Below are 260,373 nucleotides of genomic sequence, written 5' to 3'. Positions count from 1 at the left end.
GAACGCTTGAGGAGAAGGCGGGACAGCAGGCGACGTTTCTGGGTCCATCCTGTTATTGCAAATAGACAGGAGAGGGGCCAGTTCTGGGCACTGTATGCCAACCTCCGTGCCCATGAGGACCAGTTTTTTGACTACACCAGGATGTCCATCCACAGGTTAGTACGTATACGTGGTTGCAATGCTTTTTCAATGGTTAAGCTAAGTGTTTTGTGCTTTTTGTATTGTTAACCATGAACATTTTATTGTTTCCCAGCTTTGACGAGCTCCTGGTGCTGTTGTCCCCTCATTTGCAGCGTCAGGACACCTTCATGCGGGACTGCATCCCACCAGTGGAAAGACTGGTCATTACTTTGCGGTAAGTAGCCTATTATTGTGGCCATTTAAACCATTTGCAGTGTGTTGTGCCATGATCTGAGTTTCGCCCTGTTTCTCTTGCTGTTTGTGACGTATGAGTGTTTGTGCGGGGGGTATGTGATGTGTATGTTGTCAACGTGTGGCATAGATATCCCATACATGCATCATGTATCCACATTTGGCCATGTTTTACCCCTCACTTTCCAAAAATAGTCCAAACAGTTGTTTCAATTTTTTTTAAACTTTGGTGAATGTATTCACATCATACATTTCAAAATAAAATGTGTTTCAACTGTTTTACAAACAAAGGAGCAATGTAGTCAAAATAACATATAAATATTACCAACAATTTTCAAGATAAGTGCCCTTTTTGGCTCCCAAACCCTTGAGCCGGAGAATTTCCCTCTTCTCCGTTTATCAAAGGGTTTCATATTGCGGCCCAGAAAACTCTGCCTCGGGATCCCGCCGTGTCTCTCTGGCTCCGCGAGACTGATTGGCGGGTGGCATTTCAGTGGTGGTGATGGTGGAGGTGCTTGGGCCCGTGCTTGAAGAGGGATATGGGTATGATGTGTGTTGTGTCTGCCATGTCTCAAGAGGGTGTTGTATGTTACTTTGTGTGTATGTGTGTGCTGGGTATGTGTGAGGGTGTTGTTGTGCATGTTGGGGATGTAGTGGGCCATATTGTGGGGCATATTGTGGGCAATATTGTGCCCCATATTGGTGGCCATATTGTGGTGGCTGCTGTGGTGGCTGCTGTGGTGGCTGCTGTGGTGGCTGCTGTGGTGGATGCTGTGGTGGATGCTGTGGTGGATGCTGTGGTGGATGCTGTGGGGGATGCTGTGGGGGATGCTGTGGGGCAGTGCTAGACGTTGCTAGCTCGTAAGGGAGGCAATACTTGTCTATGGTGTTAGTCACCTCCTCCCTTACTTTGGTGATCATATGTCTCGGCACATGCAGCATTTTCTCCTCTAGACTGAGGAGAAAATATGCGTCGCTGCTAAGTTTTGGCACAGGATGTGCCAGGGCATCCAGGCAGCCGATTAGGCGGTCCTCCTGTCTCTCCGTTCTCCTCATTTTATGTCTGGTCTGCCGAGTTGCCTCTGGTACGGCTTGGACAGTCTGCATGGGGCTGACGAAAGTCGGAGTGGGGGGGGGGGGGCTGGAGGACTCATTGGCCCCATAGATGGGCCCGGCTCACTGTCCATTGTGCCCTCGTCCTCTTCCTCATCACCTTGCGCCTGGCTGTGTTCCCAGCTACTATCGGTGCTGTGAAGTGGAAAATATAGGTAAGTATGTTCCCCATATGAAATTGAATGTATGTAATGTCATACCACATCCTCTCCTCAATGTGTATGCCCTTGACTCACCTCCGCATTTCGGTGCACGATATCAAAAACGACATTTGTGCTGCATGCACATAACTGGAGCGTCCGCCTGGGGAGGATCCGCTCCTCTGCTCCTTTTGTTTGCGGCGATGGCGGATAAAGGCGTCTTTCAGGCTTTTCCATTTGCCTTTGATAGTGTTGACTATGAAAAAGGAAAAAAAAATCATCCGTTAATATCTCTTTATTTTCTTACATTTGTTTCAGGTATTTAGCTACCGGACAGTCATTGGCCAGTCTACACTTCGCCTTTCTCATTGGGAAGTCCACAGCCAGCATGATCATCCGTGAAACCTGCGTGGCAATTTGGGACGTCCTTCATCCTGCTGTGATGGCCCAACCACAGAAGGAGGACTGGCTGCAAATTGCGGATCTGTTTTTCCAATCCTGCAATTTCCCAAACTGTGTCGGCGCAATAGACGGGAAGCATATCCGCGTTCAGAAGCCCATAAGGAGCGGGAGTCAATTTTTTAATTATAAAAAATATTTTTCTTTTGTTCTTTTTGCGGTGGCTGATGCAAACTATTGCTTCCGATACATTGATGTGGGGTCCTACGGCAGCAGCTCAGACTCCGCAGTTTTCGGGCATTCGGCCTTTGGGCAAATGCTCACTAATAATGAGCTGGACCTCCCGGGGAACACCACACTGCCTGGGACCACTTTTCCCGCTATGCCCTTCGTTTTTGTGGGGGACGAGGCCTTTGCGCTGGGGGAGCATCTGATGAGGCCGTACTCCAGCCGGGGACTCTCCATTGCCAGGCGTGTATTTAATTACCGGCTGACAAGGGCACGCAGGGTGGTGGAGTGCGCCTTTGGAATTTTAGCGAACAAATGGCGCTTTCTCCATTCGCCCATTTATTTCAAATTGGAGACCGCTATCTCGGCCGTGAAGGCAGCGTGTGCTCTGCACAATTTTGTACGTCTACGGGATGGGTATAATTTCGAAGATTCCCTCAGCCATTCGTTGGAGAGTCGGAATCAGAGCGGTGTGCGTGGGACCCGGCACGGTGCAGCTGTCCGGGACCACTTCAACACATATTTTGTGAGCCCACATGGGGCGTTACCATGGCAGTTGGAAGCCATCTAAGTTTCTGTTCATTTATATTTTTTGTCAGAAAAGTGTGTTTACATCTTATTTGATTTTCTAATTTGTTTGATTATGACTAGGGCTAAATGAAAAATTTTGAAATGATCTTTTGTGCATTTGTTTTTTATTTTTCCTATATAGTGCCCCTTGAGGATGCCCCTATAGTGGCCATCAATAGTCGCCCATTAACAAGGGTTTAGAAATATGGGCGAAATTATGTGTCCCATTTAAGTGGCCAATACTCGGCCAGTAGAATATAAGCCAAGGAGGGTGAAATAACGGATCCCATCAAGGTGCCCAATACTGGCACGTTACAAACCCAAACACCTAACATATGCCTTGCCACCCATAGCCCACAAACAGTCTCATTCGAAAAAATACACAATATCAATAACAACTTAGGATTCAAATCCCTCAAGCCAAACTTAGGCCTACATTTCAAAATGCCACTACATTTGCGGATTGAAAGAGCGCAGTCTGGCACAAGATAGTGGAACCACTGCAAATTGATCATACTGGCCCATTGCATTGTACCAGAATGTGGGGGAGGGTGAACCAGGACAGTACTAAAAAATAAAGGGGCGAGGGGACACTATTACAACATGTAATGTGCACATTATTCTTTGTAAACTAAGGCCATTGAGTGCCCATATACAAGAACAGGGATGGTGATGCTGCGTCCCTCTAGCTGTTGCTAAACAATCCAAGTCCATGCATGCCTGCACAGGCTCCAGCAAGTAAAATACAGGGCAGCATTTGTGGAGGTGGCGTTTGACAACAGCTGGAGGGCTGCAGGTAGAGCTGGCCAGGGCTATTACATATAGTTGGTACACCACTGCACACAAGGAGTTTACTTTCACTTTACAACACACATGGACATACCTTTTCCCTGTTTCACTGTCTTGGTTAAACTGCTCCAATCTGGCCAGATGCTTTTGGCAATATCCTCCCAGGCCTGCTGCCTGCTCCTCCGATTTTTGTAGTTGCCATCCTGCGTATCATACAGGCAGCGTTTGGCTTGCACCAGCCTGATGAGGGTCTCTGTGTCACAGCCGGACTCCTCCATGCTGGCTTCTCTCCAAAACTGTGCTTTGCACCTGGTGTTGTGCCTTTTCCAGCATGTTGCAAAATCCAAGACGCGCGTTCGAACGCGCGTTTTATGTGTCAAAAACGCGCTAAAATCAAGCGTTGCGCGTTCCCATTGAAGTCTATGGGCCAAAACGCGCGACAAACGCCCCAAAAAAAGCTCAAGCACTTGTTTGAGCGTCGGGCGTTTTACAGCGCGTTTGAACGCGCTGTAAAACGCTCAGGTGTGAACCCTTCCCATAGGGAAGCATTGGATTTCATGTCTTGAGCGTTTTACAGCGTGTTTGAACGCGCTGTAAAACGCTCAGGTGTGAACCCAGGGTAAGGCATCTATCCCCGCCCCACATTTCCCAGCCGGTGCCCCGGCGATATATCCGCTGCAGGTCTACACAACGGTCTAAAGACCTCTTCACGTGTAGATAACGGATTCGACTGAGCGACAAACGAGTCGTAAACATTTAAACTCCAACCCCTTAGGTGCACAGAGAATCGCGTACGCATCTGTGAGCGCCATCGTGTGATAGATCGTTCACAGGGAATCAGTTACATTTACACCAGAAGATACGGTAATTGACTGTAGGAAAAAAAATGTGTCTTAGGGATCATGCACATGAACATATTTTCTTTCCGTGTCCGTTCGGTGTTTTTCTTTGTGGCCTGTATGCGGAACCATTCACTTCAATGGGCTGCAAAAAAAAACAGAAGTGATTCCATGTGCATTCCATTTCCATATGTCTGTTCCACAAAAAAGATAGAACATGTCCTATTCTTGTACGTTTTGCAGACAAGGACAGGCATTGTTACAATGGATCCGCCAAAAACACTGATGCAATACGGATGTCACACAGGTGTTATATACCAATAATATACTTTCTATATAGTGCATTTGGGTACTGCAGCATCTGTTTGCAGTTTTGCAGCGTTCCCTCCTCTACACACAGTGGCAAACAGTATTGGAAAAAATTATTATACAGTAACTGGTGTGATATGCCAGTCGTCCCCCAAAACAACTGATTGAAGCAGGGTGTTATATACCTTCTTCCACAAATCCTGCTCTTCTATAGAGACTTTTGTCACAGGGTCATTTAAAAAATGACAGGCAGAGGAAGAGGCAGGCCCTTCCGCAGGGGTGGTAGGGGTCGGGCAGGAGCACCAGGCCAGAGCCTAAGTGGGAAGTTGCAGAAGGTGCGTGCGATTCCGTCCAAGGACACACCAGACTTGGTTGAGTGGTTCACTAAGCCTTCCGCTTATGCACCCTCCTCATCCTCTCTATCTGCACCCTCTTCACTCTCTGCTGTGTGCACCCCAAAAGACACCACCACCACCATATCCCCTCCGCTTGAGTCAGAGGAATTATTTTCCGATCCATTCCAAGACATTTCCGATGCGCAGCCATTCTTGGCATCGGATCAGGAAGAGGAGGTAGCAACAGCCGCCACCCAGCAGTTTGACGATAGTACCCAGATCAACGGTTGATCCCCGCTCTTGCTGCCTTCTCCGAGTTAGTGGTGGGGAAGGTGACGATGATGACGTGTCGATGGACGTCAGGTGGGTGCCCACAAGAGAGGAAGAGGAGGGGAGTTCAGAGGGAGAGATGGACCTGCAGATAGGGAGGAGAAGCAGGCAAAACTCGCAGTGCACAGGAGGCAAAAAGCAGACTGCAAATGTATCATGAGCGAGCCATCTACCATGCACGGTCACATCTAGTGCTCCCAGGACGCCGGCACATGGCTCCGCAGTGTGGGCTTTTTTTACCGTGTCAGCTGCTGATAATAGTGTTGCCATCTGCAGCCTGTGCTGTCAACGCATGAGTCGCGGTAAGCCCAACATTCACCTAAGGACAACCGCCTTAAGAAGGCACCTGGCCTCCCATCACCGAGTCCAGTGGGAGCAACGTCGTCAGAACCCACACTTCAGGCTCTCACCGTCCAGCCTTTTCTCTTTCTCCTCTCAATTGTCCTCCACCTTCCACCGTGCAGTCCTCGCATTTATCTGGCAAAAGGCCGTGGCCCAAATGTTCAAGCGTAAAAAGATGATGATGCCGGATAACCCTCTTGCCCAACGGCTGACCGCTGGCTTGTCGGAACTGCTAGCCCACCAACTACTGCCATATAATCTAGTGGACTCGGAGGCCTTTAGAAAATTTGTGGCCATTGGAACACCGCAATGGAAGGTCCCCGGATGAAAGTATTTCTGACAGAAGGGCATCCCAAAGCTATATGGCCACGTTAAGCGGCAAGTGAGTATATCTCTGGCACACAGTGTCGATGCTAAGATACATCTGACCACAGACACGTAGCCTAGCATACATGGGCAGGGAAGGTACATAACTTTTACTGCCCACTGGGTGAACCTTCTGACGGCCGTCAAGCATGTAACCCGTGGCACTCGTGTAGATTTGGTGTTACCGCCACGGATTGCATGCAGGCCTGCCTCTTCTTCTCCTCCTACTCCATCCTCCCTCTCCTCCTCGGCTGACTCCTCCTTTTCCGCTGCGCCCCCCAAGATCTGATTCCCCAGAACCTATTCGACGTGCCAGGTGAGACGTTGCCATGCTGTGCTGCGTCTGTTGTGCCTGGAAGCCATGAGCCACACCGGTCCTACACTCCTTTCAGCTCTGCGGTCACAGGCCGATCAGTGGTTAACCCCGCCATCACAGAGGGCTGTCCGAATGCAGCATTTCCAGGCTTTGCTTCGAGAAATGCTGCATTCTGCTTTTGTGGGCGCTGGCAGAGGAATTTCCACTCACAGAGAAACAGTTGCAGGTACAAATCCAACAGCGCATGCAAGAAGAGGGCGGTTTGAAGATGTGTTGGTCACTTCGGATATGAGATCATTCTTGCAGCCAACCCATCAACAGCCGTCCTCCGGATCCAGCCACAGGGAACGCCTAGACCGGCAGGTGTCAGACTACATTGGGTTAACGGCCGATGTGGACGCTCTGAAAAGCGATTAACCCCAGGACTACTGAGTGTGCAGGCTTAACCTGTGGCCAGAATCGGCACAATTTGCCATGGAACTCTTGGCTTGCCCCTCGTCCAGTGTCCTGTCCGAAAGGACGTTCAGCGCAGCAGGGGGGATCGTGACCGATAAGCGCTCTCTCCTAGCTCACGACAGTGTGGACTACCTCACATTTCTAAAAATGAATGAGGCATGGATTTCGGAGGAATTCAACACGTGACGAGTCGACCATGTTTGATTGAAATTCCTCATGACAGCCCACAAATATCTGCCACCACCCAGAACAAATCATGGTCTCTGTCTTAGGTAAATACAGCGGCATAAAAGGCCTTTTACGTCCGTTGAATGCCTAATTTCTGGGGCCTGTACTGGCCGACACTTACATATTTCTCCTGTGACCACCTAATGTACCTCCAGCCACAGAATCCAAAGTTCTTTGCTGTCAGGTGAACGCCTATTTGGCTCATTTTGTGGGCCTGGACTGGCCTACAGTTACATATTTATCCTGTGACCGCCTAATTTTGCTGTAATTGAAAATCAATGGGTCTGCAACCGTTCCGCTAAATTGCAGAACGGATGCGGACCCATTTCACAGATGTGTCCATAAAATGTGTCCGCATCCATTTAGCAATTTTGCTGAAATTTGAAAATGAATGGGTCCGCACCGTGGCTCTGGTAAAAAAAATAGAACATTTACTAACAATAAGCATTTATATTATGGTTGTGGCCATGTGCGGTCCGCAAAATGCAGAACGCACATGGCCGGTGTCCGTGTTTTTCTGATACACAATTTGCGCAAAACCATGACGGATGTGTGAATGGACCATTAAACATATGTATTTGACATGTATTTACCGGCTGCTGTCAGTTCTGGCTGATTTAGGCCAAGCTATGTGTAGGACTTATACTACCCCGTTACACTAAAACAGAGCAATATTAAAAAAACAAAAATACACGTTATAACTGTAGAAACTATTTATATAACATATTAGAAAAAAAAACTTTTAAGGCAACTTTTCCAATTGCACCCCCTTCATGGCCTGGCGGTGCCTCTCCTCCATGGCCTGCATATCCTGGAGGTGTTCCTTCTGCATTTTTGCCACAGTGGCCTTCAATGTCTTCATTACTGTTGGTAAAAAAAAAAATATGAACATTATTTGCAATTCTTATTAAACCTTTAAGGACCAGGCAATGTTTCTCCTTTGTGCCCAGGCCATTTTTTGCTAAGCTGACATGTGTCACTTTATGTGGTAATAACTTTAAAACACTTATACTTATCAAGGCCATTCTGACATTGTTTTCTCGTCACATATTGTACTTCATGACAATGGTCAAATTGAGTCAAAATATTTCATTTATATTTATAAAAGAATACCAAATTTACCAAAAGTTTAGAAAATTTATCACATTTCCAAATTTCAATGTCTCTACTTTTATAATAGATATTAATACCTCCAAAAGTAGTTATTACTTTACATTCCCCATATGTCTACCTCATGTTTGGATCATTTTGTGACGTTAGAAGGCTTAGAAGTTTAGAAGCGAATCTTAGACATTTTTAAGAACATTTGCAAACCCCAACTTTTTCAGGACCAGTTCAGTTATGAAGTCACTTTCTGGGGCTTACATATTGGAAACCAGTCATAAATTGGCCCATTTTACAAACTACACCCCTCGAGCTATTCAAATCTGTTTTTACAAACTTTGTTAACCCTTTAGGTGCCCCACTAAAAATGAAAATAAAATGGTAATGAAATTCACTTTTTTTTAGCAGATTCAAAATTTTGATCTATTTTTTTTGCAACACTTTAAGGGTTAATAGTCAAACAAAACTCAAAATCTATTACCTTGAATCAGGAGTTTGCAGAAACACTCCATGTGTGCTCAAAAACCGAAGTATGGCCGCACGGCAGGCTTCAGAGTGGAAGGAGCACCATATGGCTTTTGGAGAGCGGATTTAGCTGGAATGGTAATTGGGAGCTATGTCGCATATAAAGACACCCTGAGGTGGCCCTATAGTGGAAACCCCCAAAAAGTGACCCCATTCCGGAAACTACACCCCTCAAACAAAATTTCAAGGTGTGTAGTGAGCACTTTGACGCATCAGGAGTTTCATAGAATTAGGAAACGCTTGGCTGTGAAAATGAAAAATGAAATTTTTTTCCAGAAAAAGTAGCTTTACACCCACATTTTTTAATTTCACAACGGGTAACAGGACAAAATGAACCACACATTTTGTTCCCCATTTCCACCCGAATACGCCAACACCCCATATGTGCTCAAAAAATGATGCATGTGCGCATGGCAGGGCTCTAAAGTCAAACAGCTAAATATGGATTTTGCAGACCTGAATTGGCAGACATGGATTTTAGCTGCCATGTCACATTAAATAAATACCTGAGGTCCCCAGAAATGAAAAACCCCAAGAAGTGACCCCATTTCGGAAACAGCACCTCCGTACGAACATTTTAAGGGGTGGAAAGGGAACTTTTGACCTAACAGTTGTCTCACAGAAAATAATGTGTAGTGATTGTTGGAAAGTGGATATGCAAGAGAGGTGGACTAAATCAGAGATATAAAGTAGAAAAATTACAGGGAGCATATAGGATGAAATTAAATGAATACTCCATGGATGACTGGTATATTCTGAAACACTCCTGCATGCACAGGTTTTTCAGTTGTAAATGGTGTCTTTCCTTATACCCCTTTTTGAACACACCCTGCATCTTTTTGGGGTCCTTCCCTTCCTTTCTGTCTGGGGGACTTGACCTGAAAAATGTTGCCCTGGTACAACACGGGGACCCTCCCCGGCCTGGCTTAGAAAATTAGGGCCTTGATAACAACCTCTTGGAACTGAAGGAAAGTTCCTCTGTGGCCTGCAGAATGAAATAGCACGTGCCACCTGTACAATGTGTACGGCCAGCTTTTTGTACCACACTTTCATTTTTCGTGTGACACTGTAGGGCTTCAGAAGTTGATCTGAAAGATCCCCCCCTCCCCATGTGCTTATTGTAGTCTAGGATACAAACTGGTTAGGGGGTAGTGGTTTTGGTATCTCGTACAGGAGCAGGGGAGCTGGCGTTAGTGTGAATGGTGGTCAGTACAAGGACGTCCCTCTTGTCCTTGTACTGTGCTGGGCGTTAGGGATGATAATGTACACTATTGCACTGCTTGATAAAGACTTCCTTAAGTTGAAACGTCGCTAAGGTTAGATTATGGGCTATTTTTATAGAGCAGGTTGTTACGGAGGTGACTATAAAAAATATGACTACTTTTTTGGTTGTTTGTTTCAGTTTTACATAAACAAGCATTTTTTTTTTAATTTTTTTGTGTCTTCATACTCTGAAAGCCATTAATTTTTTGGGTAACTGTCTTTTGTAGGGGCTCATCTTTAGATTGGATGAGATGACGTGTTGATTTGTGCTATTTTGTGGTGACTTTTTGATCGCTTGCTATTACACCTTTTGTGATCTAAGTTGTCAAAAAAATTCCTTTTTTGAGAGTTTTTAATTTTCGTTTTTAAAGGTGTCCACCTGAGTGGTTAGTTCATGTGATATTTTTATACAGCTGGTTGTAACAGATGCGACAAGACCTTATGATCATTATATAGTTTATTAGTTTGTGATATTTCAGTACAGTATAATTTTATTTTGTTTGTTAGTTAGTGATAGTTCAATAGAGTTTAATATTATTTATTTGTTAAGTTAATGGTTTTTATATAGATTAAAGAGTTATTGTCCAGTGTTCTTGTTTTGTATTACTGTAGTGTATGTTGTCCCCTTATTGTTGGCCCTTTTAATGTTTATGTACATGTTATGGATACATACTCATTTTGCTATGTGCACATATTTACCCTCCTGGCGGGAGCTGGTAATCTCCTCCTCTTCCTCCTCCTGAGATGGGCGGTGCTGGAGGGTCCAGCACTTTCCACCTCCACCTCTATAACTTCTCCCACATCTGGTGGGGGTGGCTCAATAGGCTGGGAGGGTCCAGCCTCCTCCTCAACCTCCACCACCTCCACGCCCTCCGCCGATGGCCTTCTCTGAATGGAGGGAATAGGAACTTCTGTAATCACAGAATGTTCAGATTTTAGAGAAACAACTCAGAAATCTTAACAACTAAATATCAAGAAATTCCAATATGGAGGGATCTATATATAATTGCAGTGGCTGCCAGCGTTATGCCGCATAACTCAATCAAAAATGAACAGCATGCAAACAGACATCCCCTCCACAGTGTCTTGATGAAACAATAGGGCGAGAGGAGACCCATGGGATGGGATTATCTCCTGAGTGTATCATAGGATGATCTACTTCTCTACACCAGAGTCGGCTACTTCTTAATCCCATCACTAACACAATAGAACAAAGGGACAAATAAACTAACACATTCATTGGGAGGCTCAGAGCAGATATATAGAGTGTGCAATGTGCATGTGAAAGATACTTCGCTGCTGTCCATACACATATGCTACTAACATACTGGGTGTGATGTCACAGGAATACTTAGTGCAACAATCACTAATATCTAGTGAGATGACTAAAGTAAGTATGTGTTGGGCGAGCACTCTAACATCAGGCTTGGGCTAACACAAATCAGACATTTATTGCATAAAATACATAAAACAATATAGCAATATACCCAATATAAAATCAATATAAAACAAATAGTCGCAATATATTTGCAAAGGGGACAATTCAAATGCGCCACCATAAATGTCCGTGTTGTGATATGGATCTCTTTACCATACATGCACATGTAATACTCTTTGTTTCATATGCGACACCTGAGGGATTGGTATTGTGTCGCAGAATAGTCGCAGATAATGGAGGTATTGATATTACTTTCGGATAAGTTCTAATATAGTCCGAAGATTGATAGTATTGTAAATAGTCATTGTAACGGATCTCCTGGCACCCCGACCGGGTACCTCCGTCGATAGATGCTCCTAGTGCTTTCCAAGGACTCCAAGCACTTCCCTTGACACCGTACGCACTGCAAACCCCACGAAATGCCGAAGCTTGGTTAAGGTCTCACCGTCTCCTACCCACCCTGGACCTACGACAAGGCTCCAGGCTCCAGTGGGTGAACCTCTCCTAAATCCAGAGAACAGGAACAGCTCTTACAAGAGCTAGTAGTTATGCCAGGGGAGTATAGCAAATCATCAGTATATAGCAATCCCCCAGTGTCGATCAGTTACCCAAACACCAGCCTCAACATGATGAAGGGTAAAACAGCAACTCTTTATTGAGGGCTACCCGCCCGTATTTATGCAGGTCCCCATTTGGTGGACACCCCCCTAGGGGACCAGATGGAAGACTGTGACACAGGACAGATATGCAGCAATTTAGGATACACAGACACAATACATCTCCACAATGCATCATGGATTCCTCCTCTCTGCTCTGGAGACACCCGAGGAGCAATTCAATTATCTCTCAGGACAAAGGGAAATCGCCAATACACATGTGGGGACAACAGGACAGAAATCACCATTTAAACATACAATGTCACACCCTTACAGTAAACACAGACATTTAACATATCCCCAGATAGCTCAAGTCTGAGTGCATATCATTAGGTGAATGGCACTCAGAATACACGAATACAATAAAATTAGCTATCTGGGTACCCTCACATAACATAAAATACAATTCCAAAGACAGAAAAATACATGAACTTATATAACTATGCCGCTATTGCATAAAACCGGTGCATACAACATGGGACCGTAATCACATGGTAAGAGGCTGGCAAGTAGTCCTCTCCAAGCACTCGTGGCAACCTCAAAAGAGGGGAGTTTGTCACAGTCATATATGACTTGATTACGACTTTTAGATGACGTTGTCGGCTATCCGTGGTGTCTCTGCTGACTTGACGAGGGGCGAGAGGTGCGGGAGACTTCCGGCGTCTCGCTCCTCGAGTATGGGAATACACTCGCGATACTTCGGTTTCATCCGGGTCTGGTGTCTTTTGTATGTGAACTCGAAATCCAGTTTTTTGATTCCTTTATGGAAATGTCTGCATGGCCATGCAACTGGAGATACTTCGGCAGGTGTGCGATGTTACCAGACGCGTTTTGGGATATGTCACTATCCCTTCCTCAGTCTAGTGAGACCTTATAAAATGTGAAGTTTATTGCACTTAAGAAAAATAAAATCGCATCAAGTATTTTGTGGCTGCAAATCTGACCTGGTGGTTTTTCACGTTCGCCTGCCATTCAAGTCTATGGGGCCCGCGGCGAACTTCCTGTTCACGAACATTTGCTTGCGAACGTGCATACGGTCCCGCCTAATGTTCGTCCATCACTAGTAAAGATTTCCTCCCTTGTTTTTGACCAGCACCTGTTTTGTGAGGCGAAATCACTGCAGTGTGAACTCGGCCTTAAAGGGGTGGTCTCACTTCAGAAAATGGCATTTATCATGTAGAGAAAGTTAAAGGGGTTGTAGAGCTGAACCCGAACATACCTCCATTTTCACCCCGGCAGCCCCCCTGACTTGAGCATCGGAGCAGTTCATGCTCCGGTGCTCTCCTTTGCCCTGCGTTAAATCGCGCAGGGCAAAGGCTCTTTTGTTTACAATCACACACTGCCAGGTGCAGGCTTCCGCCCGACAGTGTGTTCGGTGACGTCACCGGCTCTGATGGGCGGGCTTTAGCGCTGCCTTTGCCGTTTTACTGGCTAGAGCAGCACTAAAGCCCGCCCATCAGAGCCGGTGACGTCACTGGGCTTCCTGAGCTTCAGCGCTCCTGCAAGGGACCCCGTACATCACTGAGTCTAAGAAAACAGTCACTTCCAGCTAAGAATTTCCTATATGAAAACAGGGTTCCAGAAACATGTGGTAAAGGTAGGACATGGATGTATGTAATATGTACGTCACTCTAGTACTATTACACCAATGTCCCCAATCCGAGACAACCCCTTTAATACCAGGCACTTACTAATGTATTGTGATTGTCCATATTGCCTCCTTTGCTGGCTGGATTCATTTTTCCATCACATTATACACTGCTCGTTTCCATGGTTACAGACCGCCCTGCAATCCAGCAGCGGTGGTCGTGCTTGCACACTATAGGAAAAAAGCACAGGCCTCTCTGGTGGCCAGGACCATAGGAGCACACATAGGCCATCCCTTATTCCTATAGTGTGTGAGCACAGCCACTGCTGATGGATTGCAGGGTGGTCGTAACCATGGAAACGAGTAGTGTATAATGTGATGGAAAAATGAATCCAGCCAGCAAAGGAGGCAATATGGACAATCACAATACATTAGTAAGTGCCTTGTATTAACTTTGTCTGCATGATAAATAATATTTGCTGAAGTGACACAATCCCTTTAACTGGCAATTCTCAGCTAATTATTATCCGGACTAGAGATAAAACTTAGTTCCAATGCTTTATGGAGCAGGAGCTTTATGCGAATCGACTTTGGATGTTTCGCTCATCCCTAATCCTGACCCCTAAACAGAACAGCCGCCACCTTCCTGACCAGCAGAGTCCACAGAACAGTGATAGCCAGACAAGAGACTAGACCCTCCCCTGCCCCTTCTCTTCCCCAGATGACATCAAAGAGGAGTTGCATCTAAACGCCATGCGCCGTAAGGACCTTGTGATGGCATACGGTCACGTGACATGCTAAAGTCACGCGGGTTTGAAGCTTAGTAATGCTTAGTAAAGATTAGTAATGTTATACAAAAATACTAATAACTAGCCCTAACGATAGCGTTTGGGGTGAGGCGCACGGTCACTGAGAATAAAGGCGGTGAATGTCACGTGACCTACGCGACGTCACAAGGTCCTTACGGCGCATGGGATCATCAAAAGGAGAGGGCTGATAACGTCACCCTAAGCCTACAGACCAATCAGGGAGAAGGGGGGGTGGCTTAGTCCAGCGTGTGCCGGCTGGGCTGCTTCCGGTTTGCTAGTGCCTGGCTGAGTCGCAGGAAGCTGGTGGCAGGCATGGTGCGGGGCGCAGTGTAACCATAGCAGCAGCGCCCGTTATGCTGGTTTCTCGCTCGGGGCTGAGCAGATTCGTGTCTCGGTGTTTGTCATCCCCGGCTGTCAGACCGCGGAGCAGTATGTCGGAGGGCATGGACCAGAGGATGGTGTGGGTGGACTTGGAGGTGAGAGGTCCACCAGGGTCCCATCAGTTGGACTCTACCACCTAACCTTAAAGGGGGGGGGGGCATTGAGGGTCCCATCAGTTGGATTCTACCACTTTACCTTAAAGAAGGGGGGGGACGGGACATTGAGGGTCCCATTAGTTGGACTCTACCACCTTACCTTAAAGAAGGGGGGGGGGGGGGGGGGGACATTGAGGGTCCCATTAGTTGGACTCTACCACCTTACCTTAAAGAAGGGGGGGGGGACATTGAGGGTCCCATCAGTTGGACTCTACCACCTTACCTTAAAGAAGGGGGGGGGGACATTGAGGGTCCCATCAGTTGGACTCTACCACCTTACCTTAAAGAAGGGGGGGACATTGAGGGTCCCCTCAGTTGGACTCTACCACCTTACCTTAAAGAAGGAGGGGGACATTGAGGGTCCCATCAGTTGGACTCTACCATCTTACCTTAAAGAAGGGGGGGGGGGGCATTGAGGGTCCCATCAGTTGGACTCTACCACCTTACCTTAACCGCTCCAGGACCGCCTAACGCACAGATGCGTCCTGGAGGCGGTCGATTCATTCCTCCTTGACGCATCCATGCGTCATCTCGCGAGAGGCGAGATTTCCTGTGAACGCGCGCACACAGGCGCGCGCGTTCACAGGAACGGCCGGTAAGCGAGTGGATCTACAGCCTGCCAGCGGCAATCGCCGCTGGCAGGCTGTAGATGCGATTTTTTTTTTTTAACCCCTAACAGGTATATTAGACGCTGTTTTGATAACAGCGTCTAATATACCTGGTCCTCTGGTGGTCCCTTATGCTTAGATCGACCACCAGAGGACACAGGTAGCTCTGTAAAGTAGCACCACTACACTACACCCCCCCTGTCACTTATTAACCTCTTATGAACCCCTGATCACCCCATATAGACTCCCTGATCACCCCCCTGTCATTGATCACCCCCCTGTAAGGCTCCATTCAGATGTCCGTATGTGTTTTACGGATCCACGCATCCATGGATCGGATCCGCAAAACACATACGGACGTCTGAATGGAGCCTTACAGGGGGGTGATCAATGACAGGGGGGTGATCACCCCATATACACTCCCTGATCACCCCCTGTCATTGATCACCCCCCTGTAAGGCTCCATTCAGACATTTTTTTTCTCACAAGTTAGCGGAAATAGATTTTTTTGTTTTGTTTTCTTACAAAGTCTCATATTCCACTAACTTGTGTAAAAAAATAAAATCTCACATGGACTCACCATACCCCTCACGAAATCCAAATGCGTAACATTTTTTAGACATTTATATTCCAGACTTCTTCTCACGCTTTACTGCCAGGGCAGTATAAATACCCCACATGTGACCCCATTTTGGAAAGAAGACACCCCAAGGTATTCGCTGAGGGGCATATTGAGTCCATGAAATATTTAAATTTTTGTCCCAAGTTAGCGGAAAGGGAGACTTTGTGAGAAAAAAAAATCAATTTCCGCTAACTTGTGCCAAAAAAAAAATTGAATACCTTGGGGTGTCTTCTTTCCAAAATGGGGTCACATGTGGGGTATTTATACTGCCCTGGCATTTTAGGGGCCCTAAAGCGTGAGAAGAAGTCTAAAAATGCCCTCCTAAAAGGAATTTGGGCCCATTCGCGCATCTAGGCTGCACAAAAGTGCGACACATCTGGTATCGCCGTACTCAGGAGAAGTTGGGGAATGTGTTTTGGGGTGTCATTTTACATATACCCATGCTGGGTGAGAGAAATATCTTGGTCAAATGCCAACTTTGTATAAAAAAATGGGAAAGTTGTCTTTTGCCAAGATATTTCTCTCACTCAGCATGGGTATATGTAAAATGACACCCCAAAACACATTCCCCAACTTCTCCTGAGTACGGCGATACCAGATGTGTGACACTTTTTTGCAGCGAAGGTGGGCAAAGGGGCACACATTCCAAAGAGCACCTTTTGGATTTCACAGGGCATTTTTTACAGATTTTGATTGCAAAGTTCTTCTCACACATATGGGCCCCTAAATTGCCAGGGCAGTATAACTACCCCACAAGTGACCCCATTTTGGAAAGAAGACACCCCAAGGTATTTTATGATGGGCATAGTGAGTTCATGGAAGTTTTTATTTTTTGTCACAAGTTAGTGGAATATGAGACTTTGTAAGGAAAAAATAAAATAAAAAAATCATAACTTTCCGCTAATTTGTGACAAAAAAATAAAAACTTCCATGAACTCACAATGCCCATCAGCGAATACCTTAGGGTGTCTACTTTCCGAAATGGGGTCATTTGTGGGGTGTTTCTACTGTCTGGGCATTGTAGAACCTCAGGAAACATGACAGGTGATCAGAAAGTCAGAGCTGCTTCAGAAAGCGGAAATTCACATTTTTGTACCATAGTTTGTAAACGCTATAACTTTTACCCAAACCATTTTTTTTTTATCAGAGACATGTAGAACAATAAATTTAGAGAAAAATTTATATATAGATGTCGTTTTTTTTAGAAAAATTTTACAACTGAAAGTGAAAAATGTCATTTTTTTGCAAAAATTTCGTAAAATTTTGATTAATAACAAAAAAAGTAAAAATGTCAGCAGCAATGAAATACCACCAAATGAAAGCTCTATTAGTGAGAAGAAAAGGAGGTAAAATTCATTTGGGTGGTAAGTTGCATGACCGAGCAATAAACGGTGAAAGTAGTGTAGTGCAGAAGTGTAAAAAGTGGTCTGGTCATTAAGGGTGTTTAAGCTAGAGGGGCTGAAATAGTTAAAGATGGAGGGGGGGGGGGCATTGAGGGTCTCATCAGTTGGACTCTACCACCTTACCTTAAAGATGGAGGGGGGGGGGCATTGAGGGTCCCATCAGTTGGACTCTACCACTTTACCTTAAAGAATGGGGGGACATTGAGGGTCCCATCAGTTGGACTCTACCACTTTACCTTAAAGAAGGGGGCAACATTGAGGGTCCCATCAGTTGGACTCTACCACTTTACCTTAAAGAAGGGGGGAGCATTGAGGGTCCCATCAGTTGGACTCTACCACCTTACCTTAAAGATGGAGGGGGGGGGCATTGAGGGTCCCATCAGTTGGACTCTACCACTTTACCTTAAAGAAGGGGGGAACATTGAGGGTCCCATCAGTTGGACTCTACCACCTTACCTTAAAGATGGAGGAGGGGGAGGGGGGGCATTGAGGGTCCCATCAGTTGGACTCTACCACTTTACCTTAAAGAATGGGGGGACATTGAGGGTCCCATCAGTTGGACTCTACCACTTTACCTTAAAGAAGGGGGGAACATTGAGGGTCCCATCAGTTGGACTCTACCACCTTACCTTAAAGAAGGGGGATTGTGGATCCTATCAGCTAGGGTAGTGGGTGTAGAGTGAATTTTTAGGGTGCTATTTGCCACTCAGGGGTCACTCAACCCCCTGTAAAGGTTGTGTAGGCATCCTTTATGGGGGGTTGGTGCCGTCAGACAGAGGCTCTCCCCCCAGTTGGCAGCAAACTTGAAATGTGGCAAAAGCGATAATGAGAAGTGCCGCCATATTGGTTGTCTCTTTTGGATTAGCTTCGAAAGTGTCATGCAGTAGTTGGTTGCACAACTACGGGGATATGGGCACCATTATAATGTATTCCCTCCACCCACCAATTAAAGGGGTTTTCCAGTACTCCGTTATTGGTGGCCCATCCTCTGGATTGCTGGGGGTCGGACACCCTGCAACCTACCTGAGCAGCCACCGACGACAGGACCCATACAGCGGATGGAGGTCTCTGTCCACTTTGTGGTTTCCCCCATCGGCCTACGGCAGCTTCTGTTCATTTGAACAGGAGCTGAGCTGCAGTACCTCATCACGGCCACTACACAGTGGATGGTGCTGTCTGCTTTCGGTTTCACCCACTGTATAATCCCCTGATTGGTGGGGGTGCAGGATGTTAACCCCCCACCGATCCTGAGGATAGCGATCATTGACTACCCCTTTTATATAGGACTGTCGGACCCCCACCAGGGCTTTGATAATCACCAGGCAGGTTCCCAATCCAAACAGATGTCACGTGAGGTTGTAACGGGTCTGAGAGTCCATGGGTGCTGCCAGGCTTCGGCTGACCACCACGTGCCCAGCTGTGACCAGGGACATATTGGATATGCTTTCCCAGAGGCAGAATTTAGGATGCTTTACAGTCCCAGGCACCTTGTGGTACTACAAGACTCAGCATTCATTGCACAATCACATGTGCCCCTCCTGTCGGTCACATGACCAGACTTCAAGGGAGGTTCCAGTCACATGACCCTGTAGCACCCTGTTCTTAGGCAGCAGTGATGCCACCCTTTGCAGTATAGGGATGCCAGTGTCTGGTTTGGTGACACTGCCCAGGCACCCTGGTGGCATACACTGGATATAGGACGTGCCCGTCTGTGACTGGAGGCAGCCATGCCCAGCCTGTGTGCCCCCTCCTCCAGCCCGCTCACACCCTGGTCCTGCCAGCAGCAGTGGATCTCCCCACCCGATACAGGCTGTGTGCTCAGCGTCTGTCACTGACAGGTGTAGGAGTGGGGTGCTCAGGAGAAGATCTCTGCTTGCTGTCAGTCAGTGGAAAAAAGTAACCATGTTTCAGCTGTCACTTGTCCCTGCTCCTGTGTAATACCACATAACAGAAGCCTAGGGAGGCAGTGCTGGTTATCACCCAGCTTTCCCAGGAACAAATAGGACAAAGAAACCGCTAAATGAAATATAATTTCTAACAACGCGACGAGAGGACGTCCCCAGGACCCTGACAATATGGAGCCTCGCAACATAAATTTGCCTCATTTTAGGATGTCTTAGCCACAGCCCCTTTCTAAAAAAACAAACAAAACACACATACAAAAAACAACAAATTGGCACAAGGCATGTGCTCCAGTTTTTTTTTATATTTTGTATTTTTTTTGCCTCGTTCTTGGGCGTGCGGCACAAACCACACCTCTATGTCCAAAACTTTTGGTGATCTGTATTTTTACCGCTATATTTTTTTCCATTTTGGAGAGAGCTTGATCACTTTTTATTCAATTTTTTGGGGGGGAGGAGGGGAAGTGATGAGAAAACGGCAAATCGGCCAATGATTTTTTTTTTTCTCATTACGGTGTTAACTGTATGAGATACATATGTTTATATTTTAATAGTTTGTGCATTTTGTGACCCATCTGATTTTTGTTTCTTCTTGTTTATTTTTCTTGTTAGGGAAATGGGGAATTTTTTATTTTTAACTTTTTTTTTTTTTTTTTTTTAAGCTCCCCCACCCAGTCTTCAGATCGCTTCTGCCTGCATAGCATTGCAGTGTATGGCAGAGATGCTATTTTCTTATGGAGCCCTGCCACCTGCAGGCCTCCATAAGAACTACAACTGTAAGGCCCCTTTCACACGCGTGAGTATTGCGCGCGGATGCAATGCGTCATGTGAACGCATTGCGCCCGCACGGAATCCGGACCCATTCATGTACACAGCCCGTGTACATGAGCGTTGGTTTTCCACGCATGTTCTATATTCTGCGATTTTCATGCAACGCTGGCCCCATAGAAGTGAATGGAGCTGCATTTTTCACGGATGGTTGCTAGATGTTTTTTGTAAACCTTCAGTTTATAATCGCGTGCGTGCAAAACGCATTAAATCGCATTGCACCCGTGCGATAACTGAACACGATCGCAGACAAAACTGACTTTTGTTTGCGAAATCGCGCATTTTTCACTGAACGCTTTCGGACCTAACCTGCACACGCTCGTCTGCAAGGGGCCTGATAGTCTGGAACTCTTCGGAGAGAACCATGCTATTAACACAAGTTAACAGCTTTGACAATCTCTGCATGCGCTATGCTCCCGGGGAAAGCCACCTCAGATGCCATGGTCACAATTGATTGGCGTTATCACAGACATTAACCTTGGAGGCATCTGCTGTGTGAAACAGCAGGCACCCAGCGGCTTTGGTGAAAGAAGAAAACACTGTCCCCCTCCTACCTGTATTTGACATGGTCTACCTTGTTTGTGGTATCCGGAAGATCTCCGTTCCCATTCTGTCTCCATGATGTCCTAATATCAGGCAGGCCGCTCCTCCACAGGTCTGACTGGAGATCTCGATTTACATCACTCCAGATAATTAAAGAAGAAAATACTGCCCCCTATAGGGAGCCTGCATGCTTTGTGGTATCCAGAACGTCTCAGTTCCCAGTCTGTTACAACGATATCCCGATATCATGCAGGCCTTTTCTTCTTGGATTGGACTCAGGAGCTCTCAGCACAACCGTGGACATCACTGGTGGTGATGAGAAGAAGAAAATGCTCCCTCCCCCCCCATTTTTGACACCAGTTACTTTTTCAGAGGCCATTGGGAACCTTCACTTTTCTTTGTAGTATCGAGAAGATCTCCATTCCTAGTTTATCCCCACGATCTTGAGGTATCTTTCATGCCTTTCATCCACAGATCATAATCTGGTGGAGCTCTCAGTGCAACTGTGGACATCACTGGTGGTGACAGAACACAAGTTTCCTTTTGGAGGCAGTTTGGAAACTGCATGATTCCAGAAGATCTCCATTCCCAGTCTTCCTGATATCATGCAGGGCTTTCCTCCACCAATCGGACTCTGAAATTATCTGCAAAACTGCGGACATTGCTAGTGGTGACAGTAGAATATAATGCTGCCCCCCTCCCCATGTATCAGAATTAGGCCAGTTGCCATATACTTTTGGGGTCTTTTTACTCTCTGTGCAGTATTCACCGAATTTATAATTTCTCTACGTTACTCTTATGACTGAACAGTCTCGGCCCTTGTCTTTATTTCCAGCCATACGTCCAGGGTCCAGATCTCCTCCCTGGGATAAAATAATGAGGCCGAAAATCAGATAAAGGTTTAGAAACCATTAGGACATTAGGGGACTTTTTTTTATTAAGGTGGCATGACAATCTTAATCTGTGGCCTGTTGGCGTTAGAGTCGCCACAGTTAAGAGGTGGACTCTAATATCGGGCCATGCGAAACCTGCAGGAGCCCAGCTGTCACCAGAGTCTGGATCATACTGTAAGGCTTTAGATCTCTCCAGTCCCGGCTGTTTCACCCCTAGATGCTGTGGTCACTAGTGACTGTGGCATCCAGGCAGTTAGAGGGTAATGCTTGGGGCCCCATTATTCTACTGAACTCACATAGAGGCCTACGAGAATCTAATTTGGTTGGTTTTGAGCCTCACACTGTATCCATTGTCTTGGATTGATGACCGGTTCATCCTATAGTTCATGTTTGCTTTGTGTTGCAGATGACCGGACTGGACATCAAGACGGATGAGATTATTGAGATGGCTTGCTTAATAACGGATTCTGAGCTCAACATACTTGCTGAGGTAAGTGCGCGTTAAAGCCAGGTTATCATAGTCAGTGTGTCACCAATCTTTAATGTTTTATACGAGATATGTAAATGAGGGCAAGTGCCCGTGGGGTGGAGGGGGGGTGGTGGTCTTGTCTGGCCAGCCCTGTGATGCTGCTACGTCATCCTCTCTTGCCGAGATTCCTCAAGAGCGCGTTTCACCACTAGGCCCAGCATGTGCACTCCCAATAACCACTGAGGGCATCGGCTTCTTTTACAGCAGTGCGCATGCGTCCGTCAGATGAAGGAGGGGGTTGGGGGTGATTACTGCAGAGGGAACAGTATGGCGGGCGGAGAAAGCCCTGAGAAACATGATGGGTTTGGGTAGAAAATCCAGCAGGAAGCTGAGGAAAACAGGAAGTCCTGCATGTCAACATCCTGCCAGGATGCAGTGATGCTGAGAACAAGGGAAGGAAAGTGCTGACATTAGAGACATGGGGCAAAAATATGCAGTGTTAAGGGTAGTCTGAGCAGATAAAAAAAATAAATAAAAAATCCTCATGGAGGGTTAAAGGTATTTTCCGAGACTTTTATACCAATGACCTATCTGGTCACCCCAGGAACCCCTGCCGATCAGCTTTTTTGAGAAGGCACTGGCAGTAGCGGCGTGGCCTTCTCTCATCCATGTTTTGGCTATTCATTGTATAGCGCCTGTGCTTGGTATCCCGCTCAGCTTCATTCACTTCAATGGGTCTGAAGTGCACCTAGGTCACGTGACCGATAAACCTGATGTCCTGGTGGCCTACGGAAAGCTGAGAGAAGGCTATGGTGCTACTGCGAGCGCAGGTGCCTTCTCAAACAGCTGATTGGCGGGGTCCTGGGTGTCGGACCTCCACCGATCACATACTGATGAACTATCCAGAGGATGGGTCATCAGTATAAGGCCCCATTCAGACAAACGTAAGCCCTCCGTGCCTGTGTTGCGGACTGCATACAGCAGGGCCGCAATACACGGGCACCAACCACGTGAATTCTGTGCCGCTGATGCGGACTCATTGACTTGAATGGGTCCGCGATCCGCAAGATGCAGCAAAAGAGAAGTCATGTCCTATCTTTTGTGGAGCAGAGGCACGAATCTGAAGCCCATGGAAACATTCGGAAGACCTTCCGTGGGCTTGCAGGTCCGTGCCTCTGCACTGCAAAAGACAGGACATGTTCTGCCTTTTGCCGTATGTTGCAGGACACTGAACCCATTCAGGTCAAGCACAGAGTTCATATTGCTGGTGCCTATGTATGGTGGACCTGCCGTTTGTGGTTTGCAACACGGGACACGGAGGCCTTACGTTTGTCTGAATGGGACCTTAAAGTCTCGGGAAACCTCTTTAATAAATAAACCATAATCTTCTATGGGGCGCTACAGAAAAATGTTACCACATCCCATTAGATGCTGTCATGAAGGTATTTGCTGCTTGAAGCGTGGTTTCTGGGTGCAGATATGGTGGTACATAGTCTGCTGTCAGCAAGGGAGCCATCTTTGATGGATCTGTCAGAATATTTCTATTTGGTTTATGAGTATATCTGAACAATAACAAATTTTTTATTACATTTTTTTCTGCAGGGCCCCAATTTGATAATTAAACAGCCAGATGAGTTGCTGGATGGCATGTCTAACTGGTGCAAGGAGCATCATGGAAAGGTAATGTGTGTGTATACTACGCAGCACGTCGGACTCTGTGGGATCCGTTTTGGCTTTTCTTTTTGCTAGCATTTGGATATGTCTTGCTTGCATGATATTACATTCTGCAGCGCTATCCTATTCTTGCAGTGGAGACTGCTGAAACCCCGACTGATCTCTTTAACAGGATTGTCCGGTTTCCCATCTCCTCGGGATAGGTCATCCGTATCAGATCAGCTGTTTGAAGAGAACACAGCGCTCGTCAGCTGCAATTACACTGTAGTGTCGGCGGCGCGCAGATAAACATGGAGAGAACGCAATGCTTGTACAAGCGCCGTGTTCTCTTCAAACAGCTGATCGTCGAGGGGCTCAGGAGTCAGACCCCCACCCATCTCATATTGATAACCTACCTTCAGGAGGTCATCAGTGGGGTCCGTCAGTGATTGATTGGATCTGTCACATTACGTGTGCAGATACAGGAGATCCTGGGAAGCAATCGCATCCCTTGTAAAGAGAATAAAGCCTTGGGCCATGTTCAGACATGGTGAAAGTGGTGTGGATTTTCTGTGCGTATTCCTCACTGCAAATCCACAGCGTTGCACAGCACATTACATGTGGGTGGGGTTTTACTAACCCATTCTCATTCAAATCTGTGTGGAAATCAGAGCCGGCTGTGGGATTTCAAATATGCATCATTTTTATTTCGGTGCGTAACTGATTTTTGTTTTTCACCGTGGATCTAATCCTTTGCAATGCATAATGCGAAATCTGTGCTAAATCTGCGCATAGTACGTCCCGAGGTGGCCTTTGTTTGCCTTTTAATTCCTACTATTTTTTTTCTGGTTCTGCCAATTTAATCGGTATGGATACCTGCAGACGCTCTTGAGTTTCTACTTTCCATCTTATCCACTTCCTGCCCTTTCAGCAGCGCCAAATATTCACGGCAGCTGCATCCATCCTTCCCATAGATATCAGGCCAGGCACAGGGAGTTCAACGTGAGAAACTCGCAGCGTGTGTCAGTGTAAGTTCCCATTCTGACCTCCCCTCCTCTGACTGGATCTTATGTTGTCCAGTAGATTCCAGGACTTTCATGGTCACACAGGAGGGGAGGTCAGAGCGGGTTGCACGCTGCGAGTTTCTCGCATTGAACCTGCTTATGTGTGTGTCCGGTCTCAGAGGAAAATTTTGTGCCGCAGCTGATCCTGGGTTTTAAACCTGTATTTTTGTGAATGTACGCCGTAGGTTTAAAGCTCCTGCAGTGAGGTCAGGCTGTCGCAGGCAGTTGCGGACGCCGCATAGAAGACAGAAGTAGTTTATTACCTTGTAGTGCTTAATGAGCACCACCATGCAGTGAATAGAGGAAGGGGCAATGTCGCTGCTCTTATTGGACCCAGCCTAAGCAGACATGGATCACCTTTGACAGCGACTGGTGACAGGACACTGGGCTGCTTTCCTCTGTAACTAGGGCTCCTATGGATGCCCCAGTTATAGTGGAAAAGTGCAAAATAGAAAAAAAATTATCAAGTGTCCCCCAAAGTTGTTTTTTTTATGACCTCTTGGAGGACATATTGTGTGCTTTCTTGATTGACAGGGCCAGGTTGCTGCAGAGTCATGTTGCCTGGTCAGTCAAGTAGAAGGAAGGGTTGGGAGTAGATCTGTCAGCCGGGCATAATTTTCTCACTGCGCTTGCGCCGGCTATATTCGGTGTGCGCATTCGCGACAACAAGAATCAGTGTGCGAGCCCGCTCCGGCGAGGTAAATTTACAGCACGAGTGTAATCACTGGCTGCAGGGGCAGGAGAACTCAAGCCAGTGATCATGCTCGCGCTGTGAATATACCTTGCGGGCGCGCAGGCTGATTCTTGCCGGCGCGCGCTCAGTGAGAAAATTATGCCCGGCTGACTGCAGGAGCCCGAGACGGGATCGTGCAGTCACAAAGGGCGCACCGCGCAGGCGCCACACTTGCACGATCCCAAGGAATAGAAAATATGTAAATCACAGTCAAGAGGGGATGGGTTAGAGACGGGCTATGCTTGATTTAAAGCAAGGAGGCTGCTGCCCCTTGACTTCAAGCTCACAGGAAACAGAGCGCTCATGGAGATTAAAAAGGCATTTTTCTCAAGTATGGATTATCGAATTTCTGGCTGGCACACATGATCAATAACAGACTGGGGGCTGCTATAAGGTAATGCTGACAGGTTCTCTTTAATGGTTTGTTCCAGGATTAGACTGGCGTGTCTGTTTCTGTAGTTTCACCCAGCTCTCTTATTGCTTGCAGAGATCGCAGTGCTCTCCCATGGCAGGCAGCAGCATTATTGGAAGCTCTGAGGTCCCTTTAGGCTGGGTTCTCACCTGAGCGTTTTACAGCGCGTACGATCGCGCTGTAAAACGCCCGACGCCCCAAGAAGTACATGAGCTTCTTTGGGGCGTCTTGTCGCGCGTTCCCGTACATAGACTTTAGCGGGAACGTGCGACAATGGGCGTTCGCTTGTCTGTATGAGCGATTGCAAACGCCCGTACAGAGCGCTCCATCGTGAACGCTCAGGTCTGAACCCAGCGTTAAGGCTAGATTCATGCTTCCCTAACTAGAGCGTGTTGCTCTCAGCAAGGTATGTTCTTGATTTTCATATCCGATAAGAATATATCTTATTGGATATGAAAAAGAATATACCTTGCTGATAGCAACACGCGGTATTACTTTGACATTGAGTGTGGGGATCGCCCCTTCCTGTGCAGAGCGACACACGGATCGTGAGCTTTCTAACCCCGGGCAAATCCCTAACTAGAGTAGCATTACGTAGCCTCACCATGAAGAACGCAGTTTTACTCTGGAATGCTGCTTTGTTTCAGCAGAGACAGTTTTAGGCCTCATGCACACGACCGTTGTTTTGGTCCGCATCTGAGCCGCAGTTTTTGCGGCTTGGATGCGGACCCATTCACTTCAATGGGCCGCAAAAGATGCGGACAGAACTCCGTGTGCTGTCCGCAAAACGGACAAGAATAGGCAGTTATATCAATGGCTGTCCGTGCCGTTCCGCAAATTGCGGAACACACACGGACGCCATCCGTGTTTTGCGGATCCGCAATTTGCGGACCGCAAAACACACAACGGTCGTGTGCATGTAGCCTTAAGCAGAGCCTGGGATGCTGGACGCCCCCTTCTTTGGCTTCTATTGAGAAGGGAGTCTTTTGCCATTTCGTGCTGCCTATGGTCAGGACAACACGACTACCTGCAGTTCCCCTTTAATTCTTCTACAGCTCATTTACTGTACCTAGGAAATCTGTGTGTTCTTATTGTTCCCACCATAACTTAAGTTTTTATTTTCTAATTGCAGTCTGGCCTTACCCAAGCCGTGAGGGACAGTAAAATATCATTAGCACAAGCGGAGTATGAGTTCCTGTCATTCATTAGAAAACACACTCCACCCGGCTTCTGCCCTCTGGCTGGTAGGCATTGACCCTTATCGCGTGCCCTGTTATCTATATCGGGGTGTCCTGACTAGACTTGCTTTCTTCCTGCTTTTACCTCTCAATTGCATACATACATCTAAACATTAAAGGGGTTCTCCAGGAATGATGTAAAATGGCCACCAGCAACCTGTCCAAGAATGTGAGCAGGACTGGTTGGGTGGCTGAGGGACATGGGGCCTCACTACATACTACGCTTTGGTGCTTGCATAAACTTCTCATTGGTGAGTGTTCCTGTCAGGCTGCTCAGCCATGATGGCATATGATACGCAGGATCTCATCATAACCTCTATTGTAGAGCAGTGTGTAGTGTGCCCCGTCCCTTCACCCTCCCTAGGCAGTTCTGCAAGTGGTGGCAACCAGTCCTACTCCTATACTAGGACAGGTTGCTGGTGGCATTTAAAATCATTATTGGGGAACCCATTTAAAGGTATTTGCATCTTGGACAATTATGCCATACCCACAGGCACTTCAGGGCCCACATGTATCTCCAGAACATGGGTGTCTTGGCCCATCATGCCTAGTCAGCCCTCACCGCCGCATCCTAGTGGGGAATAAATGGAGAGGTAGGTGTGTGCATGTTCACAGCTTACTCCATTCACTTCTATGGGATCTGAGTGAGCGTGCCCAGCTGTTTCTGTAGGAATGGAGAGAGCTGCCAGTCTTTCAATTTATTACGGCCAGCAGCAGCCTCACCAGGTGGGGCAAGGGTTGAACGACCTGTTTAGGAGATAGGACAGGTCTTGGAGGAGGGACTCATATGGATCAGGCATTTATGGTATTTTCTGTGCTTATGCCATAAATGTCTAAGATAGGAGTACCCCTTTAAACCACAGGAACTAAAGCCTGAACAGAGATCTATGTCTCTCAATAATCTGTATTCTTGTGGATATGACATAAATGTGTAGATGGGACTACCCCTTTAATATACTTCATTTGGTCCTTCAATGGGGTTGTCCCTTGAAGACAACTTACTGTTATCCAAAGGATAGGTGATACATGTTTGATTAGCAGAGGTCTGACTGCTGGGGCCCCTGACGGTCCTGAAGCCCTGTGCTCCCTATTTGAATTGAGTATCAGACATGCATGCTCTTGGCTATCTCCATTTGTCACCTAGAGATGAATGGAGTGGCATTGTGCGTGCTTGACTGCCCCTTCATTGAAACAGGAGAGAACAGACTCCCGTTCCTATGATGGACAAGGGACCCCAAGGGTTAAGTCCCTGACTATCTCCTATCCTGTGGATGTTCTGGCCAGATTTTTTTATTTATTATTTTGGATATTATTTAATCAAAGTCAGGAATCCTGGATTTACAAGCTGGTTTCTGTCTTGTGCGATATCCGTCTTCTGTGTATGTGAATGGGGTTTAGCGGCTTAGCCCCTATTGAACAGCAGCTCTGATCCTTATACAGTTATGCTGAAGATGCACTGCACATCTGCAGCAAATCCACATCCAAAGGACGCACCCCGAGATTCCTGTTGGATTTTTAATCCAACCTGTGGACATAGCCGTAACGTAATCCAATTGATGGGGGACATGGGATGTCTGTACATCAGAGCAGATTCTGTGAAGGAAGGGTTCCTGGGAAATTGCAGAACCCCTTTGGCCCTGATTAGTGGGATTTGAAGGTGTCCCTATAGCCAGTATGCAATGTTTGGGGCCGTTTAGGCCAAATTCACCTACGTCTTGATGCAGTAATTTCTTTTGGAAACCTTGAAAGTATAATGCGTATTATTTTATTTTTCTTAGGAAATTCTGTGCACGTGGATAAACAGTTTCTGAACAAATATATGCCGCAGTTTATGAGACACCTGCATTACAGGATAGTTGATGTCAGTACCGTGAAGGAGTTATGCAGGTAACAGATTATTCTTCATTGACCTGTCTCTGTGATGGCACACCTGAGTGCTCACCTCTGTAAGGGACAGGTCCCCTCTCCAGCACCTACCTTTAGCGCGTTTCCCTTCAGAGGCATGGAAGCCATTGACCGGGGGTATCACACCACAGGATATGCCACGTGCTCTGGAGCTCAAACCGGTCTTCTCTGTCCTGCCTTGTGGCCGCTGCATCCAGGGAGTGGGATGGGGTGAGGTGGCACAGGGTCAGGGGGCACTAGTTCTAAGAGTGGCCCTCTTATCTGTCAGACATTCATCATGTGTGGATAAGCTGTATAAATGTGTGATATGAGAATAGCAGCTGTGGTTGAAAATGCAAGGGATTCCTTTCCCTTATCCTCTTTTGTTTTGTCTGTTGGAACCCTCTTTATGGTTGACTTATGGGTCTCCACGTGGAGTTTTTGCAGCGCCGTCTAGGACCACAGCTATGATGAGGCCTTTCCTTTGGCTGCTGCCATCTCATAGCCATCTGAGTATTGTGGTGGGTTTCAGTGGAAGACTATGTCAAGATCCCACAAGATGACTTGCAGAGTGGTACACTTCCAAGGATCAGAAGAATACTGAAAGATCCCAGGACACTGCTCTCACTATGAGAAAATTACAGCTAGTGAAGCAGGTCCAATGAGAATATGCCCTGTTATTATTTGGGGCAGGTTGTAACCTGCTGTTATGTGCATCGACATCGTGCATCGCATATTTGTATTAACACCAGGAGCCTACCCCTAAACCCAAAGGGATCCAGCACAAGAAGTGTGGAATTTGTATAAAACACTTTGGGAAGAATTTATCAAGCAGATTTCTGGTGTCCAAAAGTTTTTAAATAGGGCTATCTAATTTTTCGAGCTTATTTGCGCAAATATTTCACAGCACTTTTACATCACTTATTCCAGTTTTTAAAAGTGGGTGGAAAAGTGGTCGTGATTAGCCTGTTGAGTGGACTTAAAGTTTTATGTACACCTTTGAGGGGCAATTTTTATAATTTTTTATTATTGCATTATACTTATTATGAGGTAAAAATAATTTTTCCAGTTGGTCTTTATTAAAAATATGTAGCCCTTTTCTCTGTACAGAGCTGAGATGCTCTATTAGCAGGATCTGAATTTTCTGTCTTCCGTCAGGCAGGGAGCTGACGGGCTCCTTATCTCTGTTCTCAGACTTTATGGCTTAAATAACCTCTTAGTAATTTAGAGAAGGGTTATTAAAAGCAAAAAGTGATAGAACGGCTCATTATTTTTAATAAAGACCAATTGAAGATTTTCAGCCCAAAATGAGTAAAATGCAATCATAAATTGCCCCAAAGGTGTACATAGCTGATGGCTTTTAAGCCGGATTAATTACAACTTTAAAAAAAATTGTTTTACACTAGTTTTTCAGAGCTGTGGTTACGTTAACCCCTCACTGCTCCACATCTCATGCAGACAGTCTTTCTCCTCAACAGCGCCTGTAGTGAAGGTGGGTGTTACAGCTCCTGGCTTCACTGTGCATGCGCCAGATAGTGAGGTCTAACTGCATTTACTCCAGATGTGCATGAGGCTAGGGGAGGATGTAACCACAGCTCTGAAACATCAATCATGGGGCAGGAGGCAGGATCTAGGCATGGTGAGCTTGACTCTGAGGATGCAAGAGCCAGCCTTCTTGACTTGAAAATGCTCCTTACTGCGGGAGGGCTGAATACAGATTATTTTCTCTGTATACAAACTCAAGACAAGGACACCATTGGGGACAACATGCTTAGACAGACAAGGTTATGGGCTTAGTTAAATTTTCCCCGGAGCCTCCACAACGGCACTCATAGGAGGATGTCCCCGCCTCCCCAGGACACTAAACAATGTAAAAGCTCAAGTTTAAAAGGCCTCCTCCCTTTACCTAGTTCAGTTGTTGTTTCCTGTCCTCAAGGGATCTAGTGGAAGCCACTCCTGCAGTGTCGGGAGTACAAGTGAAGTTTCGCACAAGTTTACGCCATTCGGGAGGGTCTGTGCAGGGGATGGGGATTGAAGAGGGCCTGGCGCCTCTGTCCCGTTCCTTTGGCGTGAGCCCTTCAGTGAAGGAGGCCCCGGGCCTCTGCTTCCCTGGGGTACCTGGGGAAGCGATGGATCACACTCGCATGCGCCTGACAGGCTGGAACTTCTGGGCAGAGTTCCGCTTTGCCAGGTCTCTGCGCGTCACTTCCTCCAGCACATGACGTCGGGGACCTGGCGGATATCAGAGGAATGTCGGGAGCAGAGAGTACAGTAAACGGCGTCCTGCACGTGCAGCATGTCCGCTCCCTTGGAAGTTCGTCACATGTCCTGCAGACCTGTGTGGATCCTTCTTCCGTTCAGAGCCCGGTAAGCCTCCTCCTAAAAGTTGTCTCACATGTTACCTCCTATTTGGGGGAAGAGGGAGCACAGTTATATTGTTTCTCTCTCCCACTGGTGTTGGTGCTGACCTTCATTTAAAATTCTTAGTTGCTAATTTGGCCCAAAAATGTATCTTACTTTATAGGGCAGGGAGGCCAGCACCGTAAAGACCTCTAGCGGAGATTCAGCACTGAGAAAATGTGAAAAAAATCCCTGCTGTCTAAGTCTAAAAAGACGCTCTCTACTAGGTGTACAGACAAAGTAGTAACTGAAGAATCGCCATCCTTCCTAGCATCCATAAGAAATATGATCAAGGAGGAAGTAAGCGCGGTGATTGCCACCAGGTGCCCCCCAACTGTCAACCTCACAGAGATCAGATAGCGGAATTCCCATGTGATCCAGACTCAAATGAGGGGGAAATATTTTCACAGGCAGAGTCTGAATCTTCTGAGGACGAATCAGGGAAGCCTTTTTGTAGTCCCGAAGATACAGAAAAATTATTCAAAACAATAAGAGCTACTATGAACATTGAGGACGTAAAGGAATCTCAATCAGTTTAGGATAAAATGTTTCAAGGATTGGGCGAAAAGGAAAGTCTTCCCCGTCCATAATAACATTAAAATGTTGATCGCTAAAGAATGAAAGAATCCAGAAAAGCTAAATACAATTCTGAATGCCTTTAAACAAAATACCCCTTTGCAGAATCAGACTCATCCTCGTGGGATAAAGTTCCCAATATCGACGCTCCAGTTGCCCGCATATCCAAAAAATACTTCTTTATCTTTTGAGGACATGGGCCTCTTAAAGGAGCCAATGGATAAGAAATGTTAAGGTCTTCTTAAGCAGGCATGGGAGATAAATGCAGCTATGCTGAGGCCTAGTATAGCTGCTACCTGTACCACCAGATCATTATAGGTCTGGTTAACTCAGCTGGAGGAACACCTGGCGGTAGGTACCCCCAGAGAGGTGATCCTGGCCTCTATCGCTGAAGCAGGCCTAAATTTTTTAGTCAGATGCCTCGGCAGATCTAGTAAGGCTCTCGGCTAGGTCTGCTGCCTTATCGCATGCCACTCCGTTGAGCTGTATGGCTCAGATCCTGATACAGGGATGCTACCTCGAAGAGTTGTCTGTGCTCCGTTCCGTCTGAGGGGGATAAGTTGTTTGGTTCAGCCTTAGATGCCATTTTGGAGAAGGCATCAGACAGAAGAAAGGCTTCTCTTCAGACTCAAAATTTTTGCAACAGAGACGGTCATTTCGGTTCCAAAAAATGATCAGAGGAGGAAAGACCTCTCTGGAAGATGGCAATCCTCAAGAGGAAAGTATTTTTGTTCACCCCAGAATCCACTGCAAAGTCTTCATTATGACGCCATATTTCAGGTAGGAGGCAGATTAAAAAGATTTGCCTCGGCCTAGGAAAACATTTCTACCTCCCCTTGGGTAAGAAATACCATAAGAGAAGGTTACAAGCTAGAGTTCGCTACTCTTCCCCGAGATTTCTACATCAACAAGCCTTCGACAAGAAAAACAGCAGGCTCTGGAATCTGAGATATTATTGCTTCTACAAAAACAAGTCATAATTCCGGTACCAAAGGATCAGGAGGGAATAGCGTTTTATTCTCCCATCTTTTTAGGTCGAAAACCAAACAACTCTTAGAGTAATAAAAAAACCTGAAAAGGTTGAACAAGACCATAGCCTACAAAAATTCAAGATGGCGACAATCAGGTCAACAGTAAATCTCCTGACTCAAGACTCCTACATGGTAACTCTCGACCTTTCCAATGCATATTCACAAAAAAATCTCAGATTGGCGATATTTCTGAAAGGAGAGAAGTCACTTTCAGTTTCAGGCCATTCCCTTCGGGTTGTCCTCAGCCCCCAGAATTTTTTAAAAGATCATGGCAGAAGTGACAATTCACCTTCAGGGTATCTTAATTGTTCTGTATCTGGACAGTTTTTTGATTTGCAGCTCCTTCCCTCCAAATTCTCCAGTTATATCTACAGATGGTTCAAAAGAAGTTGCCGGAATTGGGCTGGTTAATAAACAGAAAAGTCAGACTTAGTTGCTAGCAGAGAAAATATTTTTGGGGGTCAAGTTAAACTCGCACAATCTCATGTCATTTATTTTATTTTTTTCCCATCTAGAAAAACAGGATTTCTCCATCTTAAAAGGTCTGTTTTGCAAGTCCAGAACCGTATCCTTCAGAGACATGACGCTTTTAGGCCATTTGACGTCCACGATTCCAGCAGTGCGGTGTGCCCAACACCACACAAGGCCACTACAATAATTTCTCCTGGAGAACTGGGATGGAAATCAGAATACCCTAGACAAGAGGATAAAAATTCCTTTAAAGGTAAAGTCTCTCCTGTGGTGGAAAATAATAAAAAAATCTTCAGTCGGGAGTATTTTGGCGACACTCAAATCAAGTTATTTCTACTGACGCTGGCAATTGCAGATGGGGAGGCCACACCAAAGATCAGGTAATACAAGGTGTTTGGAGTCAAAAAATGGCAGAAGAATCTTCAAATCTAAAAGAGCTGAAGGCAGTCTTCAAAACACTCCTTTCTCTCTAATCAACTGTAAAATCCCAACATGTAAAAATTCTGTCCGACAATTCCACCACGGCTTATTTAAACCAGCAAGGAGGGACAATAAGCACAGCTGCGAAATCTGTCGGGGGAGATATTTTGCTTGGCAGAAAAGAACCTAAATTCTTTAATGGCCGTCCCTCTCAAAGGCACGGAAAACATAGTAGCGGACTATCTCAGCAGAGAGATTTTAAAAGGGAGAGAATGGTCACTAGACCCCGATATGTTCGATCAGATATCGAAAAAGTGGGGGACCCCGGTCATAGGTCTGTTTGCAAACCAAAAGAACAAACAAGTAGAAAAATTCTGCTCCCTCTCCTTAAAGTATTAGCCGTTGTTTGTGGACGCTCTATCTGCCCCATGGCCATAGGGCCTTCTTTATGCTTTTCCACCTTTCAGTTTACTACCAAGAGTGCTGATTAAGACAATAGAAGAAAAAGTGCAGATGATTCTGATGGCACCCTTTTGGCCCTAAAGATCCTGGTTTCCCCTCCTTTTCGACCTCGTAGCGGGGGAATTCTGGATTCTCCCATCATATCCAGGCCTACTGCATCAGGGTCCCGGTATCTCATCCATGTGTGTCTCAATTACACCTAACAGCTTGGAGACTGAACAAGCTATGTTGAAACAAAAGGGTCTGTCAGATCCTGTAATATCCACCCTTCTGTTGAGTAAAAAGGACACAACGTCCAAGATCTACACAAGAACATGAAAAGCCTTCTTAAAATTTGCAGGAAATAGATGGTGTCACTATCGAGATCCGGATATTCCCCTAATACTGGCATTCCTACAAGCAGGTCTAGATAAAGGGCTCAGACCAAGCACCCTTAAGATGCAAGTTTCAGCCTTAAGTAACTTTCTAGAATCAAAACTTGCGGATCTGCCCCTAATAAAACGATTCCTAAAAGGGGCGACGAGACTATTTCCATTTGTCCATTCTAATATACCTTCTTGGGAGTTAAATCTGGTGCTTGATGTTCTGACAGAACCACCCTTTGAACCCTTACAAAATATTCCGCTAAAACTAATGACATTTAAAACCTTTTCCTGCAGACCACCTTTCCTCATGGTCTTAGAAGACCGCATTATTCTCAGGCATACTCCGATGTTTTTGCCAAAAGTTGTTTCCAGATTCCATCGACAGCAGGAGGTTTCTCTACCTTCCTTCTGTCCAGATCCATCCTTCGAATTAGATAAGAAATATCTTAATCTGGATGTAAGAAGATGCATACTAACTTACTGAGATGTCACCAAAGATTTCAGAAACTCGGGCCATCTTCTTCTGTAGTATCGGGGTCACCATAAAGGATCTGCAGCAAGCAAGAGTACCATCGCAGGATGGATAAGAAATACCATTGAATTCTGCTCCATTCAGAGGGACTTGACTCCCCCTAAAGGGATAAAGGCACATTCTACTAGGGCAATTTCAGCCTCATGGGCAGACAATGCCTCTGCATCTGTGGATAAAAATATGCAGGGCAAATTTTCTTTTTTCAGACATTACAAATTGGATGTACTCCATAATTATGATTTATCTTTTGGCAGAGAAGTATTATCTGCGGTAGTCTCACCCTAAAAATAGTTTTTTCTGTTATTTCTCCTGTGAGTGCCGTTGTTGAGGTGCCGGGGAAAAGGGTTAATTACTCTTACCGGTAATTGGATTTTCCCATAGCCTCCACAATGACACTGGAGTTTTCCCAACCACTCTTTGTTTCTTATGACATAATTTGTTATATTATATTGTTGAATATTTCAATACACTTCTTGCACTACTAACAAGTCCTGCGTCATTAACTGAAGCAGGTAAAGGGAGGGGGCCTTTTAAACTTGAGCTTCTACGCTGTTTCCTGACCTGGAAGGCGGGGAGACCCTCCTGGGAGTGCCGTTGTGGAGGCTATTGGAAAATCCAATTACCGATGAGAGTAATTCTATCTAATATCTTGTTGTACAATTCCCTTTAATTGTCCAACTGCCAGTGTATCTGGAAGACTGAGTTATTGACGTGCTGGTAGGTGCTCCAGCACCAAAGTATTCTAGAAGTCTGATTTTTAATTTCTTGGATCCACTTTCTTTACCGAGGCCCAGAGGCAGGGCTTGAGATTAATGGCCGTTAGATGCAATAGGATGTAAAGTCCTTCAGGCAGTAGTCCCTCCCTAAAGATTATAGTTCTCAGTTGTCCTGTTGTGGAGACTGTTGAAGGTGACTATACACATTAGATCAACTTTGGCAGAACCCATGGATTTTGATCTAATGTGTATGGTGGTGTCCCAACTCTCACCCCTGCAACAGATGTCGGGGCGGAAAGAAGGGTTTATCTCCCTCGAGAGCAAAAGGATCAGGCTTGTTGAAATACAATATGCCCGATCCTTTGTTCTCAAGGGAGATAAACCACTGCCCTAATCTACTCCCCTCTTATTGAACACATGCATGAAGATTAGTTTCAATCTTTGAGCATTTCTGTTTGTCAGCCAGTATGATGCATAATACATCTGGAAGTTTACCGCGATTTTCCCTTTTCTTTCAGACGTTGGTATCCTGTGGAATATGAATGTGCACCAAAGAAAGCAGCTTCTCATAGGTAGGTGCAACATCTACGTACCACCATCTCCATGGGTCGTAATGTTCCTGCCATGTCTAGTGGTTTCCTACTGTATGTCCTAATGCAAGGACAAGATTCTTTGGTCCTTGCTGATGTCTAAAGGTCTTTGGCCCACACGGTTTCCTGACTCTTCGTATTGATCACTGCCTGCCCAAAAACCTTTCAGCAGTCTATTAGAGACTACTCGAGAGAAACAGACCCTGAGGTTTCCTTCACAAAGTCCATACCTCCTGGGGATCGGCAACCGCTGGCACTGCAGCTGTTCTGAGACTAAAACTCCCAAAATGCTTAATTCACTTTGATGACCGTTGGAAGAGCAGCTGAGCATGTTTGCATGCTGGGAGTTGTAGTTTTACACCAGCTGGAGTGCCAAAGGTTGCTGATCCCCGGCCTACAGATATTCTAGGAGTTGTAGTCTTGCAACAGCTGTACCAGAAGTTGGACATCCCTGTTTTGGATCATACAGGGGTTTTGGAGCTCTGTATCAGAAAAAAAAACACTAAGCACTAGCGTCTGCAAGGGTGGATTCACACGTGGTGTATTTTTACTCCGTGCTCGAATCCGCCACAAAATCTGCATGTAAGATGCGTTGACAAGGATTTGCCACTGAATCGCTGCAGATTTCACCCTTTGCAATAAAAAATTAATCCAGATTTTTTAAACTATTAAAGTTGCTTCCACGTGTTGAGCTTTATCCTGTTTGTGAAGCTAAAACCAGAAGCGGATGTAAAGAGTCATATCCGTATCCTTTTGTGTCCCAGTCATGATTTTGGCTCCAAAAACTGCATAAAAAAACCTGAATACATAGCCTCACCCCTAGAGATGTGCCAGCATGGTCACCAGTTCATATTGTTACATCCAATAGCAATTGAGTGACCCCAGTTAGAAAGTAGCAGAAAATCAGTTTGCAGGTCTCTAGCGTTGTCCATAACATGAAGTTCCTAAAATACCCACTAGATGTCAGCAGTGTATCAGACATTTCCTAACAGGGCTTTGTTAACACGTTTGTAATTCTTGTGACACTTGCATATTTCTTGTAAAAAATAAATAAAAAAATAAATAAAAAATATTTGATTCTATCTTAGTCGAGATAACTAAATGTGAGGTTGCGTCCCTCTTTTGGAAAATTAGTGTGATGTTGGGGCTCACTTGAATGAGTTGCAGTTCCTTTTTCTTTTCGGGGCTAGAATCACCGCTATGATTGGGGTTTCCAGAGGTCCTATGGATATGTTATAACACTGACATGGGATTGCACCTTTCCTGTATTGATAACTGGGTGCTTTAGTCAGTTTTTTTTTCCCTCTTTTTCAGAGCTTTGGATGATATCAGAGAAAGCATTAAGGAGCTGCAGTTTTACAGGCAGAGCATATTTAAGAAGGCAACAGATGACATGAAATAAGACGGGGAGTTATTCTACTTTTTACTTTACGTCCAGTACAGGGGCTCGGCAGGGTTGCTCTGCATATTCATTTGTAAGACCAAAGTTCTGTGGGTGTTGTGGATGAGTTCAGCGCAGGAATCGAATATTTTACCTATTTAATAAACTTGCTTATTTGAATTTTAGTTGTTCTTTATTTATTTTTATTTATAAATTTTCCCATTGTCTTATTATTTTTTCTTTTTAATATAACTGGCTTTGCTCAAACACACTGATTCGTTATGAAGCGTGTTCACAGTACTTTGTGGACCCCACTCACTTATAAGGTCAAGTTCCAATGTAGTGAATTTGCCGCAGGTTTGTGGTGCTGTATTATTGTGAATTCTGAGATCCGGGAATAAATAGGCTTAAAGGAGTTGTCCTCTTTATTTATATTGATGACCTATCCACAGAGTACTTCATCAATATCGGATCGGCTGGGGGCCGACTCCTGGCACCCCCGCCGATCAGCTGTTTGAAGACAATGCAAGCCTTGCCTTCTCTTCATTGTGTACCTGCTCGCTTTCACATTCACTTCTATGGGACAGCTCCTTCCAATTTACTTGAATAGGAAGAAGCCGTCCCATAGAAGTGAATGGGACAACATAGGTGTAAGTTGCGACGGCGAGCAGGTAAACAATGAAGAAATGGCAGCTTTTGCACTAGAGGACAAATGACCCAGCTCCACATTGACCAACTTGACACATGGTAGATGCCCATATGAGTTGGTAGAAGCAAGATGCATCTTATCCTGATGTCTTCAATGGAGATAACCTCATTGTTACATGCCTACCCTAGCCACGCCTTCAGTATGCATTGTACAGTTATTTCAGACCTCAGGAACTCTGCCTGGTACCACTAACCAACTACATTACAAGGAATTAAAGGGCAAAGGACTGCTAAAATATCTGGCTACACAGGTGGGAATTCCACACAGCAAATCTGCAGCAATTTACAGTGATATACAGTTGGACTGGGTTTTCTAAATGCCATTCAATATGTACCGGCAAATCTGTGCATAATACAGATCCTCAAATCCACAGCACGCTGGACATGGACTTCCCCTCTGTGTCAAGACAGCTGCTCTGATGTATCCATGCATTACATGGATGGGCATTCATTTAAAGGTCATCCCATGACTAATGTAAAAATTTAAAATCAGATCATATAGTCCATGACAATCTCTTTCTAACAAAGCTAGAACCGGCCCTGTACCTCACATGGATCCAGAGATCTCCTCATTCATTGCTCTGCTAGATTTATATCAATCTGACAGCTCAAGGGGAGTGTCTTTTCTGCTGCAGCTCAGGGGGCGTGCCTCAGCTCTCCCTATCACAGCTCAGGGGGCATGTCTCGGCTCTCCCTATCTCAGCTCAGGGGGCATGTCTCGGCTCTCCCTATCTCAGCTCTTGATGCAGATGAAGAATGGAACTGAGCATGTGCGGCCATCTCAGTTAGCAGGACAAAGAAATAGGAAAGGAACAAACAGCAGGTGGCGCTATACAGATAGATTTTATTGAATAACTCATGCAATAATACCTGCAATTACTAAAGTATTCAGATGTATGTGCTGGCTTGAAAACTAGAACATTTTTTGTTGGACAACCCCTTTAACCACCTCCGGACCGCCTAACGCAGATGTGCGGTCCGGAGGTGGCAGCCCTGCGCAGAGTCACGCATATATGCGTCATCTCGCGAGGGCCGGGATTTCCTGTGAACGCGCGCACACAGGAACGGAAGGTAAGCGAGTGGATCTCCAGCCTGCCAGCAGCGATCGCTCGCTGGCAGGCTGGAGATCTGATTTTTTTAACCCCTAACAGGTATATTAGATGCTGTTTTGATAACAGCGCCTAATATACCTGCTACCTGGTCCTCTGTTAGGATCGACCACCAGAGGACTCGGGTAGCTCAGTACAGTCGCACCAAACACCACACTACACCCCCCCCCCGTCACTTATTAACCCCTTATAAACTCCCTGATCACCCCATATAAACTCCCTGATCACCCCCCTGTCAGGCTCCGTTCAGACGTCCGTATGATTTTTACGGATCCACGGATACATGGATCGGATCCGCAAAACGCATATGGACGTCTGAATGGAGCCTTACAGGGGGGTGATCAATGACAAGTGGGTGATCACGCATATAGACTTCCTGATTTCCCTGTCATTGATCACCCCTCTGTCATTGATCACCCCCCTGTAAGGCTCCATTCAGACATCCGCATGATTTTTACGGATCCACTGATACATGGATCGGATCCGCAAAACACATGCGGACCTCTGAATGGAGCCTTACAGGGGGGTGATTAATGACAAGTGGGTGATCACGCATATAGACTTCCTGATCACTTCCCTGTCATTGATCACCCCCCTGTAAGGCTCCATTCAGACGTCCGCATGATTTTTACGGATCCACTGATACATGGATCGGATCCGCAAAACACATGCGGACGTCTGAATGGAGCCTTACAGGGGGGTGATCAATGACAGGGGGTTGATCACCCCATATAGACTCCCTGATCACCCCCCTGTCATTGATCACTCCCCTGTAAGGCTCCATTCAGACGTCCGCATGTGTTTTGCGGATCTGATCCATGTATCCGTGGATCCGTAAAAAAATCATACGGACGTCTGAATGGAGCCTTACAGGGGGGTGATCAGGGAGTCTATATGGGTGATCACCCCTCTGTCATTGATCACCCCCCCCCCCCCCCCCCCCCCCTGTAAGGCTCCATTCAGACGTCCGCATGTGTTTTGCGGATCCGATCCATGGATCCGTAAAAATCATACGGACGTCTGAATGGAGCCTTACCAGGGGGGTGATCAGTGACAGGGGGGTGATCAGGGAGTCTATATGGGTGATCACCCCCCTGTCATTGATCACCCCCCTGTCATTGATCACTCCCCCTGTAAGGCTCCATTCAGACATTTTTTTGGCCCAAGTTAGCGGAAATTTTTTGTTTGTTTTTGTTTTTTCTTACAAAGTCTCATATTCCACTAACTTGTGTCAAAAAATAAAATCTCACATGAACTCACCATACCCCTCACGGAATCCAAATGCGTAAACATTTTTAGACATTTATATTCCAGACTTCTTCTCACGCTTTAGGGCCCCTAAAAAGCCAGGGCAGTATAAATACCCCACATGTGACCCCATTTCGGAAAGAAGACACCCCAAGGTATTCTGTGAGGGGCATATTGAGTCCATGAAAGATTGAAATTTTTGTCCCAAGTTAGCGGAAAGTGAGACTTTGTGAGAAAAAAACAAAAAAAATCAATTTCCGCTAACTTATGCAAAAAAAAATTTTTTTCTATGAACTCGCCAGGCCCCTCATTGAATACCTTGGGGTGTCTTCTTTCCAAAGTGGGGTAACATGTGGGGTATTTATACTGCCCTGGCTTTTTAGGGGCCCGAAAGTGTGAGAAGAAGTCTGGGATCCAAATGTCTAAAAATGCCCCCCTAAAAGGAATTTGGGCACCTTTGCGCATCTAGGCTGCAAAAAAGTGTCACACATGTGGTATCGCCGTACTCAGGAGAAGTTGGGCAATGTGTTTTGGGGTGTCATTTTACATATACCCATGCTGGGTGAGAAAAATATCTTGGTCAAATGCCAACTTTGTATAAAAAAATGGGAAAAGTTATCTTTTGCCAAGATATTTCTCTCACCCAGCATGGGTATATGTAAAATGACACCCCAAAACACATTCCCCAACTTCTCCTGAGTACGGCGATACCAGATGTGTGACACTTTTTTGCAGCCAAGGTGGGCAAAGGGGCACATATTCCAAAGAGCACCTTTCGGATTTCGCAGGCCATTTTTTACAGATTTTGATTGCAAAGTACTTCTCACACATATGGGCCCCTAAATTGCCAGGGCAGTATAACTACGCCACAAGTGACCCCATTTTGGAAAGAAGACACCCCAAGGTATTCCGTGAGGGGCATGGCGAGTTCCTAGAACTTTTTATTTTTTGTCACAAGTTAGCAGAAAATGATGATTTTTTTTTTTTTTTTTTTCCTTACAAAGTCTCATTCCACTAACTTGCGACAAAAAAATAAAAATTCTAGGAACTCGCCGTGCCCCTCACGGAATACCTTGGGGTGTCTTCTTTCCAAAATGGGGTCACTTGTGGGGTAGTTATACTGCCCTGGCAATTTAGGGGCCCAAATGTGTGAGAAGAACCTTGCAATCAAAATGTGTAAAAAATGGCCTGCGAAATCCGAAAGGTGCACTTTGGAATGTGTGCCCCTTTGCCCACCTTGGCAGCAAAAAGTGTGACACATCTGGTATCGCCGTACTCAGGAGAAGTTGGGGAATGTGTTTTGGGGTGTCATTTTACATATACCCATGCTGGGTGAGAAAAATATCTTGGCAAATGCCAACTTTGTATAAAAAAATGGGCAAAGTTGTCTTTTGCCAAGATATTTCTCTCACCCAGCATGGGTATATGTAAAATGACACCCCAAAACACATTCCCCATCTTCTCCTGAGTACGGCGATACCAGATGTGTGACACTTTTTTGCTGCCAAGGTGGGCAAAGGGGCACATATTCCAAAGTGCACCTTTTGGATTTCACCGGTCATTTTTTACAGATTTTGATTGCAAAGTACTTCTCACACATTTGGGCCCCTAAATTGCCAGGGCAGTATAACTACCCCACAAGTGACCCCATTTTGGAAAGAAGACACCCCAAGGTATTCCGTGAGGGGCACGGCGAGTTCCTAGAATTTTTTATTTTTTGTCGCAAGTTAGTGGAATATGAGACTTTGTAAGAAAAAAAAAAGAAAAAGAAAAAATCATCATCATTTTCCGCTAACTTGTGACAAAAAATAAAAAGTTCTATGAACTCACTATGCCCATCAGCGAATACCTTAGGGTGTCTACTTTCCGAAATGGGGTCATTTGTGGGGTTTTTCTACTGTTTGGGCATTGTAGATCCTCAGGAATCATGACAGGTGCTCAGAAAATCAGAGCCGTTTCAAAAAGCGGAAATCCACATTTTTGTACCATAGTGTGTAAGGCTACTTTCACACTAGCGTTCGTCGGTCCGCTCGTGTGCTCCGTTTGAAGGGGCTCACGAGCGGACCCGAACGCAGCCGTCCAGCCCTGATGCAGTCTGAATGGAGCGGATCCGCTCAGACTGCATCAGTCTGGCGGCGTTCAGCCTCCGCTCCGCACGGACAGGCGGACAGCTGAACGCTGCTTGCAGCGTTCGGGTGTCCGCCTGGCCGTGCGGAGGCGTGCGGATCCGTCCAGACTTACAATGTAAGTCAATGGGGACGGATCCGTTTGAAGATGCCACAATATGGCTCAATCTTCAGGCGGATCCGTCCCCCATTGACTTTACATTGAAAGTCTGGACGGATCCGTACGAGGCTATTTTCACACTTAGCTGTTATATGCTAAAATAATGCAGACGGATCCGTACTGAACGGAGCCTCCGTCTGCATTATTATGATCGGATCCGTTCAGAACGGATCCGATCAAACGCTAGTGTGAAAGTAGCCTAAACGCTATAACTTTTACCCAAACCATTTTTTTTTTACCCAAACATTTTTTTTTTATCAAAGACATATAGAACAATAAATTTGGTGAAAAATGTATATATGGATGTCGTTTTTTTTGCAAAATTTTACAGCTGAAAGTGAAAAATGTCATTTTTTTGCAAAAAAATCATTACATTTTGATTAATAACAAAAAAAGTAAAAATGTCAGCAGCAATAAAATACCACCAAATGAAAGCTCTATTAGTGAGAAGAAAAGGAGGTAAAATTCATTTGGGTGGTAAGTTGCATGACCGAGCGATAAACGGTGAAAGTAGTGTAGTGCCGAAGTGTAAAAAGTGCTCTGGTCATGAAGGGGGTTTCAGCTAGCGGGGCTGAAGTGGTTAATGGTGGTGCCTTGTCTTTAAACGCTGGTGAGTATTGATGTTACTAGCATATAGTTGGATATGGCTTCATTTAAGGTTTTTGCTTTTCTCCGCTGGGTTGAACCCAACATGTATTTTTTACAAGAGACTAGTGACAACTGGTTAAATAAAATTATGGTTATGTGGCCTCCGAAAAGAAACTAAATAAAAAGTTAGGGAGAAGTCAGACTCGCCTCAAAATGGTATAAATAAAAATTACGGATCAACAGCTCTGTAGTCAGAAATCTAAAAAGGTTATGGATGTCAGATTAAAATTAGTGTTTATAAGCTGTCAGATTCACTGAAAACCAGAAAAAAAATCATCTGCAGATGCACTGAAAGTGAAGGCTGTGGAACAAAAACGGTCAACCATTTTTAACACCGTCCTGCTCTATACTGTAAATGCACGGCATAGCAAGCTTTACATAACGCACTACGCCTTGGGCTACTTTCACACTGGCGTTTTGGCTTTCCGTTTGTGAGATCCGTTCAGGGCTCTGAGAATGGATAAGGATCCGCTCACAATGCATCAGTTTGCCTCCGTTCATTCACTATTCCGCTCTGGAGGCGGAAACCAAAACGCTGCCTGCAGTGTTTTTCTGCCCGCCATGTGGTGCGGAGCAGGACGGATCCATCCTGACCCACAATGTAAGTCAATGAGGAAGCATCCGTTTTCTCTGGCACAATAGAAAACTGATCCGTCCCCATTGACTTTCAATGGTGTTCATGACGGATCTGTCCTGGCTATAGAAGACCTAATACAACTGGATCCGTTCATGACGGATGCATGTGGTTGTATTATGGTAACGGAATAGTTTTTGCAGATCCATGACGGATCTGCAAAAAACGCTAGTGTGAAAGTAGCCTTACATTTACCACATGTAGATGGCAGGGCTCAGGAACAGAGCTGCTGGTATCCGACAGCAGGTGTCAGCTGTAACGGCTGAGATTAGTGCTAGGTCTGATCCTGATTATGTAACCGCTTGGATGCCACGGTTCGTACTGACTGCTGCATCCAAGGGGTTCACAGGAGGAGTGAGCTCCCTCTCCCACAGTGTGCCCCCTGTGACATCACTACAGGGTCCTAATGATTGCCACGGCACCTGGAGGCCTTTCAAAGGCCTCGGGGCCTGCCATGTACAGAGGCCTGCCAGGCCCTAACAAAGGCAGAGGATGGTTAGTCCAAATGTCAGTGTAAATCTTAGGCTCCATTCACACGTCTGCATCCCTTCCGCAAATTGCTCTCATTATGTGCTATCCGCATTTCCGGAGCGCGCCCTCAATCTTCCGGTCCGGGAAAAAATAGAACATGTCCTATTCTTGTCCGCAATTGCGGACAAGAATAGGCAGTTCTATGGGGGTGCCGGCCGGGTGTATTGCGGATCCTCAATGCACTACGGACGTCTGAATGGACCCTAAGGGCTCATGCACACGAACGTATTTTCTTTTCGTGTCCGTTCCGTTTTCTTTTTTTTTTCGGACCGTATACGGAACCATTCATTTCAATGGGTCTGCAATAAAAACAGAAAGTACTCCGTGTGCATTCCGTTTCTGTATGTCCGTATTTCCGTTGTGCAAAAAAATAGAACATGTCCTATTATTGTCTGCATTACGGACAAGGATCTGACTGTTCTATTAGGGGTCAGCTGTTCCGTTCCGCAAAATATGGAATGCACACGGACGTCATCTGTACTTTTTTGCGGATCCTTTTTTTTTTTGCAGACGGCAGAATACATACGGTCGTGTGCATGAGGCCTTATTGTGCATTCCCCCCCCTCGTGAGCAGTAAGTGATGTTTATATTGTAGAGGAGTATTGCACAAGCCTCTGGCGTGCATCCCCCACATTCCACACGAATTCATGGCAGACACTGACAACGCCTTCTCAGCAGAACTTTGAACGTAACACACAGGATCAGCTCAGTCTACAGCTGGCCGACATTGCTTGTGCGCGACAGTCACACCGCTCAGAACCAGTATGTCGGATTTCACAAATACCAGAGAATATGAAGAGCAGTTTGACCCACGACTGTATCTAGAAACCTATTTCCATTTGGGATCTGGAAGCCTGGCTGATGATTTCCTGAGGTTTGTCCTCGACAATTTCAACAAGACTTTCAAATCAGGTATGAAATCCAAAATGATGGATAAAGTATAGGTTCTCATAGGGTTAATCGGAACAGAAAAATCCACAGCGCATGTGCAGGAAGCCTGAAGTGGCCAGAAACCTGCACCCAGGGGTGTGGAATTCATGGGGTAAACGTGGGTTTGCTGCATAATTCACTCTCTGCAAAGAGAAAACCTGACATTTAAAATCCACACCGTAGATCGGGTGACGCGCCGATTCCGTTGTGGAAATTTCTGCCGTTAACAATCGGCAGCATATCCGCCTGGTGGGTACGACCACTTGTGACCCAGATGCTGCCATATCAGATTTTAATGCATTGTAAAGAACAGGGGTGCACCTAGCTTTTCTACTGCCTGAAATGGCGCCCCCCCCCCCATGGCAATTTCTTAACCTAACCCCTTCCCTCCTGCAAATGCAAACAGACACAGACCTCTTCCAGTCTGTGCCCCGAGCTCTCTGCAGCCCGGCTCAGGCAGCGCGATAATGATGACACCGGCCTCTGATAGGCTACAGGAACTAGGACTAAAGCCTGTTAGAGGAAGCCGCGGCCCAGGAAGACATCGCCTCCGTGCCCCGTTGCAGCATTCAACTGTATTACTGTCCTGAGTACAGCGATGCAGTTGAATATGTAGTGATGAGCGCTTCCACAATGGAAGCGCTCATTGCCCTTCTGATTCCCCCTCCCTCTTGCCCCTACCTGGTGCCGCCTGAGGCAATCGCCTCACCTCGCCTCATTGGCGGTGCACCCCTGGTACAGAACGAGCAAAGTCAATGAGTGTTTAGCAATTCTCATCCACACACTGCAGAAAAAAATCTGCAATGAAAATTCCCTTGTGGTGCAGATTTTAAATTCTCAGCATGTCAAATTATGTTGTGGATCCTCATTGCAGATTTCACCCTTTTCCAATGCAAAGTGATGCAATCAGTAGCATTTCCCATAACAAAACCCACAACCCCTGAACGGTACGTCCACACCACAAAATCAGCATTTCTACGGCAAATGCACAGCAGGGAGAAAAAAAACACACAAAATGTTTTGTTTTTTTTTCTTGGAGATTTTGTTACTAAAATGTTACTTATTTGACAAAGATTTATTTTAGTGATAAAACTGTCTGCCTTCAGCCACCACTAGGGGGAGCTCAGTGCAGAAGAAGTTATAAAGCTGCCATTGAACTCAATGGAAGCTGTAAAAATATGTATGCACAAAGTGAAGCCCCTTATTTTTGTCTGGAAGCAGAAGACGGAGTTCAGCTCTGGGCCTCCCTCACGATGGACAACATAGCAGTGGCGCGGTAAGCCGCTATCATACATTAAATACAACATGCCCCGTCCTTCTGACATCAACTGTCGTGGGAGTGTCCATACATACAGTACATGTCAGCAGGCCCTGCGTTTTACCAAATTTAATCTTAAAGGGGATATCCCTTAATTAATGTAAGAAAATGAAAATCATATATAGTCTAGTACCATGATGGCTAACCTCCGACCTTCCAGCTGTGGTAAAACTACGACTCCCAGCATGCACTCTTGCTTTGCTGTTTTTGGAACTCTAATGAAATGAATGGAGCATGTTGGGAGTCGTAGTTTCACCACAGCAGGAGTTAGCCATCACAGGTCTAGTACCTGACATCCCCATGCCTTGCTCCAAATATTCTGCTAGATGTATTTCAAGCTGGCAGCTCAGGGGGCATGCACTTTCTCAGGGGGTGTGTCCTTTCCACTGCAGGCTGGTGGCAGTTGAAGGATGGAACTGAGCATGCGCCCAGTGAACATGACAGAGAAATTTGAAAAATAACAAACAGCAGGTGGCGCTATACTGATGCATTTCATTTTATAACTCAGTGGCTATGCTGAATATTTAATTACATGCAAATACAAAAGTATTCAGATCCAGGTGCTGGTTTGAAAAATGTAGAATATTTTTGAGGGACAACTCCTTTAAGTGTAGGGGCAACTTAAGGTCTAGGGATTGTCTTCTGTTGATGGTCCTGTTCCAATGGAGCCCACCAAAGTGTCCAGCCCTACATGAACCTCTGTCGTCCTCGTTACAACAGGTTCTGTATTTACCTTTATTGTCGTGATCTGAGCCGAGTCCACTGCCAGCTACACTGATAATACTCACCTACATCCCACCAGTGACGGCTCTTGTTTTGTGGTCATTATTTAGGAAGGCTAGCTTCTAACGTAGGTCAAGGTCACGTCAGTCGTCATACATTGTATGGATTGTCCTCAGGACTGGATTGGGAAGTCATCTTGTCATCTTTGATATCCTGTATACATTACAATTGAAATTAAATATTATATAAAGTTAAGTATTATAATATTAAGTTATCGCATCCAGAAGCATCTACGTGTATGGTGAGGTATCTGAAAGGATCTGACCATTCTTGTGTCTGGAGCAGGGTGGTGTAGTACTGTAGATATTGGGTTTTATTATTTCTTTATTATTTTTCCATGTAGAGAAATATTGTAATATAAAACAGAACTCCGTTCTGAAAAGTGATATAACACGGTTAACCAAAGACATCTGTGCATCAAGTTCTACCAAGGGACGGGAGGGAATGCAGATGAAGGAAAGGGATAAACTCCAGAGACCCGAGGTCCACTTGAAATGGGTATTCCAGGATTTTACTATTGATGACATATCCTCAGGATAAACACCCATCAATATCTGGTTGGCAGGGGTCAGCTGTTTCGGACACAGCCCCATACATTGTATACAGGGGCGGACTGGGAACTTAAAGTGACCCTGGAAAAAACCCATAAAGGTGGTCCCAAATACCACAGTGCAGCACAAAATAGTGCCTAAATTAATTAATGCTGAGAGTATCAGATCTTTATGTACCTGGCTTTTGGCCAAGAGGAGGGCTTAGGTGACCCTCTAGGCATCGGCCCATAGCGAAATTTCCCTGTAGGGTCTATGGCCAGTCCGCCCCTGATTGTATAATGGACAGAGCTGCTTCCAGGGAAGAGAATAGGAGCAGTGCTGCCTATGGGCCAAATGGTTCTTATCTGCCGACACATTCTATGTTTCTATGTTACCAGCTCCATCCGCTGCACAGTGGACAGAGATGTGGAGCTACTCGGAAATGGCTGATCGGTGGCGGTGTCAGACCCTCGCCAATTAGATATTGATGGCCTATCTTAAGGACAGGCTATGAATAGTAAAATCTTGGACAATCCCTTTAACAATAATATAAACTTATAAACTATGTTACTATGTTACAAGAACTAATAATAAACAGTATAGTCACTAAGCTTTTCACAGACTCTTAAAGGGGTTGTCCCAGAATGACAACTCCACCACAGTCATGAGAAGGGGGCTCCTGTGTCCCCTGTTTTAATGGGTCGGCAGTCAAGCATCCACACTGCGCCTCCATTTAAATTCTATGGGACTGCCGGGGATAGTCAAGTGCTGTACTCGGCTATCTTCGCCAGTTCCATAGACATGATTGACCCGTTGTGATTCTTAGTAGTTGGACCTCCACCAATCCGACACTTATCACCTCTCCTGTGGATGAGCTGGGACAACCCCTTTAATGGTACACTAGTTTAGATTGTTACGCAGACGGTTTTAAATCTTATTCCTTAGCGCACAATTAATTTTTGTCCCCCTAGCAATGTTACATCACACTCAGGTCATATAACCCTCGAAAAACACCAAGCTATTTCATTTTAGTGAGGGCTCATTCACACTACCGTATCCATTTTTGCGGACTTCAAATCGCGGATCTGCAAAACACAGATAATAGGCGTGTTCGCTCCACATTTTGCGGATAGGAATGTCCTTCTCCGTGATAGAAATGCCAATTCTTGTCCTCAAAAAAACGGACAAGAATTGGACATGCTCTGTGTTTTTTTGTGGGGCCGTGGAACGGAAGTGAGGATGCGGACGGCACACAGTGCGCTGTCTGTATCTTTTGTGGCCCCATTGAAATTAATGTGTTCGCATCCGATCCGCAAAATTGGAGATTAGATGCGGAATGAAAAATACGGTTGTGTGAATGGGCCCTTAGCAATTTGTAATAGTAAGAACCTAATCTAAAAGTGGATCTGTTTAACAGAGGACCGGTCCCACCTCCTGACATGTCTGTTTTAGTTACTACTTGCATTCCCCAGGAAATACGAATTCTGGAACAACTTGTCTTAACGTTCCTATTTTATTCCTACTTGAAGTTTATGAATGAATTGCCAACTGTCTGCAATAAAGATCCAGATGGGTATAACCAGTTGGGGGGGGGGGGGCAGATGCCCTGCCGAGTCTGACACTGGCGGCACTGATTGGATAGTGTCAGACAGTGTAGGGCAGGAATTCCCAATCTGCGGCTCTTCAGCTATTACAAAACTACAACTCCCACCATGCCCTGCTGTAGGCTGTCAGGGCATGCTGGGAGTTGTAGTTTCGCAACAGCTGAAGGGCCACAGGTTGGGCATCCCTGGTGTAGGGACATGCCCACAACTGGTAACATTCAGATAGATCTGTATTGTAGACTGCTGGCAAGTCATTCATAAACTTCTATTAATAATACTAGATGAAGGACACAACCTAGAGTCATAAGAATAGATGCTCCAGAATTATTATTACATGGGGAATTACAATGACCAATGTGACCTATATATAGATAGCGCAGGATGCAACATTCACAATAGGTGATATTTCATCTTATCTACTCCTTCCTTGTAAAATACCTAGAAAACTATCTCAGTGAGTCAAACTAGTCAGTGAGACAAGACTACTGTGTCTATGGCCCATGGTGGCTGCTGTAAAGCATATCTCTAAATGCTGTTAACAAAAGCTCTGGCAAAATGGCCGCCCTCACAATCATGTACTGGAAATAAAAGACAAACAAACTAAAAAACGGGAAAAAAGGTTATGTGTTGTTATCTGTTTTTAGCTAGCAGAAAAAAATTAGATGGGACATTTCTCAGCAAAAATCCATACTCCAAAAGCCAAATAGCGCTCCTTCCCTTCTGAGCCCTGCCATGTGCCCATACAGCAGCTTACATCCACATTTATGGCATTTCCATACCCAGTAGATCCTGCCTATTAATTCAAGTAGTGTGGTGTGAGTCTCAGATGGCACAGCTGAGCACAACCTATTGGGCACTAAGGGTCCATTCACACGTCTGTTGTCTCTTTCCTGATCTGTTCCGTTTTTTGCGGAACAGATCTGGACCAGATCTGGACCCATTCATTTTCAATGGGTCCTGAAAAAAAATCAGACATTGTGCTGTCCGATTTTTTTCAGGACCCATTGAAAATGAATGGGTCCAGATCTGTTCCGCAAAAAACTGAACAGATCTGGAAAGAAACAACGGACGTGTGAATGGACCCTAAAATGCCACATCTGTGGAAAACTTGCAGTTTTCACTTGCATGGTCACCTGCACATATATTTCGGCAAAATACCTGTGGTCAGCATCTAAATGCTAACTCCACCCCTGAATGTTTTGAGTGGTGAAGTTTCCAAAATGGAGTCACTTCTCAAGGGTTTCATTAATTATTTCACTCCAGAGCTTCTACAGCTTCAAGATGCGTAAATCAACACAATGCGCTTCAAATGTGCATGGTGCTCTTATGCTCCTGAGCCCTATGGTATATCCAGGCAAAAGAGGGCCACATGTAGGGTGTTTATAAAACCAGGAAGGGCAGCATAATAATATGAGGGCTGACTTTTCACACTGACACACAATGGGCACAACATATTATTGGGCACTGAAATGACATATCTGTGGAAAAATTAAAATTTTTCTTTGCACCATCTACTGTGAATTCATTTTTGCAAAACAAAAAGCATCATGCCATAGAGCAGGAGGAGATGAGCAGATTTATATATAGTTTTGTGGGTAAAGATTCAACAAAAGTGTCAATTACACATTTAATTCTGTGCTCTTTTTTACTTCAGTTGCACACAGGGCCATGGTGTTCGTGATTGATAGCATATAAAAGAAAAAAAAACTGAGTTATTCTGACTGCCGTTTGGAGTCGGGAAGGAATTTTTCCCCCTAAAGTGGGGAAAATTGGCTTCTACCTCACAGTTTTTTATTTTGCCTTCCTCTGGATCAACTTGCAGGATGACAGGCCGAACTGGTGGACAGATGTCTTTTTTCAGCCTTATAAACTATGTTACTATGTTACCTGTGGGGTCAAAATACTCACTCCACCCCTTGGTAAATACTGTGAGGGGTGCGGTTTTAAAATGTGGTCACCAATCTAGGCCTCAAATACACATGGTGCTTTCTCTTTTCTGAGCCGTGCAGTGTGCCCAAACACCAGTTTCTGACCACATATGGGGTGTTGCCATACTCCAGAGAAAATGAGCAACACATTTTGGGGTTCTTTTCCTACTGTCACCCCTTGTGAAAATGAAAATCTGTGGCTAAAGCAACAATTTATTGGAAAAAAATGTAATTTCTCATTTTTACAGCCAAGTGTTTCTAAATTCAATGAAACTCCTGGGGGGGGGGGGGGGGGTCAAAGCACTTAGTGCACCCCTCAATAAATTCCTTGAGGGGTGTAGTTTCCAAAATAGGGTCACTTTTTGGGGGATTCCACTATAAGGGTACATCAGACTCTCTTCAAATGTGACATGGCATCCAAAAATCATTTCAAGCTAAATCTGCCCATCCAAAAGCCATATGGTGCTTCTTCTTCCCTTCTGAGCCCTACCGTGTGCCCATACAACAGTTTATGACCACATATGGGGTGTTTCTATAAACTGTAGTATTAGGGTAATAAATATTGAGGTTTGTTTTGCTGTTAACCCTTGCTGTGTTGGAAAATCTGCAAAAACAATTTGAATTTTCACTTCCATTTCCTTTAATTCCTCTCAAAGTCACTTCAGAACTGAATTGGCCCTTAAAAAAGTAGTTTATGGACATTTTCTTGAAAATTGGAAAAATTGCTTCTAAAATTTTTCTCAGAGCTGATTCACATCTGCATTTAACTGATTTAGCAGGCTGTTCTGGCAGAGGGGTTCACTGGATCAGGCTGTGCACCACCAGACCACATTGACTACAATAGAATCTAGCCGCTTTCCAGCATAAGTGCTGGCTTCGGCTAGACAAAAAGCTGTGCATCCGTATCCGTTGAATTCTAGAAGGCTCTTCCTCTGCTGATGTAAATCGGCCCTAAACAAACAAAAAAATTACATTTACAAAATGATGGCAACATAAAATAGCTAATTTTTCAAATGTTTCTATAAATGTAGTTTTTTGTTTGTTTTATAAGTAAAGATAAAACATATCGACCCAAGTTTACCGCTAACAAGAAGTACAATGTGTCCCGAAAAAACATTCTCAGAATCACTTGGATAAGTAAAAGCGTTCCGAAGTTATTACCACATAAAGTGACATATGTCAGATTTCCAAAAATGAGTGGTCCGGGAGGTGAATGGGTTAAAGGGGTTGTTTAATCTTTTATGTCAGTGGCATCTTGCTAGGATATGCCACCAATGTCAGATGGGTGCGCGTCCAAACTCTGGGACCCGCTCCTCTCTCCAGAATATGCCTCCACCCCAAACTGAATGAGAGCTCACCGCGCAAGCGCATCCACCCTCCATTCACTTCTATGTGAGTTCTGAACACTGGCTTGCGTATTTCTGCCAGTCCTATAGAGGTGGCCGTGCATGCACAGTGCTCTTTCATTCACTTTGGGGGGCCCGTTCTGAAGATAGGAGCCAGTCCCAGAGGGGGCATATCCTAGCTGGAAAGAAAATTAAAGTGGAACACAGAAACACTTATCACATTATCAAAGACAGGAAAACATAAACCTCAAAAGTTTTTAATATTCCCACTAAAAACAAGTTTATACTACAGTGCCAAAGCTCAGCTTACTGCATAGAAATGGTAACAGAAGAAAGTTTACTACAAAGTTGCAGTAACAGGATCACACTTACTAAATATATGATAAAAGAACCAATTAGAGGAGTCGCCTAAGATTTTTTTAAAATAGGCAGATCATGGGGCTGTGTAAAATAAAAAACAAACAAAAAAACTTTCTCCATTTTAAAAAGTCCCACTTTTCTCCCTGCTGGTCCTGGAGTGGTAATGTTCATAGTTCATGCCAATCATTGGCCCCAGCATTTGACCGCTGCAAGTCAGACATAAAATTGGGACCTAAGGGATCTCCCAGCAACCCATCCATTTTAAGAGTACAGGAAGCTACTCACTTGAAGGTTAAAGGGTAACTGTCATATTTATTTTTATTTGCTAGTTTATTAGAGCTAGGCATGTATACCTGAGTTAGTCTGTCAATGATTGTTCAAAAGATCTGTAATTACCTTCTAGTAACAGCTTTCATTAATGTACCCTGTCACTTTCCACTGCTCCCTTAAAAGACCGTTGCTATGGCTTGTCTGTCTTCCTTTTAGTATAAACAGAAGGCGGAGGGGCGTTCCTTCATACTGCATGCCTGCATTAGGCTTCAGAGTGAGGAGGCGTGTCTCTCAGTAATCCAATCTGATTGGCTGGCAGGGAGATGCTGGCTACAGCAAGTGTGTATTGGAAGTGAGGGAAAGCAGTTTTGGCCTCAGAGAACTGGCAGAGGAGCCATCTTGAGAAGGTCCATATATTGCAAATGTTTAAACAGCTGTAGCTTTTAAGTAGCGGTAACTAAGGAAAAACTCAAGGAAAACAGTGGTATGTAAAAAAAAACAAAAGATTGCCTTATGCATAATGCAGCTGCCGCAGTAACATATGCTAAAATTAATTTTTTTTGTATGACAGTTACCTTTTAAGCAGCTGTAGTGGTTGGTGTGAGAACTATTGTCTGTGAAGGTAACGCACATATTTTGGCTTATGGACTGCACAGCATTTTGACTAGGTGTAAAGGCCTAAGGTCCCTAGTCATATAAGAAAGAGAGACAGGTTACAGATCTGTTAAAGGACTGCACCCTCAGTGGGCATTGTAGACCCACATTTTGGGAGAGTACTGCACCAACAGGCTGGAGTAGAGTTAAGCATAGTAATACATGAAGAGTGTATGCGCTACCTCTCATCCCTACCCTGCCCCTCACCACAACCCCCAACACCAAGGACATCCCATCTTACATCGGGCAGGAGACTGCTCTCACTAGGGTGTGTCCTGGGGGAAACGGCGCACCCCCTCCTCGCTGTGCATGTGGCTCTTCAGAAGCTCCAGAGAGGGATTCCCACCATTGTTTGGACTACCACTCCCATCCTTGTCCCTGTTACCCTTTCCCATGCTGGGCATGACTTAGCCAGTGCATGTTTTTTCAGTGGAGGAGGGGGAAACAAGCCTCTGTCGGACCTTTCAAAAAGTAGCTTGTATCCCATGGGAGCAATAACGGATCAGACATGTTGAAATGCAACATGCCTGATCCTTCTCTCCTGCAGAAATCAGACAACATTTAACTAAGGTGTATGAGGGCATCTTCAATTGCCATTTCTAATCACAAAAGCTTTCCCTTTTGGAACAAATGTGAGTTTTTTCTTATGTAAAATCTGATTTTTCTTACAATGCTTTACGTTCCAGGGCCTATAACCATTCATTTTGTTTCTCAGGCGCTGTGAAAGGATCTACACTCATTGACATTGGCACCGCTCCCTCCATCTACCAGCTTCTCTCAGCCTGTGAATGCTTTGATGATATTACAGTCACCTGGCATACTAACAGAGAGCTAAAAGAGCTGCAGAAATGGCTGAATAATGAAGCTGACGCCTTTGACTGGTCATCTATAGTGAAACACGTCTGTGAAATAGAAGGAAAAAGGTTGGTATGAAGTCCTCTCGCTGAGTTAATTGGGTTATCCAAGACTTAAAAAGACCTCAGAGAGTGCCCGAGCCCCGCTGGGGTTCATACTTACCTGGTCCCCACCACTGGGTTCCAGCTCTAATGTTCCCAGACCATCACTGCAGCACCACGTGACCTCTGCAGCCAATGAGTGGAATTAGGAATGACCTGTCAACTATGTGGTACATGGCCCAGTGATGTGCCACCACTGTGTCCAGTGATTGGCTGCAGTGGTCATGTGGTGACCTTCTGAAGGATGTTGATGCAAGAGCACCGGAGAAATGGCCAGGGAGCAATATAGCCGGAACCCAGAGGCAGGGACTATGCATATATGAAAACCACCAAGGGTCAGCCACTCTCTGAGATCTTTTCAAGGCCTGGATAACCCCTTTAAACACTGGGTAAACAAAGAACTGTCACAGTACAGATGGTGAACTAGTATTTAACCATAGATACTTTTCAAATAATTTATCTCAGTAAGGATATGGTGCTAGGTTAAAATTACAGCATGCTTTACCGGGCCTTCCTCACATGAGGTTCAGTTTGGGAAAGGGGTTCCCCTATGGTAATAAGGTTTGGAATTAGAGGCTTACAGTATCACACTCCCTAGACATCAGTGTATTTAAATAATACTAAAATTGAATGCAAAGTAAAACACAAAAGTTTGAAAGACATCAAGACTCAAATTCAATTAAAGGTTAACATATGTTAATGGTTACATTTAGTAAAGAAAAAAAAAATGCTTCAATTCTTCTTCTTCAAAAGTTTCAGGCTTCAATTTTTTTCAAATTCCTTCATTCAGACGCCCTGATATTCAGCCTACAACCTGCTCCTATTTTCATAATTTTCCCATGTGGATGTCTACCACCCAGTAATACATGATGGATGTGAGATCTGTGTGCCCAGGATGCTGCTGTCTTCACCAGCTCTCACGTATCAGCACAGTTTCATTCCTGGACTGATTAGTCCTGATAGAGTAAGGAGTTTACTGTGGGTGCTTGTTACACTTGTACATAGCTTGTGTGATTCTCCTACTGCAAACTGACGTGTGTGTGTTTTCCTCCATATCTACAGTTTGTGTGAGCTACCCTCATTGAATTCTCTCTGCACACTCTGATCTGCCAAGTACAACCTCCTACTCCTGCTAAGTCTAATACTGAGAGAAGGGAGGGGGAGAGCAGAGAGAGCTGTGAGAAACAGGAGCAGTGCTCTGGCATACTTATGTATATTCTCCTTTTATTGAAATTTTACATAAGCAGTGATACTATAAAGCATTGCACAAATAGTATATACATAGCAGATACTAAATTGTATGTGATCGGGGTGGATCACATGGACATTGGAGGGGGAGAGAGCGCATAGTCATGAGCAGTAACACAATTGGGATGCCAGCACATGGAGTAATGATGTAGATTCTGAGGTCCATCTCCCATTGGGTCCCAATTTTAAATAGTTTAGAGATTGGTAAGTGGCACTGACAATCATGTTGTTGGATACTGTGAGGTATAGTAAGGTGAAGTCGGTGACATGATGAATTAGCATGATCAATTGATTTGATTAAATGAGAGGGGGTGGTAAGTGCACTATAAAAACCCTCATGATACAGTAAACTCTATATTATGCTTGAGAAAGACTACTGCGTAGTCGAAACGTTGCACTTTATTCTGGTGTTTGTATACACACCTTTTACGGACCCATTGTGAATAAAAGAAATCTGCTTGGATATGCTGCCGTCAACCTTCATCTTTGTGCTATCCTGAGGATAGGTCATCAATAGTAAAAGCCCGGACAACCCCTTTAGCAGGAAACCACCACCACTTGTTATGTGTCGTTTAATAACACTAGGGTCTTTTTATTTGGGCCCACAGAGGGGCCTAGAAGTGACTGTGCATTGAGCCCCTGAGGAGCGGTAGTAGAGGATGGAAGTGGTAGTGGCTCTAATGATGACGTGTTATGGTGTACTAAGGCTGTTGCTCCCTGGGGGCACCCTATGTTCCCTCAGGGCACTCCCTGTAGCCATGGGCTCTCTGTCTGATAGTAGTTCTGGGTGCCCTTGATGTTAATGTCCATGTGGGTACAAGGCAGAGCACATGATGTAAATACAATGGCCAGTGTGTGGTGTTAAGAGTCAGAGACAAGGCCAAATTGAACCTAACAAAAGTCTTTCTTTACTGTGTGCACAATAGGAGTTGTAGTACAGCAGTTATCTGTATACAGTGAAAATTCCTCCCAGATGTCCAAGCATGAACTAGGCCAGGCATGGCCAACCTGCGGCTCTTCAGCCTTTGTAAAACTACAACTCCCACCATGCCCTGCTGTAGGCTGATAGCTGTAAGTAACCTGGGCATGCTGGGAGTTGTAGTTTTGCAACAGCTGGAGAGCCTCAGGTTGGTGACCCCTGAACTAGGCAGTTTGTTGCAGTAATGGCCCTCTGGTTACTTCTTATTTTGCTATAGACCCTGTTTTTAGAATTGCTGGCTAGCAACTACAATCTAGCAACAGTGGATATAGTGTTCACTAGTCTGGGTGCATAGGGTGTCTTAACTTTTTTCCCCTTTGCAGCAGCAGGGTCTGGATTACCTTGTTGTCTCTCTCTCTCCCTGTAGCCATGTAAATCCTTTAGTTCTTGCTTGCTTTCATCTACTGGAGCTTGTAGCGGTGATGGGGCTCCAGGGCTTGATGCTGGAGTCTGGAGGAGAGAAATGCATAGAGATTGCTCCTTACCCCTCTCTACAGCTAAACTAACTAGAATAGTCTGGAACTAGGGGGTGGGGCCAGCCCACACCCTAAGCTCCAGAGATTGTTAGTCCTGGCAATATCTATCTCAAGCTGAGCACACTGAGCACAAAGTACATTACAATAACATTACAAACATTACATAACAAACCAAACTTTGTAGATACCCCCAGGTCTGGGGGTACTGCAACTGCTACCTGTGCATCCCCTATAGAAACTCTCCCATAGTACAAACAATATAATCACCTTTGCATTGGCTTATAAGACATGAGGGTGAAATCACTGGGATTGCTAAAAGGACAGCACAGAAAAGGAGAAGAATAATAGGATACTTTACTGTTAAAGAGCCATCAATAAGAGGTTTAGAAAGTGAATGGGGTAAAACAATGAGGTTACTTTTTCAGATTATCTAAGAAATCTAGGAAACTGAGATGTAATGTCACAGAGGAATAGAGGAAAAGAGAACAGGGCTTAACTTAGTCTGGGAGATCTGGATATCACCAACACCAAGGCTAAAGGAAGAGAAAAGTTTGCCAAACTTTTTGGAGAAGATAGAAAACAGTGGCAGGCTAAGGACTGAAGCTTGAGGTACAGCTGTGGAGACAAAGCATGGGAGAAATTAAGATGCAACTGAAGAAGTCCTTCAAAGATCCATCTGACTGGTATGTGAGTTCTAGGGGTAAAGTAGGTCAGAGAGAATAGGATTAGATGACAAGTTTGTGCACAGGAATGATGTTAGGAGAAAGGTCGAAAGAACTGATTCCAGAGAATTTTTAGTTTTTCAGACATCTATCACCTTAATGGGGTTGTCCAGGATTTTGATAATGATGGTCTATCTTCAGGATAGGCCATCAATATCTAATCAGCGAGGGTCTGACACACTCGCTGATTATATTAAATTGATACATTGTACAGGGTGGGCCATTTATATGGATACACCTTAAAAAAAAGGGAATGGTTGCATTGACAATCCAACACAATGGGCAGCACATTGAACACATTTTATCAGTGGTCAGAAACTTGTAAATAACTCATGAAAGAATAAAGTTACGTTAAAACCAAGCACACCATTGTTTTTCTTGTAAAATTCCCAATAAGTTTGATGTGTCACATGACCCTCTTCCTATTGAAAAAACAAAAGTTGGATTCAAAATGGCCGACTTCAAAATGGCCGCCATGGTCACCACCCATCTTGAAAAGTTTCCCCCCTCACATATACTAATGTGCCACAAACAGGAAGTTAATATCACCAACCATTCCCATTTTATTAAGGTGTATCCATATAAATGGCCCACCCTGTAGTTTCGGCACTGGAATTACATAGTGGATGGGGCTGGTAACCGCAGAACTGCTCCCATCTCAGTGAATGAGAGCAGTGCTGCAGCTATCAGCTCTGTTCACTGCACAATGGATGGAGCTGTGGAACTCCAGCACCGGAGCCACAAGGTAACAGCTGATTGGTGGGCACGCAGGACGTCAGGGATTTGAGTATCTGATATTGATGGCCTCTCCTGATGAGAAGCCATCAATATCAAAATCCTAGACAAACTCTTTAAGGATTACTGTGGTTAGGTCATAAGATAGGATGAGCAGAGTTCATGAATCTCTCAATATGACAATCCAGGCAATATTGTATTATATTAATTTATAGAGCGCTAATATAATCCTCAGCTCTGTAGAGAGATCATCATCAGGCTTCATTGGGGCTCACAATCCAAAAACCAAATTAACCCAACAGTATGTTTTGGGAGCGTGGGAGGAAGCCCATGCAAAGATGGGGAGAACATGCAAACTCATTCAGGTGTCATCCTTAGCCGATTAAAACCTAGGACACCAATGCCATTAGGAAATGCTCATGCTGTGTATGTATGGACCTTGAAAGAAATAACTTTTGTTGACTATTGTGAAGCTTCTGATACACACCAAGGTGCATGCCAGTGTGGGAATGTGACCTGATAAGAGCAGTCACCTTGTGTTGTCATTGCATCAGAGGTGACCTCTTCAATAGTTGAGCAAAAGTCAACAAGTCCTGTGGATAACTTTGTAGTTTTTGGCAATTTCAGACGAGGATAGTTTGGACCCATGAAAAGAAATGATTGAAGACCCAGACAGTTAAACAAACTCAGAGCATCTCTACTTTACTTGCCTCAAGGTGTCATTATCACTGCAGTCTGCACCCACCGGTCATATCATCAGTAAGAACTATTGGGTGAAGTAACTCAGATAAAGTGAAAACCTCAGTAGAAGCCATCAAGTGACAGCACCAATAATTGCTTTGGTTGTCTGGTGGTGGACTACATAGGGTCTATTGCAGATGCTGTAGCTTGCACATTGGATGATTCTTTAGCAGTCCTGTCCAACTCTGATTTACAGTACAAAGTGTTGCGATTCCTTATCATGCAGCATACATGCAATCTTTGGCTTTGCAAAAAAGGAGCAGCAGCCTTCTAAGTTATTGTTTAAAGGGAACCTGTGACCGCGATTTTGTGTATAGAGCTGAGGACATGTCCACTAGCACATCCGCAATACCCAGTCCCCATAGCTCTGTGTGCTTTTATTGTGTGAAAAAAATATAGTTGATACATATGCAAATTAACCTGAGATGAGTCCTGTACGTGAGCTGAGTCAGGGACAGGACTCATCTCAGGTTAATTTGCATATGTATCAAATAGTTTTTTTTACACAATAAAAGCACACAGAGCTATGGGGACTGGGTACTGCGGATGTGCTAGCGGCCAACCAGCAACACATGTCCTCAGCTCTATACACAAAATTCCGGTGACAGGTTCCCTTTAAGTCTACAAGTAGAATAAATACTGCTGTAGCGGCGACCTGTCAATGCCACTGAGGCCTCTGCTGTGGCCAGTGATGGATAAATGGTAGCAGTACATAAGTATTCTAATGCATTACAATAAAAAATAAAAAAATGTGAAAGTAAAAAAGTTCAATCATACACAATCTTTAACAAACTCTGGATTAATCAGTAGTACAGTGTGTGTACTTAAGGAATAACACTATTTCTGGCCTTTATATCGCTGGTATGTAGCATTTGTTAGCAGTTTTCCTGCTGTACTTTCTAAAAATCTAATTTGCAGATCTCTCAGACATGGTGGGTGGAGACTAGCTGCCATCCACTGCACGCAGAATGTAGAGGAGAAGCTGCTTCCCAACCTTCTCTTACTCAATCAGTGTGCCCCAGGATCAGGAAGGACATTACAGAGAAGTACTGTATAGTTTGTGAATTTAGCACTTGTGCTGGGAGATAACTTTCCTATGCAGCTGTGCAGTCTCCTTAGTGTCTCTCTTTGCGTCCCATCTCAATCATGCTGTTGCTCACTCCTCCCCGCTGGCCTCTCCATAGACTTGTATTGACATGCGTAATATGTTCCACCTGTGTTGGAATTTAAAGCTTTTTTCAAAGTGGAAATCAATTAGCTAAATTTGTTTTACGGTCAGACAATCTTTTTTAAAAAAGCTTTGGGGGCTACACATATTGTTTACCTATCAGCATAAACTCATCAATATCAGATTGGGTGGATTCTACTCCTTGCACCCCTTGCCGATCAGCTGATGTGAGAGATCACGGTGATCATGCGAGCACTGGGTCCTCTTCAATGGTAACCTGCACGGGTGCGATGTCCGGCCTTATCATATGGCTGGAGGGGGACTTCGTCTAACAAAAGAGACAAATCGATTCTCACATTTGTAGCTCAACATAATAAAGATAGTTATATGAAAACTGTTTGTCTTATAGATTTAACGTAAGAATTTTGTTTTAATTTTCTTCGCAGCATGGGCCAGAAGGAGAAGGAGGAGAAACTCAAAGGAAAAATAAAAAAAGTTTTCATGTGTGATGTCAGTAAGAGTAATCCATTGTCGCCACATGAAGTGCCCAAAGCTGATTGCCTCCTGACAACTGTTTGCCTGGAAGCTGCTTGCAAGAATTATGAGTCCTACGGGACGGCTCTGAAGAATCTCTCCAATCTTCTTAAACCAAAGGGACACTTGCTAATGGCAGGAGACCTTGGGGCCAATTACTATGAAGTTGGTTCCAATAAAGTTTTCTCTCTTCCTGTTAATGAGAAGTTTCTGAAAAAAGTCATTAGTGAAAGTGGCTATGAGATCATACAACTGGTGTCTTTCGGGAAGCCGGAAAATGCTGACTTTGACACCTCTGATTATGAGGGCTTCTATTTTGTTCATGCTCAAAAAGTATAAGTTTATGATCTTGTTGTAAAAATTTAACTAGCTCAATTGTATCCTACCACAGAGCATAGATTAAAGCAAATACCTATCTATATACAAATGTAAACTCATTGACAAAACATAAAGCACCCAGCTAGAAATGTCAACGTCATGCTAGGGCTTCCCACTGGTATTATTCAGTATGATTTCCCAGGAATATCTCCAACACTTCCTTGGCTGTCCGGTCACCAGATGTATTGCCAATCCAGCATTTATGGGACCAGCTGAGATGCCAGCTTCAGCAACCTATGAGTGTGTAGGATCTACAGGCCCAGCTGTAACATCTGTGGACAAATGTACTGCAGGATACTATACAGAACCTGTATGTCTCCATGCCCAACCATATCTCATCTTGTATCCAGGCTAGAGGCCATATCTCATCTTGTATCCAGGCTAGAGGCCGCCTCTCGTCTTGTATCCAGGCTAGAGGCCATATCTCATCTTGTATCCAGGCTAGAGGCCGCCTCTCATCTTGTATCCAGGTTTGAGTCCGTATCCCATCTTGTATCCTGGCTAGAGGATGTATCTCATCTTGTATCCAGGCTAGAGGCTGTATCTCGTCTTGTATCCAGGCTAGAGGTCCTATCTCATCTTGTATCTAGGCTAGAGGCTTTATCTCATCTTGTGTCCAGGCTAGAGGCCCTATCTCATCTTGTACCCAGGCTAGAGGCACCTAACAGGGTCCTAGAGCCTTCCCTCAATTGTACAGTTTTTCCCAGCAAACTACTTCTTTCTCTTTAATATTGTAATCACTTCCATATATTATTCACGCATAGAAAGCTCTATTCAGTTTCAACAACTCCTTCTTAGTGTATCATTTTTTGTCAATGAATATATATATATGTAAATTGATTTTGATTAGGGCTGGTTAAGATAAGAAAATAAACATTTTTTTTTCTCTTAGTTTGGCTATTTTGTTTAATCGCATGTAAATACCAGTTATGCATTACCCATTTAACACAATACATGTTTAATTTCAGATTTTAGGTCCAAAAGCTGAAGAATCGGTTTTCCTAAGAATAAAAATGAATACCCCTCCTATCACTATTGAATTTAGATGAATATACACTGCCCTGTTTTCACTTTGTACTCAAGTACATGTGTGTACAGTGCACTGGCAGCCCACTGCATAAGGGGTTAATGTAGTAACATTATGCACCTTGTGCCCCAAAGGTTGTGTATGGGGAGTAGGAGTTAACTTGCCAGCCCTTATTAAAAGATGTTTGGTGGTGGCCCCTCCACCCACTTTCTCTAGAGGGGGAAGAAGTTCAGTTGTGTATAGCTTGTGAGAAAGTAAAGCAGCAAGAAGCAGAGAGAACTAAACTGAGAGCAGCCAACAGTATATGAGCCAGCCCCTGAGGGAAAGAACTGCTGGAGATTGCAGAACATTCAGAGACCATTACAAAGGGAAAGCACTGGAAATATGTCAGAAAATGTAACACCTGCATTATTGGCTATAGACTTTCCTGCATAGTGATTGGGATTATATATCTCAGGGCCCTTACCACATTGAAAATACAGATTGTCTATCTGTTGGAAGAGACTGCAGAATGTTAAGGGTACTGTGGATATATAAACCTGAAGATGGAGAAAGTGCACCCTTCAGGCCAGAGAAGAGAGGCTGTACAAGCTGATTAGATAGAAAAGGGACTAGCAAACTACCTATCCTCCCATACACACAACCTTGGAGAAAATCGCCTGAAGCCACCTGTATAGACTGTGCTTGTATTTGAGAGTGCCTGTGTGAATAATATACCTTCCTCAGTAAAGTACAGGGAAATGTTTGCACTAACACCGTCCTTTCCATTGTGTGCATCAACACCTGCATTATCAAAGGTGGTGGCCTTGCCTTGCACAGCACTGGAACTTGCACCTTTAAATTCTTCTTCACCAAGGGCACCTCAACTAACATCAGGCAAGAGAACCCCAAAGCCAGGGAGTGTCCTGAAGAGTAGAATGGGTGCGCCCTTGTCATCACTTCATGGCCCTAGGGCAGTGGCAGGCGAACCTATAGCACGGGTGCCAGAGGGGGCATTCAGAGCCCTCTCTGTGAGCACCCACGCCCTGGAAAAAGTCTATGGTGTACTGATATGCCTTAGACTTTTCTTGCCATTCATGACGCTATGAACGGCACAGGCAGCGTATTGAATGTAGTCAGGCTTTTATAGCTAAATGATAAAGTACATGGAAGATATACTCTATTGGTGTTCAGGTTAAATTGCCGGGTTGGAACTTTGCGATAAATAAGTGGGGTTTGGGTTGCAGTTTGGGCACTCGGTCTCTAAGAGGTTCGCCACCACTGCCCTAGGGAGTGAGGGTCGATACGGTGAGAAAGACCTTTACGTTCGAAACGTCGCATTTTTTGCAGGTGAAATAAATTCCATTGAACTGAAGACAAGAGAATGCTAAGGTTTCTTCTATATGACGCATCCAAGGGGGAACTTCTGACTGTCTCCCAACACGGCTGTCACCGCCACAAGATAAGACTTTATATTTTCGTTGTGCTGCTATACACATTTTTTCCTATGGTCGCTACTGTGAGTGACTACTACCACCAATATTGCAACCCCACTCATGACCTCCACTCCTCTCCCCTCTCCTGGGCTTTCTACATGTGTACTTAGGCTACTTTCACACTGGCGTTTGGCGCGGATCCGGCATGGATCTGCACAAACGTTCCCGTTCAGATAATACAACCACATGCATCTGTTCAGAAAGGATCCGTTTGTATCTGTAACACAGCCAAAATGGATCCGATCAGTTTTCTATTGTGCCATATTGTGTCAGTGAAAACGGATCCATCCCCATTGACTTACATTGTGTATTAGGACGGATCCGTTTGCCTCTGCATTGTCAGAGGGACACCAAAACGCAGCGTTTTGGTGTCCGCCTCCAGAGCGGAATGGAGAGGGAACGGAGGCAAACTGATCCATCCTGAGTGGATCCTTTTCCATTCAGAATGCATTAGGGCAAAACTGATCCGTTTTGGACCGCTTGTGAGAGCCCTGAAACGGATCTCACAAACGGAAACTAAAACGTCAGTGGGAAAGTAGCCTTAAATGGGTTTTCCAGGCTGCTTATATTGATGACCTATCCTTAGGATAGGTCATTAATATTTGATTGGTAAGGTTCTAACACCCCGCACTCCCACCGATCAGCTGTTCCCTGCAGCCTCTAGCGCTGGAACTAGGTCTTGAATGGAACAAGAAGCTCAGCTCCGTTAAAAGGTTGTGGTCATACTGGGGTACTGCAGCTCAGCTTTTATTGAAGTGAATGTGAGCTGAGCTGCAGTACCCCAATATGACCATCACACTTTGAATGGAGCTCTGGTTGCGGACAAGAATAAGACATGTTCTATTTTTTTCGGGAACAGAATTGCAGACCCGGAAGTGCGGGTCCGCAATTCCGGATCCGGGCAGCACATCGTGCTGCCCCATAGAAATGAATAGGTCCGCAATTCCGTTCCGCAAAATGCTTTAACCACCTCCGGACCGCCTAACGTAGATTCGCGTCCCGGAGGTGGCAGCTCTACGCAGAGTCACGCATATACGCGTCATCTCGCGAGAGCCGTGATTTCCTGTGAACGCGCGCACACAGGCGCGCGCGTTCACAGGATCGGAAGGTAAGCGAGTGGATCTCCAGCCTGCCAGCGGCGATCGTTCGCTGGCAGGCTGGAGATGTGATTTTTTAACCCCTAACAGGTATATTAGTCGCTGTTTTGATAACAGCGTCTAATATACCTGCTACCTGGTCCTCTGGTGGTCCCTTTTGTTTGGATCGACCACCAGAGGACACAGGTAGCTCAGTAAAGTACCACAAAACACCACTACACTACACCCCCCCGTCACTTATTAACCCCTTATGAACCCCTGATCACCCATGATCACCCCATATAGACTCCCTGATCACCCCCCTGTCATTGATCACCCCCCTGTAAGGCTCCATTAAGACATCCGTATGATTTTTACGGATCCACGGATACATGGATCGGATCCGCAAAACACATACGGACGTCTGAATGGAGCCTTACAGGGGGGTGATTAATGACAGGGGGGTGATCACCCATATAGATTCCCTGATCACCCCCCTGTCATTGATCACCCCCCTGTCATTGATCACCCCCCTGTAAGGCTCCATTCAGACGTCCATATGATTTTTACGGATCCACGGATACATGGATCGGATCCGCAAAACACATACGGACGTCTGAATGGAGCCTTACAGGGGGGTGATCAATGACAGGGAGGTGATCACCCATATAGATTCCCTGATCACCCCCCTGTCATTGATCACCCCCCTGTCAGGCTCCACGGATCGGATCCGCAAAACACATACGGACGTCTGAATGGAGCCTTACAGGGGGATGATCAATAACAGGGGGGTGATCAGGGAATCTATATGGGTGATCCCCCCCCTGTAGGGCTCCATTCAGACGTCCGTATGCGTTTTGCGGATCCGATCCATGTATCTGTGGATCCGTAAAAATCATACGGACGTCTGAATGGAGCCTTACAGGGGGGTGATCAATGACAGGGGGTGATCAGGGAGTCTATATGGGTGATCACCCCCCTGTCATTGATCACCCCCCCTGTAAGGCTCCATTCAGAAATTTTTTTGGCCCAAGTTAGCGGAAATTATTATTATTTTTTTTGTTTTTTTTTCTTACAAAGTCTCATATTCCACTAACTTGTGTCAAAAAAAAAAATCTCACATGAACTCACCATACCCCTCACGGAATCCAAATGTGTAAAATTTTTTAGACATTTATATTCCAGACTTCTTCTCACGCTTTAGGGCCCCTAAAATGCCAGGGCAGTATAAATACCCCACATGTGACCCCATTTCGAAAAGAAGACACCCCAAGGTATTCCGTGAGGGGCATATTGAGTCCATGAAAGATTGAAATATTTGTCCCAAGTTAGCGGAAAGGGAGACTTTGTGAGAAAATACAAAAAAAAAATATCAATTTCCGCTAACTTATGCCAAAAAAAAAAAAATTCTATGAACTCGCCATGCCCCTTATTGAATACCTTGGGGTGTCTTCTTTCCAAAATGGGGTCACATGTGGGGTATTTATACTGCCCTGGCATTTTAGGGGCCCGAAAGCGTGAGAAGAAGTCTGGGATCCAAATGTCTAAAAATGCCCTCCTAAAATGAATTTGGGCCGCTTTGCGCATCTAGGCTGCAAAAAAGTGTCACACATGTGGTATCGCCGTACTCAGGAGAAGTTGGGGAATGTGTTATGGGGTGTCATTTTACATATACCCATGGTGGGTGAGATAAATATCTTGGTCAAATGCCAACTTTGTATAAAAAAAATGGGAAAAGTTGTCTTTTGCCAAGATATTTCTCTCACCCAGCATAGGTATATGTAAAATGAGACCCCAAAACACATTCCCCAACTTCTCCTGAGTACGGCGATACCACATGTGTGACACTTTTTTGCCGCCTAGGTGGGCAAAGGGGCACACATTCCAAAGAGCACCTTTAGGATTTTACAGGTCATTTTTTACACATTTTGATTTCAAACTACTTCGCACACATTAGGGCCCCTAGAATGCCAGGGCAGTATAACTACCCCACAAGTGACCCCATTTTGGAAAGAAGACACCCCAAGGTATTCCGTGAGGGGCATGGCGAGTTCCTAGAATTTTTTTTTTTGTCACAAGTTTAGCGGAATATGATGATTTTTTTTTCTTACAAAGTCTCATATTCCACTAACTTGTGACAAAAAATAAAAAATTCGAGGAACTCGCCATGCCCCTCACAGAATACCCTGGGGTGTCTTCTTTCCAAAATGGGTTCACTTGTGGGGTAGTTATACTGCCCTGGCATTTTAGGGGCCCATATGCGTGAGAAGTAGTTTGCAATCAAAATCTGTAAAAAATGACCTGTGAAATCCGAAAGGTGCACTTTGGAATATGTGCCCCTTTGCCCACCTAGGCTGCAAAAAAGTGTCACACATCTGGTATCGCCGTACTCGGGAGAAGTTGGGGAATGTGTTTTGGGGTGTCATTGTACATATACCCATGCTGGGTGCCATCGGGTCCCCATGCGGCTGTAGGGGGGACCCGATGGCATGGAAGGCAGCGCAATGTCTAAGGAAGGCATCGCGCTGCCTTCCGGTGACGAGCCTGTGAGATCTAGCCCCCTGGATCTCACAGGCCGGAAGCTGTATAAGTAATACACACAGTATTACTCATACAGCCAATGCATTCCAATACAGAAGTATTGGAATGCATTGTAAAGGAATATACCCCCCAAAGTTCAAGTCCCAAAGTGGGACAAAAAATTAAGTGAAAAAAAAATTGAAAAAATAAAGTCCCCCCCCCAAAAAATAAAAGTTTCAAGTAAAAATAAACAAAAACTTCATTTTCCCGAAATAAAGTAAAAAAAAAAAAGGTAAAAAATAGGGGGAAAAAAGTATACATATTAGGTATCGCCGCATCCGTTTCGACCGGCTCAATAAACATATCACATGACCTAACCCCTCAGATGAACACCGTAAAAAAAATATAAAATAAAAACTGTGCTAAATAAACCTTTTTTTTGCCACCTTACATCACAAAAAGTACAACAGCAAGCGATCAAAAAGGCGTTTGCCCACCAAAATAGTACCAATCTAACCGTCACCTCATCCCGCAAAAAATGAGCACCTACCTGAGACAATCGCCCAAAAAATAAAAAAAACTATGGTTCAGAATATGGAGACACTAAAACATAATTTTTTTTGTTTGAAAAAAGCTGTTATTGTCTAAAACTTACATAAATAAAAAAAAGTATACATATTTGGTATCGCCGCGTTCGTATCGACCGGATCTATAAAAATATCACATGACCTAACCTCTCAGATGAACACCGTAACAAATAAAAACTGTGCTAAATAAATCATTTTTTGTCACCTTACATAACAAAAAGTGTAATAGCAAGCGATCAAAAAGTCACACGCACCCCAAAATAGTGCCAATAAAACCGTCATCTCAACCGTCATGCTTCAAAAAAGAAATCATTGTGTAAAACTTACATAAATAAAAAAAAGTATACATATTAGGTATCGCCGCATCCGTGACAACCTGGTCTATAAAAATATCACATGATCTAACCTGTCAGATGAATGTTGTAAATAACAAAAAATAAAAACGGTGCCAAAACAGCTATTTCTTGTTATCTTGCCTCACAAAAAGTGTAATATAGAGCAACCAAAAATTATATGTACCCTAAACTAGTACCAACAATACTGCCACCCTATCCCGTAGTTTCTAAAATGGGGCCACTTTTTTGGAGTTTCAAAAAATTGAAATTCGGAAATTTTATCTCCATTTGCCAATAACTCTTGTGGAACACCTAAAGGGTTAACGACGTTTGTAAAATCTGTTTTGAATACCTTGAGGGGTGTAGTTTCTTAGATGGGGTCACTTTTATGGAGTTTCTACTCTAGGGGTGCATCAGGGGGGCTTCAAATGGGACATGGTGTAAAAAAAAACTGTCCAGCAAAACCTGCCTTCCAAAAACCGTATGGCATTCCTTTCCTTCTGCTCCCTGCCGTGTGCCCGTACAGCGGTTTACGACCACATATGGGGTGTTTCTGTAAACTACAGAATCAGGGCCATAAATATTGAGTTTGGTTTGGCTGTTAACCCTTGCTTTGTAACTGAAAAAAAATATTAAAATTGAAAATCTGCCAAAAAAGTGAAATTTTGAAATTGTATTTCTATTTTCCATTTATTCTTGTGGAACACCTAAAGGGTTAATGACGTTTGTAAAATCAGTTTTGAATACCTTGAGGGGTGTAGTTTCTTAGATGGGGTCACTTTTATGGAGTTTCTACTCTAGGGGTGCATCAGGGGGCTTCAAATGGGACATGGTGTCAACAAAACCAGTCCAGCAAAACCTGCCTTCCAAAAACCGTATGGCATTATTTTCCTTCTGCTCCCTGGCGTGTGCCCGTACAGCGGTTTACGACCACATATGGTGTGTTTCTGTAAACTACAGAATCAGGGCCATAAATATTGAGTTTGGTTTGGCTGTTAACCCTTGCTTTGTAACTGGAAAAAAATTATTAAAATTGAAAATCTGCCAAAAAAGTGAAATTTTGAAATTGTATCTCTATTTTCCATTAATTCTTGTGGAACACCTAAAGGGTTAACGACGTTAGTAAAATCAGTTTTGAATACCTTGAGGGGTGTAGTTTATAGAATGGGGTCATTTTTGGGTGGTTTCTATTATGTAAGCCTCGCAAAGTGACTTCAGACCTGAACTGGTCCTTAAAAATTGTTTTTTTTAAAAATTTCTGAAAAACTTAAAGATTTGCTTCTAAACTTCTAAGCCTTGTAACATCCCCCCAAAAAAAAAATATTATTCCCAAAATGATCCAAACATGAAGTAGACATATGGGGAATGTAAAGTAATTACTATTTTTGGAGGTATTACTATGTATTATAGAAATAGAGAAATTGAAACTTGGAAATTTGCAGTTTTTAAAAATTTTATGGTAAATTTGGTATTTTTTTATAAATAAAAATGTTTTTTTTTTACTTCATTTTACCAGTGTCATGAAATACAATATGTGACGAAAAAACAATCTCAGAATGGCCTGAGTCAAAGCGTTTTAAAGTTATCACCACTTAAAGTGACACTGGTCAGATTTGCAAAAAATGGCCAAATCCTTAAAGGGAGTCTGTCACCACATTTTAGCATGTTAGATCGTTAAAATAGGGTTATGTGATCCACCCAGAACATAAAAACGGTACCTTTGTTGTAGAAAACTGACTTTTCTTTCTGCCGAAAATGAACTTATAAGATTATGTTCTGAGCCCTCTCAAGTGCCCAGGGCGGTCTCTCAATCCTCGGAGCCCCAGGCAGGCACCTCCTAAACGGCTCATAACCCCGCCCTCCATGCGCCTCTGCCCGCCCGTTTACTCCTCTCCCCTGTCCTTTTCCACTGCTGCTGTGCGGTCCAAATCGTAGCGGGCGCATGCGCAGTAGGTATTGCGATGCCCTGCCAGGAGCGGGCATCGCATTGCGCATGTGCCCGCTACGATTTGGACCGCACAGCAGCAGTGGAAAAGGACAGGGGAGAGGAGTAAACGGGCGGGCAGAGGCGCACGGAGGGCGGGGTTATGAGCCGTTTAGGAGGTGCCTGCCTGGGGCTCCGAGGATTGAGAGACCGCCCTGGGCACTTGAGAGGGCTCAGAACATAATCTTATAAGTTCATTTTCGGCAAAAAGAAAAGTCCGTTTTCTACAACAAAGGTACCGTTTTTATGTTCTGGCTGGATCACATAACCCTATTTTAACGGTCTAACATGCTAAAATGTGGTGACAGACTCCCTTTAAGGTGAAATAGGGCCGAGTCCTTAACATGGCTTCTCTTTTAGCTAAATAATACAAAGAAAGGATTCATGCAAAAGGCTGAGGCCGGTATCTGCAGCAAGGAGAACATGGTGAACTGTTGAATGGACACTCTTGAAATGTGCCCGGAGATACTGCTTTTAGGGGAGAATACTTTCATATAAATGGAGTCCTCTGGACTTTGGATGCAAACCAACATACTATGCTTCCGTATGAAATGGGAGGCATACAGAGGTAGCGTAGAGGACTATGCACGTCTGCTGTGGCTCTGTAAAGAATGCTTTGTGTATAAGCGCATCATTTTTTTCTTTATGTCAAATTAGTTTCAGGTAGAATATGTTACAATGGATGCCATGGTACAGAGCTATTCACCCCCTAGGAGACAATATCTCTGTCCTAAAGGCTCCATAGACTGAACGCTAAAACCTACGGCTCTGTAGTACTGTGATGCAGGAACTACTTGTGCCTCTGTACAGCCTCTATGTGCAGGGCTCCGTCCTTCATGCCTAGTTATATTTCTCAAAACACACGATAAAGAAACATTAAAGAAGACTGTCAGCAGAATCAACTGCCTGGTAGGGTCGATACTGCTGACTAAAACTTTACCGTGCCATTGCAGAATTTTCTTGCTTTTTATTAATATCCTAATTAGGGCTTCAGTGCACAAAGGGGTAAGTCCTAGCCCCTTGGTGCAGCACAGCTCCCTCACTTTCCCTACTTAGCAATATCCCCTTCATTTTACTGATAGAACCAGGCATCTTCGGTGTGCTGTTGCCTGGCTCTGTAAACCCCGCATGAAGTACCCTAGACCTGGGGATACCACAATTGGTTTGTAATGTAACGCTTTGTATGTTATGTTCATGTTATGTCACATTTCATGCAATACACCTTGTACAACAGCAGATGGGGTATAGTTGGCAGTGTTTGGCAACAGCAATTGTACTTACCATCTGATTGCTCCCCTCTTAGTAGGAGTGGGCTGGTGTGACGTTCTTCCACGCGTAGAGAAGAGCTAGTTAGAGGCAGTTTGGAGTTGAAGAGAGGATAGTGAGGAGTGAGGGAGCATGCAATCCAGCTCCCACACCTCCAGGCCTTGAGGACTACAGAGGCAGCTCTTCTAGGAGGACAACTGCCCCAGAGAGCCTGAAGGGTTGTAGGCCAGTTGAAAACAACGGTGTATTTGTGTCAGCAGAATGATCAATCCAGCTATCAAGACTCCGCTGCAAGGTGGTTGGTAACATGTTAAGACAAATCACTGCAAAAGGTGCACTACAATATATGCAAATTAAAATATAAGGCTAAACCCTCACGCTAGATGTTACAATGAGACATGATTGGGGGGCATCTATGGGGGCACATTTTACTGACACATTATTGGGGGGCATCTATGGGGGCACTTATTACTAGCACATTATTGGGGGCACTTTTTACTGGCACATTATTTGGGGCACTTTTTACTGGCACATTATTGGTGGGCACTATAGGGGCATCTACTGAGGCCACAAAGATGGGATATTTTATATGGGGGGCTCTGTACAGTAGCATTTTATACTGGGACACATTATGATGGGTACTGTGGGGGAGAGGAGTACTATGTGGTCATCTATGGGGGCACTAAGAAGGGGTATTTTATACTTGCAAATTATGGGGGACACTGAGGGCATCTACTAGGGCACTATATATGGGGCATTTTATACTAGTACATTATGGGGGGCACTAGGAGGAAGGGGGGAGAGGAGCACTATGGGGGCATTTACTGGGGGCACTATATAGGGGTATTTTATACTGGCACATTATGGAGGCACTATGGGGACATTAGCTCAACTGGGGTATTACAAGGTTTTATTTTTTGCACATTATAAGGAGAATTATTTTGATGGGGGGGGGCATTATGGTGGGCTTTATTACTCCCCATGGTATGACCCCCTAGTAGCAGCACCAGCCTCTCCCTGCTCTGCTATCCCTCTGCCCCTTCTCCAAATCCTTATTATGAAATCTTTCTCATTAGGATAAAACACATCACCTCCGCCGAGCCCCCCAGCCAAAGTGTTGAAGTGGTGCCCGAAATCCCCAAGGGCCCAGCCAAGTAACTGTAAGTTTTCATGTGAAATATGTTTGTTATACACATATAGCCTACACTGTGCCCCACAATATACAGTATACCGCTACACTGTGCCCCACAATATACAGTATACCACTACACTGTGCCCCACAATATACAGTATACCTCTACACTGTGCCACACAATATACAGTATACCTCTACACTGTGCCACACAATATACAGTATACCTCTACACTGTGCACACAATATACAGTATGCCTCTACACTGTGCCACACAATATACAGTATACCTCTACACTGTGCCACACAATATACAGTATACCTCTACACTGTGCACACAATATACAGTATGCCTCTACACTGTGCCACACAATATACAGTATACCTCTACACTGTGCCCCACAATATACAGTATACTGCTACACTGTGCCCCACAATATACAGTATACCGCTACACTGTGCCCCACAATATACAGTATACCGCTACACTGTGCCCCACAATATACAGCATACCTCTACACTGTGCCACACAATATACAGTATACCTCTACACTGTGCACACAATATACAGTATACCGCTACACTGTGCCCCACAATATACAGTATACAGCTACACTGTGCACACAATATACAGTATACCTCTACACTGTGCCACACAATATACAGTATACCGGGACACTGTGCCCCACAATATACAGTATACCGCTACACTGTGTCCCAAAATATACAGTATACCGCTACATTGTGTAGTCTGTTCTGTAAGCACCATTGTTTCTGCCCTGGGAGTTCATGCCTGCACCTTCTTTGACACACACACATCCCGTATGCGCTGTGAATGGGGATTGTGGTGCATGCACAGTCTCAGGTTCCTACAGACTCCACATTTGTGTACCGCAATCCCCATTCACCCATTCATGGCACATGCGCAGGATCTCAACACGTCGCTGTCAAGTGAGCTGTTGGTGTCAACCAAATGAGCGGGCGTGACTTAACATGGGAGAGGTGTTACGGTCTGGAGGGCACAGAGGACCCCCTACCACACCTCTTTTGACACTATAAAAAATTGCTCTGCGTTGCATTTTCATTTTCTATAAAAAGGCCCATGATGCTCTTAATCCGGCCCTGCTGCCAAGGCACATGTGCAGGATTACAGGGTCAGCTAAGAGCATAATGAAGATGCTTGACCCTGTCAGTGAAGGAGAGGCGGTGTGGCTAATTAGGAAAACTGCCCCACGGAAACCCTAATTAGCATTTACCGTATTTTTTGCCTTATAAGACGCACTTTTTCCCCCCAAAAGTGGGGGGAAAATGGCCCTGCATCTTATAAAGCGAATACTAGTGAGCGCTTCCATTATGGAAGCGCTCTTTAGTACCGGAGGACCAGGAAGCAGTGAAGGCTCTGTACTCATCGCTTCCTGGTACACGGCTGTCGGCTGTGCTGTGGCTGCGCACAGCGTGAGAGTGCTCTGTGATCTCACGCTGTTCACGTCGGGTCACAGCACAGCCGCAACAGGAAGAAGACAGAACGCGCTGGAGGTGAGGTGCGGCGGAGTCCAGAGCAGGAGAGGTAAGTGTTTTTTTTTTTAATTTGATCTGTGGCATGGGGCTCATAAATGGCACTGGGGCTTATATATGGCATGGGGGCTCATAAATGGCATGGGGGCTCATAATAGAGGCTCATAAATGGCACTGGGGCTCATAGATGGCATGGGGGCTGATAAATGGCATGGGGGCTCATAATGGAGGCTCATAAATGGCACTGGGGCTCATAGATGGCATGGGGGCTCATAATGGGGGCTGATAAATGGCATGGGGGCTCATAATGGAGGCTCATAAATGGCATAGAGGCTCATAATGGAGGCTCATAAATGGCACTGGGGCTCATAATGGGGGCTAATAAATGGCATGCAGGGCTGATAAAAGGCATAGGGGGCTGATCTGAGGCATGGGGGCTGATCTGAGGCATGGGGGGCTGATCTGAGGGCTTACTGGGGTCTTATTAACATTGGGGGTCTGATCTGAGGTCTGATTGAGGGTCTTATTAAAATTATGGGTCTGATTGGGGCTGTCAGATGAGGTCTGATTAACCTTGCTGGCCTGATCGAAAAATACGGCAAATGAAAACTACAATATCTCTGCAAAAGCAGTATGGATTTAGGCGATAAAGATGTGTATGGCTGGTTTACTAGGGTTCTGCCGACAGGTCCTCTTTAATGTCATCTAATCTAAATAATGACAGACAATGTTTTTTTTGCCTTCTTTTTATTAATTTAACATTTAAAATCAAGATAATGGCACATTTGCAACATACGGTTTTACTCTGAAGCGTGAACTTGCAGCGTTAAGTAGGATTGTTTTTTTTGGGGTTTTTTTTGCCAAAAAAGGAAACTGCACATAAAAGCAATAAATACCAGATGTCGTGGTGATATTTACACATTATGGCACAATACTTGTATTTTCTTCCTCCGATGTAGGAACTCAAATTCTTTTGCCAACCCCTCTATTGCGGCACAGAGTAGCGGTAGTAGGTGTAATTCTATAATATAGGCGCTTCTCTTAATTATTACAGCATAGGATCTTGACCCGTCTTGGGTATTTGTATTTTCTTGTGTATTTTTTTCTAGAAATCTAGTTTGCCATTTCCAGATGCAATTAAAACAATAACTTTTTGTACTTGACTTCAAAAATTGTTAGAAATTGAAGTGTACTAGACTCTAACATAGCCGCCATTGTCACTGAGTTTATCTAAATGATAGTATCATTACTTAAAATGAAATTTCATCATATTGCTTCTAACGCTTTTTGGCGATGTCTATATGGTGTAAGTTCAAGATTTTCCTGAGTTTCCTTACAGTCACATATTGATATCATAGAGCAAACAACTTCAGACTCGTTCCAAGTTTCCATCAGTCCTAAGAAATTCTCGGATTTATTGGCAGCTTCCGTCCTCTTAAATATATATTTTTTGGTTATATAATGTTTTAATGGTTTTATTATATATAGAAAAACTTAAAAGAGGCCAATAATTTGTAATCTAATTTTACATTGTTTTTGACTAAGATTTTAGACTATTGTTTCCATACATGATTTCAGAGAAGCAATGAGAAGAGTTAAATTACCATAATAAAAAAAATTAAAAAAAAGAATGCTGCGTGAGGTCTTGACTGTAAAGTATAGATAGGTGGGTTGTCAGTGAAATGTGATAGAGTAACCTGAAGCACAGGGGTTGGGCAAGGCTTCCATAACATGGTTAAACAGGTTACACATACAGAAAATCACTCAAACTGCTTTTAATTGAAAGTATAGATTGTAAGAATGTCTCTTTTTTCGCTCTTTCGTCTTGCAGAAATTTGCTTCTGGGGCTGCGTTTCCCCAAAATCTTTGTTTTCAGTCCCTTGGTAAAATTTTCAGTTTTATAAATAAAATCCAAGCACAGTGATCTGGTGTACAAGTAGGTAGAACAGCCAGGTATGATGGTCTGGGGAAGAGTTGGACACTAGAATAAAATGAGAAGCAAACACAGGGTCACACATATCTGACATGATGATAAATAACCTTTAAATGAGGCTCTAATAATCTCTAAAGAGAAAGAAATCAGATTCTTGCTGCCGCTACTAATAGGTCTGGTAACAAGCCAACTTGTAAGACGGTTCAGTGCTCGGGGCAAAGATGAAGAGAGAATCTGATCCCGTTTGTTGTAAAGAACAAGAGACAAAAGGAAGGAAATTTAAGGAAATTGTGAGACCTGGAAACCTGGAGTTCAAATGCCTGAGAACTGTGAGTGGTGAAGACTGTTCCTTAGTCATAATGTAATGTTCCATATACTATACCTTTCCTTTCCCATACTACGGTCATTGACTCCAATCACCCCTTAAAGAGGACCTGTCCCCTCTCCTGACATGCCTGTTTTAATAGCTTCATGCATTCCCCATGTAATAACAATTCTGGAACATCTATTCTTATGGCTCTATGTTGTGCCATTCCTTTATTATTTCTACTAGAAGTTATGAATGAATTGCTAGCAGTCTGCAGTAAGGGTACAGAGGGGTGGTAACCAGTTGGAAGAGGGGGGGGGGGGGGTGTACCCGCACAGTCTGAAAATGGCAGCACTGATTGGATTGGAGTCTGTGCAGGTACACCCCCCCCCCCCCAACTGGTTACCACCCCTCTGTACCCTTACTGCAGACTGCTAGGAATTCACTCATAACTTCTAGTTGAAATAATAAAATAATAGTACAGCATAGAGCCATAAGAGCAGATGCTCCAGAATTACTATTACATGCGTCATTTATGAAGCTATCTAAACTTGCATGTTAGGAGTGGTGAAAGGTCCTCTTTAAGGATCAGGTCATATTTGACCTAAAGGCTATGTAAATCTTCAGGGGGCATTTTTAAAAATTGCATTTTACAATTTTTTTTCAGTTGCTCTTTATTAAAATTGTTCAGCCATTTCTGAACTAGAAGGGTTAAAGATCAGTCTATTTGAAAGCTGTCATAATCAGTTTTTTTTTTGGGTCCCATCATCTGACGTTCATGCGTAGCTCCTATGTCATGACCTCATAAACACTTATTTAATCCATATTCTGGATGGTTTGGTAAGAATTCAGCTATAGTGAGTGTTTTTGAAGACAGGAGATGAGAGATAAGAGCTCCACATGAGCCACAGAGGATGGGATTCAAAGAAAACAGGCTGTGACAGCTTGCAGCCAGACTGATTTTTAGCCCTTGTATCTCATATATGGCTGAACACTTTCATAAGGACCAATGAGCTTCAAGAGGTAGTCACCTGAAATGGTTTTCACTTCACAGGTGTGCCCTGTCAGGTTTAATAAGTGGGATTTCTTGCCTTATAAATGGAGTTGGGACCATCAATTGCGTTGTGGAGAAGTCAGGTGGATACACAGCTGATAGTCCTACTGAATAGACTGTTAGAATTTGTATTATGGCAAGAAAAAAGCAGCTAAGTAAAGAAAAACGAGTGGCCATCATTACTTTATGAAATGAAGGTCAGTCAGTCAGAAAAATTGGGAAAACTTTGAAAGTAAGGGCTATTTGACCATGAAGGAGAGTGATGGGGTGCTGCGCCAGATGACCTGGCCTCCACAGTCACCGGACCTGAACCCAATCGAAATGGTTTGGGGTGAGCTGGACCGCAGAGTGAAGGCAAAAGGGCCAACAAGTGCTAAGCATCTCTGGGAACTCCTTCAAGACTGTTGGAAGACCATTTCAGGTGACTACCTCTTGAAGCTCATCAAGAGAATGCCAAGAGTGTGCAAAGCAGTAATCAAAGCAAAAGGTGGCTACTTTGAAGAACCTAGAATATGACATATTTTCAGTTGTTTCACAATTTTTTGTTATGTATATAATTCCACATGTGTTAATTCATAGTTTTGATGCCTTCATAGTCATCTAAAGTCTTATTTAATCAAAATAAAGAAAACTCTTTGAATGAGAAGGTGTGTCCAAACTTTTGGTCTGTACTGTATATATAGAAAGAGTCCTGTGCATGATACCTCCAGACAACAGAAGAGATGATCCAGGTGCAGGGGCCCCTGTGGATGACTGTAGATCCAGGACTCTCAGATAACAGACAGCCAATCAGAAGAAGACAACGACGATGATGAAAGGATTTCTTCCAAGCAGCAAACAGGGCAGCAGCAACAGTAGTAGATGCAGGCCTGAATACCCTAACACTGAGTCCTTAAAGGGATTGTCCAGGTTCAGAGCTGAACCCGGACATACCCTTATTTTCACCCTGGCAGCCCCCCTGACTTGAGCATCGGAGCAGTTCATGCTCCGATGCTCTCCTTTGCCCTGCGCTAAATCGCGCAGGGCAAAGGCATTTTTTTTAGATCCGGTGACGTATCGGGGCTCTCCATGGGGTTGACAGGAAGCCCGGTGACGTCACCAGCACTGATGGGCGGGATTTAGCGCTGCCCTAGCCAGTAAAACGGCTAGGGCAGCGCTAAAGCTCACCCATCAAAGCCGGTGACGTCACCGAACACACTGCCGGGGCGGAAGTTTCCGCCCGGCAGTGTGTTTCTTGAAAACAAAAGAGACCTTGCCCTGCGCGATTTAGCGCAGGGCAAGGGAGTGCATCGGAGCATGAGATACTCCGATGCTAGGCTCAGGGGCGCTGCCTGGGCGAAAATAAGGGTATGTCCGTGTTCAGCTCTGAACCCTGACAACCCCTTTAACCTGCCAACTAATCTACCAGTGCAGCTGGGCCTCTAACTATCTAGTTGGCCGTGGGAAGCCTAACCTATCACTACCCTGAACTATATACTGATCCCTAACTACAATCACCAGCTAGATTCTGTGAATATATAAGTAACACAGAACAAAACCACCGGCTCTGTGTGAGGGAGATAAAGAGGAGCAGGTGGCAATCTATTCTTATATACTCCAGCCTCACTGGCTGATCTTAGGGATATAGACACTCGAAGCACCTCCTAGTTATAAAGATTACACATGCCACTTGCTTAGACTTCTGGAGACATACGATGTCTCCTCCCTGCAGCTCTGTCCCTCATGGCTCTGACTCACTGTGTTTACAAAACAAACCTTGTACTTAATCTCTGGGGTTTCTGAAGCAAAGCAGCAGGGGCAAAGAGGCTAGATACACTACATCTCAGCAGTATTAGCAGATCCCTACACTAATTAATGTAAATTTTGGGGTACAAAATCAAAGAAATGTGTTTTTTTTTAACATGTAGTATACAGAAAGTGTAGGTTAGCATGCACATGAGTATACCAACTATATTGGGATGTTTTATATATTTTCTTCTTTCCTACTCTCCTTTCTTCTTTGCGTGTCAAGAAGAGACCTGTCCATTCCTGGTGCGGATTTCACGGCAAACCGTGGCCAGTTCTGCAGCACAGCAAACTACAAATCGAAACTTAGCCCTGTATTTCCGCCACTGTGTGAACATACCATAAGGGCTAAATTCAGATGAGAGATATAAAACTTACCTGTGTTCTGTCTGCTAAAAACTGACAATTTTACATCCACGCAGAATCAGTTTGGTCTCCTGCTATGTTCCATTGATCAGTTTTTTTTCTCCTTGGCGTTAGTATGCCATCCGTTTTTCACATTCATCAATACAGAAGAATGCCGACATAGCGTTTTGTAACAACCATCCATGAAAAATGGCCTGTGATTTTCTCTGCACAGGCCAATGAAGAATATCAGACATAGGGGTAGACACAGTCGGGACGTGATGAAACTGATGGGATACAGATAATCTGTCCAGCAAACTCAGCTCCCCCGGCAGACTTGGCGCTAGCTATTCGATGGCAAATTTGCCCTGCATGAACTGTATAACTGCAGGAGCCCTGCCTACATTAAAATAGTTGCCTCAACAGGGGTGATCCCACTTAGGAACCTAACTATTTAACCCTGTGTGGTCCCTGTGGGTGGCACGTATCCCTATCTTGTATTCACCAGTAGTGTTGAGCGTGAATATTCGAATTGCGAATTTTTTTCTCGAATATCGCAATTTCGAGATTTCGCAAATATTTAGAATATCGTTCTATATATTCGCGAATTCGAATATTCGTTTTTTTTTATTATTATATTTTTTTCTTTCCCACTTCTCTAAAGTTGTTCTTACCTGTCCTTTGGATTCCTGGCTTCCTGGCTGCTCCAGTCAGTGGCGTTTTCAACTTACTGCTATATTCCATATTAGCTAAATTACAATCTAATCTATATGTGTATTTTACGAAATTTCGCAAATTGCGATGCGAGTAATATAATACGAAATAATCGCATGAAGATTTCAACTTAGCACTGCTATATTCCATATTCTAGCCTAATATGGAATATAGCTGTGCTAAGTTAGCACTGCTATATTCCACACTAGGCTAGAATATGGAATATAGCAGTGCTAAGTTGAAATCTTCATGCGATTATTTCGTATTATATTACTCGCATCGCAATTTCGACTTTTGCAAATGTTCTTAACATTGCTCTAACTTCGTCTCTTAGAATATTACGAATATTCTAAAAGACGAAGTTAGAGCAATATTACGAAATTTCGTAAAATACACATATAGATTGTAATTTAGCTAATATAGTGCTATAATCCCTTTTTTTCCCTCAAATTTTTTTTTGCCTCTTCTGAACTTAAGTTTTGTAAAATATGTACACTATTAAAAAATATTACTATAGCAGTATATTAGCTTAAATACAATCTATGTGTATTTTACGAAATTTCGTAATATTGCTCTAACTTCGTCTTTTAGAAATTTCGTAATATTGCTCTAACTTCGTCTTTTAGAATATTCGTAATATTCTAAGAGACGAAGTTAGAGCAATATTAAGAACATTTGCAAAAGTCGAAATTGCGATGCGAGTAATGTAATACGAAATAATCGCATGAAGATTTCAACTTAGCACTGCTATATTCCATATTCTAGCCTAGTGTGGAATATAGCAGTGCTAACTTAGCACAGCTATATTCCATATTAGGCTAGAATATGGAATATAGCAGTGCTAAGTTGAAATCTTCATGCGATTATTTCGTATTATATTACTCGCATCGCAATTTCGGCTTTTGAAAATGTTCTTAATATTGCTCTAACTTCGTCTCTTAGAATATTACGAATATTCTAAAAGACGAAGTTAGAGCAAAATTACGAAATTTCGTAAAATACACATAGATTGTATTTAAGCTAATATACTGCTATAGTAATATTTTTTAATAGTGTACATATTTTACAAAACTTAAGTTCAGAAGAGGCAAAAAAAAATTAGAGGAAAAAAAAGGGATTATAGCACTATATTAGCTAAATTACAATCTATATGTGTATTTTACGAAATTTCGTAATATTGCTCTAACTTCGTCTTTTAGAATATTCGTAATATTCTAAGAGACGAAGTTAGAGCAAATCACGAAATTTCGTAAAATACACATATTAGCCTAGCCATAGTCAATTAGCATAGGAATGTTGCCTTATACTATCAAGATAAATAATCGCAATACGCGAAAAAAAAAATTCGGATATTATTCGCGATAATTGAAATAATTACGAATATTCGATTTCGACGAATATAACACGAATATTCATTCGAATATTCGCGAAATATCGCGAAATCGAATATGGCACCTCCCGCTCATCACTATTCACCAGGTAGCTGCTAGTTATTTGGGTCGCAGCGGTTGTGGTGCTGTATTTTTCTCTTTATAAGATGCAGCACATGTTATAAAGGGAATACTAGTGAGTGCTCACATTATGGATGCGCTCACTGGTTTGCAGGAGGTGGGGTAGTGAAGCGATGTGAGCGCTGTACTTACCTCTCCTCCTGCTTGCTCTTCCTGGGGCCCACGCTGCTGTGTCCTGGCTGCCTGCAGCGTCAGGATATACAGAGCGCACTGTGACCTGACGCTGCAGGCAGCCAGGTGACTGTACAGTGAGAAGAGAGCTGGAGAGACCGCTGTACCAGGAGAGGTAAGTTAATTTATTTATGTTGAAGTCTGATCTAAGGTCTGATATGGGGGTCTGGAATTCTAATGGGGGTCTGATATGGGGGTCTGGAGGTCTAATGGGGGTCTGATATGGGGGTCTGGAAGTCTAGTGGGGGTCTTATATGGGGGTCTGGAATTCTAATGGGGGTCTGATATGGGGGTCTGGAGGTCTAATGGGGGTCTGATATGGGGGTGTGGAAGACTAAGGCCTCTTTTACACTTGCGTTGTCCGGATCCGGTGTGTACTCCACTTGCCGGAATTACACGCCGGATCCGGAAAAACGCAAGTGTACTGAAAGCATTTGAAGACGGATCCGTCTTCAAAATGCTTTCAGTGTTACTATGGCAGCCAGGACGCTATTAAAGTCCTCGTTGCCATAGTAGTAGTGGGGAGCGGGGGAGCGGTATACTTACAGTCCGCGCGGCTCCCGGGGCGCTCCAGAATGACGTCAGAGCGCCCCATGCGCATGGATGACGTGCCATGCGATCACGTGATCCATGCGCTTGGGGCGCCCTGACGTCACTCTGGAGCGCCCCGGGAGCCGCACGGACGGTAAGTATGCTGCTCCCCCGCTCCCCGCTACACTTTACCATGGCTGCCAGGACTTTAGCATCCTGGCAGCCATGGTAACCATTCAGAAAAAGCTAAACGTCGGATCCGGCAATGCGCCGAAACGACGTTTAGCTTAAGGCCGGATCCTGATCAATGCCTTTCAATGGGCATTAATTCCGGATCCGGCCTTGCGGCAAGTCTTCAGGATTTTTGGCTGGAGCAAAAAGCGCAGCATGCTGCGGTATTTTCTCCGGCCAAAAAACTTTCCGGTCCTGAACTGAAGACATCCTGATGCATCCTGAACGGATTTCACTCCATTCAGAATGCATTAGGATAAAACTGATCAGGATTCTTCCCGCATAGAGCCCCGACGACGGAACTCTATGCCGGAAGAAAAGAACGCAGGTGTGAAAGAGCCCTAATGGGGGTCTGATAGAAAAAGATCACGATTGCCCGATGAACGAGCATTTACTCGTTCACCGAGTAGTCGGCAGCAGTATCAGGGCTCATGTACATGACCGTATGTATTTTGCAGTCCACAAAACACGGATCTGCAAGAAAAACAGATGACATCTGTGTGACGTCCGTGTTGCATCAGTTTTTTTGCAGGTCCATTTTGCCTGTCCTTGTCTGCAAAACAGAGAGCTGCTGTTTTTCACCTGTTGAGTTGATTAAAACAGCTGTTCCCAATTAATCAGGGTAATTAGGATGCTTTAGAACAGCTTGGACTATTTGGAATGGTATAGAACTTTTAGATTTTCCCACAGACTGACAGTTTGTGAAGGGTAGGAATAATTTTGGACTGGACACTTTTTGCTCAAATGTAAATAAAAGCTGAGAAATGTTTTTTTTTCCACAATAATGCCTCTTGTACATCGTCTTATTATGTTTTGGGAGACACCTATGTCATTTCCTGTCAAAAAATTACTTGCCGGTTGAATAAAAGCAACTTTAAGTCAAAATTTGCCAGAGGTATGAATAATTATGGGCAGCACTGTATGTGAAGAAAAAACTATCTCAGAATTTCTTTGATAAGCAAAACGATTGGGAAGTCATTCTTAGATGAATTCACACCTTCTAAACTCTGGCTTTGTCCTGAAGTTCTAGAGCAGCTTAAGACACACTAGATCTATCCTGGTTGAACCCACTGATTTTGGAGGTACTGGCTCACTGTCTAATGTTTTTGAGGCCTCCCGACCCTCCCCTGATTGTAAATGTCGGGCAGTTTGGATTTCAAGTGCATGATCCATTTGTTCTCGGAGACATGAGCTTCTGTCAGAGGAGTCTAGCAGTGGCTTCCTCTGCCTCTTCGTACTGAGAACACACATTTGCTTGGCCACAGCTAGCAGGTTTCTTTATGAAGAGAGGACCTTGATCAGGTTTACGCCATCCACGAAGTAGTGGGAAGAGGCTGGCTTAAGATGAGTCTTCTCTTCTTTCAACGAGCAACAGTGCAGCAGTTTGACTGTCTGTATGGTAGGTATTGTAGGCTCTTGAGTAAAGAGTTCAAGAACACTCAGTGTTCCTGCATTTCCAGTTAGGAGCACATTTATACTTTAAGATAATTTTATGAACATAACTACTAATTATACAGAAATACTATTCTAAAATCTATGTCTAAGGCTCTGTTCACATTGGTGGCTTTCATTTTAGCTGGTTACCACTTCCAGTGGGGTTTACCATATTCTTCCTTCATCCTGCATGCAGTGCTATTTTTCCCACCAGATATGATGGAATCTGCAGTGAAATGTTCTAAAGCAAGTATGAACAAAGCCTAAGATATTAGCAAAGACAGCTGCTTATTTACTTACATAGGAGGCCAAGGGTAAATTGCTTGCCTTACCTCGGCAACTTCTTCCATCTTCCTGAAGGGTCCCGGTCACACAACTACAGATTGGTCCATCTAGTCTACTTGTACAGATCTGCTCACACCCTCCATTGTCCTCACACCAGTCCAAACCTACGAGATAATAAGAATTTGGTCTTAATTGTATAACATTGTGATCATGGGTTTATTTAGGACATGTCGTTTACTGGAGTGTGGAACAATAGAAGTGAATATACTGTATTACAATTTCCACTACTTGCAGAGATTCATGTATTTTATCTATTTGTTTCGGTTATGAACGTGGAAATGTTTTTTAAAGGGATATTCTCCTCTGAAAGTTTATAACATATCGATAAAATCAGATACCATAAATGTCTGACAGGTGCGGGTCCAAACTCCTATCTCAAGAACAAGGCCTCGCCATGAACAGAGAACAGGCTGTGCATGTGCAACATTCTCTCCATTTATTGCTATGGGACTTCTGAAAATAGCCGAGCTAGGGTGTCTCAGCCATGTGTTGTGCCTCTTAGGCTCTGATTGCTCTGCTTGGCTTTCTTAATTCCCTCTGACCTCTTGATAATGAAGAAGGCTATTCTGTTGCTAAAATGGCAGGGTCACCTACTGCACAAAGGGGGGAATTTATCATAGATCGTCATTTTACATAGATCTACACTATCCCCTGGTGCTGCTAAGGGTTGCTCCTAATTTATGACGAGAGGAATGCCTAGTCATCATAAATTAGGTGAATCTCCCAGCTGTAGATTGAAATTTACAGCAGCTCCGAGCTGCCATAAATTTCAGTCCTCTTTTACACCAGAAAACTGGCGTAAAACAAGATTAATTCGATGGGCCTGCTGGCCCATCACCCTTGCCATGCCCCCTTTTCAGGAAAATGGTGAGGGTGGTGTAAAAACACCATTGGTGCCTAGATTTAGGCACAATGACATTTAAAAAGTCACAAACAAGAGGTTTGCAAAGTTTTTTTTTGCACTAGAAAACTGGCGTGGCAGGAATGATAAATTTCCCCTCAGTTTTTTTAAACAATGCGTTTTGGGAGCGAACCAGTCCCATCGTCGTGAGGAGCACAATGTATTCTGAAGCCTGATTCTTGCCATAAGCAGCAGCTGCTTTGCCTATTCTCTACTAATACATACTATACAGCACAAACGTGTTTCAGATCAGAATTTTGCATAAAAGAACGCATGCTTGTGGTGTGAAATCGATCTAACGAGATTTACACGCAAATCTCTGGCAATAGATTCAAAGAGGATGGTCAGAACCTGTTCCCAATAAAAAAACAAAAAAACAAAGTCTCACTGTTGTCTTGTCCTGGCTGCTTCTGATCCCCTCATCTTTGTGACTGTGACTGCTGTATCCAATCAATGGCCCCCGTGGTCACATGCGCTAGAACGGCACATCAGTCACTAGCAATGATGCGACCACTGAGGCCTGTGACCATTGAGACCAGCGACTGGCTGCAGCGGTCACAGGGCAAGCAAGAACTATAAGCAGCCGGGAACAGGCAGTGTTGTGGGACCGGGTGGAAGAGTAAATGGTTTTTTTTTTAAAATAGGCTAAGGTTCTGAGCGTTTGACCGGGGAATTTTAAGATTTTTTTTTTTAACAGAATTAAATTGTAAAGCTAAATCACATTATCACTAGAAAAGGAAGGATGATAAAAACAAAATTAAAACAAGAGTAGAAAATACTGACGTTTTCTTCTAATTGGACCAACAGAAATAATTTGCTCCTTGGAATCTTGCACATGATCAATGGCACTTCTAGAATTCTGTGGACAGTTCTGTCAAAGTAATAAAATATGGAATTAATTATTTAAAAGGGGGTCCTGGGTGTTGGGGGTCTGACACCTGGGACCTCCGCCGATCAGCTTTTTGAGCAGACACCAGCGCTCCTGTGCTTTCTCGCAGCCCACCAAGCACAGCGGTGTACATTTATAGTGGCTGTGATTGGTATCGCGCTCAGCATCATTCACTTAAATGGGGCTGAGCTTCTCCTAGGCCATGTAGTGGTGGACGCACATGCTCGGTAGCTTCCCTGCTCCCCTCCTCTCAGTGCTGGTGTAGTGATCTCATAGAGAAGTGTCCCCATCCCCTTTCATTCATTCATTCATTATTACTTCTAAAGGAATTGAAATGTATAGCTAGATCTCTCTAGACAATGGAGATGGAATTTGTGGAGGCATTTCATACCATATGTATCTCAGTGGCTATATGTGAGGGACTATATTCTATGCACTGGAGGAAGGGGTTAACAAGAGTAAGAGCGGGTTCTCACCAACAGTAGGAATTCCGTTACATGACATGTATAATGGAACAAAACAGAACCGTTATGTGCCCCCATACAAAAGCATTACGACGGAGCAAAACATGCCTCTTAAAGGGTTCCGTTTTGGATTCCATCCTAAAATTCTGTTATATTTCGTTATAACTCTGTTATAACGAAACACTATAACGGAATTCCTAGCGCTGGTGAAAACCCTTCCTTAATTGTAATGCATCCTGTTAGATGCAGGTGCTTAATGAGCTGCTGCCCACCCACAGAAAGGCGAGAAAGTTCTCTAGATACATGAGTAAAAAAGAGTTTTAAATTCATGGGATAACCCCACTAAGGCTAACTTCACACTTGCGACAAAGCTATCCAGCAGGGTGTTCTGACAGAGAACAGCCTTCCGATGTTCTCCAGGTCCGACATAGCCTGATAGTGCCGAGTGGCCGCTAGAGCCCATTGATGGGATCTGTCAGAGATCCGTATGCTCCCCGGTATAAATGGCGGCCTTCGGCCAGACAACAATCACTGCATGCAAAGGTTTTTGTTGGGGCAAATCCTGGCATTTCACCCGGGGAGCAGCTGGATCCCATCATAGTCAATAGGGTCTGATGGACAACTGGCACTATCGGCTTTGCCGGATCCAGAATAGAATAGCCTGCAGGATAGCTTTGCTGCAAGTGTGATGTTAGTCTATCTAACCACATCTAAAAATAATTTTAAGATATGAAAATTATAAAATGACTAGAGAAAGAAGATATCAATTTATTAATTAAATTCACACAAAGTAACAAGGCTAGCGAGCCTCAGGAAAAAAAACTACTGGAAAAACCATCTCCCACCTTGAAGACCCTCAGTGTGACCATGTATTACATGCTCGTCCATAGCGTTGATTTTAAGAGGATATAGTCTGATTGCTATATTACCACAATAGCTTGGTACTTACAATTTTACAGGAATATTTTTCAGAGTCGCACAAAGATACAGCACAATGGAGATGAACTTCATCATAATCGCCTATGAACTTAAAAACCGTGACGTGAAAGCGACACGTTAGAGAAATCCCATTCTCTTCTATTCCAATGGTGTTGTCTTTGATATTTGGACACCTGATTAATAAAATGTAATTTTAATAATCTCTTATAAAATATTGATATAACAAAGGGAGTCAGTCAGCAGTTTTCATGGTGTTGAACTGCTGACAGCACTGGGTAGGAGCTGGGGATAGCTGTAACAAACTTACCTTTTGTAGAGCTTTTCTCATCAGGAGTAGTGTGAATATGAACTATTCTGCCAGATTCTCATCTCTCAAGTGCCCAAGAGGTGGAGCTTTCATTCTCTGTATTTAGCTGCTTCACAGCCCCTCCCCTCTACCCTGAGTGACAGCTGTAGCATCCAACCAGGAGACCACTATAACTGTTGCTTGTAGCAGAGAGGAGGGGCTGTGAAGCAAATTAAAGCAGAGAGCACTTCATAGGGAATCTCTGCCTACTGGGCACTTAGGAAAGAAGAATCTGGCTGAATAAAACTTCATATTCTCACTACTCCTGATGGTTAAAGCTCCACAAAAAGTATGTTTGCCCTGCTGTTTCCAGCCCCTTGCTAGTGCTGTCAGCAATTTAGCATGATCAAAACTGCTGACAGACTCCCTTTAAGGAAACACTTTGAAATTTTTTTTATGAAAGACATGTGATAATCAAGATGTCTGTAAGTACGGACAAATTTTCATAATTAGTAAAATGGATGTACTAGGGTCATATGAGATACCAGGGCTGTTAATTACTTCACTCTCGTCACCTTAACTGCAAGTTTCCATGATACTCGTAACACCACAGGAAACTACAAAATGTCTGCCCGTTACTGGGCAGTACTGGAGAAGTTGCCAAAATGATGCCCCTTCTCTGACATTACTCAATTATCTGCAGCTATTGGCTGAGGATTCATGTCACAGACTTCCTGCACCGCCTGCTCCCTGCATGCAGTCTGCACGTTATACTGGTAATAGGGAAATATTTATTTCCATGTTTCCTCCTGCATTTGTACCAGAAAACTGAAAAAGGACTCTCAGTTTTAACTGTATAATTGCCATGAAGTGAATGCAGGGGGCTAGTAGAGCAGGTTACAGCAAGTGATATCATGAAAGAGGGGCATCATTTTGGCAACTTTTCCTGTACACCCCACTAACACGGCAAATTTTTTGTACACTAAGTCATGCCTCTAACTCTGCCTAATGCCCATCTATACACACCCAATAACCTTGTGCCACTTCACATCACCTATATCTAGTTATTTTACATAAATTATTATCTGTAATATCATTCTTGTAAAGACAGATGGCAAAGGGTAAAAAGCATAACATTAAAGAACCCTATAACAAAAAAAATTACACAAAAATAAATGTTTCTGATATAGGAAAGTCAGAATTTTGACTTAAAGGCTATGTACACCTTTGGGGACAATTTTTCTTTTATTATTGCAGTGTACTCATTTTGAGCTAAAATCATTTTTTCAATTGGTCTTTATTAAAAATACTGAGTCCTTTTTCTGTACAGAGCTGAGATGCTCTAGAAGCAGCCTCTGAATTTTCTCTCTTTTCCGTCCGTTGGGGAGCTGTCCGGCTCCTTATCTCTGCTCTCTGACATTATAAACACTCATTATTGCTCGGTTCTTATCTTACTGATAAGAATGTGGCTTAAATAAGTGTTTATGACCTTTTAGTAGTTTAGAGATAAGGTTTATTAGATGACCGGCACAAAGTGAAAGTGAAAGCACCAGTCACACAGTTGGAAAAACAGTTAACTCTTTGTGACAGATTTTTAATAAAGGCCAACTGAAAATATGATTTTTATCCAAAAATGAGTAAAATGCAATCATAAACAAAAATTACCTCTAAAGGTATACATAGCCTTTAAGCCTTTTGTATCTTACAATTCAGCCTTTTATATACACAGTCCTACCACACACCATGTATGTCATATACTCACCCTTCTTCAATGATGAAGTAGCGGAGCTTGTCGTTACTGTCTCTTGATGGAGTTGCATAGCATTTATTTAGTATCAGTATCAGATGAGTAGAGTCTGCTCCGACCACAAAGACACCAACAAAGAGGACATCTCGAGTTGTAAGCACTACTTCCCCTTGACGATATGGATGCTTATATGATGCATTTTTATACAATGCCATCTTGGTGGTAAAACTTCCTTCTTGAGTGGGGACAGTTAGATTTATTACACTGTAAAAGTAGATAAAGCGTCATCATTTTTGACATATTTTCATTCCATTTTACATTATTTGTTGGTTTGAAATGTAATTAAAACTTTTCACATTATTGGAATTGTATAATTATTCAAAGGGCATGTCCACCAAAAACACCATAACTCAGGGATGCCAAATTAGTGGCCCTTCGGTTGTTGAAAAACTGCAACTTCCATCATGCCGGACAGGCTACAGCTATCAGGGCATGCTTGGAGTTGTACTCTTGCAACAGCTGAAGGGCCACGAGTTTGACATCCCTTCCCTGTTTCTTCTAATCCTCATATGGATGTGTCAATCTGGTCCTTAGCTCGAATTTGGCAAAGACTCCAATTTCTCGTGAAACCCATACAATACTAGCAAACCCTTGTCAGACTGCCACTGGGTGGCCATGAATAGGATAGACATCTCGTGACACAATATCACAAAATCATGTTGTTTTGAAAAGCTGGTCATCTCGCGATGGTGGTCATCTCGTATCAGGACATGTCCAGCCAAGAAGAAAGGTAAGGAAGGACACATCTGTACCTGTGTAAGCTGTTACTATTATGAAGACTCATTATATGTAGTCCTCCGCTGGGCTTTCCATCAGGAATATATGTTTGAATAACAATTTTTTTTATTTATACATATAACACAGGATGCATTTGTTACAATGTAGCAAATTGAGGCCAAAGAATTTATCTTTAGGTTCCATTTGGCCTACTTCTTTTTTGCGGTACAGAATAGTGTGGTAGTCTATGCTATTCTGTCCCACAAGAAAAAAGACATAAACAGCATTCATATAGCATATGGAATCTCATTGAGAAGACCATGCCCATCTAGCCTAGAATTGTCTGTGCCAAATTTTTAATTCCCATATTTTCTTCCCTTAAGGGGTTGTCTGCAGTTTTACTACCATTGGCCTGTCTGCAGGAAAGCCAAAAATATCTGATCAACATGGGTCTGACACCCTGCTCGCCGATCCGCTCTTTCAGGGTAGCTGTGGGACCAGAGGTTTGCCCCGCTAGCACACAGCTCCGTCTATTGCACAGTGAATGGAGCTTGCAATGACAGTACTTGCACCCATTAAAAGGTTTGTGCCATAAACTACTTTTCACTCAAAAGTTTATTTCCATCAATTATTCTAGGCCATTCCTCCTTGAATTTTTTTTTTTTTTTTCACATTTACCTCGTCTGCAGTTTTCTCTTATCTCCCATGCTTGAATCCTACTTTATAGTTTGTCATGTGCTGTCCCATCATGCCTCAGGGCAGTGAAATGTGTCCTGACATCAGCAGATCATGTGACAATAACCACGCCCCTTGTTCTTACCAATGAGGCTTCCTACGTCCTACATTACGAGGCTCCAATGTAGGACATAACCAACAGAAACTTAAAATCAAAACTGATTTGCCACAGGGTGCAATGGTAGGCTGAGAACTTTTCAAAAGGAAGATTCAGGAAAAAATGGTGGTATTTTGGGAACAGCGATATACTGTATATTGGTCGGGATACATTTATATTAGTGGTGCAACTCCTTTAACTTAAATGTGAGCAGCGCTGCAGAAATCGGCTCTGTCCACTATATAATGGATAGAACTGTGTAGTTTCAGAGACAAAGCTACGTCAGGGCGTTGGGCCTATCAGATATTGCTGACAACCCCTTTATGAGGACCAACCCCTTTAAGACTGCAATTTTGGGTGTTTTAACTGTACAGTATTTCTATGCCATGATCTTTGTATTGCTGCTTCTTCTGTGTCTAGTACTATATCAGGGAGATTTACTAAGCTAAATGCTCAAGAATTCTGGCTCAATTTGCACAAAAAAACTGAAATACATGCCTTGCGCCACATTTATTATGTAATTTAGATGCTTTTTTGCTCATCGTTAGACAATGGGTGTAATTTGGTGGAAAGGGTTCGAGCTTAAAGTGCAACCAGGTGTGACAACCAGGTGTGACAAAATGACTCCAAAGTATGCCAACACATAGGTGGTGAGAGGTTAGGGGAAAGTATTTAAGCTCTAGCAAGATGCACCAAATGTATCATCCAGCATCAGCCACCGGGATAAACCTGGCGCATCCTGTGACGACCTGGTCTAGGATTACACTGACAGGGTTATTAAATCGGCACCATTATGTTTTTGAGCACATCCGTCTTTAATTGGTTCGGGCATAAATATGTATAGATGTCATACAACAGAAATAGTATGTGCTAATATATCACTAATATAATGGGCCATAGCTGACCAGATGCTCCTGCCCCAGAATCTTAAATGGGACTTAATGGGAAATCGGATTTGTCAACCGCTGCCCTGCAGTTTTCCCTTTAGGAGTAATCTTTGGCAGAGCCAGGGGCAAAACTGGGAGGTCCTAAATTGGTCAATAGCATGAAGCTTCAGCATTCCTGGTGATTAAATTATCAAAATGTCAGCATTCATTCCATGGCACTATGTCATTTTATTTTGGATTTTAAACTGTAGTAAAAAATGTATTTTTGGAAACAGAAATTCACATTCATACTGTGTATATTACTAAAAATTTTGGGCAGGTTCACATCTGCATCAGGTAAACCCGGTAGTCTGTTCTGGCAGAGGAGCAGACTAACAGAATTATTGTAGCTGACTCAGGCGGACTCTGACGCACACTGCCGGTTACTCCCTGATTCCTATTCACTATAATGGGAACTGATGGGATCCCATAGTTTTCCTGCATAAATGCTGTCATTAAGCTGAAAAAATACTGCTACATGTAGCTGTATTTTTGCTGTAGAATGCCGACATTTACCCTATGTATCCCCTTACATAAAATCCAATTATAGTGTATAGGAATCTGGGAGTACCCGGCAATGTGCGTTAGAGTCCACCTATGTGGGATACGGTGACTCTGGAAGTCTGCTCCTCTGCCAGAACAAACTACCAGATTTACCTGTCGCCGATGTGAACCTACCCCAAGTATGATATAAGAATTTACCTGAGCATAGGCCGTATGACAGAATCCAGCGAGATCTTGATGTCTAATTCATACGCACAGGAGAATTCCACATTGATAGTCCGGTCCCGGGTAATTATGTTACCTGTGTTGTTTGCACTTTCTATCCACACAGTATTTTTGTACATGATGTGAGTGCCGTTAGACTGTAAGGTAATGCAGAACAGGTCACAATTCTACTGGGTAACGGCAATAGGACAGGAAAATGAGGATCCAGAGGAAATATTTCTGGATCTGAGGCATGCAAGTCGTATTTGTTCCATGGTGATCTATGCAGATTTGTAATGTTACTAATAAATGGGGGACTATCCATCAACTGGCAAATGTCTTATTTAGAGCCATATTTCTCATATATACAAGACTGGGGGCTGAAATAGTGATCTTGTTTTATGTCAGGGAAATAAGGATTGAGATGAGCGGGTTTCGATTAATTTAAAGGGCACCTGTCAGCAGATTTGTCCCTATGACACTGGCTGACCTGTTTCATGTGCACGTGGCATCTGTGTTGGTCCCATGTTCATATGTGCCCGCATTGCTGAGAAAAATTATGTTTTAAAATGTGCAAATGAGCCTCTAGTAGCAACAGGGGTGTTACCGTTCCAACTAGGGCTCTGCTCTCTCTGCAGCTGCTGCGTCCTCTGCACTTTAGGAGAAGTCAGGTCCAAGCGTGATGATGTTTTTACTGCCTGGTCCTGTCAATCAAAGTGCAGAGGGTGCAGCAGTTGCAGAGAGAGCAGAGCCTTTAGGTGTAACGGTAACGCCGCTATTGCTCCTAGAGGCTCATTTGCATATATTAAAACAAACATTTTTTCCTTTAACAGGGACCAACAACATGGAGTAGGTTCCTATTAGATTAAGGGTATAGCCACAAGGGGACGGAATTTCCACAGCAAAATTTACACAAAATCCAGGTGTTACATGTGGATTTGTTGCCGATTTTGCTGCTTACTTGCCGTGGTTTACACTATTTGCCTCGCAAAGACTTGAATCTTGGTAATCTGCAGCATAAATTAACATGCTGCAGTTTTAAAGGTGTTGTCCGCGATTTTGATATTGATGCTTTATGCTCAGGAGGTCCCCAATATCTGACTCCCGGCACCCTTGCCGACCATCTGTTTGAAGAGGCAGTAGTGCTCCAGTGAGGGCTGCGGCCTCTTCCTAAGCTACTGACGTCACTTTCATCAGTCATGTGGCCTAGGTGCAGCTCTGTCCCATTCAAGTTAATGGTGTTGAGCTGCAATACCAAGCACAGCAACTATCCAATGGACGGCGCTGTGCTTGGTAAGCTGTGAGGAGGCTACAGCGTCAGAGCACTACGTCCTCTTCAAACATCTGATCAGCAGGTGGACCCCCACCGATTAAATATTGATGACTTATCCTGAGGATAGGCCACCAATATCAATATCTCGGACAATCCCTAAAATTCACACCACAGGTCAAATTGCACTGCGTTCCAGCTTGTAGATGAAATATAATCAATACTGTGTTTGCAAATCTGCAGTGTATCTGTCCCGTGTGGTAGTACCCTCAAATATGTCAAATCTGACATGGATGACCAAGGGTGGAGGACTTGGCGCTGATTAAGGCAGAGCGCCCATTGCTACCATTGTCCGTAATGGGAAAACTCTTGTTCAGACTGGGTGCACGTCATCTCTGCTTCCCTCTCGATTCAACAATCGGCCGCCAACTCAGAAATCATTAATATGATTGTCATTTTTTTGTCATTTCATGCATTTTACTTAGGACAGATTTACAGATGTAGCAATCCTTAAAGTGTAACTGTCATGTTTTTTACAAAAAAATTAAATAAATAAATCTTAGCCAGGGGTGCACCACCAATGAGGTGAGGCGATTGCCTCAGGGCAGCGGAAGGGGGATTATCTGTTTCTACAGTATAGTATTGGGAAGCACAGTGGGTATGGTATGGAGGGAAGAGGTTAGGTTAAGAAATTGGCATTGGGGGGTTGGGGCATCGTTTCCGTTTTTTGCCACAGGCAGCAGAAAGGCTAAGTGCACCCTTGATCTTAGCATATGTTACTGCTGCTGCAGCATTAGCATAAAGCAATTTTTAGGTTCTTCACTTACCACTGTTTTCCTTGAGTTTTTCCCTTAGTTACAGCTGTTTTAATCCTTACAATATGAAGATCTTCTCAAGATGGCTCCTCTGCCAGTTCTCTGAGGCCAAAACTGCCTTCCCTCATTCCACACACACACTTGCTGTAGCAGCAGCTTTCTGCCAGCCAATCAGATTGGATTACTGAGAGACACGCCTCCTCACTCTGAAGCCTAATGCAGGCATGCAGTGCGAAGGACCGCCCCTCTGTCTTCTGTTTATATTAAAGGGAAGACAGACAAGCCCGAGCAACGGTTTTTAAAGTGACCAGTGGAAGAACAGGGTACATTAATGAAAGCTGTTATTATAAGGTAATTACAGATCTTTTGACAATCATTGACAGACTAACTCAGGTATACATGCCTAGCTCTAATAAACTAGCCAATAAAAACACATGACAGTTACACTTTAACTTGTCAGACAGCCTGCTATGTTTTAGCACGCAGTTCTAATGGTAAGGGAATTAGCAGGATATGCAGTGCTACATTTGACACGTTAAAGATTGCTACACCTGAAGACAGGAAAGGACAGGTAGGACTAGAGTAGTAGTTCCACTGCTTTCATGTGCCAGGGCAGAAGGTATACACAGGGACACACACTACTACTACCACTACTCCTATCCTCCTGTCACTGTGTATGACCCTGTTTATGCCAGGGCTAAAATAAAAACTGTTCTCATTGTAGTCAGGTTAGACTTTGAACAACCAGGGGCTGATAGGAGGAAGGAGAAGAAATCATGGTTATGCAGAAGAGGTCGTTGTCCTGTACCTGTACGATATTCCCACAGTTGCCTTTTGTGTTATTTATTTGGAAAGATATGAAATCTTCTCCCTCGATGCCGGGGCAGTGCCTGTCATTAATCCGCACGCCTTCCCTCTCAAAACCAAGCTGGAACAGTTTGCATTTCGATATGGACACTTCCATTTGGGCAGCTTTACAGGTCACTTCGGCATCAATGATGTCATGAGTGTCTATACAGGCACATAGAGAACTAACCATTAAATGAGATCCTGAATTTTTTTTTTTGCCAAAACCGGAATACCCCTTTGTGTATTTTACAACTATGATATACATGATTTGCAACACTTTCTCTAAAAGAGGAGCTGTCCCTTATCTTGAGGTGTCTGGTTTACTAACTGCTTGCATTCCCCATGTAATAACAACTCTGGAGCATCTATTCTTGTGACTCTGTGCTGTGCCGTTCCTTTATTATTCCTGCTAGAAAGGTATGAATGAATTGCCAGCAGTTTGCAACAGAGGTCCAGATGGGTGTCACTTGTTGAGGCGTGTACCTGCACAGTCTGACATTCTCCGATCAGTGTTGCCAGTGTCAGACTGTGCAGGGACACACGCCCAATTGGTAACCTCCCTCTGGACCTTGATTGCAAACTGCTAGTAATTCATTCAAAACTTCAAGCAGGAATAATAGAGGAATGGCACAACACAGAGTCATGAGAATAGATGCTCCAGAATTGTTATTACACGGGGAATGTAATTTGTAAAACAAACATGTCAGGAGAGGTTAGAGGTCCTCTTTAACTGGTGGATTTCAAATGACTCAGTGATAGCTGTACTCCTATGATTATAGGATTGCCAGACAAACAGCAAAAGCTTTTTGGACATTTGGTCTAAAAAGTAACATGTCAGCACCAGGCTGTGATAAGTAAAAGGGAACTTCACCATACTTAAAGGGGTTATTCAATGTCATAAACAGTCCCTCCCATGCGCCGGGCCCACCCCACGGAATATACTTACCTGGCTCCCCGCTCCCTGTGCCACTCCTTGTCCCCCACCACCGCTGCGGTGTCAGGGGGAGCAGCCAATGGCAGGCGGGTGACGCTAGGGAGGGTCGGCTTCGTCCCCGCCTGCCATTGGCTGCTCCCCCCCCCCCCCGACACCGGATGTTTTCATCTGTGTACAGGGAGAAGCAGCAGCGGCGGTGCGGGGACCAGGAGCGACGCAGGGAGCGGTGATCCAGGTAAGTATAATGCGTGTGAGGGGCCCGACACATGGGGGGCCTGTTTATGACATTGGATAACCCCTCTAAGCATAGATGGCAGAATTTTACAGACGATACAGCATACAATATTTGTAACATATTTCAATCCCCCGTAATGTTCCGAACATATATGACTGACAGCCACATCCATTGACTTCTATGGACCCAATGCATGCCAAAATAATGTCGTTTTGACATACAGATGTTGCAGCCATTAAAGAGAAACTGTCACCAGGACATTCACTGATAAACCATGCCTTGTAGGACTAGCTCAGCTGAATGTAATGATACCTTCGCTTAGTTATCCGTTGCTACATTCTGGAAAAAAATACTTTTAATCCCTGTGCAAGTAAGTGTATCTAGGGTGGGCCTCAGTCACTCTGTGCACCCCTGCTCCAACTACTTCTTCTGCCAGTCGCTCCCCCTACTTCTCGATTGAAAGGACCAGGCAAGATGACTATGCTGTACCTATAACATTTTCTTGGCCCACCCTCCATACACTTTTTAATGAAATGGCTTCCCTATGTACACAGTGTAAAGCACCGTGGCACAATTTGCTATTAAAAGATTGTGCCTGCTGTTAATTTAATGGATGTTACATCTGTATTTTGGGATTTTTCTACTGTAATTTTTTTACAATTGGAGTCAAAGGCAAACATGGATCATGGAAAAGTTGCAGAAGTCCGGATCATACATTTGCTGTAAAGGCAATTTTCCTAGTGCCCAAACTGCACTTGCATTCATAAAAAACGTTAATACAAAGACATACTGATAGGAAACTTAGATTGTGAGCTCCACTGAGGACAGTGAGTGTTGATGATGTCTGTAAATCGCCGCAGAATATGTATCTATATAAGGGTGGGTTCACATCACGTTTTATGCCTCCATTTGACGTATACGTTAGAACAAAATGGATACAAAAATGCAGCACACCACTTTCTTGCAGAGTCCGCTTGAAAAAACGTATATATATATTTTTATTACAGTGGAATTCTCTGGTTAATGTATGCCACTGTATGGCATCAGTCTGAGGCATCCGTTTAACGTATACGTTTCTTGTATACGTTAAACGGATGGGAAAAATGCGATGTGAACCCAGCCTTAGTGAGTATAATAAATAAACAATAAAATTATTAATACTGGTTTACTGGAGCTCCTAATTAAAGCGTACCTCCAGTTATAAAAATAACTTTCCATAAATGAATAGTACATGTGACTATAAAAAACTTTGTAATATATCATATTAAAGAAAAAAGATTTCTATCTGCTTTTATCAAACTGCTTTGCTCTTTCCCGATTTGAATATTGACATCTATGGAGAGAGGAGGGGGAAGAGGAGGCTGCTGGATGAAAGACACGCAAAATACAGTTTCTTAGCTCTAGTACACAGCACTTTTGATTCTACTATTTCTAGTATGATAAGGCTCTACCACTGTTCAAAGTGAGGTAATAAATCACTTAGTAGCAGGCTCTTCATCCCTTCTCTTCTCTCTATAGACTTTTGTGTGTGAGGCTGGAGACTGAGACAGAAGCTAATAGAGATAAGAAGCTGAGTGAAGGGAAAGAGGAGGAAAGCAGCCCGAGAAGCCCAGGAGAGGAGAATAATGCTTTAATTAGATATATTACAAAATTCCTTATATTCACCTGTACTATTCATTTCTGAAAACTTGTTTGTAGCTGGAGATACACTTTGCAGAATGCCAAACAATATAGTGTTGTAGCATTGACATTAGAAAATGAGAAAGGGAGATCACCATAGCGGCTAATTGGCACGATCCTCTCTATAATGTTGTTTCTGGGTGTCCTCTTATCAAGAGTAGAGAGCAGCTTCCACTTTTGAGGACTCTCTGTGGTCATTTATGACATGGGTGCTATGTAATACTTGATATTCCTGGCCACTGCCAGGGAAATGTGTGGATTATTGCAACTCCTCCCAGTGATCACAGCTAACCAAGAAGGAGTTTTTTTGAATCATTTGATTACCAGAAAAGCTCATCTCTGAAAAGGCCATGTCAAACATGCAAGCTCATAGAAAAACTGAGCACAATTACAGTACATAGGAATCCAAACAGTCCAGTCATCATTGTTAGTCTGGAGGTATGCATTAAAATGGTTTTCCATGAGTACCATATTGATGACCTGTCCTCAGGATAAGTCATCAATATCTGATCGTTGGAGGACAGACTCCCAGCATCCCAACCGTTCAGCTGTTTAGAGAGGCCTCTGTGTGCTGGTGAGTGGTGCAGCTACAGTGACTGGGTTTGGGGTGGTCCCAACACTACGCTGAGTCCCCCGGACACTGTCGAGGTATCACCACGTGTTGCTGCTCTCCAGAGAGGATGGTAAGGTGTGGTGCACCGCAGCCTCTTCAAACAGCTGATCAGCTGGGGGGCAAGGAGTCAGACCATCCACCATCCATCTGATATTGATGACCTATCCTAAGGATAAGTCATAAATGTTTTACTCTCGAAAAACCCCTTTAATAGATGTTATATATCAATAATGGATCCTAAAGACCTAGCGATGGGATTAAACTCTTGTACCGTTTCCATAGACTGGTGGATCCATGCAGCCACAAAGCTCTCCTCCATTGTCCACTTCACAACTCCTGTTGGGGCAGTCTGCACCTACACAAGGGTCTTCAATCACTCCTGCTATAAATGAAAACATGTACAGGACAATATTAGACTGTTGCACAAATGGACATAATGTTACATTCTGCTTTAGAAAATCTGCAGCACCTCATTATTTATGCAGCAGAATGTTATTCCGCAGCGGAACACAGGGCAGGGACTGAGACTGAGACTTTTCAACCCGATAGGATAACATAGGGCATATTTTCTGCAATTTTTATTAAGTTAATTAGTTAATACGGTTGAAAAAAGTCATAAGTCTATCAAGTTCAACCAAGGGATAGATGGGGGTGTGAATTTTAGAAAAGCCGAGTGCGACTCCGAGGTCTACTCATTTTTTATAAGCGTTAATGTTATTTACTTTTAAGAATTACCGTTTTTAAAACTGTCCACTGTTCCTGCTGTGACCACGTCCTGAGGAAGTCTATTCCACACATTCACAGTAATTACAGTAAAGAAACGTTGACGCTTCTGGGGACTGAACTTTTTCTTCTCCAGTCGGAGGCAGTGCTGCCTTGTCTTGTGAGGGGATTTTACATGGAACAGCTTTCCACCATATTTTTTGTATAGCCCATTTATATACTTGTACAGGTTAATCATGTCCCCCATTAAACGTCTCTTCTCAAGACTAAATTAATTTAATTATTTTAATCTTTCAATAACTAAGACCCTTATCTGTTTAGTTGCTCTTCTTTGCACTTTTTCCAGCTCCAGGGCACACTTGATGGACTGGTGCCCAGAACTGTACTGCACATTCAAAAGCTTTGTAAAGTGGTAGTATTAAATTTCCCTCCACAGGTCCATAGGATAGGCCACCACTAGCTGATTGGCGGGGGTCTGGTGCCCCGCACCCCTGCCGATTAACTGGAAGTAGGTCCAGGGCTGGAAGCAGACAGCTCTGTCAATTTTGTAAAGGACTGAGCTCGTCACTGCAGCGCTGCTCCCACTGAAGTCAATCATCGAAATGGTCGTTCAGCCCCATTCCACTGCAGCATGTAAATACAGCTAACAAGTGGGCACTGATCGAGAATGAACATTAAATTGCAAGAAACAACAATCACTAAATATTTTTCGATGTTTGCTCATTCGCCCCAAGAGCATTTACACTGCTAACAACTGGGAAATTTCTGATTAGACAAGGGAATGTGGCAGTGATTTGACCGATCCATGGAAAATAAAGGATTCATCATTCCTTGTTGGATTGCTGCATGCTATCATGTGACGATAATTTCAGAAATTCGAACGATTATACGAGAATTCAAGGGACAATTGTTCCGTCTCATAGATTGGAAGCTCCTATGGGTAGAGACCTCTCCCTCTGCGTAATTGTTCATTAGTCCTCTGTCATCTACCCATTTGTACAATGCTGCAGAATATGTAGGCGCTTTATAAATAATTATTACAAAAACTTATATTATATTAATTGTCCATTTACCATCTCAATAGTCCAAAAAACTACAATATCTCTCAGACTTACAGCAATTCTCCTTCTCAATCCACTCCGTGCTTAGGATTCCGAAGGACCTGCACGCTTCTCCGTAGGCGGCTAAAGAGCCACACAACTGAATCTTCTTGGTGTTGTAGCATCCATCCAAAAAACAAGACTCGTAAAAGGGAACCGGATCGAGCAGACCATAACATGGCTGGAAGAAGCCTTTCATGTCGGTCAGTTTCAGGCAGTATCCATCACTCTGAAGCTTCTGGATTTGGACGTTGTCACAAGTAGAGGCATACTGAGAGTACTGCAGCTCATTGCAGCTGAAAAACATTATCTCTCCATTTAGTAAGGCCAGGTTCACATTACACTTTTGTCTTACGTTTAATGCATATAAAAAAAGTATGCTTGTTTTTGCACATATCTATTATGGATATTTATGTATATGAGATATAAATTCACATTAGATATATACTTATTCTCTCACATGCTTTCCTGTATGTTGGCTATTGTATATGGATAGATTTCGAGCGGGTCTGGATCTCTCTCACTCTGATGTATATTCCAAATATATACCACTCATAACTATATACAGTACAGACCAAAAGTTTGGACACACCTTCTCATTCAAAGAGTTTTCTTTATTTTCATGACTATGAAAATTGTAGATTCACACTGAAGGCATCAAAACTTTGAATTAACACATGTGGAATTATATAGATAACAAAAAAAGTGTGAAACAACTGAAAATATGTCATATTCTAGGTTCTTCAAAGTAGCCACCTTTTGCTTTGATTACTGCTTTGCACACTCTTGGCATTCTCTTGATGAGCTTCAAGAGGTAGTCACCTGAAATGGTTTTCACTTCACAGGTGTGCCCTGTCAGGTTTAATAAGTAGGATTTCTTGCCTTATAAATGGGGTTGGGACCATCAGTTGCGTTGTGGAGAAGTCAGGTGGATACACAGCTGATAGTCCTACTGAATAGACTGTTAGAATTTGTATTATGGCAAGAAAAAAGCAGCTAAAGTAAAGAAAAACGAGTCGCCATCATTACTTTAAGAAATGAAGGTCAGTCAGTCTGAAAAATTGGGAAAACTTTGAAAGTGTCCCCAAGTGCAGTCACAAAAACCATCAAGCGCTACAAAGAAACTGGCTCACATGCGGACCGACCCAGGAAAGGAAGACCAAGAGTCACCTCTGCTGCGGAGGATAAGTTCACCCGAGTCACCAGCCTCAGAAATCGCAGATTAACAGCAGCTCAGATTAGAGACCAGGTCAATGCCACACAGAGTTCTAGCAACAGACACATCTCTAGAACAACTGTTAAGAGGAGACTGTGTGAATCAGGTCTTCATGGTAGAATATCTGCTAGGAAACCACTGCTAAGGACAGGCAACAAGCAGAAGAGACTTGTTCGGGCTAAAGAACACAAGAAATGTACATTAGACCAGTGGAAATCTGTGCTTTGGTCTGATGAGTCCAAATTTGAGATCTTTGGTTCCAACCACTGTGTCTTTGAGCGACGCAGAAAAGGTGAACGGATGGACTCTACATGCCTGGTTCCCACCGTGAAGCGTGGAGGAGGAGGTGTGATGGTGTGGGGTGCTTTGCTGGTGATACTGTTGGGGATTTATTCAAAGTTGAAGGTATACTGAACCAGCATGGCTACCACAGCATCTTGCAGCGGCATGCTATTCCATCCGGTTTGCGTTTAGTTGGACCATCATTTATTTTTCAACAGGACAATGACCCCAAACACACCTCCAGGCTGTGTAAGGGCTATTTGACAATGAAGGAGAGTGATGGGGTGCTGCGCCAGATGACCTGGCCTCCACAGTCACCGGACCTGAACCCAATTAAGATGGTTTGGGATGAGCTGGACCACAGAGTGAAGGCAAAAGGGCCAACAAGTGCCAAGCATCTCTGGGAACTCCTTCAAGACTCTTGGAAGACCATTTCAGGTGACTACCTCTTGAAGCTCATCAAGAGAATGCCAAGAGTGGGCAAGGAAGTAATCAAAGCAAAAGATGGCTACTTTGAAGAACCTAGAATATGACATATTTTCAGTTGTTTCACACTTTTTTGTTATGTATATAATTCCACATGTGTTAATTCATAGTTTTGATGCCTTCAGTGTAAATCTATAATCTTCATAGTCATGAAAATAAAGAAAACTCTTTGAATGAGAAGGTGTGTCTAAACTTTTGGTCTGCATTTCTCTCTAACTCTTTGTGACTTCAGACTGGCTTATGTGAATGACGCCCTTTCTCTCTCCACATATAATTATGTATGTATTATCCAATGACTCATAACCTACTGCGATGTTGGTTGCGTGTAACTCCAAGAATATTTTTGTTTTATGTTCTTTGATTTAACATTTGCAGATGTAATGACTTTTATGCTCAGTATTTGATATACCAATAAATGGTTTTTGAAACTAAACTTTTGGTCTGTACTGTACATTCCCCCTACGTGTGGAGTGAATATATACGTTATATATACCATATGCGACTACTGAACAAGTCAGCATTCTTAGTCGCATCCACTAGAAGAGGGAATTAACAATATATTCAATAATACCATCAATTTACCTCTATGCACCCATGGACTTAGTAAGTCAGCTCTATGACTTCGGTGCGCATCACGGGTCGGAGGTGGGTGGACTTGCGCCGTTCCGTCAGGCGAGATTCTGGTGACGTCAGACGTGTGCTGCCCTCGCTAGAGTCGCGCGATCGGAAGGGCGGAAGTCCTTTTGAATACCTGGCCGGCTGACTACGTGATGCGCCATAAGTGGAGTCAACACCCGATAGATCACATGACTGGAGGGAAACCAACTATTGGCCACAAGATAGTTTAAAGACCTCCTGTGCTAATAGATAGCGAATCCTCCTGAAGAAGCTAACGCGAAACGTGCGTAGAGGACCACGCCAGGCAGTGACAGCTCACTCACACACAGCGGGATATCGGGTAAGAGAGATCTGACCTGCTCGATAAACATATGATTTGCACCTTACTGATGCATATACATATACACTTGATTTACTGAGCAGGCTATATTGTACATGTATCATCTGTACCCTACATGCTCGTATTGCATATTGCAGTTAGGTAATTTAATCAGCATCAATGGTTCCTCACTCAGACTCTTCTAAGCGGCCGACTGAGGAAGTGGAAGGAACAGAGCGCAGTGGGTGCCAGCAACCCAGCTGTTTAGGAGTCCCTGCTCTGACTCCATATACACTACGTGCAGAATTATTAGGCAAATGAGTATTTTGACCACATCATCCTCTTTATGCATGTTGTCTTACTCCAAGCTGTATAGGCTCGAAAGCCTACTACCAATTAAGCATATTAGGTGATGTGCATCACTGTAATGAGAAGGGGTGTGGTCTAATGACATCAACACCCTATATCAGGTGTGCATAATTATTAGGCAACTTCCTTTCCTTTGGCAAAATGGGTCAAAAGAAGGACTTGACAGGCTCAGAAAAGTCAAAAATAGTGAGATATCTTGCAGAGGGATGCAGCACTCTTAAAATTGCAAAGCTTCTGAAGCGTGATCATCGAACAATTAAGCGTTTCATTCAAAATAGTCAACAGGGTCGCAAGAAGCGTGTGGAAAAACCAAGGCGCAAAATAACTGCCCATGAACTGAGAAAAGTCAAGCGTGCAGCTGCCAAGATGCCATTTGCCACCAGTTTGGCCATATTTCAGAGCTGCAACATCACTGGAGTGCCCAAAAGCACAAGGTGTGCAATACTCAGAGACATGGCCAAGGTAAGAAAGGCTGAAAGACGACCACCACTGAACAAGACACACAAGCTGAAACGTCAAGACTGGGCCAAGAAATATCTCAAGACTGATTTTTCTAAGGTTTTATGGACTGATGAAATGATAGTGAGTCTTGATGGGCCAGATGGCTGGATTGGTAAAGGGCAGAGAGCTCCAGTCCGACTCAGACGCCAGCAAGGTGGAGGTGGAGTACTGGTTTGGGCTGGTATCATCAAAGATGAGCTTGTGGGGCCTTTTTGGGTTGAGGATGGAGTCAAGCTCAACTCCCAGTCCTACTGCCAGTTTCTGGAAGACACCTTCTTCAAGCAGTGGTACAGGAAGAAGTCTGCAAGGTAAGAAAAACATGATTTTCATGCAGGACAATGCTCCATCACACGCGTCCAAGTACTCCACAACGTGGCTGGCAAGAAAGGGTATAAAAGAAGAAAATCTAATGACATGGCCTCCTTGTTCACCTGATCTGAACCCCATTGAGAACCTGTGGTCCATCATCAAATGTGAGATTTACAAGGAGGGAAAACAGTACACCTCTCTGAACAGTGTCTAGGAGGCTGTGGTTGCTGCTGCACGCAATGTTGATGGTGAACAGATCAAAACACTGACAGAATCCATGGATGGCAGGCTTTTGAGTGTCCTTGCAAAGAAAGGTGGCTATATTGGTCACTGATTTGTTTTTGTTTTGTTTTTGAATGTCAGAAATGTATATTTGTGAATGTTGAGATGTTATATTGGTTTCACTGGTAAAAATAAATAATTGAAATGGGTATATATTTGTTTTTTGTTAAGTTGCCTAATAATTATGTACAGTAATAGTCACCTGCACACACAGATATCCCCCTAAAATAGCTGAAACTAAAAACAAACTAAAAACTACTTCCAAAAATATTCAGCTTTGATATTAATGAGTTTTTTGGGTTCATTGAGAACATGGTTGTTGTTCAATAATAAAATTAATCCTCAAAAATACAACTTGCCTAATAATTCTGCACTCCCTGTATGCCTGTGTCCATATATGAAGTCATTGCTATGAAGATGAAGGGGGCATCCCCAAGCATTGTCAAGATACTTGGGGACACCCTGTGTATTTAAGTTTTATTCAACCTCTATATCTGAATTGTTTCTGCTGGGATTCAAACTCATCACAATCTGCATTTTATATTGTTTTTAGTAATTGCATTTTTTCTTTTTTGTAGTTCCAAAATTATTTTGTGCCATAAATATTATTTGCAATTACTAAAAAATATATAAAATGATACTTTGGCTAGATATGAATAGATTATACATGGGAAACTACTACTGAGGTTTTCAGCCATAATATATCTGGGGCAGTTTAACGTTGAGCTCTTTAGCTGAGTGGTTAATGGTCTTGTCGTTAATGTAGATTGTAGATCCAAGCAGAAACACTTTAAAAATAGAGGCTAAATAAAACTTTAAGGGGTTATCCCATGACTAATGTACAAAATGAAGATCTGACATCATATAGCACATGACAATCTCTTACAAAGCTAGAACCAGCCCTGTACCTCACATGGATCCAGAGATCTCCACATTCATTGCTCTGCTAGATTTATATCAAGCTCATTCATCGAGCTTGCCGGTGGCAGATAGTGCTGTCTAATAGCGATCTGCCACCGGCAAACCACTAGACGGTACGGGGACGAGAGATTTCATAGCGACTGCTCCTCCCCGTGCTTTAGAGGAGATCACTGCATGTAATAGCAGCGGTTTCCTCGGCTAGATAGCAGGCGATTGCCGGGAGGGAGCGCTTCCTTCGCGACAATCGCTTCCTCAATCCGTCTGTGTAAGACAGGCTTTACTTAAAATATTGCAGTCTATAATAACAGGACAAGGACAATCTGAAATAGTAACTTCGCTATCTCTAATTCTGTTCTGTGCGACCTGCAGCTCACATGGTACATGCCTTACCTTTTTTGCATGCCGTTTGTCTTCCAGCTTTGTGCCAGCACGACGCTGCTTACAACAGGCTTCCCTCTTAAAGTGACATAATCATCGGTGAGATCCCCATTGAAGTTACCGCAGAGGCCACAGACTTTGTTCTGAAGTCTCTCGCTGATGGTAATTTTGATGATGTTGAATCCGTTGTAGTGAATTTGGATGTCGGGGCTTGTGTCAATGACCAAAAATCCCTCCATGCTGTATATTTTTGTCGACAGTCCGGTAACAAACGGGACTGTCACTTGTGTTCCATTTACCTGTAATTATCACAAAAAATTCAATCACTTTCAAAGTTACACATTTTATTACGCTGTCCTGTAAGAAGGCAGTCATACAAGACGAGACGTATACAAAAATGACATTAAAAGAGTGAAAACTGTATTATTATAGGTTCTGTGTCAGTATATAAAAGGCTGAGGAGAGAATTTGGCATACTTGACAACTCTGGGAGAGGGGATGGTGTATACTTACCAATGTTTAGGTTGGTAAAACCGGGGCATCCAAAACCCAGTCCCTGGGAATACCTGATTCTGCCTGCAAACACAAACTTATGGGCTGGTGGTCCCCACTTTTTGACCAGGAACAGCCTGTATTTGCCGGAACTGTCGCTGAAAATCAGGGACAGTTCCTGAAATTTCAGGACAGTTGGCAACCATGGATGGTGCTGGGTGCGAAATCACGCTTCAGAAGTCTTTACTCCACCCCTTTTCTTACATGTATGGCTTCTTTTCTTATGATATCTCACCCTTATGACACCCCGCCCCCTTTCTTACAGCTCCAATCCCCATCAATGCATGTTTGTGCCCCTGGGCCACGTCTGATGATGCAGTGTCTGGCACTGGTTAGGTGCCCTTGATGGTGAACGTTCGGCAGGGTGCTAGGCAGGAGGGCAAGCACAGGGACAGATATTAGCAATGGTGCAATGGTGGTGCAAGGCAATGATCAGGCCAGTCTAGGGGTAACAAATCCAGTGCTCTTTACCAGGGGAAGATTGGCCATAGACCCTACAGGGAAATTTCCCAGTGGGCCGATGCCTAGGAGGACCACCCAAGCTATCCTCATGGGAGTGAGTTGTGTACATAATGATCTGATTCTCTCCTACGCACCTGGTCAGCAGCCACAGGTGCTCTCCTGAATTCAACTGTATTGACGTCCTCAGAATTTGGTATTTGGTTCAGCTGGGATGGTATATTGCTCTGCACTATGGTATTGCTGGCCCCTGCCTACTTCTTTTGTCCCTGCCTACATATGTTGTCCCTGACTAATTATGTTACCTTGCCTTCTGTCAATTTGGACCCGCCTGCAACATAGGCCCAAGTTTTTTCCAGCGCCACTTTTAGTTTCCAGTTCGCCCCTGCTCTTTACTGAGGTAGCAAGCTGAACATGAGGTAACCACCAGTGAGATGGTTCACTCTCTAACTATCAGATCCAAACTACTTTCCAAGTTGACCAAAAGGGTGCACCATGTGCCGTTCCCACAGCGGGGTATAGATCTTCCAGTGGGTAGCTAATCCACGGTAAAATGCACGGTAATAGCAGTAATGCATGTTGCCTTCAAACTGACCTTCCACAGTCTGTATATTCTTTCCTTTTTTCCCCAGAGGATGGTGGTAGTTGTTGGGATGCAAGGATGAGGGTTCCTTGCAGCAGACCTCACTTCAGCACAGGCACATGCAAATATCTCCTCACCGTACCTACTAAACTCCTGACCCAGAGGAGAAGGGCCTCCCCACTGAGCAGGGCAAAATAACCAAATGGTGTTCCCATTTCAGCTCTTGGATTACAAGCAATTAGATATAGAAAAAATACACTAATATTAACAATAGACATTAACCCATTAAGTTGCAAATTAACCCGTTTAAAGTAGTCCTCTGGGGTACTGCATCTACACTAACTGTACTCTTGAGGTGAAAGATCAATTAAGAGAAATAACTTAAATGTATTTAAAGGGGTTGTCTGAGCTAAAATAAAGATTGCTAAATGGCAGAGAAGTGGGTTAAAAAAATAAAGCAAGTTCCCGGTTCCAACCCCTTCAGCTCCAGCGCCCCTGCTCCAATCCTCTCCGCCTCTGCAGCTATGACGTTGTGATCCTAGCTGCAGTGATGGCGTATGTGACTGCTGCAGTCAATCACTGGCCTCAGTGGCGTCAGAGCCACTCAGAGCAGTGACTGCCTGTCACGCAGCATATGGGCATGTCAAGGCTGCAGCAATGAAAGCAAAGCCTGGCTGGGAGGACCACCGTTATGGGGGCGAGCAGGAGCGGAGGGGGTTTGAACCGGTAAGTATAACTTGTTATATTATTTTAACCCCTTCCTTGCCATTTTTCAGTTTTTATTTTAACTCAGACTAAACCCTTTAAGAACGAAAAATGCCTTAATGCTTGTGAGAACAGCTGAAAAGAAGAATAGCCTTGAGCCACTTATGAGGAGAGTCTTCCAACTTTAGACAATGGGATGGTATAGTGTTTATCCACTCTTTTCTTTTTCGAAACTGGCAGCAGATTGTCCATGGATTCCAATCTACAGTCCTCGGCACAGATCTTCTAGGGGTTTAGCATTTGGACTTTAAAAGAGCCACAGAATTTAAACTTTTTTTTTTTTCTTGCCTATTCATTAATCTGACACTCATCCTTTGTGATTACAATCTATGTCATTTAATAGTGTAGAGAAGCCTTTCCTCGGGACACCCAGCTCTTCTTCTAAATCACAGTTCTAGTTAAAGCTGCTGAAAAGTTCCTATCAGGGGCGTACACGGATCTCATAGGGCCCCATAGCCAAACTTAGTATGCCCCCCTCCACCCTACCTAGTTTTACAGTATGATTGTGTCAAACACTCCCAGGCAATGCAGAATGCAAACCACAATGTCCCAGATTTCTGATTAATTAATTAATTTATTTTAATTACAAAAACTGGGAAAAAAAATCACCCTTGGCCTCATCCACTTTGAATGGGTGCTTCATAAATATAGCGCTTATTCTGAGCACCATATTTCTTAATGTAGTCACACCAGACAACTGGAATAAATACATTGATAAATCTACTTCACATCTATTACATAGTTAGCTGCCTGCAGCCACCACTAGGGGGAGCTCAGTGCCTACAAATTCATGCACTTATAATTGACTGAAATGGAAGCTCTAATCATAGGTTTGCATTGAACTCCACTTAGTGGTGGCTGCATGATAATGCATTGGAAAGAGAAGGGGGGGTCCTAGTACTGGGCCCTTCTCCCTCTAGACCTGGTAGCCACCATTACAGGTACATCACTGTACATACTTGTTGAATATGAGATTTATCTTGGTTTTTTATATCAAAAATGGCTACTAACTTACTACCATCAGTAGGAACTGATTTCACTAGAATTTCTTGAAATGATTTCATAATTTGCATGATTTGCTAAGTCGTTTCTTTTTCTTGTTTTTCTTATTATTGAAAATATAGCCATGAATGTGGAGTAATCTCATTCGTTATAATGTTAAAATAACCCAGAGTCCCCTCTTTATGAGTCACAACCGAGCACAACTCAGTGAAAGCATCTCCCACTCCGGTGGACTCAAGCTGACCAATAATCTGAAGGGCCACCACTGAGAACCATAATTCTGCAGGAAAAATATCTACACAGACAAGACTTCCACTGGTGAGGCCACCTGATCACTGTGGTGGCCACATGCTAACCTCTCTGATGAGACAAACTCTTTTATTTAACCCTTTAATCACCACTGATTCACCTTTTTATGGTAATCATTAATGGACCTTATTCTAGGCCAACGGCTGGCCTCCCATGCAGCAGACAGCAGGAGCCCAGTGACAACTTGTCTCCTGCTCTAATGGGAAAATTACAGAAAAAACAAAGATAAAAACATCCTGCACGATATGATAGATAAATGTGCGGATGTCCCTGGCCACATTCATGAAAAACATTACAGAAAAAAGATAATAATGCACTTAATAATATAGATGCAAGCATTATATATGGACCAAGCCCTCACTCTGATGTAATATAATCTGAGACTCTTAGCCAATATATTTTGATCAAAACACATCTGTGCCCACCTACCCCCGCCAAGGTGGTCTCAGTCAGGCAGGTCCTGCTCTATATCTACCGATGCCATTGGGCTTCTATGTTCAGGAGCGCAGACGCCGCACATATGGTGTGCTGCTCCTAGTCACCTCCATGTGCATCAAGCAACCGATGGGTGGAGGAGCACATACAGCTATATGTACCACCTAATCAAGGCGCTCTATGAGATAGGAAGGGCAAAAGTGCTAAGGAATGCTACTCCCAAGATAAAATAGGAGCGCATTCACAATAGGTGCCACTCCCTCAAGCATACACTACATAAACAGAAAAATCACAGAAAAAACAAAGATAAAAACATCCTGCACGGTATGATAGATAAATGTGCGGATGTCCCTGGCCACATTCATGAAAAACATTACAGAAAAAAGATAATAACGCACTTAGGCCTCATGCACATGACCGTTGTGTTCCATTCCGCAAAATGGGGTTCTGTTGTTCCGTGATCCATTTCCGTTTTTGTTTCCGTGTGCCTTCCTTTATTTTTGGAGGACCACCAGACATAAAGGAAAGTAAAAAAAAGTCTAAGACAGGTTTGCCATGCAAATAATAGGAAAAAAACGTACGCAGACGACAATCTTGTGTGCCTCCGTGTTTTTTAACGGTCCCATTGACTTGAATGGGTCCGCAAACCGTTTTCCGCAAAAATAATAGGACAGGTTATATTTTTTTGACGGACTGGAACCACGGATCACGGATTCGGATGGCAAACGGTGCATTAGCCGAGTTTTCAACGGACCTATTGAAAGTCAATGGGTCCGCAGAAAATCACGAAAAACGGCACAACAGAAACGGAATAAAACAACGGTCGTGTGCATGAGGCCTTTAAAGGGGTTGTCTTGAGGCATTTTCTGTATGTTAAGATGGAGCGGGAGGCTCCCGAGGAGAACAACGGGGATCTGTAGGGGTGAATTGTTTTTCATTCCACTCTGAGCCTTAAAAACATGAACAGCTGTCGAATCCCCTTTAAAAAGGTATTTCCGTCTTATAATGCTATGGTTTATCCCTAGGATATGCCATAACTTTACAAAAAATCGAAGATTTAAAAATCTATAAAGTCTTTATTAATTCATCATATTAAAAAATTCAGCGATAGTTAAAAAACCTACATGTTTGATCCATACACCAGCTGTGTTTGGATCCTCCCTGATTGAGGGTATGTCTCTTGTGTAGCCTGAAATATGTAGGTTTTTGAACTATCACTGTATTTTTAACATGACCTATTAATGCTTTTTAAAGCTCCAATTTTTTGATTTTTTTGGGACGTGTTGCCGTTGGTCTGTGGTTTTCACATGCCGTTGAGGGCTACAGATTACTGTATTGCAGCTTAATTGGTGATATAATATTGCTGATATGCTATAACATTATAATTAGAGATGAGCACATTTCTCAAAAATTTGATTTGGTTAGTTCGTCAAATTTTCCGAAAAGATTCGATTTGATCAGAATTTATTAGTGGCGAATCGCATAAAAAAACAGCTATTTCCTGGCTGCAAAAAGCCTGTATAGTGGTGTAGAACACTGTGTCTTGCAGAAACATGCATAGGGAGTTTGCTGTGGTAGTGAAACAATACTAGGAGTCAGTATAACAGGCGTCGCTCTTAGAATCACTGCACACTTCACTTATTTGGGCAGTTACAGGGCCAAAACTGACCAACTAACTCAAGTGTGAACAGGTCAATGTAAACGTCAAGAAGTGCACTCCTTTTACAGTCGTCAGCTGATTCAACATAGAGTAAGTTTGTGTTCACATCACAGATTATTTTGCCCTTTCTCTGATCCGTCAGAACAATAACCCCCCAAAAAAGTGATACTGTCTGTTGAGCATCTGCCTTCACTCGGTCAGCATTTCTGTAATCCATCAGTATTGCTAAAGCCAAAAAAAACAGGAGTGGATCCAAAACAGAGATGACACGTGAATGGAATATTTGCATGTCTTCTCTGTTTTGTACCCACTCCTGCTTTTGGATATCAAATCATAAGCCAATTCTGATGCAAAATAGGGACCATGTCATACAGGCCCTACAGCTGCTACACAGCTGTACATTGCGTGTCTAATTTTTCCTTCCTTCTGACAGATCAGAAGAAGGGTCAAATAAATGATTATGTCAACCAGGTCAAAATAGTGGCCCAGTCATGAAGTGGTGAGGATGGGAACAGCATGAGAAGTCCACAGAGTGGCCCAGTGACAGAGTGGGGAGGTAGCAGCAGCATGAGGAGACCACAGAGTGGCCGAGTGACATAGTGTTGAGGTGGCAGAATCATGAGGAGACCACATAGTGGTGATGTGGCAGCAGCATGAGGAGACCATAGAGTGGCCCAGTGACAGAGTGGCGAGGTGGCAGCAGCATTAGGAGACCACAGAGTGGCCCAGTGACATAGTGGTGAGGTGCCAGCAGCATGAGGAGACCACAGAGTGGCCCAGTGACATAGTGGTGAGGTGGCAGCAGCATGAGGAGACCACAGAGTGGCCCAGTGACAGAGTGGGGAGGTGGCAGCAGCATGAGGAAACCACAAAGTGGTGATGTGGCAGCAGCATGAGGAGACCACAGAGTGGTCCAGTGACAGAGTGGGGAGATGGCAGCAGCATGAGGAGACCTCAGAGTAGTGATGTGGCAGCAGCATGAGGAGACCACAGAGTGGCCCAGTGACATAGTGGTTAGGTGGCAGCAGCATGAGGAGACCGCAGAATGGCCCAGTGACATATGGAAGAGGTAGCAGCAACATGAGGAGACCACAGAGTGGCCCAGTGACAGAGTGGGGAGGTGGGGGGGGCAATACCAGTACCAGCTGAAGATGGTGGCTGGCAGTAGGAGCACCTGGCATCAGGCGGGTGGCAGCATCAGAATAGTAGCTGAAGAAGGTATCCAGATGAAACGGGCCTCTTTTGTCAAAGTGTAGGTGTGGCACCATGGATGATCTGGTCTGATGCATCGGGCTATGGTGTTTGCGAATCCTGGCTGATCCACACCTGCTTCATCTTCACAATAGTCAGTTACTCCACATTTTGTGGACAGGCGAGTTCTCTTTGGGGTAACTATGGCCCCCGCTGCACTGAACACCCGCTCTGATGCCACACTGCTGGCCGGGCAGGAAAGCTTGTCCAGGGAAAACTCGGCCAGTTGGGGCCACAAATTGAGTTTGGCTGCCCAGTAGTTCAGGGGATCTTTGATGTGGGGTGGCAGGGTGTACTCTAAGTATGCCACAACCTGATGGTTCAGGTTCTGCTCTATGTCTACCTGCTGCTGGTGAGTAGTTTCTTCAGTAGGCAGGTGAAGAAAACTTCTCATCAGTGACTCTAGATCTAAGTTGCTGCTGATGGAGCTGGTACTGCTTCTGCCCCCTCCCAGCAGCCATGGTAGTGGAACATGAGCGCCCCCCCAGAAAGACCTGTGTGAGGATAGGTAATGGCACACATAGGCAGCGGCCAGCTAACTACAAGGATGTCTCGATAGTAGTTCAGTTTGTCCTCCCTGTCAGCAGGTGTAAAAAAGGCCCCCATTTTGGACTGGTAGCGAGGGTCTAACATGGTGGAGAGCCAGTAGTCATCCCACTGGCGAATGGTGACAATTCGGCTGTCACTACACAAGAAAGTGGGCATGCCATTTGTGCAAGTGACTCGGAGGGACTCCCTGCCTCAATCTCCACTGCATACTGCCATGGTGTGTCTGGGTCCTCTGCCTCCTCTTCCTCACTGCCCTGTAGCTCCTCTGGCTGCTCCTGCTCCTCCTCTCCTGTCACCTGTGTAGAAAAACCACGCATTTCGCTACACATTGCTTGTGCTCCAATATCCTCCTCCTCCTCTAGTTCAGCCCCCACAGGGCTCATGTGGCCGTAAGATGTAGTTGCCACGTCTCCTGTCCCCTGGTCAGCCAGATTTAGCAGCATCTGTTCCAGGACATGAATCAGTGGAATTACGTTGTTCATCCCGTAGTCCTGGCGACTGACAAATAAAGTTGCCTTCTCAAAGGGCCCGAGCAAACGGCAGGTGTCACGCATGAGCTGCCACTGGCTAACATCGAAGTTACACAGGGGAGCACCTCTGTCCGCCTGTATCATCAAGAAATCATTTATGGACTTTGTCTGTTCATATAATTGGTCCAACATATGGAGGGTGGAATTCCAACAGATGGAAACATTGCATATCAGCCTATGTTGGGTGATACTGTTCTGCCGCTGCAGCTCAAGGAGGGTGTGCTTTGTGGTGTATGAGTGGCTGAAGTACATGCAAAGTTTCCTGGCCATTTTCAGGATGTCTTGCAGATGGGTGGAAGACTACAGGAACCACTTGACAACCAGATTGAACACGTGCGCCATGCAGGGCACATGGATCAGCCCTCCTTGAGGCAGCGCCGACACCATGTTCTTCCCGTTGCCGGTCAGCATGGTTCCGGTTTTGAGTTGTCGAGGAGAAAGCCAGGATTCATTTCATTGTATTGTACATTGTATTACATTGTATTGTACAGTGACAATAAAGGCATCTTATCTTATCTTCTATTTCTTTATGAAGGATGCGGGGAAGTTCCTCCCCTGTGTGACTCCATTTGCCCAGGCAAACTAGGTGCAGAACAGCGTGACACCACCGTGCCCTGCACACGTGGTATGCTGGAGGGGCACTGTGAATTGTCCCAGCAGTGGAGGCTGAGGACACGGTGGAGGATGAGGAGGCAGAGGTGAACATTGTCGCAGGACCAACGGCGTGAGAACGTGGAGGTGGAAGCAGCTTCACCTGGCCAAGTTGCTGGTGTGGTTGTGCAGGAACCACATTTACCAAGTGGGCCGTAAAGGACATACCGTATATTGTCCTTAACCGTAGTTACAGCTCCACACGTCAGCGCTGCCGTGCACTTTGACAGACACCGACAGGCTCAAGGACTGGCCCACCTTCTGTTATACATATGTGTGCAAGGCTTGTACTTCCTTTTTGGCAAAGGAATGACGGCTTGGGACTCTCCACCTTGGCTCGGCAAAAGCCATCAGTTCTCTGAAAGGTGCAGAATCCACCACTTGGAAAGGGAGGGACTGAAGCACCAGCAAATTGGCCAGGAGTACTTTCAGCTTCTGCACAAGCATTATGTTGTCTCTTCGCAATTGCTTCGGTGATCGATTGCTGATGGGATGACTGATGAGGAGTAGGAGGAGCAGGAGCTTCAGGACCAGCAGATAATGGGAAGGACAGACAGCTCCCTTCGGCTGAGGTGGTGGAGCCTTGACTGCATGAAATTGGGTGCGTGCCACTGGGTGATGTAGCGGTTGCTGCAGCAGGCTGGACCACCACATCGGAGCCATGGTTCTCCCCGGCCACTTTATGGTGACGCTACATCTTTTGATGCAGGGCGGTGGTGCCAACATTGGCACCCTGCCCAAGCTTCACCTTCTGCCCACAAATTCGGCAAATGGCCATGTTCACCTCCTCCGGCAGCCTAACAAAATTTTGCCTCACCGCCGAGTATGGCATTTTCCCCCAACACTCCGTACTGACTGCCTGCTACCGCTGCCTCCGCGAACCCCTGCACCACTACTTCCTGGGCAGGTAATCTCCTGCGAAGCGGGCGGTCTACCCTGGGCATGTTTGGCTCACGACCTCCCACTGCTGCCATCTTGCTGACTTCCGGCCACGCTACCACCTTGCTGGCTCAGCCTCTGCCTCATGCACAAGCTGCCACCCTCTTCTCCTGATGATGATGATGAAACCCCTTCTCCCACCCGGCTCCCAAGTGCGATTGGCTTCATCATCATCTGCTACTGTCTGCACGTCACTGATGTCCCCTCAATGGTCTCAGGACCAGGAGCCTGACCGCTCGCAACATCAGCTCCCACTCGTTTCTCATCATCACTACTTGCCCGCCTACCGGAGGAAGCGGCAGATCTCTCCTCCAGATCTTGGCTGGGCAGTAGCTGCTGAATATCCTCTAGTAGCTCGTCCTCACTGAAAAGTGGAGTGGAGCCTACGGCATATAATACCTCTTTAGCAGAGGGAACAGAAAAGGACAAAGGCAGGTTGAGGACAGGTGAGGGCACAGGGCCTGCTCCCAGGCTATGCCAACTAACCGTTGTGTTTGAAGAACCCACCGACTTTTTGCTGGGGGTGTCTGATGTCACTTGCAACAAAGTAGAAGATCGAGTCAACCATTCAAGCCCCGCTGGGTTGCTGGTCAAAACACGACCGCTAGATGACATCCCCCCTTTTTTTGCTGTCTGCGACAGAAACATTTTGGCCACTGCCCGTTCCCTTTAAAGGGCCCATCACTTGTCTGACATACTGTTAGATAAAATAATTAAATTAAAAGGAAATTAATACACCCCAAAAAAGCTGTAGAACAATGTAACTTGACCATAGAGCGACAAATAAAACGTACTTGTTTTTTCCATTTAATACACCCCAAAAAAGGCTGTAGAACAAAGTAACTGCACTGCAGAATGGTAAATAAGATGTACTTTTTATACTATTACAACACCGCCAAAAAATGTGTAGTACAATGTAACTGCACCGCAGAACGGCAAATAAGACGTACTTTTTTTACCCTTATAATCCCCAAAAAAGGCTGTAGTACAAAGTAACTGTACAGCAGAACGGCAAATAAAACGTACTTTTTTTTTACACTGATACACCCCAGAAAAGGCTGTAGTACAAAGTAACTGCACTGCAAAACGGCAAATAAGACATCTTTTTTTTTACACTTTTACACCCCAAAAAAGGCTCTAGTACAAAGTAACTGCACCGCAGAACAGCATTTTTTTTTTTACACTTACACACCCCAAAAAAGGCTGTAGCACAATGTAACTGCACCGCAGAATGACAAGTAAGACGTACTTTAATTTTACACTTATACACCCCAAAAAAGGTTGTAGTACAATGTAACCTCACCGCAGACCGGCAAATAAGACGTCCTTTTTTTTTACACTAACACACCCCAAAAAAAGCTGTAGAACAATTTAAATGCACCGCAGAATGGTTAATTTGACTTACATATATTTTCTATAAATACACCCTGCAACACAGCACTTGCACCCTAATAACAAACAAGGTTTGCTGGAATTACAGAGGTATCATATAGTGCAAAGCAGCAGTATAATAGCAATTTGGATCCCCAATAAGTGCAGCAAGGTGTAATAGAATCACTCCTATTACCCAGGCTGTACACTCTCCTATTGCACCCTGTTCTTCTTTTATAGTGTAGATGATGCCTCCCTAGTCTTTCCCTACACCTTGACTAAATCTTTCCCTGAACTTGTAAATCATTTTTTTTAGCACAATTATGTTTTTCCTACCACTGTCCCTAGCGCCTGTTGACATCTCTCCCTGCACTAAGCACACTAGAAAATGGCTGAATCCAAGATGGCTGAGGCTATTTATAAGGCTGTGACATCAAAGGGCTGGCTGGCTGCTGATTGGCTGCATTCATGGCATTGTGGGTGATCCTTCGTTCTCAGAATTCTTTGCTCCATGTCCTAACATGTGCAGCAGCCATTTTAGAAAAAATGCGATTCATTACCATTTCGTGAGGAAATTCGGCTTCGGTGCGAATCAAATTTTTTCTGAAATTTGGATCGAATTCCACTTCGTCAACTTCGATTCGCTCATCTGTAATTATAATCTGTAGGGGGGGGGGGTCCCCCACAAATCTGTGAGTCAAAAGAACTAAGCCTTTTTCTTATGATGCTTTTGTCCACCCGCTGTGCATTGAGCTGCAACATAACATTCAAGAGAAGACGGTTATGTTGTTCTCCACACACGCCTGTGCAGGTGTTCATTCTGAGGATCAATGGGGTTCTGACAGTTGGATCCCCATCGATCAGAAGTACAGAACTTGGCACTAATAATATCAGTGTGAAAAACAAACATATGTATCATACGGCCTTATCCAATAATGTTTCAAGGTACACATGAAGTATTAAAGGGGTTTTCCTGTCTATTTAAATCGATGGCCTATCCTCAGGATCGGCCATCAATATTTGATCATGGGGGGTCCAACTCCCAACACCTCTTGCTCATCAGTTGTTCTGCAGTAGCTCTGTCTCTGGAAGTTGGCACCAGAAGTACATCTCCATCCATTGTGTTGTGGACTGTTATATGGGAGCAGTGCTGCATTTACCAGCTTCGTTCACTACACACAATGGACAGAACTGTAGTTCCAGCGCCAACTTCTAGAGACAGAGCTATTGCAGAGCAGATGTTCAGAGGTGGTTCCGGGTGTTGGATCCCCGCAGATCAGATATTGATGGCCTGCCCTGAGGATGGACCACCAATACAGAAGGACTGAAAAATACCTTTAATGTCAACATCTTAACGATGAATAAAAGAACCCATTACCTTAACAGTATTGCGATCACTAATGAGGATTTGCTCTTCATTGATGTAAAAGTAAACCGGGGATATGACAGTCAAGTTTGGTGAAGACCATTTATCAAAGTTGATAATCAGCTGAAAGGAGATATCTGGGAGCTTTTGGCAAATAGTAGACAATACAAATGCACAGTTTGCCGGAAAACGGAGAAAAGCCCCATCAAACGTCCTGAAGACACCACCTCCTGCAGCAATGCAGTAAGAGCTCTTCTTACTGAAACAGCCTCGTACTCCGTTCCTTAGAGCACATTCTTCATCGGACTTGCAGTGTCTTGGATCACACTGGATGAGATTCCTTCCAAAGCAGCGGCAGCGCCTGGTGCAGTCACTATTCCAGAATAATTGCTTAGGCTAAAGAGATAAGAAGAAAATGAATTATGTCCAAATTATCAGCTACATGATCTTCAAACTTTCTATGCCTATTAGGATGATCTGCACAGCCATTTTGTTTTGCATGTCCTTGTTGCACCCAAGTATCACCGTGTTGAGGTGCTGCCTTAGGGATAAATAGGGTTGTAGTGTCACTCCCGTGTTTGCTGCAACCGCAACATGCGAATCTCAAGAAATACAACATAGCTGGATTTTTTGCGTTTCACGTGTTGAGAGTCGCACTGCAGCCCCAGTATACTGCGATACTTTGCCGCACGACACGTCGCACCCAAAATCGCCGTGTAGATGTACCCTTATGCTCACTAGTTGGGTCCACACATAGCGCCACAATGCACTTTTACCGCAGATCCAATAACAATCAGTTTGAAACCTGCACCATTTTGCGGTAAACTCGCATGTCAGGACAACTTTCAACGGCATTGCAGCCACAACTTGCCCACGTGTGGCCACTATGTGTGCTGCAAAGTGTAACAGTCATCTAAATTAACCTATTCTACATGGACAGGCACAAATGACTTCACTGAAAACCCAAGATAGAAACCCATAAAAACCATGATACAACTATATACTTTCAGACATGGCAGTTGCTAATTATTGGTTATTATTGAGTAGAATAAGGTCAGAATCCATCACACACAATTTTTATTTATTTTTTGCATTTAAGTATTTCTTGAATAAAACATCATGGATTTGAAGTTTTTCCTTTTTTTTCCCCATAAGCGTTTCTCGTGACAATTTTAATTTTGTCATAGAAGTAGCACACACATTTTTTTCTGCTATAGAGAAATCTATTGGAAGACGCCATGCTGCCCCCAAAAACTGCACAAACAACAATTCTAGTATTTAAAGTGACATCTTGGCACAATTTTTACACAAAACCACTGCAACATCTGGTGTGTGAATATAGCCTTGTAGACTAGCTCTTCTCCAGGACGAAGAAAAATGGTGTCTCTAGTGCCACCCACTGGGGAGGGTAGCTTCCCTATGAATCAATGTCTGACCTTTTAAGAGACCTTGTAATATGACTAAATGTAAGTTAACCAGAATCTTCTCCATAAGGTAAAGGGACCCATCTGCAGATAGTTGTTTCGGGATTATTGCCCCGCATCAGTGCAGAGCAGGGTGCTAGTTGACTGGGTTGGAGACTAATGTAAAATGCCTCTCACCAAGCTAACCAGTATCATGATCTGCACTGGCGAGCGGCAATAACCCCCAAACCACACTCTACAGATGGGACTCCTTTCCTCAGGAAGAAGACTCTGATTTGGTTTATTAAATCCTTAGACATGTTAAAAGGTCAGACATTAAGTAGGTGGCACCAGAGAGGGGTTTTTCCTTTGTCCTTATTCCTCACTTCTTTGTATCTTTTTTTCCATTGCTTGGCCTATAAGACTCCCTACGCCAACTTGGTGATCCCCACAAGGAGAAACTTTAGCATCCCCAGACCTGAATCCATCCTTAGGTCTCTGTATTTAAATCGGTTGTACAAGGCAGTAGACCAACGTCTGAAGCATCTGAAGCTAAGTGGATGTGATTTTCACATTTCTAAGTAGAGGTAGCAGAATTCTGCTCCAATGTTGGGTATAAACTTCTAAGTAATTTAGGTACACATACTACTACAGGCATTGGAAGTAAGTTGGGTGCTGGAGAGTACTTGCGAAGGTCAAAAATGGTAGGAATTAGGAAACAAGAAAACGCCTATATGAAGTCTAATCTCCGCCTTCATCTTCAATAAACTTGACTATTTGGAATAAATTTTATAAGAAAGATTGAAGCTCTTACCTCGTAGTATTTGCCATCAGCGTAACAGCCGCAGTTATGTGGAAGAATACAGCTTTTCCCATTTAAAACATACCCAGCATCGCACTGGCAGCCCTCCACGCAGTAATGATTGCAGTCACTCTTAAGTCGAATAGCGGCACAGCGAGGCTGGCACACACTGACACAGCTCTCATAGTGACTGTATGCCGGGCAAGTCACAACTGCAGGCAACACAGGCGACAAGTTATACAATGCTTATGTGAGACGTACCTATGGCTTCTCTGCTACCTTAAATATTCTGCATTTTTCATACCAGCTACTAGATCTGAATACTTTAGCAATTCACTGAAATCTATCTGTATAGCGCCACCTGCTGTTTGCTCTTTTTCTAATTTCTCTGTCCTGCTCACTGAGGTGGACGCACATACTCAGTTCCATCCTCCAACTGACACCATCTGCAGTAGAAAGGACGCTCCCCCTGAGAAAGTGCACACCCCCTGAGCTGCCTGCTTGAAATAAATCTAGCAGAACAATTGAAGCAATGAATGGGGAGTTCTCTGGATCCATGTGAAGTACAGGGCTGGTTCTAGCTGTGTTAGAATTTTCATTTTTTACATTAGTCATGGTATAAGCCGTTTAAGTCTATAACGGGGGAAACTGTGCTCTATAAAGCAGTTGTCATCATCTTATGGCTACTCATATGGGATTTGTAGTTTTACTACAGCTGGTGAGCCACAGGTTGGAGACTACATCATCTATATGTATCACCTGCATTTATCATAACTGATAATGAAGCATATATTTTTCTAATCTATTTTATTTTTACATGATTATGGGGGGCAGCCATCTTGCCTGAACTGCTCTTAACAGCCTTCAGAGATATGCTTTACAATATGGACCACAAACAGGAGATGTTCATTGATATCTATAGGAGAGTGTAGTGGGCATACTCTGTGACTTGTGCAGGGAGGGGGAGAAGATACGTTCTTACATAATCTCTTGTGAATGGTGGATTCTATCTATCTATCTATCTATCTATCTATCTATCTATCTATCTGCTATCTTTCATTGTAATCCTGCCTTTACTGATAATGAGATGACTACTAAGAAGTGACCTTTACAGAACAGTATGTCATCTTATTATTAGGTTTAGTGACCAGTGTGAAAACTACAACATTTTAGGATAATATAAAGGGTTTTGCCCATTAAGACAACTTACACCCTATCTAAAGGATAGCTGATGTGTCTGATTGGAGGGGGTCTGATCACTGGGGTCCCTGTTAATCAGATTGGGGGCCCACACTTCCTGTCTCCAGCAGTCCTATGGAGATGATTGAAGTAGCAGACATACATGTAAAAAAACGTTATAACTAACCTGTCATTCATCCAACTAAGGTGCCCAAGGGGATGTGCATGTCTTCCAGATGCCGCCCGCACCCGCCGCCGTTCGTGCCCTGCTCCTCCTTTTCTGACATCAGCGCCGCCTCAGAATCCTTTGTTACGCCAGTGTTCAGGTCATCGGGAGGTTGGGCGAAGTGCCGGCACACGCGCACTTCGCTCCATGAAGCCGAACGGAGAAGTCCGCACGGGCGCATCAGGCACAGGCCTGTGCGCACGCACGACATGTTAGAGAAGAAGGAGGGGGGAGTGAGGGAGAGCCGGAGGCGTAACAAAGGATTCTGAGGTGGCGCTGATGTCAGAAAAGGAGGAGCAGGGCACGAACGGCGGCGGGTGCGGGCAGCATCTGGAAGACATGCACATCCCCTTGGGCACCTTAGTTGGATGAATGACAGGTTAGTTATAACGTTTTTTAGACAAAATGAGCCTACAGATTTCAGTTATAAGACCACATTAGGAATCACTAAAGCTCCCTGAACATAAACATATTTTTAAATGGAGGGGCAAAAAACTGGTGACAGAATCCCTTTAACATAAAAAGTAGGTAATATTCTGATTACCTACTACCTTAAATGAAGAAAACTGACACTTACAACAAGATGTGTGGTTCCTCCAGCCAGTGACAGCAATTCCTTGAGTCTGGCATGTACTTGCATAGTTCTGTAGCCAGCTGCAAGCAGTCTCCACAGTACCTCCATCAATGCATGAGTCAAATAAGCAGTTTTTGAAGAAAAATCTGGGATTTACTTTGCTATGACACTTAGAAAATACCCCATTCCTGTTGGGAATAAAGCCACAAAGCTGTTGAGCTTTCCAAAAACCATCCACCTTTGTGCAGGTCGGACATCTATCTCCACAGCCAACCTGGCAGAAGGCATCTCTTTTTACCCAACTGTGGCCAAACTCATTGACATTCATACTTATGAAACCACTAGAAGTCTGCAGGTCATCTTCCATGTTGCCGTTGTACCTTCCACAAAGGCCATACGTGCTGTTTTGCAAGTAACGTGGTATTGTCACAGAGAGGAACGTCTTCCAGTCATATACAACTTTTAGGCCAAATTCGGTTTCGATTACAATATGAAAACCAAAGGCAAAAATGTTGACTTTTCCATGACTCAACTTCAGGGGCAGATATAGCCTTTCATTATTTACCTGTGCCAAGAGAAGAGCACATAATACATTGTGTGACATTAAAGAAGGTTACATGTGAGAAGAAGGTTAACAATTCGTTAGACCACAGTTAGAAATCCAATAATATGAACTTTGTTCAATTTTTACGGTACAAAAATATGCAAAGCCATTTAAAACAAGTGTAAAGCAATTTAAAAAGATGTATCACGGGCACATCTGAGATTTGATTATTGATTAGAGCTGCGAATCATTTCTAAATTAAAGGGGTTCTGCAGATCATCAGCTTCTGATCGGCGGAGGTCCGACACCCGGGACCCACGCTGATCAGCTGTTTGAGATGGCAGCGGCGCTCCAGCAGCGCCGCGGCCTTCTCACTGTTTACCGCCGGGCCGCCGGCCCACTGACGTCACGACTAGCATCAACTAGCGTGGGCATGGCTAAGCTCCATTCACGTGAACAGAGCTTAGCCCCGCCCACGCTAGTTGATACTAGTCGTGACGCCAGTGAGCCGGCGGCCCGGCGGTAAACAGTGAAAAGGCCGCGGCGCTGCTGGAGCGCTGCTGCCTTCTCAAACAGCTGATCGGCGGGGGTCCCAGGTGTCGGACCCCTGCCGATCAGAAGCTGATGATCTATCCAGAGGATAGATCATCAGTTAAATGAAAGTGCAGAACCCCTTTAATCAGATTTGTTAGGAATTTCCTAAATACAAACTTTTGGGGATTTGTCCCTTATGAGCAGTACCCAAGAGCACTACTGCAAAGGGTTAGGCAATGTTAAAAGAGTAAATGCAATGTTCTTAAGTTAAATGTTGTGATGTATTGTGTTTACGTAAACTCAATAGCAATGTATTGGCAAAGTAACTGTTAAAAAATTGGCAGACTGTGTTTAGGTTGCCAGGTGCTGGACTAGTTCTGCCCCGGTTAGTAGTTTTAGTATAGGCTTATCTGAGGAGAAGTTATAGGAGAGATGTGTGTGTTGAGAGCTCCTGCATGGACTACTAGGCTCAGACTCATAGAACCTCTGTTCTGAGACTACAGCTCCCAAGGAAGCAACAGTGCTACCAAAGTACCCCTGAAGGAGAGAGACCAGACATCTTAGAAGGTATTCAAATACAGGTTGAATGAAGGAGACACAAGGAAGATCAACGAGGCGCAATCCAAAGAATTAAATCAGCTGGTGGTGAACATTTCCTCTGTTGAGCTAACTGGGGATCAGATAAGTGTATTAAGTCATGGATTGACTTTTTGTCCATCATCATCAGGTGATTGGCTTAACGTTGAACTTGATTTACAGCGGTTCTTTAGATTATTACGACTAAAAGTTTTTTTGCAACAGACAGGAGAGCAATGCACTTAAGTCCCTTGAACATAATAAACAAATAACAGTTAAACCAGCAGAGAAGAGGGGAGCTGTGGTACTTATAGACACTCACAAATACATAGGTGAGATATGGAGACAGATGATGGAGAAGTATATGAAGTATTGAGAGGAGATACAAAATTTGATATAATGAAGATTTGGGGAAATATTTTGGATGTAGCTTTGGAGAAGGGGATAACAGACAGTGATTCGGATGAATACTTGAAAATACAGCACCCTATAACTCCCCTATTGTATATACTCCCGAAAATCCAAGAGCTTGATAGACCCTCCCGGTAGGCCCATAGTCTCGAGTAGGGGATCTATATTTAGTAATATAGCAATATTTGTTGATCGTTTACTCCGCACCTATGCCATAAATGCCCCCTCATATATTAGGGACACGAGTCATTTCCTTCTGAAGTTACGTGACATTGAGTTACCAGAATGTTTTTACCTGGTGTCCTTCGATGTTGTAAAGAACTAGCGGGTGTGTACCCACTGTGCCACTGACTGGAAATACTCTGGAGGGGCGTAACTAAGCAACACCAGGTCTTCACTAGCGCCTCTGGTGGTGAGGATAGACTTGAGACAAGGCCAGGGGCGACTCCAGAGCATAAACAGAGTCAGTGGCAGATACAGATGCAGGTACTACAGACAGGCAAGGCATAACAAAGGCAGAAGCAGTTACCTGCGCCACAAGCAATAGAAGCAAAGCGGCCACAAGCAGATCTGCACACAGATGGTGGTTCCCCCTCTGGGGAAGCCAGGGACCCCCTTCCGGAGGCAGACATAAAACAAGAACAGAAGCAGACATGAACAGAATAACAGAAGCAGTAAATAAGGACTGCCAGACAGACAATAACAGGACATGCAACAGACGCAGATAAGCTCTGCTAGGCTCAGATGCAGATAAGCTCTGCTAGGCTCTAAAGGAATACAGACAGACAAAGGACACACAAGCACTGCTAGACTAGGAAGGAACAGAACAGGAACAAATAACAAAATACACCAGAACAGAGCAGATACAGACGAACAGAACATGACATAAACAAGATACAGAATACAACAATATAAACCAAGGCAGAACCATATAAACGGACAGATGGAAAGACCCCTTGGGTCAGTAGCAAGGAGCTACACCAAGAACGGAACAGGATAAACTGACAGACAGAACAACTGAACCAGAACTGAACCCCAGGAACAGGACACACAGGGCAAAACCACACCCAGGCACAACAGACAGGGGAATTAACCCCATCAGCACTAGAGCTCAGAACAGGATACACAAGAACAGAACCTGGCATTGCCCATGGCAACGGCATACACGGTATACAGAAATGGGCATTGCCCATGGCAACGAGGAACACTGAACAGAACTACAGACACAGTCAAAGGGGTACACACGTACATGGGAAGGTTCACACCAGATACCACAGCCAGCACGCAGTTAAAAGCAACCAGCCTGCATGGAATCACCCGCAGCCAGTATGCAAAAGGCATGCAGCCAGCCTGCATGGAAACATACGGCACGGTGAACCGCACCATTGCAGATGTAGTCTCATTGTACACTTCAATTGAACATGATAATGGTTTAAGAGCGGTTGATGTGGCTCTGGTCAGCACAGGATTCTCCCCTGAGGGTGCACAGTTGTCCTCCAACTTATTGAGGTGGTCCTCAGGAGGAATTATTTTCTCTTTGGGGACACCTTTTACCAACAAAGATGTGGTATGGTGATGGGGTCCAATGTGACCCCCACATCCGCCAACATCTACATGGCTAAAGTGGAGAACAGACTGGTGTACCGATCTATTTTCAGGGGGAGAGTCCTGCGCTGGTGGCGCTACATCAATGACATTTTTTTTATTTGGACAGGCACAATTGATGAGTTAGAGAATTTTCATGGATATATTAATACAGGAGTACCACGATTACAATTTACCAAGACGGTGTCAGACAAGGAATTGCAGTTCCTGGATGTCAGAATATACATTGAGGAGGGACAAATTGAAACAGATTTGTATCAGAAGATAGAAACAATCTGTTGAGGTATGACAGTAATCTGCCACGACGAATGATTGAATCACTCCCATGGAGTCAACTACTCAGAGTCAGGGTAAGGAGAGTGGTATCGGACAATTTGGTATTTGGCACTAGAATTGATGAAATGTTTGAGAAGTTTGTTAAAAGAGGTTATCTCCAAAATTACTACGGAGATCATATAATAAAATATTGACAATTGACAGGGAAACTACCTTACAATCGGTACCCGAAATAGATGAAATACGGAGGATTCCATTTGTGTCTACATTTGGCAAACATAGTGGTGAGATTGCGAATATTTTGAAGAAAGAATGACAATTGTTACACAAGGGATTACCCTCGATAAAAGAATTTGAGGTACCCCCACTTATAGCCTATAGAAGGAATGTGAACCTACGGGATCGACTTGTGAAAACGGATGTGGGAGGTACACAGGTAGAGAAACAGCTATATTTAGCTCCCCGCAAGATGGGTAATTTCCCTTGTGTGGGTTGCTGCAATTGTGGCAACATGATCAAAGGTGATTCTTTTCTGCATCCATATACAGGTCATAAATACTATATCAAGGGCTATTACACATGTAGATCAAATGATGTGATATATATGATCCAATGTACCTGTAGTTTAGTTTAATCTATATTGGGGAGACCACGAAGGAAATAAGGGAGAGGATTAATAAACACAAAAGTACCATCAGAAAAAAAATGCTTGATAAGCCGGTGGCAAAGCACTTCATTGATTGTGTTCACTCGATAAACCAATTGAGATTCTGGGTGATTGACTCTGTGGGAGTGTTAAGAAGAGGTGGAGATAAAGAAATGATCCTCAGAACAAAAGAGCTGAAGTGGATCTTCACCTTAAGATCATTACAACCCTATGGTTTGAACATTGAATTCAATGTAAGTGGTATTGAATAAATATATTCTTCGTCTTTATGAAAATTAGGCTATGAGTCTGAAGGTCTTTTTAAAAAAATTGATTTTAATTTTATCAAATTTTTTTATATGTGGAGAATGGACCGCACTGGATCCTGAATCATGCACAGGAATATATTATTGGCGATCAACTTTTAAATTATGGATGAAATGGATGTTTATGGCAATGTTAGTACTTATCTGCATACAGTGACCTGATCTGGATTATTGGATTTCTATGTACAGCCAGGTCCATAAATATTGGGACATCGACACAATTCTAACATTTTTGGCTCTATACACCACCACAATGGATTTGAAATGAAACAAACAAGATGTGCTTTAACTGTAGACTGTCAGCTTTAATTTGAGGGTATTTACATCCAAATCAGGTGAACGGTGTAGGAATTACAACAGTTTGCATATGTGCCTCCCACTTGTTAAGGGACCAAAAGTAATAGGACAATTGGCTTCTCAGCTGTTCCATGGCCAGGTGTGTGTTATTCCCTCATTATCCCAATTACAATGAGCAGATAAAAGGTCCAAAGTTCATTTCAAGTGTGCTATTTGCATTCGGAATCTGTTGCTGTCAACTTTCAAGATGAGATCAAAAGAGCTGTCACTATCAGTGAAGCAAGCCATCATTAGGCTGGAAAAACACAACAAACCCATCAGGGAGATAGCAAAAACATTAGGTGTGGCCAAAACAACTGGAACATTCTTAAAAAGAAGGAACGCACCGGTGAGCTCAGCAACACCAAAAGACCCGGAAGACCATGGAAAACAACTGTGGTGGATGACCGAAGAATTCTTTCCCTGGTGAAGAAAACACCATTCACAACAGTTGGCCAGATCAAAAACACTCTCCAGGAGGTAGGTGTATGTGTGTCAAAGTCAACAATCAAGAGAAGACTTCACCAGAGTGAATACAGAAGGGATCACCACAAGATGGAAACCATTGGTGAGCCTCAAAAACAGAAAGGCCAGATTAGAGTTTGCCAAACGACATCTAAAAAAGCCTTCACAGTTCTGGAACAACATCCTATGGACAGATGAGACCAAGATCAACTTGTACCAGAGTGATGGGAAGAGAAGAGTATGGAGAAGGAAAGGAACTGCTCATGATCCTAAGCATACCACCTCATCAGTGAAGCATGGTGGTGGTAGTGTCATGGCGTGGGCATGTATGGCTGCCAATGGAACTGGTTCTCTTGTATTTATTGATGATGTGACTGCTGACAAAAACAGCAGGATGAATTCTGAAGTGTTTCGGGCATTATCTGCTCATATTCAGCCAAATGCTTCAGAACTCATTGGACGGCGCTTCACAGTGCAGATGGACAATGACCCAAAGCATACTGCGAAAGCATCCAAAAAGTTTTTTAAGGGAAAGAAGTGGAATGGTATGCAATGGCCAAGTCAATTACCTGAACTGAATCCGATTGTCTTCAGCAAGTGAAATGCATGCTCAAAACTGAAGGGAAATGCCCCAAGAACAAGCAGGAACTGAAGACAGTTGCAGTAGAGGCCTGGCAGAGCATCACCAGGGAGGAAACCCGGCGTCTGGTGATGTCTATGCGTTCCAGACTTCAGGCTGTAATTGACTGCAAAGAATTTGCAACCAAGTATTAAAAAGTGAAAGTTTAATTTATGATTATTATTATGTCCCATTACTTTTGGTTCCTAAACAAATGGGAGGCACATATGCAAACTGTTGTAATTCCTACACCGTTCACCTGATTTGAATGTAAATACCCTCAAATTAAAGCTGACAGTCTGCAATTAAAGCACATCTTGTTCGTTTAATTTCAAATCCATTGTGGTGGTGTATAGAGCCAAAAATGTTAGAATTGTGTCGATGTCCCAATATTTATGGACCTGACTGTATAAGGGAGAAATATATTGTGACAGTATGGTAAATGACTGTGGGTCTCCAGGGCGACGATGATGCTTTTTGTATATCCGGCCAGATCAGGTGAATGTGAGCTGTGATCACGTGACCGCAGATGGTTCACGTGGTTTGGTTACGTCAGGAGCGCGAGAGAAGTGAGGTACTCGTACTCATAAAGATGAGACATGCGCAAACTAAGAAACGAGACGCCAAGCAGACTCCATGTGATTGGTGTTAGTGATCCATTTGCGGACATTCTCCACGAGGTAATACTGGGCTGGTCGTTTTATATTGGTTGTTGGTGATGACAAGTGCACAGTAGTTGATGGTTATTGGTGGCTTTTCAAAACCAGAGATTATAATGAGTATGTAATTGGTTGGGTATGCACAGGTGTGGAGGGGGCAGTACTATATACGCTATATATACCTGGTTGTATCACTTTATATTATGTTTGAAAAAAACTACTGCGTAGTCGAAACGTTGCATTTTATTGTCCGTCTTTTCATGGAGCAACAATAAATAAAGAAATTTGCATGGGCATGCTGCCGTCAACCTGTATTTAAATACCTAGAAGGTCATTGGACTCATTGGACAGAAAGACTTTGCTGCTGTGGAGAGGAACACTGCTAAAGCATATCCCATACTTTGAGACAGATTGGTCACTCGTACCTACATTTCTGCACCCCTCAGTGCGTGAACTGCAGAAGGAGTTAATAAGAACCTCATTGCATGCCGGGGGGTTTGTTGAGAGACTGTAAAGAACGCTTTAGAGAGCGTAAGGGAGTATTACAACTACCATCATTCTTGCTGATACATACTATTAGGAGCATGTTACACTGCGATATACCTTGGGACTGTTGGGGTCATTTATCAAACTGCTGTAAAGTAGAAAGTTTGGCTGAGTGCAAGCCAGGAGCGTGGATGCAGGTGTAGGCAAACAGTGTAGATAATAATGAGGCCCATTGATTTCAATAAATAAAGTCTCTCTTTACTGTCGATGATAGGAACAGTAGTACATGTAGCAGCAAGAGACATAGGGGGAGATTTATCAAACTGGTGTAAAGTAGAACTGGCTTAGTTGCCCAAAGCAACCAATCAGATTCCACCTTTCATTTTCCAAAGGAGCTGTGAAAAATGAAAGGCTCTGACATTACTAATGATGTCTTGGCATTAAAGAGGTTGTCCCATGAAAAATATTCTACAGTTTTCAAACCAGCACCTGGATCTGAATTCTTATGAAACTGCATGTAATAAAAAATTTGCCATAGCTATTGAGTTATTCAATAAAATTCATCTGCATGGAGCCACCTGCTTTTTTTTTTTTTTTCATGTCCTGCTCACTGAGATGGCCGCACATGCTCAGTTTCATCCTTCAACTGCCTCCTGAGCTGTGATAGGAAGAGCTGAGACACACCCCCTGAACTGTGATAGGGAGAGCTGAGACACGCCCCCTGAGCTGTGATAGGGAGAGCTGAGACACGCCCTCTGAGCTGTGATAGGGAGAGCTGAGACATGCCCTCTGAGCTGTGATAGGGAGAGCTGAGACACGCCCCCTTAGCTGCAGCAGAAAAGACACTCCCCTTGAGCTGTCATATTGATATAAATCTAGCAGAGCAATAAATGTGGAGATCTCTGGATCCATGTGAGGTACAGGGCCGGTTCTAGCTTTCTTAGAAAGAGATTGCCATGTACTATATGATGTCTGATTTTCATTTTTTACATTAGTCATGGGATACCCCCTTTAATGAGCTTGAGATGGATTGGATACAGTCCTAGGAGACCTCTGAATGTCATGCAGGGGCTCTTTTGGTTCGGGCCAAAGTTATTTGGATTGAATTGACTCAGATGGGCGATTCGACCGAATGGGACCCAACACAAATTTTGGAAAATTGATTAATCTCTACTAGTTACATGTCTTGGTTTAAGTGGTGGCCTATAGAGGTTAGTACTCATGCAGCTCTTCTTTATAGTCCACTTGTTTTTAATTGCTCACATTGTACAATGCCCATAGTTCAAAGCGGGCACTACACCTTCAATGGCTATTGGCCAAATAAGTGGGAGAGGGAAAATTCATCTACCAAACACCTCTTGTGGTAGTTTTTAGACTTAAAAACTGGATCGGCTTTGTTGAAATCCTACATGGCCAAAGATTCTTTTAATCTTTTCCCTTGACTTTTGCTATCGTGGAAGTGTCAGGACAGCCACATACTGAAAATTAAATGTTGTTCAGTCTCGCTGAAATTGGCAAGTTCCACCAACATTCATCTAATGTGTATGGCCACCTTTACAAGGCAAGGTTAGACAGAATTATTGACCATTATTGTTTATGACTTATAATATGTATGCAAACCACCACTAGTATGGTTTTAATCATTTTAATATGTTGGTTGCTATCACACAAATATATACAGTCTATGTATTCTTTCTGAAGAATAAAGGAGAATAAATGGGATATTCTCATCTGCCAAACTAATGGCATATGCACAGAATATGCCATAAATGTCTGGGACCCGCTTCTATCTCCAGAATGGGTCCCCGATGCACCCATTTAAAGTCAGTGTGCACCAATTGTGGTACTTGCATCTATCCTGCAGATATGCCATAAATGTCCCAGATGTATCAACCCATTTAAGATGATGGGTCATCAATATTAGGGGCTGTACAACCCCTTAAAGTATTTTTGAGCTTATTTGTAAATTTTTTGGGGATATTTTGCATTTTTACACAACAAAATTTTTGAAGTGGATGAGAAAATAGGCCTGGTTAGCCATTCAAGCTTGTGTAAGCCAGATTTATCATCTTCGACTTGTAAAAATGGTTGCACTGTTTCTCCTGTAAAGGGGTGGAGTAGGAAATGGATAAATATCTCAAGACAGATGCATTATATTTAAAAACTTTTGCAAACACCTCCCTCATAATATTTCCCCCTCCATAGGGTTCACTTACCAACACGGTGTGTTTGTATGCACGATAGATGACTACGTTATAATTGTAGACTTCTACCTCCACTTGCTTTACCCACAGTGCAAGAGACGCATCTCTGTCCTCATTCTTGGCAGCGACTGTAAATCTCGGGACGGTGTCTGCTTTGGAATTTGTAACTGTAGTGCAAAGAATTAGAGAACAGCTGCTCTGGAAATCAAATGGAAGTCCATCAAATGTAAGGTAATGTCCATATCCGGAGACAATACATGATGCATCTGTGCGAGGCTGGCAGTAATAGAGTCCATTATCTTCCATACAGTACTCTTCATCCTTGCACGGCGTTGTCTCACAGTACACACTGTTGTCTGACCCATTACAGTAACAAAGGGATTTGCAATCCAGGTCAATCCAGAAAGTCTCATTAGATGAAACTTGATGGCCCTCAAAATTACAGCCACACTCACTCTTTGGAACGCACTCAGTACCCTGCAAAGCAAATGCTTCGTCACACTGGCATCCTTCTGTGCAACTATCCGAACAGACCGGGCCTGTGACAAGTGTTTCGCAAGTTTCTGTGCAGGTAATGCATTCTTCAAAATGGCTGTTTTCTGGGCACATGAGAGCTGAAACATTAAATAGAATTATGAATAATGTTTTTATCTCTGCCAAATAATTGTATTAAAATAATAATAATTCATAACCAAATCATAGGGACATTTGATATTTAATATATATATTTAGCAGCATTTTTGTATATTAAAGTTATATTAAATGGGCAGCATTTTTTTGCAGCTATGAGTCTTTATCCTATTTGGTATGTTTTTTACTTATTTTTTTTCATCCATGTATATTTGCAGCATAAAATTGTTAAAGTTGAGGCCAGGATGAAAAAGGGTATACAAGAAAACAATTCTCATGCAGATTTAAATTTGTCTTGATAAAAATGGCACAAATGTCATGAAATATTAAAAAATTGTCCAAAAATGCAGACTTTTTAAAATGTCAAACCCAGCCTGCCGTAAAAAAATAAATAAAAATAATAATAAATCACCCCTGCCGCTCCATAGGCCCCTGGTTTCCTTCTGCGGTCTTCTGTTACCCATCCTGTATACTTCTGGATGGACTGGGTCGCACGTGCAACTGAAGCCAGTGACTGGTCTCAGCAGCGATGTGTCCTTTAAGTGGTGCTTCACTGCTCCACTCAGACCAGTGATTGGCTGCAGTGGTGCATGTAAGTCCATCCATCTAGAAGTTTACGAGATGGGGACCTGTAGACCACAGAAGGGAGCAAGGGAGCCAGAAAGGTGAGTATGTTTTATTTTCAACAGGTACAGCAGTCTGGGCTTGAAATGTAAAAAAGTGCCAAAGCTGAAAAATCCCTTTAAAGATGTTTGTCCACAAGAAATATTTATCACCTACACACATGATTGTATGATCACTGAGGATCAAACCACTGGGATATCCATCTATCAATAGAGTGGGAATGGTTAACCCAGGGTCTGGAGGAGTTTGGATGGAGCTCTGGTCATGCTTGCACACAGCCACTTTATTCAATGTCTATGGAAATGACCAAGATAGCTAATGTCGATCAGTCCCAATGACATTGAATGGAGCAGTGGTGTGCATGCATGACCACTGCTCCATAAAAAATTCTTTAGAATTGGGACTTCTGTTCTAGAGTTTGGTTGAGGTCCCAGCAGTCAGACCCCCAGTCATGATACAATCATCACCTCCCGAATAACGTGTATAGGTCAAAAAATATTTCTCATGTGCAAACCCCTTTACTGTACATGTTTACTTGCAAGGTAGGTTCACATATATCATGTGTGTCAGGCCAGAGTAAAGAGACTCAGGGGGGAAACCAAAGCCAAAACTATTCTGGAAGTCAGAGATGTCCAGAATCACAGCTGATGCATCAGATGCCAAATATATTTTATAGGAGGTGTAAGAATAGCATGAAAGAGGGGAAAAAAAACGGATCTCTGGACATATGTAACGGGACCTTAGGAGAATGACAGAAGAGAGAACCCTGAGCAGTATCTGCAGATGGAGCTGGTGAGATCATATAGGCAGCATCAGAAAGAGGACAGACCTGTGTTGAAACAGAGGAAAGTAAGGGAAAAGCAGTTCAGAAATCGAACAGTGCAGATGTATGGGAGCTAGTGAAGGCAGCAGCATCATGTACACACAGACCTCACATCCAGCATGCATTAATGGGATGGATACACCAACTGGAGCCAAGTCTAACTAGGTTGAGATTAAACACAAGATATGGTATGAACATGAATGAATGAGGATTGCAGCCTGAAACTTTGTGCAGACTTTTTAATGCAAAATAAGCTATAACATACAATATGAAAAATATTTTCCCTGTCAAAAGTGATCATAGTTTTTAAATAAATTCCACTTATGTGAAGAAAATATATATATTTTTTAATTGAAATATTCAAACTTACGGCAGAAATTTCTATTCCTCCACTGGCCAACATCTACTCCAGCATTTTGGCAAGCCATGGAATAACGGCTGACCGAGTCACAAAGTTCTGTTTGGTTACCTCCACTTTGGCACAAACGAAATAGACACGTCCTATAATAAGCAGACACATTAACCACAGCATGGCAGTCCAGAAAAGAGCTATTGCTTGGATCATTAATGATTCCACACTTTGATCGACTTCTGTAATACTTGAGCAGTTCAGAGTCATTATTGCAAGCCTTAAGCAAATCTCCACACTCTCCATTGCAAATCTCATCAAATGTGGTCCAGCTTTCTAAGAATACAGCCACGTTGTCTGTGCATTTACCATTTGGGAAGCAGAATTCATCTTCACTGTTTCCGTTAAAGTAACCACATAGGCCTCCGGTGCAGTTGTAGTACAATGTAGAGAGGGTGACGTGAAGCAGGCCTTGGTCTGAATACTGTATCCTCACAAGTCCTTCAGACTCAATCACTGTTCCATTTTTGTTACGATACATTTCCAATTCACCAGATGGCAGATAATATGGAAGTTCAACTAGAAAGCCATTAACCTAGGACATCATGGAAGCACTAGTTAACACAAGTTAAAGCATAAAAACAGCAAAAAAAAGGAAACATGAAACACATTTAGTTTATAAAATGAGAAGTGAATGTAAAGGTGGCTCGTGATGTAGAAAATGCTACCCAACCTGTAGGCAACATGGCATAGAGTGGGAGGAACTGAGCAGATTTCTTGGAAAAATTATTTTTAAATTTTCATTCTTGGCCTAGGTGTCCAGTAGGTGGTCCTACTTAGTGAAAAGGGAAGACTGTCACAAGAAGCCTGCACTCCACTCAATTTGTGATGCCAGTGGAGTGCAAATGCCTAATCCAAGAACTAGGTAATACCACAATACTCAACCTGATTCAAGAGCAGAAAATAATTTTATGAATGCATTTAAAGAACAATGGGGTCCAGATGAAATAAGCATGCAATATCAAGTGATGCTCCTATAATACAGAACATTTCGGTCAAAAGAGAGGGAAGACTGAGCATCACTGAGTAGGACCACCCACTGGACTTCTAGGCATAGAATAGAGTGGAGGTTTAAATAAATGAGTAACAAATCATACTGAACCTTCACCCACAAAATGATATATCAATCTGCTTAGCTATTCCTGCTCCATTCCATGATGCCTAAAGATTTGACTGCATTTTCATGTTGACAGGTTTCCTTAATATGACAAAATACCTAAAATGTGTATTCCATTGTTCCTGCTCCTCATTTAGGTTGGTTAAAAGCTTACTTCCTTTACCAGTGGTGTGACCATTATATTAAATATTTAAGTGAATCTTTATTAATTTTACTTGTACATACTCCTCTTTGTATAATAGTAATAATCCTGCTCTGTATAGGGATATTCAGAGACTTTTAACCTCTTAACAGTCACGTTAAAATTGGAAAAACCCTCCCAAAAATGTCACTTTTTATTGTAGATTTTTAATGTGTATCTGCAGTAAATCTTGTTGGCGCACAACTCAGGGGACACTATTGCATATTTAACCCCTTAGTGAAATCATTAATTTTAGCCTTAAGGACCGCTAATATTTCCCCCCTTTGTGTTCTATCAATCATAACTGTTTAATTTTTTTCTTCTAAATGTTTTTATTTTTATTTTGCAGGATTAGTTGTAGGTTTTTTAGGGAACCATTTTGGGGTATATGAAGAGCAAAAATCCAGCTCAGTTTCGCTGAGGTTAAAATAATACTTTATTTAAGCAGTTAAAAATGCATCAAATCTTCAAATAAAAAGTCATATGCTTCCCTGTTAACAGGGAGTCGTTCTGGATTTTTCAGTTGAGTAGTCGTCAGCCAGAGAGGCTCAATAAAAGACTGGATCTAATTCTACAGCAATAATGTAATCAGATACAGTAATATATGTTTCCCATCTTAAATGTATTGTCGAATACAGACATGTTTTTAGTAAATGAATCATATGGCCATTTATTTGAAGATTTGATACATGTGGATGGCAGCATTTATTCTGGGTCACGTGACAGCCCAATTAGGGACACAGGTGTGGACCCACTATATCTGCTGCACTCAGTTGTGTCTTATCATGTAATGAGTAAGGGCTTACATTACTGGTAGCCCGAAATGCGTAGACTAAGACTGGTTATACTAGATGTATTTTTAACCGCTTAAATAAAGTACCATTTTAACCTGTGCGAAACTGAACTGGATTTTTGCTCTTCGTTTAGACTTCAAGTTATCCGCATCCTGGTGCGGTAATTCCATGCTCACAGCAGAGAAGGGGCAGGTGAGAGCCGTATTTTTTCCTATTACGTATTTTGGGGTATATATATTAAATTACTTTTATTATTTTATTTTTAGGGGGAGAGATAAAAAAACTGCAATTTTTACATTATTTTGTGGATTTTTTTTTTACGGCAATCACTGTCTGGCAAAAAGAATATAATTTTATTATCTGAGTCACTCCATGATAATGTCACATTTCTATATATTTTACAGTTTTTTCTCTCCTCCTGCAGCTGTCAGCTGCCCCCTAATTCTCCTTCAGACTGACAGGGAGAGGGGCAGCTGCTTAACTGCTCATATCTCTGGTTTTGTTTGTATTGTTTGAAAGCTGACATTCCAAGCTTTCAGAGAATACCAGAATTACATAAATATGTTCAGTACAGGAGAAGATATCACTGATAGAAATCGGAATGCTCTGAATGCAGCTGAAAGTGAAAGTAAAAGTCATGAGTAAGGATCTATATTGTTAAAGATCTGAAACGCGTAGACCTGGATGTACATGGTTTTATTGCACTGAATAATTAAAAGATTCCACGTTATTTGGAAGCTGGACCCTTCTCTTTTCTATTGAAAGTAAAAGTAGGTTTTACCCGCAATTGTTCCCGACTCAATTTCTAACAGTTATTTCTCCTCTGTTGAATGTTTCTAGCTGCTACCACTCAAGAGATAGCAGCATCTAAAGCAGCCGCCCCCCTCCAATTTCTGCCTGAACAGTTAACTACTTTTCCCACAGCCCGAGCTGGACTCAGGGAAAACCGTTAGGCTACATGCACACGACAGTGAAAAAAACTTCTGTTAAAAATGGACATTTTTAACGGACGTATTTTTCACTGATGCCTTTCTGAGAAACAGACATTAAAATCTGACCCATTCAATTGTATAGGGGCGGTCTGTCAGTGAAAAACGGACAAGATAGAACATGTTCTATTTTTTGACATCCGTTTTTCACTGACCGTAAAAAAAACTGCTGTGTGAATAACCCCATAGATTACCATTGGTCTTAAAATGGACATGTGATGGCCGTTAAAAAAATATACATCACATGTCCGTTTTTGACTGTCATGTGCATGTAGCCTTAGGTGATTAAGTAGATGGCTGCCTCCACTGCATTTTTGCAATTGCAATGGTACTTGAAAGTTTTTGAAACCTTCAGAATTTTCGCTTCTGCTTAAACTTTACCTAAAACTCCATCAGATTTTCACACGTCCCAAAAGTAGGTAAAGATAACCAGATCGATTGAAAGCGTCAAAATGATTAGACTTGATCATGTATTTATTGAGGGAAATGATCCAATATCACATGTCTGTGGCAAAGGTACTGTGGGTATTTGCTTTCAGTATCTGGTATGACCCCCTTGTATAGTAATAACGGCAACTAAACGTTTTGGGTAATTGTTGATTAGTCCTGCACATTGGCTTGGAAGAATTTTAGCAAATTCCTCCATATACAACAGCTTCAGCTCTGTTATGTTGGTGGGTTCTCTCCCATGAACTGTTCACTTAAGGTTCTTTTTCACAAAATTTCTATTGGATTAAAGACTTTGACTTAGCTATTCAAAAGCTTAAAGTTTATTCTTCTTTACCCATTCTTTGGTAAAGTGACTTGTGCACTTAGGGTCATTGTCTTGCTAGATGATCCATGTTCTCTTAAGATCCATCTCACAGGCAGATGTCCTGACATTTTCCTTTAGAATTTTCAGCTATAATTCAGAATTTACTGTTCCATTAATGATGGTTCTGTCTTGGTCTAATTGTCCACAAAAATTGTCCCAATAGCCTTCTGGTTTATCCAGTTGATCTTTAGTAAACTGCAGATGCAGCAATGTTATTTCTCCTGGCAGTCCTAATATGCACACCATTGTTGTTCAGTGTCTTCCTGATGGTGGACTCAAGAAAATGAACATTAGCTAATGTAAGAAAGGACTTTAGTTTCTTAGAGTTTACCTTGGGTTCCTTTTTAAACTTGCTATCTATTGCACTCCTTGCTCTTTGTGTGATCATTGTTGGTTAACCACTTCTGGGGAGGGAATAATAGTCATGAATTTCCTCCATTTGTGAACAATCTATCTGACTATGGATTGGTGGAGATCCAAATACCTAGAGATTGTTTTGTAATATTTTCCAGCCTGATGAGCATCAACAACTCCTCTTCTGAAGTCCTCAGAAATCTCTTATTTTTTTCTGCTGTGATATCCTTCTACAAATGTGTTGTGAAGATCAGACTTTTATATATCCCTATTCTTAAAAAACAAAACTGGTCGCCTAGACACACCCGAGTGTTATTTCATTTATTGAAAACACCTGACCCTAATATCAGCTTATTATCAGCTAATCCTAAAAGTACGCATAGTTACTTTTGGCATTCGCCGGCATGTTATATTGGATCATTTTACTCAATAAATAAATGACCAAGTCTAATATTTTTGCTTTATTTGTTTGATTTGGTTATCTTCATCTACTGTTAGGACATGTGTGAAAATCTAAATACATTTAGGTCAAATTTATACATAAATATTGAAATTATTGAAGGTTTCAGAATCTTTCAAGCACCACTGTAAAATGATTCCTGACAAAATTATTGCAACTGTTTGTGACACTATGGGTCCCAATCCCTCATAGAGACTTTAGGACCATTCAGGCAGCTGTGCTGTGATTTATAAGTGTCAGAACACTGCTAAACCAGTCCTGTTGGATAGCAAAATTACTGGAGGCTTGGCTGTGCCAAATATAATCTATTACTGACTGCCAACTCACTGGGAAATAGAGAAGCTGTGGTTGGCTCCTGTCCACCCCAACTCCCTCTATTGAAATAATTTTTACTGTCCACCACATCACATGCTACTGGGACCTAGGGCATATTGCAATGGATATTTAGAGGGTCTGGTTTAAGTTGTCCTCATCCTACTGAACAATGTCGTTGGTTTGTTGCACCCTCAGTTTCCAAATAGTCCTTACTTCTAGCATTAATTTGGTTTTGGAAGAATATATTCTTTTGTTTTCTTTTGCAGATCTTTAGGCTAAATACCAACTACCTCCAGAGTGAATTTCATCTTAAGGAACAAAGCAGCCAGATCTCCACCCGCTATGTTTGAAAGACTACACAGGTTAAGTTTCTCCACTTAGGGACTTAACCTTTCCCTGACCAATTACATAGATGCTCTTATATGGTGTAATGAAAGGATATGTGAGGAACCCATTGTCTGATGGGGACTATAACATTATAGGTAAAAGTGCAGCCAAAACTTCTGTGTGTGTTACCCACAATACGAATCAGTATAAGATCCTCTTTTTTGGTATTATATTCCAGAGCTCATCCATAGGCTCAATCTGGAGTTCTCACCTATGTGCTGGAGGTGTGACCAACTGAGAGGTACTTTATTCCACATTTTTTGGGACAGTTAATTGGTTCATAGGTCTCTTTTCTTTTGGGCAGAGGTCCAATTACTTATTCTACAATTTTTTGGAATGGTTATGCCCCTGAGTCTGTGTACTTAACTTCTTTATCTTTTCTTCCCATACTTCTGGGTATGAAGCATACTAGACTGCTCATTCACATTTAAACGGGTGCACATAACTTAATGGGGTTGCCCAGCCTAGGAGCCGACAAGCCCAATGCAACCAACCAATGACCAATGCAATGACAGGAAGCTGCGATAAAATTAACAGAAAAAAATGAAATCATACTTACCGCCTCCATTTGCTCGCAATGAGTTTGGCCGCCGCCATCTTGCTTGAAGATCTGGTGCAAAATCTCACTCGGCCCGAGATGACATTGTCACGCTGGCCGGCGTGGTGGCGTTATACGTCACCACACAAGGGATTTCGGACAAGTTCTTCAATCAAAATGGTGGCTATCGGCCCGTCGCGAGCAAATGGAGGAGGTAAGTAGTTTTTTACACTATTTCAGGTTAAATCGATTCACTACTACGAAGCATGAGCAAATTCAGCTTTGCGGCGAATCGAATTTATCCTAAAATTCGGATTAAGTTCTACTTTGTTGGATTCGATTCGCTCAACTCTAGTGACCACTGAGGCCTGTGATTAGCTGCAGTGGTCACAGGATCAAGTGACTTCCTGGTCTTCAGGGGACTGGAAGTGGACGGGAACTGAGCAACGGCATGGCCACAGTGGGCCTGTGGCAGGTGTGTTTATTTTTTAGGCTAGGTGCATTAGAATTGTCGGCTTTCAGGCATGTCACTGAAAACAGACTTCTCCTCATTCTATATTAGATTTGTATATGCTAGAATTAGAAATGTCTGAACTATGGAATATCACTGACCCCTTATCCAAAACAAAGGGGATAATTTTAATGAGGTTTGAAGACTGTGGGATACCGATTGGATTACTCGCCAAACTTTAATATTAAGAGATCTTTCATTCTTTCCTTTCCCATTTGTGTTTTGTCTTGTTAACCTCTCTGGTCTGATGTATTTCTATTATTTTTGTCTTTTGATATACTGTATCTATAATATTGGAGGAGTGTCACTTTTTTCTGATAATGTTTTGTTATATCTCTATTGTATTATATTAACCACCACAAATGTAATAATAACATAATAATTATTTTTAAAAAATCTATATTTCATATATGTAATACTTTATAAAGAATGTTAGTACAAGACATGCGTTTTTAAACTACTATATTTTTTCGGTCGTGCAAACAATTTTAAAGAGTCAGTGTCTGTGATCAGAGAAAACAATACAAAAAGCATAATTATTATTTCGGTGTAAAAAAATGTCCAAACTAAATATAAATTATTACAAGTTAAAATATAAAACTATTTGTCCTGCACAATGAACTCTGTAATTGTAAAAAAGGAGAAATGCCCCATATTACTTTTTTTGAAGGGGGGGGGTCACTGTCCCCCTGAAAACCCACTGAATAAAAAGTAACAAAAAAGTTGTATATATCCCAACATGGTACCAGTAAAAAAAATGACAACTACATTAAAACAATTTTCCAATTCCACCTCATCTGGATTTTTTCCCCAGCTTTCCACTACATTGCATGCAATATAAAGCGGTACAATTAGAAAGAACAACTTTTCCTGCAAAAAATAAGCCCTCAATAAGAAAGTTATGGCTTGTGGAAGGCAGGAAGTAAAAAATAAAACTGAAAATCGCTTAAAGTGTACCTGAGTTTTCAAAATAATTTTGCTTAATGGCTTTTTTGTACAATCATAACTATGAAGGAATATCTTTTTGGGCTTCCCGGAAGTCTTTTACAGTCATATTATTCCCTATTTAAGCTGCACAGCTAGATGCATTTCACACAGAAGCGGGGGCATATCCATTCTGTAAAATCTACCAGCACTGTACTGCTTTGACGTCCTTTCCTTACTATGTTTGTTTTTGGCTCCAGAGCTCAAAGAAGGGGGAAAAAAAATCACACTTACAGAAAGGTAGGAGGCTTCTATAATCTTGAAAAGGCTGTATAGAAGCAGTTCTTTTATCAGGCTCAGGATATCAACTAGCTCTGACACGCCCCCACTTCCTCTCTACCGTCTCTGTTACCAGGGACGAATCTTGCCTGACAACCGGTAGTGGACTGCAAATTAGGTGGAAGTGACCCCTCTAGTGGCCATGACTTTACACCTTTTTTTAGGTGGATGCAGGCATATTTTTCAAATGAAGTGATTTAAAAAATTGCTAGTTACACCATTCTTTATTAAATGAAATTGTGTGACAGTACACTGACTCTTTAAGGGGATATGCAATTACAAGATTAAAAGATTTTTGGTGCCATTTTTTACAGAAGCTTACTTGAAACTGTGTGTGTGTGTTTGTGTGCTGTGCCATGGTTTTGTAAAGTTCTAGGGGTGTAATTGTAGTTGCAGAAAAGTACCAGAAAATATGTTACAAAATAGGGCATGAGGAAGCTTTTAAAGGGGTGTCCAACCTCCAAAATAAAATGAGTCATAGGCAGGAAACAGTTTAAAAAAGAAATAAAAAAAAAGAAATAGAAAGCCACTCCCCAGCTCAGAGGCTCATGCATACATCTTTGCAGAGGCCAGGGATTGGTTGCAGTAGTTATGTGACCACAGACAGGACATCTAAACTTCTGTTCCACTAGAGAACTGATGTGTTTTTAACCATTTACAGACTATTTTGTTTTTAGGTTGGACAACCCTTCTTAACTTAATCGGGCCTGTGATACCATGCCAAAATTTATTTTCTCATGGATTTCATATGAATCTGGAAAAAAAAACTATGGGTCTCTGAGTAAAATTGGAGGCTCACAGAGAAACAGTAATGGCCCACAACAAGCTATGCATACAACACAACATGGATCAGTAATACGGCCATGTGCATGAGGCCTAAGGTTTGTTGGACTGCAACAAAAAGGATTATTGGAATAAATGCGTAGACCAGAAGCACATGCTCAATAGGTCAATTCTCGTCCTCCAGCCCTAAAGGGGTTCTCCCAGTTCATGAATTCTGCTGTGGATAGGGCCAGAACCTATTCCTCTCCCTGGTGGATCTGGAAACTCCTGAATTCACCTCATCTGGGCATGAGCCAGAATAGTTCTGGCCCCATTCACAGCAGAGGTAACATCCCATCCATAGCCCATGAATTTGACGTCGACGAAAGTCGGATTGTCAGAAAAGGAGCGTCAATGATTGGGTTCCTGAGAGGTCAATCCATGCAATTTAAGAGAGAAAGTATATTAGAATCTTGCTTCTACAGGCAATATATCTGTAATTATGGTGGGCTTGCATGGCCCCTGGCTCCCAGGAGAACCCCTTTAATCCTTTCATGCATTTTGACGCAACTGTACATCCAAATTGCAAGTGACTTTCTGCATTTAGGACGTACAGTCACGTCCAATTTGCTTAGTGGGGCTGTGACACTATAAAGTGTCACAGCCCAGGAGTCTCCGCTGTCCCAGAGAGCAGAGACACCGGGGAAGCTGGCAAGGTACCAATTAGATTGCCAGCAAGCGCTCTGGTTGCTTAGTCTCTGCAGACTAACCAATCGGAGCACTTCATTGAGAAAAATGCCGATTTCAGGCTGTCATTCTGACATTCTGCTGCTATGGCATAGATGCCGTGGCAAATGGACGCCTTACAAAGGCATCTGGGCTGCCATGTACCTAAGGCTGATCAGACCCTGAGGGTCTAATCAGCCTTAGTGTAAGTGTAGCACAGACTATACAGTGCATTGCAATAGATGACTATTGCAATGCACTGTATAGCCATCAGGCCCACTGGATCTTTAAGATCTAGATGGGTCTTGGTAAATAAAATAAAAAAGTTAAAAAAAAAGTAAATTTTTAAAATAAAAAAATTAAAAAAATTGTCTTTACTCATATCTGTTCATTTATGTCATTAAAAAAAATGAACACATAATTGGTGTCACCGCATCTGTAACGACCTGTTTTATAAAAGTATCATGTTACTAATCCTGCGTGGTGAACTCCGTAAAAAATAATCACTTCTGAGTGCTGCCGTGCCCCCAAACAGCGGTTTATGACCACATATATGGTGTTGCTGTATTCAGGAAAAAATGCATAACAAATTTTGGGGTGCATTTTCTTCTGTTACCCCTTGTGAAAATGTAAAATTTGGGTCTAAAGCAACTTTATATTGGAAATAAAAGTTACATTTTCATTTTCAAAGCCATGTGTTTCTAAATTCTATGAAATGCTTGTTGCGTCAAAGCATTCACTTCATCACTAGATTTATTCCTTGAGGAGTGTAGTTTCCAAAATGGGGTCACTATACTCGGTTTTCTTTCTAGGGGTACCTCAGGGACTCTTCAAATGTGACATGGCACCTGAAAACCATTCCAGCAAAATGTGCCCTCCATTAACAATATGACGTTTCTTTCCGTCTGCACCCTGCCGTGTGCCCATAAAGCAGTTTACAACCACATATGGGGGGTTTCTGTAAACTGCAGAATCAGGGTAATACATTTTGAGGTTTCTTTGGCTGTTAACCCTTGCTGTGTTACAGGAAAATTGGATTTAAATGGATAATCTGCCCAAAAAAATGAAATTTTAAAATTTCCCCTCCATTTTGCTTTAATTTTTTATTAACCTAAAGGGTTAATAAAGTTTGTAAAATCAGTTTTGAATAACCTGAGGGGTGTAATTTCTAAAATGTGGTCCTTTATGGGTGGTTTCTACTATGTAAGCCCCAGGAAGTGACTTCATAGCTGAAATGGTCCTTAAAAAAGTGGGTTTTAGAAATTTCCATAAAATTAAAATATGTGCTTCTAAATGCACAGGAACGTATTTTCTTTCCGTGTCCGTTCCGTTTTTCTTTTTGCAGACCATATGCCAAACCATTCATTTTAATGGGTCTGCAAAAAAAAAACGGAAGGTACTCCCTGTGCATTCCGTTTCCGTATGTCCGTATTTCCGTAAATAAATAAAACATGTCCTATTATTGTCTGCATTACGGACAAGGACAGTACTGTTCTATTAGGGCCAGCTGTTCCGTTCCGCAAAATACGTAATGTACACGGACGTCACCTGTATTTTTTGCGCATCCATTTTTTGTGGACCGCAAAATACATATGTTCGTGTGCATGAGCCCTAAGTCTTCTAACTTCCTAAGAAAAGAAAATTACATTTTGCTAAATAATGCCAACATAAAGTAGACATATGGGGAATGTAAAGTGATAACTATTTTATGAAGTATCACTATCTGTCTTAAAAGCAAAGAAATTCTAATTTTGAAAATAGTTAATTTTTCCAAAATTTCTGCAAATTTGGGATTTTTTTTATGCATAAAGGTAAAACGGATCAACTCAAATTCACCACTGACATGAAGTACAATCTCAGAATGGCTTGGATAAGTAAAAACATTCGAAAGTTATTACCACATAAAGTGACACATGTCAGATTTGAAAAATGGGGCTCCAGCATTTGGTCCAAACTGGCTGTCGCTTGAAGGGGTTAATATAGGGTTGCCATCCGGTCGGTACCACTTAATAATTCTGGGGGCACTAAGGGAGGAATTACAATTACTGGAGGCACCAATGGAGGCATTATTATTTCTGAGGAGTATTGGGTCATTGATATTACTGAGGGGCACTAATAGGGGGATTATTAATTCTTGGGGGCACTAATAGAGGCATTAATAATTCTGTGGGGTACTAATGGGGCATTCATATTACTGGGGGCACTAATGGGAGCATTATTAATTCTGGGAGGCACACTAGTGGGGTGTGGCTTAACCCAGTATTTTTTGTTAGGAAAGGTGGCAACCCTACTTTAATACAGCCTTAACTTTCACTAAGTTTATTTAAATGTTTACTCAATTATCATGACAAATATGAAAGAAAGAGGTCTCGCTAATCACATTTCTGTAGTTAGTACCTAATATTTTTGTAAGTTCCAAATAATGTCACTTTTAGGGAATTAGACTGCGCTGCACCGTACAATAGTTCAGCTCGATGTCATGTAGGAATGTTAGGCCCTTTTCACATCACGTAAGGGAGATCTGCATGTGATGTACGTCTTTTTAGATCACAAGCAGGATCACATTGCAGCACAAAGGAGACAGGAATCATTCCCTAAGGAAATGTTAAGGAATGTTTTGAGGCTCCATTGTGTTGCAATCCTCCGTTTGAACTCAAAAGACGTGCGAGAGAATGGCTCTAACATATGAAAGGGGTCTAGTGTGTAACTTACTATTTTTAAGACACTGCTCACCTATTTTAATAACATTAGTCCCACTTCATAATTTGCACTTTGATATTTTTTAAGAATTTTATTCAACAGAAAAAGACGTTGTAATTTTTTTTTGCATTAAATGGTAATTTTTAACTAGTGCCTAAGAGACTTCATTGGTATCTACTGTAATGATAGCAATTAGAAATGAGTGAATCGATTCTAAATGAACCGAGAGCGTTACGAATTTTCCCAAAACTTCAGATTCTAGAAAATCCGAAGCTTTTGTGAGTCATTTCAGATGGACTGCAAGAGAGCACTGGTGAGCAGGGAATATGAAGAAGGAGGATCACATGGCCCTGGGTGGTGTTCTGGTAATGGCCCTGGATGTGCTAGTAATTCCTTGCATCACTCTAAGCTGATCAGAAGGGACCATATTGACATGTGTGTCATATGCACATATAAGGGCCCACCCAGGCAAGCCCCGTGTACTCTGGGCTTATAAATGTATGTGATAGGACGTCTGACAGAGCTATAGAGAAAAAAATCTTGGGGAACATTTACCAATCTATTTTACGTCATAGGTTGCAAATTTTGCCGCACGCCATTTGTGGTGCAAAATTTGCGACATTTTCCCTTTCACACCATTTTTCAGAAGTGGAGAGAAAAGGGGGGGCGTGCCGTTGGTGGGGAGCAGGTTGTGCCATAGACCTGCCACATTTATCTTTATTCACGCCAGTTTTCTAGCGTCAATAAAGACTTAAAGGGGTTGTCCCATCAAAAATATTCTACAGTTTTCAAACAAGCACCTGGATCTGAATACTTTTGTAATTGCATATAATAAAAAAATTTGCATAGCCACTGAGTTATTCAATAAAATGTATCTGTATAGCACCACCTACTATTTGTTTTTTTCTTATTTTTTTTGACCTGCTCACTGAGGTGGCTGCACATGCTCAGTTTCATCCTTCAACTGCCTCCTAAGCTGTGATAGGGAGAGCTGAGACACGCCCCCTGAGCTGTTATAGGGAGAGCATAGACACGCCCCCTGAGCTGCAGCAGAAAAGACACTCCCCTTCAGCTGTCAGCTTGATATAAATCTAGCAGAGCAATGAATGTTGAGATCTCTGGATCCATGTGAGGTACAGGGCTGGTTCTAGCTTTGTTAGGAAGAGGTTGTCATGTACTATACATTGTCTAGTTTTAATTTTTTACATAAGTCATGGGATAACCCCTTTAAATCTACAGCAGCTAGGAGGCTGATGTCGGAAGATGCACCAAATATATAGGAGGCATGGAACAGGGGGAATCAAGACCGGCATACAATATACTGGTCTTTATAAATGTACCCCCATATCTTTAAACACAGAATACAACTAGCTGGTGTCAGGAAGAATTTAGAACGACAGACTGGATTTAGCTAGGGACAGGACAGTGTAGTTTGTTACTGAACTCAGTCAGGCTGCCAGCCATTTGCAGTGAGCACTACACTACTATAGCAATATTTAAAGCTATAGTACTCTTTTTTAAGTAATGTGAATCAGCCCAAACAACATAACATAATTCATAATCAAAGACAGAAATATCCTACAATAATAATCCTGGTGCTAGCAGTGTACTGTCTGATGTTTTTTCTGCATGACGGTTGCAGTAGACTATACTGGACTCTGTACAACTGACTTTGGAACATTTCTCGAAAAAATGAAGTAGATCACAGACTAGTGTACCTGACATATTTTAGTTGCTGTATACAGTACTCTAATCGGTCTAATAGATGGAAAATAAAGTCTTGCATAATTGAAATCAGACGGATCTGTTATGCTTGGCCATAGACTTCTATTATGACAGATCAAAACGAAACGCCTCTTAAAGGGAACCTGTCAGCAACTTTATGCTAACCTCACTGAGGGCATCATAAATTAGTGACAGAAATGCTGATTTCAGTGATGTGTCACTCATGAGCTAAAAGTAAGTGGTTGCTGAGAACCAGCATCATAATCATTGCAGCCCAGGCCTTGAAAAGAGTCAAATCTACTTAAGAAGAGTCATGGTTATTCCTAATCTCCTGCTCTCCTCGCCCATCTGCTGATTGTCAGTTCTCTCCTAGAGAGAAAGGGAGAAAACTATGTAGAAGACTGTCAGTCATCAGCAGGTGGGCAGGAGAACAGGACTTCATGAATAACCAGGACTCTTCTCAGGTGGCCGGGACTCTTTTCCAGACCCAGTCTGTAATGATTGTGAACTTGGTTATCAGCAAACACTTACTTTTAACTTATAAATGACTGACCGCTGAAATCAACTCGCCTGTCTCCATTTTATTCTGCTGTTAGTATGCGCAGCATAAAGTTGATGACAGGTTCCCTTTCAAGGCTTCCGTTTTGCATTCCGTCACAAATTCTGTTATATTCCATTTTAATGGAATCCATAACGGAATTCCTTCACTACCTGAAGGCCGAACCTGAACAGGTCGGGTTTGTTCATCCCTAGTCTGGACCAAATGGAGAACAGGAAAGTGAAGAACTCAAATCAGTGGAGACGTCACCTGTGAGTTTGTTATACCCATAACTGCTTTTTTTAAATGTTTCATTTTCTTTATTAGAAAGTAAGAACGCTTTAAGGGGAACCTGTCATCTTGTTTTTGGACTATTATTTTCATTAATACATGTGTAGTGCAGCAGACAATAAGTCCAGATCACTATTTTTGATGTCCCTACTGTCCTCTGTTGACAGCCCTCAAAACTGCACTGAAATACAAAGTCAGGATCGCTGTGCTGTTCTAACATATTAGAGAGAACTCATGATCGCATGCACCATAGTCTTGACATTGCATTTCAATGCAGCTTTGAGAGCTGACAGTGTGAGAACAGGAGGCAGTGAAAACATAAAAAATTGTGATCTGGACTCCATGTGGAGTATTTCTCATGTATTATTCTAGATAATAGTCCAAAAACGGGGTAACACATTCCCTTTTAATTGATTTGGGAGGGGGCAATTTGCCTGCTCTGCCTAGGGTACCAAAATATCTTGCTTCTGCCCCGTCGCTGTCACTTTGATATTGCTAATGTTGTCTTTGTGTTAAAATGCTTAACCCCTTCTACTCCGAGCCAGTTTTCGCTCTTCTGCCCAGGCCATTTTTTGCAAATCTGACATGTGTCACCTTATGTGGTAATAGCTTTGGAACACTTATCCAAGCCATTCTGAGATTGTTTTCTTGTGACACATTGAACTTCATAATAGTCATAAATTTGAGTCAATATATTACACCTTTATTTATGAAAAAATCCCAAATTTACCAAAAATTAGAAAAATTCCCAAATGTTAAAATTTCTATTTCTCTACTTTTATAATAGATAGTGATACCTCATATAATAGTTATTACTTTACATTTCCCATATGTCTACTTCATGTTTGGATCATTTTGAAAAGGACATTTTATTTTTTGGGGACGTTAGAAGGCTTGGAAGCAAATCTTTAAATTTTTCGGACAATTTCCAAAACCCACTTTTTAAGGACCAGTTCAGGTCTGAAGTCAATTTGTAGGGCTTACATAATATAAACCACCCAACAATGACTCCATTTTAGAAACTACACCCCTCAAGGTATTCAAAACAGATTTTTCAAACTTTGTTTACCCTTTAGGTGTTCCACAAGAATTAATGGAAAATGGAGATGAAATTTCAGAATTTCACTTTTTGGGCAGATTTTACATTTTAATCCATTTTTTCCAGTAGCAAAGCAAGGGTTAACAGCCAAAGAAAACTCTATATTTATTACCCTGATTCTGCGGTTTACAGAAACACCCCACATGTGGTTGTAAACTGCTGTACGGCCACACGGCAGGGCGCAGAAGCAAATGAACTCCATATAGTTTTTAGAAGGCAGATTTAGCTGAACTGGTTTTTAGATGCCATGTCCCATTTAAAGCCCCCCTGATGCACCCTTACAGTAGAAACTAAAAAAAGTGACCACATTTTGGAAACTACAGGATAAGGTGCCAGTTTCATTGGTACTATTTTGGGGTACAGATGATTTTTAATTGCTCTATATTACGTTTTTTGTGCGTTCTGAGGATAGGTCATCAATATTAAAAGCCCCAGACAACCTCTTTAAAGGGAACCTGTCACCTCTACTATGCTACCCTCACTGAGCGTTTCTAAATGTTCATTGTGTTACACTAAACATATAAATTACACGTTTAATTTCATTTGCAGACGAATTCAAAAGGAATTATGCTTTTTTGTACTTCCCGTCTTTTATTTAAATTAACATAAAAGAGTCATATCTTACTTGTGTGATCACAAAAGAGTCATATTTTCAAGCTCTGACTCACCTCAGATTAATTTGCATATGTATCAAATAGTTTTTTTTTACACAGAGCTATGGGGACTGGATAATCATCTGATGAAGGTGCCAACACTCGGTTGGTGAGTGCTCTCATAAGCAACGTGCATCCATATGTGTTGTGATAACATTAAAGTTTCTTACCTTAATTTCGGATGTGCTGCCCCCACCGATCCTTATTTCTTGTTTAGCCACGTGGATTTTTAAAGGCCTCAGCCAGTTCGGCCCAGAGTCAGACTTCTTCTTGCTGATGTCTATCTCAATAAACTCTGATTTCTCAGGGCAAGTTTTTAGCAAAGTATAAGAGTATTCCACAGGGTATGGGAAGCTTACGGAGTCGAATGTATGCATGACTTGATTCTGGCTGACCAGACAGATGCTTTCTCTTTTTGGGTAGCAGCCTTGATATCCATTCTCCACAGAGCATATCTCACCATCGCGGCAGGTAGTGTTGAAGCACAATACTTCCCCTCCATCTTCACACCAACACTGCACAGTGCAGTCTGCTGTTGTCCAGAACGAATCCCCAACGGTGTAATATTTCCCGTCCATCTCGCAGCCGCACTTGTGTACGGGGACACACGCATCTGCGCTGAGTACATACCCATAATCACACTCGCAACCTTCTGTGCAGGGAGTATTGCAGAGCTGAGAAGCCGTGAGGTCAGAACAAGTGGACGGACAACTGCTGGTGCAAACTGAATAGTGGCTGAACTCAGGACATTGCACGGAAGCGGCTGAAATGCAAAAAAGTGAAATCTGTAAAATGAGTTACATTACATCACCTCGGCACAAACATACGGTATCTGTCTTATTTACAAGAAGATATGATATATCATTTCTCAGAATAGCATAAGTATCAATGGAAATATCAGTGAAGGGGTTATCCATGATTGATGTAAAAAATTAAAACCAGACATCATATAGTATGTGACAATACCTTCCTAACAAAGCTAGAACCAGCCCTGCACCTCACATGGATCCAGAGATCTCCACATTCACTAATCCAATTGTTCTGCTAGATTATCTTCAGCCTGGCAGCTCCGAGAGAGTGTCCTCTCTGCTGCAGCTCTCTCCATGCAACCGCCACAGCTTCTAACAGAACATATGGCTGGTGGCAGTTGAATATTTAAACTGAGCAAGTTCGACCAGCTTAGGGCTCTTTCACATCTGCGTTATTGTCTTCCGGCATAGAGTTCTGTCGTCGGGGCTCTATGCCGGAAGAATCCTGATCAGTTTTATCCTAATGCATTCTGAATGGAGTGAAATCCGTTCAGGATGCATCAGGATGTCTTCAGTTCCGGAACGGAACGTTTTTTGGCCGGAGAAAATACCGCAGCATGCTGCGCTTTTTGCTCCGGCCAAAAAAACTGAAGACTTGCCGCAAGGCCGGATCCGGAATGAATGCCCATTGAAAGGCATTGATCCGGATCCGGCCTTAAGCTAAACGTCGTTTCGGCGCATTGCCGGATCCGACGTTTAGCTTTTTTAGAGTAGTTACCATGGCTGCCGGGACGCTAAAGTCCTGGCAGCCATGGTAAAGTGTAGTGGGGAGCAGCATACTTACCAGGGCGCCCCAAGCGCATGGATCACGTGATCGCATGGCACGTCATCCATGCGCCTGGGGCGCTCTGACGTCACTCTGGAGCGCCCCGGGAGCCGCACGGATTGTAAGTATACCGCTCCCCCGCTCCCCACTACTACTATGGCAACCAGGACTTTAATAGCATCCTGGGTGCCATAGTTTAGTCAGATGGACAAAAAAATATGGAAAAGAACAAACAGCAGGTGGCGCTATACAGATACATATTATCGAATAACTCAGTGGCTATGCTCAATTTTGAATTACATGCAATTACAAAAGTATTCAGATCCAGGTGCTGGTTTGACAAATGTAAAATATGTTTCGCGACACAATCCCTTTAACAGACAGATCTTGTGTGAATGGGTCTATTACTGCCATTGAAACTTAGCATCTTTGTCACTTTATCTTTGTAACTTTATAACACCTTTCATATGCTGGGCTATGTTTCCATGTCCATATCCATATCAGCCATGTTAAAAAATCAGTCATCAGTATCAATCCCATTAAGGCCTGTTTCACACTTGCGTTCTTGTTTTCCGGTATTGAGATCCAGCAGAGGATCTCAATACCGGAAAAAAAAACATTTCCGTTTAGTCCTCATGCATTCTGAATGGAAAGAGATCTGTTCAGGATGCATGAGGACGTCTTCCATTCCATCAGCATTCCGCTTTGTGACCAGACCCAAAACCGCTGCAAGCTGTGGTTTTGTTTCTGGTCACTAAAATGGAAGAAAAAAAAACGGATTGCCGAATCTCAATAGCAGAATCAACAATGCAATTGTGAAAGAAGCCTAAAATAGGCATACTGTCTGGTAGGGTTGACCCTGCTTATTAAAGAAATACCTCACTTGTTAAACTCAGTGGCCCTGTTCATGAGAAATCAGACATTTATTATTTATAGTAATGAGGGATTCAGCACACTGAGGGGTGGACCCTAGCCCATCACAGTACCTCAGCTCCTCCACTTTCCACCCTTAGCGGCCTCCCCTCTCCCACTGACTGACAGGGCCAGGCATCCTTACTTTCCTCTTCCCAGGCCCTGTAATCCTATGTATGTATCACTAATTCTTCATTTGGCACATGCGCAGTACATCTGTTTTGGCTTTCCACAATACTGACTTGCTATCTTTTTTAAAACATGAAATATTGTTCTTTTGCATGATTATAGATATTGCAGGATAAATTAGAGTGGCTAGTATATATAATGATTGAAAGTTTATTTTGCTGTGTTTTCTACACCACTGCAAAACTTATATTATGTTCCTTTTTGCCACATTTTTCTCACATCAAAACGCAACAGAATTAGTTCTTGACGCCTTAGAGTCACTGTACTCTCACACAATTTCACTTCATTTAATACAGAATCGTGTAACTAGCAAATTTCTAAATCACTTCATTTAAAAAATATGCCTGCATCCACCTGAAAAAAATACATAAAGCCTTGGCCACTAGGGGTCTCACTTCCACCTACACTGCAATCCACTTCCTGTTGTCAGGCAAGATCCGCCCCTAGTAACAGAGAGTTAGAAGATGGCTAAGAGAAAGTGAGAGTGTGTCAGAGCTAGCTGACATTGTGAGCCTGATAAAACTGCTTTCTGTAAGTGTGATTTCCCCCTCCTTATCTGTTCTTTGAGCTCCCTAGAAGAAAACAAACATAGTGAGAAGTATGGGAAGTGAGATCACTTCATACAGTACTGGCAGAAGTGAGATGCCCCTTGCTTCTGAATGAAATGCATCTAGCTGTGCAGCTGATAAAGGGAATGATATGGCTGAAAGAGATTTTAGTGAAGCCCAACTATAACTGTTCATTCAGTTATGATTGTATAAAGAAGGCCAGCCATTATGCAAACTTTTTTTTAAAAAAAACCCGGTTACGGTTTAAGGCAGTATGTAAGGAAATCAGCAACTAGACGTTTCAAAATAAGCTCATCTTTCTGCATGCTTCTGGAGAATTCATATTTCTAACAAATGTAGAAAGGAGATTAATCTAACATAGTAACATAGTTTATCATTGTGTTAGGGGCTGAGGTGTACATTGGCGTGGAGTCGGGAGGGATGCCTATCACCCTCCAAGATCTATCTGGCTGAACTGTGCCTGGAGCCAGTGCGGGGTAGGCCTGAATAAGTGGGCCACCCAAGAGAGTGGAATGAAAGAAAGAAGGGTCGGGAGGGTGGGGCATGAAGCAACCGTCCTCAGGGTGAGGACGCGTGAGAAAGATATAGTCAGCAGCCCCGCCCACAAATACAGGCTGTAACCAGCCTTAATACTTGTGGTAGGGGCTGAGGTGTACATTGGCGTGGAGTCGGGAGGGATGCCTATCACCCTCCAAGATCTATCTGGCTGAACTGTGCCTGGAGCCAGTGCGGGGTAGGCCTGAATAAGTGGGCAAGAAGACTACCCACGCTGTAGGAGGGAAATAGTTAATCGAACCGACCGACATGGGAGGTAACAAGGGCCTGAGTGATTCAGGCCGGAGCTGGGCTGATAAATGACCTGAGCGATTCGGGAAGGCACAGGGTAGTTAGTGCCGTGACGGTCCAGGTGACGGCGGAAGAGCAAGCTTGGGTGATCCAGGATGAGAGAGGCAACGTGGGCCTGGGCGATCCAGGATGAGAGAGGCAACGTGGGCCTGGGCGACCAAGGATGACTGAAGTAGAGCGGGCCTGGGTGATCCAGGATGACAGAGACAGAGCGAGCCTGGGCGATCCAGGAAGATAGAGGGAGAGCGAGCCTGGGCGATCCAGCATGACCGAGGTAGGGCGAGACTAGGGGATCCTAGATGACGGAGGCAGAGCGAGCCTGGGTGAACCAGGATGACAGAGGCAGAGTGAGCCTGGGCGGCAGAGCGAGCCTGGGTGAACCAGGATGACAGAGGCAGAGTGAGCCTGGGCGGCAGAGCGAGCCTGGGTGAACCAGGATGACAGAGGCAGAGTGAGCCTGGGCGGCAGAGCGAGCTTGGGTGAACCAGGATTACAGAGGCAGAGCGAGCCTGGGTGAACCAGGATGACGGAGGCAGAGCGAGCCTGGGTGAACCAGGATGACGGAGGCAGAGCAAGCCTGGGCGGCAGAGAGAGTCTGGGCGATCCAGGATGACAGGAGCAGAGCGAGCCTGGGCGATCCAGGATGACAGGAGCAGAGCGAGCCTGGGCGATCCAGGATGACAGGAGCAGAGCGAGCCTGGGCGATCCAGGATGACAGGAGCAGAGCGAGCCTGGGCGATCCAGGATGACAGGAGCAGAGCGAGCCTGGGCGATCCAGGATGACAGGAGCAGAGCGAGCCTGGGCGATCCAGGATGACAGGAGCAGAGCGAGCCTGGGCGATCCAGGATGACAGGAGCAGAGCGAGCCTGGGCGATCCAGGATGACAGGAGCAGAGCGAGCCTGGGCGATCCAGGATGACAGAGCAGAGCGAGCCTGGGCGATCCAGGATGACAGGAGCAGAGCGAGCCTGGGCGATCCAGGATGACAGGAGCAGAGCGAGCCTGGGCGATCCAGGATGACAGGAGCAGAGCGAGCCTGGGCGATCCAGGATGACAGGAGCAGAGCGAGCCTGGGCGATCCAGGATGACAGGAGCAGAGCGAGCCTGGGCGATCCAGGATGACAGGAGCAGAGCGAGCCTGGGCGATCCAGGATGACAGGAGCAGAGCGAGCCTGGGCGATCCAGGATGACAGGAGCAGAGCGAGCCTGGGCGATCCAGGAAGACAGGAGCAGAGCGAGCCTGGGCGATCCAGGACGACAGGGAAGACAGACAAAAGGCGTATGCATGATACCTGAAGAATCCGGGAAGCTGATGAGCAGCTACCTCTGAACGGGAGGACTGAATAAATGACAGCACCGCAGCCCTGTTTGTTATAAGAAAAGATTGCCCAAAATGGTACATTAGGAAGCCGGAAAATGGCACAGCAACAAAACCCCACGACTAAACAACATTCATGGAGTTAGCTACCCCAGAGGGGATGACCTGTGTTACATCTGGCAGCAGCAGTGGAAGGTGCAGTTTCTGGTTCCAGTCGAGGAGGCATAGAGCGATTGTGCAGCGATTGAAAGGCACTTGTGGGAATAGGGGTCCACTGTAGGTTCGAACCTACTTAACCTGGGCCAGCGGTAGCACAGACGATTGGAACCAGAACCGCAGTTCCAGACCCCGCAGCAGCGTCCGCAAGGCAGCACCTTAATGATCACACCGGTGTCCGGTCTGTCCGCTGCGTTCCTAAAGCTTCTTTTCTCTTCCCTTTTTTTTTTTTTTTTTTACCGGAATGGAGAAAGAGGCCGGCCAGCCCCGTGCCTGCCAACCCAGGCTTCTCGGCTGGAATGTCCTGCAAAACAAATGAAAAATAGAAAACAATACATGCAATTATACCTAATTACAGTTGTAGATGCCCCCAGGTCCGGTGTACTAAAGAAGAACTTGTACCAATTAGATTTAATATTGTCATTATTCTTAAACATCGCTTTAAGAGAGCAGGGAAGAGAAGGAAGATGCGGGACCGGAGGACCGGGCGGGGAGCAAGGAAGGATGACAGGGGCAGAATGGGCCTGGGCGATCCAGGATGACAGAGGCCGGACGGGCCTGGGCGATCCAGGATGACAGGAACGGAATGAGCCTGGGTGATCCAGGATGATGGAGACAGAACGAGCCTGGGCGATCCCGGAAGACTACGGATGACGTGTGAGAGTGGGATAAGAAGCATGGAAGACAGACCCAAGTATGGACAACAAGCAATGAACAGCACCCAGGTGTGACACGGCGGTGCCACACGCAAGTGCACAGGAGGGCGGCGGGACAGCTTGTGCCAAACCTGAGCGTGCGAGGACGGCACTGCAATGGAGCCAGACGCAAGCGCCCAGGAGGGCGGCAGACGCAGCCGCCAGACACGTGTGCACAGGAGGGCGGCACCATGCTGCCGCGCCATAAACAAACGCACCGGGGCGGAACATATGGAGCACGGAACCAGGGTAGAATTTCGCAAGCAGTTCACATTTAATAGAAAACATTTAGAAGGAAATCTTAAAAGGAAATAAACTCTTAGCTCAAAATCAGAAACCCTTTTCCAGGAATATGAATGTATTATTTAATACTCAATTACTTTACTGTACTGACGGGATACAATGCAACGTTATTATCAGAACAGAAAATGTTTTATCCCAGATGGCTTGCTTTATAGGCCGATTTAGCCTTCTTGTAACTAATGGACAGGGAAGGGGCGGTCACACTCCTTCATGTCAGTTACCTCCGGCCATTTACATCCATCAATTACAGAGGCCAACCTGTCATACCCATGATTGTGGTGGTGGTGGGGGGTGACCATGTGGAAAGGTGGACTGGGGGACGGGGCCCCCCCGTCCCAGGTCGCAGAGAGAGCAGGAGACCCAGATGTAGGAGCGGGTATCGGCGTGCTCTCCACGCTGGAACGCACGCCGATCCGCCCACAAGAAGCCCGGAACATGGGGGCCCGGACAGGATGCCTCTGTGATGAGGGACCCGGTGGGGACAGAGCTTACCTGCCCTGGAGCCGCTGCCCTGGAATCGTCTGGCCTGAGTGAGGGATCCGGCGCGCGCCCCACGCTGGAACGCACGCCGAGCAGGTGACTGAGGGCCCGGGCCTGGCCGGATTCCGGCGTGCGCTCCAAGCTGGAACGCACGCCGATCACATGACCGGAAGCCAAGGCCCGGCCGAGAAGCTCCGGCGCACGCTCCCCGCCGGAACGCACGCCGGCCCGGGACAGCGCCCAAGCCAGAGGACGGGTGGGACCCAGGGAAGAGGAGTATGTGACCGCCGCTCGGAGGAGCCCCGGAAGTGACGCGCTGCGAACCGGAAGTGACGGCCGGACCAAGGAAGCTGCATGAAGCAACCGTCCTCAGGGTGAGGACGCGTGAGAAAGATATAGTCAGCAGCCCCGCCCACAAATACAGGCTGTAACCAGCCTTAATACTAGTTTATAGTTTATCATAGTTCTCATCAGCCCCCATGCCTCTCATCAGCCCCATATCAGCCCCCATGCTTCTCATCAGCCCCCATATCAGCCCCCATGCTTCTCATCAGCCCCCATATCAGCCCCCATGCTTCTCATCAGCCCCCATATCAGCCCCCATGCTTCTCATCAGCCCCCATATCAGCCCCCATGCTTCTCATCAGCCCCCATGCCTCTCATCAGCCCCCATAATTAGCCCTTATGCCTCTCATCAGCCCCCATTATCAGCTCTTATGCCTCTTATCACCCCCATTGACTCAGATCAGCCCCCAGCCTCCTGCCAGATAAAATAAATAAACCACTTACCTCGCCTGCTCCCGGACGCTGACACTCCTCACCGCCCGTGCTCTGTCTTCCTCCTGTTGTCAGCTGTGCTGTGAACTGGGGCGCACAATGGAAGCGCTCATTAGTATTCTCCCCAGAAGACACTGGGGCATTTCCCCCCACTTTTTTTGGGGGGGGAAGGGGGATTGCGTCTTATGGGGTGAAAAATATGATAATTTTGTCACAAAGCTGATTTGTTTGTAAAATTCTGCAAAGCAGCAGAATTTTATAAAACTTCACTCATCTCTACTTGTCACAGTCCTGGGTTTAAAAAAGTTGGGAGAGATCTCTGTACTGACCCCTGATATATTTATACATAGTAATTAGATCTCCCCTCAGTCGTCTTTTTTCTATAGTGAATAACCCTAATTTTGATAATCTTTCAGGGTACTGTAGTTGCCCCATTCCAGTTATTACTTTAGTTGCCCTCCTCTTAACCCTCACCAGCTCTGCTATGTCTGCCTTGTTCACAGGAGCCCAGAACTGTACACAGTACTCCATGTGTGGTCTGACGAGTGATTTGTAAAGTGGTAGGACTATTTTCTCATTAGTGATGGCCTTGCAGTTTGCCCGGCGGTCGTTTCACGGCGAACTTTGCTCGTTTGTGGTTCGCCGAACGGGCAAACATATGGCAATGTCCGCCGGCGCCATATTCTATTACATTGTGAAGAACTTTGACCCATGACACATCCATCAGGTGGTACAGGACAGCCAATTGAGACGTTTCAGCACATGGACATACCCCCAACCTTATAATTAAACCTGATCTGGCCGCCATTTTACATTCAGTGTTTTGCCAGTGTAGGGAGAGGTTGCTGTGTGGAGCAGGGACATGCTGTTAGGGCCACAAAACGCTAGCTAATAGGGCCACAAAAGTCCTTTTAAGGACTGGTATAGGTGTGCTATCGATAGGTGCGATATACTGAGGGGTGTGATATACTTATAATATACTTTCTAACATAGAAAGTATATTACAGTGCATTTGTATTGTGCAGCAGTTGTGTGCCACACGCTATTGGAACAAATAATTTCTACTGGTGTGATATACCAGTTGCCCCCCCAAAAAAACTGATTGAAGAAGGGGTGTGATATACCAATAATATACTTTCTATATAGTGCATTTGGGTAGTGCAGCATTTGTTTGCGGTTTTGCTGTGTTACCGCAGCTACAGAAAGTGACAAACGACATTGGAACAAATAATTTCTACTGGTGTGATATACCAGTTGCCCCCCCAAAAAAGTGAAAAAAGTGGGCTACAGTAAAATTGTTATTCAGTGACCACATAATGTACCTCGAGCCACATAATCACAATTTCTTTTATGTCAGGTTAATGCCTAATTTTTAAGGCTTGTACTCCTGTGGCCTAAAATAAAAAATTTCTAGGCTCCAACAAGGCACATTTCAGAGAATTTCCCTTTAAGACGCATAAAAATGTCCCGATGTTCGTCCATCACTAGTTCTCATCACTGGCATCTATGCCCCTTTTGATGCAACCCATTTTCTTATTGTCCTTAGCAGCAGCTGCCTGACACTGGTTTCTACAGCTTAGTTTGCTGTTCACTAAAATTCCTAGGTCCTTTTCCATGTCAGTGTTGCCAAGTGTTTTACCATTTAGTATGTACAGGTGACTTGCATTATTCCTTCCCATGTGTATAACCTTACATTTGTCAGTGTTAAACCTTATCTGCCACTTCTCTGCACAAGCCTCTAATCTATCCAGATCCATCTGTAGCTGTATATTGTCCTTTTCAGACTATGCATATCTTTACTAGCCACTGTACCACAATTGCCACAATATGAACTCAAACACAGTATCGGAACAAATTACTTTGCACAGTTTAGTGTCATCTGCAAAAATAATATTTTACTGTGCAAGACTTCTACAAGATCATTAATAAATATATTGAAGAGAATAGGGCCCAATACTGACCCCTGAGGTACCCCACTAGTGACAGTGACCCAATCTGAGTGTGTACCATTAATAACCACCCTCTGTTTTCTATCATTGAGCCAGTTACTTAGGCTACTTTCACACTAGCGTTCGGGCGGATCCGTTCTGAACGGATCCGCTCATATTAATGCAGACGGAGGCTCCGTTCAGTACGGATCCGTCTGCATTAATAACTTTAAAAAAATTCGCAAGTGCGCAAGTGCGAAAGTAGCCTGCGCGGATCCGTTCAGACTTTCAATGTAAAGTCAATGGGGACGGATCCGCTTGAAGATTGAGCCACATTGTGGCATCTTCAAACGGATCCGTCCCCATTGACTTACATTGAAAGTCTGGACGGATCCGCACGGATCCGCACGCCTCCGAACGGCCAGGCGGACACCCGAACGCTGCAAGCAGCGTTCAGCTGTCCGCCTGTCCGTGCGGAGGCGAGCGGAGCGGAGGCTGAACGCCGCCAGACTGATGCAGTCTGAGCGGATCCGCCTCCATTCAGACTGCATCAGGGCTGGACGGCTGCGTTCGGGTCCGCTCGTGAGCTCCTTCAAACGGAGCTCACGAACGGAAACCCGAACGCTAGTGTGAAAGTAGCCTTACCCACATACAGACGTTTTCTCTCAGTCCGAGCATTCTCATTTTATATACTAACCTTTTATGTGGTACAGTGTCAAATGCTTTGGAGAAGTCCAGATACACGACATCCATTGATTCGCCGCTATCAAGTCTAGAACTTACCTCCTCATAGAAACTGATTAAATTAGTTTGACAAGACCGATCCCTCATTAAGACGTGCTGATATGGTGTTATTCACTTATTTTCATTGAGATATTCCAGAATAGCATGTCTTAGCAAACCCTCAAACAGTTTACCCACAACAAATTTTGAACTTGCCAGCCTATAGTTTCCGAGCTCTGCTTTTGACCCCTATTTGAACTACATTTACCAATCCTGTAGAACACTCCCTGTCAATATAGAGTCCTTAAATATAAGAAATAAAAACCTGTCTATTACATTACTTAATTCTCTTAGGATACAAGGGTATATGCCATCTGGAACTGGTGATTTGGCTATTTAAATCTTTTTAAGATGACACTGCACTTCTTCCTTGGTCAGACAGGCAACTTTTAATGGGAAGTTTATTTTGACACTCTGCATTTCATCTGACAGGTAATTTTCCTTAGTGAATACAGAGGAGAAGAAAATATTTATTTCTCCTCATCACTCTCTACAACTCCTCCCTCACCACTCTGAAATGGGCCAACACTCTCTGGTTCAAACCTTTTACCATTAATATATTTGAAGAACATTTTAGAGTTAGTTTTACTCTCTTTGGCAATTAATCTCTCTGTCTCCAGCTTGGCCGCTTTTATCCATGTTTTACATATTGTATTTTTTTCTTATAGTTTTTTAATGCTTCCTCGCTACCTTGCTGTTTTTGCAATTTAAATGCTTTCTTTTTGTCATTCATTGCTCCCTTAACATTTCTATTTATCGACATAATTTTTTTAGCATTTTTTTATTCCCATACAGTATGTACCTCTTACACTTATAGTTTAGGATGCCTTTAAAAATATCCCATTTTGTGGCTGCATTCTTATTCCCGAGGACATTGTCCCAGTTAGTGAGGCTAATGCTTAGGCTACTTTCACACCTGTGTTAGGTGCGGATCCGTCTGGTATCTGCACAGACGGATCCGCACCTATAATGCAAACGCTGGTATTAGTTCAGAACGGATCCGTTTGCATTATTCTTTTTAAAAAAAATCTAAGTCAAAACGGATCCGTCCTGAATTACATTGAAAGTCAATGGGGGACGGATCCGTTTTCAATTGCACCATATTGTGTCAGTGAAAGCGGATCCGTCCCCATTGACTTACATTGTAAGTCAGGATGGATCCGTTTGGCTCCGCATCGCCAGGCGGACACCAAAACGCTGCAAGCAGCGTTTTGATGTCCGCAACCAGAGCGAAGTGGAGGCGGAACGGAGCCAAACTGATGCATTCTGAACGGATCCTTATCCATTCAGAATGCATTGGGGCTGAACTGATCCGTTTTTAACCTTTTGTGAGATCCCTGAAACGTATTTCACAAACGGAATTCAAAACGCCAGTGTTAAAGTAGCCTTAGCCGGTCAAATTGTGTTTTCAGGTAGTTTAGTGTTTTTGTGCATCCCTGAAGAAACGAATGATATTGAAAGATATAATATAACATTTTCAAATGGTTCAAAACCAAAAACTACAGAAAAAAATGCAGTTAAGAAATGTTCAGACTATGCATATCTTTACTAGCCACTGTACCACAATTGCCACAATATGAACTCAAACACAGTATCGGAACAAACCAGGAACAAACCATGCTTTGTTAGATGGAACAAACCACACTCTGTGACACATAAGGTGGTGCAACCACAAAACCCATCAAATGTAAACAGAACAGAGTAAACTAAATGCATAGTGACCCACACATCTAAGCTTACTTAACTGGACCCTTAGGAAGTATAAAAAATTAAAAAGTGCCCATGGTATCCAAGGATAAGCAGTATCAGACTAGCCCACCACAGTACCAGAGGATCCTCTGGTGGGTCTAGCCCCTGACACCATAGTGGGCCTGGTGTCCTCTAGCCACCACTATCCCAGCTCCGTTCTTGATATAGGTGTGGGTCCCAGCGGTGGGACCCACCCTTTCAGACAATGGGGGCTATATACCTCCATTGTCTCAGATGAGAATACCCCTTTAAGTGTGAAACCTTTTTTGGTAAAAAAAAACTAAACCAAAAAAATATTTCATATCTATAGACCCAAAACAGTTAAGATACCCAAACACCCAGTACATCTTATACCCTGACACATGCAAAACTAGTTTCAAAACCAGTTTATAACAATATGGTCCAAATCATTTTGGGTTGTAACCCAAACATAATTATAATTTGCATCTAAATGTCTTGCGCAGTTAGGGTATAAAATCCACAAGGATAACCAAAGGTTACTAAATAATAAAAAAAAATGTCTTATGACTTTTAGCTCCACCATATGCAGGTTTAAAAGGAAACACAAAAGGAATCAGATCCCAATTCATGAGGTAAATTACGAGAACATTGGTAAAAAATGAATAGTATACTCCACATATCTGCCATATACTTAATCCACTCACATTGCAAACAATGACTGCTGATAACTTGCAGTGGTTTTTGAAGTTACTCCCTCAGGGCTAGTTCACAAATCAGCTTAAAGCCTCATGACCACGTCCGTGAAACACGGACCGTGTGATACCGGCCTGGATTTCTTCTGAGTGCGGGAGCGCACGGCATCATTAGTTGCTATGACGCAGTGCGCTTCCTGCTGCCGTCGCAGTACAGTAATACACTGGTATGATCTACAGCGTGTGCATGAGGCTTAAAAAAATGCCTTAAAACTGCCCTCCATTCATTTCAATAAGAAGCAGCACTTGCTTTTTTTCCCACTTGGAAAGAAGCAGCAGCATGCCCTATGTATCTTGGGGCGGAATCCACTGTGACTTCCATCAGAAAAGGTTATTTTTTAACGCAATAGTCATAAAAAATATATTTTAGAGTTTTTGTCTGTTTTTCTTTTTCATTTTGACAGTACTATGCCCTAAGAAATGAAATACTGAATATTGTTCTTCTGCAGCTGTCAAGACAAATTATGAAAGTTCACTGTCAGTGTACTGCTGCTATGAGGGGAAGAGGTTAACTGTTAGTATAATAGCAGGTGTAGAATTGGGACAACATTATGACACCTCTATTGTTCTCCTGGTAGGCCTAGATAAAGATGCCCACAGAAGAGAATTGCTTTGATTAGTTTAATGTGTGAAGCTCTAATTAAGTCACTACAGGGGGGCTCTCTCTGGTCGCAGTGATGGTCTGACTGTTAGGGTACAGCTACACGGGGACATGTGTTGTGCAACACTTTAAGTAATGATTTTCAATGATATCGGAACACGTGACATACTGCAAGTACAAGACATTCTGGATTTTATGTCACAAGTCGCGTGCGACTTTTACTTCCTAGCCCTTAGGCCTTGGCCTTGGATGCAATCTTTTGGACTGCAGCAGCTACTCAATAGTTAAAATCAGTTGCACTACAAAAAGTCGCGGTGTAGCCCAAGCCTTAATGTAAGTTACGTGCAGACAAGTTGTACATATTTTCGTGTCCGCAACTTTTCTGCTACTTGGTATCATGTGACAAGTCGCCAGGGGCGGATTGGCCATAGACCCTACAGGGAAATCTCCCGGTAGGCCGATGCCCAGGGGGCCACTCAAGCCCTCTTGATGGCTGCAGGCAAGGTACATAATGATCTGATGCTGCAGGTGCCCTCCTGTATTACTGTCCTCATAATGGTCATACAGTTGAATACTGTGATGAGGGCAGCAGTATTTTGTGCTGTCCTGTGGTATTTGGTTCTGTTGGGGCGGTATTCTACGCTGCACTACAGTATTGCAGTCCCTGCGTACTTTGGTTGTCCCCACCTACTTGTTTTGGCCTGTCTTCTGTCAGTTTGATCTCACCTACAACATGGGGCCACGTTTAGGTTTTTTTCCAGGGCCACTTTAAGTTGCCAATCCGACGAGTAGTCCTAGCATTATCCAAGACTTCTGTGCCAAAAGTCCAAACAAGATGATGTTAAAGAGCCAGGACACAGAATACATGGAGTAACTTCCCAAAATGTATATCCAGAAAACCACACACTTGCTTTTTATTTTAAAAAATTACATGGAATATTGACATACTGTATAGGCTATTATTAATAATATATTTTTTGATGGAAGGGTTCCTTAAAAGCTATTGACAACTTTGCAGTGATTTTTTATTTCATGTGCTGCCAGGATTAAAATAATTCAAATATATAATTAATTATATTATATTTAATTATATTTCATTAAATAAGTAATTGGCAGCAACTTAACGTTATCAGAGAAGTGACAGACCGCTGATTCCAGTGTCACTCAGCGAGGGAAGCCTAATGGAAGTGACAGGTCCCCTTTAATATCCCCTCATGTTTATGACAGGGTCATCTCTTTTTGTCACTAATGGGCTCTCTGCTCCTTTCTCTGAAATGTGAGGTTGTGGTCATAAGGCTACTTTCACATCTGTGTTTTTTAATTCAGGTTAAGATCCGGCAGGGGATCTATTCCATTTACTACATCCTTTTCGGTTGGATCCTGTTGTATTAAATCATAACTGTATTAAAATAAACCTGATCAGGCATGAAAATCATTGTAAGTCAATGGGCCTGATCCGTTTTTTTCTGTAACGAAACCCCCCCCCCACAAAAAAACGCATCAGGCACCATAGACTTAGGCCTGTTTCACACTCGCCTTGTTGATTTCCGGCATTTGTAGTGCCCTGGAGCAGGGAGTACTTTGACATTTGGACATTTTTGGACATTTGCCTATTTCCCCTATGCAAAGTTAAAACTTCTTACTTTATTTCACCTAAAAGGGTTAACGTACACTGTTTAATACTGTGTAACTGCATTTTATATATATATATATATATATATATATATATATATTGTGATATATATCCTGTTCATTATCACTCTATTTACATGGCTCTGTGGAAAGGGTTAATTAATACTGAGAGACTGTTAGGGCTTTGATTGAGAAGCTGGTAATTTTCCACAGCTGCCATAGAGTTTAAAGAAGACCATGTTTTGGAGGGAAAACCCCAGACTTGTTTACCACCAAAAAGCAGACAGCCTGACCTTTTAAATGTCTGGTTTTAGCTATGTTGTTATGTCTGGAAACTTGTTTTTGTCTGGAAAACCTGCTGTCACGGCGGACGCACACTAGTACCAAAGATAACACACCAACCAGGCTCTGGACGAGATACAGGGGAAGGGAAGGGTCACCTCCTAGCTAATCCCTGACCTCTTTCCCTGCACTGCTCAGCCCACAGCAGACCTTAAAGGTAGGTGTGCTAGTGTCCTCCAGCCTGGGCTAGCAAAAACCCTGAATTCCCTAAGATGGTGAAGTGGGGAGATAGGAGCAGTCTGCTCGCACAGAACCTGGATGGACAAGAAGACACAAACAACCAAACTAACAATGACACTTATCTCAGAGAGCAGGAACCGACAGCCAACCTTCTCTCCAAGCTTCCCAGACAGAATGAACAGTATAATCCGCTCAGGGCACTTGGCGGTGTGCTATTTAAACTAATGACCCCACCCGGTGCACCTGATGAGAGGCGGATCCAGCACGGCTCCAAAGCAACCACAAAACTTGTGCTGCAATCCTGGCCGACCTCCGTACAGCATCAGAGTGGGGCATGACAGTACCCCCCCTTCTACGGGTGACCTCCGGACACCCTGGACCAATTTTATCCGGACTTTCCCAACTAACAGAGGAAGCGGCGGATGTCTCCTCCACATCTTGGCTGGCCAGTAGCTGCTGACTGTCCTCTAGTAGCTCATCCTCGCTGTATAGTGGGGCTGAGCCCACAGCATATAATACTTCTCTGGCTGAGGAAACAGAAAAGGACAGAGGCAGGTTGAGGACAGGTGAGGGCACAGGACCTGTTCCCGGGCCATGCCAACTAAGGGCTGTGTCTGACGAACCCACCGACTCTTGGCTGGGGGTGTCTGATGTCACTTGGGACGATGTGGATGACCGAGTCAATTCAAGAACCGCTGGAGTGCTGTTCAAGACACAAACGCTCAGGCCTCTCGCTACGAGCTCAGGCCGGGAGCTCAGGCCTCTCACTGCGAATCCTGCAGCCACGTCCCCTTACTCTGCTGTGACAAGTGCCTGCGCCAGAAACATTTAGGCCTCTGCCAGTCCCCTGTGCAGGGCCTGGCACTTCTCTGCCTGACATACTGTTAGATCAAATAAATAAAAAGGAAACTAAAACACCCCAAAAAAGTCTGCAATTTTCTCACTTCACCACACAACGGCTAATAAGCCCTTTGTTTCCCCCCACTAATATAATCCAAAAATGGCTATAATTTTTTCACTTCACCACACAACAGCAAGTACTTTTTTTGTGCCACTAATACACGTGAAAAAGGGCTTTAGAACATATAACTGCACCGCTAAACGGCAAATAGGCCCTTATTTTTCTTTCACTTATACACAACACAAAAGGCTTTAGAACATATAACTAACATAACTACACCTCTGAAGGGCAAATAGGCCCTTTTATTCCCACTTATTCACTCCACAAAAGGCTTCAGAACATATAACTGCACTGCTGAACAGCAAATATATTTTCCTTTTTTCCTTTCCTTTTTGCTGAACAGCAAATATACACTCCACAAAAGGGCTTTAGAAAATATAACTGCACCGCTGGACGGCAAATAGGCCCTTATTTTTTTCCACTTATACACGACAAAAAAGGCATTAAAACATAACTCCACCGCTGAACGACAAATATATTTTTCTTTTTCAACTTATACACTCCACAAAAGGCTTTAGAAAATATAACTGCACCGCTGAGCGGCAAATATATTTTTTCTTTTTTCCACTTTAACTAGTGTTGAGCGAACCCGAACTGTAAGTCCTCACTGAACGTTACGTTTTTTGGTACCTGGACCTGAACCCGAAATTTGCCGGAAAAGTTTGGTTCAAGTTCAGTGTTCGGGCATTTAATAAAGGTTGTTGAAAGGCTGCAGGGCAGCCAATCAACAAGCTTTTAAACAGTGTGCCCTTAGAAGCCATCACAGCCATGCCTACTAACGTTTAGCGTTATTTTGTAGGCCCGAATACCGGTGTACGAATGGTGAGGCCAGAACAAGTAGAGGCGGTATTAGATTGGGTAGCTGACAGTGCCTCCAATTCCTTCACATTGTCTCCCACCTGGTCCCCTGCTGAAACCGCAGAATTGGCACCTACAGCCAATGGGCATCTATCTTTCACCTCACCCCCTTGCAAATCACCCAAGCAGTCTGAGCCCCAAGTCATGCAGCAGTCTCTTCTGCTTTTTGATGACTCTGCTGGCAGGGTTTCCGGGGGCTGACCATATAGCCCTGATCCAGAAGTGGAAGAGATTGAGTGCACTAATGCCCAACCACTTATGTTTCAGGGTGTGGACATGGGAGGACCACCGCAGCACATCTCTGATGATGACAAAACACAAGTGCCAACTGCGGCAACTTTCTGCAGTGTGCAGACCGGCGAGGAGGGCAGGGGTGAATAGTGGGTGGAAGATGATGTGGAGGATGATGAGGTCCTAGATCCCACATGGAATCAAGGTCATGCAAGTGATGTGTGCAGTTCGGAGGAAGAGGTAGTGGTTACACAGCACCAGCCGCACAGCAAAAGAGGGAGCAGTGTGCAAAAGCAGAGTGGCTGTCCCCTAGCAAGTATGCCTGCTACTGCCCACCGCACCCAGGGACTGAGCACGCCAAAGCCAACTCCAAGGAGTTCCCTGGCGTGGCAGTTCTTCAGACAATGTGCTGATGACAAAACGCGAGCAGCGATGGACAAACAACGGCCGGGAAGGTTCGCGATCGCGAAAACGCGATCATATGTTTCACGAAGCGCAAGTTCGCAGCGGGCCCCAATTACTTTAATGGCAGGCGAATCTGAAAAACCTTCAGCTCATATTTGCAGCTACCAAATACAGTAGAAGTGCACAATAGTCCCACAACATGGACAGTGACATACTAGAGGAGGATCAATTACAAAAATTCCAACAAAAAATATGTATCTTAATCAGTGGACATTTTTACGTGTCTTAAAGGGAAATTCTCTGAAATGTGCCCTGTTGGAGCCTAGGAAAAAATGTATTTTAGGCCACAGGAGTACAGGTCCTAAACATTTTGGGGGGCAACTGGTATATTACACCAGTATATCGCAGCAAAACCACAAACAAATGCTGCACTACCCAAATGCACTATATAGAAAGTAAATAATTGGTATATAACACCCCGCTTCAATCAGTTTTTTGGGGGGCAACTGGTATATCACACCAGTAGAAATTATTTGTTCCAATGTCGTTTGTCACTCTCTGCAGCTAAGGTAACGCAGATAAACCGTAAACTAATGCTGCACTACCCAAATGCACTATATAGAAAGTATATTATTGGTATATAACACCCCTGCTTCAAAACATTTTTTGAGGTGGCAACTGGTATATCACACCAGTAGAAAATATTTGTTCCAATAGCGTTTGGCACTCTGTGTAGCTGCGGTATCTCAGCAGAACCGCACACAACTGCTACACAATACAAATACACTATAATATACTTTCTATGTTAGAAAGTATATTATAATTATATTACACCCCTCAGTATGTCACACCTATTGATAGCACACTTATACCAGTCCTTAAAAGGACTTTTGTGGCCCTATTAGCAAGCATTTGGTGTCCCTAACAGTCTGTCCCTGCTCCACACAGCAACCTCTTCCTACACTGGCAAAACACTGAATGTAAAATGGCGGCCAGATCAGGTTTATTTATAAGGTAGGGGGTATGTCCATGTGCTGAAACGTCTCAATTGGCTGTCCTGTACCACTTGATGGATGTGTCATGGGTCACAGTTCTTAACAATGTAAAAGATTATAGCGCCGGCGGACATCCCCATATGTTCGCCCGTTCCGCGAATCGCAAATGAACAAAGTTCGCCGCGAAATGACCGCCAGCCGAACCGCAAGGCCATCTGTAAATGCAAGTGGTTTGCACGCTGTGCAGACAGAGCCTTAAGCGAGGCATACGGTAAATGTTCTAAACCTTAGCACCGCCTGCATGACCAGGCATCTAAATACAAAGCACGAGCTGCGGTGGAGTAAACACCTCAAAAAACACTAAAGATCTCAGGCTCCTCCTGGTCCCTCTTCTGATGCAGTCTCGGCCTCTACCTACCCCTCTGGAGTGACAGTGGCACCTGCCATCCCACATACAGAGGATGTGGCAGCAACGCCACCACGTCCGTCACCGTCACTAAGCGTCTCCACAATGTCCCATGGAAGCGTTCAGCTGTCCATCTCCCAAACACTGGAGAGAAAGAGGAAGAACACCCCTAACCAACTGCAATCCCTGGCCCTGAATGCCAGCATTTCAAAATTCCTGGCCTTTGAAATGCTGTCATTCCGTCTGGTGGAGACAGAGACTTTTAAAAAACTTATCGCTGTGGCTGTCCCTCAGTACATGGTTCCCGCCGCCACTACTTTTCCAGGTGAGCCATCCCCGCCCTGCAGAACCAAGTGGTGGACAAAATTAGGTGAGCACTGCGCAACGCCATCTGTAGCAAGGTCCACATAACCACCGATATGTGGACCAGTAAGCACAGGCAGGGACGTTATATCTCCCTAACTGCACACTGGGTAAATGCAGTGGTGGCTGGGCCTGAGGCGGACAACAGTTTGGCACATGTCCTTCCGCCACCGAGGATTGCAAGACGTTTCTCTTTGCCTCCTGTTGCCAACTTCTCCTACTCCACTTCCTCCTCTACCGCCTCCTCATCTCGTCAGCGTAACACCTTAACCACCAACGTCAGCACAGCCAGGGGGAAACGACAGCAGGCTGTTTTGAAACTCATCTGTTTGGGGGAAAAACCTCACACCGCACAGGAGCTATGGACAAGCATGGAACAACAGACCGATGAGTGGTTGGTGCCACTGAGCCTCAAGCCCGGCCTGGTGGTGTGCGATAACGGGCAAAATCTCGTAGCAGCTCTGGGCCTAGCCGATTTCACGCACATCCCTTGCCTGGCGCATGTGCTGAATTTGGTGGTGCAGAGGTTCCTGAAAAATGACCCCGATATGTCAGAGCTGCTGCAGAAAGTGCGGTCCGTCTGTGCGCGCTTTCGGCGTTCTCACCCTGCTGCTGCTTGTCTGTCTGCGCTGCAGTGTAACTTCTACCTCCCCGCCTCATATGCGACGTGCCCACAAGGTGGAACCCCACCTTGCACATGCTGGAGAGACTGTGCGAGCAGCAACAGGCCATAGTGGAGTTTCAGCTGCCGCACGCATGGGTGAGTCGCTCTGAGGAACTGCACCACTTCACCACCAACGAGTGGGCCTCCATGTGGGACATGTGTGCCGTGTTGCGCTGTTTCGAGTACTCCACCAACATGGCCAGTGCCGAAGACGCAGTCCTCATTGTTACTATCCCACTTCTATGTCTCCTTGAAAAACGCTTCGGGCGATGATGGAAGAGGATGTGGCACAGGAGGAAGAGGGATCATTTCCATGGTTATCAGGCCAGTCATTCACAAGTGGCTCGGAGGGTGGGTTCCTGCACCAACAGAGGCCAGGTACACAATTGTCCAGCCACGGCCAGATCTGGAGGATGAGGAGGAGGATGATGATGAGGAGGAATCGTGTTCACAGCAGGGTGGCACCCAAAGCAGCTCATGGGCATTACTGGAGCGTGGCTGGGGGGATACAGAGGACACAGACGATACACCTCTCACAGAGGACAGCTTGTCCTTACCTCTGGGCAGCCTGGCACACTTGAGGGACTACATGCTGCAGTGCCTGTGCAACGACCGTGGAGTTGCCCACATTCTAACCAGTGCTAATTACTGGGTGGACACCCTGCTGGATCTCCGCTACAAGTACAACGTGCCGCCCTTAATTCCGTCACTGAAGCGTGATCGGAAGATGCGCAAATACAAGCGCACGCTGGTAGACACGCTGCTGATGGAATTCCCACCTGATACCAGGGACTCAGTGGAAGCACAAGGCAAAGGCAGAGGAGAAGGAAAAAGTGGTCAACGCAGCTGGGGCACCGACACCACCTCAGAAGTGAGGGTTAGCATGGCCGAAATGTGGAAAAGCTTTGTCAGCACGCCACAACAACCAGCACCACCAACCAGGGGCGTACACAGAAATCATTGGGCCCCATAGCAAGAATTTAGATTGGGCCCCCATGCCCGTTCCTAGTCCCTCCTTCTATACGCCCGGGCTCCTCTTACTACCCTCCCTAACTTCTCCCCTGCCCCACCTCATGCAGAAGTATTTTGTTCTACAAAATGGCAGTACTCATGCCGGATCCCAACAGACCCATTAGGCTACTTTCACACTTGCGGCAGGACGGATCCGACAGGCTGTTCACCATGTCGGATCCATCCTGTGGCTATTTCGCCGTGCCGCCTGACCGCCGCTCCATCCCCATTGACTATATGGTGCACGGCGAAAGTCGCCTGGACTAAAAAGTCAGACATGCAGTACCTTTTAGTCCGGCGGCTTTCGCCGTGCACCGCCATGCTGCGCCAGAGCTCCGCCCCTGTTATAGTCAATGGGGACGGAGCGGCGGTCGCGCGAAATAGCCACAGGACGGATCCGACAGGGTGAACAGCCTGTTGGATCCGTCCTGCCGCAAGTGTGAAAGTCGCCTTATAGAGAATAGGATCTGATAGTTCCCGGCGGTGTTCAGCATATATTGACAAGAATCTGGGGCGTTACATGATGTAATACCACCCAACTTTCCTGCTGTCCAGCATGGCACATGCGCAGAGACATGAGAAAAGTTTGAGGAAGTGAGTGCCCCCTTCCCCCATCCTCTGTGTCATGCAGGACAGCTGGGAGACAGTGACATTACTCGCTATCCTGCATGACACATGTGCAGAGACAGGAGTCTCTGGGAAAGCTGGGTGAACCCCTCCCCCCTGCCTTACCATGTTCTTATTCTCTGCATTTATGCCTTGCAGGATAGCAGGAAATCTGAGGGACATTGCATGATGTAATAGCACCCAGCTTTTCTGCTGCCCTGCATGGCACATGTGGAGAGACATGAGAAAGTAACACAACTCCCACCTCCCCTCATATCTTCTATGCCTCTGCACTTGTGCCATGCAGGACATCAGGAAAGCCGAGTCACATTACATAATAGCACCCAGCTTTCCTCCTGTTCTGAATGACATATGTGCAGAGGAATAGCCTGGGAAAGCTGAGTGACTCCCCCCTCACCTACAAGTGGTCACTTACTTCATTACTGGTGGGGTAGTGGCAATCCAGAGAGGAATCAGGCATAATGGAGCTAACAGGCGGGAGGCGGAGCTAGCCGACGGGAGGCGGGGCTAGGAGGCGGGGCTAGCAGACGGGAGACAGTTAGGAAGATAGACGGGGGCGGGGCCTCTCCTCCACTGCGGGCCCCTCTTCCTCACGGGCCCCATAGCAGCTGCGTGGTCTGCCTATATGGTAGGTACGCCACTGCCACCAACTGATATGGAACGTTTTAGCAGAAGGCAGCATTTCAGCAACATGGTGGAACAGTATGTGTGCTCAAGCCTACACGTACTGACTGATGGGTCTGCCCCATTCAACTTCTGGGTCTATGAATTGGGCACATGGCCTGAGCTTGCCCTTTTACGCCTTGGAGGTGCTGGCCTGCCCTGCAGCTAGTGTATTGTCCGAATGTGTGTTCAGCACGGCAGGAGGGGGGGGGTAATCACAGACAAGGGCAGCCGTCTGTCCACAGCCAATGTGGACAAGCTCACGTTCATTAAAATGAACCAGGCATGGATCCCACAGGACTTGTACATACCTTGTGCAGAATAGACAAGTATACCGTCCGCACCCAGATATTGCTATACTCCAGCGCACTTTCTCTTTCTTTTCTTTTTTATATTTCCCAATGTTTTGGGCTCTTCCAAAATATATAAAAATAAATAAAAAAATAAACTACAAAAATAGTGTTGGCTGCCTCCTCCTCCTCCACCACTACGTCCACCTACAATGCCACGTCCCATGCCTCCTCAACCTCCTACTCCACTGTGACCTCCGCCTCCTAGTTCAAGATCATTATTTTTAACTTTTTTTAAATTCTATGTTATTTTAATTCATTTCCCTATCCACATTTGTTTGCAGGGTAATTGTCCTGATCTTACCCCTATTTTGCTTCCTTTTGCAGCCCTCTAGCCCTTTCTATAACTTTTTAAAAGCCATTTTAGTGCCCCAAAGATCGGGTCTCCATTGACTTCAATGGGCTTTGGGGTCACGTTTTGGTCAAGTTCGGGTCCCGAACCCGAACTTTGCGGCGAAGTTCGGCCAAACCCGCCGAACCCTAACTTCCAGGTGTTCACTCAAACCTACATATAACTGCACTGCTGAACGGCAAATATATTTATCTTTTTTCCTCTTATACACTCCACAAAAGGGCTTTAGAACATATAACTGCACCGCATAATGGCAAATATATTATTCTTTTTTCCACTTATATACTCTACAAAAGGGTTTTAGAACATATAACTGCACTGCTGAACGGCAAATAGGCCCTTATTTTTTTCCACTTATACACGACACAAAAGGATTTAAAACATGTAACTGCACTGCTAAACTGCAAATAGGCCCTTATTTTTTTCCACTTATACAGAACACAAAAGGCTTTAGAACATATAACTGCACTGCTGAACGGCAAATATATTTTTCTTTTGCACTAATACACAACAAAAAGGGCTTTAGAACATATAACTGCACCGCTGAACGGCAAATAGGACCTTATTTTTTTCACTTATACACTCTACAAAAGGCTTTAGAACATATAACTGCACTGCTGAACGGCAAATAAATGTTTCTTTTTTCCACTTATACACTCCACAAAAGGGCATTAGAACATATAACTACACCGATTAACGGCAAATAGGCCCTTATTTTTTTCCACTTAAGCACGACACAAAAGGCTTAAGAACATAAAACTGCACCGTTAAACGGCAAATATATTTATCTTTTTTCCACTTATACACTCCACAAAAGGCTTTAGAACATATAACTGCACTGCATAACGGAAAATATATTTTTCTTTTTTCGACTTAAACACTCTACAAAAGGGTTTTAGAACATATAACTGCACTGCTGAACGGCAAATAGGCCCTTATTTATTTCCTCTTTTACATGACACAAAAGGCACTGCACTGTTGAATGGCAAATATATATTTCTTTTTTCCTCTTATACACTCAACAAAAGGCTTGAGAACATATAACTGCACCGCTGAAAGGCAAATATATTTTTATTTTTTCCACTTATAGACTCCACAAAAGGCTTTAGAACATATAACTGCACAGCTGAAAGGCAAATATATTTTTCTTTTTTCCTCTTATACACTCCACAAAAGTTCTTTAGAACATATAACTACACCGCTGAACAGCAAATAGGCCCTTATTTTTTTCCACTTATACATTACAAAAAATGCTTAAGAACATAAAACTGCACAGTTGAACGGCAAATATATTTTTCTTTTCTCCACTTATACACTCCATAAAAGACTTTAGAACATATAACAGCACCGCTGAATGGCGAATTTATTTATCTTTTTTCCACTTATTCACTTCACAAAAGGGCTTTAGAACATATAACTGCACCGCTGAACGTGAAATATATTTTTCTTTTTTCCTCCTATACACGCCACAAGAGGGCTTTAGTACATATAACTGCACCGCATAACGGCAAATATATTTTTTCCTCTTATACACTCCACAAAAAGGCATTAGAACATATAACTGCACTGCTTAACAACAAATATATTTTCTTTTTTCCACTTAAAGACTCTCCAAAAGGGTTTTAGAACATATAACTGCACTGCTGAACGGCAAATAGGCCCTTATTTTTTTCCTCTTATACACGACACAAAAGTCTTGAGAACACATAACTGCACTGTTGAATTGCAAATATATATTTCTTTTTTCCACTTATACACTCCACAAAAGGCTTTAGAACATATAACTGCACTGCTGAACGGCAAATATATATTTCTTTTTTCCTCTTATACACTTCACAAAAGGCTTGAGAACATATAACTGCACCGCTGAATGGCAAATATATTTGTATTTTTTCCACTTATTCACTACACTAAAGTGCTTTAGAACATATGACTACACCGCTGAATGGCAAATAGGCCCTTATTGTTTTTCACTTGTACATGACACAAAAGGCTTTAGAACATATAACTGCACTGCTGAACAGCAAATACGGTATATATTTTTTTCCACTTATACATTCCACAAAAGGCTTTAAAATATATAACTGCACAGCTGAAAGGCAAATATATTTTTCTTTTTTCCTCTTATACACTCCACGAAAGTTCTTTAGAACATATAACTACACTGCTGAACAGCAAATAGGCCCTTATTCTTTTCCACTTATACATTACAAAAAAGGCTTAAGAACATATACCTGCACAGTTGAACAGCAAATATATTTTTCTTTTTTCCACTTATACAGTCCACAAAAGGGCTTTAGAATAAAAAACTACACCACTGACGGCACATAGGCCCTTATTGTTTTCCACTTATACACTCCATAAAAAACTTTAGAACATATAACAGCACCGCTGAACAGCAAATTTGTTTTTCTTTTTTTCACTTATTCACTTCACAAAAGGGCATTAGATGCACCGCTGAACAGCAAATATATATTTTTTTCCACTTATACACTCCACAAAAGGCTTTAAAATATATAACTGCACAGCTGAAAGGCAAATATATTTTTCTTTTTTCCTCTTATACACTCCACTAAAGTTCTTTAGAACATATAACTACACTGCTGAACAGCAAATAGGCCCTTATTTTTTTCCAATAATACATGACACAAAAGGCTTAAGAACATATAACTGCACCGCTGAACAGCAAATATATTTTTTGTTTTTTCCTCTTATACACTCCACAAAAGGGTTTTATTACATATAACTGCACTGCTGAACGGCAAACATATTTTTCTTTTTTCAACCTATACACTCCACAAAAGGGCTTTGGTACATAAAACTGCACTGCTGAGCGGCAACTAGGCCCCTATTGTTTTCCACTTATACAAGACACAAAAGGCTTTAGAACATATAACTGCACCACTGAAAGGAAAATATTTTTTTCTTTTTTACTCTTATACACTCCACAAAAGGGTTTTAATACATATAACTGCACTGCTGAACGGCAAATGTATTTTTTTCCCTCTTATACACTCCACAAAAGGCTTCAGAACATATAACTGCACCGTTGAGTGGGAAATATATTTTTCTTATTTCCACTTATTCACTTTAAAAAAGGGCTTTCGAACATATAACTGCACCGCTAAACAGCAAATATATATATTTTTTCCACTTATACACTCCACAAAAGGTTTTAGAACATATATCTGCACGGCTGAAAGGCAAATAAATTTTTATTTTTTCCACTTATACACTCCACAAAAGTGCTTTATAACATATGACTACAACGCTGAACGGCAAATAGGTCCTTATTGTTTTCCACTTATACACGACACAAAAGGCTTTAGAACATATAACTGCACCGCTGAACCGCAATTATATTTTTCTTTTTTCCACTTATAGACTCCACAAAAGGCTTTAGAATATATAACTGCACTGCTGAACGGCAAATATATTTTTCTTTTTCCCACTTATACACTTAAAAAAAAAGGCTTTAGAACATATAACTGCACCGCTGAATGGCAAATATATTTTTCTTTTTTCCATTTATTCACTTAAAAAAGGGCTTTCGAACATATAACTTCACCGCTAAACGGCAAATATATATATTTTTTTTCACTTATACACTCCACAAAAGGTTTTAGAACATATAACTGCACGGCTGAAAGGCAAATATATTTATATTTTTTCCTCTTATACACTCCACAAAAGTTCTTTAGAACTACACCGCTGAACGGCAAATAGGCTCTTATTTTTTTCCACTTATACATTACATAAAAGGCTTAAGAACATATAACTGCACAGTTGAATAGGCAAAAATATTTTTCTTTTTTCAACTTATACAGTCAACAAAAGGGCTTTAGAACAAATAACTACACCGCTGAATGGTAAATAGACCCTTATTGTTTTCTACTTATACACAACGCAAAAGGCTTTAGAACATATAACTGCACTGCTGAACGGCAATTATATTTTTCTTTTTTCCACTTATACACTCCACAAAAGGGCTTTAGATCTTATAACTACACCGCTGAACAGCAAATAGGCCCTTATTTTTTTCCAATAATACATGACACAAAAGTAGGGATGAGCGAACCCGAACTGTATAGTTCGGGTTCGTACCGAATTTTGGGGTGTCCGTGACATGGACCCGAACATTTTCGTAAAAGTCCTGGTTCGGGTTCGGTGTTTGGCGCTTTCTTGGCGCTTTTTGAAAGGCTGCAAAGCAGCCAATCAACAAGCGTCATACTACTTGCCCCAAGAGGCCATCACAGCCATGCTTACTATTGGCATGGCTGTGATTGGCCAGTGCAGCATGTGACCCAGCCTCTATTTAAGCTGGAGTCACGTAGTGCCGCACTTCACTCTGCTCTGATCAGTGTAGGGAGAGGATGCAGCTGCTGCTGTTAGGGCAAGATTAGGCAGGGATTTACTCAGCAAAAACACTTAATGAAGTGATCGATCTACGGCTGTGAATCATTAAACTTTTGCTATTTAATTGCTCACCGTTTTTAGGCTGCCCAGAGCGTTTTTCTGTCACTTTTTTCTGGGGTGATCGGCGGCCATTTTGTGTCTTGTGGTGCGCCAGCACAAGCTGCCACCAAATACATTTAACCATCAATAGTGTGTTGTTGTTTTTTTTGCTATATCCTACATCAGGTGCTTGGCTGTGCTTGCTATTTTATTGAGGGGTGAAATACAATTGCCAAAATAGCAGTACCCTAAATCTGGTGTTTCAGCTGTGGCTAGCCAATTGTAATACTGTCTGCTGTCTGGCAAAGGATATATTTTTGTTCTGGGTTGAAATACAATTCCCAACTTAGCAATTCCCTAAATCAGTGGTTTCTACTGTATCAGGCCAAGTTTAAATCTATCCATAAAAGGGTATATTAGATTGAAGGTGCAGATAGGGTCATCCTCAATAACTTCACATGCTACCGTGCATTTCCAAGTCTAATTCTGTCCGTAAACGTATACCTGTCATCCAGCGCCTAAATAATAGGCCTACAATTTATATTCAGCTAAATCTGTTGTTACTGCTGTGGCTGGTCAATTTATTTAGTGTCCGCCAAAGCACAGTTTTTGTTCTGGGTTGAAATACAATTCCCAACTTAGCAATTCCCTAAATCAGTGGTTTCTACTGTATCAGGCCAAGTTTAAATCTATCCATAAAAGGGTATATTAGATTGAAGGTGCGGATAGGGTCATCCTCAATAACTTCACACGCTACCGTGCATTTCCAAGTCTAATTCTGTCCGTAAACGTATACCTGTCATCCAGCGCCTAAATACTAGGCCTACAATTTATATTCAGCTAAATCTGTCGTTACTGCTGTGCCTGTATTAGTGTAATACGGTACCTAAATAGATAGCCAGATAGTGTTAGGTGTCTGTAAAAAAAGGCCTGAATTTGAATTCAATACATTGGGCCAAATAATTTTTTTCTTATTGTGGTGAACGGTAACAATGAGGAAAACATCTAGTAAGGGACGCGGACATGGTCGTGGTGGTGTTAGTGGACCCTCTGGTGCTGGGAGAGGACGTGGCCGTTCTGCCACAGCCACACGTCCTAGTGTAACCAACTACCTCAGGTCCCAGTAGCCGCCAGAATTTACAGCGATATTTGTTGGGGCCCAATGCCGTTCTAAGGATGGTAAGGCCTGAGCAGGTACAGGCATTAGTCAATTGGGTGGCCGACAGTGGATCCAGCACGTTCACATTATCTCCCACCCAGTCTTCTGCAGAAAGCGCACAGATGGCGCCTGAAAACCAAGCCCATCAGTCTGTCACATCACCCCCATGCATATCAGGGAAACTGTCTGAGCCTCAAGTTATGCAGCAGTCTCTTATGCTGTTTGAAGACTCTGCTGGCAGGGTTTCCTAAGGGCATCCACCTAGCCCTTCCCCAGCGGTGGAAGACATAGAATGCACTGACGCACAACCACTTATGTTTCCTGATGATGAGGACATGGGAATACCACCTCAGCACGTCTCTGATGATGACGAAACACAGGTGCCAACTGCTGCGTCTTTCTGCAGTGTGCAGACTGAACAGGAGGTCAGGGAGGAAGACTGGGTGGAAGACGATGCAGGGGACGATGAGGTCCTAGACCCCACATGGAATGAAGGTCGTGCCACTGACTTTCACAGTTCGGAGGAAGAGGCAGTGGTGAGACCGAGCCAACAGCGTAGCAAAAGAGGGAGCAGTGGGCAAAAGCAGAACACCCGCCGCCAAGAGAGTCCGCCTGCTACTGGCCACCGCCATCTGGGACCGAGCACCCCAAAGGCAGCTTCAAGGAGTTCCCTGGCGTGGCAGTTCTTCAAACAATGTGCTGATGACAAGACCCGAGTGGTTTGCACGCTGTGCCATCAGAGCCTGAAGCGAGGCATTAACGTTCTGAACCTTAGCACAACCTGCATGACCAGGCACCTGCATGCAAAGCATGAACTGCAGTGGAGTAAACACCTTAAAAACAAGGAATTCACTCAGGCTCCCCCTGCTACCTCTTCTGCTGCTGCCGCCTCGGCCTCTTCTTCCCCCTTTGGAGGAACGTTGGCACCTGCCGCCCAGCAAACAGAGGATGTACCACCAACACCACCACCTCCGTCACCAAGCATCTCAACCATGTCACACGGCAGCGTTCAGCTCTCCATCTCACAAACATTTGAGAGAAAGCGTAAATTCCCACCTAGCCACCCTCGATCCCTGGCCCTGAATGCCAGCATTTCTAAACTACTGGCCTATGAAATGCTGTCATTCAGGCTGGTGGACACAGACAGCTTCAAACAGCTCATGTCGCTTGCTGTCCCACAGTATGTTGTTCCCAGCCGCCACTACTTCTCCAAGAGAGCCGTGCCTTCCCTGCACAACCAAGTATCCGATAAAATCAAGTGTGCACTGCGCAACGCCATCTGTGGCAAGGTCCACCTAACCACAGATACGTGGACCAGTAAGCACGGCCAGGGACGCTATATCTCCCTAACTGCACACTGGGTAAATGTAGTGGCGGCTGGGCCCCAGGCGGAGAGCTGTTTGGCGCACGTCCTTCCGCCGCCAAGGATCGCAGGGCAACATTCTTTGCCTCCTGTTGCCTCCTCCTCCTACTCGGCTTCCTCCTCCTCTTCTTCCACCTGCTCATCCAGTCAGCCACACACCTTCACCACCAACTTCAGCACAGCCCGGGGTAAACGTCAGCAGGCCATTCTGAAACTCATATGTTTGGGGGACAGGCCCCACACCGCACAGGAGTTGTGGCGGGGTATAGAACAACAGACCGACGAGTGGTTGCTGCCGGTGAGCCTCAAGCCCGGCCTGGTGGTGTGCGATAATGGGCGAAATCTCGTTGCAGCTCTGGGACTAGCCGGTTTGACGCACATCCCTTGCCTGGCGCATGTGCTGAATTTGGTGGTGCAGAAGTTCATTCACAACTACCCCGACATGTCAGAGCTGCTGCATAAAGTGCGGGCCGTCTGTGCGCGCTTCCGGCGTTCACATCCTGCCGCTGCTCGCCTGTCTGCGCTACAGCGTAACTTCGGCCTTCCCGCTCACCGCCTCATATGCGACGTGCCCACCAGGTGGAACTCCACCTTGCACATGCTGGACAGACTGTGCGAGCAGCAGCAGGCCATAGTGGAGTTTCAGCTGCAGCACGCACGGGTCAGTCGCACTGCGGAACAGCACCACTTCACCACCAATGACTGGGCCTCCATGCGAGACCTGTGTGCCCTGTTGCGCTGTTTCGAGTACTCCACCAACATGGCCAGTGGCGATGACGCCGTTATCAGCGTTACAATACCACTTCTATGTCTCCTTGAGAAAACACTTAGGGCGATGATGGAAGAGGAGGTGGCCCAGGAGGAGGAGGAGGAAGAGGGGTCATTTTTAGCACTTTCAGGCCAGTCTCTTCGAAGTGACTCAGAGGGAGGTTTTTTGCAACAGCAGAGGCCAGGTACAAATGTGGCCAGCCAGGGCCCACTACTGGAGGACGAGGAGGACGAGGATGAGGAGGAGGTGGAGGAGGATGAGGATGAAGCATGTTCACAGCGGGGTGGCACCCAACGCAGCTCGGGCCCATCACTGGTGCGTGGCTGGGGGGAAACGCAGGACGATGACGATACGCCTCCCACAGAGGACAGCTTGTCCTTACCTCTGGGCAGCCTGGCACACATGAGCGACTACATGCTGCAGTGCCTGCGCAACGACAGCAGAGTTGCCCACATTTTAACGTGTGCGGACTACTGGGTTGCCACCCTGCTGGATCCCCGGTACAAAGACAATGTGCCCACCTTACTTCCTGCACTGGAGCGTGATAGGAAGATGCGCGAGTACAAGCGCACATTGGTAGACGCGCTACTGAGAGCATTCCCAAATGTCACAGGGGAACAAGTGGAAGCCCAAGGCGAAGGCAGAGGAGGAGCAAGAGGTCGCCAACGCAGCTGTGTCACGGCCAGCTCCTCTGAGGGCAGGGTTAGCATGGCAGAGATGTGGAAAAGTTTTGTCAACACGCCACAGCTAACTGCACCACCACCTGATACGGAACGTGTTAGCAGGAGGCAACATTTCACTAACATGGTGGAACAGTACGTGTGCACACCCCTCCACGTACTGACTGATGGTTCGGCCCCATTCAACTTCTGGGTCTCCAAATTGTCCACGTGGCCAGAGCTAGCCTTTTATGCCTTGGAGGTGCTGGCCTGCCCGGCGGCCAGCGTTTTGTCTGAACGTGTATTCAGCACGGCAGGGGGCGTCATTACAGACAAACGCAGCCGCCTGTCTACAGCCAATGTGGACAAGCTGACGTTCATAAAAATGAACCAGGCATGGATCCCACAGGACCTGTCCATCCCTTGTGCAGATTAGACATTTATAACTACCTCCCCTTAACCATATATTATTGTACTCCAGGGCACTTCCTCATTCAATCCTATTTTTATTTTCATTTTACCATTATATTGCGGGGCAACCCAAAGTTGAATGAACCTCTCCTCTGTCTGGGTGCCGGGGCCTAAAAATATCTGACAGTGGCCTGTTCCAGTGTTGGGTGACATGAAGCCTGATTCTCTGCTATGACATGAAGCCTGATTCTCTGCTATGGGACCTCTCTCCTCTGTCTGGGTGCCGGGGCCTAAAAATATCTGACAGTGGCCTGTTCCAGTGTTGGGTGACATGAAGCATGATTCTCTGCTATGACATGAAGCCTGATTCTCTGCTATGGGACCTCTCTCCTCTGTCTGGGTGCCGGGGCCTAAAATATCTGACAGTGGCCTGTTCCAGTGTTGGGTGACATGAAGCCTTATTCTCTGCTATGACATGAAGCCTGAATCTCTGCTATGGGACCTCTCTCCTCTGTCTGGGTGCGGGGCCTAAAAATCTGACAATGGCCTGTTCCAGTGTGGGTGACATGAAGCCTGATTCTCTGCTATGACATGAAGCCTGATTCTCTGCTATGGGACCTCTCTCCTCTGTCTGGGTGCCGGGGCCTAAATATCTGACAATGGCCTGTTCCAGTGTTGGGTGACATGAAGCCTGATTCTCTGCTATGACATGAAGCCTGATTCTCTGCTATGGGACCTCTCTCCTCTGTCTGGGTGCCGGGGCCTAAAATATCTGACAATGGCCTGTTCCAGTGTGGGTGACATGAAGCCTGATTCTCTGCTATGACATGAAGCCTGATTCTCTGCTATGGGACCTCTCTCCTCTGTCTGGGTGCCGGGCCTAAATATCTGACAGTGGCCTGTTCCAGTGTTGGGTGACATGAAGCCTGATTCTCTGCTATGACATGAAGCCTGATTCTCTGCTATGGGACCTCTCTCCTCTGTCTGGGTGCCGGCCTAAAAATATCTGACAGTGGCCTGTTCCAGTGTTGTGGTGACATGAAGCCTGATTCTCTGCTATGACATGAAGCCTGATTCTCTGCTATGGGACCTCTCTCCTCTGTCTGGGTGCCGGGGCCTAAAATATCTGACAATGGCCTGTTCCAGTGGTGGGTGACATGAAGCCTGATTCTCTGCTATGAATGAAGCCTGATTCTCTGCTATGGGACCTCTCTCCTCTGTCTGGGTGCCGGGGCCTAAAAATCTGACAATGGCCTGTTCCAGTGTTGGGACATGAAGTCTGATTCTCTGCTATGGGACCTCTCTCCTCTGTCTGGGTGCCGGGGCCTAAAAATATCTGACAGTGGCCTGTTCCAGTGTTGGTGACATGAAGCCTGATCTCTGCTATGGGACCTCTCTCCTCTGTCTGGGTGCCGGGGCCTAAAAATATCTGACAGTGGCCTGTTCCAGTGTTGGGTGACATGAAGCCTGATTCCTCTGCTATGACATGAAGCCTGATTCTCTGCTATGGGACCTCTCTCGTCTGTCTGGGTGCCGGGGCCTAAATATCGACAATGGCCTGTTTCTAATGTGAGTGACGTGAAGCCTGATTCTCATGCTATGACATAAAGCCTAATTACTCTGCAATGGGACCTCTCTCTTCTGTCTGGGTGCCGGGCCTAAATATATGACAGGGCCTGTTCCAGTGGTGGGTGACGTGAAGCCTGATTTTCTGCTATGACATGAGCCTGATTCTCTGCTATGACATGAAGCCTGATTCTCTGCTAGTGGGACCTCTCTCCTCTGTCTGGGTGCCGGGCCTAATAATCTGACAAATGGCCTGTTTCAAGTGGTGGGTGACGTGAAGCCTGATTCTCTGCTATGACATGAAGCCTGATTCTCTGCAATGGGACCCTCTCTCCTCTGTCCTGGGTGGTCGGGGCCTAAATATCTGCAATGGCCTGTTCCAGTGGTGGTTGACGTGAAGCCTGATTCTCTGCTATGACATGAAGCCTGATTCTCTGCTATGGGACCTCTCTCCTCTGTCTGGGTGTCGGGGCCTAAAAATATCTGACAATGGCCTGTTCCAGTGTTAGGTGACATGAAGCATGATTCTCTGCTATGACATGAAGCCTGATTCTCTGTTATGGGACCTCTCTCCTCTGTCTGGGTGCCGGGGCCTAAACATATCTGACAATGGCCTGTTCCAGTGTTGGGTGACATGAAGCCTGATTCTCTGCTATGACATGAAGCCTGATTCTCTGCTATAGGGACCTCTCTCCTCTGTCTGGGTGTCGGGGCCTAAAAATATCTGACAATGGCCTGTTCCAGTGGTGGGTGACATGAAGCATGATTCTCTGCTATGACATGAAGCCTGATTCTCTGCTATGGGACCTCTCTCCTCTGTCTGGGTGCCGGGGCCTAAAAATATCTGACAGTGGCCTGTTCCAGTGTTGGGTGACATGAAGCCTGATTCTCTGCTATGACATGAAGCCTGATTCTCTGCTATGGGACCTCTCTCCTCTGTCTGGGTGCCGCGGCCTAAAAATATCTGACAATGGCCTGTTCCAGTGTTGGGTGACATGAAGCCTGATTCTCTGCTATGACATGAAGCCTGATTCTCTGCTATGGGACCTCTCTCCTCTGTCTAGGTGCCAGGGCCTAAAAATATCTGACAATGGCCTGTTCCAGTGGTGGGTGACATGAAGCCTGATTCTCTGCTATGAAATGAAGCCTGATTCTCTGCTATGGGACCTCTCTCCTCTGTCTGGGTGCCGGGGCCTAAAATATCTGACAATGGCCTGTTCCAGTGTTGGGTGACATGAAGTCTGATTCCCTGCTATGGGACCTCTCTCCTCTGTCTGGGTGCCGGGGCCTAAAAATATCTGACAGTGGCCTGTTCTAGTGTTAGGTGACATGAAGCCTGAATCTCTGCTATGGGACCTCTCTCCTCTGTCTGGGTGCCGGGGCCTAAAAATATCTGACAGTGGCCTGTTCCAGTGTTGGGTGACATGAAGCATGATTCTCTGCTATGACATGAAGCCTGATTCTCTGCTATGGGACCTCTCTCCTCTGTCTGGGTGCCGGGGCCTAAAATATCTGACAATGGCCTGTTCCAGTGGTGGGTGACATGAAGCCTGATTCTCTGCTATGACATGAAGCCTGATTCTCTGCTATGGGACCTCTCTCCTCTGTCTGGGTGCCGGGGCCTAAAAATATCTGACAGTGGCCTGTTCCAGTGTTGGGTGACATGAAGCCTGATTCTCTGCTATGACATGAAGCCTGATTCTCTGCTATGGGACCTCTCTCCTCTGTCTGGGTGCTGGGGCCTAAAAATATCTGACAATGGCCTGTTCCAGTGGTGGGTGACATGAAGCCTGATTCTCTGCTATGACATGAAGCCTGATTCTCTGCTATGGGACCTCTCTCCTCTGTCTGGGTGCCGGGGCCTAAAATTATCTGACAGTGGCCTGTTCCAGTGTTGGGTGACATGAAGCCTGATTCTCTGCTATGACATGAAGCCTGATTCTCTGCTATGGGACCTCTCTCCTCTGTCTGGGTGCCGGGGCCTAAAAATATCTGACAATGGCCTGTTCCAGTGTTGGGTGACATGAAGCCTGATTCTCTGCTATGACATGAAGCCTGATTCTCTGCTATGGGACCTCTCTCCTCTGTCTGGGTGCTGGGGCCTAAAAATATCTGACAATGGCCTGTTCCAGTGTTGGGTGACATGAAGCCTGATTCTCTGCTATGACATGAAGCCTGATTCTCTGCTATGGGACCTCTCTCCTCTGTCTGTGTGCCGGGGCCTAAAAATATCTGACAATGGCCTGTTCCAGTGTTGGGTGACATGAAGCCTGATTCTCTGCTATGACATGAAGCCTGATTCTCTGCTATGGGACCTCTCTCCTCTGTCTGGGTGCCGGGGCCTAAAAATATCTGACAGTGGCCTGTTCCAGTGTTGGGTGACATGAAGCCTGATTCTCTGCTATGACATGAAGCCTGAATTTCTGCTATGGGACCTCTCTCCTCTGTCTGGGTGCTGGGGCCTAAAAATATCTGGGAGTGGCCTGTTCCAGTGTTGGGTGACATGAAGCATGATTCTCTGCTATGACATGAAGCCTGATTCTCTGCTATGGGACCTCTCTCCTCTGTCTGGGTGCCGGGGCCTAAAAATATCTGACAATGGCCTGTTCCAGTGTTGGGTGACATGAAGCCTTATTCTCTGCTATGACATGAAGCCTGATTCTCTGATATGGGACCTCTCTCCTCTGTCTGGGTGCCGGGGCCTAAATATCTGACAATGGCCTGTTCCAGTGGTGGGTGACGTGAAGCCTGATTCTCTGCTATGACATGAAGCCTGATTCTCTGCTATGGGACCTCTCTCCTCTGTCTGGGTGCCGGGGCCTAAAAATATCTGACAATGGCCTGTACCAGTGGTGGGTGACATGAAGCCTGATTCTCTTCTATGGGACCTCTCTCCTCTGTCTGGGTGCCGGGGCCTAAATATCTGACAATGGCCTGTTCCAGTGGTGGGTGACATGAAGCCTGATTCTCTGCTATGACATGAAGCCTGATTCTCTGCTATGACTTGAAGCCTGATTCTCTGCTATGACTTGAAGCCTGATTCTCTGCTATGACATGAAGCCTGATTCTCTGTTATGGGACCTCTCTCCTCTGTCTGAGTGCCGCGGCCTAAATATCTGACAATGGCCTGTTCCAGTGGTGGGTGACGTGAAGCCTGATTCTCTGCTATGACATGAAGCCTGATTCTCTGCTATGACATGAAGCCTTAATCTCTGCTATGGGACCTCTCTCCTCTGTCTGGGTGCCTGGGCCTAAAAATATCTGACAGTGGCCTGTTCCAGTGTTGGGTGACATTAAGCCTGATTCTCTGCTATGACATGAAGCCTGATTCTCTGCTATGGGACCTCTCTCCCCTCTCTGTGTGCAGGGGCCTAAAAATATCTGACAATGGCCTGTTCCAGTGTTGGGTGACATGAAGCCTGAATCTCTGCTATGACATGAAGCCTGATTCTCTGCTATGGGACCTCTCTCCTCTGTCTGGGTGCCGGGGCCTAAAAATATCTGACAGTGGCCTGTTCCAGTGTTGGGTGACATGAAGCCTGATTCTCTGCTATGACATGAAGCCTGAATTTCTGCTATGGGACCTCTCTCCTCTGTCTGGGTGCTGGGGCCTAAAAATATCTGGGAGTGGCCTGTTCCAGTGTTGGGTGACATGAAGCCTGATTCTCTGCTATGACATGAAGCCTGAATTTCTGCTATGGGACCTCTCTCCTCTGTCTGGGTGCTGGGGCCTAAAAATATCTGGGAGTGGCCTGTTCCAGTGTTGGGTGACATGAAGCATGATTCTCTGCTATGACATGAAGCCTGATTCTCTGCTATGGGACCTCTCTCCTCTGTCTGGGTGCCGGGGCCTAAAAATATCTGACAATGGCCTGTTCCAGTGTTGGGTGACATGAAGCCTTATTCTCTGCTATGACATGAAGCCTGATTCTCTGTTATGGGACCTCTCTCCTCTGTCTGGGTGCCGGGGCCTAAATATCTGACAATGGCCTGTTCCAGTGGTGGGTGACGTGAAGCCTGATTCTCTGCTATGACATGAAGCCTGATTCTCTTCTATGGGACCTCTCTCCTCTGTCTGGGTGCCGGGGCCTAAATATCTGACAATGGCCTGTTCCAGTGGTGGGTGACATGAAGCCTGATTCTCTGCTATGACATGAAGCCTGATTCTCTGCTATGACTTGAAGCCTGATTCTCTGCTATGACTTGAAGCCTGATTCTCTGCTATGACATGAAGCCTGATTCTCTGTTATGGGACCTCTCTCCTCTGTCTGAGTGCCGAGGCCTAAATATCTGACAATGGCCTGTTCCAGTGGTGGGTGACGTGAAGCCTGATTCTCTGCTATGACATGAAGCCTGATTCTCTGCTATGACATGAAGCCTTAATCTCTGCTATGGGACCTCTCTCCTCTGTCTGGGTGCCTGGGCCTAAAAATATCTGACAGTGGCCCTGTTCCAGTGTTGGGTGACATTAAGCCTGATTCTCTGCTATGACATGAAGCCTGATTCTCTGCTATGGGACCTCTCTCCCCTGTCTGTGTGCAGGGGCCTAAAAATATCTGACAATGGCCTGTTCCAGTGTTGGGTGACATGAAGCCTGAATCTCTGCTATGACATGAAGCCTGATTCTCTGCTATGGGACCTCTCTCCTCTGTCTGGGTGCCGGGGCCTAAAAATATCTGACAGTGGCCTGTTCCAGTGTTGGGTGACATGAAGCCTGATTCTCTGCTATGACATGAAGCCTGAATTTCTGCTATGGGACCTCTCTCCTCTGTCTGGGTGCTGGGGCCTAAAAATATCTGGGAGTGGCCTGTTCCAGTGTTGGGTGACATGAAGCATGATTCTCTGCTATGACATGAAGCTTGATTCTCTGCTATGGGACCTCTCTCCTCTGTCTGGGTGCCGGGGCCTAAAAATATCTGACAATGGCCTGTTCCAATGTTGGGTGACATGAAGCCTTATTCTCTGCTATGACATGAAGCCTGATTCTCTGCTATGGGACCTCTCTCCTCTGTCTGGGTGCCGGGGCCTAAATATCTGACAATGGCCTGTTCCAGTGGTGGGTGACGTGAAGCCTGATTCTCTGCTATGACATGAAGCCTAAATCTCTGCTATGGGACCTCTCTCCTCTGTCTGTGTGCCGGGGCCTAAAAATATCTGACAGTGGCCTGTTCCAGTGGTGGGTGACGTGAAGCCTGATTCTCTGCTATGACATGAAGCCTGATTCTCTGCTATGGGACCTCTCTCCTCTGTCTGGGTGCCGGGGCCTAAAAATATCTGACAATGGCCTGTTCCAGTGGTGGGTGACATGAAGCCTGATTCTCTGCTATGACATGAAGCCTGATTCTCTTCTATGGGACCTCTCTCCTCTGTCTGGGTGCCGGGCCCTAAATATCTGACAATGGCCTGTTCCAGTGGTGGGTGACATGAAGCCTGATTCTCTGCTATGACATGAAGCCTGATTCTCTGCTATGACTTGAAGCCTGATTCTCTGCTATGACTTGAAGCCTGATTCTCTGCTATGACATGAAGCCTGATTCTCTGTTATGGGACCTCTCTCCTCTGTCTGAGTGCCGGGGCCTAAATATCTGACAATGCCCTGTTCCAGTGGTGGGTGACGTGAAGCCTGATTCTCTGCTATGACATGAAGCCTGATTCTCTGCTATGACATGAAGCCTGATTCTCTGCTATGGGACCTCTCTCCTCTGTCTAGGTGCCGGGGCCTAAAAATATCTGACAATGGCCTGTTCCAGTGGTGGGTGACATGAAGCCTGATTCTCTGCTATGACATGAAGCCTGATTCTCTGCTATGGGACCTCTCTCCTCTGTCTGGGTGCCGGGGCCTAAAAATATCTGACAATGGCCTGTTCCAGTGTTGGGTGACATGAAGTCTGATTCCCTGCTATGGGACCTCTCTCCTCTGTCTGGGTGCCGGGGCCTAAAAATATCTGACAGTGGCCTGTTCTAGTGTTGGGTGACATGAAGCCTGAATCTCTGCTATGGGACCTCTCTCCTCTGTCTGGGTGCCGGGGCCTAAAAATATCTGACAGTGGCCTGTTACAGTGTTGGGTGACATGAAGCATGATTCTCTGCTATGACATGAAGCCTGATTCTCTGCTATGGGACCTCTCTCCTCTGTCTGGGTGCCGGGGCCTAAAAATATCTGACAATGGCCTGTTCCAGTGGTGGGTGACATGAAGCCTGATTCTCTGCTATGACATGAAGCCTGATTCTCTGCTATGGGACCTCTCTCCTCTGTCTGGGTGCCGGGCCTAAAAATATCTGACAGTGGCCTGTTACAGTGTTGGGTGACATGAAGCATGATTCTCTGCTATGACATGAAGCCTGATTCTCTGCTATGGGACCTCTCTCCTCTGTCTGGGTGCCGGGGCCTAAAAATATCTGACAATGGCCTGTTCCAGTGGTGGGTGACATGAAGCCTGATTCTCTGCTATGACATGAAGCCTGATTCTCTGCTATGGGACCTCTCTCCTCTGTCTGGGTGCCGGGGCTTAAAAATATCTGACAGTGGCCTGTTCCAGTGTTGGGTGACATGAAACCTGATTCTCTGCTATGACATGAAGCCTGATTCTCTGCTATGGGACCTCTCTCCTCTGTCTGGGTGCCGGGGCCTAAAAATATCTGACAATGGCCTGTTCCAGTGTTGGGTGACATGAAGCCTGATTCTCTGCTATGACATGAAGCCTGATTCTCTGCTATGGGACCTCTCTCCTCTGTCTGGGTGCTGGGGCCTAAAAATATCTGACAATGGCCTGTTCCAGTGGTGGGTGACATGAAGCCTGATTCTCTGCTATGACATGAAGCCTGATTCTCTGCTATGGGACCTCTCTCCTCTGTCTGGGTGCCGGGCCTAAAAATATCTGACAATGGCCTGTTCCATTGTTGGGTGACATGAAGCCTGATTCTCTGCTATGGGACCTCTCTCCTCTGTCTGGGTGTTGGGGCCTAAAAATATCTGACAATGGCCTGTTCCAGTGGTGGGTGACATGAAGCCTGATTCTCTGCTATGGCATGAAGCCTGATTCTCTGCTATGGGACCTCTCTCCTCTGTCTGTGTGCCGGGGCCTAAAAATATCTGACAATGGCCTGTTCCAGTGTTGGGTGACATGAAGCCTGATTCTCTGCTATGACATGAAGCCTGATTCTCTGCTTTGGGACCTCTCTCCTCTGTCTGGGTGCCGGGGCCTAAAAATATCTGACAGTGGCCTGTTCCAGTGTTGGGTGACATGAAGCCTGATTCTCTGCTATGACATGAAGCCTGAATTTCTGCTATGGGACCTCTCTCCTCTGTCTGGGTGCCGGGGCCTAAAAATATCTGGGAGTGGCCTGTTCCAGTGTTGGGTGACGTGAAGCATGATTCTCTGCTATGACATGAAGCCTGATTCTCTGCTATGGGACCTCTCTCCTCTGTCTGGGTGCCGGGGCCTAAAAATATCTGACAATGGCCTGTTCCAGTGTTGGGTGACATGAAACCTTATTCTGTGCTATGACATGAAGCCTGATTCTCTGCTATGGGACCTCTCTCCTCTGTCTGGGTGCCGGGGCCTAAATATCTGACAATGGCCTGTTCCAGTGGTGGGTGACGTGAAGCCTAATTCTCTGCTATGACATGAAGCCTGATTCTCTGCTATGACATGAAGCCTAAATCTCTGCTATGGGACCTCCCTCCTCTGTCTGTGTGCCGGGGCCTAAAAATATCTGACAGTGGCCTGTTCCAGTGGTGGGTGACGTGAAGCCTGATTCTCTGCTATGGGACCTCTCTCCTCTGTCTGGGTGCCGGGGCCTAAAAATATCTGACAATGGCCTGTTCCAGTGGTGGGTGACATGAAGCCTGATTCTCTGCTATGACATGAAGCCTGATTCTCTTCTATGGGACCTCTCTCCTCTGTCTGGGTGCCGGGCCCTAAATATCTGACAATGGCCTGTTCCAGTGGTGGGTGACATGAAGCCTGATTCTCTGCTATGACATGAAGCCTGATTCTCTGCTATGACTTGAAGCCTGATTCTCTGCTATGACTTGAAGCCTGATTCTCTGCTATGACATGATGCCTGATTCTCTGTTATGGGACCTCTCTCCTCTGTCTGGGTGCCGGGGCCTAAATATCTGACAATGGCCTGTTCCAGTGGTGGGTGACGTGAAGCCTGATTTTCTGCTATGACATGAAGCCTGATTCTCTGCTATGACATGAAGCCTGATTCTCTGCTATGGGACCTCTCTCCTCTGTCTGGGTGCCGGGGCCTAAATATCTGACAGTGGCCTGTTCCAGTGGTGGGTGACATGAATCTTGATTCTCTGCCATGAGACCTCTCTCCAATTGATATTGGTTAATTTTAATTTATTTTATTTTTATTTTTATTCATTTCCCTATCCACATTTGTTTGCAGGGGATTTACCAACATTTTGCTGCCTTTTGCAGCCCTCTAGCCGTTTCCTGGGCTATTTTACAGCCTTTTTAGTGCCGAAAAGTTCGGATCCCCATTGACTTCAATGGGGTTTGGGTTCGGGACGGAGTTCGGGACGGAGTTCGGATCCCGAACCCGAACATTTCCGGGAAGTTCGGCCGAACTTCTCGAACCCCAACATTCAGGTGTTTGCTCAACTCTACACAAATGGCTTAAGAACATATAACTGCACCGCTGAACAGCAAATATATTTTTAGTTTTTTCCTCTTATACACTCTACAAAAGGGTTTTATACCATATAACTGCACTGCTGAAAGGCAAATATATTTTTCTTTTTTCAACTTATACACTCCACAAAAGGGCGTTAGTACATAAAACTGCACTGCTGAGTGGCAAATAGGCCCCTATTGTTTTCCACTTATACACGACAGCACCACTGAAAGGCAAATCATTTTTTCTTTTTTCCACTTATACACTCCACAAAAGTGCTTTATAAAATATAACTATACTGCTGAATGGCAAATAGGCTCTTATTTTTTTTCACTTATTCACTCCACAAAAGGTTTAAGAACATATAAGTGCACCGCTGAACGGCAAATATATATTTCTTTTTTCCACTTATACACTCCACAAAAGGGCATTAGAACATATAACTACACCGATAAATGGCAAATAGGCCCTTATTTTTTCCACTTATACACAACACAAAAACATATAGCTTCACCGATGAACGACAAATATATTTATCTTTTTCCACTTATACACTCCACAAAATGCTTTTGAACAGGGATGCCCAACCTGTGGCCTTCCAGCTGTTGCAAAACTACCACGCCAAGCATGCTCAGACAGCTTACAGCTTTCAACCTACAGCAGGGCATGGTGGGAGTTGTAGTTTTACAACAGCTGGAGGGCCACAGGTTGAGCATCCCTGCTTAGAACATATAACTGCACCGCTAAACTAATATATTTTTCTTTTGCACTAATACACAACAAAAAGGGCTTTAGAACATATAACTGCACCGCTGAATGGCAAATAGCACCTTATTTTTTTCCATTTATACACTACATAAAAGGCTTTAGAACATATAACTGCATTGCTGAACGTCAAATATATATTTTTTTTATCCACTTATACACTCCACAAACGGCTTTAGAACATATAACTGCAGCGCTGAACGGCAAATATATTTTTCTTTTTTCCTCTTATACAATCCACAAAAGGGCTTTAGAACATATAACTGCACAGCAAAACGGCAAATATATTTTCTTTTTTCCCCTTATACACTCTACAAAAGGGTTTTAGAACATATAACTGCACAGTTGAACGGCAAATAGGCCTTTATTTTTTCCACTTATACACACCACAAAAGGCTTTAAAACATATAACTGTACCGCTAAACAGAAAATAGGCCCTTATTTTTTTCTAACTATACAGAACACAAAAGGCTTTAGAACATATAAATGAACTGCTGAACGGCAAATATATATTTTTTTACCACTTATACACTCCACAAAAGGCTTTAGAACATATAACTTCACCGCTGAACAGCAAATATATTTTTCTTTTGCACTAATACACGACAAAAAGAGCTTTAGAACATGTAACTGCACCTCTGAACCGCAAATAGGCCCTTATTTTTTTCCAATTATACAGAACACAAAAGGCTTTAGAACATATAACTGCAACGCTGAACGGCAAATATATTTTTCTTTTTTCCACTTAACCACTCCACAAAAAAGTCTTTAGAACATATAACTGCACCGCTGAAATGCACATAAATTTTTTTTTGTGCCACTAAGACATACCAAAAAGGGCTGTAATTTTCGCACTTCACCACACAAAGGCTAATAAGCCATTTTTTCCCCACTAATACAAGCCAAAAGTTCTTTATAACATATAAATGCACTGTAGAAGGGCAAATAAGATGTAGAAATATTTTCTTGTAATAAACCCTGTTAATGGCTGTATCAAACAGCACTTGCACCCCAATAACAAGAACAGTTTGCTGGAATTACAGAGCTGTATAATTGCAATTTGGATCCCCAGTCAGTGCAGCAAGTTGTAATAGGATAGCTTGCTGATTTTTCCAAGTGCTGATTTTTATAAGTGCATTGGAGATATTCAGGAGATTATCTGGAGGTGAATCAAATCTAAACAAGTAAGATTTGTTTGTTTATAATCTTTCCCCTCTTTAAAATGGAAGACCTGGTTCTGTGCAGGAATTGTTGTGCTTTTATTTCAGGTTTCACTCTTCAGAGGTTTGGATGCTGTCTGATCGGTAGATAGCTCTCCATAATGCAGCAGGAAATAGCATTTTTGAAATCTGAGATTTGTAAATTAACCGTTAAACAAACTCAGGCTGGGAATGTTGCAATGCCACTGCCACAGAGGCCCCCTAGAAATGGAAGATGGGTTACTGCAGGTTCTGGTAGACTGAGAGTTGTTGACAGAAGACATGTCCCACAGTCTGTGGCTCTCCATAATTCATTTGCAGCACTTTCAGAGTGCAAGAGCAACATGGAGGATGGCTCAAGCACAGTGGGTGAGAAACAATCATCTCCCATGCCTAAAGTATGCAAGACTGCAGCCAAAGACAAAAAGGAGAAGGTGAGGACTGATAGTAAGCAGCTGTTGGTGGGCGATTCAATCATAAGAGGTGTGAAGTTTAAGGAAAATGGTGTTGTGAGATGTCTCCCTGGTGCTACCGCTAGCAGGGATAGACGACAGATCCATAATATTGTTAGGCAAGCAAAGCAGGAAAGGGAGGTGGATGTTATTGTCCATCTTGGGACAAATGATCTGGCTTGCAATGAGGTTTCAAAGGTGAATGAAGCTTTTCTCACACTTGGAAATGATATATGGGAGGTTGCATTAACTGTTTCATTCTCTGCAGTTTTGCCTGTGCATAACCTTCAGCATAACAGGAAGATGCGCATTAAGGAATTTAATGTATGGCTTGGTGAATGGTGTCTGAACCAAGGGTTTGGCTTTGTGTCTCATGTTAGCTCTTGTTGGAATGGAAAAGAAATGTACAAGAAAGATGGTTTGCATCTTTCTCTCAAGGGAATGAATGTCCTCAGTGAACAGTTCCAAGTATTTGCTAAGGAGCATTTAAACTAGGAAAGGGGGGCAAAAGAGTGATAATCCAGCAGTCTGACTGCCCCCAGGAACAATACCAAAAGATGCCAGTAGCACAAAGGGTAAGAAATGACATGCTCGCAGTTTAGGGAATAAGATCAATGAACTTGAGGACATAATGGCATCTGAGAATATAGATTTAGTGGCTGTTACTGAGACGTGGTTCAATGGGAGTAATGACTGGGATTTAACAATACCAGGGTTCTCTCTATACAAGAAAGACAGAGAAGGCAAGAAGGGGGAGGGGTGGCCCTGTATGTGAAAGATAGCATGAAATCTAATTTGATACAAGTTAACCCAATTTAGAGTCAGTTTGGGTTACCTTGCAGCTTGATAATCATAAGGTAACTCATGTAGGTGTGATATATAGACCACCCAGCCAAGTCAAATAATTAGATGATCTACTAGTTGAGGAAATAGCTAAAATGACATTGAAGGGGGAAGTTATCATTATGGGAGACTTTAATCTTCCTGATGTAAACTGGAAAACCAAAATAGCTAGTTCTGCCAGGAGTACAGATATTCTAAATTCCCTACTGGGATTATCTCTACAGCTGGTAGTTGAGAAGCCAACCCGGAAGGAGGCCATTTTAGATTTAGTATTCACAAATGGGAATATGGTATCTGATATTACTGTAGGGGAAAGCTTGGGATCTAGTGATCACCAGTCAGTGTGGTTGTTACGGTTGCCTCAGGCTGGCTGAGGGTTGGACCGCTTAGATGTCATTGTCCTCGAATTCTAGAGAGTGCTGTTAGGTTCCTTTTAGCAGTCATCCATGCTCCTGTAGGTGTAGATGAAATCCAGAGAGCTCTTACAAGGGCTAGTAATTAGTGATGCTCTACAAAACGAGTCAAAGCACGAATTGAGGGTAAGAAGCAGAATCTCCCTTTACTGAGGGCTAGCCGCCCGTATTTATGCAGGTCCCCATCTGGTGGACACTCCCCTAGGGGACCAGATGGAAGACTGTGACACAGGACAGATAAACAACAGTTCAGGACACACAGACACAATACATCCCCACAATGCATTCTGGTTTTCTCCTCTCTGCCCCGGAGACAACCGAGGAGTAATTCAATTATCTCTCAGGACAAAGGGAGATTGCCAATACACACGTGGAGACAATAGGACAGAAATCACTACTCCAACATACAATATCACAACCATTACAGTAAACATAGACAAGTAACACATCCCCAGATAGCTCGGGTCTGAGTGCATATTATTAGGTAAATGGCACTCAGACTACACGAATACAGTAGAATCGCCATGGAGCCAAAGTCTTTACTTTCACATAGTCTTTTGTTATCTGAATGGGCTCAATGGCATAGCAATCTGGGGTATCACTGTTCAAATCGGGCAAGTACCAAATGACCCAGCTTTCATGTCTTAAATAACCGAAATACATGGTTGCAACAAAGTGTCAGCCAGAGTGTAACTGTAACAACTCTGAGTCTCACCACACAAAAACTAAAGTTTTAGATTTTAGAAAAACTGACTTTTCTAAAATTAGATTAGTGGTACACGAGTCCCTATCAGATTGGAACAGTTTCAATGGAGTCCAGGAGAAATGGGACTACTTAAAGTGGCTCTATTGAAGGCAACAGAAAATTGCATTAGGCTTGTCAATAAAAGCAAAAAAAAGGAAGAAACCACTGTGGTACTCAGCAGAAGTGGCCAAAATCATTAAAAACAAAAAGATAGCATTTTAGTAATTATAGTAATTATAAAAAAAAAAAAAAGAGGATGACAGGCAAATTTATAAGATTAGGCAGAGGGAGGTCAAACAAGTTATAAGAGCTTCTAAAGCACAGGCAGAAGAGAAATTAGCTCAGTCAGTGAAAAAAGGCGATAAGACATTCTTCAGATACATAAATGAAAAAAGGAAACTAAAACAAGGAATTACCAAATTAAAAACAAAAGAAGGAAGGTATATGGAAGAAGACAAAGACCTAGCTGACTGCCTCAATGAATACTTCTGTTCAGTTTTTACAAAGAAAAATAAAGGAAAAGGAGCTCAGTTAGGAAAGAAGACTAATGAATCTTTTGATGCATGTGTCTTTACAGAGGAAGAGGTTCTAAGTCAGCTGTCTAAAATGAATACAAATGAGTCACAGGGGCCTGATGGGATACACCCAAAGCTAGTAAAAGAGCTCAGCGGTGAACTAGCAAAACCATTAACAGATTTATTTAACCAATCACTGGCAACAGGAGTCGTCCCAGAAGATTGGAAATTGGCAAATGTTGTGCCCATTCACAAGAAAGGTAGTAGGGAAGAATCTGGCAACTATAGGCCAGTAAGCCTGACATCAATAGTGGGGAAATTAATGGAAACCATACTTAAGGAGAGGATTGTGGAACTTCTAAAATCCCATGGATTGAAAGATGAAAAACAGCATGGGTTTACTTTAGGGAGATCATGTCAAACTAATCTTATTGATTTTTTTGATTGGGTGACTAAAATAATAGATGGCGGAGGTGCAGTAGACATGTACAGCTTGGAAGAAAGACGAGACAGAGGGGATATGATAGAAACTTTTAAATACATAAAGGGAATCAACAAGGTAAAAGAGGAGAGAATATTTAAAAGAAGAAAAACTGCTACAAGAGGACATAGTTTTAAATTAGAGGGGTAAAGGTTTAAAAGTAATCAGGAAGTATTACTTTACTGAGAGAGTAGTGGATGCATGGAATAGCCTTCCTGCAGAAGTGGTAGCTGCAAATACAGTGAAGGAGTTTAAGCATGCATGGGATAGGCATAAAGGCCATTCTTCATATAAGATAGGGCCAAGGGCTATTCATATTATTCAGTATATTGGGCAGACTAGATGGGCCAAATGGTTCTTATATGCCGACACATTCTATGTTTCTATGTTTCTATATGTTCCTATTACCTAGGCCAGGGGTGTCAAACTCAAATTCATCGGGGGCCGCATCAGCAGTTTGGTCACCCTCAAAGGGCCGGTTGTATCTGTAGGATGTATACGGTTTTATACTGTATGGGGGCAGGGGCCACAGGGTGACGTTATACTGTGCGGGGGCAGCCCCTTGGTGACGTTATACTGTATGGGGCACGAGGGCAGCCCCAAGGTGACGTTATACTGTATGGGGGCCACAAGGAGACGTTATACTGTATGGGGGCAGCCACAAGGAGACGTTATACTGTATGGGGGCAACAGGGAGACATTATAGTTTATCAAGTGCCAGGTGCAGTGCAGATTGCAGGCAGGGCCAGAGCCTCAGAAGACAGACAGCACAACCTTTATTTCTGACACCCCTGCATATGAGCGTTCCTCCCGGAGCCTGTCCACATCGCAGCTCCCGGCCTGACCTGCAAGCGCTGACTGGGGTCACATAGCATTATACTGATTTATGATGCTATGTAACCCTTACAGTTCTGGAATGTGTTGGATAACACTGACATAATGCTGTCAGTGTTATCCAACACATTCCAGAACTGTAAGGGTTACATAGCATTATAAATCAGTATAATGCTATGTGACCCCAGTCAGCGCTTGCAGGTCAGGCCGGGAGCTGCGATGTGGACAGGCTCAGGGAGGAACGCTCATCTGCAGGGGGCCGTGGGGTCTCTCACTCCTCTTCTCCCATCTTGGCCTGCAATTACTCAGTCTCTGGAGACGGTGTGCTTGTGCTGACTTACTGTGCGCTCCTGTGCTGGCAGGTGGGCGGAGACTTCGATACAGGAGCCGGGAGGAGCGGGGGCCGCCTGCAGGAAGTGATATGTACGGTACTCATATGCACGATGCAGGGGCAGGCTGACATAGATGTAGGAGCGGTCAGCTGCTTATGAAAGTGGAGGTTTCCTGTGTAGAACGGCCGGCGCCGCTAGAGGGCAGACGTTCTCTGGCTTGTAGGCTGCCGCGCATGCGCTGAAGAGGCGGCTTTCTTGTGTCAAAAAAAAAAAAAGCGAGAATAAAAGGTGAAGGCTGGTGGACGGCGGCGGCCATGCGGGCCACTTGACGAGGTCTGGCGGGCCGGATTCGGCCCGCGGGCCTTGTGTTTGACACCCGTGACCTAGGCTGTAACCTCCCCTACTGAACCCTGTTCATAAATGCTGTTGAATAATTCCTCCATATCCTTTCCCTACACCTTGAATATTCTTTCCCTGAACTTGTAAATCTTTTTTTAGCACAATGAAGTCTTTCCTAGCACTGTCCCTAGCGCCTACTGACGTCTCTCCCTGCACTAAGTACACTGGAAAATGGCAGAATCCAAGATAGCTGAGGCTATTTATAGTGCTGACATCACAGGGCTGGCTGGCTGCTGATTGGCTGCATGCATGGTATTATGGGTGATCCCATGTTCCCAGAGTTCCTTGCTCAATGTCCTCACACATGCAGTAGCCACAAAAAAATGCGATTCGTTACCCCAAAGCATGAGGAAATTCGGTGCAAATTGAATTTTTTCTAAAATTCGGATCGAATTCCACTTCGTCAACTTCGATTCGCTCATCTCTAATGACTATGTTGGTGGTACTGTTTACCAGTCCAGTAATTGATACGGTCCAGTTAATTATGACCTTTTGAGTCTTTTTGCTACAGGTTCAGATGCCGGCCAGAGAGCCAATGAAAAAGTAGGGGAGCGCCTAGCCCTACTTGTCCTAAATCTGCGACTTGAATACAGTACCTGCTATCCTGTTCTACCCAGCGGTGACCAGTGAAGACCTTGATAATCTCTAAAATTCCAAATTGATGACCATAACCTTCATCAGCCACATACATTCTATCTGAGTGCATTCCGCATGTTCCATAAAACCAACTACCATGATACATCATTGCCAGACGGATTACAGCATCGACAGCCCACCAATCTGAAGTAGACCACAACAAGCCCATGATTAATCCAGTTTGGAACATTTAAGAGCATGAAATCTAGGGGAAAATTGGAGGCCCCCCTAGATCTGGATTATTTCAAACACAATATACATAGTTGGTGCCTTGTTGCACAAATCTTCTTTGTTAAATAGTCCTGACTGTGTCGGGGACGCCACAGTTAAAGTAGGGATGAGTGTAGTGCCCTGGAACAGGGAGTACTTTGACATTTGAACATATTTGGACATTTGCCTATGCAAAGTTAAAACTTCTTACATTATTTCACCTAAAAGGGTTAACTTGCACTGATTAGTACTGTGTAACTGCATTTTATATGTATGTTGTGATATATATCCTGTTCATTATCACTGTATTTACATGGCTTTGTGGAAAGGGTTAATAAATACTGAGAGACTGTTAAGGCTTTGATTGAGAAGCTGGTAATTTTCCAGCTGCCATAGGGTTTAAAGAAGACCATGTTTTGGAGGGAAAAACCTAGACGTTGTTTACCACCATGTTTTGGAGGGAAAACCCCAGACTTGTTTACCACCAAAAAGCAGACAGCCTGACCTTTTAAATGTCTGGTTTTAGCTATGTTGTTATGTCTGGAAACTTGTTTTTGTCTGGGAAACCTGCTGTGTCAGTATCATCTCTAAAGTCTATACCAGATGGGAGCTTAAACAATGTATATGTTTGTGCTGAGTTTCTCCACTCCATCCCTCCCACTAGAAGGTTCTAGTCTAGCAAAAACTGTATATAAGGAGAGTCTGTATTGTATTGTACCTGAATTCCTTCAGTAAATAAGTTCCCTGGTTTACTGCAGACACTGACTCTCTGGACTTATTTCCCATTGGGGTGCACCATGCCTTACCATCCCTTCCGGAGAGCAGCAACACGTGGTGACACCTCGATGGTGTCCAGGGGACCCAGCGTAGCGTTGGCGCCACCCCAAACCAGGGCCACTGCACATTCATTGTCAATGGGAACAAAACTGAGCAAACCACAACTGAGGGCACTAGAATGCGTTAAGTTCCGCTTTGTTGCGTTCACATGCCGGACAGATAACCGCTGCAAGCAGCATTTGTGTGTGTGGCATGGGGAATTGAACATGCTGGATCTGGCACCAACAAACCATGTAAGGCAATGGTGCCGGATCAGTTTTTTTTTGGGAAACACGAAAAAAACAGCATGTACATTTTTTATATAATACTACCCGATCCGCTCTGAACGGGTGCAGTCGATTGTATGGTTTAAATTAATGTGTTTTGCTGTAGTTTTCAGATCCCATGCCAGATCTCAAAATCGGACAGCAAAAACGCAGATGTGATAGAAGCCTTACCTTGATTTTCATGCCTGATCAGGTATGTTCAGTTTTGCACAGCAGACACAAAAACGCAACTGAACTGATGGATACTTACTTACATTCTTACGCTTCCGTTAGGATAATACATCCGTCTACATCCCTTCTGAACAGATCTGGTTTTATTATCCAGGGCTGTCTTTAATAATGATTGGACCCTGGGCAAAAATTTACTTGGGCCCCCTGGATCCCGCCTTCCCACACCCTAGCATGCAATCACGCCCTCAACCACAACACACACACAAAAAAAATCCACACACCTGGTAGAGTTCAGTGAATGACTGTAAATACTTCCAGTTCTGAAGACTCCAGCGGCTCAGGATCAGTGCTCTGGGCAGCTGGAGGTGTGCACCGCTCTACAGTTCAGGAAGGAGACCGTTGCACCCCAGCACCCCACCGTATGCAGTATAGCACCCTATAGTATACAGGACCCCACAGTATGCAGTATAGCACCCTATACTATACAGCACCCCACACTATACAGTATATAGCACCCCACAGTATACAGCCCCCCACAATATACAGCACCCCACAGTATACAGTAAAGCAGTATAGCACTCCACAATATACAGCACCCCACAGTATACAGTAAATCAGTATAGCACCCCACAGTATAGAGCACCCCACAGTATACAGTAGAGCAGTATAGCACCCCACAGTATAGCACTCCACAATATACAGCTCCCCACAGTATACAGTAAAGCGGTATAGCACCCCACAGTATACAGCAACCCAACGGTATACAGCACCCCACAGTATACAGCCCTCCACAGTATACAGCCCCCCACAGTATACAGTAAAGCAGTATAGCACCCCACAATATACAGCTCCTCACAGTATACAGCACCTCACTGTATAAAGCACCTTACGGTATACAGTATAGAGCACCCCAAACTATACAGAATACAGCACCCCACAGTATACAGCACTCCATAGTATACAGTAGAGCAGTATAGCACCCAGTATACAGCACCCCATAGTATACAGTAGAGCAGTATAGCACACCACAGTATACAGCCCCCCACAGTATACAACACCCCATAGTATACAGTAGAGCAGTATAGCACACCACAGTATACAGCCCCCCACAGTATACAGAACCCCACAATATACAGCACCCCACAGTATACAGCCCCCACAGTATACAGCCTCCCACAGTATACAATAGCTTACAGTATATTAGTATAACAGCCCCTGTCACCTTTTCCTGATGTAGTCTTCACAAAAAAAGCTCCATAGTTAAGACAAACTTCTCCTGCAGCAACACTTCTGGTAGACAGGACCTTTGATGACCTTATAGCCATGTGACCAGTAATATTGCTAGGTTACTGGTCACATGGTGATGATGTCATCTAAGGTCCTTAAGAGAATCAGAGCTCTCACAGTTCACTGCCTGGAGTGCCGGCAGGCAGGCATGGCATGGCAGCACCCCCCTGTGTAGCTGACAGCTTGACACCCGGGGCAGTGGCCAGCAGGGCTCAATAGGCAGCTGCCTTGGGCCCCCCAGGAGCAACTGGGCCCGGGGCAGCTGCCCCTTTTGCCCCTTGGTAAAGACGGCCCTGATATTATCTTTAAAATGACCAAGATGGATCCGGCACTAAAACCATTGTAAGTCAATGGGAGCCAGATCCGTTTTCTTTCGTGTCCGAGAAAACGGATCCAATACCATTGACTTAAATTGTGTTTCTTGCCGGATCCGTCTTGCTCAGTATCCCATGGCGCACACAAAAACACTGCTTACAGCGTTTTTGTGTCCGGCTTGGGAATTCAACCAAACGGCATGACATTTCTGAAATGTATGCAAAAATGGACAAACCCTTTAAAGGTTTAAAGTAAATAGAACATGCTACATTCAGGGAGCCATTAAAGAGCATTCCCAATGTTACTTTGCAACAGTTTATTTTTGGAAAGAAAAAAATGTGCAATTGCACAGTGTCCAGTGCTTAGAACATCCTGAGCCAGATTTGGGTTTTTGTTATATTAATTGGGCTGATATCTGGCTCCTGGGTACTGTAGCTTTACATATGGATGTACAATGCAGAAGAGCCTGTATGCATGTATGAACAGCTCAAGCCCTGTAACACACACAGTACCCTAACTGACCCCATCCTATCTCTAGTGTAAAAACTTCTCTTCCTATCAATTAATTAACTCTACCTTATTAAATGTATCTTCTCAATCACTAACACTGTTCCTGTAAGGCTAGTTCCACATCTGTGGCACAAATTCCGACAGGCTGTTCTCAGGATCCGGCATTGCTGGATGATACCGGAATGCCCAATTAACTATAATGGGGTCCGATGGAGATCCGTCAAAAATGCAAAGAATTGGCCGGACAGAAACCACTTTGAGCAGTGTTTTTTGTATAGCCGATTCCCAGCATTTTATGCCGAAACATTCTGCCGGAGGGCTCTGGAGTGCACTGAATTTTCTGTCTTAATTGCTCCTCCTTTGATAGAGACATTCTGACATATCAGTAGACAAGCTGAGAATACACATGGCATCTCTGTTTGGGATTATATAATTCCTATGACACATGTCTATATCTTCCCTCCTGATTGGCTGTGAAGCTGACTTCAAGGCATTATTAGCAAGCCCACCGGCCAGGGCCACTGCTCTGGTTCATATAATCTTCTGTCTTAACTACTGTAGTATGTAAAATGGCAGACACCATTTTAAATGATTTTGCATGATTTGCTCAAATCGAATCTCAAAAATTTCAGCTTCGTTTGAAAGTTACATTTTTGGAAAATTATATTTAATTAGAATCCATTCTCTTATCTGTAACTCACAGATTGCATGATTTAGAGGACACGTGTGTAAATCAAACAACATTTTAAAGCGTACCTGAGTTTTCAAAAATAGTTAGCAAAATGGCTGTGCTTCTTTGTACAGGTGTTTTTTGGGCTTCCCTAAAGTCTTTTTCAGCCATATTATTCCCTGAATCCCTGTTTTAGCTGCACAGCTAGATGCATTTTACTCAGAAGCAGGTGGTGTATCCCTTCTGTGAAATCTGCCAGCACTGTACTGCTGAGCTCATAGAATAGATGAGGAGGGAGAGGTCACACAGACACCCAGGAGGCTTCTGTGATGTTCAGAAGCTATGTAGAATCAGTTATCTTATCAGGCTCAGGATCTCAGCTAGCTGACACGCCCCCATTTCCTGTTTGTCTCTGTTACTAATGTGGGGTTTCGCTCTGATAGATAGGTAAGCAGGCGCAGTACAGAGGCAAAATACAAGTTCTTAACTCAAAACCTCAGTGTTTATTCACACTTGAGGCAATTGCACAAAACAGCACATAACTTTGCAGTCTTGGTGCTAATTCACACACAATGGAAAGTTCATATAACACAAGTCATCTTGCTGGCAGTTATGCCTCCAGTAGTCCACAGCGGCCTTTAGGGGACCTGTTTCTCTAGCGTGCGACTCTCTGCCCTCCAGCACGGCACAAAGCCTTAGATCCCCAAAACAGAGACATATCTGCTGAGCCCAGCTGCCTATTGTCACCACCAGACATCTGAGAAGCTCTGACAGATGCCTTTCAGAACCTCCTACTTGAGCTTCCTTTGTTTTGGTTTTCAGTTCCTCATCTCGTTAGCCTCTCTTAGCTGTCATGTAGTTGGACTGATTGCATCCCTTTAAATTCCTCCCCATAATGCATTAGTGTGCGGTTTATACAACTTCCTGAAGTGTGTGTGCATGCTGATCCTATTTCCCAGTCTTCTACAAGATAAGTGTTTTACATTCATTTGTGATTTTCTGTTTGCTGGATCCCAGGTGACCCTGACTCCCTCTGTGTCTAGTGTAGGGAGCCGGTGGTCGTGTCCCCTCACTATTATAGGGTGTTCAGGTGTTATACAGTCGAGGTACGAGGATATGCGATCATCTACCATTGGGATTTTCGCATAGGCTGAGCAGTCAGGGAGAGTGCCAGGTCTGATGCAGGGGTCTCCCTTTTTGTTCCTTAGTTTTGGATCCAGTGAGTCATATATTCATTTTGTGTTGTCTTGTTTCCTGTACACCTTCCGTGACATTATAAACCGCCAAAACCGTCTCAAGCATGGATCCGGTTTCACTTTTGACTGAACGCTTCCAGGGTCTTTCATTGGAGGTAGCTGATCTCCGTAAGACTCTTTCTCAGTTTCAAGTGACCGGTTCAGCTTGCGTTCATGGAGTTTGTTCTGAGCCTAAGATCTCGCTCCCGGATACGTTCTCCGGGGGTAGTGAGAATTTTGTGCGTTTTAGAGAGGCTTGCAAACTCCATTTTCGCCTTCTTCCCCATTCCTCTGGTGATGAGGAACGGAGGGTGGGGATCATTATATCGCTGCTCAGGGGTAACGCTCAGTCGTGGGCCTTTTCGCTGCCGGTGGGGGCACGGCCCCTCCGTTCAGTGGATGAATTCTTTTTAGCCCTGGGTCAGATATATGATGATCCGGATCGTATTGCTTTGGCTGAGTCTAGACTACGTCTGTTATGCCAGGGTAAACAATCCGCAGAGATATACTGCTCAGAATTTCGGAGATGGGCAGCTGATACTGGTTGGAATGATGCTGCACTCCGAAGTCAATTTTGCCATGGTCTTTCAGAGGGATTGAAAGATGCATTTGCCTTTCATGAGAGGCCTATCTCCTTGGACTCTGCTATGTCTCAGGCCGTTCGTATTGACAGGCGTCTTAGAGAGAGAGGAGAGATCACTCCTTCCTGTCATACTCAATCCCAGGACAGTGCAGCGGTCTCATTCTGTGCGCAGGGGTCTCAGTCGCTGTCAGCCCCTTCTGAGCAGGAGCCCATGCAGCTGGGGTTGATTGCCTCTGACAATAGAAGATTCAGCCCGCATGGGAAGGTTTGTTTTTGTTGTGGAGGTATAAATCATTTGGCAAATGTTTGTCCCTCTAGGAGATTCAGGCAGTTTTTTGGGAGTAATAAAGAAACAAAAAGGAAAAAATCTTTTAAAAATGTTCCATCTGTTACTATTGGCAGGGTTGAGGCGGAAATTGAAGGTTTTCCGTTTGCTTGTAGTTCCCGTTTTGTCCTGCCTGCCAGGGTGGCGCTAGAGAGCAAGAACATTTTTGTGAGATTTTTGTAGATAGTGGAGCAGCTGTCAATCTCATTGATAATCAATTTGCGATAACTCATGGTTTCCAGGTATGCACTTTGGGAAAGGATATTCCTGTTTTTGCTATTGATTCCGCTCCACTTTCTCAGAAATCATTAAAGGGCATAGTTCACAATATCCGTTTAATTGTGAGTGATGCTCATGTTGAGGATGTGTCATGTTTCGTCCTTAGCGGATTGCCTACTCCTCTTGTGTTGGGGCTACCCTGGCTCACTAAACATAACCCCACCATTGATTGGCAAGCGAGGCAAATAAATGGTTGGAGTGACTTTTGCAGAGAGAATTGCCTCACGACATCTGTTTCTGAGGTTTCTACTAAGACTGTACCATCTTTTCTCTCTGAATTTTCGGATGTCTTCTCTGAGAGTGGAGTTCAGGATTTGCCCCCGCACAGGGAGTACGATTGCCCTATTAATCTCATCCCAGGCGCCAAGCTGCCTAAATCTCGTTTATACAATCTCTCCCAACCTGAAAGGGTCGCTATGCGTGCTTATATCTCTGAGAGTCTGAGAAAAGGACACATACGACCCTCGAAGTCACCTGTTGCCGCTGTTTTTTTCTTTGTTAAGAAAAAAGATGGTTCTTTAAGACCTTGTCTGGATTTCAGGGAGCTGAACAGTATCACTATTCGTGACCCTTATCCGCTTCCTCTGATCCCGGACCTGTTTAACCAGATTGTTGGGGCTAAAGTCTTTTCCAAATTAGATCTAAGAGGGGCATACAACCTGGTCAGGGTCAGAGAAGGAGACGAATGGAAGACGGCCTTCAATACCCCTGAGGGCCATTTTGAGAATTTGGTTATGCCTTTTGGTTTGATGAATGCCCCAGCCGTTTTTCAGCATTTCGTGAACAGCATTTTTATCATTTAATGGGAAAATTTGTATTAGTGTATTTGGATGACATTTAGATTTTTTCTCCTGATTTCAAAACTCATAAGGAACACTTACGTCAGGTCTTGCTCATCCTGCGGGAGAATAAATTATACGCGAAACTGGAAAAATGTGTGTTTGCGGTTCCAGAAATTCAATTTCTGGGGTTTCTTCTCTCCGCTTCTGGTTTTCGCATGGACCCCGAGAAGGTCCGCGCTGTGCTTGAGTGGGAGCTTCCTGAGAATCAGAAGGCGCTGATGCGTTTTTTGGGCTTTGCCAATTATTACAGGAAGTTTATTTTGAATTATTCCTCTGTTGTTAAACCACTCACTGATATGACCAGAAAGGGGGTAGATTTTTCTTCCTGGTCGGTAGAGGCGCGTAAGGCCTTTTCTAATATCAAGGAGAGTTTTGCTTCCGCTCCCATCTTGGTACAACCTGATATTTCTCTACCCTTCATAGTTGAGGTTGATGCTTCTGAGGTGGGTGTGGGTGCGGTCTTGTCTCAGGGTTCCTCTCCTGCCAAATGGCGACCGTGTGCCTTTTTCTCGAAGAAACTCTCCTCCGCAGAGAGAAATTACGATGTGGGAGATAGGGAGTTGTTGGCCATCAAGTTGGCTTTTGAGGAATGGCGCCATTGGCTAGAGGGAGCCAGACACCCTATTACCGTGTTTACTGACCATAAAAATCTGGCCTACTTGGAGTCAGCCAAGCGTCTGAACCCGAGACAGGCCAGATGGTCTTTGTTCTTTTCAAGGTTTAATTTTGTTGTCACGTTCCGCCCTGGGGTTAAGAATGTGAAGGCAGATGCCCTGTCACGTTGTTTTCCGGGAGGTGGGAATTTTGAAGACCCGGGTCCCATTTTGGCTGAAGGTGTGGTGGTCTCTGCTCTTTATCCTGAATTGGAGGCAGAGGTGCAGGTAGCCCAGTCAGAGGCTCCTGATCTTTGTCCTCCTGGGAGGTTGTTTGTGCCTCTCGCTTTAAGACACAAGATTTTTAAGGAACACCACGATACTGTCCTTGCTGGGCACCCGGGGGCAAGAGCCACAGTGGATCTCATCGCTCGGAGATTCTGGTGGCCTGCGCTTCGTAAGTCGGTTGAGGGTTTTGTGGCAGCCTGCGAGACTTGCGCTCGTGCCAAAGTCCCTCATTCACGGCCATCAGGTCCTCTCCTTCCCTTACCCATTCCTTCCCGTCCTTGGACACATCTGTCCATGGACTTCATAACGGACCTGCCTCGTTCCTCGGGGAAGACTGTGATTCTGGTGGTGGTGGACCGTTTTAGCAAAATGGTGCATTTCATCCCTTTTCCTGGCTTGCCCAATGCTAAGACGCTGGCGCAGGCATTTATTGATCACATTGTCAAATTGCATGGTATTCCTTCAGACATAGTCTCTGATAGGGGCACGCAGTTTGTTTCCAGATTCTGGAAGGCTTTCTGTTCTCGCTTGGGGGTTCGGTTGTCATTCTCTTCTGCTTTCCACCCGCAGTCGAATGGCCAGACAGAGCGCGTCAATCAGAATCTGGAGACATATCTGCGCTGTTTTGTGGCGGAGAATCAGGAGGATTGGTGTTCTTTTTTGTCCCTTGCTGAGTTTGCTTTAAATAACCGTCGTCAGGAGTCCTCTGATAAGTCACCATTTTTTGGTGCATATGGGTTTCATCCGCAGTTTGGGACATTCTCGGGAGAGGGGTCTTCTGGTTTACCTGATGAGGACAGATTCTCCTCGTCTTTGTCATCTATTTGGCAAAAGATTCAGGATAATCTAAAGAGCATGAGTGAGAGATATAAGCGTGTGGCAGATAAGAGACGTGTGCCTGGTCCGGACCTGAATGTTGGTGATCTGGTGTGGTTGTCTACCAAGAATATCAAATTGAAGGTTCCCTCCTGGAAGTTGGGTCCTAAGTTTATTGGGCCTTACAAAATCCTGTCTGTCATCAATCCTGTTGCCTACCGTCTTGATCTTCCTCAGACTTGGAAGATCCATAATGTTTTTCATAAGTCCTTATTAAAACCTTATGTTCAACCCATTGTACCCTCGCCTTTGCCTCCTCCTCCGATTATGGTTGATGGTAATCTTGAATTTCAGGTCTCTAGGATTGTGGATTCTCGTGTTGTCCGCGGTTCTCTCCAGTACCTCGTTCATTGGGAGGGTTATGGTCCTGAGGAGAGGATGTGGGTCCCAGTGACGGACATTAAGGCCACTCGTCTCATCAGGGCTTTCCATAGGTCCCATCCTGAGAAGGTGGGCTCTGAGTGTCCGGAGTCCACTCGTAGAGGGAGGGGTACTGTCACCACCAGACATCTGAGAAGCTCTGACAGATGCCTTTCAGAACCTCCTCCTTGAGCTTCCTTTGTTTTGGTTTTCAGTTCCTCATCTCGTTAGCCTCTCTCAGCTGTCATGTAGTTGGACTGATTGCATCCCTTTAAATTCCTCCCCATAATGCATTAGTGTGCGGTTTATACAACTTCCTGGAGTGTGTGTGCATGCTGATCCTATTTCCCAGTCTTCTACAAGATAAGTGTTGTACATTCATTTGTGATTTTCTGTTTGCTGGATCCCAGGTGACCCTGACTCCCTCCGTGTCTAGTGCAGGGAGCCGGTGGTCGTGTCCCCTCACTATTATAGGGTGTTCAGGTGTTATACAGTCGAGGTACGAGGATATGCGATCATCTACCACTGGGATTTTCGCATAGGCTGAGCAGTCAGGGAGAGTGCCAGGTCTGATGCAGGGGTCACCCTTTTTGTTCCTTAGTTTTGGATCCAGTGAGTCATATATTCCTTGTGTGTTGTCTTGTTTCCTGTACACCTTCCGTGACACCTATTTAAGGACAGCCAGGTGCCGCCAAAGCCTGGCCTGGACCGTGGGGTGTAGTCACCCACCCAGCACATTGACTACTCCCAGTAAGAGCCGTCCCGGATCAGCTAATTTACAGCTATGCTAGCTAGCAAGGTGTCAAACAGCAACTGCTGCTGACACAGAAAACTGGCTCTTACTCCATCGAGGCCAGGAACCTCGGTGACACATACCTATCATCTACGATAATTCCTTGTACCTTCTTACACTAAGGACGGGTCTTGCCTGACAACAGGCAGTGGACTGCAAATTAACTGGAAGTGAAACCCTAACGGCCATGACATTACAGCTTGTTTTCAGGTGGATGCAAAGATATTTTTTAAATGTAAATATTTATATTTAGATACATTATGGCAAATTTCTTATCTGGCACACTATTTACCGATGCTTTAATGAAAGAAGCGCAGGATATCTTCTCTGACAGAGAGATTCCGGGACTCAGTACATCAGCTTCCTGTAAACAGGTCTTTTGGGACCTTTATAACAGGTACAAAGACAACATTAAATCCTGGTGGGAGATACGCTGTTTCGAGAGTTACTTGGAACACAAGATAGTCCCGAAAGGACTTCGTCTCCAGGTTAAACCGGCAGAGCGCATCGCGTCACCATCTCTCATAACCAGGTGGGAGGAACAATTGACACTTAGCTCACTGAACCTTATGCAAATCCTCCTTGATGAGGAGAAACTGATGTTTCATAAAACATCTGCTAGCCTTCAGGAACAAATCGACATTGCCCTCACCTATAAAGACGATCCTGATTTCTCTAGACGGGAAGCCTCTCTCCAAGTGTCTGTTGAAAGATTTCAGACTGTCATAAAAGAGAGAAAGCATAGACAGTTTCTACGCGACCTCTCGGAATTTAGAGAGAATAGGGCCTATCAACAACAACCCACTAGCTCCGCACCTTTGGTGTCCGAGGTGTCCACATCTGAGGTGGACTCCTCTGACACTGAATTATCGGGTGGGAACTATAGGGGCAGAGGCACGACACAGACTGGGAGAAGAGGCAGACGACGATGGCAGAAGGGAGGTACGAGCGGGAGGGGTCGTCCGGGAGGGGCAAATTACTCCACTGGGCCAGCATCTTATCCCTCTGGTTCATCATCTCAAGCAGCTGCTGCCGCATCCAACAACTTTCCGTCGTCACATTCCCCTGTACGCGCATCGGCGTCTTTTTTAGAGAAAAGCCAGGTCCCTTACAATCTGCGGGGGGGGAACAAAACCGACAGAGCCTGAAGGGTGGGCTACAAGTCATTAATTTAACATCACGGACCCTAAGTGCACTTGAACTTGGGGTACTGAGCAAGGGTCTTTCCTTTGTTCCAACCACCAATTTCTGTTTATTCACATGGATCAAGGACCTGAGTCTCTTTGCTAGACGCCTTAAGTGGCATAAATTCTTCAGGGATAATGACAGACAAACATGTGCCAGACTTGGCTTGAGTGAATGCGATCTTACCTCATTGCAGACTCTTTGTGAACTGGGAGAGGAAGGTAGCCGGTGTCCAGGCCAGGGACCATACACCAATCTTAAACCAACAAGTAGGAAGATGCCCCCACCCATGAAGTATGAGTGTGTGGACATATTCATGCAAATGGTGACGAGTGAGCTGGAGAGGTTGGAGGGAATGTCTCCCCGCCACTTCAATCTGTCTCGAATGGAGATGTCAGCATTGACTGCCCTTGAGAAAGATAAATCTATAATCATCAAATCATCTGATAAGGGTGGCAATTTGGTCATTCTCGACCATGTAGCTTATCAGACTATGTGTCTGGACCTCCTGAAAGATAGGGAAGGTTACAGGGTGCTGGATACGAACCCCCTGACCCCTTTCTACGAGGACCTGAAGATCATCTTGACTGACGCTCTAGTAGACGGATTGATTTCGGCGGCCGAGTACGACTTTCTCCTTCCAGCTCACTCCACCATCGCTACCTTTTATGGATTACCTAAAATCCATAAGGGGGTTACACCCCTCAAAGGACGCCCCATTGTCTCCGGGGTTAACTCCCTGACCCAGAATTGTGGGATCTACGTCGATCGCGTGCTGAGGGAGTTCGTCGTGTCTTTACCCTCATATACGAGGGACACGATGGACTTCCTCAGCAAGATCGACGCGATCAATGTGGACAAGGACTGCATACTGGCAAGTATAGATGTCGAGTCCCTTTATAGCTCCATCCCACATACTAAAGGGATCTTTGCTACAGAACATTACCTGAAGACCAGGGATATCCACTGCAGAGCACATAACATCTTTGTGCTCAGACTCCTGGAGTTCACTCTGACCCACAATTTTTTCCTGTACAATTCACGGTTCTACCACCAGCTCAGGGGGACGGCAATGGGGAGCCCCTGCGCCCCCACCTATGCCAACCTCTTCCTGGGCTGGTGGGAGGACACTTGCGTGTTTCCAGACGATGAGACTTGGTGGTCTGAGAAGATCACCTTCTGGACACGATATATAGACGACATTTTCGTGATCTGGAAGGGTGGGTCGGAGGAACTCCAGGAGTTCGTGGGGTCCCTCAACAGCAACGATGTTGGGCTGCGATTTACCTTCGAGTTTGACCATCACTCTATCTCTTTCCTTGATGTACGGATAACCAGGGAGGGAGAAAAACTCACTGCCAACATATTCAGGAAGGAGACCGCGACCAACTCGTTGTTGCATTGGGAGAGCCATCACCCACCACCGCTTAAACGCGGTATACCAAGGGGCCAGTATCTGAGGACCCGGAGAAACTGCTCCGAGGGCAAGGCTTTTCACACTGAGGCCAAGAAGTTACAGACGAGATTCAGGGAGAGGGGATATCCCCAAACGGTCCTTGGAGGGGCGTTCCGAAATGCCGCAAGCAGGGAACATACCGAACTCCTTGTCCCAAAACCCAAGGTACAGAGCGGACAACAACCCATACGCCTGATATCTGTATTCGACTGTGCAAATGTGGAAGTAATGTCAGTCCTGAAAAGGTACTGGCCAATTCTCCACATGGACCCTGACCTGAAGGATGTGCTGACGAATCAACCGAGTGTCACCTATAGGCGGGGGAGGAGCATAAGAGATCGTCTGGTTCATAGCCATTATACTGCACCGACTGGAGCCGGTACGTGGCTGGACCGGAAACCTTGCGGGATCCTGCAAAGTCTGTGCGTTCGTCTCCACCGCTAAATCTAACATCTGTTCAGCCACCGGTCAAGCCTATGAAATCAGAGATTTCTACAACTGTAGAAGCAAGGGTGCGGTATATCTATGCCAATGCCCTTGCCCCATGGACTATATAGGCAAAACCATCCGAGAGGTCAGGCGCCGGATCTGTGAACATGTGAACGACGTGGTGAAGAAAAAGATCACACCCGTCGCGTCACATGTAATTGATATGCACGGCGGCGATCCCAAATGCCTGCGATTTTCGGTCCTGGAAACCATCCCATTGTCACCAAGGGGTGGTGACTGGGACCGCAAAATCCTCCAAAAAGAGTGCGTATGGATTCACCGCTTTAGATCCCAGACACCACTAGGGATTAACGAGAGACTCACGTTCTCCTGTTTCCTATGATCTACTTCCCCTCGGGGACGTCTATCCATTTGGCTGTACGTCTCTTCTATCCCTCTGTCAAAAATAACGCCACTTCGGTAATCTTACCAATAGCCATGATATAAGAAGTAGGATACTACTTAAAAGTATCCAAGTTGCACATTAGTTATCCAATGTGCTTTGGGTGTTTTATCCATCACAGTAATACACCTTAAGTGAAAAGTACATGATTGCATCATTAATATCTCTCAGACCCCACTCCCCTTTCCTTAATAGAACGCCAGAATAAACACTACTATGCCAGATGAAACTGGCTGAATTTATTCATGTATTGAGCGTCGTCTTGCCTTTACTGTGATGAGATCTGTATCTAGTGTAAGTGATTCGCCTGATGGACCGGATGGGGAGCGATTCTGCGTTCCATAGAACAGGATGTGGCTGCCCTATGCGTTCCACCTGGGTGAGGCGCCGCACGGACCGGAAGTGACGTGATTATGCGTTCCACGCAACGGATGTTAGGTCCGAGTGCAGTCCACTTGATCCGGCCGGCTCCGAGTGATCGGGGATATACCCCTAACTACAGGAGGGACGAATCGCGACCTGTACACACGGCTTTCAGGCCGGAAGTGACGCCGGCTGCGATGCCTCATCTTTGGCATTAGCCGAACACATGCTAATCAGCGTGAATTAGATACAGCTGGTAGGTGGATATTTAGGGGAACGGGAGTGAATGTGAGTGAGAGGAGGAACAGGACGCTACCAGGACGCAGCTTAAATGTAAGTTTGGACCATTTATTTAGAAATTGACATCATCATAGTATGTAGTGTGTTTCACACTATATTTGACTCTTTGCTCACAGCTTCCTGGGTGAAGTACTGGCCCGTATCATGTGGGCCCTTTGTCCTCCTGACTGCAGAGGATATTAAGTAAGTGCCGACATGTAGGAGATATAGGGGATACACATGTACTGCATTATATCTAGCACATGAACTGAGAGCATCTCTATCTCTTACAGGTGGGACACATCAAATGGGTCCCTTGGTCCTATGCTTAAACATCATCTGCGTCTCTGGTCCTGTTGCCTCAACCATATCTTAAGTATCTTTGATTAAGTATCTTTGATTTATTTTCTGTGATGGTTGTATCTCTGACCATGTATGCCCCCTGATGAACCTAGTGATAGGGGAAACGCGTAGGGGCTTTTTTGGAACCAACCTGGGAACGCACCGGTTTGTTGCACCAGGGTTCGGCTCCATAGGTCTAAAGGTGATATTTATCCAATTCACCCTTTCATTGTATTGGTCTTTATCCATCTCAGTGGCCCTGCAAGTATTTTATTACCAGGGACACATTATTACACCCATCAGCGTCTTGGGGAGCATATTTTGTTATTTTTTAAGAGGAGGGTAAACGCAGGGCAGTCAGCCCAGGAACGAGGACAGGGAGTCTCCACCACAAGGGGACGTCCCTGGGCTGAGGTTATAGGTAGGGTGAGCTTAGGGAGAGTACAGGTTTGCCCACTGCTCCCCTCAGCTGCCCTGTGTTCACTCATCCCTCTTTAAGGGTATTGACGATTAGCTCCCAGACACATCTCTGTATCTACTATTATTGTTGTTTGTCTTTTCACTTATTCACTGGTGAACCACCACGGTGGTATTTTTTTATAATTTGAAGAGTAAAAGTTATGTTTTAAAGGGATCAATATTGCTGGACATTATATTTTTTAAATTAATTCATGGAAATGAAATTGTGTGAAAGTACAGTGACTCTTTAAAGCAAAAAAATAAATAATAAAATTACGACCCCATGGAAAACGAAGGCAACTGGAACCAACCACTTATATTACCGGTTTAACAATGAAAGTTTAGCTCAAGCAGGAGACTAATTCATGGGCGCATCACTTATGAGAAAGTTAAAAGAAAAAAAGTCTTGTATTTTCTTGCCAACATTTCCATTAATATTTACTGTATGTAAAAAGCAGTGTTAAACAGAAAATCTACAAAGAGAATAAAGTCTTTAAAGTCTATGTACACCTTCGGAGGCATTCTTTGTTTATGATTGCATTTTAATATACAAACTACAAATTGGCGTGGTATTAAAAAGCAGGAAGTGCTCAACCGCATATGCACCTGTCTTTGTTTTTGTTATATTATTTTTACTGTTTATCACATCCACACATTTTCTATCCTGTGTAGGATGTCCATTGTGGTACTTGTGGTCCGCTGCAGGCATCCTCCATTGTATGCATTTTTGTTGGGGATTGCCATTAGCAGCAGACCACAAGTGCAGGATCTGCCTCCCCCCCCCCACCCCGGTATAGATGCACCACTGCATATGGGGTTGAGCACCTCCTGCTTTTTAATACCACGCCAATTTGTAGTTTGTATATTAAATTTTTTGTAGGTGTAGAAACTCCTATTCTGAATGTGCCTTTATTTCCATCCACAGGCAGCATTCTGGTGCACAGGTGAGGCCCGGGCTATATCAGCCAGTCTTGGGTGGGGCTCAGAGCTCTCTCCCTCCTCCCATTGTATGCATGGTCACATGCTGGAGGTTACTGGGAGATTGCTGTGAGTCGGACCTTGCGCTCCTTTATTTCTCCCACTGGCTCCTGGTATTGCCCATATGGTCCAGGTAGGTAAGGTCCCAAGCTACTTGATAAACCTTGGAGCGGAGCTCGGGCTCAGACATGTCCTCCAAGCAGGATATGTTGGCTAATCTCTCAATTTTACACCAGTATGATGGTTAGTAAGACCGCAGAGTGCACCTGTCTTTGTTTTTGTTATATTATGATTGCATTTTACTCATTTTTGGCTAAAAATCATATTTCAATTGGCCTTTATTAAAAATATTGAGCCGTTCTGTTACAAAGGGTTAACTGTTTTTCTAACTATGTGACTGGTACTTTCACTTTGTGCTGATCATCTAATAAACCTTATCTCTAAACTACAGAGAGGTCATAAACACTTATTTAAGCCACATTCTTATCAGTAAGATAAGAACTGAGCTATGATAGGTGTTTAGAATGTCAGAGAGCAGAGATTTCCCCAAATGACGGAAAAGACAGTAAATCCACAGGCTGCTACTACAGCATCTCCGCTATGTACAGAGAAAAGGATTCCATATTTTTTATAAATACCAACTGAAAAAGTGATTATTAGCTCAAAATGCAATAATAAAAAAAAAATCCCCCCAAAGGTGTACATAGCCTTTAAATAATGTTTCACAATGCTTGTAAAGTTTCAGGTCATGTTTATATGATATAGCATTAGACGTATGTTTTATATACTTTACATTAGGGGTGCACAACCTTTTTTGGATTGGGGGCCGCATTGTCACACAGGGAGATGTGCTGACGATTAGCATACATCTTTCATCCTGATGAAATATGCAAATCAGCCGACAAACGAGTGATTCCTTGTTTATCAGCTGATCAGTGACACCGTTATAAAGGACAGATATCAGGAATGTTCCTATGAAGACTTTTTCCCAGTAATTGTCCTGAATATTGTGCAGTGCATATGAGATTTCCCGATAAAAAATTATTTTTAACACATTTCTGCAGCATGGCCCTGAAACAGAAGGTTCATACTCTCCTGCTCCCGCTGTTTCCATCTTCCGGTCCTGGTGCTGTTTACATTTGGCTGGCTGTGGGCATAGCACTTGCACCACTCCAGCCAATGACTGGCTTTAGTGGTGATGTGGCCACAAACAGCGTTTCACCGCTGAAACTGGAGAGGTGCTTCGGGACCGGCAGATGGAGATAGCAAGGTCAGCATGGAGCAGGAAAGTATGAATCTTCGGTTTCAGGGACCATGCTACAGGAACTTGTTAAAAAATTATTTTTACTCTGAAGCCCCTTTAAGTGGCGACATTTCTTTCCTGCCTCGTATTCACAAATTAGTCCTTTCCTTCACTGCAGAGGATGGCGCTTACTGGTTCTTACCACCTCCTGCAACCCCAGATATACTGTAGGTGCCCTGCAGTGACCAGTAAGCACTTTCCCTGAGGGACATGTTTACAGCGATGTCGGCGGATTAACCCCTTCTATGCTGCGGTCAGCGCTGACCACGACATAGTAGTGGTTTGTGGTGGGTGAAGGAGCGTATCGAGTCCCCGTGCTGCTTTGGCGGGGACCCGATGCGTGACAAGGCAGCCTGATGCCAAGCAGAGGCTGCCCAATGCCTTGCATGGCATCGGGACCTGCCTTCTACGGGTGCCCAGGAGATCCAGCCTCAGGCTGGGTCTCCTAGGCAACCTGTTAGTGTATGACTCAGTGTCATACACTAACAGGCAATACAGATGTATTGTAAAGCATTGCAGAGGGGATCAGACCCCCAAAAGTTGAAGTCCCAGAGTGGGACAGAAATAAAGTGTAAAAAAAGAGTTTTTAATGAAAAAAATAAAGTTTCAAGTAAAAAAAAAAAAGAAAAAACGCCCCGTTCCCCAGATTTCATAATAAAAAATTGAAAAAAAATGGAAAAACACACATATTAGGTATCGCTGCCTCCGTATCGACCGGATCTATAAATATATCACATTATCCACCCCGTCCGATAAACACCATAAAAAAAAAAAAAAAAAAACTGTGTCAAAAAAAGCCTTTTTTTTTGTCACTTTACATCACAAAAAGTGCAACACCAAGCGATCAAAAAGTTAAACAAAATGGTAATAATGATACCGTCACCTTAGCCCACAAAAAATGAGACCCTACCTAGGACAATCGGTCAAAAAATAAAAAAGCTATGGCTCTCAGACTATGGAAACACGAAAACATAATTTTTTTGTTTCAAAAATGCTATTATTGTGTAAAACGAAATAAATAAAAAAAGTAGACATATTAGGTATCGCCGTGTCCATAACAACCAGCTCTATAAAAATATCACATGACCTAACCCCTCAGGTGAACACCATAAAAAATTAAATAAAAACTGTGTAAAAAATAAGCAATTTTTGTCACCTTACATCACAAAGAGTGCAACACCAAGCGATCAAAAAGGCGTATGTCGAACAAAATGGTACTAATAAAACCGTCACCTCATCCCACAAAAAATGAGACCCTACATAAGAAAATTTCTCAAAAAATAAAAAAAATATAGCTCTCAGAACATGGAGACACTAAAACATCATTTTTTCTTTCAAATATGCTATTATTGTGTTAAAGTGCAATAAATACAAAAAGTATACATATTAGGTATCACCATGTCCGTAACAACCATCTCTATAAAAATATCACATGATCTAACCCCTCAGATGAACACCGTAAAAAATAAAAACTGTGCCAAAAAAGCAATTTTTTGTCAACTTACATCACAAAAATTGCAACACCAAGCGATCAAAAAAGTGTATGCCCCCCAAAATAGTACCAATCAAAATGTCCCCTTATCCGACAAAAAATGAGACCCTACCTAAGACAATCGGTCAAAAAATAAAAAAGCTATGGCTCTCAGACTATGGATACACGAAAACATCATTTTTTGGTTTCAAAAATGCTATTATTGTGTAAAACTTAAATAAATAAGAAAAAGTATACATATTAGGTATTGCCACGTCTGTAACAAAACCTCCTCTATAAAAAATGTCACATGATATAACCCCTCAGGTGAACAACGTAAAAAAAAAAAATCGGCACCTCATCCCGCAAAAAATGAGACCCTACCTGAGACAATTAGTAAAAAAAAAAAAAAAACTTTGACTCTTAGACAATGGAGACACTAAAATATGATTTGTTTTGCTTCAAAACTGCTATTATTGTGCTAAAATGTTTTTTTATTTTATTTCCACATCCGTAATGATCTGCTCTATAAAAATATCACATGATCTAACCCCTCAGGTGAATGCTGTAAAAAAAAAAAAAAAAAAACTGCCAAAATTGACAATTTTTTGGTCACCTTGCCATATAAAGTGTAATAATGAATGATCAAAAAATCATATGTACCCAAACATGGTACCAAGAAAACTGGCACCTTATCCCCTAGTTTCCAAAATGGGGTCACTTTTTGGGAGTTTCTACTGTAAGAGTGCATCAGGGGGGCTTCAAATAGGACATTGCATCTAAAAACCAGTGCAGCAAAATCTGCCTTCCAAAAACCATATGGAGTTCCTTTTCTGCTGCACCCTGCCGTGTGCCCTTACATCAGTTTACGACCACGTGTGGGCTATTTTTGTAAACCGCAGAATCAGGGTAATAAATATTGAGTTTTGTTTGACTGTCAACCCTTTTATGTGTTAAAGATTTTTTTTTATTAAAATGAAAAATCTGCTAAAAAAGTGAAATTTAGAAATTTCATCTCCATTTTCCTTTAATTCTGCGCAACCTGCGCTAAATAGCTTGTAATTGTTTGGCCGCTGCAGACAGTGACATTATCTGCGCTACATCTCCTGTGTAACGCGTGCGCAGCCTGAAAATATCTGTGACATCCAGTGAACCTTTTTTTCATAGACGGTGTCCGCTGCGGACAATTACATTACCTGCGCTACATCTCCTGTATAACTAAAACAATTAAGATGTCGCACTAGTAAACTGGGACTCCAATATAGGTGCTCCTATCCAAACGAGCACTCACTCGAAAAAAGGAAAATTGTATGGGATGTGGGTAGGGCACTCAAAGAAATCCAGGACCATGTAGTAAAGAAGCAATTATATTTATTTATGTTATTTATTCAGCAATCGATAAAAGGGTAAAAGGCAGCAGCATAAAATGTTGACAGCATAAAATTGTTGCCTCTATGTGTTAACAGCAATTAATAACGCCACAATAAGACAATAGATACATACATTTGCACAGCAACAATCTTAGTCAGAGGAATAAATAGAATGTTAATTCGAATAGAGGCAATCCCGATGGTATTGGCTCTATTGTGGAGTCCCCACGGAATGCCAGACTTCGACCTGAAAAACCTTTAAAAATAATCGACCCAATATATGTAGAAAAGGTAAGTGCCCACTGTAAAAAAATCGATCAATTAGCTCTAGATACTATCGAGACCAATCTGTCCTGGAACATGGATGAAAGTTCATATCATTATGTGCCCACACCTGATTACAGCGGCGTCCCGCTAAAGCAGGGTAGGTAGCGGCGTCCCGCTACTGAACAACTTGCAAGTAATTATTTACCTCTAAATCGACTTAGATCTTCTGCCAGACCTCAAGATATTTTCGCTCCCTAATCGTGCCTCCGTTGTTGTAGCAGCACTGTATTATCAGGAGATTCATGTAGATGAAGACCACGCTGACGGGCTTTTAATTGACACGTGGGCCAATGTCCGGCCCCTCTGTTCGTTTGCCCTCGAAAAGAAACGCGTTGGTAACTTTCGTCGATATAAGATAGCGCACTTCTGGTCAATGGCAGTCGATAGTAGGTAATAGTCTCTGGACACAAATAGCTGGGGATGTGGCACCAGACGCGTTTTGGGGTACTAGCGTTCACCTCTTCCTCAGTGGTAAACATTCCCCTCATGGTTTACTTGCAAGTTGTTCAGTAGCGGGACGCCGCTACCTACCCTGCTTTAGTGGGACGCCGCTGTAATCAGGTGTGGGCACATAATGATATGAACTTTCATCCATGTTCCAGGACAGATTGGTCTCGATAGTATCTAGAGCTAATTGATTGATTTTTTACAGTGGACACTTACCTTTTCTACATATATTGGGTCGATTATTTTTAAAGGTTTTTCAGGTCGAAGTCTGCCATTCCGTGGGGACTCCACAATAGAGCCAATACCATTGGGATTGCCTCCATTCGAATTAACATTCTATTTATTCCTCTTGTTTGTTGCTGTATAACGTTTGCGCATCCTAAAATGATCTGTGACATTCAGTGTACTTTTTTCATTGACGCTGCGGACAGCAACATTATCTGTGCAACTATATCTGTGACATTCTGTGTACTTTATTTGTGCATACACTTACAAAACCTGAGCTACTGTACGTGTGACATACTTGCAAGCATATCTACTATTTAATATGCTCAAGGCGAGCAGTAAGGGACGGGGAAGTGGCCGTGCTGCTGATAGTGCATGCAGAGGCTGTGGCCCTGGGCACGGTGAAACTGTACCTGCTGCTAGAGCACAAGAAACACTCATCCACAATACCTAGCTTCATGTCCCAGTTTGCAGGGCGGCGCAAGACACCACTCTAGAAGTCAGACCAGTGTGACCAGGTGGTCGGATGTATTGCAGCAGATAATGCTTCCAGTCAGTTAAGCACCACCCTGTCTTCCACAAAGTCCAGTCTCAGTAGCCAAGAGTCTGGTCAACAGAATCCTCACCCTGATACTCCTTCCTCCCACCATGGAAAGTCATGGCAAACAAGTGATACCACACTCGGATATTCCGAGGAGCTCTTTTCATCGCCATTCCTTGATTTGGGCCTCTCGACAAGCCCACTTGAAGAGGGACATGAGGAGAAATTGTGCGCTGATTCCCAAACTCTTCAGCATCCACAGTCACAAGAAGATGACGGTGGGGAATGGCAATTAGTGTTTCACGAGGTGGACGATGATAATAAGACACAGTTGCCAATAAGTCAACCACAATTAGTGTCTCAAGAGGTTGATGATGAGGATGAGACACAGTTGTCAATAACTGAGGTAGTCAGGAGGATAACCAGAGTAAGGAAGTGGAAGAGGAGGTGGTGGACGATGAAGTCACTGACCCAACCTTGGAAGGTGGCAAGCCGAGCGAGGACAGCGAGGACAGCAGTACAGAGGGGGAGGGATCCGCAGCACCGCAACAGGCTGGAAGAGGCAGTGGGGTAACAAAAGTGAGAAGGCGGGCCACATAAAACAGGCCCGCAACTGTTCCCCAGAGCACCCCCTTGCGGCAATCTCCCTTGCCAAGGGGTAGGTGTTCCACAGTCTGGCGCTTTTTTGGAGGAAAGTGCGGACGATAAAAGAATTGTCATTTGCAACCTGTGCCGTACCTAAATGAGCAGGGGCATGAACACTAGCAACCTCACCACCACCAGCATGATCCGCCACATGGCATCAAAGCACCCTAATAGGTGGGCCAAACGCCTGGGTCCACAATCAGTGTCTGCGGGTCACACCACTGCCTCCTCTTCCCCTGTTTTACGTGCTGGCCAATCCCCTGTCCAAGACGCAGGGCCAGATGCCTCCCGCCGTGCACCTGAACCTTCGCAAGCACCATCAGCTAGCACATCCACTTCTGTGTCCCAGCACAGCGTACAGATGGCTATACCCCAGGCCTTTAAACGAAAGCACAAATACCCAGCCACCCATCCACAGGCCATAGCACTAAATGCGCACCTTTCCAAATTGCTGGCCCTGGAATTGTTGCCATTTAGGTTTGTGGAAACTGAGGCTTTCTGCAGCCTGATGGATGTGGCCGTCCCGCGTTACTCTGTCCCCAGCCGACAAAATTATTCACGGTGTACAGTCCCAGACTTACACCAGCATGTGTCCCATAACATCACCTGTGGGAAGGTCCACTTAACGACTGACACATGGACAAGTGCTTTTGGCCAGGGACGCTACATTTCCCTGACGGCACACTGGGTGAATGTTGTGGAGGCCAGGAGCGAGTTGTACCCTGGGATGGCACAGCTGCTACCGACGCCAAGGATTGCGGCCCCTACTTCTATCAGGGTTTCCGCCACCACATACATTAGTGGCTGCAACCCCCCCCTTCTCCTCCTCCGCTTCCACCTCCACTTCCACCTCTGAATTATCATCTTGCAGCACCAGTCAGACATCAGTCAGTAGCTGGAAGCAATGTAGCACTGCAGTGGTTAAGCGGCAACAGGCCAAGCTTAAACTGGTCTGATTAGGTGACAAACAGCACACCGCCGAGAAGCTGTGGCAGGGGATAAGGGACCAGACTGAGCTGTGGCTCTCGCCACTCAACCTACAACCAGGCATGGTTGTGTCTGATAATGGCTGTAACTTGGTGGTGGCTTTGGAGCTCGGCAAGCTCACACACATACCATGCCTAGCCCACGTGTTCAACCTAGTGGTTCAGGGGTTTCTTAAAACCTACCCCAATTTGCCTGAGCTACTGGTGAAGGTGCCCCGCGTGTGTGCCCATTTCCGCAAGTCATTGTCAGCTTCCGCCGGTCTGGCGCTTGCAATTGCCAGCTCACCGACTGTTGTGTGACATGAGCATGTGCTGGAACTCCACGTTCCACATATTGGCCAGGCTTTGTGAGCAGCAGAGGGCAGTAATGGAATACCAGCTGCAACATGGTCGTCGCCTTTCCAGTCAGCTTCTGCTCTTCACAAGCGACGAGTGGGAATTGATGTCTAACCTCTGTGAGGTTTTACACAACTTTGAGGAATCAACACAGATGGTGAGCGGCGATAACGCTATTTTCAGCGTAACCATCCCACTTCTGTGTCTACTCAAACGCTTGCTGCTCACAATTAAGGTGGACTCTTTGCATGAAGAGGTGGAAATGGGGGAAGACAGTACACAGGGTAATAGCCAGACCACCCTCAGTTCGTCATCTCAGCGCAAATTGGATGATGAGGAGAAGAAGCAGGAGACAGTTGCCTCCGCTACAGAGGGTAGTACCCATGGAAGTTTTATTCTATCTGTTCAGCATGGAGGGGTAAAAGAGGAGGAAGAGGATGAGGAGATTGAGAGTCATCCTCCTGATGAGGACAGCGAAGTCTTGTCTGTAGGGACTCTGGCACACAGGGCTGACTATATGTTAGGCTGCCTTTCCTGTTACCCTCGCGTTGTATGCATTTTGGCCAACACGATTACTGGTTGTTCACCCTTCTCGACCCCTGTTACAAAGAGAACTTCTCATTTCTCATTCCTGTGGTGGAGAGGACGAGAAAAATGGTGCAATACCAGAAGGTCCTGTGGAAAAGATGGTGAAGGAGTATGTAGCAGACCGTGTCAGCGTCCTCAGCGATCCCTTTGTGCCTTACAACTATTTGGTGTCCAAGCTGGACACGTGGTACGAACTGGCGCTCTACGCATTGGAGATGCTGGCCTGCCCCGCCTCTAGCATTTTGTCAGATCGTGTATTTAGTGCTGCTGGGGGCATAATAACTGATAAGCGCATCCACCTGTAAACTGAAAATGCTGACCGGTTGACTCTTATTAACAAGGCCTGGATTGCCCCTGACTTCTCTATTCCACCAGAGGGAAGCGGCTGAACATAAAGGCACTCTAAATGTGGCTTTTATGGTGTATTAAATACACTGTATTCCCAAGCACTCCTTCCACCACTAAAAAGGGTATATGGTTCAATCTCCCTTTTCTGGGTCACAGCAGGCCCTCGCCCATAATGTTTTAGAGGGTCACCAGTAGGCCCTTGTTCTTAATGTTTTAGAGGGTCACCAGCAGGACCTCACCCATAATGTTTTTGATGGTCACCAGCAGGCCCTCGCTAATAATGTTTTAGAGGGTCACCAGCAGGCCCTTGTTCATAATGTTTTTGAGGGTCACCAGCAGGCCCTTGTTCATAATGTTTTTGAGGGTCACCAGCAGGCCCTTGTTCATAATGTTTTTGAGGGTCACCAGCAGGCCCTCACCCCTAATGTTTTAGATGGTCAGATCAGCAGCAGGCCCTCGCCCCTAATGTTTTAGATGGTCAGATCAGCAGGTCCTTGCTCCAATAGTTTTTGAGGGTCACCAGCAGGCTATCAATCATAATTTTTCAAGGGTGTGTATGATGCCCTCCTTTATGTGAAAAAAGGGTGTATTGGAGTGCCGATTCCTTTTGGCAGCCTTTTCACTTAGTGCATAGGCTTTATGAGTGTAGGAGTCCCACTACCTGAACAATAGTACCACAATGTGAATGAGTCCCTCCGTTATGTGATATACAGGTTGTATCAGAGTGCTTCTTCCTTGTAAATATACAGGAAAGAATGTTTCCTAACAATTTTTCCTCTAAAATCCATTTTATCTTTGATTTTGTGCGTATTGTTGTCAGTCTGTAAAAGTGGCGTACTACTCAGACATCATCATTTCCAGCAGCGAACTGGGAGTCCACAATGCATCCAGACATCCTCCCCATGCTGTTCCCGAACCATTTCAGTGGTGTTTTCATAAATTTCTGACCTTTTCCTGTGAACCAGACACCCTCCACTATTCAGAGAAGGGGGTGCCTGGCTTAATGCTCGGGTTCCCCCATTGACTTCCATTGTGCTCGGGTGCTCGGTAGACAAATTTAATAGGAAGCTGTGTTGTGGCTGTTTAACGTAAACTGTTTAATTCCAGCAATTCCATCGAGTCCTAGTTAAAATCTCTATTTAAGTCTGAGCTTGAAGGGATAAGAAGAGTTGTCTTCAAACTAATAAACTGCCAACCAGCCCACGAAAAAAGTGAAATTTGTACAAAAGGTAACCAAAGTGTACAGAAATGTTTGAAATTAACCAAAAATGTCATCTTTGGGTTACATATTTATCTGCTAACAGGTAGTAAGGGTCTACTCACCAATTTCTGTAATATTGCATTTTTAAAAAATTGTGGCAGAACTACCGTTTTTTGCACCATTTTTGTTAAAATGTAATACTGCAACAGGTGATTTTGACCCTAAAGGTTATTACCTCTTTTGCATCTTTTGTCTTTCTAAACAGGGGTAAACAATCATTGGAGTAGAAATAATCCTATTTGGAAAATGTCAGAGCTTTTCCAGTTTAGGCAACCTATTGTCATACATTCTGAGCTAATAGAGGAGGGTCCACTGTTCAGGGTCTTCGTCTCTCGGCCACAGTGGAGAACAGTTACGAAGAGCTTCTCTTGCTCTGGGGGACCATTACTGGGTGAAAATTAATTTCCCATGTGGTGATAATGAAGGGAAGCTAATTACTTACTGCCAGGTTAGGACACAGATTGCAGATGATCACTGAGGAGTCCCAGCAGGACGTACTTTGCAATTTTCTCATTGATCTCCCAACTGCCTTAAAGGGAACCTGTCATCAACTTTATGCTGTCCATACTAACGGCAGCATAAAGTAGAGACAGGTGAGATGATTTCAGCGGTCTGTCATTTGAAAGTTAAAAGTAAGTGGTTGTCAAAAATCAACATCACAATCATGTCAGACTGGGTCTGGAAAAGAGTCACGGCCACCTGAGAAGAGTCCTGGTTATTCATGAAGTCCTGCTCTCCTGCCCACCTGCTGATGACTGACAGGCTTCTACATAGTTTTCTCCCTTTCTCTCTAGGAGAGAACTGACAATCATCAGCAGATGGGTTAGAGAGCAGGAGATGAGGAATAACCATGACTCTTCTAAGGTAGATTTGACTCTTTTTAATGCCTGGGCTGCAATGTTTGTGATGCTTGTTCTTGGCAACCACTTACATTTAGCTCATAAGTGACACACTGTTAAAATCAGCATTTCTGTCACTATTTTATGCTGACCTCGGTGGGGTCAGCATAAAGTTGATGACAGGTTCACTTTAAAGAGGACCTGTCCACACTCCTAACATGTCTGTTTTAATAGTGTCATGCATCCCTCATGTAATAACAATTCTGGAACATCTATTCTTATGACTCTATGTTTTACCATTTCTGTATTATTTCTGATAGAAGTTATGAATGAATTGCTAGCAGTCTGCAGTAAGGGTACAGAGGGGTGGTAACCAGTTGGGGGGGTGTACCTGCACAGACTGACTCTACCCAATCAGTGCTGCCATTTTCAGACTGTTTAGGTACACCCCCCCCCCCCCCCAATTAGTTACCTCCCCTCTGTACCCTTACTGCAGACTGCTGGCAATTCATTCATAACTTCTAGTAGAAATAATAAAGCAATGGCACAACATAGAAACATAAGAACAGATGCTCCAGAATTGTTATTACATGGAGAATGAATAAATCTATTAAAACAAGCATGTCAGGAGGTGTGACAGGTCATCTTTAATGGGACACTGACAGGCCCAATAACCATAATTAGCTGTACATATCCATGCACAGGTCTTCTAATGTGCATTTAAAACATATAAGTATCCCCCCTGTCCACATTATGAATACTGCAAACTCGTGTTTTATAACCTGAACTAATCCCTGTTCTTTCTGCCCAAGGGGCGGGGTTTCAGCTTCTCTTGTGCCCAGAGAAGCTGAAACCCCGCCCCTTGGGCAGAAAGAACAGGGATTACTTCAGGTTATAAAACACGAGTTTGCAGTATTCATAATGTGGACAGGGGGGATACTTATATGTTTTAAATGCACATTAGAAGACCTGTGCATGGATATGTACAGCTAATTATGGTTATTGGGCCTGTCAGTGTCCCTTTAATGATTCGTCTTGTTCTGCAGATGTCAAAAAAAGAATACTCACCTCCCAAGAGAATACTCCCATGGCGTTCCTACCTCCCTTGCCTGCTCCCATGCCAGTCCCTGTGCAACCAGACCTCCTGTGTTTTGCTGCAGCGGTCACATGTGATAAGACATCATCCCAGTAGGTTGGGTTGTACAAAGACATGGCATGGAAGCAGACAAGAGAGCTATAGATCGTGAGTATTTCTCATGGGGAGTGAATACTGTGTTATCTATTTAAGATCTGCATCAGCAACTATTCCTGTGGATTTCAGTAGAAAGTACCACTCCATTAATTTTCTGCATTAAATCTGCTCTGAATCTGCAATATAAATGAACATGTTGTGGAAAATCCCATTTACTTGGCTGGAACTGTATAGCAATGGAGATTTTCCACACAAAAATCTGGACACAAAATCTTCGCGCAACATGCAATGTGTTCAGGTTGGCTAATGATGTGGCTCATATGGCCTTCAGCACACAGAGAGTTTTATCCATTTTTGCCTTAGGCCACGTTTACATCTCCATTTAGTAGATCTGTCTGCCTGATCTGGCTCAAATGCCGGGTGTCGGCTGGACAAAGAACCTTTGCATGCAATATTTTTTGTCCAACCGAAACCTGGCATTTATGCTAGAAAGTGGCCGGATCACCGCCCAGGTCCCCTGTTCTGCCTGCCCCGCTCCTCTTGATTGATGTCACGGTTCGCAGCATCGCTGACGAAATCCTGCGTCTGCACGATTCACTTCTGTATTCGGCGCAGGCGCAGTGAGTGAAGGCCGCTCCCCTGATGCCGGCTTCCTCACTGTGATGTAGTCGGCGCAGGCGCAGTGAGGAATCCGGCACCAGGATCGCATCATTCACTCACTGCGCCTGCGCCGAATACAGAAGTGAACGGCACAGGCGCGGGATTTCGTCAGCAATGCTGCGAACCGTCACATCAATCAAAAGGAGCAGAGTGGGCAGAACAGGGGACCTGGACGGATAAAGGGTGAGTATACGGAGCCTCTAGGTGCTGATTTTACGCCCACATAGCACCTAGAGGCTCATTAGCATATTATAAAAGTGCTTTTTTTTTTATCAGAACGGCTGCAGGGAGAAATGTAAAAAACATACAGTTATGTAGTGCTGACATTAGCGCATCGCTATATCAGTCAGCTACATAACAGTATTTCTGGTGGTAGAAACCCTTTAATGCTTTTTATTATTTTTGCCTACTGTATGTATAGCAGTGCATTACCTACCGTGCATGGGATTATGGTAGGACAGCCCGTTGTTAGACCCAGACGTGTTCCTTAAAACTGTCTCCCCCAGTGATTTCTATCTACAGGGCTGGTGATCAGGGTCACAGGGAGTCTCCCTCCCAAGCATTATCATAATCTTTATTGATTACACTATTTAATAAAAAATTTTAAATTTCTCTGCTTTCATCTGTTGCTGCGAGATGGAGGCTGTCAAGCACAATAATTCCCTCAAATGTAACATCCAGCACTGGGTACATTTATGGCATAAGGCACTAATAGCTAAAATTGGTTCCTGAATCTAAATATCAGGATAAATCCCTGGAACAATAGGCCATCTCCAGTAATTTAGTAACCATAGCTTGCAATATTATTTCTTCCAAGAAAGCATTCAGATCTCTCAAACCAATGACAGGCTTAGCGGTAAAATGTCCCCAGCGGCAGATCACTACTGGGTCATGTGCTGCTTGGGGACATGTGACCACTGAGGCCAGTCATTGGCTGAAGCAGAGCATGTGACCCCATCCATCCAGAAGTGGAGTGGATGGAGACAGGAAGACCGCTGAAGGAAGCCATTAAGCCGAAATGGAGCTGATGATTATGTTTAGTTTTTTTTTTTTTAACAGGTACAACAGGCTGACAAAAAAGTTCAAAAAGCTTTACAAACCCTCTAATTGAAATGTCCATCAGTATTACCAGCAAGAGACTTGTGAGCATAGACTACATGTCATGTAAAGACAGGAAGTCCTCACACAGGAGGGTCAGTCTGTTACACCTATCTCAGACATTTTTGCCATGTCGCTGGGATATGCCATCAATGTCAGATGTGGGTCTCACCTCTGGACCCTGCTCCTATCTCTAGCAGAATGGGGCCCCCAAAGTGAAGGAGAGTGCACTGTGCATGTACAGTGTGCTTTCCTTTCACTTCTATGGGAGTTGCGGAAATAACCAAGCAAGCGCGCTCAGCTATTCTCGGTAGTCCCATAGCGGTGAATGGAGAGCACACTGCGCATGTATGGCCACCCCTCCATTTGCTGCTATGGAACTGGAGGAAATAGCACGCCTATTTTCAGAGCTCCCATAGCTGTCAATAGAGGGTGGCCGCATTTGCGCAGTGTGCCCTCCTTAACTTCGGGTGGCCTGTTCTGGATATAGGAGCGAGTCTCAGAAGTGGAACCTTCACCTATCTGACATTGATGGCATATCCTAGCTATAATGAGACAACCCCTTTTAAATTTACATAGTTAGAGCAGTTAAAAAATTTGGGGACAGTGAGAAAAGCAAAATAAGGCCTATATTACCAAATTTTATGATATTCACTGTAAAACGCATCTCCGTTTTTTAAAAGCTGTGTGCATGGAGACTGCACAAAGACCTGGTATTCCGGTACTCGAGATTGGTAGGCACTCCATATGACAAGATGTAATGTCTTCCTACAGCACCATATTAGAGGGATATCCTACTCTAAAAGCTATACTCCATGATACAGTGTCTGTTGGAGCATGCTTCCATATGACATGGGCAGCATTTTAGGACTTGGAAGTTGCATGGAGTCGTAATGCAACTGTGTCCACAAACCCTAAGCCCATAACATGCAAGGTGTGGTGAAAATTAGACCCATAGTATGCTTGAGTTCAAAGGTTAACACATTTTTTGTGCAATCTTAGGCTACTTTCACATCTACGTTGTGAATTCTGACAGGCTGTTCCGGCAGAGAACAGCCTGCTGGAATCCTCCAGATCTAGCGCTGCCGGATACAAATGGAATGCCCGCTGGCCCCATAAAGTATAATGGGGTCTGGTGGAGATCCGTAAGCTGTTCCAGCAGACAAGTGGAGAGTTGACTGGATACAAACTGCTGCATGGTGTGGTTTGTTTCCAGACAATATTCAGTTTGTCTGCCAGAACGGATATAAATGGAATTCCTGCCGGCCACGTAAAGTATAATGGGGTCCGGCAGAGATCGCTACAATGCTCCAGAAGACAAGTGGAGAGTTGGCCGGAAACAAACTGCTGCATTTTTTTTTTCTGGACAATTCGTTTGTCTGCCGTAACAGCAATAAGTGGGTGGAGTACAAATTAAAGAACCTTCTCTAGACACATTTAAAGGCTATTTTTTTCAAAGGTGATTTTTCTTTTTATCAACCATGTTTGCTTGATGGATATGCACCTGTGACTATGAATATGAATGTGCTAGTCTAAATTTTCTTGTAGTACATTTAAAGGCTATGTACATTTTTTTATGATTGCATTTAACTTATTTTTGGCTAAAAATCATATTTTCAATTGGGCTTTATTAAAAATATTGAGCTGTTCAGTCACAAAGATGTAACAGTTTTTCTAACTGTGTGACTGGTACTTTCACTTTCACTTTGTGCCGGTCATCTAATAACCCTTATCTGTAAATTACTAAGGGGTCATAAACACTTATTTAAGCCACATTCTAATCAGTAAGAAAAGGATTGAGCTTTAATGAGTGTTTATAATGTGAGAGAGCCGAGATAAGGAGCCCGGCTGCTCCTCAGATGACGGAAAAGACAAATAAACTACTGGATGCTACTACATCATCTCAGCTCTGTACACAAAAAAGGATTCCATATTGTTAATAAAGACTAATTGAAAAAATTATGTTTAGCTCAAAATAAATACAATGCAATAATAATAATAAAAATTGCCCCAAAGGTGTACATAGCCTTTAAAGACAAATCTGTCAACAACTTGTTGCTTTCAAAAAAACTTAACTTCAAAAACACTTGATACATTTCCCCTAGTTGCATGCTGGAATAAAGATAAAGCACGCTACTTGAGCTCAAACTTATTTTGGGCTATTGCTATTTCTTATACAGGTGATTCACAGCTTTGAGCGGAGTGCCGACTGAACTTTCATTTCATGACCTACAAGGTTTACAATGTGATACATTTTAGAGACACTTTCGTCAAAAAAAGGTTATTTTAAAAAAAACCTCATCATTCAAAGAAAACTAATTTTTTAACAAATTTTTAGGAACTACTATGCCATTAAAGTTCACATACAAAGTATTCTTCTACTGTACACAAATTATAACATCTATAGAAATAGGTAATCCATTGTGAGTTTACTGCTGCAGTGAGGGGAAGATGTTATCTACCAGGTAAACCTCATGATAATGGTAGGTATAGAATTGGGATAACAGTATTACAGTTGTATTATCCTCTTGATATGACTAGCTATACCGTAGATTCCCATAGAAGAGCATTGCATTAATTAGTGTCATGTGTGATGCTCTACTTGAGTCACTATGGGTCAGGGGCTCTCTCTCGCTCTCTCTGGTCACAGTAATGGTCTGACCTAGAGAGTTAAACAAAACTGTTTGCCATGTTAAAAGTCTAAGCAGAGAGGAATTTAAAAAGCTAGGACAGGAAGTAGAATACATGGAGGGACTTAAATTATATCCAGAAAACCATCAATTTTTTTTTTTTTAATAAAAGTATACATAGAATATTCACATAAAAAATTATTGATAAAAGTGTACAAAGGATTCCTTTTTGTTATAAATGATTAAAATTGTACTTACCGCACCCAGTTGGAGTTCTCCAGTCACCCACTGTAATTCCCAATGCTTGACATACTAGAGCGTACGCTTGAATAGCCTGACAAAGGCTAGTGCCATTGTCTCGGGAGCCACAAAGGTCATAAACACAGCTATGGACAAAGGCAGTAGGGTCCACCACAGTTCCACATTCCCAAAGAGGACTCCCTGTAAGGTTTATAAATCCACAATATTCTGAGGTAAAGTAAAGCGATTCCATTGCAGCATCACATAAGCTACAATTGTCTACACACCCGGAAGAGCATTTCCAGTCTGGGTGATACACCCTCCAACTCTCTCCTAAATCTATGACGGAGACTGCCAGCCTTCCGTCTGAGCGGAGAGTATCATCCTCTGGGTTTTTGTTGTAGTTGCCGCACATTCCACAGGTAGAGTTAATATAAGTTCCAGGGACTGATATAGAGGCATAGTGTTCCCCATCATAGATCACTAACAAACCAAAATCAGTCTCCACAGCTGTCGATAGACCACTTTGATATATTTTGATGGCCCCATGTTCCAGAATTACTGGAAGAGAAAATATCAAATCGTTTACCTGCAATAAGAAAAATACAGCATTACATTAAAAAGTGACTCTCAAGGGAATGTATCATCCGAACGTGACATATTATTTAAATCAGGCTTTTATTATAAAAAAAATATGCTGCTCATTCCTGTTTTCTACAGTTCACTTGCTGGCTTTGCTGTATAGACTGGGTCAGAATAAGCAGAGTCCTCCAAATACCATTAGAAGGTGTGCAAATTAATGACAGCTCTATTGTATTGTTGGAGGTCTAGATACCACAAAGTGAAAGTAAGTCCGGGAACATGAGATCTCCCATCAGGCGTGCCGACAGCCAATCTGCAGGTAGCCATCCCCTGTGATGTGACAGCCATATAAAAGCCTAATCCTGCGTGATCTCCCCCATTGTTTTGTGAGCTGAGAATAGGGAGAGACGTGGCAAATGCTCATGCGCTAGGAACAGTGTTGCTGCAATTATCCAGTGGCCATGTTTGATCCGTCCACCAGGTTTGGCATCTGGTTTTAACCCTAATGATTTTAAAAGTGAAAAGTGTCAATTTACTATTAGCGGTAGGAAAGGGTTAACTTCCAAGCCTTCACACAGAGATTAGGCCACCAAGTGGCAAGAATATGATTAGGTAGAGTGGCCTGGGTATACCTGATTTATAGCGATTTGTAACAAATTAATTTGGAACAAATCTAATTTCTTGGTGAACTTTGGGGAATCAGCCGAATCGAGTTTTTCAAAACTTTGCTCATCTCTAGCTAGCACTACAATTAGAGGATGCTCAACCAGCTTTTTCTTCATAGCAAATATGCAAATCACAGCTATGACAAAAGAGAAAGCAATTCAGGCTTTATGACACATGCCTTAAACATGCAAGCATATTTTTTCCATATCAAATTAAGTAAAAAAGAAAATAATAAAAAATATCTCTGTTGAGACCAATTATCACCCAAAAAAAAGAAAATCACAAATAGAACTTGGTTTTCCTCGGAGTTTATGATGGCCTGAACTCTTGGAGACATGGACTTCACTAATGAAAAACAATGGCCAGTGATTGACTGCAATGGTGTCAAACAAGAAGTTTACATGAAGTGGAGGCCTGCAAGCAAATGAGCCAGGATCCAGCACCAAGGATCAGGAAAATATGATCAGCAATGCGGGTCCGACCATTGCAACAGGTCTGGAAATTAGTGCACAACCCCTTTAACACTTATTACTCTGGGGCAAAATGCATTATAATTCTGTAAAAATAACTTCTTCATCACCAAAAATATTTTGTATGGATGAAATGAGTACATTTTTTTCTGATATTGATTGTTGGGAAGTTTAGAAGCAAAGTCAGAAAATCTTATTTTACTGAAAAAGTTGTAGATGCTTAAATCAAATCTCTAGCAGATATGGTTGGAAAATCTACAGTAAGTGACACACATGCCTGGGATAAACCTGTACCTATCCTAAGAGAAAACTAAAAAGGAAAGAATATAGGGACAGACATCGTTCTTCTTGGATTCAAAAGGGCTCATAATATCTATCTTCTCCCACGCCTTGCCTGTTGAGGTAATAATTGCCATGTCTTCCACTTTTTCTCCTGATAGGCATATCAATATCATAAAAATTGGGGACAATTGATTATGTTCTCTATCTTTATATGTTACATTACAGCAGCATCAGACAAGTACCAGCATCATCTTCTTGGCCAAGGTAAATTGGTGATTTATCATAGAATATAATTTTTACCCAGTCATTCTTATGCTATGCTATGGTGGTGTCTCTTTATCTCAACCTTTTTCATTCTGTTTAGGCGTTAGTGAAGTTTTTTGGGTTTTCTATACAGTTTCCTACAGTTCTGTTGAAAACATTGACTCTGGTTTCCACACATTTTCGTCCTGACACTTTGACAAGAGAGAAAAAAAAAAAAAAAGTATAACTGAAAAAAGAAGTGTAATGACTTCCAAGGGGACTAGACTTTTTGGAATTTGTGGAGAGTTCCTCAAAGTGTCAGATCTGTTTCCGCTTAGAAATTAATTTTTGAAAGAAAGGGGGCTGGGGATCGATCCTATGAAGGGGAATCAAAGCTTTTACAGCGCAATATGGTGTGTAATTAGTCTCATTTTAGAAGGAGAGTAGATTTTGCTAGGTCTGGCTAATACACTCATATCTATAGAAAGATGCAACCTGCAAGCCTCTTTTTCTGTCAAAGTAAGGGTTAGCTCTCTCTCCCATAATTGCAGGAACGTCGGTTTAATGATATGGTTGGGAAGTCCAGTGACATTTTCTTTTAGTTAGCCAAGTCCAACAGCTTATTATGGTACTGTACCATGTGGTGGCCAAGCTGAGGACAAGCCACAAAGCGAAAACCTGCATCAATGTGCAAGTTGTTATAGATTTTGACTGTTTATGATTGTTGACTGTTAACAGAAAAACTGCAAAACGGCATGACCATTAACAATCAACTTTGAACCATCTATCTAAAAACTGGGTTGAATTTTGGCATCATAGCTGTGTCTGTTTGGCTGTCTTGTAGCTGCTATGACCATACCCTTAAAGGCATGACAGGCTATCACTATCAAATCGGCAGTGGTCCGACATCCCACACCCTGACCAATTAGCGGCTTCAGTTTAGCTCCAGTGCTGGAAGTTGGCTCCAGAACTACACCATTACACATTCTAAGGTTATTCCATACGTTTTGTTCTCTACTTGATATGTAAAAACATGCTATTAATTAAAATAATTTACATTAATTTGTTTGAGGTACAATTCACAAAGCCAAAATGTTCAGCTGTCAAAACAACCCCTTGTTTTGTGTCATATACTGTCCTTTGTGTATTTTCTATAAAGTAAAAATGTGGATGAACATCTTCTAGGCATGGTGACTTTGGAATTCTTACTAGGGCTTGTATATGTGGGAGAAGAAAACAAATATTTATTTGGCCTAATTTATTTTCCAATACTCAGGAAAACAACCAAAAAGAAAAACCCAAACTTTCTTGTTTCAGTTTACTTCCCCTATATACAGTATTTCCCTTATATAAGGGCTACAAAATAAAATATGTTATCTAAGGCACCTTAACAAAGTCCAAGGCGCATTTGCAGGTAAGAACCCCCATTTATCATCTGTCAATAACCACTTAAAAAGGTGTTCCAGCGGGATCTTTATTTTTTTTTTTTATAAGTGGAAAGTATAGAGGGTTAAAAATATTAAGCATTACTCACCCTCGCATATTCCCCACCTCTGCCACTCACTCGGTCCCCACAGGTTTCGGCTTTTTGGTTAAGAGATGTCCACTTAACCAATCAGTAGCTGAGTGGGCATCACATGCCATTTCCTGTGTGTCAAGTCAGGACCAGGAAGTAGAGACCAGTGGGAATCGGGTGAGTGTTGAAACGGCAGTGGCGGAGGACTTGTGAGGATGAGCAATGCTTAATAATTTCCCATTACTCCCCTTATCGAAATAAATTTATCCTGCAGGAACTCCCCTTTCAAGTTATTTTTTAATAGCTCCGACATCCTATAAAATAGAAGAAGTGGCAAGCATTCTGGGGACAGCATAATCTTCCTCTTTTTTCTGCTAGCCATAGACTGAGTACAGTCTAAATCCCATCAGTATTGAGGGACTAAAATAAGGAATGTGACTAACGATGCAAGGCGTTGATAGTTCTACCATTGAGCCGCCGAATATTGTATCAAATCGTTATGGCACTTAATTTGTCTTCCAAGATTTTGGCAAGATTTATCATGGATAACAGACTGTATTATAGCCGCAGCCGTCTCTAAATTCTTTGCAGTTCTCTATCGTATCTTTCAGATAATTGAAGTGGGGTGTTAAATGTCTCCGAGCTTTAGGCATTTTTTTAAAAGCCCTCTTTGTCCATTTTTGTATAATCATTTGGTTAGGATTCAACCCACTTTTCTGTTTCTCTTCTGTTCTTGTAACCCCTAATGAACCCTTAAGTTACAGGATGTAACAAAATCACTTTGGAAGAAAAAGCTGGACTTTTGCCATAGATGCTAACAGACTTTAAATAGAGCCAAATGATTCTGGTTGTTGAAGTAAATTGACAAGGATGTGTATCAAAAAACCTTTATCTGACTTAATGAGCGTATTAGAGTAGCAAGTCTTGGGTATCACAGGCTCATACTATTGACTACTGCATGGTACTGGTAGGAATGTGGATGAACCTCTTAACTCTATGGCTCAATCCATTTTAATAAGTGATAAGTGGGGTTAAAACCTCATTATTATTTAAAGGAATTGTCCAAACATGTTTCAATTTTCCCCATAAATAGTGCCTGGTACAACAAATAAGGCTGAGATGCTATACCAGGCACAGTCCATGTGTAACAGCTAGAGTTGTTTCTGAAAAAAAACAAATTTTTCTATTCCCCAACAACCCCCTGAAGTAAAATGACCAACTCAACTAAAGCTCGGTTCAGACTCTGTTTTCTTTCATGTTGCGAGTATGGCCAGGAAAGTCCCTCTTAGAGATGGGCGAACCAGTCAAGATTTGTTTCAGGGTCTGGTCTGCCAAAACGGTTGCTCCAATTGCCCTGACGTTGGTATATAACCCCCTCTAGCCTCCTAGGACTCATAATTTTTTTTAGGAAAACTTGTTATCTCTTTTCATTTATTTTTTATGATTTTATGATTTCTCCCCCCCCCCCCCCAAGCTCTGACACGAAATGACAACAATAGTAAATAATGAGTGACACTGACGTAAATAGCTATGGGTGAACGCCCATTTGACGGCGTTAATATACAGTGCCGGCACATGTCTCCTGCTTTTTCATATTCCAAAGCTTTCAAAAATGGACCCTTATCAGTGGCAGATGATGTTTAAACACACATGGTGTTATAAGATAAAAAAATTGAAATGGCTTGAGGGAATATGAAGATTGGCATGTGGCATTAGTGACAGAACATGATGGTAGGTAGGTAGACAGGCAGACAGACAGACAGCAAGAGTGGCAAGATGTGGCAGCAAGGGGAGGTCTATTGATCACATTCAGCCTGCCTGGAATGTGAAAAAATGGTGGTATTGATGCAGTAATCCACTAAAATGATGCTGTACCTTAAAAAAAAAAATTATGGAAGGGGCAAATTTTTTTTTAAATTTCAACCCTTGCCCCCAAAGAATTTTTAAATTTCAATTGTGTGGAAAGTGAGTACATAGAAACATAGAAACATAGAATGTGTCGGCAGATAAGAACCATTTGGCCCATCTAGTCTGCCCAATATATCTGAATCCTATGAATAGCCCCGGCCCTATCTTATATGAAGGATGGCCTTATGCCTATCCCATGCATGCTTAAACTCCTTCACTGTATTTGCAGCTACCACTTCTGCAGGAAGGCTATTCCATGCATCCACTACCCTCTCAGTAAAGTAATACTTCCTTATATTACTTTTAAACCTTTGCCCCTCTAATTTAAAACTGTGTCCTCTTGTGGTAGTTTTTCTTCTTTTAAATATGCTCTCCTCCTTTACCGAGTTGATTCCCTTTATGTATTTAAAAGTTTCTATCATATCCCCTCGGTCTCTTCTTTCTTCCAAGCTATACATATTAAGGTCTTTTAACCTTTCCTGGTAAGTTTTATCCTGCAATCCATGTACTAGTTTAGTAGCTCTTCTCTGAACTCTCTCTAGAGTATCTATATCCTTCTGGAGATATGGCCTCCAGTACTGCGCACAATACTCCAAGTGAGGTCTCACCAGTGTTCTGTACAGCGGCATAAGCACTTCACTCTTTCTACTGCTTATACCTCTCCCTATACATCCAAGCATTCTGCATGCATTTCGTGCTGCTTTATTACATTGTCTTCCCACCTTTAAGTCTTCTGAAATAATTACTCCTAAATCCCTTTCCTCAGATACTGAGGTCAGGACTGTGTCGAATATTCTATATTCTGCCCTTGGGTTTTTACGCCCCAGGTGCATTATCTTGCACTTATCCACATTAAATTTCAGTTGCCAGAGTTCTGACCATTCTTCTAGTTTTCCTAAGTCCTTTTCCATTTGGCGTTTCCCTCCAGGAACATCAACCCTGTTACATATCTTTGTGTCATCAGCAAAAAGACAAACCTTACCATCGAGGCCTTTTGCAATATCACTTATGAAGATATTAAACAAAATTGGTCCCAGTACAGATCCCTGTGGAACCCCACTGGTAACATGGCCTTGTTTTGAATGTTCTCCATTGACTACAACCCTCTGTTGCCTGTCCCTCAGCCACTGCCTAATCCACTCAACAATATGGGAGTCCATGCTCAATGACTGTAGTTTATTGATAAGTCTTCTATGTGGGACAGTGTCAAAAGCCTTACTAAAATCTAGATATGCAATGTCTACTGCACCTCCACCGTCTATTATTTTAGTCACCCAGTCAAAAAAATCTATAAGATTTGTTTGACATGATCTCCCTGAAGTAAACCCATGCTGTACATGAAACTGATGCTCAGGCATTAGTGCAAGTAGCATGATGCATTGCAGGCTTCAGCTTTTCCTTTTTTCTGTGAGAGAAAATGTTACTGTTGATACAGTGATCATGTACATCTATGCTGCGCCTTAAATAAATTTACCCCCCCAAACAAAAATATAAAAATTTTAACCCCAAAAAAATATAAAATTCCAACAGTGTGGAAAGTGAATACATGTAAACTGATGATCAGGGGTGCACTTAGCCTTTCTGCTGCCTGAGGCGAAAACTGAAACGGTGCCCCCCCCCCCCAATCCCTTTTTCTTAACCTAACCACATTGCCACAATGAAAGCGCTCATCACCCATGGCCCTTATGCTGCCCCCCTCTTGCCCCTACCTTGTGCTGCCTGATGCGATCGCCTCACCTGGCCTCATTGGTGGTGCACCCCTGCTGATGATTGAGAGGCATTAGTAGCATAATTGCAGGCCGCAGTAGGTCTACAGAACGTGATGATAGGCAGACAAACGACAGACAGCAACAGTGGCAAGATGGGGCACTGCCAGAAAGGCGAGGTGGGCGAGGTCTATACATCGTAATCAGCAGAAGGAGTGTGAAAGTCCTCCTGGTTCATTTTGACAAAAGTGATGTTTTGGACACTGGCGGAGGACAGCTTGGTCCGTGTGGGCGAAAATCGGCAATGTAATATTCGAGTAATGCGCGTGAAATACCGGCGTGGGTCACTTATGGTACATTTTTCAAGCTGGTATAAGTTTCCTGAGACTGGAGATAATGGTTGGCACGGCAGAACATTAGAATAGCTTTATATGCAGATATTTGCGCTTGCGAATTTTCAGCAATATTAAGGGGCAGGCAACTTTTCTATTGGTTGCTAGGAATGTTGCTAAGCTGTGACAAAGGATTCTCATTGGCCCACAAGCTAGAGGAAGGGAGGGATGATCACCTGATGTGTACTGTGTTTAAAAAAAAAACACGAATATTCGATTTTATGAATATATAGCACTATATTCTAAATATTTGCGAATTCTCGAAAGTGCTGATATTCGCAATTCAAATTCGCTATTCGAATATTCGCGCTCAACACTATTCCTGAGCAATATTATTTATTTATTTTAATACAATTTTTGATTCCATAGCAATTGGCTTAAAGGCAAAATTCAAAGAGTAGTCATGAATGGAGTATCCCTGGGGTCTGTCCTAGGACCACTGCTGTTCACCTTGTTTAGAAATTATGTAAAAGCTTGGACTTCACAGCGGTTTCAATGTTTAAAAGTATAGGGTTATACAATTTGGGGCGTCAAATATACATGCTATGTATACCCTGAAAGGATCACCAGTGGGAGAAGGATTTGGAAGTGTCATAATTATTGATAATATACTAATATGAAACATTCAATGCCAGGCTGCTGCATCAAAAGCAGACAAGAGATTGATCTGCATTAGGAAAAGCTTGGCTTCAAGAGAAGAAATGTGCTACGGTATTTTACACCTTTGTAAAATACTGGTGTGGTTGCTTTTTGTATATGCAGTTTTGGGCACCATTTTAAAGAAAAATAGAACTAGTAACAGTTCAAAAAAGGACATAAGAGGTACAGAACAGCTCACTTATTCATGATAGAGAAGAGGGTTTGATATGGGCAGGTTTGAGATTGTAAACTCATCTGCATAATGGCATGCTGGTGGTTTAGTGGCCTCAAACCAGTTGATATGCTCCCTATTCAGTGTGCCAGTGTTAAAAAAAATAAAATAAATCAATATGTGGCTGTAACACAGTGCTAACCGCTGTTCCAACTAGCTTCATTACATCCAGCAGTACATTTTTAGCTCTTACCTTTACTTTCCCAAAACTTTCTTTGGGTATGACTATGTTATGTGAGTAGACCTCTACATTGATGTCTTTCAGCCATGATACTGAAGACCCTTCACGGTTTTCATTTTTTGCTTCTATGCTAAAATATGGTAGACGACTCCCTTGGTTGCAGTTCCGTGCTAGAAGATAAGAACAAGATCCTTGGAAGTGGAAGAGAAGCCCATCAAATGTGTGATAATGAGGGTCTCCAAAGACCACACAGGTGCTGCTTTCAACTGGTAGACATGTGAAGTATTTCTCCTTTGGCTCACAGACTTCATACGGGACCACATATAGATTCCTGGCATGATATTTCATTATTGAAATTAAGGCATCGACACCTGGTGGTACAATTTCCATTGTCCCAAAACACCTGTCCCTGGCGTACAAACTGACCTGACAAGAAGAAAACATTAAGGGGTTATATTATTTTATATCTTTTATATATTAAGGGTTATATTATGCTATTATTCTCATGACGACATAGTAATCACAAAAACAAAGTGGAAATAAAAACAGTTGGTTCCTTCATGCATCCAATGAAACATCTAGAACTACAGTATAAGAGTCAAAAAGTTTAGTTTTTTTTAGCAACAGTTGGGCTAAATGTATACTATTTAGATAAATATGACTCCCAGAAATGCCTATATTTGGAAATGCAACACATAGATGCATAATATACTGTATCTGAAAAAGACACTTTAACTTCATATTTTTTTATGTGTTGGAGAAGTAAATTTAAAGGGGTGGTCCTGCACCATGTTCTACCTGTTGAAAAACTCATATTCACTTGCCCCCAATGCTTCTTTGCAGCTCCTTGGCTCACTTTAGCGATCTTCTGGTCTCTCTCCAGTACATTTCTGGATGGATGGGGCCATTGCAGTACTGCAGCCAAAGACTGGCCTCAGTAGTAGTGTTGAGCGCAAATATTCGAATCGCGAGTTTTAATCGCGAATATCGCCACTTCGAGAATTTGCGATTATTTAGAATATAGTGCAACTGTATATATTCGTGAATAGTGTTGAATATTCTAATCACGAATTTATCGCAAATTTATTGTGAATATATTACATTGCAGATTTTTGCAATCAAGTAAACAATGACTGGAGATCACAAATTCTCGAATTTGCAAATTTATGGCGAATATTCGTCCAAAAATTCGAGAAATATCGCAAATTCAAATATTTACTATGCCGCTCATCACTACTTAGTAGTGACGTGTCCAGTGGCATATCACTGCTGGGTCTTGTATCACTTGGGGACACATCCCTGCTGAGGACTGTCACTGGCTGCAGTGGCACACGTAACCTTGTCTGTCAGCATGTTTACAGGACAGGAACCTGAAGACCTTTGAAGGAAGCCATACAGTTGGAAGGGAGCATTGTGGAACAGGTTAGTATGAGCTTTTTGATAGGTACCACATGGTATAGGGATCTGTAAAAAAAAAAAAAAAATCCCCAAAACTTGAGTTTTTTAGATTTTTTTAAAAATAACAGTCTTTAAAGTTTTCCATTAGCAATGCTCTGAGTGCTGCTAAGAAAATGCACAGGCAAGCTCCTCAGCCTGCCTCTGATCTCCCTGCCTCTTTCCACATACATATATCCAACTACATTTGTCCATATGTACTGTAAAACTGCTTCTTCCGGTCTCCTTAACCATTACACTGACTTTCAGTGCAGATTGAAGACAGCCCAACTCTTCTCTATCTTCCCTATTTGTCGCTTCCTACTGGTTAATTGTTAGTGAGCCGGCAAGGGCGGCAGAGGAGAGATGGGCTGCTAGCAATCAGCGCTGACAGTGTAAATGTCTCTATACAAGTGAACACACTTTAGGAAAAAAGAAACAGTAGATATAAGGGGGAGGGGATGATGGTTAAAACCCGATTATCCAGAGGAAGGAAAAACAAACCTCTATGTAATCAACTTGTATTTGTAAGTATTAAAGGAAAAATTCCATCAGAAAGGAATATTTTAGCTCAATATTCATAAAAAATAACTTATTTCAACTGTTTTGCTTTTTTTTTGGGCAATGCTATACCACTGAAAACACAAAGTAGTGTTCTTATGTAGCAGTCAGTCAGCACAGCGAGATAAAACTCTCTATATATACATAGGTAACCAATAGTTAGTTTACTGCTGATATGAGCAGAAGATGTAATCTGCAAGGTGATCTTCATCATACTGGTAGGTGGGGAATTGGGATAAAAAGTATGACAGCTCTATTGTTCTCCTGAAATAAAAATTGCCAGTAGAAGAGCATTGAGTAGTGTAATTAGTGATGCTTCTGATTGAGCCACTACAGGGGTCTCTCTCTGGTCACAGCGAGACTGTCTTACTGAAAGTCTTTTTTCAGCTGGCGTCCATAGCGTGCATGGTGTAAGGTGTAAATCCTTTGTAATATGTTTTATAAAAATGGTGTTAAAAGTGCTTAAGTGCGAAATAAATAATAAAAATAATAAAAAAAAACAAGAGGAAACTCAAGAGCCAGGACAAGAAGTAGAATACATGGATTGACTTAAAAAAAATCATATACAAAAAAATCCACTTTTTTTATTACATAAAATATTCACATATAGGCTGTTAATATGTGATACATAGATGGTTGAACTTGATGGACTTAGGTCTTTTTCCAACCAACCACGTATTGGTAATTTACTTGGAAGATAGGCACACTTTATAACTTATTAGGACATTCTATTAGCAATCCCTTAAAAGGATTGTGCTAGACTAGAGATGAGCGAATTTCCTCGTGCTTCGTGGTAGAGAATCGATGTAATCTGAAATAGTGTAAAAAAATCATACTTTCTGCCTCCCTTTGCTTGCGACTGCCAGCTGCCGCCATCTTGATTGAAGATCTAGGCCGAAATCCCGTGCACAGTGACGTATGACGTCACCATCCTGGCCGGTTGGACGACTTCATCTCGGGTGGCATTTTGTGCAAGATCTTCAAGCAAGATGGCAGCGGCCAACCCGTCACGAGCAAATGGTGGCGGTAAGTATGATTTCATTTTTTTTTCACTGTATTATTACTCTCAGATACAGCGATCATGTATGAACGCGGCATCTAAGGAGTACAATGATGGGAAGAAGCTCTATCGCAGCTCCCTATCATTTCACCCACTACTTACAAAAAAATGCGCTTCGTGACAAAGTAATTTGTCACAAAGCTAATTTTTTTGCCAAATAAAATTTTCCAAAACTTCGCTCATCTGTATCTAAGACTTTACTCTTTTTTAAACCAGTCCCACATACATTAATAGGACAGTTACAATTTACTGTTCACTGTCCAGTTGCCAAGTGGCTATTCCACGTCAATCTGTACCTATCCTGAGGATAGCCCATCAATATCAAAATCTCGGACAATCCCTTTGATGCAACTAACCACAAACATACGTACAAATTATTTTCTCCATGTCAAAGGTTCATAGACTTTAAGAATGAAACCCAGTTGTACAGTTTTTCCATGTAGAAATTATTTGCAAACTAGTGTTAATACATTTCATAAGTTATTGCTTTGCATTTTGGATTTCACGTAGAGCTGCATACCTTTTAGGCTGCAGCCATTAGCCGGATCAATCTCCTTTCCATCTATTTTGAATAACCAGCGTCCTGGGATGTTCACATTTGTACTGTCCTCAATATTGACAATCTCAGGTGACCGGGACCAAGGTATACTGAAAAAATTTGTAGTATTTCCACCATTAAATCCAGCCTGAAACAAAATAAGACAACATTATTTTTGTACTTTCACTTGGCGTCTAATGGCATCATCGATGTAAAGATTTCAGCATAAAAATTTCAAAAACATTGGAAATGCTAGTAATAACTAAAGATACATTTGTACCTATATGTGTGTTTTAGTCATTGAACGTGACATCAGTATTGACAACACGTGTATTTTGGGAGTATACACGCTAGCCCAATGAGTGAATGGCACATGATCAGGCGGCAGAGCTAGAGAGCTGGTGGGGGTCATGTGGTGAGAATGGGGCATCTTGACAAGACCAACAATTTTTTATAGAGTGTACCAGTCATTTATAAAGATGCTCAACATTGCACTGAAAGAGGTCTTTAAAAATGACTACCAGAAAACCCCTTTATATGGGCTGTACACATGGCTGTTTTGTTCCATAAACAGTGCCTCACCTGGCTGTATGGGGTATTGCAGCCCAGTCATGTTGACTCCAATGAAGCTGAGCAGAAAGATCCTATTAAATCTATAGATGGGTACTGCATGGTGGGGTTTTAGATAAAAAAATTGAAAATTTACAGAAATTTTGAAACAATTTGCAATTTTCGAAATGTAAATGTCTCTGCTTTTAAGATAGATAATGACACTTCACAAAATAGTTATTAATTAACATTCACCACTGGTTTACTTCATATAGTCATTTTATAAATGTCATCTTATTTTTTTAGAACGTTAGAAGGCCTAGAATCTCCTCTTATTTTAGGGATCGTGGGGGTCCCAGCATTCAGACCCCCACCGATCTAAACCTTTGATATGTCTCTAAGACATATCAAAAGTTTTTTGAAAACTTAGTGACCCTTTTAAAGTGAATTCACAGACACATTGTAGCAACGTCTGTGGCTGAATGAAGTTTGCAGAAATCCATGTGCTTGCCGCCGAAACAACCCCCCTCAGATGTATGAAACAGGTTTCTAGATGCAAAAAGTTCTGCAACAAATCTGCAGTGCAGAAATCTAAACTCATATTTTTCAATGGGAAATTTGCAATTCCATACAGTTTACAAGTTTGACATGTATAAGGATGGTATTACTTTCAAGTTGGATCACATTTCTTTTCTTACTTGAGCCATAACACCTCCCAAGCCTGTAAGAGGGTCTCCTCCACTGGCGGTCCCTGTGGTCCATGTAATCTCCTCATAATTGAACATTGCAAAGCTTGATGTGCCATCCGAAATCAGCAGAGCTTGAAATGTATTAACCTGTCAACGTAATGAAAGAAATGTGAAGAGCCTTAGCTTTCCTTGTCGTCTCTTGGAGATTGGCAGGTAACATTGAGACATAAGGACCGTGGAACAATGAGATCATCTTATTACTTTGACAAAGGGCTTCTTCAAATCTAGGGTCTTTATCGTATGCATCTCAGCCTATACAGAGCTAATATAAAGCAGTATACATGGCTAGCAGTCTATTAGGGGTTATCCTATATATTACTATGCATTTACAGCATTTCAAATGAAGAATTATTGTGATAAACATGCAATAAAGATATTGTTTTTAATGCACATTATATTTTACTCTCTAATAGCACCTTCTACTGTTTATCTGGTGGACAAAAATGTGGTCCACCTTTACCTGCATTCATTGGTGGACAGTGGACACACATGCTCAGTACCTTCCCTGCTCTGTCCATCCTCGGTACCAGCGTGGTGATCTCATAGTGAACCAAATTCATAGAAACATATAGCTGTATCTCTCTCTAGACAGCAGAGGAAGTAATTTGGAAGGGGGCATTACATACTATAGTGCTATGGTGGAATCTCTGGTGCTGTCAGTGATGGATTATTTTCAGGGGCAGAACTACCACTGGAGCAGCCATAACCTGGGCACTAAGGGGGCATTTTACTATGTGAGGACACTGAGGAGGCATAACTGCTTTGAAGTAGACACTAAGGGGCACAACTGCTGTGTGTAGGCACTAAGAGGGCATAACTACAGTGAATGGGGCACTAAGGTGGCATAACTACTGTGTGGGGAGACTAAAGTGGCAAAACTACTGTGTGGGGGCATATCTAGTGAGTGGGAGGAACTAAGAGGGCAGTCTACTGTGTTGGGGCACTAACAGGGCATAGCTACTATGTGCAGGCACCAAGAGGGCATAACTATTCTGAAAGAGGCACTAAGAGGGCATAACTACTGTTCTATGGGAGCACTAAATGGGCATTATACTGTGTAGGGGCACTAGGGGACATACTATTCTGTGAAAGTAGAAAATTTGTGGCACACCAGAATCAATTAATGCTTTTAAATTTTCTTAATTAAAAAGCATTAATTGATTCTGGTGTGCCACGAATTTTCTACTTTGATACGAGACGATCATCCGTCCTCCGTGAGCACCCAACCCTATACAGGGTGTGCAGATCTCATCATCCCTATACTATTCTGTGAAAGCACTAAGAAAGCATTCTGCTGTTAAATTTATTTCTAAGTAAAAAAACTATTAAAAAATGTCTTCCCTGTCTTCTGAACTGTAAAATGGTGGCGGCCATTTTGAGCCATTTGTGCCGGGTGAATGCCAAAAGTTTCTGATTTGCCAAAATTTTAATTTTGGGTAAATTTGTAACAAATTTGATTTGTGCCAGGTATAGAACACAGAACTACTCCAGCCCCTTTATTCTGTTGAATGTCAGAATCTCGCTAACAAACATTGATGGCTTGTCCTAATGATCATTGTTAACAGTACTGGAGAACAGGGCTGCGGGGTCAGTAAGCTAAACTGATCCACCTGTTTTACTTTCATCATTTTCAGAGAAGCAAGTTTCAGATTTTGCAAATCAGGTAAAATGACAACACTTAAAAGGAAATGTGTCACCAAAAATTGTATCTGCCAGTTAAAACCAGATAGCAACACAAACTATTTTTTGTAATCTGTTTTTATTTTCTGATTACAGATTTTTTAATTCTATTTCCTGATCATGATTATGGGGCGACCATCTTTCCCAAGTTGTTTTTAACATCATTTAGAAAGCATTAAGAAAATTTCTTTACAGCAGCCACGTGGTCCATTGACACAATCGTCAGGATGGGGCCTCATTGACTTCTATTGGAGAGTTTTCTGGGCAGGCTCTGTGACCTGTGCAGAGGTCATTGTACAAGGAAAAAATAGATAAGCCTCGACAATCATCTATTGTGAATGGTGGATCATTTCTTATCTATACACAGAGGAGATATCATTACAGGCAGGATTAGAATGACAGATAAGCAGATAACTGCAGTAAAGTGATCTGTACAGACCAAGAAGTGGTGCCTTTTATTAGGCTTACTGGCCAGTGTAAAAAATTCAGAATGTTATGGATTTTGTTTAAATATAGATAATGACATGGAAAATTAATAATAACATAAAAAATTATTTAAAAAATGTTAAACATTAAAATGTGATTAAACAATAGATAATTTTTTGATGACACATTCCCTTTAGATTGGATGGGGATGAATGAATTTGCTCATCTCTCTAAAAAATACTTTCTTCCCAAAAATGACCAGGAATATTATGGACTAAAAACAATAAGACTTTAATGGTGATATTCCGCACTCCAGGAGTCTCTAAGTTAATGCTATATTGTAATTGATGTAGTTAAAAAATAGGGAAAGATTTAGGTTTGGCAATAAGGCAGGGGAATATCAATAGGATTGTAGAGATATCATTTGCACCCGGGCATAGGTGCAAGTGGGCCCTGTTACAGATTTTGCACAGGGTCCAGAAGCTCCAAGTTATGACCATGTACCCAAGTCAACACAATGATTTATCCCATTTGGTTTGAACAGCTGGCTTCTGTAGGCCATAGCTCTTGGCACTAATCAAATGCCCTAGAGCAGGCATGCTCAACCTGCGGCCCTCCAGCTGTTGCAAAACTACAACAGCTAGGGGGCCGCAGGTTGAGCATGCCTGCCCTAGAGGTTTGTTTCACCTGTGTTGAAAATATAATAAATATTTTAATATACTGAACAATAATATGATTTATAGTATTACAGGAGTGGTGCTACTTCCTCCATAGAAGGTGACCTCATCCCAGGTGACCAGGAAGACCCAAGTGGCAGAGAAGGAGGAAAGATTTCTGAAATGCTTTCTAATTTCCTTAGATGCTTTCTTCAGGATAACAGGATCTGTGGTCTCCCGGTAGTAGATTTCTCCTCGTATTCCATTATGGACATCTGCCCAAAAAGGAGCAATGAAAGCACGCCCATCGGCCAGTGGAAAAGCTTCAGGAGTAAACTGGCTGACAAGAACATTGAAGGAGATTACTCCATTGTTGTTGACCTAGGGAAAAATAAGGAAGTTATTGATCAAGCGTCAAATTCATAAGATCCAGTTGAAAATAGTAGACGCAAACATAATTGGGGACGACGACTCCTATTTACTGGGCACTACGAACTATAGTACAAGGAACTATAGCACTGAGAGACAGGACAGCTTTAGAGACTGAGGTGCAAATTCACAAGAATTGGAGAATGAGGTGAAGGCTCACAAGAAACAAGAACACCAGGATTGGAGGCACTAAACCACTACAAAGCAGGTCAAGGGTCTATAAACTATTGGGCACTAAACCACTGGCAACATGATACTTTGAAAGCAAGAAATGTTTGCCAGCTTTTGGCTGCAAAAACAGCTTGTCATAAATGAACTCTGTCTAGAGTTATCCTGAAAGAGGTTGTCACGGCATAGCTGTTGGTACATTGTCAGTCAATGGCCCACCAGGCGGTCATCTAGAGAAAGTTGTGCAGTAGTGATGAGTGGCATAGGCAATATTATAATTCGCGATATTTCGCAAATTTTTAGACGAATATTTGCCATAAATTCGCAAATTTGAGAATTTGTGATCTCCAGTCATTATTTACTTGATTGCGAAAATCGGCAATTTAATATATTCGCGATAAAAATTAGCAATTAGAATATTCGCGATCAACACTAAGGGGTAGGCAACTTTCCTATTGGTTGCTAGGGATGTTGCTAAGTGCCGATATTCGCAATAAATTTGCGATAAATTAGCAATTATAATATTTGTGATCAACACTATTTGCGAATACGAATATATAGCACTATATTCTAAATATTCACGAATTCTCAAAGTGGTGATATTCGCAATTAAAATTCGCGGTTCGAATATTCGCGCTCAACGAAAAAGTGACATGACGCATTCCTAGGACTGCTGACACATTGTTCTAGAGACTGGTGGGAGTCACAGCAGGTAGACGGGTACACTGATGGCATATCCCAGTAATATTGATATTAAAGGGGTTATCCAACCCCTATAATGACCCCCCTAATGCCCGACCCCTCATTTAGGTTATACTTACCCTGGTGACCGGCACCAGCGTTGCTCCTGATGCTCGCACGGCTGCCGATGCTAGGAAGGTTCGTCCCCGTCACAGTCTGCTATTGGCTGCCCCCTGCCCCTTTACCCATAACTGGATGTTTTGATCTGTGCAACAGGGAGATGCCGTGGCGGCAGTTCAGGGAGAAGGGGTGGCGCGGGTGTCGGGGAGTGGGGTAAATGTATAACCTATCTGAGGGGCCCGGGCAATAGGGGGGGTCATTATAGGGGTTGGATAACCTCTTTAATGTCTATTGTAAGGCAAAAAGTGAGCCCGGAAACTTCAGGCTGATAAGTTTAAAGGGGTTGTCCAGTTTATGGTAATGACGACCTATCAAATCTCTTCACTGTTTACCTGTTCGCCGTCGGCATTCCAGTGCTCAGCAAGTGAAATTACAGCTCCTCCATCCCCTTCCCTTGACCCAGCTGCAATACCGAGGGCGAGCAGATAAACAGTGAAGAGAACGTAGCTCTCGCAGGGTTGTACCTATACACCCAGGTGCTGTTCAACCAGTGCTGACTGTATCAGACTGTACAGTGAAACAACCTACTGACAAGGTGAGAGGTGGTGCCCAGTTATTTTATTAATATAACAATAGATGCTCCAGAATTGTTATTTTATGAGAAATACAAGAATGTCAGGAATGCTGGCCGCTGCTGTTTTAAAGGTGTTTTCAAGGACCCAGTGGGTTCTACAAGCCCACCTTAATAACACATAACACCCCAGTTGGTAATATACTTTCAGAGTTTCAGTTCCAAAGTTGCGTGGATCGGCCTCTCGGTAACCCGGTCACGTTACGCTCCTCTTCCAGAAAGGTTATGTCATCTCCTTTACCAGGTTTTTAGCCTGGTCTTTGGACAGGACATCACTTCCATTGTGGACAGAGCCAAAACTATTCCTCTCTCTAGCACATGTACAAACTCCTGAATCCGACTCAGCAGCGCCCCATGTCCATACACCAGCCCAACACAGCAGTAGCTAAAAGTTCAGCACTGTTGAATTTTTGGTAGCAAGTTGCACATTTTTAGATACTTACATAAAGTGCTTTGTATGGAACGCCAAAAAATATAAAAGGAAGGGATAATTTAATTTCAGGAGAACTCCCATCATCCACCTTTGGTGTTTTAGTGTCATTCTGCCAGAAGGGATATAATATCGTCTTTGACTGAGCTGTAACAAATTCAAAAACAATTTATCATGGGCATGAACAGAAAATAAAGCGATAAAGCCAAACATCTAATTTTAGAGGTTACTGATTTTGGCCTCATGTATATAATCTGTCTTGGTAAATTAACAAGCAATAAGAGAATATACACCGATCAGCCATAACGGTAAAACATTAACAAATTAATAACATTGATTATCTCGTAACAATGGCATCTTCAAGTGGAAGCGAGTGAACAATCAGTTCTTCAAGGTGATGTGATAGCTTAAAGTGGTTGTTCGTATTCAAAGCTGAACCTGGATATACCCATATTTTCACCCAGGCAGCCTTCTGATGTTATCATCAGAGCATTTCATGTTCTGATGCTCTCCATTGCGCAGGGCAAGGGCTTTTTTTATTTACAATAACACTCTGCCAGCCGGAGGCTGCCGCCCAGCAGTGTGTTCGGTGACATCACCGGCTCACCGATTATAGGGCAGTGTAAATCCACCTTTAGAAATCATTTAGGAGAGGGGGCCATCAGATAACCCTTTGAGAAATTTCACTATAAACCGCATTCTGCAGCTTGCTATATACTGTGATACATAGAAGCTGCAAAGGGCCAAAAAGTTTAACATTTTTATTAAAACCCTACTGCAAAAAAGTCAGCCCAAAATACATGGATTTAATTTTAAAAATGCACAAAAATGTGTCCATAACCTTTAAAGGTTCTGCTGCAACATCTTGGAATCGGATACAAGAGGACACCAGAGGTCTTGGAGAGTCCATGTCTTGAAGGCCAGAGCTGTTTTGCCAGTATGAGAAGGACCTATTGTACCTATTATTAGGTAGGTGATTATAACTTATGGGTGTACATGTAGAGTTCAGTTTATAAAATGAGGCCACTTTTATGTCCAGTATCAATCATTACTGAGACATGACTTATGCTCAATGATGAGTCCTTTTTAAAGGTGGGTTGTATTTGGATATAGTATTGTGCCTCAACTGAACCAAGCTCATCTGAACCAAGCATACATGGATATGGGAGAATCAGGAGGAATAGCTGTTTGTTTACCAAACAATTTTTGGGTTCACAGCTATTAAAGGTGTATGAGTCTATGACCATCTTTAGGCTAGCCGGATTTAGTTACTGCTATGGTTAGAGGTGTTTGTCTTTTGTGGATGTTGTGTTTCATTCACCATCGCACTGTGACAATGACAGGAAAAAGATGGTGTTGTATAAAAAGAAAGGGTAGCCATCCATGGTAGGTAATTGTGGTGATTGGGCCTGTTTTGAGAGTTTATGTGACCTACTACTTGGTATTTGACCAGCCTTAGACATTTCTATTTCATAATTAAAGCAATTGGTTGTCCATAGAGAATGTGTTCTGCATGCTAGATGTTAGGCAACTGGTAGCAATGGTTATGGCTGCACCCACGGATTAAACCAGATTTTAAGTCATAAGGGTACTTTGACAAATGGTGTTTTAATGCAGTTAAACAGAACATGTAGAATAACCATAATTGAAGTATTCCAAGCCATTTACTTAAAGGGCTAGTCTGGCCTAGGAGCTGACATCTCAACTGGTTGTAGCCTGCTGCCTCATTTCTGATCCCTTCCGGTTCTACTCCAGAAGTGCCTTGGCCCTAGACTGATGCGGCCAATCACTGGTCTCAGTGGTCACATTAGGTAGAATGGCACATCACTATTACATCACTAGCAGTGACATGCCGTTCTAGCACATGACTACTGAGACCAGTGAACTTATTGGCAGCAGTGTTCATAGGACCATACCACTTCTGGTTCGGTGGGGATTGGAAGCAGCTGAGAATGAGGCAGCAGTTTTTTGTTTTCTTTTGTTTTTTTTTAATTGGCCATAGGTGCCACCATTGGGGTTGTTGACTCCTAGACTGGACAACCCTTTTAACATACTTTTTTAACACATTTTACATTTAATTACTGAATTTTGCTATATTTCTACCAATATTACATAATATCTTTTATTTTAAGCAGTATGCTAACCTTGTAGCAAGCAAAGCGCAGACCACAATCCCAGCAGAGATGAATAATTCATTCTAGAACAAGAAACATTAATTACTGTCAGGCTTTCACAGGACTAATTAGAACAATTTCACAAATAACGTTTATGTTTCTATTGCCTTTAGTGTTCGTTGATTCATTGCAAATGTGATCGATGTCCTCACAATGAATGGCACAATGATTGGGTAATTAAGTAAATTGCCAGTGTATAACATTTCTTTATGTTACCGTCAATAGGTAAATTGAGTGTTTCAGCAAACAAGCAGTAATGAAGCACATTGGTTGGTTTGTTTGAGGATATTTTCACATTTTTGGAAATGTTAATCTCCAAGACTCATTATAGCATTTATAGTGATCCAAGAGTTCTCTATCCTGAGGCCTCTTTCACACGTGCTTGTCCGTGAGGACATCTGTGCCAAGATGGTCAGTGGTTCATCCGTGGAGATGTCCATGAAGAATCTGTGTTTGGTCCGTGTGTCCGTTTTTTGCCTTCCATGTGTCATTTGTATTTCACTGCTAGGCTGAAAATTCCAGTTTCCAGAGCATTGTTTCCAAAGCATCTCCTACCAATGGTCCATGAAGACCATGGACCAAACATGAATGGCATCTATGTTGTGTTCATGGTTTTCACGGCCCTACGGAATATAATATGCATGAGTGATCCATAATCACAGACAAAATAGGGCATGCTTCTGCCCACAGTCCATGGAAAACCACTGATGTGTGAATACACACAATAAAGTCAATGGGTATGTGTGCTGCCCATGTGTCAACACGGGCAGCACACGCCTGTGATTCACTGATGTGTGAAAGAGGCCTAAGGGGTTCAGTCTCTAAATCGAAGGGATAGAATATGTTTTGCGAATCTAAAGATGTATTTATCATTAGGCTGATTGTTCATGGCAATTATTCATACGCCTAAGGTAGCAAAATGAAGATCTTTCAGGAGGAAGTTTTATTGCAGCATGCACCATACTATAGATATATTAACATCTACATACAGTACAGACCAAAAGTTTGGACACACCTTCTCATTCAAAGAGTTTTCTTTATTTTCATGACTATGAAAATTGTAGATTCACACTGAAGGCATCCAAACTATGAATTAACACATGTGGAATTATATACATAACAAAAAAGTGTGAAACAACTGAAAATATCTCATATTCTAGGTTCTTCAAAGTAGCCACCTTTTGCTTTGATTACTGCTTTGCACACTCTTGGCATTCTCTTGATGAACTTCAAGAGGTAGTCACCTGAAATGGTCTTCCAACAGTCTTGAAGGAGTTCCCAGAGATGCTTAGCACTTGTTGGCCCTTTTGTCTTCACTCTGCTGTCCAGCTCACCCCAAACCATCTCGATTGGGTTCAGGTCCGGTGACTGTGGAGGCCAGGTCATCTGGCGCAGCACCCCATCACTCTTCTTCATGGTCAAATAGCCCTTACACAGCCTGGAGGTGTGTTTGGGGTCATTGTCATGTTGAAAAATATATGATGGCCCAACTAAACGCAAACCGGATGGAATAGCATGCCGCTGCAAGATGCTGTGATAGCCATGCTGGTTCAGTATGCCTTCAATTTTGAATAAATCCCCAACAGTGTCACCAGCAAAGCACCCCCACACCATCACACCTCCTCCTCCATGCTTCACGGTGGGAACCAGGCATGTACAGTCCATCCATTCACATTTTCTGCATCGCACAAAGACACGGTGGTTGGAACCAAAGATCTCAAATTTGGACTCATCAGACCAAAGCACAGATTTCCACTGGTCTAATGTCCATTCCTTGTGTTCTTTAGCCCAAACAAGTCTCTTTTGTTTGTTGCCTGTCCTTAGCAGTGGTTTCCTAGCAGATATTCTACCATGAAGGCCTGATTCACACAGTCTCCTCTTAACAGTTGTTCTAGAGATGTGTCTGCTGCTAGAACTCTGTGTGGCATTGACCTGGTCTCTAATATGAGTTGCTGTTAACCTGCGATTTCTGAGGCTGGTGACTCGAATGAACTTATCCTCCTTTCCTGGGGCGGTCCGCATGTGAGCCAGTTTCTTTGTAGCGCTTGATGGTTTTTGTGACTGCACTTGGGGACACTTTCAAAGTTTTCCCAATTTTTCAGACTGACTGACCTTCATTTCTTAAAGTAATGATGGCCACTCGTTTTTCTTTACTTAGCTGCTTTTTTCTTGCCATAATACAAATTCTAACAGTCTATTCAGTAGGGCTATCAGCTGTGTATCCACCTGACTTCTGCACAACGCAACTGATGGTCCCAACCCCAATTATAAGGCAAGAAATCCCACTTATTAAACCTGACAGGGCACACCTGTGAAGTGAAAACCATTTCAGGTG

At 43.8% G+C, this 260,373-nt stretch overlaps 3 protein-coding genes across 3 annotated transcripts; 2 read left to right on the top strand and 1 right to left on the bottom strand.

The window, feature by feature from the left end:
• Positions 1-14,759: 14,759 nt before the first annotated feature.
• Positions 14,760-38,427, top strand: REXO2 (RNA exonuclease 2). Its single transcript, XM_044292102.1, has 7 exons — positions 14,760-14,991; positions 22,256-22,339; positions 23,921-23,998; positions 27,313-27,424; positions 29,197-29,305; positions 36,794-36,847; positions 38,180-38,427. The coding sequence occupies exons 1-7, from the start codon at positions 14,869-14,871 to the stop codon at positions 38,265-38,267; spliced, it is 648 nt and encodes a 215-aa protein (XP_044148037.1). The 5' UTR covers positions 14,760-14,868; the 3' UTR covers positions 38,268-38,427.
• A 7,625-nt stretch (positions 38,428-46,052) lies between these two features.
• On the top strand, positions 46,053-63,497 carry LOC122935881 (nicotinamide N-methyltransferase-like). Its single transcript, XM_044291801.1, has 3 exons — positions 46,053-46,322; positions 55,849-56,056; positions 62,605-63,497. Exons 1-3 carry the CDS (start codon positions 46,175-46,177, stop codon positions 63,029-63,031), a joined length of 783 nt encoding a protein of 260 aa, XP_044147736.1. The 5' UTR covers positions 46,053-46,174; the 3' UTR covers positions 63,032-63,497.
• A 14,234-nt stretch (positions 63,498-77,731) lies between these two features.
• TECTA (tectorin alpha) lies at positions 77,732-258,060 on the bottom strand. The gene is given in 25 exon segments (XM_044291273.1): positions 77,732-77,902; positions 77,904-77,968; positions 86,336-86,452; positions 88,033-88,120; positions 89,552-89,714; positions 91,590-91,838; positions 94,812-94,975; positions 97,711-97,913; positions 101,485-101,595; positions 103,052-103,332; positions 108,730-109,016; positions 121,152-121,535; positions 123,357-123,556; positions 125,327-125,888; positions 135,023-135,624; positions 137,458-138,031; positions 153,884-154,476; positions 236,954-237,524; positions 245,765-246,067; positions 246,069-246,178; positions 249,328-249,493; positions 250,593-250,730; positions 253,499-253,786; positions 255,878-256,011; positions 258,009-258,060. Coding segments are annotated over 25 exon segments (6,576 nt in total).
• Between the last annotated feature and the right edge of the window lie 2,313 nt (positions 258,061-260,373).

Source organism: Bufo gargarizans, chromosome 4, assembly GCF_014858855.1.
Source record: "Bufo gargarizans isolate SCDJY-AF-19 chromosome 4, ASM1485885v1, whole genome shotgun sequence".
Lineage (NCBI taxonomy): Eukaryota > Metazoa > Chordata > Amphibia > Anura > Bufonidae > Bufo > Bufo gargarizans.
Note: the sequence above shows the minus strand (reverse complement) of the source record. Positions and strands in the feature narration are given on the sequence as shown.

Bases quoted from the DNA above. Each gene is read 5' to 3' on its own strand.
- REXO2 (XM_044292102.1), top strand. From the start codon at position 14,869: ATGCTGGTTTCTCGCTCGGGGCTGAGCAGATTCGTGTCTCGGTGTTTG. The intron at 23,999-27,312 runs GTAATGTGTGTG...TTCTAATTGCAG, and splicing joins GCAAGGAGCATCATGGAAAG to TCTGGCCTTACCCAAGCCGT. The intron at 36,848-38,179 runs GTAGGTGCAACA...CCTCTTTTTCAG, and splicing joins AAGAAAGCAGCTTCTCATAG to AGCTTTGGATGATATCAGAG.
- LOC122935881 (XM_044291801.1), top strand. From the start codon at position 46,175: ATGTCGGATTTCACAAATACCAGAGAATATGAAGAGCAGTTTGACCCA. The intron at 46,323-55,848 runs GTATGAAATCCA...TTTGTTTCTCAG, and splicing joins CAACAAGACTTTCAAATCAG to GCGCTGTGAAAGGATCTACA. The intron at 56,057-62,604 runs GTTGGTATGAAG...TTTTCTTCGCAG, and splicing joins TGTGAAATAGAAGGAAAAAG to CATGGGCCAGAAGGAGAAGG.